Source organism: Antennarius striatus, chromosome 2, assembly GCF_040054535.1.
Source record: "Antennarius striatus isolate MH-2024 chromosome 2, ASM4005453v1, whole genome shotgun sequence".
NCBI lineage: Eukaryota > Metazoa > Chordata > Actinopteri > Lophiiformes > Antennariidae > Antennarius > Antennarius striatus.
Genome location: NC_090777.1, coordinates 27,431,952 through 27,680,066, shown reverse-complemented (window position 1 = coordinate 27,680,066; position 248,115 = coordinate 27,431,952). Strand labels below are relative to the sequence as shown.

General features: G+C 40.0%; 11 protein-coding genes across 22 annotated transcripts; 6 read left to right on the top strand and 5 right to left on the bottom strand.

Annotated features, from left to right (window-relative positions):
* Positions 1–4,954: 4,954 nt before the first annotated feature.
* LOC137602354 (NUAK family SNF1-like kinase 1) lies at positions 4,955–16,338 on the bottom strand. Of its 3 annotated transcripts, XM_068325008.1 has the most exons (8): positions 16,009–16,122; positions 15,790–15,850; positions 12,056–12,176; positions 11,117–11,268; positions 9,580–9,645; positions 7,542–7,661; positions 6,904–7,036; positions 4,955–6,744 (listed from the first exon to the last, which is right to left on the bottom strand). In XM_068325008.1, exons 2-8 carry the CDS (start codon positions 15,808–15,810, stop codon positions 5,582–5,584), a joined length of 1,776 nt encoding a protein of 591 aa, XP_068181109.1. In that variant the 5' UTR covers positions 15,811–15,850; positions 16,009–16,122; the 3' UTR covers positions 4,955–5,581. The 3 variants fall into 3 exon arrangements, with proteins under 3 accessions (XP_068181109.1, XP_068181090.1, XP_068181099.1); XM_068324989.1 differs by lacking the exon at positions 15,790–15,850 and having other exon boundaries at positions 16,009–16,338; XM_068324998.1 differs by lacking the exons at positions 9,580–9,645; positions 15,790–15,850 and having other exon boundaries at positions 16,009–16,338.
* A 285-nt stretch (positions 16,339–16,623) lies between these two features.
* Positions 16,624–34,983, top strand: LOC137602346 (solute carrier family 26 member 6-like). Its single transcript, XM_068324962.1, has 20 exons — positions 16,624–16,665; positions 21,724–21,947; positions 22,394–22,533; positions 23,265–23,375; positions 23,457–23,629; positions 23,733–23,897; positions 29,715–29,867; positions 30,037–30,119; positions 30,858–31,005; positions 31,841–31,954; positions 32,187–32,264; positions 32,384–32,479; positions 32,560–32,666; positions 32,770–32,839; positions 33,146–33,238; positions 33,350–33,460; positions 33,558–33,869; positions 34,387–34,441; positions 34,624–34,755; positions 34,843–34,983. Coding segments are annotated over exons 1-20 (2,373 nt in total). The 5' UTR covers positions 16,624–16,659; the 3' UTR covers positions 34,845–34,983.
* A 1,484-nt stretch (positions 34,984–36,467) lies between these two features.
* On the bottom strand, positions 36,468–42,439 carry LOC137602380 (kelch repeat and BTB domain-containing protein 12-like). 2 transcript variants are annotated; one of them, XM_068325063.1, is made up of 10 exons: positions 40,607–42,439; positions 40,305–40,486; positions 40,024–40,156; positions 39,501–39,734; positions 39,091–39,437; positions 38,740–39,013; positions 37,743–37,890; positions 37,462–37,659; positions 37,078–37,268; positions 36,468–36,605 (listed from the first exon to the last, which is right to left on the bottom strand). In XM_068325063.1, the coding sequence occupies exons 1-9, from the start codon at positions 40,775–40,777 to the stop codon at positions 37,120–37,122; spliced, it is 1,836 nt and encodes a 611-aa protein (XP_068181164.1). In that variant the 5' UTR covers positions 40,778–42,439; the 3' UTR covers positions 36,468–36,605; positions 37,078–37,119. The 2 variants fall into 2 exon arrangements, with proteins under 2 accessions (XP_068181164.1, XP_068181155.1); XM_068325054.1 differs by lacking the exon at positions 36,468–36,605 and having other exon boundaries at positions 36,613–37,268; positions 40,607–42,437.
* A 6,865-nt stretch (positions 42,440–49,304) lies between these two features.
* On the top strand, positions 49,305–62,997 carry LOC137602352 (solute carrier family 26 member 6-like). Its single transcript, XM_068324975.1, has 19 exons — positions 49,305–49,648; positions 50,096–50,235; positions 51,023–51,133; positions 51,215–51,387; positions 51,493–51,657; positions 54,529–54,681; positions 54,852–54,934; positions 55,761–55,908; positions 57,697–57,810; positions 59,155–59,232; positions 59,352–59,447; positions 59,528–59,634; positions 59,738–59,807; positions 60,115–60,207; positions 60,319–60,429; positions 60,527–60,838; positions 61,329–61,383; positions 61,569–61,699; positions 61,787–62,997. The coding sequence occupies exons 1-19, from the start codon at positions 49,497–49,499 to the stop codon at positions 61,811–61,813; spliced, it is 2,319 nt and encodes a 772-aa protein (XP_068181076.1). The 5' UTR covers positions 49,305–49,496; the 3' UTR covers positions 61,814–62,997.
* A 29-nt stretch (positions 62,998–63,026) lies between these two features.
* On the bottom strand, positions 63,027–79,300 carry si:ch211-117c9.5 (sodium- and chloride-dependent creatine transporter 1). 3 transcript variants are annotated; one of them, XM_068325031.1, is made up of 14 exons: positions 78,807–79,300; positions 77,393–77,675; positions 71,412–71,540; positions 70,856–71,183; positions 70,346–70,478; positions 68,664–68,798; positions 68,457–68,560; positions 66,162–66,286; positions 65,943–66,055; positions 64,991–65,131; positions 64,612–64,714; positions 64,425–64,525; positions 64,179–64,349; positions 63,027–64,012 (listed from the first exon to the last, which is right to left on the bottom strand). In XM_068325031.1, exons 2-14 carry the CDS (start codon positions 77,556–77,558, stop codon positions 63,884–63,886), a joined length of 1,878 nt encoding a protein of 625 aa, XP_068181132.1. In that variant the 5' UTR covers positions 77,559–77,675; positions 78,807–79,300; the 3' UTR covers positions 63,027–63,883. The 3 variants fall into 3 exon arrangements, with proteins under 3 accessions (XP_068181132.1, XP_068181124.1, XP_068181143.1); XM_068325023.1 differs by having other exon boundaries at positions 71,412–71,543; positions 77,397–77,675; XM_068325042.1 differs by lacking the exon at positions 78,807–79,300 and adding an exon at positions 72,463–72,494 and having other exon boundaries at positions 71,412–71,543; positions 77,397–77,507.
* Positions 79,301–80,224: 924 nt separating this feature from the next.
* LOC137606685 (transmembrane prolyl 4-hydroxylase-like) lies at positions 80,225–90,712 on the bottom strand. The gene is made up of 9 exons (XM_068332066.1): positions 89,886–90,712; positions 88,998–89,079; positions 84,519–84,715; positions 84,264–84,354; positions 82,958–83,120; positions 82,665–82,850; positions 82,278–82,368; positions 81,958–82,081; positions 80,225–81,301 (listed from the first exon to the last, which is right to left on the bottom strand). The coding sequence occupies exons 1-9, from the start codon at positions 90,252–90,254 to the stop codon at positions 81,087–81,089; spliced, it is 1,518 nt and encodes a 505-aa protein (XP_068188167.1). The 5' UTR covers positions 90,255–90,712; the 3' UTR covers positions 80,225–81,086.
* Positions 86,894–88,988, top strand: LOC137606693 (secreted frizzled-related protein 5). Its single transcript, XM_068332077.1, has 4 exons — positions 86,894–87,486; positions 87,956–88,131; positions 88,203–88,289; positions 88,408–88,988. The coding sequence occupies exons 1-4, from the start codon at positions 86,945–86,947 to the stop codon at positions 88,725–88,727; spliced, it is 1,125 nt and encodes a 374-aa protein (XP_068188178.1). The 5' UTR covers positions 86,894–86,944; the 3' UTR covers positions 88,728–88,988.
* A 1,742-nt stretch (positions 90,713–92,454) lies between the features above and the next one.
* Positions 92,455–128,058, top strand: LOC137604901 (cyclin-dependent kinase 17-like). 7 transcript variants are annotated; one of them, XM_068329177.1, is made up of 16 exons: positions 92,455–92,752; positions 97,539–97,700; positions 110,472–110,605; positions 113,726–113,851; positions 119,293–119,349; positions 119,446–119,560; positions 119,742–119,836; positions 119,937–119,999; positions 120,227–120,350; positions 120,915–121,035; positions 121,224–121,321; positions 121,680–121,785; positions 122,068–122,110; positions 122,210–122,300; positions 122,382–122,459; positions 125,289–128,058. In XM_068329177.1, exons 2-16 carry the CDS (start codon positions 97,571–97,573, stop codon positions 125,324–125,326), a joined length of 1,419 nt encoding a protein of 472 aa, XP_068185278.1. In that variant the 5' UTR covers positions 92,455–92,752; positions 97,539–97,570; the 3' UTR covers positions 125,327–128,058. The 7 variants fall into 7 exon arrangements, with proteins under 7 accessions (XP_068185278.1, XP_068185248.1, XP_068185287.1 ...); XM_068329147.1 differs by lacking the exon at positions 125,289–128,058 and adding an exon at positions 123,360–125,282 and having other exon boundaries at positions 122,210–122,459; XM_068329162.1 differs by lacking the exons at positions 92,455–92,752; positions 97,539–97,700; positions 125,289–128,058 and adding exons at positions 106,695–107,430; positions 123,360–125,282.
* Positions 128,059–131,134: 3,076 nt separating this feature from the next.
* ddx20 (DEAD (Asp-Glu-Ala-Asp) box polypeptide 20) lies at positions 131,135–136,983 on the top strand. The gene is made up of 11 exons (XM_068335336.1): positions 131,135–131,335; positions 131,878–131,972; positions 132,346–132,514; positions 132,592–132,706; positions 132,817–132,959; positions 133,436–133,574; positions 133,756–133,814; positions 134,083–134,165; positions 134,258–134,363; positions 134,803–134,904; positions 134,998–136,983. Exons 1-11 carry the CDS (start codon positions 131,140–131,142, stop codon positions 136,131–136,133), a joined length of 2,343 nt encoding a protein of 780 aa, XP_068191437.1. The 5' UTR covers positions 131,135–131,139; the 3' UTR covers positions 136,134–136,983.
* Positions 136,984–137,430: 447 nt separating this feature from the next.
* LOC137601939 (5-hydroxytryptamine receptor 1-like) lies at positions 137,431–139,456 on the top strand. Its single transcript, XM_068324438.1, has 3 exons — positions 137,431–137,459; positions 137,612–138,515; positions 139,301–139,456. Exons 1-3 carry the CDS (start codon positions 137,431–137,433, stop codon positions 139,454–139,456), a joined length of 1,089 nt encoding a protein of 362 aa, XP_068180539.1.
* A 3,082-nt stretch (positions 139,457–142,538) lies between these two features.
* Positions 142,539–235,651, bottom strand: kcnd3 (potassium voltage-gated channel, Shal-related subfamily, member 3). Its single transcript, XM_068337525.1, has 8 exons — positions 235,357–235,651; positions 233,311–234,490; positions 161,794–161,962; positions 148,306–148,407; positions 145,869–145,901; positions 145,639–145,731; positions 144,141–144,400; positions 142,539–142,935 (listed from the first exon to the last, which is right to left on the bottom strand). The coding sequence occupies exons 2-8, from the start codon at positions 234,411–234,413 to the stop codon at positions 142,761–142,763; spliced, it is 1,935 nt and encodes a 644-aa protein (XP_068193626.1). The 5' UTR covers positions 234,414–234,490; positions 235,357–235,651; the 3' UTR covers positions 142,539–142,760.
* Between the last annotated feature and the right edge of the window lie 12,464 nt (positions 235,652–248,115).

Genomic DNA, 248,115 nt, shown 5'->3' with positions numbered 1-248,115 from the left:
AAAGATTTTTATTTATAGTGATGCAAATATACAGAAAATAAAACTGAAACCACACCTGTGATGAGTCAAAAATTAACACTTCCCTAAATTTACAAGAAGCCAGGGGTGTGTTATTATTTTGGCTTTGAGTGATGACCTTGAAGGAATGGGAGTGAATCAAGACACGGCCACATCTTGGTCCATTCTCTGAATGCTTTTGAAGGCTTGATATGATCACAGAACACTGATATATAGTTTTTATACTTCATGGGTCTGAATTGGTGCTATAATCTTGCACAACGTCTTTTTGCTCTTGAAAGGGCTCTGTCAAAGACGTCGGTCACAAAATCAGGGAAGGATTCAACCAAACTTGTGGATAATGTATAATTCATGTCTGAGATTAGGTGGAATCATTTTTCCTTTACCTTTTTTTTTATACTGCTTTTCTTAAATGTGAGAGGGACTGAAATAAAATTTGACTCATTTATGACTTCATTGTGATAAATAAAGTTTTTTTTTATTTAAATTTGAATGTTTCTTACGATGCTTTGAGGTATGTGTACACAGCTGTATAGTATAGTCATTTGCAACAGAAGGCAGATGATGAGCACTCCTCTGATCGTGTTGTGATTCATGTAGGAGTATATTTAGGCTTCTGTTGTGTTACCTTCTCTGGTGTGTGATAGAACCTCCTTTGAACAGTACAAGGTTTTCCACACAATCTCTCAGTGTCCTTAAAAGAAACAGGTGGGGAATGGGCTGAAAAGACAACAATTAGGAATAAAACCTCATATTAATTCAGTCAGGTTGGTGCTCTTAAATTACTGCATTTACTTTCTTTATACACACATCATTCTAAACAGGACAATTACATTATAGAACCCAATATACAGGTTCAACAAAGACACACACTCTGCCATCGTCCTTCAGATTCTCATCTGTGAGATTTTGATGCTCATCACCTTCAGTGTTTTGTTCCTGGTGTGAAATGGCAGTCAATAATAGTCCTATAATTGTAATGTTTATCATAAGTAGTCTCTATTGTAGCTGTGTAACAACATGGAAGCAGGTCTCAGTTAATCGAGGCTACCAAGTGAATAAAGAATAATAATCTACAAAACAGATATTTTTTAATTATGATCTGTCCATTTCTGCTTAACCCTAGAAGTACCACGGCAGTAATTTTGACTGCTTTCAAAATTTGTAATGTCATAACTTGGTTTTAAAAAACCTATGTTCCAATAGGAGCCTGACTTTTCCTAAATTTGTGTATATTTTATTGTATCGTGGTTTGATGGATGTAGTGAAAGAGGACATGAAGGTAGTTGGTGTGAGAGAAGAGGAAGCAGAAGATAGGGTCAGATGGAGGCAACTGATTCGCTGTGGCGACCCCCGAAGGGAAAAACCGAAAAGAAAAGAAGAAGATTTGGATCATCATTAAAATATCCAAGAATAAATTGGTGGAACAGGTAAAAACACATCAGGGCACTAAATTAAACCTGTAAGTGTTTTATTTATTTAATTGACACAACATGCCACCCCGAAGATATGTTATAATGTTTCTTACAAGACATGTACACTTCAGATATTGTCCAGCTACACCAAATGGCCACAAGATGACACTGTTGTTCAGTTTTTGTCGTTCACACTCTGCTCAGGCTAACAGGTACACACTATATTTCTCCTTTCTCAAAACCTATGAGCCAAACTTGGATGAAGGTTTTAAACTCACAGATAAACTCCAATTAAAGAAACAGCATGAACAATGATCTGATGATCTCCTCCTGCTGCACACCAGTTCAGTGTTGGATCGAACACCTCCAGTAACCAACATCTGACGACACATTTTGTTCATAAAAGATAAGCCTATCTGTAGGGGTTAGAGGAGAAATTATCCTGCAGGACATGTGCCTCTATACCCTGCAATAAATGAGAACTTTGTCTTATGAGCATGACTCCTCTGAGTCACTGAACTGTGAGAGGTCACAGATGGAGCCTTTAATAAGTTTTCTGTGCAGACCAATATCACTTTGTTGTAGATGCTGTAAGGTGAGATAAGCTCAGAGGTCTTAGAAACTGTTAGAAACTGCAAAGTATGAAATTAACAGGTGAAAAAGCAGTAAAGATGGGGCTGTCAGAGGTGCAAAGTATAGATGAAAATATAAAAATCTTGGTGTATGTCATTTAACTTGGTAAAAAAAAGTGATTGAAAACACTGAAAATAAACATAAAATGCATAAATATATGCTAAAATGAGCAAACTGCACAAATGTTGCACAGATAACCAATTTTAACCCGACATATTAACCTGTTCATGTAAAATATGTAGATCTCATTTTAACTTCTTTTCTTTTCTCTTCTCATTTTAACTTCTTTTCTTCCTTTGTTTCTAGGTTGAAAGTGTAAATATCTGTTCCAGGCTGTCGTTTAACTTCTAATCAGTCTCATTCTCATTCTGTGAATTCCTCAATAGAGACATTCCATTCAAGTCATTTTAATGATGTGTTTACTTTTGCTGCATTCTAGAGGGTGAAGCTGATTTTACTCAGAACAATCAATTACACTGCTCCTCTTGTTTTTGGGCCACAATTAAAATCTGAACTTGAGAAGTTTATTGATTTACTCAAGCTTCAACCAACCGGTGGAACATAAAACATTTTTATCAGATGAGCTCTGACATTTAGAATGACTCTAATTTATAGCACATGATTGCCAGGTCACAATGAACCATTTTAGTTGAGTGCAGCTATTTTAGTACTGTTTAATTTGAGTGTTTCTCTACAACAAATTCCAGTCCTCATGGCTGCAGCATGTGAGCAATCAAGGCTTTCTCCGCTGTAATGCTAATGTTCTCTAGCCGCTTGAGCCTCAGTAATCAGCCTAAAAACCACTAAACTCCAGCGCGCTTCTATCCACACGTGAGAAAATAGAAAGGAAAGCTATGTGGCCTCCACCCCTCCCTTCGCTATAATAATCACTGGAGATATTTGGGAACTTATGCATCTTTCCAGTCCTTTGTGTTGTTGTGCAAGGAAAGGATAACAAACATGATTGTCAGGAGGTTTGCTCACAATTTAGCTGCTGTTGCCTTGCAATAATCCTCCTCTTATTATTTAAACCAGAGCTTCCACTCTAGATTGCTGAGCCTCAGTAAAGGACACTATTACTGAGATCAATTAGGCTAATGCTCATATTTCTACCTTTTTATTTTAAAAACAGGGGATTGAGGCTGTTTAGAACCACCACCAACCAAATGAACAAAGTGCTTTTATGCCATTTATCAACTATCTACAATAAATTAATAAGATTATATAAGGGAAGAAGTGTGTTAATACCATGCAAGTGGGAGGTATAAATTAAGCCCTATGTATATGTTAGCCATACCAGACGTCTCCACATCCTGACAAGACCTGCTGGGGAGGTTTGCTTTGTTTCAGCTGAATGCTGAGAAAACGTTATGTCCTAAAAGACTGATCTATTTCCTAAAGGAAATAGACCACACAGAGATTTTTGATCTTATATAAAAACTTTCAGAGATTTCATTAGTCAAGACAAGGTATATTGTTGTCAGGTTCATCGTTGTCAGCCCAAAAAACAAAATTTCTGTTTTAAAAAAATGACAACCTTGTTATACGTTGCTGCTACATCCCAGTGACGCTTGTCTCTCTCCGTTTGATATAGGGGAGGCCTGCAAAACATGTTTTCAGTGCTTAGAAAATAATTTAATTAAAGCAAATAAAGCAAACAATGGATATCATGCATGCGTCATATCCAGGGCTTTATTACTCTCATTTTTTCCATAGCTTTATATTTATTAATCCTCTTCAAACAAAACGATCAAATAGAAAGTAAACATAACTTGAAATGATGTGGCATTTCTACATTTTAACAACGCATTTATCCTCCAATTATCGCAGGCCGTACACAGTATCTAATGAAAACAGTGTGTAGGGTAAACACAGCGCTGTGCTTATGGAGACTCAGGAGTCTTTTTAATGGGTCGCTTTTGGTCTTTCATAAACAACGTTCATTGAGTTCTCAGGATTGCGTCATGTTTAAGGGGAAAAGGTTCTTAACCATAAAGAAGTAACACTTAAAGTAAAAGGGTGATTTGTCTTAAACTATCAGTTGAAATTCGCTCTGTCTGCACTTCAAGGTATTCATCTTTTCTTTTTTAAATCTGCTTTTTACATTCACTACTCCTCTCACCACGTGCTGTTTTTACTGTTCTCTCACCAAAAGAACAGTTAGAAACTATTCAGCTACAGTTAATTTATTAAAATTTTAACATGCTGAAGTAAATTAAAAATATCGTTTTCTCCCAGGGAAATTATGTTATCATACTGACTTTGAAATGTCCACAGCAGGTTGGTGATTGCAGTAAAATATGCTTTAAACTTTTACTTGTATTTTCTGTATATTCACAGTTCACAATTCACTATCTTTTGTAGATTATACTATTGTATTGAAGTCATTAGTTTCCATAGTTACTGTGCACTGGCAATACCTAAACATTCAATAGTTCACAACACACTATATTTAAGCAACAAGCTGATATATTCTTATCAATAACCACTTAAAATGGCCTCTATCCACTTATATTTTACTGAGTTATAAAGCATTTCTGAACTGTTTATTATGGAACTCATAAATATGGAGAAAAAACGTGTTGCTGTGAATAACAGTTGAGTTAAGCTGTAGAGCTGCCAAATCAGATTTACGTTCATACGGTGGCAAAGAAAATGCAAGTTCGTGTAGTGTTTCCGTTCACCAGCTTAATCTAAATGTCAAGAGCGAAGAGCATGAAAAAAAACCCCAAAACATGCAGAGATCATTTTCCTGTTTGGTGCCATAAACACTCGTGCACAGTGCCAAAAGGTTTGGCTTGGAAATATAGAATTTATGCTTGTTTCAAGACTGAAGTTTAGTTTTATAGAAACCACTCAGCCAGACCCGATGACTTTGTCTCACATGCTTCAAGTATGCTATGATTTAATCACCAAGTCTGTTTCAATTACATTTTACTGCTTCTTACTTTTATAGAAATACATATTTTTTTGGTACATCTTAAAGCTTCATTTTTTTCATTACAATTTTCAGAATATTCATCAGATTTTGTACAAAATGACAATAAAAGTGGCGTTTTAAACACATTCTTTGTTCTTTTTATTCCCACTACTGACACACTCGTACATGGAATCATGTAGTCATGGCACAAATCACTTCCGAAAATGTGCAGTGCAAACTTTACAAAATCAGAGTGAACTCTTCATTCAGACTGTCCGTTGCGCCACATTCAGGTCCAAAGCTCTGCAATTTGGCAAAAATGAGCAAATATAGTCTTTCTTCCTCTCCTTCCGTGTCATATTCAAATGCAGATCACTCAATCTTTCAGTACAGATAAATATGCCAAGAACTTGTGCTTCATATTGAAAATACAATTCTCAGTAGAGTCCACATATTCAAATGCAACTTTTCCAGAATTCACCAAAAATCTTAACAAGATTGTAAAAAAAAAAGTGAATGAGTGACAAATTGATCTTCACGGCAACTTTTCTCTACATTTAAGTATCCATCAAGTCTTATGCTTGTGTGAGTGTTTCTATCCTTCTTCATCTCCACCTGCTCCAGGTCTCATCTGTTCCAGGTCTTCCTCAGAGCTGCATCCGCTGTGCTGCAACCTCCGTGAGAAAATCCTGCGTCGTGATTGGACGCTGAGGTCAAGCAGGTCAAAGGAATCCGAGGAAAAGAGGCTGTCTTCGCTCACCACGCTAGAGGGACGACTGCGGCGATGCTCGGCGCCCCCTGTGGCCTGGAGGAGCTGCTGAAGAGCCTCAGGGAACGTGGAGGGGGCTGAACAAACAGAAGAGTGGTGGTCATCTGGAAGATCAAGACTGCGAGAGAATTTACCGTTACGCTTCAGAATGCCTTTCCGTCTTCTTACTGCCTCTGTGCGCATGGTGGGACTGTCTTCTGCCGCTGGGAGACGGATGCCCTGTTTGTCGGAGCACGAATCACCTGCATCGCTCTCTTTAAATCCTGCTGCAGTCATCCTTCTTTCTGAGGATGAACTATAACCTGACTCTCCTCCATACAAGTTCTTTAGTATCCCCTTCTTGGGCATTTTAGAGGAGGGCTGACTGAATGTTGAGAGAGGCGGAAGAGTTTTGGACAGGATATCAGAACGTGTGTGAGCAACTGTGTGTGATCGATACGACTGTGGAGCAGTGGTGCATGATTGAGAGGTTGAGTTTTCCATTGTACCGCTGAGGAATACTGAGTCGAAACTCCTCTGGGGTTTCAGAATACCCTTGGGTTTCCTTCTTTCAGTGGTGGAAGCGGTGGAAATTGTTGTCGTGCAAACACCACCACAAGCTCCCAATGCAGTCTGGGGAATTGCATTCTCCTTGCGTGATTTCCTGAGGCTTGACATTCCTGCGTGTATCCTCACTCCTCCTCCTTCACGGTCGCTTTTCCGAGGTAAACTGAAGTAAAACAGGTGGGGTGAGAGCTGATGTGAGCAGGAGGAGTGTGGGGAATGGCATCCTGGGTTGACCTTGTTGTTGCCGTTGGTTGCGACCTGATTCTGCCAGTCGATGTAGCGAGCCAGAAGTGGAGAGGAGCATTCTTGGTGCAGAGGTGAAGGGCAGTCACAAACACTCTCTTCAAAACCCCAGTTCACCCACCAGTGGTTGGCCACGTCTTCTATTGTAGCCCTCTCATCCACCGGCACCGTCAGCAACCAGTCGATAAGAGCGCAGGCGTCTGGAGGGAACGCGGTCAACAGTTATTTATAGCAGCCGCACCGACAATAACAATGCAATAAAATGAGCATGAGCAAGAACTGCACAGAAAAAAAACCACAATGGAGAATTCGGGGAAATGTAAATGAAAAGTTGATGTAATGTAATGTAAAAGGTTTACCGGAGGGGGGGTTGGGTCTGTGGTAACAGCCTCGGCAGATCTGTTCCGTGAGCGTGGCGTGGCTCGCCCCATCGAACGGCATGCTGCTGTACACCAGGGCGTACAACAACACCCCGAGAGCCCAGCAGTCCACCTGGCACATAAGAGCAAATAATAAACCTGACACAACTCAGAAAGGTATTTGATTTAATATGTTGAGGTTGTTTGAAAGACTAAAAATGTAGAAGTGTGCCTCATGTTTTGCTTGCCTATAAAAAAATCACTTTATAAGATCTGATATTGGAATATTTACGATGCAATCCACTGATAAGCGTGTTCCCTCTGCATGCACTTTACTCTCAATACTTAAAAAAACAACAAAAAACTAAATGACTACTTCTATTACTTGTACTTGTTTTGAAGTTGTATTAATAGATATTTCTTTATTCAAAAAGTGAATGTAGCGGTGAACCCAAATATCTTCATCTGGCCACCTCCAAGTGCACTTTAACACCTTTGGGCTCTTTTTGTTTTGGTTTAAGGTAATTTTAACTTCACTGTTTTGAATGAAAGATGATTTAGAATAAATAATGAATTGGGATTGAAATTAATGAAATGTTTGAAAAGTTTAATGCACCCACGGTGGGGTGTTGACTTACCTCAGGTCCCTGATAGGGGAGTCCTTTCACTATCTCAGGGGAGGCATAGAGAGGACTACCACAGTAGGTCTGAAGCACAGAGTCTCTCTGAAAATGATTGGAAAGACCAAAATCTGCCAGCTGCAAAGTCAAAGGAAGAAGAAATATAAGTTACATTTTGGTTGTCATCATCATTGGTACTTCTAAGAATTCTTTTTCAATGCCCACAATGTTAAATAAATGAATTACATCATGAACTCAGTGCACATGGATGTGATAAAGGCAATCATTGGTGCAATGCGACTGACTTTTAAACTTTACGTCACAAGGGACTAATAAATTAACACCAGAACATTTGGAAATTCATCCTCACAGTGTCCCCCTCAGAGAGAATGCTGCTGGCTCTTACTCGTGTGGCAAAAACACAACAACTACAAGCATTCGCTTTTAAAGGAGCCAAAAATAGTTACGCTCACATTCTGCCAATGTAAGTGTAAGTGAGGAAAGAGGAGAGTGCCAAAAACATCAGGCTGCTCGCACTCACGTAATGGAACAATCACTCACTCAGGGCTGCAAGAGCAACACACAGACGGACTGAGGCTCCTCTCTATCTACAGAGATTATTAACACGAGCACCAGCCACACTATCAACCCTTCTGGTGTTAAAGATACTCGACCTGACAGCTTTATTTCCACAGAACAGCGGTTCAGGGGAACCGAGGCCTCATAAGCAAAAGATGACACTGTGTATACAAGAGTTGATGTTATAAGTACTGTGCATGGTAAATAATGAGATGGAGACTGAACAGGTGAGTTGTTTCTCCTGCAGCGTCATCAACCTTCAGTTCCATTGGTCATAGATACATTTGCATGAAGCGCCTGAGGAGAAAGTCCTCAGTAACGAATGCATGAATGATCACTATTTCACTATAAGAGTTCATGCAAACGACTCCCGTGCACGTGTCTTCGAATTACACCGCCTGATGCATCGCTCATCCACATCCTGGAATGAAACTGATCTCTGCTAAAAGCTCGACAGCTGGAACAAGTTCCTGAGCTGCCTTTTGAGGATCTTGTGATCACATCATGTGAGAAGGAAGTGAAAGTCTGTGATCCTGAAAAAATAATCAGTTTTGTTTGAGCTAAAGTGGGGGGAAAAAAATCAATCAATAAAAATGTTTTAAAAATGACTCTCATTTGTTGCAGTTTGATTTATTGATTATTGTCAAATTATATTTAGGATTTCATTGATACCTTATTGTAACCTAGTACTGAGCGAAACTATTCTATTTCATCAAACTTCACGTTCAATTGGTCATTTATGTTAAAAATGTTAATTATTATAAAAACCATACACCGTTTTTTCAAAACTTTATTTTGGTTTAATTTTTACTCAAATTAAATTCTGTTTTTGCATTTTTAAGTACAAAATCAATCTTCTTAAGCATTAATATTAAAAAACAATCCCATCATTCCTTCAAACCTAAGCCCAACAGACTGCACTTGACGTTAAGCAGCAAATGTGCAGACATAATGCTGACGTGCATTACAGTGAGGCTGTGTCATTTCCTGCAGCGGAGGCTGTGCGCCGCTAATGTGGTGAACCTGAGGTTTGTAATGAATGAAGAGCTGCTGAGATGTCTGCACATAGTGTTTTCCTTCAAACACAGACAGAGCGTACTGAAATTAAAACCCTTCGATTGGCGTGATTGCCACTGGATTCCCTGCATTCTCTTTTGGTCATGCACAGCTCACAAACAAGGAGAGGAATACCCAAATAAGGCAAAAAATAAAACCTTTGTGGCTGGTTTAGCTTAACCACACTAACAATTACTGTGGGCAGAGAGTGCTCTGACGTATTTTTGAATTTGGACTTTGTATTAACACATTCTTCTTCTTCCCCTTCTTTATTCTGTGTTTCCTTCTAGAGCATGTTCAGTGTTCATGTTCAACCAGTTGTAAAATGATTGCTTGCTGAATTTTCACTCTCTCATTGAGTTTTAAACCTTCATGCTCCAAAATACAAAAGCTCAGTTTGTGTTTCTGTGATCGGTCTTACCTTTACTTTAAAATCTTCATCTAAAAGGATGTTCTCCAGCTTGAGGTCACGGTGCACTACACCATTCTGCAAGAGAGCAGACCCACGTGAGCTTCCTCTGCAGCCAAACTTTGGATTGGAGGTTGTTAAGTTTACAATAATAACCCAACTTGTGTGCACAACTTTTTCACATCTAATTCAGTCGGGCCTCATGTTGGATAAACCATGTGTTGAATGTGTCAAAGGGCCTCAGGAGAGCTCGTCAGACTGTTCCATCACTGACAGGCATAAGGAAGTACTTTGTTTGGGTTCATTCGTCTGATGAGATGGGATTCGATCTCTTGATGGGGATCTAGAGCAGACTGGAGATACGAAGAGAGGAAGAGCCTGTTGTAGGATTTCATGTGTTTCCCTCACATATGAGGCCATTATATGAGGAAACATCCATATTATAGATAACACCGTAGGAAACCAGCAGGAAAAGATTAAACTTTGCTGTCAGGCTGTCTTAAAGCTCTTGACTAATGAACTGGAATAGCCTCTTTTTTTTGTTAATTACATCCTCTTCAGGCCAGTCGAGGAACTGACCCATGACCTTAGACAATGTTTTGTGCACAATATGTACAGAATGTGAGCCTGCGGTTATGTATGTGTGTGTATGTCTGTGCATGTACTGTATGTGTGCATATGTGTGCATGTGCGTGTGCAAGACAAGAAGAAAGAAGAAATAGAAGTTGCTAACCAAGGTATTATTCTTGCTATTTTTAAATGACCAGAAACAGACTTGGAAAATAGCACCAAAAAAAAAAAAATCTTGAATTTATTTTCATACTCCTTTGAAGCCTCAATAATCCCTCCATGTGCCCTGCATACCTCTGAGGCACATTCAATAATTCATTCACGCCGGAACATTCATATCTATTTTGAGACAATATTTAGAGGCATGGAGGAGCATAAATCCAACTCCCTGTCTGCGTCTAATGTGAAGGTTTCACGAAGGAGCCAAACTGACAAAATGAAACTGATATGAAAACAAAAACATGTCTGTCACAAGGCACAGATCCTCACTTCTATAGTGCAGCACTTGTGAAATAATAGGATTTATGTATTTCCTTGATAGTTCACATTTTCCAGCCCCGCTGAATATTTATATCCACAACAATCAGGACAAGGAAACAGAAGAATTTGTACTTTTATCGGGGTTAAGAGCAACGGCGACGGCCGGGGGAAGTTCGTTCAGAGAACGTGCTTTTTAAATGTGTCAGTGTGTGAAAAAACAATCAAGGGATAATTTGCTCCTAATCCAGATATTTGAAAGCTCAAGTCAAGTTTTCCTGTAGTATTAGGATTAGGGTTTAGTGGATTAAGCGGTACTGTATTTGTTGGTGCACAGCTAAATACCATGGCATGCAATGGAACACGTGTTTACATGTGATGATGGATGCTTTCCCTAATGCTGAATTCGCACACAATTCAATTGTGTGTGTGTGTGTGTGTGTGTGTGTGTGTGTGTGTGTGTGTGTGTGTGTGTGTGTGTGTGCGCGCGCTGTGTGCCAACCTTGTGGCAGTAGTGGACAGCAGATGTGATTTGTCTGAAGATGCGTCTGGCTTCTATTTCTGGAAGTCTCCCTCGGTCCTGGATGTAATCGTAAAGCTCTCCTCTGCTGGCGTACTCCATCACCATGACGATCTTGTCCCGGCTCTCAAACACTGTGGGGAACATGGGGTGCATTTACGCTGTGGTTATCATGCCGATAAAATGACCCAGCCTCTGTTCTGCATGCATAATACTTGAGACATGAACAATGACATGACTATTTACATGTGTGGATCAGTGCAGGATCTGCATTTTTCTGATGATTTTGGCCACAAAAATGCAATCACAGAAGATCAGTATAAATTAAATGAGGTGATATTTCCTGATTAATATTTAGCATCTGAGGCATTTTAATTAAGTTAATAGATTAGTGACCAATAACTGAGAAAAACTGCTGGTTCCTAGTGAATTCCATTTAATGTTTCATTCACATCACACATCATGATGGTGAATATAAGAATGACTCTAATTAAACTGTGCCTTCTTTCATAGTAAATGAGACATAGTAAATGAGACATGTTGTTAAATAGTGTTTCCGATCAAGCAAAATCTATGGAATGAACAGAGCAAGAAGCCACTTTATGACAGAAAGGGAATAATTTTTCATGAGATAAATTCTATAAAATATGAGTTATTGATAAGAAAGCTACAGAAAATTGGTAGCTGCATTTTCATATTTGTGAGCATCAGTGCACAATACTCCCTTTATTTAATTTCACAGCATTGTTAATCTGAAATGTAAAACACTGGGAATCATTGTCTGCTCTGAAAGTCTGCATTAATGTAGTTGGATCCAAAATTGTGAGTCGAAAATCATCTGTCTGGCGACCAAACTAAAAATGATTCTCAATCATACACTTGTGTGCATATATAATGAGTATTATGTGTTTGCAGTCTTACCCTCATGGACACGTATGATGTTGGAGTGCCTGAGCGAGGCGGTGATCTCGATCTCTCTCTGGATGTGAATTCTGTCCAGGTCGTCTGTGATGCGTTCCTTACGGATTGACTTGATCGCCACCTGAGGGAAAGGACAATATTGAGCCTGCACATCTAATATAACCTTAAACGTGTCCAAATATTTTGATGGATGTTAACATTAGACGGAATAACACTTAAACAAGTGACAGTCTTCACCCTGACCTGTTGAACCCGTGTTGTTGATGCTCATTTTCATAGAAGAGCTGATGCCAGGAAACACCGATTCCTTTCTTAAGTCCAACAGATAACACATTTTTCCAACACCCTCTTATGCCAAAAGGCTGAACAAGCACTGATCAATGTGTATTACTTGAATAGATGCACATGGAAGCAAAGCCACACGTAAATGCTGTTCCTGTAATAAGACTCCTGCACAGACATACATAAATCAAATCCAGGGTATTAGGGGATATTATACCGGTTCCAAGGGCTGCATAGTGAGAGCAGATCTCCTGTGATCTGAGAACACTCAGAATCAGAAGGTTGGGAACTGATTGCTCACTCTCTACTTCATAAATCCCGAGCTGTTACTTTACCCCAGGGCAACTGTTAACCACACACACACTCACACACACAAACCTCTTAGAGGTGTCCCCTAAAGAGGATACCTCTACGTACTTTGTGAGGTTGGCATCTTAGCATAGCAACCTATACAACCTAGCATACAACCCTTGAACAAGCAGACCTGTCCTCTGGGTCACATCTCCAGCTTTCTCAGCTGATGGAAAAAAATGTCTCTCAGACATTAGAAAATACAATTCACACGCTCCATTAACCGCCATAGTTATGCAACACAACCCAAACACACTCCAGGGAACTCCCGGGACTGACCTGACCTTATAACTGATGCGACTCCCTCCAGTGAAAGTGAACTTTTGTGTGTTCAGTTTTGTATCTTTCCTACAATAACTCAACTCAAGTAGTCAAAGGAACATTTATACTGTATATTGAATCAATACAAAAAAATGGATGGATGAATCAATATGATATTAGCATTTCTAACTCATTTGAAATTCAAAAATATATTTGTGTTGAATAAATTTGAGCAAAGCACATTTAGTTTATTGCTATTCTGACAACGCTAGACTGACTCTCCAAGCTTCCCTGTCCATCCAGAGGTACGGGATCAGAGATTAGGCCACTCCACTGTGTGGATGTCAGCTGAATGGCACATGTCCAAGCTTGGGAAGCTTTTAACATGTGTGTACTTGATGCTCAGGAATTCTTTTCTGACCCAAATACTTGCTGGCTGGGAAAGAAATATCAGGAAGTAATGATGAGAATCGAGAAAAAAAAAATGCCGTGGGGATGAGGAAGGAAGTAGGAGGCCGCTACCAATTCAATGGACGAACTGTGTCGAAGTATGTGAACTCAGTGCTAAAAGCTTCTACTTTATTGCTTAAGTCCTGACTTACTCCATGGATATGGGATTTAGGCCTGATCAGCCCAACAGAGAGAGACACACTGGGCACTGTTCAGCCTTCAGGGCCACGTGTGTGTGTGTGGAGGAAGTGTGTGTTTGTGCGTGCATGATCTCATCCTTGTGCATGCGAATGTGCTGTGTATGCGTCATGTCTAATTATCCTTCACAACAATAACTCTTTGTTCATCCGAATAATGATGCATGTGAGAAACCATGCCAAACTGTAACAGAATGAATAAGGAGCCACGCAGACACATCATGGAGATGGAACAGGATTCTTCTTCTTTTTTGTATGGTGTAGACAACGCTACATGTGTGCAGATTGATGCACAATCTTCTGCACAACCTTTTTATGATAATGAAGTGAAATGTGTTTTCCTCTTTTCTTCTTCCTCCTCTTCATAACTAATGTCTTCGGTTCATGATTTGGTTCCTGGAAAAAAAGTTCTACTACAGCTGAAATACTTTTTCTTTTTTTCTTTTTGCAGGTGTTTTGTTAGTGTGTGTCTGTGAATTTCTCATGAGGGATGGGGATTAACACTCACTGACACACACACACACACACACACACACACACACACACACACACACACACACACACACACACACACACACACACACACACACACACAAACACAAGTTCACATCGCAAGAGCCTCGCAAAATAGAACATCCATTTATCATCCACATTAGGAGGATTGTGTGTTCAGCTGGGTGTGATGACTTTGTGTGGTCGAGACAGGAAGTCACTATACATCACATATAACAGCATACAACAAACTGTTGTTACTTGCAGTGAGAAGGCTATGCATGCATAAACAGGCATATAAGAAATGGTATCATAATCCTTAGTTATAAAAAAGATGCTTGCATTAGATATCCAGACATAAAAAGCCTGCAACTGCAGCCTTTTAGGCAATTTTTGTTTCCAAAAATTGCCCAAATATTTCCCTAATCTGACAAATTACATGGTCTGGTTGATTCTAATTTGGTTCTTGGCTTTACAGACAGATATCCCCTTCCATCTTTCCAGAAGTAGATTGATTAATTTAGCATACATAACCAAGAACATCTGGGACTTTGCTTAAGAAAAAAAGCAAACAGTCATGCTTCCCCCCCTTAAACAAAGATAGACAACTTGGAGGCAGCACACATGTGGTTTTTGTTATGTAACTTATATAAATGTCATACTTTACATGCAGAAAAAACATCTAAATGTTATGTTAGGTCATCTTTTTCTTCATGTATGTTGGTTTGTTCAGAATAGACCTCCATTAAATTTCAATGCAGGTCTTGATGGCAGCTTTGACAGAGGAGCTGCTCTCATTAATGCCATCGTGGATCAAACCTGGTTTAACTTTAAAGAGTCCGACGAGAGGATTATTCACCCTCCTTCTTCCATTCACCTCCTGCACCTTGAACATTCGGGTCATCTCGTCTAACATGGTCTCCACATCTGACTCCTTCCTGCGCTCGTACAAAAGAGCCCCCTGGTCTTGCTTCCATAAATAATGTCCATTTTGTTTCAAAGAATCCTTGGTATGCGCGGGCTTCTATCTCCAAGAATACAATGTTCTCCTCTTGTTTTACTAAACCTATTCAATCTTCCTGAACACACACACACACACACACACACACACACACACACACACACACACACACACACACACACACACACATGCACACACCTCTTTGAATAGTTGCCCCACGTCTCCTCTGCCTCTCAGTCCCCCCTCTCTTCCCTTTCTCTCTCTCACAGATGTAGGTCTGGGAGTTGCAGTGAGAGGAATTATGACAGTCTTACTTCCACAATCTGACTGCACAGCAGATTATCCCTTATTAGAGTGTTTGTTTACTAAAAAAACAGAAGGGGTATTCAAGGCTGACACAGCATCTGTGTGTCTGTGCTCAGATCAGGGCAGAGTGTGGGATTAAACCCCGACTGCAGACATAAACCCCTGATTATTCAAAGTCATCTGGCTCTGCGTTCTGCTTTTCTAACCTGGATATTCAGAATGTAAAGCAACAACAGAAGCATATTGTTGACACGGGTATGTTGTGTGTCAGTGTGGAAAAGGGGGTCAGACTCCTGTTGGAGGGGGACCTATTGTAATAATTTGATCCCCTTGTTGGAGGGCTGAGTGAGTCAGACCAAAGGCATCTCAGCCTGGCAGCAACACACAAGAACACACACTCACACACATGTATACACGAGGAGACTACTGAATACCTCCCAGGAAGACAGAAACATGACCAGGTTGTCACATATTCTGTCTAATGCTTCCGTATTCCTGAAAGATTAGGAACCCAAATCAGAGACATGGTCATCATAACTCTGCCTACACACATCCATCACTATGTTTCATTCATTATGCTCAATAAATTTATTTGAAAAGACAAAATTAAAGCTTTGGAAAGCTTCAGTTTCTGCGTAATATTCACCACCCACCGTCCTCAGGCTCGCTTTCTCCACCGCCTTCTTCACTTTTCCATAGGTTCCCTTCCCCAGAGTCGCCATCACCTCGTAGCGGTGCTTCAAGTTGTGTTTGTGCTGGTGCTTCTTCACCTCCATCGTCGCTGTGACAGTCGCCGTCCGGCCCATCGCCTCCATATCCGGGTTTCTGCGCCGCTCGTTCGCGATGCAGGGACTCGGTGCGTTCAGCCTGGGGGACTCCTCTCCGGGGCGGTGGCCGCTGGACACCTCATCCTGCAGGCAACCGAGCTCGGAGTGGTGGCTGATGTTCATCGCGTCTCCGCCGTCAGCCTCGCGTCTGCCCATCCTCAGTGCGCCGGAGCGCACGGCGCACACCTGTCACTGCGTAAGGACGCGATCTCCAAACTGCTTTACGCGCCACATAAATCGGTTTAGTCTTCAAAATACAGACCGTTATTACAGCTGGTCCAGTTCAACAGAAAGTGAGAACATTAAGAATCCGATCAGCTTTAACTGCAGCTCTCCTCAGACCCGTTCAGCCCATACTGATGGGTGGAGCTTCATCATTCCAACGCCAGCACTCACAGCAACATCCAGGCGCATCACACTCATTTGGGGTTTTCCGCGGCTTCGCAGTTGCTCCGGATCAGCAGCAGGAAAGAGGGAATGAAGGTATGTACGGAATGTCATGTGGGTCACCGCTTACCATTAATCCACCACTTCAGTCGGACATGTTTGGTGATGCTGAGCTTCTGTGGCGAGCTCAGGAAGAGTCAGTCCCAGAATAGATTTCGAAGAAACTGGGATGAATCAGACTTTGCAGTCAGAGAGAAGGAGGAAGGATTCCATTGGTTTTATTTCAAACTGCTTGTTAAAAATACATAACATTAGTTTAGAAATATGTGTTTTTCTTTCTACATGATAAAACAGAAATTTAAAAATGAAAATACAACAACGTAGTGTGCACTCGAAAACATACCTAACCCTAACCCTGACCCACATGTGTCAAATTCAGGGCCCGGGGGGAAATGTGGCCCGCCACATCATTTCATGTGGCCCGTGAGAGAATAAATTGTGTCTAAAAGAAGTGTCTAAAAATAAAAAGGTCAAAAGTGTGTCTGACCAAAAACTACATTTCCCACAATGCAGTAACTAAGCCCATTTTAACTTTGACAAAAAACTTCTAAAATGATTTATGTTAAAACAGCAATAAGCAAACTGTACAGTTTGTAACTTGAATAAGTAATAAATGTAGTAATTTAACATTAAGGAGTGTTTACATTTATTTTTCATTTATTTTACATTACATTGAGTTACATTTAGTTACGTTTATTAGTTACATCTGGCCCTTTGAGGACAGCCGTTATGCTGATGTGGCCCTCGGTGAAAATGAGTTTGACACCCCTGTCCTAACCCTTAAAACAACAACGAAATTATCCAGTTTGGACATCATTCTGTTTCTTGTTATCAGCGCTAGCATTTCCCACACATTTCCCCTCCAAACTCCAGAGAAACTTTGATTATAGTAACTGTTTGAGGTTCTTAGGTTAGAGATTGAATTTTATTAATAAGATCATATCAGCCACATTAGTTTTTTTCTGTCACTTACAAGTATTTGTCCAAACAGCAGTCACATTTTCAAAACTCTAAACACAATTAGCACAGCATCGGTCTTTTGTGGCCATAACATTCACACATCTCATGCTGCTTTCACACAATATGCAGTCAGTGAACATATTTCCACAATGGTTTCATTTTCTTAACAGATAATCTACACCTCCCAACAAAATTATGGATTGCTTTTTTATTATTTACGAATGTTAACACACAACATCCCACAATAGCAACAACAGTATTCCAAACCTTATCCTGAAAGGGAAATCAGTGGCACACTCTAGTGTTAGTAATTAATACGTGCATATATTAGTGTGGACAGGCACTGAACACACACTCACACACACAGGGGTCCCGTACGCATACTGGGGGGGGGGGGGGGGTAGAGTGGTGGGCAGCTCCTTTATGGTGCGCCAAAATGAGCAACTTGTAAGGGTGACGGCGCCTTGCTCAAGGGCGCGTCAGCAGTTCTCCAGAGGTGAGCTGACACCCACTGTGAGCTCACACTCCGGGTATTTTTGGGTGGGAGAGGGAATCAAACCGCCAATCTTGGAACATTGGACCTCCCGCTCTACCGCTGAGTCACTGCCCCCCCACTGACACACAGCTGATCATTGCCGGGGGGGATCCGGCACACCAAGAGGTTCTATCCCAGGTGCATCGCCTTGGATGATATCAGAGATCGTAGAGATTAGAGACAGTAACTTTATAACTTTTTTTTCTGAGCATTTTGCTGTTGTTGTTTTTGTTTGTTCAGAATGCTCTTGTGTGTTTCACGGCTATTTTGTTCACTGTAAGCTTTTTCTTTTCTATCATGTTGTAAACAGTGTTTTTACTGTACCTCCTGTAATAAACTGTAAAGGGAAAAAACTGATTTGCTCTTTACTGGAATGCTTTTGAATGTGAAAATTGCATGTGGACATAAAGTTCCCAACCAAGACATTTTGTGGACATTTTGTAGGCAAATACCATTAAAACTTAAAGATAAAAGTCTATGTAATTTTTCAAATGTCAACAATACCCAATATTTTGAAACCTGGTGTACTTGATTGACTGCATGTACCTTATGAAGTGAAAAGAAGCATTATTGTTTGACACAGTCATTTCATTTTGAGAGCAGAGCAGGGAGGGAGTTGAGCCTCCTGACCGCCTGGTGAAAGAAACTGTCCCTGAGCCTGCTGGTTCTGGCCCGCAGACTCTGCAGTCTCCTACCTGATGGCAGCATGCTGAAAAGAATGTGAGGGGGTGGGGGGTGGGATCACCTGCAATGCTGATGGCTTTGCGGGTGAGGCAGGCGTTGTAAATATCTGTGAGGGAAGGGAGAGAGACACCAGTGATCTTTTCAGCTGCTCTCACAATTCGCTGCAGGGTCTTACGGCAGGAAACAGTGCAGGCGCCGTACCACACGGTGATACAACTGGCTAAGATGAGATGCTCTCAATGGTGCCTCTATAGTAGGTAAGCATGGTGGTGGTGGTGGTGGGGGGGGGCTGTTGCTCTCCTCAGTTTGTGGAAGAAGTAGAAGTGCCGTTGGGCTTCTTTGGCCAGCGATGCGGTGTTGCGGTCCCGGGACAGGTCCTAAGGAGATGTGCACACCCAGGAACTCGGTGCTGCTGACCCTTTCCACTGCAGCCTTGTTGATGGTTAGTGGAGCATGCTGGGTGCGTGTTCTCCTGACGTCCACAACAATCTCCTTTGTCTTCTCCACATTCAGATGGAGATTGTTGTCCTTGCACCACATAGCCAGCGGCTCACCTCATTTCTGTGGGCTGTCTCATCGTTGTTGTTGATGGGACCCACCACAGTTGTGTCGTCTGCAAACTTGAGGTTGGAGCTGGAAGTCGGTGCGCATTCATGGGTTAGCAGAGTGAAGAGGAGGGGGCTCAGTACACATCCTTGGGGGGCTCCCGTGCTCAGCGTGATGGTGCTGGAGGTGTTGTTACCAACTCGAACTGCCTGTGGTCTCCCTGTCAGGAATTCCAGCAGCTAGTTGCGTATGGAGGTGTTGAGTCCGAGCTGGTCCAGTTTGTGGATGAGCTGCTGGGGGACGATTGTGTTGAACGCTGAGCTGAAGTCGATGAACAGCATTCTCTTGTGTTTGAGTTGCAGTCTCCTGATCGTGCTTTCTAGTTACTAGTGTGTGTGCGTGAGTGAACCTAAAAGCCGTGACTAATGCCTGCTTGCAGCAGTGCCAAGAACACACTCACACACACTCTCACACTGTTTCTTGTTCAGCAGACTCTGTCACAAGTCCAATTTGAGAGGACAGGAGGTGATCCTTCAGGTGAACTGTCTTCTAACCAAATTTTCACACACAATGAGTCATGTCATATTACACAACAGCTTGGGGAAAACATGCACTCCAGTGTGTGAGCCATGCAGATTAATAAGTAATGTCAGAATATTTGTGAATGTGATTACATGCACCAGTGAACCCGCAGCCAGGTCTGAGCCCAGGTCTTCAACCGGACATTTTACCAAATGTGGAATGAAGCAACAGTGGGGAAAAATTCATTCATTCTTTCAGGGGAAAAATTCAAGATATAATAATGATAATAATAGTAATAATAATAATAATAATAACGACAGTATATCTGTTCCTGTTTCTCAGTTCTCTCTCTCTCTCTCTCTCTCTCTCTCTCTCTCTCTCTCACACACACACACACACACAACAATTAGTCAAAGCAGAGGGCAGGTTTTTCCTTGACGTCAAAAAATAGTCTCTTTATTATCTTAAAAACTTTTTATCATCCCACAAAACAAACAAAACAACTTCCAAACAAAATTTGGAAGTTGAAGACGAAACAAACACCTTTTTCTCGCTGCCAAGCACGCGAAAAGTCGAGAGAAAACGTGACGGTAATGTTTTTTATTTTATTTTACTGTATTCAATAATTTTTCACTTAATTTGCATTCCATTGCCTATGGTACGAGTTACGGTACCGTAAACTTCTGTACCAAAGACGACTAAAACCCATATCTTGGGCTAACCACATTACGTTGATGTTTTTTTTTCTTTCTTTCTCGTGTTTGCTTCTTTCTTTCTTTCTTTCTACATTTCTTTGATATGTTATATTACTGTACAATTTGATATATAAATGACATTATGAAATAACATGTTGAAAAAAGGTAGATTTCTAGTGTCTTGGAACAGATTAAGACCATTTACGTTATTTGTAATGGGAAAAATGTATTTGGAATTCGAACAAACCGCTATTACGAACAGCCTTCCGGATTGTGTTTGGAAACCAAGCTTTGCCTGTATGTGTGTGTGTATATACAGTATATACTGTGTGTATATATATATATATATATATATATATATATATATATATATATATATATATATATATATATATATATATATATATATATATATATATATATATATATATATAAATAAATAGTGTTAATAATTTCAGTTAGATGATTCAGATGAGCACTGTCAGCAGTCTAACGTAACTGTAACGCTGTTTGGTTCCAAAGAGGCTGTATACTTTTAATACATTTTGATCTTAAGTGCTTTGTTAGACACATTCATTGTTCAGTGATTTTTCAAAATAAATATTTGAGATAAAAGCGGTGGTTGAATATAAATAAGTACATATTTTCAATTTGAAATATGGGTATGTACTATATATAATTTTGAAACTTTATTTGTCGCCTTTGCTAAGTATTCTGAATGAACTTTTCTTTTAATGCATTTATTGGATACCTTTGATCAATTGGTAATACTCAAATTACACATTTCATGACCCTCTTTTGAGCTGAAAACAGTATGACATTTACAATTTTTTTTATTGCTGGGTGGAAGGGTAAAGTTTTCTTTCCTGGATTGAAAAAGTTTAACCTGAAAAAGTTTGAAAAGTGTTACTTTTTTTTTTTTTTAGGTAGAAAGACTCCTTGAAAGCAGGCAAAATAATTTTTTTTTTTTTTTTTTCACAATTTGCCTTCAGTGTTTACCAAGATCACCTTTTACCAGTTTTCCCTTTAACAAATTAAGTTAATTACTGTAGGAGACACACTCACTCACACACACGTGCACATAACCCCCATACACACGCTCAGGCAATCACACAGTAAAGGCATGTGTGTTTGTGGCTCTTCTCTTAAAAGGACAAAGGGAACAGTCAATGCCTCAATCCTCAGATCAGCACTGTCAAGTTTGGATCTGCTGAATTTCCTCAAATGGTCATGGACATGGAGAAGAAAGAACGCTCAGCTGAGGAGTATGTTGTTGAAAGGGAAGTTCTGAATGAGTTACGTCTGAATGAGGTGGCACATAAACGGACATATTTCCCTAAACCAACTCTGGGTGAACAAGCAAAGGAGTTTGTGAGGTAAAAAAAGAAGAAGAAAGAAATAGACTGGATATGTAAGGTGGGAGGTGTGCCAGATATCAGTAAACAAAGAGCTAAACAATGGTGCAAATAAAAAAGAAGCATGTCAGAGTTCAGTTGTTAGTACTGTATATTATGTGCTTGTATAGTTGTTCCCTTAAGTTAATTTTTGATAAACCTGAAAGCAGAATAGTAATTATAACAAATACTGTGTTATTATTTAATGTGAAGTACAAACTGAGGTAAAGGCTTATAATTTAATTACTGGTTAACTTGTTTCTGTCATAGTGTCATGGTGTTATGCTGTGTGTCTCTGTTGCTTAAAGCCAGCTGCTTAAAACTGCAGCAGGTGTTACGATTCACAAAAGTAGACTAGAATGTTTTCATTTGTTTGACTGAAAAAGGTGTGTGTGGTTTAATAACATAGATACGTGTGATTGTTTCAGGTGCTCTGAGCCTAGGGTAATGAACATATTGCTTAAATGGATCCCTGTTCTTGGCTGGTTGCCTCACTACTCCTTCAGAGAATATGCTGTAGGTGATCTGGTATCTGGCTGCAGTGTGAGCATCATGCATCTGCCACAGGGTTTGTATACTGTAGATGTGTCTATACAGTGGAGGGACTTCATCCTCACTATATTCTCCAAACTTGCCTCTTTAAATAGTTTGTTTGTGAATTATCCTCTATTCTATCTTAGTGAGAGAGAAAACTGACTACTTGGTTGTAGTCTGACTACTTTGCAGTGTGAGTGTTTTGTCAGACAAATTTATGTCTTTTTAAATTTCATTTACATGTGAGAAATAGTGGTTGAATCTAAATAAGTACATTTCTTCAAGTTGAAATATGACTAAGTGTACTTGTGCAACTTCATTTGTCTCTTTTACTAAATATATGGAATTGACACACTTTTAGGGTGCTACTTGTGCTTGAAACATTTTTGTCAGTAGCTACATTTCAGATTGCAATTTCATGCCCTTCTTGTAAACTGAAAAAAAGAGACAATTATGAAATTTTTTTTACTGATGGATAGAAGGACTTACTCATAGGCTGAAGAAATTCTACTCCTCCTTTTTTTTTCTTCGGTAACTAGACTCAATTAAAGTCTTCACTCACAGAACAAAAGTTAGAATATAACTTAAAATTCTCTATTGTCAGGACTGATGATTTTATACATTTGACATTCAGTCAACCGTGACCCGCTGCGGCGGATATACCGGTGGTAATCTGAAGATGACTGACTGACTAATATTCAGTCAGAGAGAAATCAAAGCAAAGTGTCAAACTGTCCTAAAAAGCCAAACTTTTCCTTTTTTCAGGGATGGCAAATGCTCTTCTGGCAGCTTTACCTCCAGTGTACGGCTTTTACTCCTCTCTTTTCCCTGTCTTGGTTTATTTCATCTTTGGTACTTCTAGACACATCTCCATAGGTGAGTGGAAGCAGAAATAATTAGCAAGCAAACAGCTGAAATAACATAAATGAACTCATACATGATTGTGTCCTTGCTTAGGTACATTTGCTGTTATCAGCGTCATGATTGGTAGTGTGACAGAGGAGCTGGCACCGGACAGTAAATTTATTATAAATGGCACTAATGGAAGTGAAATTATTGACATCGGTGCAAGAGATGCGTACAGAGTTCAGATAGCGTGTTCTCTCACAGTCCTGTCAGGCATCTTTCAGGTGTGTTTTTACACGTATGTCCACTTTGAAAAGGATGAGGAGGAACAGATTTCAGTGTTATTTCAGTTCTTTTGACAAAATCTTTTTTTATTTTTTTTCAAAGATTCTGTTGGGTTTGGTGAGGTTTGGTTTTGTCGTCAACTACCTGTCTGAGCCACTGGTTCGTGGTTACACCACTGGGTCGGCGTGTCATGTATGCGTCTCCCAGCTCAAGTACCTGTTCGGAGTGAGGCCGGCTCGCTTCACGGGGCCTCTGGCTCTTATTTACGTAAGTACATCTTTGACTTAGCTGATGGACAGCTAACAAACAAAATAATTTGTTCCAGTGTTGACTCAAATGAAATTATAAATACCACTCCTTCACATGTGTTAATACTAAACCGCATTCAGCGGTGAGTGAGGTTTGCTTCTGCAAACAGTGAGAAAATGTCTTCTGTGCTCCGTCCAAATGTGTGAAAAATATAGTCAACCAATTCACTCACAAAAACAAATGAAACAGCAATTTTCTTTTTTAACGGCAGTCATATCAGCAACCAGAAACAAGGGTATCCTGCAACAAAATCTAGCTTTCATTACATATTGAACAAATTATATGTGTTTTCATTATGAAGAATAAAAATCTTAGGTGATGGTATAAATTTAGATGCAGTCATTTATATCTCTTCCATTTTGCTGATGAATCTTTGATGTCATGGCATCAAAAGTGAGGGGCTGTGTAGGGGCTGGTAGGTGGTAGCAAAATGATTGCTACCACCTACCAGCCATTGCTAAATTGGACAATTTAGCAATGGCAGTGGGATTTAAAAAGACAATGAATTATACGATTGTCCAACAGTGACCACCAAGTCCAACAACAGTAGGATTAAGAAAAAACTTCTCTTCAAACGTGCGTTCATCTTCACTTTTATTCGCTTAGCAATAGATGAAATGTTTTACTTGCCAGCAAGAGAATCAGTGTATTAGACATTTTCTCCCAGTTGTCTCCGTACCCAGTAACATCTTATCAAGAATACAATCTTTTAAATGATAGATTTAGTGAAAGATTTTGTGAAATGCTTCAGAGGGCAAATCAACACAAAAGAGTCGAATCTGAGAGAGAGAAGCCATCACGTAATCAGAGGTCTGCTTCAGATTATCTTCTGTTACAGGCCAGGAATGTCCTTTTTGGAAGTGGCCTCATGGGAATTGAGTGAATATGACAGGTGGGGGAACATGGGTGTTGTAGTTTCGGTTAAATTCCTGTACTAGAAGACCAGGAATCCAACTTCCGGTTGGATCATCGTTGAGATGGTCGCGTAGTGTCAGGGCTCCCGTTCCTAACCCGAGAAATATTACTATTACTCCCATGCAGGCTTAAAAAAACACTTGCGAAATATAACAATACGGGGGTACAAGCTCTACCAATACACAGAGGTGTGTGTTAGTTGGAGCCGGTTAAGGAGTTAAGTGCGAACATTGAGGCACCGTGCTAAAAGTCAACAACTTTAGCGTGATCATGGCCGAGTTGCAGCTGATACTGAGTGAGCTCTGATGGTTCCGCCAAGAGAATAAAGAACAACTGGAGGTGATTAAAGAAGAAATCCTAAAGATGAATACCAGGTTGGACGAAGCAGAGGGGCGAATTGAGAACATGGAGGAGAGGATTCAAAACACAGAGGACATTGTGATGGAGATGCTAAAGTTACACGCTAGGCTGGAGGAGAAGTTCACGGAGTTAGAGAGCCGCTCCAGACAAGACAACATAAGGATTTATGGAGTACCAGAGGGGTCTGAGAGGGACTCACAAATGATCACTTCGTTTGTGGAGAAGTTGCTCCGAGACGGTCTTGGTCTGCCTGAAGACGCGCTGTGTCTCAATATTGAACGAGCGCACCGCTCGGCTGGACCACAGCCACCAGAAGACGCTCTGCTGCGCTCCATTGTAGCCAAGTTCCTCAGTTTTAAAACCAAAGAAACAATACTCCCCAAGGCCTGGCAGGGTAAAGTCTTCACCTAGCAGGGGAACCAGATTAATCTGGACCATGACTATCCACCACTCATCCTTAAGAAAAGAAGGGAATATGTCGAGGTCCGTAAGATCCTGAAAGAGAACCAAATCCAGTTCCAGACCCTCTTCCCGGCCAGGCTTCGAGTCAGGTACAAAGATGACACAAAAATCTATAACACGATAGAGGAGGCGACGGAGGATTTATCAAGCAGAGGTTACACCATGAAGATCTTCAGACCTCCGGCCACAATGATGGAGCAGATCCGGAGGCTGACCTGGAGGAGACTGGACCGACGAGCAAAGAAGGGCCCGACTCAGGCTTATTCATCCTATAAGGAGAAACTTCGCACCTTCAGGAGAACCTCACCGGCTCCATCTACGACCTAACAAACCATGTACGAGACAGTATGCCCCCTCACCTTCTTTCATTGCTCCTAACAAACTGAGAACAGTACGGTGGAAACTATGGTAGAGAAGGTTTTGGATATTTAAAGGGTTCTTTCGGGTCCATTTTTGCACTATGTTGACTGCCACTATAGTCACTATTCATCCTCATACAATGTCTATTCTCGTATAGACTACTTTTTTACATTTAAAAAAGATCTCCACAGACTAGAGAAGTGTGAAATAGGCCCATGTACAATATCAGACCATAGCCCAATTCAACAATAAGATTAGATCGACACACTGGAGGCTAAATTCAAACATTTTGAATAATCCAATTATTAAAGAGAAACTTAAAATCAAAATTAATTTATATTTGGAACAGAACGACAATGGAGAGGTGACGCCATCTGTCCTCTGGGATGCCTTTAAGGCGTTTATTAGAGGTAAGATAATAGCAATAACCTCAACCGAAAAGAAAATCAGGCAACTTAAGCTTAAAGAAAATAATTTCTGTGTTATATAATGGAATCCAACAGTCCAAAATCAGAGTACCGAGTACATAAAAACGAAATGGGAAAAAGAATTAAATATAGATATCTCTGAGGGGAGTTGGGACAAAATATGCAGTTTGCAGTAGACCGCAACAGGATCAAATACTTGGCGTGAATTTTGTTGAAAGAATGTGGTGAGATTTTTCAGGGCAGTGGAGACGCCTTTTGGAGACTGCGGGACAAATGAAGCGAACCACTCTCAAATCTTCTGGAAGTGTACCATCATACAACCTTACTGGAAAGAGATCCAAAAACACATAAATGATATATTGGGTTCAAACATTTCTTTTAATTGTGAAAATTTATATTTGGGAAATATATCAACTGAAAATGTCCATGACAACGATAAGAAGTTGCTTGGTATATTGCTTGCAGCAAGTAAAAAAACTGTAACAAGAAAATGGCTAAAGGTTGAACCCCCCACTGTTGATGATTGGCTGGACATTATTTAAGATATTTACATCATGGAAAAACTGTCATTTACTCTTAAACTACAAAGAGATAAGTTTTATCAGATTTGGTCCAAATGGACAGAATATGTGAAACCTGTAAGATCTGACTTCACCTGAATGTTGCTATACACTTTAGCCTGGTTAACTACCTCTTTCAATTTGTCAGGTGTGTGTATGAGGGACTGCTGAAAACCCCCAAGGGAAACTCCCCCTGTTCGTGCCTTTTTTTCTTTTTTTTCTTCTTAATTTTCTCCCATTTGTATTGCTGTTCTTATACTTGATAAAATTGAAAATTGAATAAAAACACAAAAATGAAAAAAAAAAAAAAAAAGGAAGACCAGGAATCTGTATAATTCTTATTATCAGTACCACGAACCAGAGCTCAGCTAACTGAAACAGTATGAAACGGAATGTCTCACTCCAGCCGTAACGCTGAATGTGGCAACAGAAGCTGTATACATAATATCAGATGTGAAATTCTTTATTGTCATAAAGAATGTAAAACCAAATCATGCTGATAAAACAATTACTGTACTGTAAATTGTTCCGATACAAAAGGGTGACCCCAGTACTTTGACAGATGGTCAAATGACATCTCATGCAGGCAGGAGGTAAACTGTTGAAGAACCTGCTCACTTGGATCAGCTTGTCCTGTTGACTCAATCTTAAAAATTTACACTTTCATTTTTCATTCATTTGAACTGACTTTTAATAACAGGATTAATTACTTAATATACCGAATGTTATATTTCTGGGTATTTTGTAGATAACTTATATTTGTAATTTTGTTATTTAAGTAGTAGTAATAAATAAATCCAATAAATAGGTGTACTTAGCACAAATAAATAAGAATATGAAGGCAGCATCTTGTTGATGGTGCTGCTGCTTTACCTCCAAGTGTTTTGTCCAAGCATAAACACTGTAAATGTGATGTCTGTGATGGATCCACAGTGGCACAAACGCGCCATCTACTGTCAGATTTCAGCATTACGCAATGTCAAACATAAATGAACAATGTTGGAATAGTTCCCAAAAAATTAGGGGGTGTCGGTAAATAAAAAAATAAACATGAAGCATTTCCTAATTACAGCACTACAAATCTTTTTCAAACAAGTGACGCGCCCCATTGATCGCAGCAATCACTAAAGCTACATGAAATCATCTTGACATGTGGATAAGAATCAGGTTTACTAGCATTTATATCTAACAAAATAAATTTCTAAATTTGGAAGACGTTTTATTTTCACATATTTTAAGCTGAACTCTGATGCTCCATATCATTTGGAACCACGCTGACCTTAACCTACTATAACATCGCCTCCATTGTCTCACTAACCAAGAGGTGATAGAAAGATGAATGAATCAGATCATCTTTGCGTAGGACTACAACGAAGTCCTTTCCACCTTATTGTGCCCTTGATAAACCAAAAAGGGCAGCCTGTTCTCCCGGACATCCTCCCTTATGCTAGAACTGTGAATAAAGAGAATAAGGTCGACATTCCGGACCGAAAGAACTGATGGTGGGGGAGCCAGCGGAAGAAAGTCTGATGATTAATGCTGCTATGGTCTACCCCATCCATCACCCCCAAACGGTGCTAACATCACTCCCCAGGCTGTTTCATCACCATTCACGTCTTGATTCATGCAACATTATTGAATCACTTTTTGGTGAAGTAGGTAAACAAACCACTTGTGACCCCAATGACCTAATGACCAATAAATACAGTGGTACCTATACTTACGAAATTAATTGGTTCCGGAAGAAATTACATAAGTAAAATTCCGTAAGTAGAGACGTATTTTCCCTTTTTCATGCTTTTCTTTTATCTCTTGCTTTGTTTGTACGGACAAAAAAACTATTTTCTTCGTCTTTTCTTTTCCTCTTTTCTCCGTCACTTTGTTGGGGTCCATAGTGAATACTCTAAAAGTTAATATATTTGCGCAAAACTATCATAACACCTCATGGGTCCAGGGCCGAATGACGAGGACAATGCATGGACACTAATCTAGTTTCACACAGAGGTCGTTCTCAGCCAATGGGATGCCAGGAAGATACTAGTCAATAGCCAATGGCAGAGCAGCTATGGGAGTGTTGCGTTCAGGAACCTGTGGGAGCTGCGAGTATCAGCCCATACTGTATTTTTACCTTTCGTAAATCGAAATTTCTTTCGTAACTAGACGTAATGTTTTCCTGCTGAGAAGTTTCGTAAGTAGAAAATTTGGTAAGTAGAGACATTCATAAGTAGAGATACCACTGTAGTTCCAGCTAGGTCAACAGCACACATGCAGCATTAGCCGAGTTTGTGGAGGTTAAATACCTGTAACTCCTCATCAGTCACTTTGAACTGATAAGGCCTCTTGGATGCAATGAAACATCTTCAAACCTCTTGAAGTCCAAATATTAAAGCTTTCAGGATCACCATGGCCCAAACGAATGATAATCCACACAAACATGAGTCTTATCTTTATAATGTTGAAAGAAAAAGGGGGAAAAAATAGTTCAAGGTGACTCTTGTCTGAGTTCACTCCTAAGTGTAATGGGTTCTTCTTCTGTCACGCGCACCACTCCATGTTTAATTAACTCAAGAACAGCTAAGGGCTGGGAGATTAATCAGCACACCTCCATTGAGCTACACACACTCGCTTTCACTACGTGTTGTAACGTGATTCCTCTGCCATCCTCTCCCCCCACACTCTGATGCTCACAGACTCTGGTGGATCTGTGTCGACTCCTTCTCGGGACCCATGTGCCGGAGTTGCTGATCAGCCTGGTTGCTCTCTTTATTGTCAGTGTGCTCAAAGAAATCAACGCCTACTGCAGACAGAAGCTGCCCATGCCCATCCCCACTGAAGTCATTGTGGTGAGTCCTCCATGTGGTGGTTTCCTACCTTTTTTTCCCCACTTCAGCAGCAGGTCTGTGCCTTTACATGTCCAGCAGGGGGCATCCTGAACATGAGGATCAAAAGTTGTGCTCTACTGGTGAAGCTGACACTTTATCCCTTTCACTGACTGTGCCTGTTTTTCAACAGGTCATACTGGCAACCCTCATCAGCCATTTTGTTGACCTGCCGGGTAAATACAGCATTAGTGTGGTTGGAGAAATTCCCAGTGGGTAGGTTCATCTTTGTGTGTTTCAAAGGTGTGTTGTTGGAAAACAGTAGTCATAGCCAATGTTAGATAATTATTTGAGGGTAGGTTAAAATAAGTGAGTTATGTTTTTGATCAAAGTATAGTCTACAGGATGTGATTATTATTCTAGTTCCATCAAATCTATTAAATTTGTGCTTGTGTGTTTGTGTGGATGTGTGTGTGTGTGTGTGTGTGTGTGTGTGTGTGTGTGTGTGTGTGTGTGTGTGTGTGTGTGTGTGTGTGTGTGTGTGTGTGTGTGTGTGTGTGTGTGTGTGTGTGTGTGTGTGTGTGTGTGAATGACTCTGATTTGGAGAAGAGTTGAGACTCAGGGCAGTTAAGGAAGGAAGACTTTTCACAAGCTCTCTGACACATAAATGTTGTTGTCATCATACATATGTGAATCTTGTGATTAAGCAAGAAACAACAGTCACAGTGTGCGTCTGTGTGTCATTTTATGAAACACTTCTGTTCCTGGAAAAGTTTCTGTAATGGGAAAGTCCATATGGTGACAAAGTTTCCCAACAGAGAATGAAGTAGCACATGGAAAGATAAAGTAACATTTAAAAGCAGATTATTGTAATATACTCTAAAGTTACTCTGATTTGGCTGTATTTTTTCGTTTACCGGTTGTTTGCTGAGATACTAATGTGTCAAGACTCGGTGTACTGAATAATTTGCAGTGACCAATTCCTGAAACAATCATCTTTTGATCCTGCTACAGGCTCAAGGTCCCGCGCGCTCCAGATGCCTCAGTATTCTCTCAAGTGATTGGTAGCGCTTTTGCAGTGGCCATTGTGGGTTTTGCCATTTGTATTTCCCTTGGAAAAACATTTGGCCTAAAACATGGCTACAAAGTGGATAGCAACCAGGTGAGGAATACACCTAACACACTGGACACAGTTATATGTATGTTCCCCATATCCCTCTGATTCATTGCTGAATTAGATTTGAGTCTCTGCTCATTCATCGTTTCCATGACATCTCATGCTGCTGAGAAAAAAGAGTCATATTGTCCTGGATTCCAGACAGTGCAACATGAAAACTCAATAGACAGGTTTTTTTGCTATACTGTTTATTTGCTTTATGAACTGAGTCAATTTTAAATAAATTAATGTTCAGTCAATCTAATGCAATTATAAATTATAATTAGAAAAGCAAAATGAAAAAAATAGAATTACCTCAACATGCTCTTTATTTCTAATAGTACTATCGTGAAATTGTGTTTTAAATGAAGGGTTAAAGGTCAAGAATATCTGCGCACCTAAAACAACGAATCATAGCTTATTGCTACCTCAGAATTAGAGTTGTGTGTTGACATAGAGAACAGTATCTACCATGCCCCACCACCAGGTTTCTGTTATTCAATTAGATATCTGTTAGCCCATAATGGCCAAACCCTTGGGAGAGGGCCTTTCTCATTTTCATGGTGACCGCTGGGGATTTGATCATTGATGATTAGTTGTAATAACAGCAGCGAAAATCATTAAACTACAAGACAGATAAGAATACCTCTGCAAATATTCCATTCAGAAGCACAAGTGGAGCTGATGAAGGTCCACCGAGGACTGGCTGATTCAATCACCCATTTTCTATTCTAGATTGATATTATGCTTTTGACTTGAAGATTACACACCCCAGACCAAAATGTTAATAAAACCAAATGTCTGTATCAATGGAAGTGTCTTCATGTTTGTTCTTTTCCAGGAGCTGTTTGCCTTGGGTCTCAGTAACACTATTGGCAGCTTTTTCCAGTGCTACACTGTGACTTCCGCCATGTCTCGCTCCCTCGTCCAGGAGGCCACTGGAGGCAAAACACAAGTAAACACAATACAAACACCCGTGTTGTTGTCCCGTGTGTATGACAGATTACACCATGTGTAAAATATCACAAACAGTTTCCCCTTGAGGATGTCAAAGATGCATCTGTTTACATCAAATTAAGTTTTATATTTAACTTTCTAATAACTGCAAATTGTATATGTGTGTGTGTGTGTGTGTGTGTGTGTGTGTGTGTGTGTGTGTGTGTGTGTGTGTGTGTGTGTTTTGCCAGGTTGCAGGGATGATTTCTTGTGTCATTGTCCTGATTATAATTTTAAAATTAGGTGCTCTCTTTGAAGATCTTCCCAAGGTAACTCTCCTTTCAGCATCATTTCCATACAATGATTGTTATTTTTGCTGGGAGTGAATTAAATTCATGAGCGAGGTCACTGATGTGAAAAAAGGTGTAAATGTTTGTTTTTTCCTCAGGCTGTCTTATCTGCAATTGTGTTGGTAAATTTGAAAGGGATGTTCAAGCAGTTTACAGATGTGCCAATACTGTGGAGGACCAACAAGGTCGATCTGGTATGTCTTATTCTTCTCATTTTACTCACTGTGAGAACTTCCTGGAGCTTTCAACCTGCTGACGTAAGTGTTTCTGGTAGGTGGTGTGGCTGGTAACATTCACAAGCACCATCCTGCTCAATCTGGACCTGGGGCTGGCCGTATCCATTGCCTTTGCCATGCTCACCGTCATCTTCAGAACACAACTGTAACTGCACACTATTCTTTAAATAATTACTGATGCACAGATAAAATGTATAAATGTAAATGTAGGGAAATTCCAATTCTAATAATGTTTTAATACCTTTCAGACCTCGCTATGCTATCTTGGGCAACGTGCCAGGCACTGACATCTATCTGGATACAGACCTCTACCAGGAGGTGAGTGACATTTTACAAACACTGGATTCTTAAGAAATGTAAGTTAAAGCAACTTTTGAAATAAAAAGATCTGATGTGCCACTTGTAATATTTAGATCAACATATACCTCTGGTGGTTTGATTAATTATACTTAGTTTTGGACCAAACCTCTACAAGAACATTCTACAGAAAATTAGTTCAACTTTTAGTCAGTAAATGGTAGCCCATTTAGTCAAACAGTACCTTTTTTGAGGTGAAAAGTACAAATCATAGTGAAAGAGGATGTGAGAGTCTGAAGTCTTCCGTTTTATGATGTGTCCCTACAGGCTAAAGAGATTCCAGGAATTAAAATCTTCCGTTCATCAACAACTATTTACTACGCAAATGTTGAGTTGTACTTGGACGCCTTGCAAGAAAAGGTGTGTGAATATGACTTTTTCTGAATGCAGATGGAATCCCTGTCCCCCTGTCTCTCTCTCATCACACTTTCTTATTTCTTTACTTCATGTGATGCTTTGTTTTCTGTGCAGAGTGGAATCGACCTTGGGAAGCTGCTGACGCAGAAGAAGAAACAAGAAACAAAACTGAAACGTGAACAAGATAAAGAGAAAAAGAGAGTTAGAAAGGAGGAAAAGAAACAAGTATGATGTCCTAAATGACACATTTGTATATTTTATATTGCAAAAGTGGCATATTTTAACTGATAATTTAAACTTTTTAATTTTTTTCATTTTCCAGAAAAAAGAGTTGGCCAAAGCAAAGAAGAACAAAGTCTCTCCAGAACTGAAAGGACCAAGTGAGGGGGAAAATATAGATCTGACCGAAAACTGGACAAGTGACCTTAAAGGCCAAGAAAACTTGGCTTACACACACAGCATGTCAGACACAGATTCAGGCATGGTCTGCCAGTGTGACGAGAGCATCAATGAGGAACTGCAGCAAATTGATGAGGAGAAGGAAATAGCAATCATACCAGGAACACACAGCATCATCTTGGACATTTCCACAAGCAGCTTCGTGGACACAGTTACTGTGAAATCCTTTAAAAATGTATGTGTTAATGTATTTATCAGAGTTAAATAGTAGATGGCATCATAGTCAGCTAGAAATAAATGTCAAAATTATTCTTATTATCATCCCTCCAATACTAAGAAAATGGTCTCAGAGATGTAGGTAAAAAAACAACAACAATTCAAACTCAAACTCTTCATACAAGAGTGAGAAAAGTTGCTGCCATTGAAACATTAAAAATACATATTGCAGACAAATGCATACATATAAAATAAAATAAGATCATTTTAAGGCCTTACAAGTACTTCAAATAACCTAGATCAAATATTTTCTAAAATTTGAGAAATTTACAAAATTCAAATGGTGTAACTGGTAAAACTCCTCAATATGTATGACTTTTTATAACCAAACATGAATTAATTTTGAATAGCTTTTCGACTAACTCCCCAAACAACCAATATTTACTGACAGATCAACTGACTGGCTGAAAAATTGTTATTTGGGAGGATAACACAGCAGGACAATGCTAACCTCATACAATTTTTTTTTCTTTCAGATTTTCAAAGACTTTGCAGAAATTGATATAGTCATCTATCTCGCAGGCTGTCAAAGTGAGTGGCACAGCCGACAAAACAAGAGTCAAAGTTCATTTCTTTTAAGATTTGTAGAATGTATACACCAAGGTCTCAGCCTCAGTGACACCACATTATTTCTGACACATGACATTACACACAAATATTTATCTCTATACTGACAAAATTTCTTTCCCCTTTCATGTGTGGTTAAATATTAGCACACGTTGTGGAGCAGCTGGAAGCTGGCGGTTTCTTCTCAGACAACGTCCCAAAGAGTCGGCTGTTTGCCACGGTGCATGATGCAGTGCTTCACATCCTGCAGGGCCTGGAGCCCCAAGGATGTTGTACTTGTGAGTTCAACAACATGAATATCAATCACACCTCTTTGTTCATTCAGTCTCACCTCATCCTTAACTGATCACCTTTTTATTTTGCAGGATGTGTGCTACACAACTCAGCTGTGACCAGTAGGGGCCAGATTGTTCGCCATCTTCTCTTCCTCCTCCTCCTCCTCCTCTCAGACTCTCTGTTCAATTGCTCCCTATCGGACGTCATTGCCTCCTCCCCTCCTTCAGCAGGGGAGAATTCACCAGCTTGACATGGCGGCTGATAACCATGGAAACACAGGGAGCTTTTGCTTTGGCAACAGGCTTTTTATGATATTGTCTAATGAGATAGTCAGCAATACATCATTGCAGCTCTCACCCTCTATGGCAGGGGTATTCAATTAAAAGTCACGGAGGTCGGGTTATAAAAATTTCCTCTTAGTAACAGGTCCAAACCCAAGTCCAGTTTGTGTCTTGTAGCCATCCCCTATGTCCACATTATCATTTATTATCAATTTTCAATGCAGGAAATGTTTAACTGAGTGCACAGCTAGCTCTTTGACCTCACCATAAATAAAGGTAGATGCAGGCAAATAAATTTCAAGCCTTTATGTTAGATTGAAGAACACACAAACTTCAGAATTAAAAATAAAGTGAAAAAAGAGCTGAATAATCTGCAAGTCATTTATGAAACCATGCAAAACTGTAACAGAATCCATAAGAAGCCATGCAGACACATCATGGAGATGGAACGGGATACTTTTTTTTTGTACGGTGTAGACAACACTACATGCGTGCAGATTGATGCACAATCTTCTGCAAAACCTTTTTATAATAACAGAGTGAAACATGTTTTCCTCTCCTCTTTTCTCCTCTTCATATCTCATGTCTTTAGTTCATGATTTGGTTCCTGGAAAAAAAAGTTCTACTACAGCTGAAATGCTTTTTCTTTTTGGAGGTGTTTTGTTAGTGTGTGTCTGTGAAGTTGTAATGGAGGATGGAGATTAACGCTCGCTGACTGCTGATATCCGCATTGGCAAACACAAGTTCACATCGCAAGAGCCTCGCAAAATAGAACAATGATTTATCATCCACATTAGGAGGATTGTGTGTTCAGCTGGGTGTGATGACTTTGTGTGGTCGAGTCAGGAAGTCACTATACATCACATATAACAGCATACAACAAACTGTTGTTACTTGCAGTGAGAAGGCTATGCATGCATAAACAGGCATATAAGAAATGGTATCATAATCCCTAGTTACAAAAAAGATGCTTGCATTAGACATCCAGACATAAAAAGCCTGCAACTGCGCCTTCAAGTTGTGTTTGTGCTGGTGATTCTTCACCTCCATCGTCGGACACCTCATCCTGCAGGCAACCGAGCTCGGAGTGGTGGCTGATGTTCATCGCGTCTCCGCCGTCAGCCCCTTTCTGCCCATCCTCAGTGCGCCGGAGCGCACGGCGCACACCTGTCACTGCGTAAGGACGCGATCTCCAAACTGCTTTACGCGCCACATAAATCGGTTTAGTCTTCAAAATACAGACCGTTATTACAGCTGGTCCAGTTTAACAGAAAGTGAGAACATTAAGAATCCGATCAGCTTTAACTGCAGCTCTCCTCAGACCCGTTCAGCCCATACCGATGGGTGGAGCCTCATCATTCCAACGCCAGCGCTCACAGCAACATCCAGGCGCATCACACTCATTTGGGGTTTTCCGCGGCTTCGCAGTTGCTCCGGATCAGCAGCAGGAAAGAGGGAATGAAGGTATGTACGGAATGTCATGTGGGTCACCGCTTACCATTAATCCACCACTTCAGTCGGACATGTTTGGTGATGCTGAGCTTCTGTGGCGAGCTCAGGAAAAGTCAGTCCTAGAATAGATTTCGAAGAAACTGGGATGAATCAGACTTTGCGGTCAGAGAGAAGGAGGAAGGATTCCATTGGTTTTATTTCAAACTCAGATATGAAGTATGAAAAGTATGAAAAGCTCAACAGAAATTAACTTACTGCCCCACTTATAACCCACAGACGACACAAAAATAACACTAAAGATGTGATTATCAGAGAAAAGTACCAATAAGTAAATATAAATATATAATCCTATATTTATTATAGCTAAAATAGAGAAAATGTATTATTCTAATGAATCATTTATTTGTACTTCATCATTCAGTAATTATTTCAGTAATCTACAACAGGTTAACAACCTAATGATGACACACACCATTAATAATGACATTTGCAACTATTAATGAACTATTTATAATGATATTGTCTTAGAAATACAGGAGTTAAATTTTTGTTTCAACAGAGTTGTATGAGGTTTGAAGAACAGGTGCTCACTTTCCACACATCACATCTACTCAAGAGTCAGTAGGAGATGGATCAGGGTATGAAGAGGTCTCGAGGGTTGAGATTAGCCACCAGACAGACATCATAGCTGTCCTGCATGGCTGCTCGTCTTTCCACCACAGTCCACACATTGTCTGCAGTGTCCAATTCCAAAATCTCCTTGGTGATGATCTCATGACGGCCTGCAGTCATGAGAAAAAGTCTGCAACTTATGGGCAACCAAAATCTAATTTCCAGACTCTAATGTGACATAAATTGTGCAACAGGAGTCATTTTAGCCTGAGGTTCAACATGTGAGGTATAACTTAAGCAAAAAAAACCAAACCCTCACAACAAGATTTTTAGAAAAATAATTTACAATCCTCACTAACTGACCGGCCCCCTTGAAGTAACCACAGACGTAGAGCTTTTCTCCTATGGCTCCTGCATTGGATGCGTTGGATCGGAGGGAGAGTAAGGACATGGGCAGGGTTGGTCCTTCCCTCCAGGTGTCTGTGGGTGGGTTGTATATCTCCACAGAGCTCAGACAGCGACGTGACTGTCCGAGGTCCTCTCCACTACACCCTATACCACCTGAAAGACACATAAACACACAAACTGGAACCAGTTCTTGTTATATACACAATAAATCCTTAGGAATACACTTGTGGTCTGACCAAGTATGTAGATTTCTCCGTTTAGGACAGCCGAGCCACAGCGGTACCTGGAGTACTTCATCCTGGAGCACTCTGCCCACCTGTCTTTCCCAGGGTCAAACTGAAAGACTCGGTTACTCAGCTTGTCAGGCTCCTCATCTGGCAAGTTCTGTGCAAAGAGAAGAGTGATTTAGACATAGAATGGAAGGTGAAAAAATAGAAAGCGAGCCAAGATTGTGAAATGAGAACTAAAAAGAAGCAGAGGCATAAGTGATCTAACAAGAAGGGAAGTGTGGCGCTTACCCTCTCAAAATTTGACTTTAAATCAGTGAGCAGATTTAAAACTTATGTGTTTATGTGAGAAAAACTTGACTCTTATGTGGTGTTTAAAAGTTTTGTCGTGAATATGTGTTTTTCATTTTAACCACTAGAGGGTGCGACCGGGCTGCTGTTCCAGTTGCCTGACTGAGAATGAAGTCAGTTTTTTTTAAAAAGCCAAATGAAATCGGTTCAAGAAGAGATCAAGTGCAACCCAGCAGCGCACAATGAACGTGTGAGTGGTTAAATATTGAAAATGAAGACTCCACCCAGATATTTTACTTTAGTCTATCCCTGCTGGAGATCTATAAAGTCTGGAATTGTCTACATACATTATGAAAAATATATTTCATAAAAACATTAAATACAGTATTACACATGTAGGACTAAATAACACAGGAGCTTAAGGTAAGTAAAACTGTCTTTATTTACTTTAAGAACTTAAAACTCCTCGTTACTGAGTGAATGTTTAAGGATGTTGCATTTTCTTGTTAATCTTGGTTTAAAAAAAGTTTTAAAAAATACTTTTGTGAAACCTTTGAATAATTGACCATTTTCTTTTAGTGGAGACATTTTCTTTTCTTTTTTTATCTGAATCTCTTGAATTAGCTGTGTCATCTTGCTCGAAGGCACTTCAAAATAAAAATCCACTAGACAGTCAATATTGATACTGGAGTGGTTGTCAGACAGGTGCGTGTACCTGGGGTGTCCACCCTCCCAGCACATAGAGATGCTCTTTTAAGATAACGGCGCAGTGGCAGGCTAAGGGGAGGGGCAAAGGGGCGAATCCGAGCCAGCTGCTTCCTCTCTTCAGCGACCACCTCTCCACGCTGGCTGTGATGACGTAGCGATGACACGTTTTCATCTGACCGCCTATCATATAGATGGAATCACCCAGCAGTCCCAGAGCGTACATGTCCCTGTGGGGCGCCGTGCACACCTCCACCCAGCTACTCTCATCTGAATTATCGTATCTGGAAGATGAACAGGCATTTTAGATCTAGTGCTGCATGCATATGGATTATTTTTATACATAAGGGCACGGAAACACCTGTATATAGCCATCTTCTTCATCCTATGTTGATCCTCTGTCTCTATGGCTACCAAGATGTTATTTTCCCGTGTCACTCCCCCTCCTGTAATCTGTCCAGAAATGCCACCACCCCTCAGTGGAGATGGGATGAAGTATGACTTTCTACCATTGGGGGCAAAGCAAAAGCTGAGGTCAGCTGTTCCTCCACGGCGGGTGGGAACTCCCTCCGTATTCACCCCACCCAAGCAGAGCAACAGGTCTGTGGTCTCCATGCCATAGCGAAGGGTGCGATGAGGTGGAGCAGATGCCTCGGTGTGGAGAACGGTGTCAATCATCCCAACGCACTCTGCATCCCGTAGTAACACCTGGAAGATGTGAATAATGAATCTAGATTTTATTTCCTTCTATAACTCCCTTCCATCTCTCACCGGGTTTCTCCTTCTGGCTTTGCGGAGGAATCCAGGGTCCACGAGCTCCAGTCGGACGTGTCTGAGTAATTCCACTGCCTGGGCTTCACACTGCAAGCTCTCCTTGTGCTGCTGGAGCCAGCGGAGAACCAGCTCCAGCACAACCTCTTCCTTTGATATGTTGAGATCATCTGAACTCAGCAGATCGCCAAGACGCTGGGCATCCAGCTCCAGCACTTCTTCTTCCTCACAAACCTCGAGACGGCCAGATAAAGAAAAGGGAAATAAACGACAAATTTGGAGTTGATGAAATCAGTTGTTCAAGTCAAGTGAATTTTACCTGTACTGACCCAAAAACATCCATCAAACCAGATCCCAGTGTGCAAAGAACAGACCAACAAAATTACATCATATAAGAACTTTACTTCTAAATGAAAATTAAGATAATCACTGAAAGCAGTCTGGAAACATCTCAACATCACTGTGCTGCTATTCTGACACTAGTACGTGTTTATCTTGAAACCAGATAGTACTGAGTACTCACTTCTGCAAAGTGTTGGCAGAGATATATGAAAGCACAATCTGCAAGACTACTGGCCCCCAGGTCTCTGGCCCAGTGGTACAGGCCGACACAGTTGGAGGCATCCATGTGGGCCTCCATGTGGTTCTGACACAACCTGGAGCAGTGACAACAAAAGTGAGATGGGAGCAAGATGTCCTGAATACTGAAGCATTTTATAATGAGTCGTACACACATAATATTTCCATGATGCAATTGTTATTTATTATAGAAGATTCAAGAATTCCCAAATTATATTTTCGCACCTGAAGGCCCCGTCTACATGGAGCAGGAAGGCAGCTGCAGCCACTCCCTGGACGTTGTCATTGGAGATGTGAAGTTGAGCTCGGTACATGTAGTCGAGTAGGAGCTCCAGGCTCTGAGCAGGAGTGTCTCTGAGACACACCTCTGCTCCCCGGGTCTCCTTCAGACCACATGTGAACATGGCCTGAAAAAGTGTGAAAGACTTTATGTTACGTGCATCAGTGGAAAATGATCAGATTTGTCTTAAATGTTTCTGCAAATCAACTTCTGTTTTTCTACATGGGCACAAAGATGGACACTTCACCTGGAAGTAAGGGCTGAATGCGGACAGCACCACCTTGTGGCACGGAAAGGGAACTCCCTCCGCCAGCAGCACTACGTCAGTGAGCTCTCCAGCCGTTCTCATCCTCTCCAGCTGCCTGAGAAGAATGGAGCCATGCTCTCCCAGAGCAGATGCCAGTGCTGGGGCATCCATAGACAGTTTAACTGGAAATGTTAAGAAGAGTGCAACCAAACACAAAAGGGGACAGCTGCTTTATATACCAGGTCAAAATTCTGGTGGAATTATTGGCAGCAAAATGTACTTTAGGTCATCAAGACTCTTTCCAGCAGGGGGTATTAAGATATTAGGGTGGAGGAAGAAAGAAGGAGAAACAGTTTTATAACAAATGAATTTATTGGCACTTAATATTTGGTTTTAAAATATTTATTACTCTTGTTAATGCTGATATGATCTTATTAATAAAATTCAATCTCTAACCTAAGAACCTCAAACAGTTACTATAATCAAAGTTTCTCTGGAGTTTGGAGGGGAAATGTGTGGGAAATAGTAGCATTGATAACAAGAAACAGAATGATATCCAAACGGGACATTTTTGTTGTTGTTGTTTTAAGGGTTAGGACAGGGGTGTCAAACTTATTTTCACCGAGGGCCACATCAGCATAACAGCTGTCCTCAAAGGGCCAGATGTAACTAATAAATGTTACTAAATGTAACTCAATGAAATGTAAAATAAATGTAAAATAAATGTAAATACACCTTAATGTTAAATTACTACATTTATTACTTATTCAAGTGTCAAACTGTACAGTTTACTTATTGCTCTGTTAAAACATAAATCATTTTAGAACTTTTTTGTTAAAGTTACGATGTGCTTAGTTACTGCATTGTGGGAAATGTAGTTTTTGGTCAGACACACTTTTGACCTATTTATTTTTAGACACTTCTTTTAGACACAATTTATTCTCTCACGGGCCACATGAAAGGATGTGGCGGGCCACATTTGGCCCCCGGGCCTTGAGTTTGAAACATGTAGGTTAGGGTTAGGGTTAGGTATGTTTTCGAGTGCACACTACATTGTTGTATTTTCATTTTTTAAATTTCTGTTTTATCATATAGAAAGAAAAAGACATATTTATATACTAATGTTATGCATTATGTAACAAGTACTGATTCTTTAAAGTATGTCATAAAGAAATTAGATTCCAAATGAAGATGCAGAGCAGACAGGTCTCTCAGGTGGCCTTTGGGTGATTGGGACAGTAAATAAAGGCCTTTGTTTCTTAAACCGGTTCTACTCGTGAGCAACCGACCTACAAACACACATTTATAAGGACAATGAGTCTTTCACTGACTTTGACAAACATTTAGATCACTTTTACCAGGCAAACACATTCAAAGCATGCGGTGCAGCATTTTAGCATGACTTTAGCTTAGCACGTGCAGACACACACACACACAAAACAGTTATCAAACCGGTGGCGTCCTGAGGGGATCCCGTGCTATGATTCAGAAGCCCCCAAAAAAGGATGACATTAGCTTTGGTATGTCAAGTTCCTCACATAATGTTCATGTTTCTATATGTACTGAATCTGTCCTATGCTCTGTGCATTTGCTGCTGGTGAGTGGGAATAATATCAGGCTCACTGGGAAAAGGTTTTAAAATAGACCAGGGTGCGCTGCTGCTGTTGGTCTGTTCAGGTTTCAAAAGGCGGCAGGGAAAGCAGACTATCAGTCTTCTGGTAGTGTTTTATTTTTAAGTGTTGATCTCATCTACAATTGCAAGAATAAGAGGCAAAAATATTTACAGGCCCAGGTTTAATTATCCTACTGCATCTGTTTCTTGTTAACTAGTTTGGTGGTCCCGGTCCAATATGACTGCTCAGTTCAAGTGCTTATGAATCCATAATTATGCAGACAGATTTATTAAAATCTCATTTTTGATTTCATTTTTCCTCTCCCCTCCAGTTCTTTGTCAACATTACTGTACATGGCTTGAGGTCACAATTATTTTTTTATAAAAGACAAACAAACAAACAAACTAAAACATAGGTATTATTCTGATATAAGAAATACTCAGATGAAATAAATTATTTTATTTATGACAGACTACTTGGTTTCATTTTGTTTATACAGACATTTGCTTTGAACAGTTTTGCATTCCTTTAATTGTAGTACAAATTAACCTATTTTTTTTGTTCCTTCTTACTGATTTTTAAAATTCTGTCACAGATTCTAATTTGAGAGGACAGGGAAAAAGAAAGTCAACATTATTGATATATTTGACAAGATAATAACTGAGCATGATATGAATACTCAAATTAGTTAATAAAAGAAGTACATTATGTCTTCATTTATCTAAAGTCAAAACATGATGTTTTTTAAAATTTAGAGCAAGCCTTTATCACAATTGTACTGTCTATCAATCATGGTTATGGTCCCCTGGTGTTTTGATAAGGGCCCCATTTCATTAGTTATTCAACCAGAGTGTAATGTCTCTGTTCAGGGAGAAAGAAAAAAATGATTGATTTTACACAAATAATTTTATACTTTTATTTCCCTTTAATAACATTTATCTGATCTCTCCTTGGAATGGGTCTGAGGTCCTTCATTCATATTTCCCCTCCTACTTATCACCGCCCTGGAATCTATCCCAGCTGACAACCGGTGTAAGTTATTGGTTTATTGCAGGTCCTCGTTCATGCCTATTGGCAATGTAGACAATATGAGCAGAAAATGCAAACTCGGCACACAAAGATCCAGGTGGATTTCAACCCAGAGTGAGGCAACGGTGCCGCCCGCAGTGCCAAACCATGTCTGAGGGCTCCTGGTGGTGCTGCACCTTGAGTGAACCCATTCTCAGCCGCATCTTTTTATTGCTGCCCAGAGTTCAAACTTTCTGCTGGATCAACAAGTACTTTATTAATAAGTAATTGAAGTAATAATTAAAATTCAACTGACACTCTTGTGTTTGAGTTGCAGTCTCCTGATCGTGCTTTCTAGTTACTAGTGTGTGTGCGTGAGTGAACCTAAAAGCCGTGACTCATGCTTGCTTGCAGCAGTGCCAAGAACACACTCACACACACTCTCACACTGTTTCTTGTTCAGCAGACTCTGTCACAAGTCCAATTTGAGAGGACAGGAGGTGATCCTTTAGGTGAACTGTCTTCTAACCAAATTTCCACATACAATGAGTCATGTCATATTACACAACAGCTTGGGGAAAACATGCACTCCAGTGTGTGAGCCATGCAGATTAATAAGTAATGTCTTGTCAGAATGTTTGTGAATGTGATTACATGCACCAGTGGAACCGCTGCCAGGTCTGAGCCCAGGTCTTCAACCGGACATTTTACCAAATGTGGAATGAAGAAAAAAATTCATTCATTCATTCATTCATTCATTCATTCATTCATTCATTCATTCATTCATTCATTCATTCATTCATTCATTCATTCAGGGTAAAATTCAGGGTATAATAGTGATAATAATAATAACAACAATCATAGTATTATTATTAATAATAATATTAATAATAAAAATAATAATAATAATAATAACAATTTATTTGTTCTTGTTTCTCAGTCCTGTCTCTCACTTAAAATCACCTCTCTCCCTCCCTCTCCCCCCCCCCCCTCTCTCACACACACACACACACACACACACACACAGACACACACACAGACACACACACACACACACACACACACACACACACACACACACACACAAACACACACTCGCACACACACACACACACACACACACACACACACACACACACACACACACACACACACACACACACACACACACACACACACACACACACACACACACACACACACACACACAAACAATCAGTCAAAGCAGAGGGCAGGTTTTTCCTTGATGTCACCAAGCACAAATTCATGTGGAACTGATTACCTCAGAAAAAAGTCATGTAAAGTGCCATGACATAACGTGTAGTGTGATTTGGCGCTTTATAAATATTAAATTAAATTGCAATTGTAAGTTAGATCATTCCTAGTAGGTACAATTGTTTGATCCAAATGTGGCAGAACAGTCTTTCACTTTCAGTTTGCCACAGTGGATCATGTTTTTCTAGTACCCTTTGTCTCCTGTATCCTTCTTCCTCACACCAATCCTTTGCATGTCCTCCTTCCCAGCATCCACAGACCTCCTGACTGTTATCCCCCATCCAGTCCGCTCTGCCTCTGCACTCTATTCTTCACTTGTCTTTCACACCATCCATTGTTTTGGATGGTTCACTCAAAGTATTTCAGTCTGTCTCTTTGAAACCTTCACTCCCTTCATCTTCTGTTTCTCTGCCCTCCTTTCCATTCACATGCATCTACACTGTTTTAATTTTTTTTTTTTAAATGTAATTTTATAAACTGGTTTGATCCCTGAAGGGAAATGAAGAACTCACACTCTAGTTAATGGTTCAAATGCACGCATACATATATTAGTGAGTACAGGCCCCTGTAGCGCGCGCACACACACACACACACACACAAGTTGCATTTCATGTTCAGTGCCAACCTGGTAAAGTTAGCATAGTAACACACTAAACTAAGATAGAAAACATGTGTAACATTATAGGTAGATGCTAAGAGTTTGCGTGTTTCTAGTAACATTGTGAGAAATGTTAGTAAAATTGCAATCTCTTAAATGTCTTCATTTCTGTCTCATCTCTTTCTCCTTTTTCCTGTTTGGACTGTTTTCTACGAGTTCCAGCATTTTAATTTTTAGTTCTTCACTATTTTACATACCTTTATTAGAAAGTAGGTCAGGGAATATTGTAACTTTGCCTGTCATTAGGAAATTTACAACCTTTAACAAGTTATCAAATACCTCGCCTCTTTATCCAACCAGTTCAATGATTTAACCCACTAGTTACATAAAAAGGCAGCATGATCTTTTATTTGAAAGTCCCAAGTGACTCATCAATCACAAGATAACTACGAGTTTAAGTTTTTCTTTGGATCAGCAGGTGAATTCTCTTTTCCATCAGGTAAAACATGATTTTCAGGCTGAAAACCAAATTTCGCCTATGTTTAAAATATTACCCAGATGCCTTTTAGGAAACTCGAATTCACAAACAGTAACAATAATCCAGTATCATCTACTACTATAGGCTTTTTCTTTGGGTAGGTTTGATTATTTTTTTCATGAAATGATTCTCTACACACCTGTCAAACAGGAGAATGCCTAAAGGAACAGATTCCATATGTGATATAAAAGAGAAAACACATGAAGGAACTCAGGATGGTTTTGCATGACACAGGATGTAACACTGAGTATTTCTGTCTTCCTGTCTGGCCTCAGTCTCAACTGCCTCTGAAGAAAGAACGGGCGGTGGAGTACTGATACACTACTATCTTAAACTAACACACCCTGAGTGAGCATGCCTCCACTAAGCAAATTTACTAATCATACAATGATGCTGCCATGACCCACATTAGTCTTCCTCTGACCATCTTACAGATAAGCCTCAAAATCAAATTACTATAGAAGCTTTTGTTCTTAAAACTAACTAAATTAATCAATAACTAACTAACTACCTTAAATAATTTCACTCTATTAAGGTAAACATGTTTAGTTGCAGTAGATCCACGTGTGATCGTTATTGACTTAATATCAGGAATCTGGGATTATTTAGGTTTTTGGTTATTTGGGTCGAGATTCAAATTGAACGTGTTTTTCTTTTTTTTAAATGTAACCTGTAAATATACTGCTTTTGGGTGAACTAATGGGAGAATATGCTCCAGAATTCTACAAATAAATTTGTTGTGCCACTATGCAAGATAAGCTTCACCTGCTCCCTCCTCTGGACCCATCATTCCACAACATTTCATTGTAATCCATCGAATTTCCAATAAATTTTTGTAACTTCCCAGCAGACACACATACATGCACACACATGTAAATTGCAATGATTACAAAATCTTCCAAACTATTTTTTGAGAGAGCTAATGTTTAATGTTATTTAAAGTTTTAAAATTTACAATGATAAGCGGTCTAAGTCCATGTTACACTGCTGTCTGACCTTACAGGACACTATTGCTGTCCTGGAAGATTTGACTTCATGAGTGCTGTCTAGTTATAGTTATTGCACAATAAGAATGAACAAACAGATACATAAGAAAAAGGATGGGCCTCATACGACCTCACACACATTCAGCTATAATTTAACATGATGCTGTAAATGATTTTGAGACTGCAGCTCTGTAAATGACATAACTGTAAAATGATTTCACATTTCATCTTAGTAAGACTTTCAGCGGTGTCATGCAGGGTTTTTCACAGTTTCACATTACATATTTACATGTTTCTGTCAAGGTCCCGGGTTAATATGTACTAGAACATTTCCCGTTACTGGTGACGCTCATTTATTGTTGATCCTTTCAGTGACAAAATTGAATCTTCCTTTGTTCCAGTAAGTTATTCTTTTACATAAAATGTTTGCTTTCCAGTGGTAATTAGGATGTATAAAAACCAGGAAATTCTTTGCAATCATAAAAACATCATCCATATCAGGTTCTATGCATCTCATCATACTGTCTATGATGATTAACATGACCGTAAAAAATAGTCTCTTTATTAACTAAACATTTTTTCATCATTCCACCCAGAAATGTTGCTTTTTAAAAAGCAACATTTCTTAATTTTTCTTCAGCTAACAGTCTTTAAGTTACACCACCTGTGCTGTACACACACTGATAAGCAAGATCTTCAGAACTACACGTGCAAGGCTTGTCTGGTTAACCTTGAGGTACCTTGAGGTATAGTATCTTGTCAGATGAATTATGCAACTTTAGGCAGCACGAGTTGAATTCACCTTTACTCTTTTTTTTTTATCCCATGTGTACATGCTGTTGTTCTTGTATGTCCTTTCAATATGCTGGTGGAAGCATGGCTCCTTGCAACCGTGTGTACAGACACACACGCACAAGGGTGCCCGTAAGCATGCAGATAATGACAGGTAGAGCAGCAGGGAGCTCCTTTGTGATGTAACCAATCAGCAACTTGTAAGCGCATTTACAAATTTAAATAGAGCTATTTTTATTTAACTTCAGGAGAAGAAAAAGTCAACATAATAAACACAATGGAATCTAAATGAACCTTAACTTCCATACGGAAGAACATTTATGTAAATACAGGAGAAACAGGAGAAAAGTTGGGTAAAAGAAACTTATTTCCTCCTGGATCACACTCATCACAAAATCCCACAGTTTACAACAGTCTCAACAATTCACATTTCATACTGGTGGAAAGACTAAAAGGAAGTGAAGACTGTGTGGGGTTCAAGTAGTCAGGGGTTTCTCCCCCTGACCAGTCACGTGGCAGCCAGCAATTAGACAGCACCTGCTTCCAATTCCCTCATTACTGGTGGGGAGAAAAATAGAACACACCAAGGACAGGAAACAAACACTATGGACAAAAAAAATCCTGCCATAAATGACCCACAGGGTTATAACAGATGCAACTGAAATCCTAAGCATGACAACTATTGTTGTTGGTAAAATTGGGAGATGTTTGGAATTAACTTTCAGGGCTGCAAGAAGTGTCCCAACGACGTCCAACTGGGGACACCATCATGAAGTTGAGCTAAATGACAAACAGGAGTAGTTTTACAGAGAAAATAAGGAGATTCTTTCTCATCTAAGCAAAGTGTCTGAGATGTTTTGAGGCTCCGTTTAGAGACCAAGCTCGCACTGGAGCGCCACGATAAACCTGATCATCTTCTTCCTCAGGCTTGTTGGGACCACAGAGCCAGGAGCATCCTCCATTACCTGGATTACCGATTGAGGTCTACGCACTTGCAGAAATGTTCTGCATGTGAGAAGAGAACCTATGCAATGCGTTGAGCACCCAAGTGCCTTCACTAGTCTTGCAGTGGTCTTACTGGTTAAGTATCAGCTGATACCACGGATCCCTGTATGCATGCAGAAATCTGTATATATGTATGCATGCGGAAATGCATGCAGAAATCTTCATGCATGCAGATTTCTGCATGCATTTGGATTTTAATGACATGCACATGTCTCTTTGTGATTTGTCCTTTCCCAAAGCCACAGACTTCAAACAATAATTAAAAATAAATAGCACTAATAAAAATTGAGAACGAGCAAAAAGAAAAGTGCCCTGTTAGACACATTCATTGTTCAGTGATTTTTCAAAAAAAAAAAATTATGTGAAAGTAATGGTTGAATGTAAATGAGTGGATTTCTTCAAGTTAAAATAAGGATATGTACTATATGTACTTTTGGAAATTTATTTGTTGCTTTTGCTAAGTATTCTGAATGAACCTTTCTTTTGCTGCATTCATCGGATACCTTTCATCAAATGGTAATACTCAAATTACAAATTCCTGAATGGAAGGATAAAGTATTCCTTCCTGGATTGAAAAAGTTTGACTCCTACTTTTTTTTCTTTCTTTTTTTTAGGCAAAAAAACGAAAAGGCCGAACTGAATTTTATTTTAGTTTTTTAGTTTTTCACAATTTGCCTTCAGTGTTTGCCAAGTTCACCTTTTCCAGTTTTCCCTTTAACTAATTAAGTTAATTACTGTAGGAGACACACACACACACACACACACACACACACACACACACACGTGCACACACACCCACACACACGCCCAGACAATCGCACAATCACACAGTGAAGACATGTGTGTGTGTGGCTCTTCTCTTAAAAGGACGAAGGAAGCAGTCACTCCCACAGTCCTCAGATCAGCACTGTCAAGTTAGGAAAACTGAAGATCAAGGAGGCTTCCCACTCACTCTTCGCCTGAGTTGTGCAACTGCAGTTGCTCGGTCTGGGAAAGCAGGTCTTCAGATAAAAGGAGGAGTTCAAATAGACTCTGGCTCAACTTCTCTGGATCTGGATCTGCTGAATTTCCTCAAATGGTCATGGATATTGAGAAGAAAGAACGCTCAGCTGAGGAGTATATTGTTGAAAGGGAAGTTCTGAATGAGTTACGTCTGAATGAGGTGGCACGTAAACGGACATATTTCCCTAAACCAACTCTGGGTGAACAAGCAAAGGAGTTTGTGAGGTAAAAAAAGAAATAGAAAGAAATAGACTGGATATGTAAGGTGGGAGGTGTGACAGATATCAGTAAACAAAGAGCTAAACAATGGTGCAAATAAAAAAGAAGCATGTCAGAGTTCAGTTGTTAGTACTGTATATTATGTGCTTGTATAGTTGTTCCCTTAAGTTAATTTTTGATAAACCTGAAAGCAGAATAGTAATTATAACAAATACTGTGTTATTATTTAATGTGAAATACAAACTGAGGTAAAGGCTTATAATTTAATTACTGGTTAACGTTGTTTCTGTCATAGTTTCATGGTGTTATGCCGTGTGTCTCTGTTGCTTAAGGCCAGCTGCTTAAAACTGCAGCAGGTGTTACGATTCACAAAAGTAGACTAGAATGTTTTCATTTGTTTGACTGAAAAAGGTGTGTGTGGTTTAATAACATAGATACGTGTGATTGTTTCAGGTGCTCTGTGCCTAGGGTAATGAACATATTGCTTAAATGGATCCCTGTTCTTGGCTGGTTGCCTCACTACTCCTTCAGAGAATATGCTGTAGGTGATCTGGTATCTGGCTGCAGTGTGAGCATCATGCATCTGCCACAGGGTTTGTATAGATGTGTCTACACAGAGGAGGGACTTCATCCTCACTATATTCTCCAAACTTGTCTCTTTAAATCTTCTGTCTTAGTGAGAAAGAAAACTGACTACTCGGTTGTAATAATTCAATACCTTTTGGAGTGTCTTGTCAGACAAATTCATGTTTTTTAAAATTTCATATACATGAGAGAAAATCATGGTAAATAAGTACAATTCTTCAATTTGAAATATGACTAAGTGTACTTGTGCAACTTTATTTGTCTCTTTTACTAAATACATGGAGTAGACACATTTTTTAGGGTGCAACTTCTGCTTGAAACATTTTTTTCCAGTACAGTACTTTCCGCGCTATAAGATGCACTGGACTATAAGGCGCACTGGACTATAAGGCGCACCTTCAATGAATGGCCTATTTTAAACCTTTTTCATATATATGGCCCACTGGATTACAAGGCACACTGTTGGTTTATGAAAAAAATTAAAGGCTTTTATTTTTCCCTAATACTATAGTTACTTTTCAGATTGTAATTTCATACCCTTCTTGTAAACTGGAAAAAAAGGAGACAATTTTGAATTTATTAAATGGAAGCATTTGTTCATGGGCTGAATAAATTCTGCTACGTTTTTTTTAGGTAATAAGACTCAAAGTCTTCACTCACAGAACAAAAGTTAGAGTATAACTTAAAATTCTCCATTGTCAGGACTGATGATTTCATATGTTTGACATTCAGTCGGAGAGAAATCAAAGCAAAGTGTCAAACTGTCCTAAAAAGCCAAACTTTTCCTTTTTTCAGGGATGGCGTATGCTCTTTTGGCAGCTTTACCCCCAGTGTACGGCCTTTACTCCTCTCTTTTCCCTGTCTTGGTTTATTTCATCTTTGGTACTTCCAGACACATCTCCATAGGTGAGTGGAAGCAGAAATGATTAGCAAGCAAACAGATGAAATAACATAAATGAACTCATACATGATTGTGTCCTTGTTTAGGTACATTTGCTGTTATCAGCGTCATGATTGGTAGTGTGACAGAGGAGCTGGCACCGGACAGTAAATTTGTTATAAATGGCACTAATGGAAGTGAAATTATTGACATCGGTGCAAGAGATGCGTACAGAGTTCAGATAGCGTGTTCTCTCACAGTCCTGTCAGGCATCTTTCAGGTGTGTTTTTACACGTATGTCCACTTTGAAATCTGTTCCTCCTCATTCTTTTCAGTGTTATTTCAGTTCTTTTGACAAAATCTTTTTTTTTTTTTTGTGTCAAAGATTCTGTTGGGTGTAGTGAGGTTTGGTTTTGTCGTCACCTACCTGTCTGAGCCACTGGTTCGTGGTTACACCACCGGGTCGGCGTGTCATGTATGCGTCTCCCAGCTCAAGTACCTGTTCGGAGTGAGGCCGGCTCGCTTCACGGGCCCTCTGGCCCTTATTTACGTGAGTACATCTTTGACTTAGCTGATGGACAGCTAACAAACAAAATAATTTGTTCCATTGTTGACTCAAATGAAATTATAAATACCACTCCTTCACATGTGTTAATACTAAACCCCATTCAGCGGTGAGTGAGGTTTGCTTCTGCAAACAGTGAGAAAATGTCTTCTGTGCTCCGTCCAAATGTGTGAAAAAATATAGTCAACCAATTCACTCACAAAAACAAATGAAACAGCAATTTTCTTTTTTTAAGTTACAAGGGTATCCAACAAAATATAGCTTTCATTATATTTGTTTTCTTTCTGGGGAATAAAAACCTTAGGTGATGGTATAAATTTAAATGCAGTTACAGTATTTACATCTCTTCCACTTTGCTGATGAATCTCTGATGTCATGGCAGCAAAAGAGTGGGGCTGTGTAGGGGCTGCACTTGTATAGATTAGGTCGTAGCAAAATGACTGAAGGTATGTTGGACAATTTAGCAATGGAAGTGAGACTTAAACAGACAACAGTGAGCTATACGATTGTCCAACATTGAACACCAAGAGCAACAACTGTATGATTAAGAAAAAACTTCACGCCAAACTTGTGTTCATCTTCACTTTTATTCGCTTAGCAATAGATGTTTTACTTCCCAACAAGGAAATCAGTGCATTAGACATTAGCACCCAGTGGTTTCTGTACCCAGTAACATCTTATCAAGAATACAATCTCTTCAATGATAGATTTAGTTAGCTGCCCCATGTTGTTTAATTAGTGCAGATTTTTTTGATTTTAGAACTGTTCAGGTCCTATTTACAAGTTACCTTGCAACATAAGCAGATGTTGGATGATATTTTTAAAATTGATTTGTACTTCAGTCAACTTTGTGTGTGAAATGTGTCAGAGTTTGGGCAAGATAGAACACAAAAGGGTCAAATCCGAGAGAGAGAAGCCATCACGTAATCACAGAGGCCTGCTTCAGATTGGGTTCTGCTACAGGCCAGGCCTGTCCCTTTAGGAATTGTGGGGAATAACGTGAAGGTGACAGGTGGGGGAACATGGGTGTTGTAGTTTCAGTTAAAATCCTGTACTAGAAGACCAGGCTTCTGTGTAATTCTTGTTATCAGTACATGAACCAGAAGCGGCTTGAAACGGAATGTCTCGCTCCAGCCGTAACACTGAATGTGGCAACAGAAGCTGTATACATAATGTCAGTTGTGAAATACTTTATTGTCCTCATAAAGAATGCAAAACCAAAACACGTTTGTAAAACAATTAAATTGTTCCGATACAAAAGGGTGACCCCAGTACTTTGACAGATGGATGGCTGCAGGCAGGAGGTAAACTGTTGAAGAACCTGCCCACTTGGATCAGCTTGTCCTGTTGACTCAATTTTAAAAATTTACACTTTCATTTTTCATTCATTTGAACTGACTTTTAATAACAGGATTAATTACTTAATGTACTGAATGTTATATTTCTGATTATTTTGTAGATAACTTATATTTGTAATTTAAGTAGGAGTAATAAATATTAAATCCAATAAATAGGTGTACTTAGCACAAATAAATAAGAATATGAAGGCAGCATCTTGTTCAAGTTGCTGCTGCTTTACCTCCAAGTCTTTTGTCCAAGCATAAACACTGTAAATGTGATGTCTGTGATGGATCCACAGTGGCACAAACGCGCCATCTACTGTCAGATTTCAGCATTACGCAATGTCAAACATAAATGAACAATGTTGGAATAGTTCCCAAAAAATTAGGGGGTGTTGGTGAATAAAAAAATAAACATGAAGCATTTCCTAATTACAGCACTAAAAATCTTTTTCAAACAAGTGACGCGCCCCATTGATCGCAGCAATCACTAAAGCTACATGAAATCATTTTGACATGTGGATAAGAATCAGGTTTACTAGCATTTATATCTAACAAAATAAATTTCTAAATTTGGAAGAAGTTTTATTTTCGCATATTTTAAGCTGAACTCTGATGCTCCATATCATTTGGAACCACGCTGACCTTAACCTACTATAACATCGCCTCCATTGTCTCACTAACCAAGAGGTGATAGATGAATGAATCAGATCATCTTTGCGTAGGATTACAAGAAAGTCCTTTCCACCTTATTGTGCCCTTGATAAACCAAAAAGGGCAGCCTGTTCTCCCGGACATCCTCCCTTATGCTAGAACTGTGAATAAAGAGAATAAGGTCGACATTCCGGACCGAAAGAACTGATGGTGGGGGAGCCAACGGAAGAAAGTCTGATGATTAATGCTGCGATGGTCTACCCCATCCATCACCCCCAAACAGTGCTAACATCTCTCCCCAGGCTGTTTCATCACCATTCACATCTTGATTCATGCAACATTATTGACTCACGTTTTGGTGAAGTAGGTAAACAAACCACTTGTGACCCCAATGACCTAATGACCAACAAATAGTTCCAGCTAGGTCAACGGCACACATGCAACATTAGCTGTGTTTGTGGAGGTTAAATACCTGTAACTCCTCATCAGTCACTTTGAACTGATAAGGCCTCTTGGATGCAATGAAACATCTTTAAACCTCTTGAAGTCCAAATATTAAAGCTTTCAGGATCACCATGGCCCAAACGAACGATAATCCACACAAACATGAGTCTTATCTTTATAATGTTAAAAGAAAAAGGGGGAAAAAATAGTTCAAGGTGACTCTTGTCTGAGTTCACTCCTAAGTGTAATGGGTTCTTCTTCTGTCACGCGCACCACTCCATGTTTAATTAACTCAAGAACAGCTAAGGGCTGGGAGATTAATCAGCACACCTCCATTGAGCTACACACACTCGCTTTCACTATGTGTTGTAACGTGATTCCTCTGCCATCCTCTCCCCCCACACTCTGATGCTCACAGACTCTGGTGGATCTGTGTCGACTCCTTCTCGGGACCCATGTGCCGGAGTTGCTGATCAGCCTGGTTGCTCTCTTTATTCTCAGTGTGGTCAAAGAAATCAACGCCTACTGCAGACAGAAGCTGCCCATGCCCATCCCCATTGAACTCATTGTGGTGAGTCCTCCATGTGGTGGTTTCCTACCTTTTTTTTTTCCACTTCAGCAGCAGGTCTGTGCCTTTACAAGTCCAGCAGGGGGCATCCTGACCATGAGGATCAAAAGTTGTGCTCTACTGGTGAAGCTGACACTTTATCCCTTTCTCTGACTGTGCCTGTTTTTCAACAGGTCATACTGGCAACCCTCATCAGCCACTTTGTTGACCTGCCGGGTAAATACAGCATTAGTGTGGTTGGAGAAATTCCCAGTGGGTAGGTTCATCTTTGTGTGTTTCAATGGTGTGTAGTTGGAAAACAGTAGTCAAAGCAAATGTTAGATAATTATTTGAGGGTAGGTTAAAATAAGTGAGTTATGTTTTTGATCAAAGTGAAGTCTACAGGATGTGATTATTACTAGTTCCATCAAATCTATTAAATTTGTACTTGTGTGTTCGTGTGTTTGTGTGTGTGTGAATGACACTGATTTGGAGAAGAGTTGAGACTCAGGGCAGTTAAGGGAGGAAGACTTTTCACAAGCTCTCTGACACATAAAAGTTCATCTGCAAAATCATATATATGTGGAGCTTGTGATTAAACAAGAAAAAACAGTCACAGTGTGAGTCTGTGTGTCATTTTATGAAACACTTCTGTTCCTGGAAAAGTTTCTGTAATGGGGAAGGCCATATGGTGACAAAGTTTCCCAACAGAGAATGAAGTAGCATATGGAAAGATAAAGTAACATTTAAAAGCAGATTATTGTTATATACTCTGAAGTTACTCTGATTTGGCTTTTTTTTTCAATATTAATGGAAGATCAAAGGTTAAATTATGTGTTTCTGAATGTGCGGGTGTGTTTCTGAAGTGCTAAGTCAAAAAACAAAATTGAAATGAACAATTTAATTGTTTGTGTTAATTACAAGGCAGGAAGTCAGCCAAGTCACGCGAGCTGCAAGGGATTAAAATGTGCAACTCTTTGTTTGGACAAGATATTTAATAGTTTACCGGTTGTTTGCTGAGATACTTATGTGTCAAGACTCGGTGTACTGAATAATTTGCAGTGACCAATTCCTGAAACAATCATCTTTTGATCCTGCTACAGGCTCAAGGTCCCGCGCGCTCCAGATGCCTCAGTATTCTCTCAAGTGATTGGTAGCGCTTTTGCAGTGGCCATTGTGGGTTTTGCCATTTGTATTTCCCTTGGAAAAACATTTGGCCTAAAACATGGCTACAAAGTGGATAGCAACCAGGTGAGGAATACACACAACACACTGGACACAGTTATATGTATGTTCCCCATATCTCTCTGACTCATTGCTGAATTAGATTTGAGTCTCTGCTCATTCATCGTTTCCATGACATCTCATGCTGTTGAGAAAAAAGAGTCATATTGTCCTGGATTCCAGACAGTGCAACATGAAAACTCAACAGACGGGTTTTTTTGCTATACTGTTTATTTGCTTTATGAACTGAGTCAATTTTAAATAAATTAATGTTCAGTCAATCTAATGCAATTATAAATAATTAGAAAAGCAAAAAAAATTACCTCAACATGCTCTTTATTTCTAAAGTACTGTAATGAAATTGTGTTTTAAATGAAGGGTTAAAGGTCAAGAATAACTGCGTACCTAAAACAAGGAATCATTGCTTATTGTTACCTCAGAATTAGAGTTGTGTGTTGACATGGAGAACAGTATCTACCATGCCCCATCGCCAGGTTTCTGTTATTCAATTAGATATCTGTTAGCCCATAATGGCCAAACCCTTGGGAGAGGGCCTTTCTCATTTTCATGGTGACCGCTGGGGATTTGATCATTGATGATTAGTTGTAATAACAGCAGCGAAAATCATTAAACTACAAGACAGAGGATCTAATATTAAAAATAATAAAAGCCACTGTTCACAAATGGATTTTTTTCTTATATCCTATTGTATATTAATGTATTCTATGATCAGATATTTCTCTTGTTTCCTTTTAATAACCAAGTCATGTATGAAACATCTACGTCTCAGTTAAATCCTAAGAGCATTTACAGACTGAAAGTGGACCACCTAAACCTCATTAGGAGATGACTAGAGAGTTATTTAAGATTTAAGAAATAAAAAATAGTGTAATCCTTCAAAATTCTTCTTGTGCACAGCATCATGTTACAAATACATTAACCTGAATCACTGTTGAACACAAATGCTTCTCAAAAGCTTTGCTTATTTGGTGCCATATTACAGTGCAAAAGTCACAGTACCAAATAAACTTTCTTTAACCTCATTAACTTCTAAACTATACATTCTGTCATGCAAGCTGTTTGCGCTTGTTGTTTACGTTCATTTGCAAAATCATCAGTGGGACAATAGCTTTGTTGCAAAAGGTAACAACCAACAACACAAAAATAATGTTAAAAAAAAACCATGTTTCCCTGTTGGAAGAATATATATGTGTGTGCATGTGTACAGGCATTAGGTGTTCATCAGAGTGTTTGTGTGTATTTGAATTACAAGGGAATGATTTAAAATGTGTTTTTGTAATTTTTGTTAGGTTGTTGTCTTCTGTAGATAAAAAGACTGCACTATAAATTATAGGCTGGCTGTGGAGACAACGGTGATCTGGCCAATGTGAGGTTCTCAGATCCAATGAAAACTGACCTGCTAAATAATTAATACCGCTAGCTTGAGCAAGTCAAGTATGTTTTAAAATGGGCTTGGCAGTGCTTTTAGTATGGTCATAATTTGTTATTGATGTGAACAAGTTTACTGGACAGCACTGAGTTGAAATCCCACTTTTGACGTGAACCATCGCTAAAACCTAGCAAATTACTCCTCTGGCCACTTTTTTAAAATTATCCTACCTCTGTAAATATTCCATTCAGAAGCACAAGTGGAGCTGATGAAGGTCCACCGAGGACTGGCTGATTCAATCACGCATTTTCTATTCTAGATTCATATTATGCTTTTGACTTGAAGATTACACACCCCAGATCAAAATGTTAATAAAACCAAATGTCTGTATCAATGGGAGTGTCTTCATGTTTGTTCTTTTCCAGGAGCTGTTTGCCTTGGGTCTCAGTAACACTATTGGCAGCTTTTTCCAGTGCTACGCTGTGACTTCCTCCCTGTCTCGCACCCTTGTCCAGGAGACCACTGGAGGCAAAACACAAGTAAACACAATACAAACACCCGTGTTGTTGTCCCGTGTGAAAAACAGACTACACCAGGTGTAAAATATCACAGTTCCCCCTTGAGGATGTCAAAGATGCATCTGTTTACATCAAATTAAGTTTTATTTGTGCTGTCGGGATTAAAATTTTTTATATAATTAATTACAGGATTTGTAATTAATTAATCACATTTTAATCTCATACCTGCTAAAGGCCCCCAAATAAATAATTTGATTCTAGGACATTACAAAATTGTAGTACATGACTAATCAATAGTATACACCAAGCAGAGGAGATTTGAAATCCACATTTTTATTGGTTAAATGTGCTTTATAAATGAAATTCAAAAGAAAAAAGGCCAAGCACATCAGCAAACCAATGAGGCCAGGTGCATTTCTCAAAAATGCAATACAAATACAGTTAAATAAATAAAATTCAGAAATAAAATAAGGCTGAGTCTCAAACAGGCACCTAAGCAGACTCTCCATCAAAATGAATACTAAAGCTGACTCAATACAGCAATTCAAATGAATAGTATAACATGCCTCTAAATAAGGCAACTAAATAGCAAGATGCCAACAGGCTTTTCCTTTAAAAGGCTAAGCTAACGTTCAACTCTGTGTCCTCCACATGTTTTGCATTTAAATGATATGTTAAGCTGGAGCTGCTTCGCTGATATGAACATTCTTTTACAAAAGGTACAAATATTATTATTATATTATTATCATTAATAATAATAATGTATTAGATTTATGTCGCGCTTTTCTGTACACTGAAAGACGCTTTACATCCGATGCATTATTCATTCAGTCCTGATTCATACTTGGTGATGGTCAGCTACGTGTGTAGCCACAGCTGCCCTGGGGCAGACTGACGGGGGGTCTACAGAGCGGACTGGCAGCGCAGAATTACTACGTTTTTGTTGATAGTCCCGTCTTTGTTCTTTTTAGAAATAAACTTTCCGCCCAAAGGTCCGAGTGGTCTTACCACGATCTCCTGTGTCGCGTCCATCTCTGTTGTCAGTCACCCTACTGTTGACTAGTGACGCAGGTAGGAAGTGACGTCACTGCAGCCTACGGGTCCCTCAATGGGACAAATGTAAAATGCTTGCGCATTGACTTGCCACTCGCGATTAATTGTGTTGATTTTTATAACGCAGTAATTTGCAGCGTAATTAATTAATCTTATTAACGCGTTAAAGTGACAGCCCTAATTTTCATATTTATTTATTTATTTATTTATTTATTTATTTCTAACAACTGCATATTGTATTTCTCTCTCTCTCTCTCTCTCTCTCTCTGTGTGTGTGTGTGTGTGTGTGTGTGTGTGTGTGTGTTTTGCCAGGTTGCAGGGATGATTTCTTGTGTCATTGTCCTGATTACAATTTTAAAATTAGGTGCTCTCTTTGAAGATCTTCCCAAGGTAACTCTCCTTTCAGCATCATTTCCATACAATGATTGTTATTTTTGCTGTGAGTGAATTAAATTCATGAGCGAGGTCACTGATGTGAAAAAAGGTGTAAATGTTTGTTTTTTCCTCAGGCTGTCTTATCTGCAATTGTGTTGGTAAATTTGAAAGGGATGTTCAAGCAGTTTACAGATGTGCCAATACTGTGGAGGACCAACAAGGTCGATCTGGTATGTCTTATTCTTCTCATTTTACTCACTGTGAGAACTTCCTGGAGCTTTCAACCTGCTGACTTAAGTGTTTCTGGTAGGTGGTGTGGCTGGTAACATTCACAAGCACCATCCTGCTCAATCTGGACCTGGGGCTGGCCGTATCCATTGCCTTTGCCATGCTCACCGTCATCTTCAGAACACAACTGTAACTGCACACTATTCTTTAAATAATTACTGATGCACAGATAAAATGTATAAATGTAAATGTAGGGTAATTCCAATTCTAATAATGTTTTAATACCTTTCAGACCTCGCTATGCTATCTTGGGCAACGTGCCAGGCACTGACATCTATCTGGATACAGACCTCTACCAGGAGGTGAGTGACATTTTACAAACACTGGATTCTTAAGAAATGTAAGTTAAAGCAACTTTTGAAATAAAAAAAATCTGATGTGCCACTTGTAATATTTAGATCAACATATACCTCTGGTGGTTTGATTAATTATACTTAGTTTTGGACCAAACCTCTACAAGAACATTCTACAGAAAATTAGTTCAACTTTTAGTCAGTAAATGGTAGCCCATTTAGTCAAACAGTACCTTTTTTGAGGTGAAAAGTACAAATCATAGTGAAAGAGGATGTGAGAGTCTGAAGTCTTCCGTTTTATGATGTGTCCCTACAGGCTAAAGAGATTCCAGGAATTAAAATCTTCCGTTCATCAACAACTATTTACTACGCAAATGTTGAGTTGTATTTGGACGCCTTGCAAGAAAAGGTGTGTGAATATGATTTTTTCTGAATGCAGATGGAATCCCTGTCCCCCTGTCTCTCTCTCATCACACTTTCTTATTTCTTTACTTCATGTGATGCTTTGTTTTCTGTGCAGAGTGGAATCGACCTTGGGAAGCTGCTGACGCAGAAGAAGAAACAAGAAACAAAACTGAAACGTGAACAAGATAAAGAGAAAAAGAGACTTAGAAAGGAGGAAAAGAAACAAGTATGATGTCCTAAATTACACATTTGTATATTTTATATTGCAAAAATGGCATATTTTAACAGATAATTTAAACTTTTTGATTTTTTTCATTTTCCAGAAAAAAGAGTTGGCCAAAGCAAAGAAGACCGAAGTCTCCCCAGAACTTAAAGGACCAAGTGAGGGGGAAAATATAGATCTGACCGAAAACTGGACAAGTGACCTTAAAGGCCAAGTAAACTTGGCTTACACACACAGCATGTCAGACACAGATTCAGGCATGGTCTGCCAGTGTGACGAGAGCATCAATGAGGAACTGCAGCAAATCGATGAGGAGAAGGAAATAGCAATCATACCAGGAACACACAGCATCATCTTGGACATTTCCACAACCAGCTTCGTGGACACAGTCACTGTGAAATCCTTTAAAAATGTATGTGTTAATGTATTTATCAGAGTTAAATAGTAGATGGCATCATAGTCAGCTAGAAATAAATGTCAAAATTATTCTTATTATCATCCTTCCAATACTAAGAAAATAGTCTCAGAGATGTAGGTAAAAAAATAACCTCAAACTCTTCATATAAGAGTGAGGAAAAGTTGCTGCCATGGAAACATTAAAAATACATATTGCAGACAAATGCATACATATAAAATAAGATCATTTTAAGGCCTTACAAGTACTCCAAATAACTCTAAAATTAGAGAAATTTACAAAATTCAAATTGTGTAACTGGTAAAACTCCTCAATATGTATAATTTTTTATAACCAAACATCATGAATTAATTTTGAATAGCTTTTCGACTAATTCCCCAAACAACCAATATTTACTGACAGATCAACTGACTGGCTGAAAAATTGTTATTTGGGAGGATAACACAGGAGGACAATGCTAACCTCATACAATTTTTTTTTCTTTCAGATTTTCAGAGACTTTGCAGAAATTGATATAGTCATCTATCTCACAGGCTGTCAAAGTGAGTGGCACAGCCGACAAAACAAGAGTCAAAGTTAATTTCTTTTAAGAATTGTAGAATGTATACACCAAGGTCTCAGCCTCAGTGACACCACATTATTTCTGACACATGACATTACACACAAATATTTATCTCTATACTGACAAAATAATTTCTTTCCCCTTTCATGTGTGGTTAAATATTAGCACACGTTGTGGAGCAGCTGGAAGCTGGTGGTTTCTTCTCAGACAACGTCCCAAAGAGTCGGCTGTTTGCCACGGTGCATGATGCAGTGCTTCACATCCTGCAGGGCCTGGAGCCCAAGGACGTTGTACTTGTGAGTTCAACAACATGAATATCAATCACACCTCTTTGTTCATTCAGTCTCACCTCATCCTTAACTGATCACCTCTTTATTTTGCAGGATGTGTGCTACACAACTCAGCTGTGACCAGTAGGGGTCAGATTGTTCGCCATCTTCTCTTCCTCCTCCTCTCAGGCTCTCTGTTCAATTGCTCCCTATTGGACGTCATTGCCTCCTCCCCTCCTTCAGCAGGGGAGAATTCACCAGCTTGACATGGCGGCTGGTAACCATGGAAACACAGGGAGCCGTTGCTTTGGCAACAGGCTTTTTATGATATTGTCTAATGAGATAGTCGGCAATACATCATTGCAGCTCTCACCCTCTATGGTGAGCAAAGAGAGGAGGGGTTGAGTGGGAGAATGTAACACTGGACTAACAGGAGTCCATATTAATAGTGTGTGTGAGTGTGTAGCGTGAGTGAGAGGTTGGCTGGAAGGTAAACTTGTGGGAGAGGTTGCCATCAACAAGACCATGATGTTGGTTCATGGGTTTATCTCTCCGTCTACATTCCTGAACCTTCTCCTTTTTTTAAAGGAGGAAATGTTCTCTACAACAAATCAATAAAATGTAAATATTTGGCAGAGAAGAACGACTATTGCCTCTGGAAGGGGTCCTTAACCCTTCCTTTACCACTCCTTTTGATCCAAAGATGAGTTGCAAATAAAGTATTATAAAATTCTGTTTCTAGGTTTCAGGTTGTTGATTTTATATTTAAAAAAAGTGGCTTTTGAACACACAAAAACACAACCTAAGCGTGTTAACACATCTGAGTCTCAGACTGATGGAGTTCCCCTCTTTGGGTTTCCAGTTTCCAGTTTATTAGCTTCTATCCTAATCGTGGATAGTGGATACCGCTGCGTTATAACGGATGCTATGATTTGATTAGCCCATCTGAAGATATTTACTCTCAAACATAATATAATGCTTTAAACCGTTTTTTTTTTCATTTTGAAAAATATTTGAAAAATACAGTATTTGAAACGTTTGCAAAAAAAGGTCAGCCTGTATGCACATTTATATACGCAAATAACTTCTTTAATCATATTAGTTCTTGGTGGTTTTTCCTGCAGAAAAACTTCCTGTCTGAAAGTATTGGTCGCCTGCCAATTGTGTTTGTTGTAACTGTTATCTCTTCTAATTATACTTCCATTCCCATGCTAAGTGCATAAGTAATGTGTTTTTTTTTTTTATAGTCTTCACGTTGTAACATGCTTAACATGTCCGAACACTTTTTGCGTACATGAATAATGTATGAACGAGATCATATAAATAAAGAGTCAAGCACACAATTTTCATCCATCATTAACTTCATGTCTTCATTTATTTCCATAAACATGAGATTTCTCCCGCTCTCTATTAAAATGGAAATATTGATAGTCATTCCCTCAAAATATTCGAGATTTCTCCTGCTCTCTTTCTAGTAAGATGGAAATACTGATAATCATTCCTTCAAAACGTTAACAGAGATTTACAGACCCTACAGATACACTGGAAACTTGTGTTTGTAACACACAACTGGAACTGGTGAAGTAGCTTTGTGATTTTTCTTTTTTTCCCCAAATTAAAGCATTTAGTCTAAACAGAACTAAGAAACTACATAGAACAATAACCAAAGGCAATGTTATGGTCCAACAAACACGCACACACATGCACACACACACACACACACACACACACACACTATGGCATATCAGGAGACGACAAGCTTTTTCATGTTGAAAGCTTCCAAGGGATATTTTCTATTTTGCTCAGTCAGCACAAAACGTGTCATGTTGGGACAGATGAAGCTGCTGAAACGCTGACAGACAGAAGAGCCCAGAAAGGGGGGGGGGGTATCACATCTACAGCGGACACGTCACACTCACAAGACGAGATGGGACTGAACTACACAGAGGGCTGAGCAGAATAGGTGGTGGTGGTGGTGGTGGGGGGGTTGTCAATGAGGTAGAGTCAGAAAACAGAAGAAGCAGGTGTGTGAGCATGTGGCGACTGTAGTGTGTGTTTTCAGCTCCCCTCCCATCTAATCTTTGGTCCATTGGTCCATGGTTTTTTCTCCTAGGTGTATTCCCGATATGCCTTTTGCTGATCCCAGGCCTGTGTGGTGCGCATGTAGGTGTGAGCTTAGTGCTGTGCGATGTTCTGCGGGTGCTGAGCTGGTTAGATGACGCTTTCGAACAGCAGATTATTCTTGGCTCCTGCAGGGGGCAGCAGCTTGGCCTCACTCTCAGGGGCCAGGTACTCCATGTGATGCCTGCCCCAGACTGGGGTGGTTAGTCGCTGCCACCGCTACACAGAAGAAAAGAAGGACATAAGTTAGTGTATGAACGCCTGAATAATGAGTCGTGAAGAGTTTGGTTGTGCAAAAACAAACAGGAAGAAGTATGTAATGACCAGGGGGCACATTCCTACCATTGCATTTGAAACAGAGAGACGTTTCACAGACAATACTGACCTCCCGCAAAGATCCTTTGCTCCGCAGTAGTTTGTAAAAGACGGTGAGAGGGATGCAAAGCATGGAGGACAGGGCGAAAGCCCAGCCGAAGGCTTCTCCCCATAAGGGGTAAGTGTACACCGTGTTGTAGGTCAGGGGCTTATAGTTCACTGTGTGGAACAAGAACACCGCCTGCAAGCAGAACAAGTTTCAGCTGCTTAGAGTCGCTTTTAACTTACAGAAAGAAAAACACAGGGCGGCACTTACCACGCAGACAGAGGGTGTAATGTAGGCCCAGCACCACTTCATGTAGGGGAGGGGCTGATAGCCGATCATACGAGCCACGTCGTCCATGAAGCGGTCAGCGCCTGACAAACGACATAAAGATGTGTGATAATGCACTGCATTGTGAGGTTTGTGGCGGCTGGGCTGTAATTGTGTGGTGCTGCCTCACCATAGACCCATGCGATCACCACACACTCCCAGAAGGCCTGCCACAGCAGAGTGATGCCACTGGCAGAGTAGTAGTCAAACAGCTGGAAGACATACATCCCTCCCTGGAAGAAAACGAAAGAACAGTCAGTATCGAGGCCACCCTGTTAATACTTTATGTGTGACCCATTTCCAGTTTTGTCCCGACTGCTGGGGGCTTTCATCCCTGCTCATTCCCAGCATTAGAGCTAAGAAACATGTAAAATTCTGAGTATTCATTCTCATTAAAGAGACTCCAGCCCTTTATCTTGTTTTTTGAATGAAAAATGTACAATTTTATTGCGTTATAACCTGTCAGCCTCCCCTTAATTCATAGGAATAGTAGGAAATCCTCACTGTACCTGTGTGACCATGGACAGGTCAATAAGGAACCAGATGACACAGCAGACGGCGGCTACTACCTCTCGTCGCAGGGAGCCCAGGATGGATTTAGGGGGTAACATGTCCATGATTCCAGTTATTAAACCCTCAACGCCTACGAACTGAAAAAAGAGAGTGGAGAGAGTGAGACAAAAAGAGTGAGAGAGTGAGACAGCAGGGAAGAGCTTTGAATATTAACATGATAACATTTACTCAATCTGCAATGATGATGTGAAAATATTTTGATCATCAACTGTTTGACTTGTTTTGGTTAAAAAGCAGGTGATACCGGACTGACTTTCACTACTAAGCGATCATATCCTCTCAACCAATCATACGTCAGAGACACATGTCTAGGTAAGCATGGGAGCTCTGACCCAGACGGCTCTCAGCCTCCACATGGAAAAATATTTATGTGACCTTAAACGAACAGCAGCTGTGCAGCTATTTTTAAACCATTTACTAGAAACAGAAGCCATATGTATGACCAGCTTTTAAGAAGAACGAATAATATGGATGGAGAAGAACCAAGGGAGAGAATGGAAAGTGAGAGTAAATGAATGGACTGGAAAGAAGACAAATGGACTCTTTGTGAATCAGACAGAAGCTCATTGACAAATCCCTGGGCTGTAAGACAATAGATGTAGGCACTGGCTCAAACATACGCAGAACAAACAGGCTGCTAAAAAATGCATTGCTAAAATTGGATGTCTCGATCGGGTGCGTCACACTTGTGTGAGAGGAAATGAGTGAGCAAGAGGGAAAGATGTGCAGACTATACACTGCATCTGTAAGACATAACTGTAGCTGCATCAAGAAGACATTCAAGAGATGTGAAGATTATTTTCAGGATCATTAGATTTCTGTAAGCTACGTCATTTCTCCAATTCAAGGGTACAAACAAATCTCAAGTGTGTCAGAAATCAGTATTACCTGGCTGTCCAGGCCCAGGACAAGCAACATAAAGAAGAACAGTGCAGCCCAGAGTGGCGCCAAAGGCATCAGAGTCACTGCCTTTGGGTAGGCTATAAACGCCAGGCCTGGACCTGCACATTAAGAAAAAAAAGGGTCAGCGTATTGAGAGATTAAGCTTTTGCTATGAAGCTGATTGCAGTGTAAAGCAAGTGATGCACGGAACAGTCGTTTTCTTACCACTCTCAGCAACTTTACTGATATCCACACCTTGCTCTGCAGCCATGAAGCCCAGCACAGAGAACACAACAAAGCCTGCAAAGAAACTGGTTCCACTGTTGATGAGAGCCAACAGGAATGCATCCCTACAAGATAAAATACAGAGGAAGAAAGAGTGATATAGAGGGTAGAAGGTACAGAGAAAAAGATGGACTGTGAGTTTTCACCAAAAAACACTCCAGAATAACATTGGCTCAGAAGAGACAGACTGATGGTCAATGGAGGATCAATAGCAATTTCTCTGAAAGCTACTGTTGGTAGCCAGCAGGTTGAGAGCAAAGAGCAAATAAGCCAATGCCTCAGCCTGTCTGAGAGGGGAAAGAGTGAAAGGAAAACCCCTATCGACTACTCATTACATATTAATACATCTGATACTATAATTAAACATGTTGGAAATCTAATTCTCATTTAAGTATGAAGTCAGCAGCATTCCTGTTATCCGGAGTGGAATGACCTTCTGTTTATCCTGACAAGTAATGCGTAGCTGGCAACACTGGCCGAGAAGCCTTTCTGGTATTAAGAATGTATAAACAGCAAACACATGGCGATGATTATTTTAACACTCTTCCGGTCGTGTTGAGAAAAGACCTCCACTCAGTCTTCTGAAACGGTCCTGAAAGGAACGCTCATGAAAATGTTGAATTCAAAAACAACTGAGTGTGTGTGTGGGATCAGAAAGCATATCAACAAAAAAAACCCCAAACTCAATTGACATAAATAAACTTTGCACCTGTTAAACTTGAAATAATTTTCTTTCGGGGATTGATAAAGTTGATTTAATCTTGAATATTAAAACCTAAGCACATATTTTTGTTATCATAGAAGAAATGTTAACACAAGTGTTGAAGTGTTATCACTTCTCTATTAACCAGGCTTCTCCCACTCAGACACCCTAAACACAAAAAACAACAAACATAACAACGGCATTAAATGTTTTAAAAGATGTTTTTTCCCCCTCTATACTGCGTGAAACTTATATTCAAATTGCATTATGCATTTGCAAGTAATCACATTTTTAAAAAATTAAAATAACAGAAAAATTTTCTTCCTATTAGGCTAATTTAAACAAATTTTCTGAACTGACATTTTGTTTTTAACACACAAAATCTAACTAAGTTCTTGTGATTATAAAGCTACAGAATGCGTGTGTGGATATAAACACCTTAATAGAGCTGGTCTCCATCAGTCTTGTGTCAGTCTGAACTCTGGTTCAGCTAAGGTAATGCAGTCTTATTATGAGAATATTCTTGTTGACAACTAGTGTGTGCATTCTTCCAACAATTAACATGTAGGCAAGCAACATATTTGTTATGCACAGCATGATTTTAGCTTAACTAAATGTTCCACAGTCTGTTGTTCTTTTCTGCAGCATTGACCCAGTGAAACAAACACTCTGGGAACAAAATCTATGACCGTCTGGAATAATATTTCCCTGTGGAACACGACATTATTGTCCCTAAAACTAACCTGCTAACATGGCAATCAAAGATATATGAAGCCAAGTAGCAGTCAGTAACACACAAAAGCTATTTCCTGAGCTCTCTCTGCACCATACGTTGGCATTCATGAACAGTTTATACGCACATCTACGCAGCTATCCCAGCTATTTCTGGGCTCTGACTGTTTGTGAGAAACAGAGCGCAGCTGACATACCTCAGAATGTGAACTCATCAACTTCCAATTAAGGTCAAGGCAAAGAAAATATCAGATGGCGAGGATATTCATGAGGCTCCTCCTATTATGGGCATTTCAAAGAATGCAAACAAGTATAGAGATGGAATAAATACACCCCCATCATCACTATAGAGCTTATTTCTGTATGTAGTAACAGTTCTGATATGTTGACATATCTGTCTCAGTTAAACACAACTTGCTCCACAACCAGCCAACAAAAACAGCAAAGTCGGGCCAGAAGTTCCTTCAGAACATGCAACTCAGATTTTCGACTCAATCCTCAACAGAGGCAAGACGGATCTGCTGTTGCATCTATTGCATGTTACTTTTTCACAAAATAAATAAATATATAAAATAAAAAAAATTAAAAGTACCCAATGATTACCCAAGAATAAAATAAAACTTGTTGCACATTCAAGGATTGAGGAGACTAGGTTGATTTTTCCCAGCAACCCATTCATTCTATTTTGATGAGGCTTTACAACTGAAATCCAAGTGTTCACAAATCCTAAGCCCTTCAGTCATGATTCCAAGTACTCATATTATACTGTACAACGTGAGTCTGACATTATGTCGACTCACTGGTAGCAGTTGTTGTGGAAGCGGTTGTAGCTGCCCAGCGCAGTCAAGGCGCCGAGTCCAATGGCGTAGGTAAAGAAAACCTGCGTGCCAGCATCAATCCATACCTATCAGATGGAATAAAGTGAATATCTCATCGTCTGTTGGCGAGTGTTACATTGATACTGTAGTGAATTTTCATTTCACTACATAACTTATAAAAGGTAATACCTGCGCTTCTGCAAGCTTGGACCAGTCTGGTTTCAGATAGTATATAATGCCATCCAAAGCTCCCGGCAGACTGACTCCATGGACAAAAAGGACGACCAGGATCAGATAGGGGAAGAGAGCCGTGAAATACACAACCTACAGAATCAAGTAAAAAAAAAAAGAAAAAGAACTGTAAAGTACGCTTCTGCATATTACATCACCCATTTGTAGAATTCACTTGAGGGTAGGGAAGTTAAGTTTGAAACCTTTTGTGATAAATTTAACATTTAAGAACAATTTAACACACAGTAGTACCTTTAGATATGAGTTTCATCTGTTCCGCGACTGAGCTCATAAGTTGAACATGTTTTCTAATTTTCACCATTTAAAATAACTTAAATCATTTTAATCCGTTCCAGCCCTGTAAAAAAAAAAAAAGAAGAAGCTCCAAATCCTCTAAATTTGGAAAAAAATAGAACAAATTAAACAGGTTTTTATCAACCCATACATTTGTACTTTACCTATGCATAATTAATTACATATAAGTTACATAAACAATGATAATGGATGAAAAGAAACGCAAAAGTCATGACAACACATGAGCTACAGCTTTACTCTGCGACACAGAATGAGATCTGGTCTCAGCTGATGTTGTATCCATCGTGTCTCGAATTTTTGCTAGTATGTCAAACAAAAATATGGACGGAGCGACAGCTTGTGTCTCAAAAACTATGTGGAGCAGCTCGTGTCTCGAGGTACTACTGTACATGACAAATTTAACAAGCTGTCTGGAAAAGCCTGGTGTTTATCAAAGTCAGCTGTGGCCAGATATTTAATGTAACTGCATATAAACAATTACTTGGGTTGCAAAATTTTCCCTCTGCATTACAAGAGCATTTGGGGATCTTGCAACATGCAGTGTAATGGACTCTGATGTCAATTTGAGGACAATGAATCCTGTGATTTGAAAGCCAAATAATACATAATCCTCCTGCAATAACAGAGAGTCACAGCAAGTGAAGTCTTTAAAAAGTTCTTCCTGCTACCTGGTAGAAGCATCAAGTCCCTGCTAAAGCAGTGAGAAATCACATATTTGCCTTGATCAGGGGTGAACATGGGAAGAAAAGCTGCTTTAAAGCTCTCAAACATCTACATGGTGGAAAGTTACTAATCGGCTTACTGGCAGGCTGACTCAATCTCCTTCATAATTTTTTTTTGTCACAATCTACGGGCTTTGGCAACACCACTATACAAACACAGGCATCCCAATGTGCAGCAAAATGAATTCTCATAAATAATGCCAAAATCTGAGTGCAACCAACTACAAGAATAAAAACCGGGTATTTTTCATGACCCTCTAAATGGTAGTCACTGAAAAATGTACAGTATAAACAGGATCAGGATCACTGGAAGATTTTAGCTTCACTAAAACATTATGCTGCACGTATATGTAAACACACACAAGAACATTCAGGGAATAAATGTGTGCATATACATGTGTTCATGAGTATTTCAGTCTAGACACTGATCCTCTCATGTCCCTTGAGCTGATTTAGGGTCAAAGAGTAAAATGTTGCCGTTATTTACATGGAGCCATGCTCCATCTTGCACTCAATAACCCCTGATGGAGGAGAGTTATGACCCAAGCACATCAATAATACAGTATTCCTTCATTATTTATCTTCCAGAATCTAAAATGCCACCTTGCCAGTAGATTTAACTCCTTTCCAGATGCAGAAGTAAACAATGATCCAGGTGGCCAAGAGACACAGCACCATCTCATAGCTGATGTCACCGGGCTCGTGCAGCCCAGAGGACAGACGGAGCACTTTACGTCTAGGAGGGAAAAAAGATGAAGGTTAGACAAAACAACTTTAACAAGGTGACTTCAACTTGAATTATATCATTCAAGTAAAATTGTGATTTTATAAATATTGCAAATACTGGAAAATGAAGTAAAAGCTATCTTGTAATTGACGTAAAACATCATCTGAATGATAAAGATAAGAATAAAAGCCTGTATGACTGGAAATTGTGTCGATACAGCAGTACTGAAATCCAGTACAAGGCTCAGACCCCTAAACTCAATTTGTTTGTAGATGATTGAATTAAGATATTTATGGCTTTGAGTTCAGACGATAAAATGTATTTTTATGACTGCTGACATGCTGCTCAAATACTACATGATAATTCCCAGACAAGCTCAGACGTACTCCCAGAACTCGATGACTGGGGAGCGCATGCCCTCGGCCTCTACGCAGCTGCCGTTGAGAAAGAAGTGGGCTGAAGACAGGTTCAAGGGGGACACGGTGGAGACGAGGTCGGAGGGGGCGTCGGCAGACGATGACTGGACAGCACTGTGGTTGTGACAGGCGCGACGGAAGTCCTGTGTGCAGTTGGGAGTGTTCCACGGGTTTCCGCAGGTGGCCCAGGGCAGTGGGTTGTTGAAAGAGTTTAAGAGAAAGTAGAGGCCCCACACCAGAATCATGATGTAGTATGTGTCACAGAAGAACACAATCACCATGGAGGCCAAGCCCAGACCTGGAACGGGAGACAGGAAGCCAGAAGATCACAAATCAGAATTCAGACATGACGAGCAGCATTATATGAAAATAAGTAAAAAAAGATAATATAAAATATATTTAATCAATAAATAAAACAAATAAATATAAATAAATAAATTAATTAATAAAAATGTAATATAATATAATATAAAAAAATATAAAGGCATTCTTGGTGTCAGACCCACTAGTACACAGAGATTGGTACCTTTGAAGAGGGGAGCGATGTTCCAGGCACAAACCCCTCCCTGTTTCATGAACTGTCCCAGTGCTATCTCCAGGAAGAAGACTGGGATTCCTCCAACGAAAGCAATCAGCAAGTAGGGGATCAGGAAAACTCCTGAAACAAACATATCAATCTCATGGTCACATTATCAAATGGCATCTGGGGTTACACACAGGTAGAAACAATATTTTACACTTGGACACACTTTCTATTGATGGCACAAACAGACAAAACTCAAAGAGCCCAAACCTTAAATACAGCAGGTCTTTGCCATTAGCTATTACACTTAAAAGCAATACCCCATGATAGATTGATCCTCGTATTAAGATTTCTCATTTCGCTAATTATGATTTTCATTAGGATCCAGTTCAGAAATTCTTTATCAAATTAGACACTTAGCTGAATCAGCTTTTTCCACAAGAAGAATATCATTTGTTATCTCTCAGTAGCAAATCCTCTGTGAGCAATATAAAGTTAAACATTTCGGTTCATGTCTGGATTATTATATACTGTAGATCCTAATGACACTTTGATGTGTGGGTTTTTATGGTGACACCATGGTGTTATTGTTGTCCAAGAAATGTAGGCCCAACCCACAAAAATAAAATCTTGTAATTATCTCTATTATGCAAAATTTTACACAAAATTTGACCAAAATTCCTTTCACAACTGTCTGAAAAAATCCTGCTTAATGACAAACCAATCCTGGCTAAAACAGAAACTCCTTGGAAAAAGTAATGATTGCCTCTGATTCAAAGTAAAGCACTGGCAAGGTTTAGGGCTGTTACAGGAAATACAGTATATCATTGAATTATTCAAATGATTTATTCAACAGCATAATGGTTATGCATTTGTTCTCAAATGCTGTACATAAATCCCTTCATATCACACTTAACCACATCATATTTGTCATTTTTGTATGCCTCAAACAGCAGTTTCAGGAGGAAATGAAAATTAATTACATGCAGGGTTGATATTAACACCAAGGCCCTGAAAAACATTGTGAAGTGGTAAGTGAATATGCTCAACTTACCAGTCTCTGAGTCTCCTTGTTTCACTCAGACACTTTAACAAGGAGACACAGAAAATAATGTGGTGTTAAATCACACGGGTTACGAGGTTGGCATAGGAAATATCCCCGGATAGGACACAGGCCGAAGAGGCAAAAGTCATAAAACATTTTTTTTTACGAGAATTTTTTTTTTGTGTGTGGAAACTATGAGTGACTAGTTACAATCTGAGGAGGACAGATAGACTGGTTCTGTTTGGGATCGCCGAAACAACCACCTAACTTGAACCCCTCCTGTGTGTGAGTGAGTGTGAAAATTTTTAAATCACTGTGATTGACAGAAGACGAGTTGCAGGTGGGTCTTTAGTTCATTTGTTACCTGCATCACCATCACCACTTACTATTTAAATGTCCATTATCACACCAGGATCAGTCCTACACAACCAAAAGGTCACAGACACGGTGTTTGTTTGGTAATGACGCTGTTCTTTTCATTAATCCTGTTCACCATCAGGTCCTAAAATAAGATCCTACAAAAGCCAAACATTTAATTTTGTATTCTGTGGGAAGTTTCTACTGTTGTGTCAATTTTATTCTACTTTACATTTTATTTTCGTTGTTTAGTTGGTAAATTTTTGTACATTATTTGAATAGAAGTCATAATGTCATTCTATAGAAACTTCACAAAGTTACTTTATGGTTCTGTATATGAAACAACTTTGTTGATTCATTCATAATAAAGTATGCAAATTCACCTATTGCATATTTTAAGTGTGACACAGGAGGCAGACAGTTTCAAAGGGTGCAGAAAGAGGTTATCAAACTCAAAGAAAAACTAAAACAATCATTATCAAGAATTTCAAGACTTGAGGTGATTATTTAATCAATATTACCTATGCTGTTCATAATTAATGATATTTCTTTTCATTAACAATATTCTCTCTTTATGAGCTTGGAAGATCCAAGAGTAACACTTAAACAAATGGATATATAAGCTAAAAATCATGTTTGTCACAAACAGTGCCGTGATTAACTTAACCAATCAAGTATTCTACATAAGACAAAGAGGAAGAAATAAAGGGCATAAGAGTGAAACGGAAAAGAGATGCGCTGATACAATAAGCCAAGACATTTCTTTTAATTCCACATCTGTTTTTTGGACACTCTAGTCCGTGTCCTAGAATTGAATGTTAATTCTAAATAATAATCTATTCGATCATCATCCTGAAGGAGAGGCCTGCAATTAGCACAGTAGGAAACAGTACACAGTAGGAAACAGCTTTAAAAAATGAAAAGCGCCAAAAGACGTTCAACTCTCCAAAATCCAATTGTAGTGAGTCGGTTTGTGTAACAACATAACTGGATGAAGCCAACGCAGAGCACAGATGGAAGGGAGTCACATGACCTGCTGTGACGCAGAGCCGAGAGAGAAGAAAGGAGGGAAAGATGGATCTATCACAGGAGAGTGGAGCGAAAAATCTGGGACAACATTGTGGTAGAGGGGATTCAATAAATATGATGACACGTAAAGGCATCGACCCGGTTGACTTGGCAGCGGCGGCGCCGCCGATTGACAATTTGCGCTTCATTCAGTCCATCATTCTTTGTGTCACTCTCTGAGAGCAAAAGGGCTGTAGCCTTATAAGGAAACATTCGTGAGTGTGAGGCTAAGAGAGAAAGGGGTGGGAGAGCAAAAGGGAGACATGAGCGAGAGAAAGAAAGGGATGCAATAGGAGGCGTCAATGGAATGAATGGGGGAAAAATGCGCCAAAATGTTGGCCAAACCGTGGCAGAACTGCATCCTTAATAAGCTTAAGTATATCCTATCTAATTATAAATGCATCAGATGCATTAGGGTTTGCAGAGTGGACAAATAAATAAATTAGACCTGCAGAGTTTGGATTCAAAGAATTTATGTTGTATCCATTTAGGACTGTCTTCACTGTGCAGCTCTGATACAAATGAACTAATACGATAAGGCTTTAGTGTTACATGGTGTAACCTGGGCTGGTCAAAACAAAATGAAGCAATGTAGCAGCTGTGGCTGTGCTGATGCTGAGGGGAGGAAACGACAGCCGCAGTCAGATGGTGGCTACAGTGTCACTTATCTAAACGCCCGTTTATCAGGGAGCTGAGTGGGAGAGAGCACCTTTGTATTCTACAGGAGCACAGGGGGTGGACTGACTGAGGCAGGCCATTGTTATACGATACCAGAAGGTGGGTATCAGAGTGACGGGTCACAAGACACAGACACGAGGGAAAGGGAGGGCTGAACCAGGCAACACACACACACACACACACACACACACACACACACACACACACACACACACACACACACATTCACTTTTATTTCAATGAAACACCTTGTAAAAATATAGCTAAGTGGGTAGGGCAGAGATAAGGCAGCCCAAGGCTAACAGCTGCAGTCAGCACAGGTTACTGTGGGGAAGCTGGCATGAATAAAATAATGGATGATGTGTGGAAACTTACTGGAGAGTAATGTGTACTAAATTAAGCTATGGGCAGCAATTTTAAAAAAAAATGTCCACATGAATGGACACAGCTTTTGAGCTATGTATTTAAATCCACTTAGACTCTACTTACTATCTATTACAGCATTACGCTGTACCATGCAATATTAAAGATAAAAAAAATCTTCTTAAATAATATTGCATGGTAGAACGAAGATTTTATTAACTTCTTAAATAGAAAATTAAAAAAAGTGACAAAAGAAAGAATACAGTGCGCCCTTGTTCCTCGCGGTTAATGAGTTCCAGGAACCACACGCCAATAACGAATTCTGCAATATAGCAATGAACTATTTATCTTACTAACTTAGTTTAAACGTTTATGAACCCTCCCCATACTGATAATAAACCACCTTCTATCTGTAGTACCTTTTCCCACACTCTTATCGATTGTTTAAAGAACTTTTGTGTCTCACGGAAGTCCAAGACTCATGGAACATACAGTGGTACCTCTACTTACGAATGTCTCTACTTATGAAATTTTCTACTTACGAAATTTCTCAGCAGGAAAATATTACCTCTACTTACGAAAGAAATTTCGACTTCCATAATGTAAAAACACAGTATCGGCTGATCCTCAAATCTCCCACAGGTTCCTGAACGCAACATTCTCATAGCTGCTCTGCCATTGGCTATTACCTATTACGTATCTAGAACGGTGCTTATGGAGTGTCTCGGCATTCGGCACTCGACCCGTGAGGTAGTCTGATAGTTTTGCGCAAATATAAAAACTTTTTCAGTACGTATTCACTATGGACCCCAAGAAAGTGACGGAGAAACGAGGAAAAGAAAAGACGAAGAAAAGAGTTTTTTTGTCCGTACAAACAAAGCAAGAGATAAAAAAAAAGCATGAAAAAGGGGTGGGTTTGGTTGATCTCACCAAAGAATATGGCTGAAATGCATCTACAATCACCACGTTATTAAAACAAAAGGAAGTTTAAGGAGTTTAAGGCATCGCGTGGGTGGTTGGAGAAGTTCAAAAGGAGGACTGGAATTCACTCCGTTGTTCATGGTGGGTCAGGAGCGCATGAACCAAAGAGGGCAAAAAACAATGGGGACAGCAGTTAAAAGGTAAATGACCATCATTATCATTCTTTACTCTATTCTTTGTTTTTTACCTTATGCACAACTCTCATGTATTGTCTAATAATCTAATTGTGACATGTATTTGTTACATGTTTTGATGCCTTTTTTTCCTTTTTGTGGGCTTGGAACGGATTAGGGCATTTGCATTTACTTAGGTAATTTACTTAGGTAATTTTCGTAATTTCTTCCGGAACCAATTAATTTCATAAGTAGAGGTAACACTCTAGTGCACTTCCGGATTCCGTCAGCCAATGGAATGCGGATACGATATCAAGTGACCGCCCACCACAAATCCGCAATGATGTGAAGTTGCGAGTTCTGATGCGCAAATGCGTGAGGGCGCACTGTATTTAATTTGTGAAAAAAAGAAGAAGAAGCAGGACCGGATTTTGTACATTTGTATATTGTTTTCTAAAAGCTTTCTGACGGTGGATTTAAATCTATTTTGGTTTTGGTGATATTTCTCATTTCATTTCATTTCCAGGAGAGCTGAATCATTCCGAGCAACAACTGGAATGACACGAGTAAACAAGGTCAGCACTAAAAGCCTTAGTCTCATTCACTCTTAGTGGATACTGGACTTCCTCATCAACAAACCCCAGACTGCTGGGACTGGCAGACAGAGGATAGGCAGAAGTCGTCTGCATGCCGATACGTGATAGCTGACTGGACATTTAATCAAAATATTACCACAACAGTCATATGACAAAGTACAAAGTCCAAATCCCCGTACATCAATTTCCTTATCAAGGTGAAAAATTCCCATGACAGACCAATAAACATGAAGCATTCTGGTGTGACTGGACTTGCAAATTCTCTTCTCTTTATGCAAGAGATCATGCAAGTACCAGAAAATCAAATGCGAACATTCAGAGCATGACACTTATAATATCAGAATTCTGGAATTATTATTAATGTCACTGCACACAGCTGAAACTAGCAGATGGCTGACTTTCTCCAGGTGAAACTCAAGGTGGTGTGTTCATTTCACTTCATCCAGCTGTCTTTGACGGAATCCCTCAATAAGTAGGAAGGTTAGTTATCAAGATTCAAGGTCGCACCACTGTCTCCGCCCACACTGCAAACAGCAATGACGTAATACTGGAATTGCATTTTGGGATATAGCACTGCTCTCTGCAAAAAGGTTGAATGACGACTTTGCCAAATTATAATTTATGACTTGATGTATGCAAGCATGCGGTCGGGGTAAAAGTTTGAATTCAGGAGTGTAACGTGATGTTGCAGTCTGTGACTGCATTGGTTCTAGTTACTCCTTCATTCATTGGTGTGCATCAGTAACACACAGGACTACTTTAAACACACACCACACCAGAGACTCACCTCCTCCGTTCTTGTAGCAGAGGTAAGGGAACCGCCACACGTTGCCCAAGCCCACAGCGAAACCCACGCAGGACATGATAAAGTCCATCTGTCGGGTCCAGGTTTCTCTCTCCACCGCTGATACTGCCACAGTCCCGTTTCCAGTTCCATTTGCAGCTCCATCCTGGTCCTGCGGCGGGTCAGCCCCTCCACCCTCACCAGATCCTGGGCCTGTTCCGGGCACGGGCATGAGGGGGCGAGCCGACCCACCCTCCTCTAACTGAGGGAGACTGATTTCAACTAAACATGTTGCAATGTATGAGGGACAAATGAGGAGGAAGAACAGCGGGTCGGAAGAAGGAGAGAGAAAACGAGAGTGGGTTAAAACAGATGTGATAAAATAAGCACATTCCTATAAATAGTTAAACTTCACTCATATTTCAAGCGTATACATTCACATCATGACACGAGTTCCTTCTGTGAACGAATGAACTTGGAGTCTCCTGTGGTGCTGATGTTTTTGGAATGGAACATGCAATGCAGTTTTCATTCACTGCATCAGAGCAAGCTTGTATTTAAATAAATATACCCACAAAGCTGCATCAAGCCTGGAACATTTAAAATACTATATTTTTATTGTGTAAACTTCCCTTACACAGCTGGCATTAGGGCTAAAATCATATTGCAGTGCTAATGTCATCACTAAGCCCTCCCCCGATGTTCATTCTCTGCCTGTCTCACAGACATTGTGATTACTGCGCTGCAGCAAAAAAACAGCAGAGAGCCGCTTCAGGGTATATCTCCAGCTCCTCTAGTCACACGCAATTCCTTGACTTTTTTTTTTTTTTTCCATTCCATATATGCATCACTAAATGCACACGTCAAACAAAAATACAACCATTTCAAAAAATATCAGCCATTCTGTAATGGATGCAAAGAAAAGCAGCTGAATCCAGATCAGAGCAGTTTTGAGGCGTGTGTGAACAGAGGAGGGGAACAGACTGAAGAAGGTAAGGGACGTCAGCATTTGTAGTGCAAATCAGAGGATACCTGTAGTTCAAAATCTTGCATGAGATGCAAAGCTCTCTTCATCACAAAACCTCAGTTTCATTTATGAGGAAAAAATATATATAAATGTGCTGTTCTTAGATATAAATAGGGTCTAATAACTCCGCTTGGAGACAGACTGCAGCATCTGAATGAGTCACTTCATTTTCTGCTAAATTGTGATGCTCTCATGCCACTGATGTTGGAAAAAATGATGTGACCGAAAAACAACTGCCATGCATCCACTATGAGTGACACCTGTTCAACTGTAGATTCAAAGGCTGTGGCAGGAATCCTGTGATTGATCAGGATGTATTTCTGTCTAACAACAGGATAAAAACAGTGAGGCATCATGAGGCATTAGGGGTCATCCATCATACTTACCTTGGCTGTTCTCTTCCAACTTATGTGACATGTCGTTGGGTGGCGGCACAGATATAAACGTTGTTCTTCACAAACGGGGGAGGTGGCAGCTGGTTTAGCCACAGGCTTCTTAAGTTTACAAAAAGATGTCAAAGCCGAGAGGCGGACAAAGAGATGTGGCCTCAGTGGCTCAGCTGGCTTTATATTTTCTGAGTTTGTTAAGTCGCCTTCGTGCAATAAAAATCGCAGTTCTTTTTTATTTTATTTTATTTTTTAATGATTATCACACGGTGTAAACCGTCACCTATAAGAGATGGAAATTTTCACAAGGCGCAGTTCAGTCAATTCAACCGGTCACAAAGAAGATTCAAAAGCCGTCGACGAAACACTTGAAGGTAAGCTTGAAGAATCTCATGGAGAACAATTAAATAAAAAGTATTCTTCGCCTTAAAGTGCAGGTGTCTTCTTTCTTTTTAGGAATATTCCAAGCTCAACGTCCGTAAACGTGCGTGTGATGCCGCGACTGAACGAAGACTGGTCATCTGCACCCAAAGGCTCACGGTTACTGACGCTCCCCCCGCCCCCCTGCGACCGCCGCCTGTCCTGATTGGCTGTGGCCGGTCCAGCTCGGCGCGCACAGCATCCTCATCACCATCAGCCGCTCTCAGTCAAGAAGAGTCACAAGGATGGCGTTATTGTACTGCATACGTCCTTGACCTGATAACTGACAAATAACTGTAGATAAATGTCCCGGAGGAGAGTCGGATAGTGTTCTGCTGGGAACCACCTTGAAGGGGGAGTGGGGGGGTCTGTGGACTCCGAAACAGCCTGATTGTTTCTTTATCAGATTCAAAACTGTCTTAAAGCAATTTTGACCATTAAATAGGTGCGTTTTATTCCCTGTTGTGAGTCTTTTTCCATCGTATTCACGCACTGGCGCAGCGAGGAGCTTTGATGACCATTACCAATGGATCTAAATTGAATTTACTGCCCTCTAGCGGTTATTCCTAGAATCTTCTAGAATCTTCACATTCGCTTTCCCAAATAACCCGTCCTGTATGAGTGCAGGTGTATGGGAAATGAATATTCACATATTCATGTTTGCATGAAAGTGTGAATATTTATGCAAACATGAATGTGTTTGCATTCATATCTGAAGTTTAAGCAGTGTCTGCAGTGAATGCGCAGGAACCATTACTTTACTAGGATTTGGATCTAAATAGAGAGCAGTTGAACTGTATTTTCCACGTTTCCGGGTCCAGTGCACCCGCAGTGATTGTACCACATGGAGACATGGTCACGATTAACTCATATTCTGTACAGTAATCGTGTTGCGTTCAATGTGGGGACGACATCTAGTGGACAGAGTCTGTATGAACTAGTTTGCAAGAATGACAACACCAGCAGTAAAACATTTCTGTATATATTTAGAACACAGAACAAATACATTTAAATACAGCAGCAGATTCAGTGCAACATCAATCTGTAATAAATAAGCATTCTTTCATCTTAAATATTACTGGCAATAAATAAATAATCACACAAATAAATATTTTTGAGTTGTGAGGATAAATAACACAAAAGTTGGAATATCAGAGCCAAGTTTAAAATACACCTGAAACACCAGCCTCACACGGCCAGAGCGACGAGCAATCTTTACGAATAGTCAAGAACAGTCCTGGATTTACAGTAGGTGTCACATAATCCTTACTTAATGTAATTTCATGATAAAACAAAGAACATTTATTTCACAAAAAATTCCCTTACCAATACATTCTCACGTGAAAAAAGTGATATGGCTTGTAACATGTTTACATGTGACACTGTCTTGTAAAGCAGGTAGATGCTGAGTAAACTCACATGGAAGTAAGAGAAGCAGATTAATCTCTTAGATGGTTCATGTTCCCTCAATTTACACCATGGTATGAATATATATCAGTACTTCAGAGGAACACATGTGTCACTTGTTTATGGACTTAAAATAGAATCTGTATTCACTCAATTTATGTCTGTTTTCATTTATTACAAACAAGTGGAAAAAAGTGCATCAGCCCAAATAGTTCTATATTAAAATTCCTTAAACTTCAATAATGAAAAGAATGTTTTAATTGAATATAAATATTCAAGCAGTGGCTTGAGAAACATATGATCATGCAATTCAAATTTACTTCTAAAAAAAAAATCTAAGATTTGAGTGCAATATTTATTTTGAGGACAGGATCCGAACACATGTGTCAGACTTCATTCACGCAAGACTGACTTCATTTCATTAAATACGGTGATGTTGTTGAAAAGGAGCGGCTATAGATCCTGGTGGAGTTCACTGTGAGAGAGAGGTTGGTACTGCTCCTCCATGCCTGGATTAGCTTGGTGCCTTTGAGCGACGACTCTCTGGTAGCGGGCCTGCTGCTGGTGATTGGGGTCCACGTTCACCCAGCTATTGGCCACCCACTTCACCCCTCGCCGGACTGGACAATCACCATGCAGGGAATATTCATCCAACTCACCCATCCAACCTGAGAAATGCAGGAGATACATAATCAGTCAAAAGTGCGTCACAAGTCACAATTAGCTTTTAGCAATAATGCTAGATATTTTATTTTATGCCACAAAACTACTATTAACTCAAAAGCCAACATTCTAGTTTTAAGAATTATATAAATAAATAAATAAAAGAACAAAAATTGTAGTCAGTCACAATTCCTTTTTTAAAATCAGAATTCTTTGGAAAACATTATGGAATCATAAGGAAAACACTCCCCCATTAGTACTCTGTTGCACCACCTCTGGCTTTTATAACAGCTTGAATTCTCTGAGGCATGGACGAAATGGCTGTGAGTCAGCAACATTTAGATGTCTCAGTGTATCAATGTCACGTGTTGCTGCTTTTTTAGGTAGTGAAGGGCAAATGAGTCATCCAAGGCTGAATAAAATTTGGCCCGCTTTCATCCCATCATTTTTATATTTTCATTCCAAGAACTTATGAGTGCTTAGTCACAGAAGATACAGAAAAAGGATACCTAACAGAGTGAGTCAGAAGCAGTAATAAGTCAAATATTCTATTGTAATGTATGGATAATTTGGCATTTTAATGGGGGGTGGCATATTTTGGGATCATGGCTAGTTACTGGAGAACTGTGTGGGTGACGCAGCTAAAGCTCTCAGTTCTTACCTCTCCCATCAGAGAGATGGTTGTACCAGAGGAGAGCAGTCCCAGTAGAAGGTTTCACTCTCAGGTTTCCTCTGCCACATGTCTCTTTAGTGTCGGTCAGATCAAATCCATCCTGGACCAGTGCCTAGAATAAAAAATACCCAACGGTTTGTTGAGAATTTCTTTGGAAGACTGTTCAATTAGGTTTTATATTCCTTATCATGGTTCTGCACCCTCCATTCATTATTATTTGTGTCATGAATACCTGTTATCATGTCAATGTCACAAATACACAATAGAGGCTTTGCTGGTTTATTGCTCTGTTGTAAAAGCACAATCACCTGTTCTTCATAGGTGCGGTTATCAGCCACAGGAAATGTGGTCTCACCACCTTCTTCCACAGAGCTGAGGTAGAATAACAAGGTAAGATACCTGGAATAAAATAAAAACAGACAAAAGAGACAATCAGATAATTGTGAAAAAACAACTACCCTACAGGAATATGATATTCAATCAATGACAATGATAATGACAATAATTCAAAATATGTCCATAAAATTCTTACAGGATCGCTCTTGTTCACAGGATGTTAATTTCTCACTTCTAATGATGTCACTGGAATCAACGTTTAATGTTATGCAAGCAAATCAAAAACTAAGCTAGTATATAATTAAGATTTTTTTCTTTCTTTGAGCAGAAATCATCTAAAAAGAATCCTCATAGCTTACCTGCAAGAGACCTCTGCAAGAGACGACGTGTTTCCTGCCAGTCGGGTGTGTGCGCAGGTGGTCTTTGAATGAGGAGGGCTGCTGTCGTGATGGGCGTTACTGAAGTCGCCGTGTTCGTAGCGAATCACCTGCAGCGGCTCACTCAGCTCAACCAATGCTGAAGGCAGACGTGTCAGGGTGGTTACTCTGAAAAAAAAAAAAAAAAGAGTGCAAGAAACTTCAATCGTTGGCAATATCCTGAGCACATGACTACCACTTCAAGAGCATAACAAAGTGTGTACAAGTGTAGTGACCTGTTCCTGAGTGTGTGCAGGACATGGTGGGATCCTGGACCTTGGTAAAGCCATGTATGTTTGCTTCTTTGTTTGAACTGACTCCGGGGCTTCCCGCTTTGCTCCTGGGATGGATGTTGGGAATCATCATAGACATGCCTGAAGTCCTCCAAGGTTAGTATCCCTGCAGAAACACACATGGACTTAAGCCAATTTTTAAAAAAAAAGTTGTCTTAGAGCTGAGATGTTCTCTAATTAAAATTCAAACTCTTATCTACAGCTAAGCTACAGAAAGGTATGTTCACCATAGATGGAAATCTATGAAGGGCAGTCTGTGAAATCATTAACAAAGTCAGAATCAGCAAAGAATCAGGAAAGTCCCAGTCTCCTTTCTCCTCCATTCCTTTCCTCCTTTACCACCAACCCCCCTACAATCAGCTCTCCTAGACACCTTACCCAAGCTGCAACAATAATTCTCTGGTGCCAAAGAAGTGTTTGGTGAGGGGGGAGTTCAGAGGGTGGGTTTGTGGTAACTGAGTGGAGGGAGAAGAAGAAAGAAAAAGAAGAGGCTGAAGAACAATCAGCTTTAAATGCGAAAGTATAAGGAATATCCAGTCAGAATGTCTTTGGCTCAGAAATTGCTGATGCTGAAGAATAATAATAAGATGAATAATCCATAATTACAATCAATAGTTTCAGTTCATGAGTCATTGAGCTCTGAAAAACCAACTAAAACAGAAAATTAAAGAAATTATGAATTATGACTGATTGGGAATGTATCTGAGGTGGAAACACTGAGCTAGATAGAAAATCACAAGATCAGAGGTCAAGGAGGTTCCCTCACAGACTCACAGTACAATTATGGATACATACAACTACTAATACTCTACTAATGCTGTACCCTGGTTGCAGACTTGTCTTAAACTTTTTGTATTAATGTTTAAACACAGCAGTGAAGTGAAACAAGTTTCTAAAAACAGTTGTGTGGAGACATACTGTAGGCAAGGCTATAACCAAATGTTGATTCATATTCCATCAGCAATTCCTAGTTTTGACAGTTAGGGTTAACATATATATAATATTTATATCTGAGGAGGCGTGCATAATGATTGAACAGCAACCCTCGAGGCAGGAACAAGGAGCTGTGGGTGCAGGCAGAAGAGGGAAGTTTAACGTTATCCATTTACATATACTGCCCACACTGTAACGACAGAAAGTAGGCTGAGTAACTAACTCGGTTCACTTTTAGATTAACTGATCCTGTATCCTATATGGAATCAATCAGAACAATCCCAAATGTGAAAACACACACCACATGGGAACTAACCTGCTGGACAGACTTCCAAACTAGCGAGTATCTGCTGTATACTGCGTGGGCTCAACCAAGTTCCATCTCGAGAGCGCGAGTGGCTCACAATCTGGTGGAGAGACCAGAATGTTTTCCTTGTTAAAAAGGAAAAAAAACAGCATAAATTCTCAAAGTCAATCTGTTTGGTTTTTTTTCCCTCAAAATGTGAAACATTTTTCTGCATGAGTTTTTTTTCTCCCACTCTGCATGCGTTTGGATACAACATATCTTCACCTCTTGCTTCTGAAGCAGCCCATCCTGGTTCAGGTCCAACAGACTGAACACCTCCTCTGTGCTAAGAAAAAGTAATGACCGGTTTGACTCCTCTTGCCCCTGGCTGGATGCTGCCGACTGGCTCTCCATCAGGCCTTTGAGCTGAGCCAGCTGAACCACCACACGGCACTCCTCCTCTGATAGGAAACCTGGGATCTCTGACAGGAAAAGGGAAGACAACGTCTTAAACATCAGTAAATACATCCTAGATTCTATTAGTGACACCTCTTTTATATATTAACCCAAATGATCTGTTTGATTAGTCAATTTATACAGGAAAGGTACAGTTATCTCTACACTTAGTGAAAATACATGAGATGACACAGCTGGGCTTCTATCAAACAGTAGCACAAGGATGGAGGATATATAATCTATCAAAGAAAGCTTAGAGTAAATATTATATAGCTTAGAGATTATGGGCAAATTACAAACATTTAAGTATGGTCAACATTCTGGATTTGTTCAAGGATGACCTGCAGTGCATAATGATTCACACACATACATGAGAATTGACAACTGGATGAAAAAAAACAAACAAAAAATTTTAAAACTGCAGATTCACTTCAGAAACCATTACTGGTGCTGATGCTATTAAAATGACGACTAAAGCCCTCGCTCACCGCCTCTGCTGATAAACATGTCAGACTGATCTGGAGTACCCAACTGAGATGACGAGGGGATTAAAAGATCTCTATCTGTGGTGATTGCTTGATCTGTCGGACTAAACAGATCACTTGAGATTATCTGACGAAAACATTTCATTAGAGAGCAATTCGAGGACGGTTAGATCAGTGTATGTAAAACTGAATGATAAGGATGTCTGGGATATAAAGCACAAATCCCAGAAACTTTGGGGCGGCAGTAGCCCAGTCCACTAAGTCTTTGACTGGGGACTGGAAGTTGCTGAATCAAGAACCAGGTGGGCCAAAAATATTTGGATTGTTAACTGGTAGGAGGTGCTAGTTCACCTCCTGAGCACGGCTTAGGTGCCCTTGAGCAAGGCACCATCCCCCTACAAGCTGCCCCCCATGCGAGAGCCGCCCACCAACCTACCTCCCATTATTAGCAGGCCTACAGGCCCCATTTGTGTGTCCAGGCCTGTACCATACACACACACACACACACACACACACACACACACACACACACATAAATATACACGTGTGCAATAAAGGATTTATTTAAACTTCTCAGCAATGTCCCATTTGCTGAGAAGATGGGACAGCCAACACATGCTCTCACACACTCGTATAAACGGAAATGTCTTAACACAGCAACAGTACATACCTCGGTGCTTATTAATTATACCTGTATGGGTGTTTAACATTCCAGTAACAACACACAGACTGTGTACTGTATATAATGTCTAAGCGCTATTCCCCTCTGTCATTCCCCAACGGGCCACTTGAGGTTAGCATGTCCCACGGGCAGGTTTTAATGAGAGTCGAGACTATACATCTGTCAAGAGTGTGGAAACATTACATGCTTGTGAATGGAAGTTGTGCTAATAATAATTAGTACAAAGCAGTAAAGAAGTCATTGAAACAGTAGACGTGTTTTATCACTTCCATCTCTACCTTGACGGTCCACCTGGATTAACGAGAGCCTCGGTTCTACCCTCAAAAAGTCTTTATTTAATCCACTGGACAGATTAATTGTTCTCATCCAGAAAACAAACAGATGGACAAATTAAACCCGTTTCTCCTGTTCTTCTCTTGCTCTCAATCCATCCATGTCATTTCTCCTCTTCATTAAAGCCTTTCCAGCAGGTTGGTTGCCCATGCAGCAAAGACCTTGTTTGTCCCTGAGTCTTTTACACTCTACCCACTTGGTTAATTCCTATTGTTCCTTCAAGCCTCATTAATCTGAACACTGATATGAATGAAAGGGCACTGAGTTTTCCTCTTCTCTCTCCACCTCCACCCCCAGAGGAAGTGACCTGGTTGTCTGAACAGGAATCAGGCCACGGCTACGCAGCAGGATGACAAAAATAAATACAGTTAAGAATTCCTATAACAAAGCAACAGGTGATGCCATCAAATGTTTTATTTTCTTTGACTGGTCTGGTCTGTTCCTTTAGTCAAAGTGTAAGGATGGAAGTAGCAGGAGGCTAAATGAACCCAAATGTCCAATCATGCACTATATTAAATGTTGAGCTCTAGGCAGCACTCCTAAAAGCAAGTGAATTCACATCTATTAACACTTGTGTGTCGATACCCTTCTGACTACTGTTCTCGACACCTCCCCCTTACCCCTTCCTATGCAAACGAAACCCCCACCCACTATAAAACACCTATTCTGCCCTGCTCTCCCTCACTATTAAACAAGGATCTCCATTCACTCCAGAGACACAGGATTTCTGTTCTTTTCCAAATCTGTGTTCCAGGATGACTGGGCTCCAACCTCAAATGATCTCAACTAAACTGTCCTCGTCAGCCTCTCTACTGCTCCTCCTTCTGCTCGCAGGGCCCACCAGCACTTTAGCACTCGGTCCGGGTAAGGCGAGGGTAGGGCTGGAGGGACATGTGAGGACTGGGAGTAAGGTTAGATCTGGAGTGAACGACAAAGGTGGTGTAAAGGCAACTACTGATGGCAACACTGACACCGGATTTAGAGAGACTCGCATTTCTAGTCCAGAAGACGATGAACGAAGGGACCCGGATGCTGGATTCAAATCCATACTTTCTATAGGTGAAAGTGGAGTGTGGGAGCCCCACAGTTCCTCTCGATGTGTCCCTATTCCATCAAACATGGCCTTGTGCCAAAAGATTGGATACAACACCATGAGGATACCCAACCTGCTGGGGCACGAGTCTCCAGCTGAGGCGGTGCAACAGAGTGCCAGCTGGTTACCACTACTTGCAAGACAGTGCCACCCGGACGCCAGGATCTTCCTCTGCTCTCTCTTTGCACCTCTCTGCCTGGAAAGGTCAGTTGTTCTGAAAATTTCTATTATCATAAATGCAAATTGCCGACATTTCCAAAATGCAATGTCACTTTTTGAAAGAAGTCAGATCTTTTTAAAAGTAAAACATCTACTTCCATGTTTTTTGTTGAGAAATCCTTCAAGAGTATAGCAGCATTGTGGAAGCAAAATCTCAGTCTTACACAACCTGTGACTAGCTTCTGATATATGATTAAAACAATCAAGATTTTTACTAGTGCCAAACTGAAATAGGATGATATAATTGTTAAATGTTAACATCTTTGGAAAGCCATATAAACTACTAATTTCACACAGAAATCAAGGTAACAAAACCTCTCGTCACACCTAGCAAGTAGGGCCCTTCAGTTTCAGAAAAAACAAAGAAGCAACTTAAAGTTATCTAATCCATCCTTGCTCCCATCATTATACTATTGATTCACATTCTTTTCTACTCACTTCACTCATCCCTCAGGATTATATCACCCTGTAAGACTTTATGTGAATCTGTGCGAGAAAGCTGTGCACCTATCATGAGCTGTTACGGCTACCCCTGGCCAGAAATTCTGCACTGCGACCAGTATCCAGCGGACCATCTCATGTGCATCTCCTCCATCACCAACAGCACTTTCATCGCAGGGGGGCGTAGAGGTATGACATTGAATTCATACACAGGTATGTTTGAGTCCATTAGGATACACTGAATGGTTTGACTATTTCAGTGCCTCAGGCAAGCTGCAGAGACTGTGAGCTGGAGGCATCTTCCTCTTCAAAAGATATGCTGGAGACCTTTTGCAGGAGTGATTTTGGTGAGCATAAATATTTTTAGATATTTTCTCTTCTGTCTGGTCCTATTATTGCTTATACTGTATATCTCCTAGGTCTCTCATGTCAATCCTGCTTCGTGTTTATTTGCTTTATTCACAGTCGTGAAACTTCGTCTTACACGGCTCAAGTACAGCCAGCTAAGCCTCGCTCAGTTTTCGCTGGCTGCTAAACTAAAGGTTCTGAAACACGGACCCTTGTTAGGTGGGCAGATCCGCTCCCGCATTGAACTGTGGCTGGAGAGGGATGCCACTTGTGTAAGAAACATGACACGACAACACGCACAAGGTGGAACCTTTCTAGTGACAGGCAAGGTGCAAGGGGAGCACCTGGTGGTCAATAAGGCTTATATCTGGCAGAGACGAGACAAGAACTTGATAGCAGCAGCACGCAAATGGAAAAATCACAGATGCAGGAGCTAGGATTCCATACATACAAAAGGATGTATACATAACATGTATGATCTTCTTTATGACTGTAAATCCTATATGGGATAGACATGATAATGTGATTTCCACAAAGGTGTTCATTCAGAATAAACACTGTCTCTCAGACAGTGGGGGAGGAGATATATGCTGTAAATATCCCTTATCTATGGTTGTATGGCTCTGCGAAAACTAAATGATGTGTCCTAAACCTTAATCAACATTTATGCACGAGCAGTAAATCATACAGTGACTACAATGACTTACCAAATAGCAGAGGTTTCAGACTGATTGTTTTCATCTCATGAGTCCTGTCTGGGATGAGGGACACCTGCTGAACATAACCCACCTGTAAATGTAAATGAGACTCTATTAATCCACTCATAACAAGCAGGATGAATTCACAAAAGCTGCTATAGATGTGTTGTATGATAAGTTTATGTTCATGTTGTAATGTTTCCAGCTGGGCTTCTGCAAATAAACACACAAGTGAAGCAGAAAAGGGAAATTCAATTGTTTAATTCCAAGAGATGATGAACTATTGAATGGGAAAGGAGGCAAGAAATAACTAGTTAAAGCAGGAGTGTCAAATTTATCTTTACTTTTTACCAAGGGCCACATTAGTATAATAGCTGTCCTCAAAGGGCCAGATGTAACTAATAAATGCAACAAATGTAAGTCAATGCAATTTACAATGAATGTAACTACTCCTTAATGTTAAATGAGTATGAATTTATTACTTATTCAAGTTACAAACATTACAGTTGCACAGAAAATATATTGTTTTCTTGTTGCTCTGTTATAACATAAATTCTTCTGTCAGGTAATGAAACCCACATAAGTCCATCAATCAATGATCAACTATCTAAGTAAATAAAGAAAAATAACATCAAAGTAAGAACATTAACTTAGTTAAAAACCTTTTTGTCAATGTTAAAATGAGTTTATTTACTGCATTGTGGGAAATGTAGTTTTTGGTCAAAGCACACTTTCGACCTTCTATGCTCTCGCGGGCCACATAAAATGATGTCAGATGACAGACAAGCGTCACTTGTAAGTGAATTATTAAAACACTTTGCATATTTTATTTAATCCATCAAGGGATTAAAATAGCGTAAATGCTCCATCATCCTGTAAGTATGTCAGCTGTCTTACCCGTATCCCTTCAATGCGAGGAAGACTGACACTGGGACTGTAGTCCTCCACATGCAGCTCATTTGAACTTGGGGCAGGATGGTGCAAAGAGGTTCCACTGTCGCCGACCGGTGAGGAGGAGGCCCCGTCTCCACTGACAAGATCCCCAGACCCGTTGTTGTAGTGCACGTAAAGAAGTAAACCGATGACATTTAGGATGTACACATGGAAGAATACCATGACCACAACGAAATAAGCCCGAGAACAGATGCTACTTCTCTGGACGTGCAGTCGAGTGGGGCGATAACGGGGATTGTAGGACGACAATAACGGTTTGTCGCCTTCGTCACATTCTTCTTGCCCTGAGAAATCTTCCTGAATGTCTTCCATTTTGGCACTAACCGAATAAATCGCTGCGAAAAATTCGGATTTCTATTTATCAGTTACGTCACCCCTTAGGTCTGTCACCGTACGTCTGGCTGCTAGCTCCAGCTGGGTGATTGACGTTAGCAAACCTAGCTAGCAACTAGCTTAAGGGAACCGCAAAAAAGACAACCGTGTCGTCTCTGCTGTTTCCCCCCAGCGAACCGGGACAGTTCGGAGCGAAAAAGCCGGTACGCTGATGGTCTTTTTCTACAATAAGTAATTGTGTCATTATTATCTACAGTCCCTTAATCCAGTGTTAGCTAGCTGCTTCATTCGCTACCGTGACAACCTTCTTCTTCTTCGTGTGTTTTAAAGCAGGTTGCAACTAGTCTTGAAACTCATGACCGCCACCTGGTGTTTACTCCTAAAACAAATATGTATTGTATACATATTTTTCTTGGAAATCGAAATTATTTTGGTTACCTTGGTTTCATACAATTAATGTAATTAACTTACACTCCAAACCAATAAAGTTATATATTTCATTGGCTTCTTGATTCCTTTATCAATATGCGTTACGCGTGAGAAAACTTTTGTCCGTGAAAAATTCCTTGCATCACTGGTTTCTCTCTATAACCACATCCACAGAATTATTATGAATGTTTATTTAAGACTAACGACGTTATGTTTTCATCTGGGCTTGGCAAACATTTGGACCGCAACATGTTTGAGGGGGGGAGAGAGAGAGAGAGAGAGAGAGAGAGAGAGAGAGAGAGAGATATTTTGCACTCTTTTGCATAAGCAAATAGTAATTAATAAACCAAAAGTGGGGAGTTGATACGTGAGACACGACGCCTAATCGTCACAACAAGGGAAATTAGACAGAGATAGGTAAACGTGAAATGAAAAGAGACAGAGGTGAATACAAGAATTGAAGGGGAAGTAATCATGAAAAGTTTTTTTTTTAATTTCTCATTAAATAAAAATACATAAAGGTGTCCTCGTCCTTTAACAGAAGACAGACACAAGTGCAAAACCCATACTCCATATAGGTATTTGGCTCTGTTCGTGAAAACTGAGACAAATTTGGTATAAAGTTTGTCGTATATCTTCAATAAGACAAGATAAGATAACCTTTCTTTGTCCCACAGTGAGGAAATTTGTGCAATTGCGGCACTGTATCCAAAATATTAATTCTACTTTTATTGACCAACTGATTGTGCAAACAACAATAACAACAATAAACCTCCAGTTATTACACATTATTTCTTCAGCTTATTCAGACAACCAAAACAGTCCCAGAATTTGTTCCAGTATCCATGAAAATGTGCTGTTCTGTTCTTGATGCTTGAATCTGAAACAGCTGGACTTCACTTTGAGGGTTTAAAATGGTCCTACTGATATTAAAACTACCAGGTTGCAAACACGGTAATTGTCGTAAAGCTCACTATTGAGTCAAAGCACCATGGAGGGTGGTTCGCCTGCCGGAGTTACATGCACCACACGGTGGTGATGAAGACCAGCAGGCAGATTTTTCAACAGATGTCTTTGCTGTGTTATTTGTGAAATCTGAAATTTTTTGGTTTGTTTGAGGAGCATGCAATCCCCGAGAATTAAAATGAACATAGATGTAGATTTATTTAATATAATTTTAGTTTATAATTATTATTATAAGTATTTAATGAAGATAATGTTACAACAGCTGTAACAACAAAAAAAACAATTTTCGCTTGGGGATTAATAAAGGATTCTGATTCTGATTATTGCATGAATATAATGATTATTACTATTGTTATATCAATCGGTGACAACAACAACAACAACAACAACGTTCGTAATAAAAACTGAAGTACAGCTATGGAGTCGATCAATGAAGGTGAATTAGGTTAATTCATTTGATCTCCTCGTTTTCCAGAGGATTGGAGGTGGGGTGGAGGTTTGGAGAAACACGTTTCTCTCTCTCTCTCTTTCTCTCTCACACACACACACACACACACACACACACACACACACACACACACACACACACACACACACACACACACACACACACACACACACACACACACACACAGACACACACACACACACACACACACACACACACACACACACACACACACACACACACACACACACACACACACACACACACACACACACACACACACACACACACCCCTTGCGGTGTTTTCCGGCAGCACGCCATTGCTTCCACTGGGGATCCACACAGCAGCAGCAGCGATATGGCTTCTTATCATTCCGGGACGGGACGGCGTTTAAAGCGAATGTAAATACAAATAACGCATTGTTCCAGATCAACAATGTCTCCGGTCAGGGGATAACACATGGCAGCACTCCGTGCGGCTCACAGATAATATCTACCTGATGGTCAAAGGAAAAACTGCTGAGTTTTACAGGAAAGTAGTTGCAGGAACTTGTCGCAGTGGATTCATCCCAACGTGCTGCCTGGATTACCACACAAGTGGAACAATAGTCTGCCGCAGCTGAAACACTAGCAGGTCAGTGGCAGCGCTTTGCGTTCTGTTCGTGTTTACGTTCGGTCTCTCAACTCCACGTTCCCGATCCCGTAGTGAAAACATTCGGACAAACAATCAACCGTAAAACCACTGCTGTCCAATCACCTGACATTGCAGGTGGACATATTTTTCCCCCCGGCTCGTTAAAACAAAGGTATTTGGCAATTCTGATAAGATTGCGTCGTGCGTGCGTGTGCGTAAATACGCATACTTATTTTCTGAATAATACTGAAAATCGGAGTCATAATAGGGAGAAATGACACCACTGCAGTTAAAAGCGATAGCCTAGCTAAGTAGCGATAAAGGACACCATCGAATGACTGATTTAAGTCCCAACACAATGCACACGACGCGTTGGAATAGTCTCGGGGTCCTGATGTACAAGTCCGCAATCATATCGTCCGGATACCACCAGAGATGATCCCGATCCGCTTTCCGTGGGCTCATTAGCCGGTTGGATGGCTCAGTAACTTTTCCTTCCCCTGTATGACTCTCCCCCCTCCCGGACACTTCCGTCAGGAAAACACGAGGAGAGAGAAACTGACCGAAAAAAGCAAAAGGCCTGGAAGGTAGAGGTGTCCCTGCCATCCAGGCCCGACGTAACCCGTCGCATATTTTTCTGACTCCAACGTAAATGTATCGCTTGGAGTCCACTGATGGTGCGTCCTGCCCGGATTCAAGTCGAGCGACACGGGAAATTGTTCCGGACCGGCGCTTAAATGACAGTTCATCCCCGCGGTGTGTTGTCGATTACCGCACGGATGTGGTTTATAAATACATATACAGTATATATATATGTGTGTGTGTGTGTGTGTGTGTGTGTGTGTGTGTGTGTAAATTTACAGACACTAAACATGTTGAACTGTTATTATAGATAGCAAAAGCTTTTAAGGTTTATTTTCTTCGCAGCGTCTTGGGAGAATCAGCGCTGAATTATTTACGTCCATCTCAGTGCGGGACGTCCAGATTTAAACCCGGACGCATCGGTCAGTGCGTTTTCCGTAACATCCAATAATCCACAATAACACTGTCTCATCACGACCGAGTATCCCTTAATATCGTCTATTCCAAATCTGTAGCTACATAGTTTTATTACTACTTCACATCTATAATTCCAAACATGTAATTACACTGTTTTATTGGGGTTTTTTTGCTTTGTTTGGACTTCATGCATTGGATTATATTGTTACACTATATAATTTACTGTAACAAAATATTGTGTGTGTGTCTTTGTCCTGTGCTGCATAAATCACTCAATTCTGTTCTGTGTTTGTAATAAGTCTTTTAACACAGGATCTTGCCTCGGTGAGGTAAAAATTCTCATTTACATGAATTTCCAGCCAACATTGTATAATCATACTAGACACTGGTACCAGCTGACCGGTTATTCACTGTTGTCAAATACTATTATTCATTTATCATGGTGATCTTTGATTACACTGTTATTGCTAACCGTATTCCATAATTCCATTTCCTCATCTAGCACCAGAGGTTTAGAATATGTCAGAGAATAACCTCAGGGGAGTTTTTGGGCTTCTAAGAAGACTTTTTACAAAAAATATTAACTGCTCATTGCGTGTTTTTGTGTGGCTGTATTTAAGATTCTGTAGTTGAGCAGATTTTTTGCATGACTCGTGAGTCCTGAGGCCACTGCGACAGGCAGTGTTTGGAATGCCAGTGTGTGCCCATTCCACTCTGCCACTTTGTATGTGAGTTCATGCATGCATATGATTCATGTGCCACTGAAATACAGAATAACGCTTGTTTGTCCTCGATGGAAAGGAAAGAAAGAGGAAGCCAAATCAGGTTTTTTGTCCCAGAATATGTTGATACCTTGTAGTTGATCGGATAGAAGAATATTTTCTAAATGTGTTTGTCAAAATCGAAGCTATGCTTTGTTTTAAAAACTCAGGTCCTCAGATACATGGCCTCCTTTTGTGTCGGGAAGATTGACAAAGGGATCCCAGAGCGAGGCTGGCAAGGATCACATGCTGCAGCGCTGTGATGCCCCAAGCTCAGGAGGACTGGAAGTTTCTAAAGCTGACATGAGCGCATGTGCAAAAGCGTCTATTTCCATCCTAGAAGTGTGATAGGGAGATGCACATTATGAATTTTCAGCATTTGTCCTCGGCCTATCTAATTTCTTCCTTTTCCACAGAGATAGAAACTGCAGTTCCAGCCTGGGCCTGTAACCTAGCAACCCAAATTGTGTGTTTCTTGAAAAAATGTTCCTCCTTCTTCCTCAAGGGCGTGTCACTTTACCTCACCTTCTATCTGCCACATCCACACAACCACCCACACGTGGACCTACATCTGCACATGGAATGCTTGCAGGCTGTTAATAGACATGCTCAAATAAAATAATCCCAAGGTGGCGAAAGATTTATTCCCTACTCCTTTGTGTCATTTGGCATATTATCACATTCTTCTCCGTGTTTGGTTAATTGTGCACCTCGAGTTAGTTAACTATATGTATTAAACACATCTAAAACAGTAGAAATAGTAGGGTTTCAGAAGTTGCCTCCACCATCTGCAGCGTGTCCCTCTGTTTAGTGGGAATGATGTGTCAGAGCCGCTCATGGTTTGCAGAATGCCTGGTGGCTTGGCCATGCTTGAGCCTGGAGAACCATGCCTCATCTAGATTCACTGTTGTGCCACGTCTATCTGCAGCAGTCATGCAGCACATATTTATTACACTTAATTTTTCATAAGCTCTTTAAAGCCTGAATTGTCTTTGATGACATATATAGTATTTTCAGCACTATAAGGCGCACTTTCAATGAATAGCCTATTGTAAAACCTTTTTTCATATATAAGGCGCATCTGATTGTAAGATGTATCTGATTATAAGGTGCACCTTCAATGAATGACCTATTTTAAAACTGTTTTCATATATAAGACGCACTGGATTGTAAGGTTTTTGGAAAATACTGTAATAATCTTACCAATTATTACAGTGTTTTCTTCTATTTAAAATGAGAAGTGTCTATTTAGAAATAGAAACTTCTATTCCAGTTTCTATTTCAAAACTGGAATAGAAACTAGTGAAGTCACATTAATGATGTTGTAATGAAGAGATGTTTGTTGTCAGAATATAAACTACAGCTGTCAATGGAAACATAATAATACCTCGACATCTTTCTTTATGTTAGCTGCACGGTAATGACTTTACCTTTGCATTGCTGTTTATGCCAACTTGGAAGAGATATGAGGAAGACTAAAACTACACTCGATTATGGTTGTATATGAGTGAGCTGGCGTGCTTGGATAGAAACTGAACTGAAGTGTGAATGAAGGATAATGCTGACTTGTGTGTGATAAGTAACATATCATTACAATAATATAAGTAATTTCTTCCTGGAACTCTGAAGATGGCATTTCTGATGAGGCATGAGGGCAACTTGCTCTCCTTTTTGTAGTGAAGTCTGGGAAACATGCAAATGAATGTTGGAAGGAGATGAACTCCATGCTGCTAATCCATGGGTGATAGATGTTATAAAACGGATGGGAGTTGCTCCCTTCTCATTCTGTCTATCTCTTTTCATTTTGTTGTGGAGAAACGCCTTCTGGCTAGCTTGCAAACTGCTTCCAACTGGGCTCATGTAAATTGGCTTAGGGAATGTTGTTAGCAATAGATACTCGCCTAAGCGCATCCTCCAGTGAAAAAAAAGCCAGTCTTCCCGAGTGAGGATCACTGGGTTTGAATTCCCTCGGAGCACCGGCTCTCTCTAATAGGCCTGAAAGACTGAAGGCCTGAAAGGATGAATGGCTTTTGTTGAAGCCTCCAAGGTTTGACACAAAGAGAATAGAAGTGGGTGCTGTGTGTGTGTGTGTGTGTGTGTGTGTGTGTGTGTTTGCAATTTTGTATGTCAGCCATCAAGTCCTCATGGGTAAAATAGAAGTAGCAGTAAGTGGACGGGGAACAGACACACTCTGCCATGGCTGCTTCCACCTCCAGGCCTGTAAAGCAGAGTAAAGAGGAAAGTGACTTCAACGCACCAGCAAAGACGCACGTTTTCTACAGACACACAAAAAAAAGACTCTAAAGGTCTGCCGAGGAGATGTCTAAACTGTATATAACTTTGAAAGCTGAATGGCGTTTATAGTGATATACACTCAGATTAACAAAGCACATCGGCAACATAAGTTCAGAGTTAATATGAAGAGCTTATGTTTTTTGCTGAACCACTTTTGGTATTTGAAACCAGGTTCTACGGTGGTGCAGTTGGCAGCGCTGTTGCCTCACAGCAAGAAGGTCACGGGTTTGGGACTCTTCCACAAAAGTGGAAGAGTCTGTCCGGAAATTGAATGTATGCTTTTCATTTAGACACACTTACTTTAGTTTGCCTGCTTTGTCGATTTAGATGTGGATTTTAGTGTACGGAGTAAAAACTACTTGTTTTTGCATTGGAAATTTATCTGGTGTTTGAATATCATGACATCATAAACACCAAGCCAGTGAAATTTCAGCCGATCACAGCTCAGGTCAGCAACCTTAAGCCTCTGTGAACTTTAGATACATACGTAACAGCGACAGCACTTGTCATGTGACCATCGGGAGCCCACAGAACTATGGGAAACGTGCTTATAGGCCACACTCAGTCGTTTAAGTGTACAATAAAGAGTAATTGGGCATTGTGCGTCTCGCCGTTCATGATTGTAAAGACTGCTGTCGCCCGATGATGATGCTGGGGATGGTGATGGTGAGGGGATGCAGATGGTTCCTGATGATAATGATGATGTTGATTGTGATCCCCTTCTCCTTCAGGCCCGTGGGCCCCCGGTGGTGCGGTTGAGAAGATGGACAGGATGAAGATAATCAAGCGGAGGCTGTCCATGTCTCTACGCAGCGCTCGGCCCGTCGACGAGTCCCTGTCCGAACTGGCCGAACAGATGGCCTTGGATGAGCCGTCCACTGCCAGGGACAATGGTGAGAAACACACACACACACACACACACACACACACACACACACACACACACACACACACACACACACACACACACACACACACACACACACACACACACACACACACACACACACACACACACACACACACACACTCACATGCCACCACTTGTTTCAAACACTGCCGCACACAGGAGAAGTTCAAATCTTTCACGACAGCCACCAGCATATGTAGTTTACCACGCGTTCATCTAATCTTAGATCATAACAGAAGAAGCTATTATAATACTGGCAGGGCAGTTTGTTGTGAATAATTGCGTCACCTCCATAACCTCCTGGATATCAAAAACACATTAGTTTCATTCCAATATCCGTTTGGGCTGTTTGAGCAGACCACATTATTTAGGAGCCATTACTCTCGTGCTCCAGCAGCTCCGAACCATAAGACTTCATTTGGGGCTTTTTTCCACCACATGAAAAACTATTTAAAGATATATTTCAAATGATGGATGGAGAGAATCAAATTAGATGTTATCACGGCTCCTTGCAAGGAGATGCAGAAAGGTTAGAAAAAGATTTAGCAGCAGATGTTGCGCCTCTTGTATCTTCTCTATTTACACTCAGTTATACTTGGGATTAAGTAGAAGTATTTGTTCTCTTACACATACCTATTACAAGCTGTACTCATTTATATGTCTGCATGCTCTAATGAAAGCTTAAAGATACGTAGACATAAAATCAAAACAAGTTTCACCTGAGCTTTATCTTCAGCATCTTCACCCAATCATCATCACTTCATCTTTTGGTTTACTCCACTTGTCCATCATCAGGACTGACAGGACTAGTATGCTCGAAACAAAGCTTTGTTACTATGGTCTTTTTATATGACTCTCGTCATAGGCACAAAAAGCAATGTCATTCTTGGGAATTTCTGGGTGCCATCTGCTGGGCGTCTTTTAGGATTGCAGATCCCCCCATTGGAAAAAACCTGAGCCCTCACCTGACAAAAACATGTGTGATTGGTATTTGTGAGTGTTCACGTTCTGTCCTGGGTTGAGATGGAAATCAGATCGGAACATAGGGTGTTGAAGGTTGCCACCAGGTGCGTTTGTCTCAGAGGAAAGGAAAGAAAAGACGTAGGAAACAAAAACACAAGATTAAAATGTTCGATAAAGCTGTTCTGTGTTCCCATACTCACCTGATATTTTCCACTTCCTGCCATCTTTGTCTTATTCTTTGTATTTGTACACCCCAACCTTTAGTCTAGTAAAAGCTTCAGCTTTGTCAGTTCATTTCCAAAGAGCTCAAGCGGCGAGAAACACAGACTCAGGATTAATATGGAGGAAGTGAAGTCGAGGACAAGCAGAGGACATTAAACTTTAACTGCAGCTCTGCCTCTTGTACTCACCAAATGCTCCTTCCTTCTCTCTTGTTCTATCAGCCCCAGACTCCTTCATCTTTATAAATCTTAATCAGACTGTGCTCATGGGTAGTTAAAAAAAAGTAGTATTCACATTTTTCAAAGTGCTCATTGGAAGCAAAATGGAATGTAGTGATGACTTCAGACCCATTGTTTCACTGCACCCTTTTAGGGGAGACTGTGTGTTTGTGCTTGTGTGTGGGGGGGTATTAAGCAGGATTTAAAGTGCAACGTCTATGAAATTATGAATTATTTGAAATATAGATGAGAAGAGAAAGAGAGAGGATGATACATGTATACTCCATACATTGCAAGAGCTTAAGTCTTGTTATTATGCTATTATTGATGTTATTATTCCAGTCCTGTGTCACACATGCGGGTGTGCATGTTTCTCTTTTTTTTTTGTCCTTCATAATCCGTCTTCATCATTCCTCATACTCTCTTCATGGCTATTTCTGCTCCTGTGTTTCCTCTTCTAACATGAGCTCAGCAGTTAAGTCACCCTTTTATCTGTAACTACTGCATAATGTACTGCTCCTACATGTTCAGCTGTCTCTCTGTCTGGTTTCTGTGTGACCTTGTACCATCAATTTTTCTTTCTCTTTCTCCTGTTTCCTCCTGCAATTTCTGCCTTCTATGTTGCTGCTTCTGCTCCCTGTCCTCTCTTTTATTTATTTGAACTGCTTTCCTGGTTTTTAACTCCCTTCTTCAACTTTCACTGAGCTTTCTCCTCCTTCTCTCGCACTCTCTTCTTTCCTCCCTTTGTCCCCCCCACCCCTCCTCGTATCTCGCCGTCCATCTGACACGCTGTGTCTCAGAGCCCATGGTGGTGTGCGCCGTGCACCCTCCTGCCTCACACAGTGCCCCCTCCTTCCTTCGTCAATATGCCGGTCATCTGGGCCGCACTGCCCTGCGCAGGGAGCTGGGCGGGGGGCTGGAAAGAGACAGAGCCTATCTCAGCCTGCACAGGACTGGATCTCTGGGTACAAACACACACCTGCATATTCACACAGCGCTGCATGCATGCACATGTAAATACACACCAAAAAAAAACATTAAGCTTGATATGATAAGTCAGTTTGAGTCATTTAAAATCAAACAAGTGGTGGAAAATCATGCACAGAACTGTGTCTTCGTACAGCTTCTCCTCACTGTTCCACATTAAAGAGCTGAATATTTATTTGACAGCTATAATTACAAGTTACTTTTGGGTATCTTGTGTAGACTGTGCACACACATTGAGCATTGCTCATGAAGTCTTGTTACAAATGACTCTTTTTTACAGATGAAATCATTCAATGGTGTAAAGCCCTAAAGTACTTTATGTATAAATTAGTTTTATTTCAGCCATCTAAAATAAAGTTGACAAATTGTATCAATAAGAACAGTGAGATTTCGGGATACAGTATATTTGTTTCCTAAGGTCTATTTTCCCTCTGGTTTGTTTGTTCTGGTGCTGACGTCAAATTGTGAACCTTGGGTTTATTTGCAGTGGATCATTTTTCACATTTTTTAAGTTATTGCACTTGCATCACAGATCCGAGTACTTCCTCCACTGTTGAAGCAAACACACTCCCACACATTACACTTACATCAACAACTCACCACATTGCTTCCTGCGTCATTCATGGTCCAGTTTTTCCTGCTTTTCTATTCTTCCGGCTGTCATTAAACAGCACAATGTTATCAGTAGCTGTTTGTCTGTCTGTCTGTTTGCTTTGAATATAATATTCAGTTGTGTATAATTATATAAATATATATATGAGTGTTTCATTAGGAAAAAAATCCATACATAAGGTGGGAGTGGGGTAAACCCACTGAGTGAAAAATGTATTTACTATGAATCTGAAAGGCTAAAACTGGAATGACCTTAATCCAACCTATACAAACATGCAAATGTACATGCATATCACACGTACTCGCATGATCACTTTCTTCTGTCTGCCTCTGCATTATGTAATGTAATGTGTGCTTCTCTATCTGTTATAAGCTCATTTCCAACTGATGAAGAATGTATCCCATTAGGAGCAGGGGATGGAGTGACAAAGGGAGTTCCTGTGAAAGAAGGGGCTGAAGACTTGAATGTTGGAGCTAGGGAATGAAATGGAGCTTCTAAAATGAGGAGATATTGATTTGGGTGGGACTGAGTGTTTCAGAGGGAGAATTGAACATTGTAGATGGAAGGAAGAAGTGACATATTGAGGGGACCACAGGACTCATATATATATGTGGTCCATCCATGGAGTCCCTGGTTGAGTAAGCCGCACATAAACTACAACAACAGCCTAGTTGACGAGATAACCAGTTTTATATCAGGGTCTAAGGAATAAGAATATGACTGGAATGACATGGGGTTCCTGAAAAGAAAAGAGAATGGTAGCATTGGGCAGGTTAGCTCATGAATGAAACCATTCAGATCTTCATTGTACTGCAGAAATTAAAATTGTGATTTTTGGACTTGGATAACTTCGTAGGTCTGTTGAAACCGCTGTGACTCAGGAGGTAGAGTGGTCATCCATTGATTGGTAGGTCAGTGGGCTACATGTTCGTCTGGTGCGTGATTGAATAAATTGTTCTCACTCCTGATATGCAGGTGGTTGAACATGGTAGCCTCTGTGTGTGAACAGAGAAGTCCAGGCTGGTGTTTAAAGTGCTTTGAGTGGTCTGTTAGAGCAGAAGAGGTGCTATTAAGCACTGTCCATTTATCATTTTAGTAGCAGTATTACAGTAATGTTCTTTATAATCATTAGATGCAGGATACATGTGCTGCATCATCAAAAACAGTTCATGTATGCAATTTAACAAAAAAAAAACTTACAAGAATACAGAATCAGGTTAGTACTATAAACTGACAGCACAGTACTTGCATTTCCGACATGCTGTGTAATTGAGGATAGTGAAGAGAATATGCGGAACTAGCAGTGATGGAAATATGTGACCATACCAGTCTAAAACCAACAGGCTGATGTCCTGGCAGTGTGTCCTCAGTCTGGGTAAGGATTTCTTTTAGCCCAGAGAAAAGGACGGAATCTAGAAAAGATGCTGTTCTGTTATTCAAATCATGATAAGGTTTAGCTTTAAAAAGTGAACGTGTATGTAGCGTGTGCACGCGTGTCTCCGACTGGTTGGTGTTGCTGACTCATTGCCTGTTACTCAGCAGTCAGGGCACGTCGTGCCCTTTTAATGGAGCAACATGATGATGCAATCTCCCTTTCCTGCTGCTGCTGCTCTCTCTCTCTCTCTACCTCACATTATCCATCCATTGGAGCATTCAAATAATGCACTTTTCAGCTGTGTAAGTGGGCCTGACTACACTGTTATACGTCTATGTGTGTGTGTGTGGGGGGAGTTAGTCCGTAGCAGGAGCCAGGTAAATTTGACAAGTTTATGATTCATCTTGTGCTAACTCATCCGACACCCACTCCCACCGCAACGTACTTACAGTCAGGAGTTGAGCACTACATTTCTCTTTTTTTTTCTTCATTTTATTGGTACCTCATCCCTCTGTGAAGATCTGTCGTTACACTTCATAGGATTAGCCGGCCCTGCTGTCTCTGTCCCTGAGAGACAGGGCTCTGCTGAGAGTTTCCAGTTCTCCTCTAAAATCCATTGCAGGCTGCTATTTCTGACACCGTCACAGATGTCTCCCTCTTGTTCTTTCCCCCCCCCACTGCCTATACATGTGTCTTTTCCTCTCCACATATATTAGAACACCTATATTTAACCTCCAGATTAAACCAAAAGATAAACGACAGAAAGCTTGCCAGACCACCCTCTATATCTGAGCATCAAGAGAGAAAGGGAGCGCTTTAATGTAATGCATTAACACTGCATTTAACGCCGCAGCCCGTGCCCTCCTTCCTCTACACTCTCGCCTGTCCCATTTGCTCACAGCAAGCCCCCGTCCTTCACTCCTGGAGTGAATTTATTAAGAACAATGCAGTGGAGGCCTTTTATGTAGATAGTCTTGGAAGCTTTTTGTCTTTCTTTGCTGTTACTTTATCTCACGCTAAAGCGGTGATGTTGCTGAAGAATGCTGGTGATAAAGGCGGGTGGGGTGTCTGGGGACCAGGACGCACATTTGCCGGCAGCTTACAGGAGATACTCTGGTCCCAGTAAATGAATAATAAGATTCCTTAGATGCAGATAACAGGTTTAGAGGTAATTAGTGCAGTCTTAATTCTGTTTCCCTTGAGCCATGCGAGTGTGCCTCTCTATACGTGTGCCTTCCTCAGTCGTGTATTCACTTTGATATGTACTATTTCCCATGCTCTAGACTCCAGCAGATTAAAAAAAAGATAAAAGCATTATACTGTATTTCAATTTGTTGCTCACATTTAGTGGAAAAAACACCACAACAAATCCACAACAATAACGGTGTTTAAACGAAGGTGGCAAGAAAAATCAGCTGAGGAGATGACTGACTAGAGGTGACTGCAAAGCCACAGAGATAACTTTGATATGCATTACTGCACTTTCGAATACAAAGAAACACAGACACAATGATGGGCGGACGCCTGAGCTGTGTCCTTGAATTTATAGGGTCGAGGATGCAGCAGTCTACATTAATATGTATCTGTGAGTACACTGTAAATGCCACCAGTCATTTGTGTGTCTGGGGTAACAAAAATATTATCCAACTCCCCCTATCGTGTGTGAGTATTTTTTTCTTTATCAGTTAAAATGACCATATCAAGCTCAAGAGAAGAGATACTACAAGTACAAAATCAAAATTCTGTTTTACGTAATACTGCATTCTCTAAATTATTCCATCCATAATTGATTATTGATAAGCATCTCTAGTTCTTTGTGTAAACCCAACACCAGCTTCTGGAAGCTTCTCCTTAGGAATTTAAATTCATTCCCTCCACATATTCTTCAAATGCCACTGGAGATTTTCTATGAGTTTCAAGTCAGACCCGTCTAGAGACGTCTGAACTTAAGCCTTTTGCTTTATTGTCCATTTTGAGTGTCCAATGACATTCAAGCTTCTGCTTCTTCAAGAATGGCAAGCCATTTTCTTCTAGGATTTCCTGATACATGATGGAATGTCTTTTGTAAACACTGCAGGTTTCCAGTGCTCTAGTCTAGTCAGTTTTATTTATCTAGGGCCAAATCAGAACAAAAATTACTTCAGGGCACTCTCAGAAAAGAACAGACCTGGATCATATTCTTTACTCTGCAGAGACCCAGCGGTTCAGCCACAAGTAAGCAATTGGTGACAGCTTTGAGAAAAAACTGCCTTTTAACAGGCAGAAATCTGGATCAGGGTGGGCGTCTGCTTTGACTGACTCAAGGGCAACACTATTGTGCTTCATTGTAGGTACCGGTTGTTCTTTCAAGCATAAGCTGATCCAAAATCACAAAAGGATACAATCGTCCTTCTTGCTGTTTTGGGGGTTCAACGGTGTCCGTCTTCTTATAAGTTCAGATATTTATCTCTTATATAAATTGGATCTGACCAGAAAATACATTTTGAACTCTACCTGTAAAGTACATATGAAGAATAGTACAGTGTTTTAATCTGACAGTGAGGGTTTGTATTCAGACAAATGTACAGTAATTTTAGACTGCATTCATTAAAAGAGCTTCCAATCGGTCCTACTGAGATATTTTAACAGTTCCTGTTTTACTTAGTCATAGTGAAGAGCTGATGAATAGCACAGTTTACCAGTTAACCTATTTCACAATAAATGTTGGATGATTTTGCTTCCAACTGTAATATCAAGTACATTTGGAGAAGATGAAGAGGAAACATACATACTGGACATCCCATACAGTGACATGAACATATATTTGAAATCATCTCTCACACTGGCATATGTATATTAAAAAGTTCAAGTTCAAGTGAACTTTCTTTCTTCTTGTATGTAGATTAAAATTGTTTTCAAATTATTGTAATTATAGATTAGCATGACAATCTGACTTATTATTATGTATAAGATAAGAATACCATTACATTTATCTGTTGCAAAGTAGTGGCTTTGTGTGTAGACGTGTAAATGGTCTTATATTTGAACATTACTGTTGACATGCAGGGCGTGAAAGCTTTTGTCCATGAGCGTGTGATGGTTATTTAATGTCTAAGAGACAACGTGATTATTGACATGAAGGGAGAGGTGAGTCTTATCTCACGGCTGTTGAATAGATTTGAAGACGATCTTTTAAAATAATATTTATCCACACAAGCACTATGAATAAAGCAACTGCATTGTACTCCTAGGTGAAAGGTACATTAGATGCATGCCATCTCATGATGATATTACGAACACAATGGTTGTATTTACATTACAGTGGTTAAAACACGTCATGCCATCAGGGTTTTTTTCTTAAACACACTTTAGTTTATTTCCTAAATAAAACACATATTTAAAAAGCCAATTCAAATTTGACAACTTATTTATTCAACGTTATTAAGATTTTCAGTTTTTGTTGATCTGATGTGTTCTGACTTTAAAGGAAGTCACTGTTGTTGAGAGGCCAGAGATGCGACAAAAACATCTCTGCACTCCTCTGCCATGAGTTTCAGGATTAGTTCTGCGAAGTACCCCTTACTGAATTTCAAAAAAAGAAATGTTATCAGAGGTTTTCATAAAGCCGAAAGGTGCGGTCATGGTCAGTGTGGCAGATTTCAATCTTTCACCATGATACAGGAAGTTCTTTTGAGTTTTCTGTCCTTATCTTGCCCAGACTACACATGTTGGATAAGACCCCTGGAGACACAAATGCACGGATGGTTAACACACACATAACGTCACAAATTCATCTGTTCTGTAGCAATTTCATTGAGTTACATGAACTTCATTATTGTCATTTTACTGAAACGTAATTGTTGGCCTTGAACATTATATGCACTCAGTTTTTGGGTGTAATTTTCCACAGGTGTACCCTACAGTATCTGTGTGCAGTGGTGTGGTTGTGGGTCTACATCAGTTGCGCATGAATAATAGCCTGTGCTTCAGGTCTGAGGGGAAAGGTGAAGAAAGAAAAAGAAAAATGAGGATGGAGAAAATGTATGAGAGAGGAAAGATGGGAGAGAGATGATGCCAGAGGCATCACTCAAAAGCTTCATGGTTCCAATTTCTTTGCTAGCGATAAGGATGAAGAGTCAGTGTTGAAAGGGTGGAAGGACCAAAGGAGAGAGAAGACAAATGAGACGAAGGCAAAAAAGAGGTTGATCAGTCAAAAAATGCTGTCATTGGTTCCTGAATACGAGAGGGGATATTGCTCAGAATATTCAACACCATCTCTGGATCTATACACTGATTGGAAGAGTTGAAGTAGGGGTAGATATGGGAGGGGGAAAATGAGAGCACTTATTTTCACTTGAGAGGGAGGAGAGTAATAGCAAGGTGAGGGGAGGGAGCAATAGGATTAACAACATTGAATGCACTGATAGGGGCGCCAGAGGCAAGGAAAGAGCAGTCGGGAGAGGGAGAGGAAAGAAGGAGAGTGGTGTGCTGAAAAACAGTGGAAGAACTGTGAGAACAAAGAGAAGACACCGGACAGCGACTAAGAAAGAAGCAGGGGAGTGGAGAAGATGTTGCAAACAATGACGCCATTGTTTTATTGTGAGGAAGTGCTGTAAGTTTCAGAGTCTGAAAGTCTGTGTGTTCTTCAGCGGATTGGATGGAGATGGAAACAGACCGCCGTTTATTCTGAGAGGATGGGCGTAACAGTTAACAGTCTGTGTGAGTCGAACTGTCTCAGCAGCATTTTGCCAACCTGCACGGAGTTTGACCTTCCTTAGTCAGCAAGCAGACTGTGACTGCAGAGGGAAATAGAGTGAGAAAGACAGAGGTGGACAGAGGGTGTGTCGAGCAGAGGAGAGAGAATGTGTTGTTAAGCGGAGTAGTAGCTGTGGGAGTTGTTCCATTGTCATTAGTGTGCCTGTGCAATCAACACCATCCTCCTAAAGACCAGTCTTCTACTGTGTGGGACTCTCTTGGAGAAACATAGACAGCCTGAAGATTATAGTTTATCCAGAATTCTTTGGACCTTGATTGGCTACAACAGCTCAAGCTTGGATCCCACCCCAGACTTGTTGACTGGGACTCAGGACCGGACGGAACTCCTTCCTTGGCTGTCTGTCAAATGCGTTTTTGAATTTGTAATTACACTGTCAGTCAGAGTGCTTTGGGAAAGTGGATATGTCAGGCAACCCCCAAGCGTGCTCTGCTTGTGCTCCCAGTGTGGGACACCCAAGGATGGGCGAGGTTAGAATGGGAGATGGGATGAGAATCGGGGAGAGAGAGACCCCAATGAGACTGTCGCCGTTCCGCATGCTTCGAGTGTTGGACTCGTACCGTCCTCCAGGAAACCGTATTGGTGAGTTTTATCACCATCACTTCATCCTTAGTTTTCATCTAATTAGAGTTCCAAAACTTTTGTAATAATTATAGCTTAACTGATATTTTGGAGGTAAATTTTGTTCACCAGATGATACTATTGGTAGGCATCTGCATGTTTGCATTGCATGCATAAACATCTAGAATGAATGTAGAAAACACAACTGTGAACATTTCAAACTTACTAGTCTCAAAATATTACTTTTTCTCTTGTGGGTTTAAAGATCAGAGATGTAGTTGGATGGCAAAGGGCTTTGTGTGGCTTTCTTCAGGAGAGCCATGGATCCACAGTATAGAGAAGTAAAATAACCTTCAATTTCCTTTTCAAGTTTTTTGATGACTACACTATCTGTAGTCTTGCCACATACTCCATATTCAGTCTGGATTCTGCCATTTGTTTATGCAACCTTGAGAATGTCTTGGCAGTGTTCCATGATAAGTAAAATGTCTCTGTAAGAGGACTTAAAATAGTAGGTAATGGATTCAATGTGGACTGTCCTACCTGCACACCCTTAAGCAACCCAACTGCATACTCTATGTGAGGCCTTACAGAGTGATTGATTGTTTATGACGGCAGATTTCCAGGATTTCATTTACTCTAGAAGCAGACCTTACTCTCATTTTACTTCATTTATTCTGACATTTCAACCATTTACCGAGGCACCACTAACATGAACCAGAAATGGCTTTCCAGCTAAGTGTAGTAAATGTAGAGTTGGGTAAACTAATGATAGTTCTAAAAGCACCCACTCGCTTCCAGACATGCTAACAGGCAGTCAGGAGCCCTAAGTAGGCCATGGTGGCTCCATACAGGATAGCTCATGACTTTCACTGTCTGCTCTTCATCTGCTATAGAAATGGAGCAGAAACAATCTGCAGCAGGCTGGAAAGGGAGTCTTGAGTGTGTTTATTTTTACCGTCTGTAACATGACTCAGGTGATTTTTCCTTGTCTAATCAACCCGTACCTTTGAGTGTTTACCAAAACAGATGAGATGAGGACGTCTGGGTGAGTGAGAAAAACCTGTTAGATAATGGCAGGAATGAAACACAGGTACCGGCGGGAGTGTGTTGTAATGTTTGTGTGTGTGGCAGTATTTAGATATCCCGGATCGGTTTCCTCTCACTCCGGTGTCAGTTATCTTGAGCTCAGTGTTTCGCTCTCAGGGTTGCGAGGGTCGATACCTGTTGACTACTACGGTTCAGATTCCCTACCAAAATGTTCAACATGCTCAACCTTTACCCTCGTGTCTCTCTTTGAGTCCACAGGCGGTACGCAAGACATGGAGATTCAATTGACTATGAAGAGGTTTGCTTACCACTTACACCGATGGAGCGTGTTTGAGTACTTTGCTAATGAGCATATGCTGCTTTTATCAACAGATAAAGTAATGGACACATGTAGTGAGGATATAACAGCTGCTATCTCAGCTGTGATAGGAAGAAAATATCTTCATCCTCTTATTTTAAAATGTATATATATATATTTTAAAGTGATTTTTGAACGGTTTAAATTTGGTTGTGTGGCAACATTTAAAAAAAAAATGCTCTAAGGTACTTTTTGTGAAAATATACTGAACCTGATCCCTAACAGTAGTAATAATAAATCAATTTATTTTGTTAAAAAAACTACCTCATTATTATATTAAATATATAAGTACTGTACTACCATTTTTGAATTACGTAAGAAAACAACAATATACATTTAAACTTAATGTTGACAAATTAATAAATGTAGTAACCCTTATATCAGCCTAGTTAGCCGGCTGGTTAGCATGTACACCCTTGTTATGCTAAATATGTTACTATTATTTTTCCTTGTCTTTATACTAAATCAAAAATTTGATTCATAATTACTGTACTTTGGATTTGTTGCAGCTTTAAGGTAATGGGTGCTAACTGGCTCGATTTAGTACAGGCTTTAGAGAAGTGAAAGAACAGAACTCGGTGAAGTCTTATAACACCCTAAAAATAAAAATGTCGAACAATTTAGCGATTATTTATTTATATTTGAACACTACGGATATTGTGTTTTGCGTTTCTTAAATAAGAAATCAATCACTGACTTCAGCTGAAATAAAAGCTGTATTGAACAGATAACTTTTTATGCTGCTCATTCAGTTCACATGACATGTTTTCCCCATTTTTTGCCCTAAGGCAGCGACCAGCTTGTCTTCCTACAGTCTTAATCCAGATAGTATGAAACAATCACAAATGACCTGGAGTCGGTCTCAGGTGGTGTGCTCTGCTCTATCACTGACACCATACACTAATAAATAGCTTTCCTATCCATCAGTTTTTGTCATGGTTGACGTGTCACGGTCATTCAAGGAACTGATGATTTTTTCCTCCTCTCTTCTTGTTCTTCCAGTCTAAATCTTCCTCCTCTGATTTCTTATTATTATTGTCTCTTTCTGTTGGCTTTTAGAAATAAGTAGTAAGCAGTCACTGATCAAACCGTTGTGCTTTAACATGTCAGTTACACTCAAAAATAAGCTCACACACCACACACACAAATACACACACACCTACAGTATGTTCTGTTCCTGACCCAGACTTGAGAGCCATTAGGTACCCTCCCCCCCCTACATTGACTGAACCACCATCCTGTCTGCTGCACGGTGATACATTAATCAGTTGGACAGAGGGGGGACTGGAGGTGTGGGGGGTAACTGGAAAAGACTGGATAGCTGCCACAGCATGGAAGTAGATATTGATCTCTTCCCTCCTCACCTTACCGGTAGCATTTTATACGCTCTTGGCTAATTCCCCCAACAAGGCTGGTGGTACAGTCCATCATCTGGGGATTGGGATGCTACTTTGGGTTTCTCAGATAGATGAATGTAATCCGAGAAAGACAAAAGCCTGTGTCCTCTGATAGGTATACGAATAGTGTCACAGAGGAGGGCTTAAGTAACAGAGACAGGTTGCCGTAAAGAAAAAAGCAGTTCAAGAATTGAAAGAAAGTACAGTGCGGTCCCAGGTAAAACAGTTTGTATACTATGTTTCTCTCTTTGTTTCAGGTATCGTCCATGAGAATGTGAAGATGGGCTCAGACGGGGAGAGCGACCAGGCGTCTGGGACATCCTCTGATGAGGTTCAGAGTCCGGTCAGGGTCCGCATGAGGAACAACCACCATCGTCGCATCTCTAATGAGGTATGGGACGATAAAGACATGAGCAGATTTTATGTTATGTTAGATAATGTAGCCGCACAACAAATAGGCCAGCGGTGTGTTGGTGTGCACGTTCTACGTATACGTACTAATACTTTAATAATCCCGAGGGAAATTAAGAGAGCACTGACTCTACAAGATTTAGTTTGATTTAAACATCAATTTCAGTGTTGGTCCCAAAAATGGTTTTTAAATCTACAAGAGATCCATTGTACATTGAACTGCTCATTGTCTATGTAAGTTCATCTGTACTGTTTATGGACAGGTTAAGTAGCTGTTGTGTTGTTTTTTCGTGCCTCTCAGCATTCACCCGTGCCTCGACCGGAGCGTGCACGTGCCTTCATGTGTCTGTCTGACTGCAGCAGCATTATGGGAAAATACCTCTGGACATGCAGGCTGATGCCTCTGTGGATGCAGGCTCAGCTGCTTCGTGTGGAAGAGTGGAAGAGTCTAATTTAGACTGTTTTTAGCACAGATAAAGGGGTGGTTGGGGAGGGGGGATTGACGCGTGGGAGGAGAGGGAAATACTGGGGGTGAGAAACTAATTATGGAAATAAGAATAATTATCGGTGTGACATCCTGAGGAGCAGAGAGAACAGAGTAGAAGGAGAGATGGAGGGCAGGAATAGAAAAACAAATTTCCCCTTCCATCCCCCCTTCCCCCCATATGCCCCCCCCAAGGAATCTGTCCATTCCTCTCTTCTCTGCTCCTGCTTTTCCTCTCTTCCTCCTCCCCCTCTGAACATGTGGATGGCATTCTACCACAGTGCCAGCTGCTCTCTCTCTCTTTCTCTCTCTCTCTGTGTGTGTGTGTGTGTGTGTCAGTGTTTGTGCAGTCATGTGGCAGGTCAGATCAAGCCATTGTGCTAAATGCATGTGTGTGTGAGTGTATAGAAATACGTTTAAGGAAGACAATGAGGGAGCTACTAGAGCTGCTCTGCATTGTAAGTATTGGGAAATATTTGTATGCTTGTCTGTGTGTATGTATGTGTGTGTGTGTGTTTGTCTATGGGTCTTTTTTCTAGCTATATACTCTATGCTAAATGGACATGAGTGTTATTTTATTTGTTGTTCAGGTATTTCTAAGCTTTTGTTCTCATTGAAAATCACTGGTTTATGAATACTGTGAAATATAAAGTGTAAGAAATATAAGTGTAGTATCAATTTGCATATTGTTAACAGCATTGAGGTTCTTGCTTCCCATGCAATCTACTTTTTAATGATAAAGGTATTTAGTGCAGCTTCCAGATGTCTGTGTTGCTCAGGTCAGAGTCTGTAGGTTATCACGTGTGTCAAATGTTAATGCATTCTGCAAGCCACGCTTGATAATTTCATTGTGTACTGGTTGCATATTTCAAAACTGTATAGTCAACATCCCAAGGTGATGGGCTGTATGTAATCCTAAAGCATGTTATGGGATCTAATGAGCTCCAATAAAACCATTACAGGCATAAAATCCTTCAGCCTTTCATCTTCAGGCGTAAATAGACCTTCTAATCTACCGCTAAAGCTCATGTAAACTCAGTCACCGAGGACTTAAACAGTCGGGCTATTGGCGCTGGGTCACCCCGGCACTGCTGCCATGGAAACAGCATGTGATTTGCACCTCGCCAGCGAACCTATCCTTTACGGATAACATACAGAAGAAATGCAACACGGCCCAAATAGTATCACAGTATTTGTGTATGATCCACAAAGAGACTCCAGTTTGGAATCATAAGATGGCCATTCTACTCGTGCTGCTGTAGTAACATCTGTTAAAACAAAATGCAATACTGACCCAAATTTAAGCAAATAAAACAGATACAAAAGAAAATAGTGGAAAAGTGTCATTCGTGATAGAGTATAAAAAAAAGACTGTGAGGTTGGGAACTGCAATGTTGTAAGTGTCTCACTTAACCAACAATATTAAAATTAACCTGAAGTCAGGATGCTGTCTGGAACTGATCCTACAGTATCACGTAGTGCCTTTTAATTCAGCCTTACTAGAATTATATTTGATTTATGTTTTATTAATTCATTGCTAGCAGCAGACAGCACCTGTAGATCAAAAGTGTGCAACAAACACATTAGGAGCAATTTATGGTGAAATCATACAGTAGTAATGTAGACCAATGTAAGGACATTTAATCATGGCCTTAGTATGAATTTGGAGTTCTAATTTATTTACATTTACTTGAATACTAATACAATATGTGGCTCTTTTTTTACTTCAAATATTAATCTCTGCTACAAAGATAATGGATTTAGAAATGGATTTTATTTCCTCATGAAATTTTGTTTCCAGAGCATTTTTTCGTTAAACTTTATTTAGTGGTAGCTTTAACTATAAAGAAAGTTTATAAAACTTGCTTCCATGGCTACAAGTTGAACTTTCAGTCGATTTGGATGTTTTCCCTTCTAGAGCAAAGCATTCCACACATAATAACCATGAGCTGAAGCTGTGCCTTTACTAAAAAAGAACTTTCTTTGTTTTGTTCTCATTTTCATGGCAACAAGTTCAGTCGCTTATGGTGATTAGTTTGAGAATATTTCAAATCCCTTATCTTTCAACAAAGCTCGCCACACATATCAGCAACCTTTATTTTTGTGTTTTTTATTTCCATGGTTACAAGTCAAATCAATTCCATGGATATCGTGGAGGTTTCTTTCAATATTTCCGGAATTTTAATCAGATAATTATTTTTGTTTCTACTTATGCGTAACGCATACAAAGTTTAAAGGGATGCAAGTATAAGAATTCTCTCCAATGAAATGCACCCTCTGCAGGGGGTGCAGAGTATTTTACGCTTGCTAGTTTTATTTTTAGTCGGATATGCATGAACAGATCTAAAAACACATAAGAAATGGTAAACAAAGTATAAAACATAATGGTGTACTCATGCCTTCTCTGTTGGAATAATCATGCATCCATAGAAATTGACCATATGGAACCCATCCTCACATCTATAAACCACAAAACCTATTTCAGGTGCCAAACCATAAAATACTCTGACACCTGAAACTCTGGTTTCAGGTGCCAAACCAGGAAAATAAATAAAATGAAATTGTGTTAAATGTATTTAATTTCTTTTTAAATAAATGTCCCTCTCTTTGTTTCAGGACATAAACAAACGTTTGTCTCTCCCAGCTGATATCAGGCTACCAGAGGGTTACTTGGAGAAGTTTGCCATGAACAGCCCGCCCTTTGACAAACCCATGAGCCGCAGGCTGCGACGAGCTTCCCTGGTCAGTAATCATTGTGTCCCTGTATTTATTTGCATCCATGCAGACGTGTGCAAAGCAGCTGCAGCTAATTGCCGGTCAGCTGCTTTGGCGATGTGTTTGTGGTTACTTAGCATCTGCATGTGTACATTTCTCAGTGCAGCTGGCAGTGTGTCACGCTGTCTTGGTGTCATTTATTGTTCTGCACAAACACACTACAAACCTTTAAATGCTATTGTGCGTGACTAAAATGATTGACTAAGCCCATAATATCAAATGCTTCACTCCATACAGGGAACCCGCAAATATAAAATGATTTTAAACACACAATGAGCTCTGCCATTGAGCCTACAATGACTCAGTAGGGGGATGAATGATAAATTATTTCTATATTATGTATCCAGGCCAGGAGCATTATGGTATTAATCTGGGGGGTGTGTGTGTGTGGGTGGGGGGTGTGGTTGTATAGCGAGGGGATAATGGATAGAAATAGACAGATATTCATGAATATGCATCATATTCTATTATATCCTTCTCTGTTGCTGATGAATTACTGGCCTTTCACTCAAATTTTATTTTTGGTCACACTTTCTCTCTACCTTGTGTTTATCCATACAAAATTTAATAAAGCAAAGTGTTTTTTGTTTCACTCTTGTGCTTTCACGTAGTCTTTTTTGAATCATTTTTAGTCTGCATTACTCATGCATTTTAGACACAGTTACAAAAAGCCTTGATAAACTGTGGGAAAACATCGGTGACACACCCGGCATCGGTTTTTTCTGTAATTATCGAACAGGGTTGGCGCCGTGCCTTCGGATCACTGCTTGAAACCAATTAATGATGCAGCAGTCGTCCAGGAGTCAAATGGAGATGAAAGAAAACAATCTCTGAGGAGAGGTTTGTCGTTTAAGGCTGGATATGAAGACGTGGATTCACCTTCTTCTTTTTTGTCTTTACAATGTAAAAGAAGGTAGACACTATAGTTACGGTATATGCCCTGCTCTCTGCCCTTGTTGTTTTCCACTGTATATGTAGGGGTTGTTGCATGCATGTGATGTAATAGATCAATCAATAATTCAGCAGCGGTGTCAGTTATATCTGCAGCAGCTCCTTTCCTGAGGAGGATTACACACCGGGGCACCTTGAAATAAACCAGAAAGTGAGAAATTGACAGGGAAGGAGAGACCCAGAGGGGGATCGACAGGAGAATATGGAGGGAATGAAATTATGCAATCATTTAGTGTAACAAAAAACAAATTTTTGCAAAGACAAAATCCAAACGTCTTTGCTTGGATTTAGATTAAAAAGCAGGAAAGAAATTACTTTATTTTCTACCTAGCTTATTCTGCAGTGAAAATGCTGGAAGCTACAGATAGGTTAGTTCGTTTTTTTAGAGGGGCTCATACCCTTTATACTTATGACTTAAAATGGTTCACCTTTGCATAATGAAGTGTTTGACTGTGCAGTACATATTTACATTAGAAAAAGCTTAATTTAGCATGTTTCAGGGTTTTTTCTGAGATGCTGGAAGTAAATTGGGATAATATTTACTCCTTCTTGATTTTAACTAAGTCCCCTCTTCGGTTTCTGCTGATGAGAAGTTTAATGTTGTAATGCAGTTGGTCCCCTGTAAAGTCAATGTATAGTATTAACTGAATATGTCACAAAAGAGCAATTGCAACTCCTTGATCACACTTTAAACAAAGGAGCTCACCGTAAGATGCTACTGTGTTCTCAAGCGTCCTGCCGGCGTCCTCGCTACTTGTTACTGTAACACAGAACATGTGTCAGGTATCTCGTAACATGGCTGGCATTGGAAGTCTTGTAGTTTGATCTTTGAATTACTTCCAATGTAATAAGAAGTCGATCAGTATCACTTTTCTTTCATGGCCGTTGCCAATGTATAATCAATTATTGACAGAAGCCCAATGAGATGCAGTGTTCCATGGTGCTGAGGATAAAGACTTTATTTTATCTCGAGGCATCAGCATTAAACGGCGTTATGCAACGCTCACCTTTTTTCTTTTAACCTATTCAAACACGTAGTTAAACTTCAGTTTAACTTCTTTACTGAACAGCTACCATTTTTATTTGTTTCTTCTCGTGGTTTTATAATGCATATGAAGCATTAAAAACAATAACACTTGGAGTGTCAGGCCATGTGGTTTTTTTTTTTTTGCCTCTGGCAGGTTTGCATTACATTGTGACAAAGAACAGGATGTTTATTAGCTGACTTATTGAAATCTTCTTTCTTCCTGTCTAACTTTTATTGGCACCTCTCCTTTTCACAGGTGGCTGTCAGTTTTCCTTCCCGACTCAATGAAAATACTTTGACTGTACTCATTATTCACATGAACTCCTAAATCCTCCATGGATTTGCTTGTGTTATCTGCAAAAGACAGGATGCTTTTTTTTTGTTTTTTTTGTTGAACATCAGGATAGGCTGGCCTGTGGAGATATAATTTATGACACGATCCTAATGGCATATCATGCATTGCGCTGTCTCTCCATCTGTCTGTAAACATGTATTATCTAAGGCATAATTAAGAAACCGTCCAGTACTTTGTCATGAATGGCTAACACGTCAGCCATATGCTGGAGCGGTCCCTTTTCCTGCTCATAAATTTTAACAAGCACCATGGAGTGCCAAGAGCACCAACTAACTTTCCTGTCACTCTCGGAGCCACCGCAAAAGGTATCAGTTGCTGTCACCGTGGCAACGTTATCTGTGGTTTGAGACTATGATACAGCCAGGTTAAAACTCTATCGCCGTGCCCGTTGTACGAATGCCTGTTTGGAATGTTCCGGTTTTGCGCGGCTTGCTGTTCTGCTGGTTATGCTGTTTTGAGCGTCCAGTGACCGGTCAAGAGCCGTGACGAGTAAACACCGGCCAGTGATGAAGAATCTATTTTTGCTTATTTGACTTAACACTTTGAACCCGATTTAAGTCCGAACTGGACTGGAGTTGAAATGATTAACAGCCCATAATGACTGTTTAAACCATTTCTGCTCTTACAGTAAGCACAGAATCTATGTTGGTATTCTGACACACACAGCTTATATTGATCGTCTCAATTTTATTTACTGTGTATTCTGTGATCTGTGAAACTCTTGGCCACTAACACAACCTGACCTTTGGTTTTCTTATTAGTTATCAGTCAGTTTTATTATAACTGAGTGATAAATTTGTGATCCATCCATGCTTGTTGATGAAGCAGACCTAACAGCAGATAATCTTTAAATTGCAAGTAAGTAACGGTACGTCTTATTGCTTTTTTCATGAAGGAAATGTGATTGGTGGCAGATGGTTAACCACTCCACTTTTAAGATAAATCCTTCTTAACACAAACCACTTGTCTCACGATGCTCTACCACCAAAACCTCACAAATAAACCAGATACCACGGGTTAGATAATATGTGGGAATTCCTTGTGTAACTTCAGTTTGACTCATCATTTCCACCTACCTGGTTCAACAAATAGAAGTGTGAAGTATCCCTCTCTTCTCCTTGGAAAGTGATTTATGTTGCTTAGATTTTGATAAAAATCTACTGGGTGTGGGTAGAGAATAGTCACAGGAATGACCCTGTGACTATTCTCTAGTGATGCGTATGTAGCCGCACCAGTGCATGCTGGGCCTTTTTCCTGAAATTCATACACAACCAAATTTATTTCCTAGCATGGGGTCTATGTATGTTTTTATTATGTTTTCATGTATGCGTGTGTGTGTGTGTGTGTGTGTGTGTGTGTGTGTGTGTGTGTGTGTGCTTCTTGTCTCTGTCCTTTGTGTGCGTGTTTTGCTCATGAGACTGACTCTCCTGCCAAAAGAGCAGCGCAACTCCGCAACGACTGCTGACAGTCCCTGTCACAAAACACAGAGATGGGAGCTGTGTGCTTGTGTGTGTGTGTGTGTGTGCGTGTGTGCGTGTGTGCGTGTGTGTGTGTGTGTGTGTGTGTGTGTGTGTGTGTGTCAGTGTGCGCACTGGGAGTGTGTTTACATTTGAGCATAGGCTGTATGTCTTGTCACAAACATTCACTTGCCTCCAAGTACACACACCAAGTTAAACAACACTATTTATTTTTTCAGTCACTCGTAGGTGTTAAAAATGACCAAATGAGATACTTATTGATTTTAACATGAATATGATCAATTGTGTAAATCACTATTTGTGCATGTCCCTGCACACAAATGCACACACACTTGTCTACGTGTGTCATCATGTGTCCATGTTAGCTTTTAGGCATGGCTTTAAAGAGATCACATGCTTCATCAGCTAACTTGGTCACTGGAGACCATCCCCCTCATTCTCACACACACACACACACACACACACACACACACACACACACACACACACACACACACACACACACACACACACACACACATATAAGTCAGCGTTGGATTGAGGGAGACATACATGGATAAAACATGGCTGAAAGAGATAGACAAATAAGGACAGTAAATTGACAGGGAGCCGGGTAAACACTGACAGGCCTGTGGGTATCACAGCTTGACATAGCTACATCCATCTAAAATTCATGACCTCAAAGCCCAAGGGCCACACATATTATGCACATGAAGCTTATTAACTGAATTCTGGATTTAGTCGGGGATGTGCATAGATTTGACAGATGATGGTTGGATATCCATAAAAATCTTTAAAACACAAATCATTTAATAAAAACACTCATGATGTATATGTTTGTTCCTGTAAAGCTGATGACAGTGACATGGCAATATTTCATTTTAAAGGCAACGCCATGCAGGATATTTCTGAAACAGCGTGTTGAGTCATACATAAATAATCACACTCAGTCATCACTCGTGACCCACGTGCACGTCTGCAGAGACGCTCCCTCTGCCTGTATTTTCTTTTCTTTTTTTTTTACTGTTGAGTCTCCTTCCCAATTCATAACATACAGAAGATGCGGGCTGGTGGCCACATGAAAGCCTTTCTCTATAATCGCTTAATGGGTGTTTTTTGACCCGAGAATTTTAAGTTAAATGTCAATTTCAGGGCGTTCAAAGATACGGTAGTAACAGATGTAGCTGCTGTTCAGTGTCTTTATGCAATCTAATCAGATTCTAGTCATTTAGCTGCTCACTATATGCAACACTCACAATTCTGAGCTTTCAGGACAGGATTATTGAGCCAGGCTGGGATGCTCAGCAAAATGCTGCAAGTGAAAAATCAAGTTAAATTTTAATAGAGGAATGCAGAATAACAAGGCACGGTGACTCAACCCCCTGCAGTTATTTGTTTGCCTAATGCTCACGATAAATAGGAATAGGAATAGGAATGAAAACTGACCTGACAGCTGTTGCCTGGAGGATTTTCATCTAGAGATAGTAAGCTTAAACATGCTGGAGTGGCACAGCCTAGGCAATTATTGGGCTGTAGCCAAATTAAATTCAAAGTGTCTTTGTTGCATCTTCAACTGTGTTGTCTCTGTCTTCTCTAGTCTGAAATCGGCTTCGGAAAGCTTGAGACTTACATCAAACTGGACAAACTAGGAGAGGTGAGCGCCGCTATGAGCATCAGCATCACTTAACACATGCAAACGCCATAAATACCTACTTCGCTTTATGCGTTTCCATTCTTTCTGTCCTTGCAGGGGACGTATGCTACAGTGTTTAAGGGGCGAAGCAAGTTAACGGACAACTTGGTGGCTCTGAAAGAGATCCGATTGGAGCACGAAGAGGGTGCGCCCTGCACAGCCATCAGAGAAGGTACTGATTACGTGATTTTGGTGGCAAACAACTCACAGGTCAACAGATGTTTGAAAGGTTTCATTCAGCGGTAGTTGTTAATCCGTATTTCTTAGTAGCTCCTTTCGCTCTGAGGGAACGTCGAGCTGTTTAAGTTCCCCCAGGTTGAATGACGGTTTCTGTTATTCCTCCTCCTTTCTAGTGTCTCTACTGAAAGACTTGAAACATGCCAATATTGTCACTCTCCATGACATTATCCACACTGACAAGTGCCTGACTCTGGTGTTTGAGTACCTGGTGAGTGTCTGCTTCTATAGAGAGTTTGTTAAAGCATCTGAATCGGAGAAAGAATCTTTCTTTCTTAATTTCTTTTTTTATTTTTTCTATTTCCCACCAGGAAAAAGATCTTAAGCAGTACATGGATGACTGCGGAAGCATCATGAGTGTCCACAATGTTAAGGTAACATAATTATTCACTGAAGAGAATTCTACAGTACTAAAATAATTGTTATTAAAAGCACTCATAATTTTAAACACTAAAATTTACCTCTTCTCTTCTCTTCTCTTCTCTTCTCTTCTCTTCTCTTCTCTTCTCTTCTCTTCTCTTCTCTTCTCTTCTCTTCTCTTCTCTTCTCTTCTCTTCTCTTCTCCTCTCCTCTCCGTTCGTCTCTTCTCCTCCTCTCCCAGATATTCCTATTCCAGCTCTTACGGGGTTTGGCATACTGCCACAGAAGGAAGGTCCTTCACAGAGACCTCAAACCCCAGAACCTCCTCATCAATGATAAAGGAGAGCTCAAACTGGCAGACTTTGGTAGATCACCACTTATCTATTATCAACACATCAGTCTTGTTTATTATCTTGTGGATGTTTAGCTTTTAAGGCACTCAAAAGTAGCTCAGTTTTGATTTGTTGCTCCTTCTGCTTCATAAAATTATTATTTAACTACGAATGTCCTAATGTCACCTACATTTTATGACTAATAAGATTTTCTCTTCCATTGCTTACATTGATGTAGCTATTATCCCTTTCCTAGATATTTCTACATGGATGTAATTTGATTTCATGAAATATAAATTATAAAACAGAGGTGAGAGTCTAAAGGCCCCTTCAGTGACCCCTATAGACTTGCTGTCTTTGTAGATCCAGCTAGAAAACTGTGTTTGAAGTAACTCCCCCACCCAGCACTGCCCTCTTGTGGCTGTTATTGTGACAAGAAATATTCTTTCTTCAGTGTAATTGCTGTCATTAAAAATTATTAATTCTGTCTGAATTAGTAAATAATTTTTACATATCACACATCTTAAAAACATATGTATATAAATTCTGAATCACACATTTGCATTAATATATGTCCCTTTCTGTGTTTGATTTAAGGTTTAGCAAGAGCCAAGTCTGTTCCTACAAAGACTTACTCCAATGAAGTCGTGACACTATGGTACCGACCTCCAGATGTGCTTCTAGGCTCCACTGAGTACTCGACACCCATTGATATGTGGTGAGCAAACGCACATTTAAAGTAAAGCCGTACATCTCTAGAGTAATATGTAACATTACTCATCTGTCACTAAAATGGTGACTGTATCTGAAGCTCACAGTATTATATTATTCTTAATTCAGATGCAAAACAGTGATGATAAGTCAAATCGTGAAAACCCACTTAGATGGTTCTGTGTTTTTATCCAGGGGTGTGGGCTGTATCTTTTATGAAATGGTCACAGGCCGACCTCTCTTCCCTGGATCGACTGTGGAGGATGAGCTTCACCTCATTTTCCGCATCCTTGGTAAATCAAATCAAATCAAAACAAATCAAACTTTATTTATATAGCACTTTTCATACATACAAAATGCAACTCAAAGTGCTTCACAAGATAAAACGTGATAAGATAATGAAAAATACGACAATAAAAAGTGACACATATAGCCCCCCCCCACACACACACACACACATACACACACACACACACACACACACGCCCACAGTCACACATACAGTAAGCAGATGTTAACATGGCTTGGCACTGAGGATCCAGGAGGAGAAGCCAGAAAACAAGTCAAGAGGAGCTTCTATTTTTTTTTAACATCCATGATATTCGTGATGTGTGTTTATCCCATCTTCTCACCTGTCTACATCTTATACAGGTACTCCCACAGAGGAAACCTGGCCAGGTATCACAACCAGTGAAGAGTTCAAAACGTACAATTTCCCCCAGTACAAAGCAGAGCCTCTCGTCAACCACGCACCCAGGTTTGAGGTTTGATTTTTACTCCCCACTGCTTCTATTGAACTGATTTGGGAACGGTCTCTACACTATGGGAATGAGGCAACCTGTTTGGATGACCTCCTTCATCGTTTACATGAAATGCGATCACTATTGATTTCAAATAGGAACCTTTGACAAACATTTCCACCTCCATCCAAATGGCAATAACAGCTACACAATTCATTCTGCTTAGGGGTTAGTATTTCATCACATGAAACGTTTTCTCTTCCTCTTTCCTACCTTCTCTCTTGACTCTTGTGCCACAGGATAGACAGCGACGGTCATGACCTGCTGTCAATGCTTCTGCAGGTAGCAAACATTTCACATACTGATGAATAACGTCACAGTTTGAACATCTAATCATTATAAATAAACATAAATCCAATAATAATGTCTACATGTTTGCAGTTTGAGGCGAAGAAGAGGGTATCGGCTGAGGAAGCTCTCCGGCAGTCGTATTTCAGAAGCCTCGGGGAGCAAGTTCAAACACTGGCAGACAGTGAGTGCATGTGGTTTTTCATGTACAAAAGACAAAATGCATTGTGTATTTACTGTCTCATAAACCCTCTGTTGTTTTCAGCTGCGTCCATATTCTCTGTAAAAGGCATACAGCTCCAGAAAGACCCAGGAAAGAGATCCTCAGTTTACCCAGAATCAGGTTAGTCGTCCAACGTAAAAAAAAAAAAAAAAAAAAGTAGAGGGGAAAGAGCAGAAAAAAGGAATTCTGTGTGAGACTATAATAGAGCTTAGGTCTTGCTCCCTGTCCTTTTCCTCTTCTCTCTCTTTTTCTCTCTGTTTTCTTTGTCTCATATCTCATGGTAATTTGTGGACATGCATCACAAATGTTTTCCCAGTTCATCACCAAGTTCTAAGGTCAAACTAATGTAATTTCCATTTGCCTCAACTATAATTTGAATATAGTATCAATTAGGAACATACAGAATGTAGACACCTGTTATAATAATGAATGCTATTTTGATTTATGTGCTCAAACTATGTGAAAATCTTACTGTAGAGTGACAAACTAAATCTACTTTGATAAGTACTGTATTGTATTGATAAGTATTGTATGGATGATCAACCTGGCTTGGATTTAAAAGTAGATTGACTCATTGTAATGTTATATGTTTCATATGGACTGAGGTCTGTTTAAAACTGGATAAAGATAGAAGTCCCAATAGAGGTCACTGATAAGCTAAATAAGTACAGTAATACATCCATCTGTTGTGTGGTTGAGGTTTGTATTTGTTTTTGAACTACAGTGCATTAAATGTACATGTGTGATGTGACTGTTTATCAAAGATTAGATGTTCTTCAGTGTTTCTGTCTCTACCATAGTGTCACAACGTGTTTGTCTCTCTTTCTGCTTCCATGACGTCTTTTTCATGTTCTGATTAACTGTCCCTTTCTTTCTTGGTACCCATGCTCTGTCTCCTCTTTTGCGATCTTCATCTTTTCCTTATTCCTTTCTGTCTCCCTTGTGGGCCTGACTCCAACTCCCGTGTAACACCCCAATATTCCCAACTACCCCCCCTTCCACCCCTTCCACCCTAAATAGCGATGACCCATAAGCTAGGCTCTGCACCTTCGCAGTACTTCCAGAGAGAAGCAGCCAATCCCAGGGCTCAGAGTCACAATCTCTCCTATACTTCCACTGGCTGAGTGGCCCCTACCATTCTGGTAATTACAGTCTCTTTCACTCTGCCTGCACCCCAGTCTGCCTGGTCGCTTCCCATCTGTCCTTTTGTTTTTGCTGTAATCCAAATTTATGTGTAGCTTTCCTAGTTGCTAACCGAAACTTACATTTCACTTCCTTGTATTCCCCAAATCAGACCGAAACTTTAATTTATCAGCTGTTTGAACTCACATCTTTCTCAGTCTTTAGATTTTTCTTTATCTCTGTTTTGTGTCAGTCTTTCTTTTATATCTGTGTTCTTTTACCTGCCAGCCTCCCCCCAGATTACGAGCCCTATGCCCACGAAGTGAGGCTCTCACATGTGTGTATTCATAAAAAAAAGAATGTGATCGGAGCATAAGGAGTCACATGATTCTTCTCTTTCGCAGTCCTGTTTAGGATTCTGCAGAGAGAGATGTAGCGTTTCCGTTGCGTTTGTAAGTGAGGGTTTGGTTCAGTGTGTGTTTGGTTTGTTGGGTATTTTCTACAGCATAGATCTGTTTGTTTTTACTGAAGTGTGTTACAGTTGCTGGTAAGTATTATTACAGGTTATATAACTGTCTTCATCTTAAAGTATTTGGCCACATGCCTTTATTGACCTTTCTTATATGTCAAATAGATAAGAATTTTTAATTTTAACATAACAGTACATGACAAATTTATTTTCTAGCTCTTTTTTTTAATCTGATTGCCTGGGCTGCTTACACTCCTGAGGTGCTGACTTATCCAACAACTAATATTAAAACATAATAAAACACAATTATGTTGTCTTTAAAAGCTATTATGACTTTGACGTCTGGAAGTAACATTTAGCTTGAATGGGTGTGCATTAGTGTGACATTGTCATAACCATAACTAGTCTTAATGAATGTTTATGACTGTTGTCATTTGGTGACATTTACAGTTGAATAATTTATGATTAGATGTCATTGTGTAACCTGTCATAGTGGGTCTTATTGTTATATCTGACGGCTCTATTTATCATTATGTTTTAACAATACATTAAACTGTCATATATGATTGTTTTTGACATGCATGTTAATATTATAATGTCATGAAACTTTTGACCCCTAGCTACAGGGGTACTATCTGGACTCTTCACTAGTGTCTTTATCTGTCATTTAGAAGACAAATTTGATGACATGAACAAATTTACGTGAATAATGGAATTTGATGGATAAGTTCTTACAGTAACCGTTGAGGCTGCGTTCACACTGCCAGGCTGAGGCTGCTCAGTTTTGATTTTTTGATCTAATGTGGCACAAATATTTGATTTTAAGTTTTATTTTCAGACAGATTTGAATCACTTTCACCTGAAGTCAAATACATTTGCGGTTGTTTTCATTATCATAATACTAAATCAATCAGAAACAGGAAAGAAAGAAGAAATAAATAAATAAAAAAATTTATTTCCCCATAAGAGAAATGAAGAGTAAAAAATAATCTACACAAAATGTATTCTTATCCAGACTTTTTTCATTATTCAGCTAACAGATCTTATCATTATGTACTATTATTACGATTAGTGCTGTGTATTAGGTATACTAATACATCATTTGGTGGTGGAGGTAATGATGCCACTACAGGCTGAAGAATATTCTGATGATTGTTTCCTCACAAGCATGATGATAAATAAGTCACCTTTAGTTTTAGCCTGTGTGATCAGAGCTTTTGGTCTTATTTGCAAATGTTTTGTTCTTGGCATGATGTGAAATTGTGGTTGTGTGTTGGTGTGGTTGTGAGTCTAAATGAAGTCAAAACCTTCTTCTTATATAGCACATCTCCCTTTCTGTCTTTCTCTGTTTCTCTCAGCCCAGGGGAAAAGCAGGAGGCAGAGTGTGCTGTTTTAGTGCTACCAGAGGCGCTGAGGTGAAGAGGGCAGCGCAAAGGAAGCTGTCCTGTCAGACATGCATTCACTGACACGTCCACACACACTGAAGGAGCGACAAACGTTCTGCCACACGAAAACACACACACACACACACACACACACACACACACACACACACACACACACACACTGAAGAAGAAAAAAAACACACATACACAAACATGGAAACTAAACAGAACTAAGGCTGAATAATCCCCATTAAAAATGAGACCCTAAAGAATGAATAAAAAAACAAGAAACATTCAAATCAGAGAAGTGCATGGAGAAGGTGGGAGAGCACAAGAATTCTCCTTGCTGCTACGACTGCTGCTGTCCAAAGGAGGGCAGTGTTTAAACTTGTAAGGCTGTATCAGTGAGCTGCAAGAAAGAAGGAGTGAAAAGTGGGAATGATGTGAAGGAAAGGCGAGAGAGGGGAATCCTGCTGCCTCCTCTTGTACTTTCGTTTTTGTCGTCCAAACTTATTGTACATAAAGAGACTGACCTGAAATCTGCTTCTTTGCATCCAGACTCTGCGTATTCCATCTCGACCCACAAACCCCCGCCTAATCTCTCGGTTTTATAAGATCTGTAAAGCAACACACAATCTTCCTTTCAGTTTATTTCTTTCGCTGTTTTCATTCAAAACCATTCACACACACACACACACACACACACACATACACACACACACATACACACACACACACACACTGCTGAGATTTATGAGTAGGCAGGTCAGTAGAGTTTACGGAGATAAACATTTAGCACCTTATCACCCTGTAGAGGTCAGGGTGGCTGTCATTACCTCATCAGGCACTCCAACAGAGTAGGATGTAAAGTACTGTCTAGGGGGAATAAAGAAGAATCACAACTTGAAACCAAAAAAGGAGGAACAACAACCCATCAACCACGGCAGGGCAGGACTGTCGTAACTGGACTTATCACTACACTGCAATTAAAATACATATAAACCAGTAGAAGGCCATACTTACATTTGCTAACATGCTGTAAAGAACAATCGGGTGTTCAGACACTCTTGCTTCCCGAGCAGGCTGTAAGGACAGAGGTAAAGGAAGTTGTACAAATCCTCACCTGCTTCTTCTCAGACACTCCTCGCTCGTCGCCTTGACTCAGAGGTTTCCTCGATTTTGTTGCGTGATGTTCATGTGTCGATGTTGAAATATTCTATTTGCACCAAATATTTACCTCTTTAGATCAGGAGTACAACATTCAACACCCCCCCCCCCCAAAAAAAAACAAAACTCCAAAACAAAACAAAAAACCCTCTCCTTCCTGAATTCATGTGCATTTATTTTTACTCTTTTCTTTTTATTTTATTTTTTTAAATCTGTATATATGATCATACTTTTTAACTCGTTAGAAGCAATGATAATTCCAGGTTGCTGTTCTCAGTCTTTAATGTGTTCCCGCCGGAGCAGCCGTCGTGACTGGCTGGGGGGCATGTTGCACATTCCTTGAGCTCAGGACTTATTGCGAGCGTCATTTTTGTGGATGCTGCGAGGTACAGCTGGTTTTGTATGTACAGCAGGGTATGTCGAAAAGTTCATTGTGAAGCCGCTTCAAAGTGTACGTGAAGGAGGAATCATTTTTCACCAACCCGTCTTTGCCATTTATTCTTTGCTGACCATAATATTCCAATCACTGCTTGTCATTCCCTCAAGCATGTTTGTGTTTTTCCAGCTACTGATGGAAAATCCAGTTGTTTTAAATTCTTGCATGGGACATAGTTTTAACACCACATCAACCTGTCACGGCTCCTCGGTGGCTCTGGACACTTTAAATAAGATGAAGACAAGTCAATATTCAGCAGGAATGTGATGTGCTGCCGACACTGGGACCAGATCTTGATGAATCTGTTTCCACTTCAAGATGCATAATCCTGTTATATAAGCTGTGTGAGTGGACACTAGTACTTAGCAGGACTTGAAGCACTTGACACACTGACGTCTCCCTCTGTTGTTGTTCCTGCCAGAAACAGCAGGACAGACATCTGTCCTCCAAACACCTGGTGTTCAAGCACACGACTGTTTCACACACCAACCAGTTGACACCTTAAAATGCACTGTATCTTATCTATGAGATGGCTTGTGGGTAAACGTTTTTCACTCCTAAGTCGCTGACCTCGGGTCACTTCTGCAGCTTATTTCTGAAATGGTCTCGGAAAAGAGCGAAGCGATCCGACGTCTTGTCTCCAGTAGAAGGACTACTTATACACCCAGAGTGTGACAGTATGTAGCATGTACATAAATGATCTCTCACTCTGTATATACAAATGTGTACAGGTTTGATACGGCTATTGACACTCTGGCTTTTAATTTTTTTGGTTTTTCTTTGATGAAATTCACAGCAATATTTCTGTAATCAATAAAAAGGTAAAGCCAAGATAACAGGACTATTATGATTGCATTTGTCTTCAATTAGAGAGGGAGAAGTGACTGTGAATGATCAAACTGTGAGACTTGACTAAGCTGATGAAAGTTTTTTTTTTTTTTGCTGTTCCACATGCTGGACCCCAGAGGGGTGGAGTGAAGTATTGTGTTGCTAAGGAGCATAACACACTGATTATTTTGATTTCTATCAATGAAAGCCATAAAGTTCACATATAGGCGAGAGAGATGTGTGTGCGAGATGTGTGCACCATGTTTGAGCACAGACCTTAAATTGGATGTGTACACCCAATAAAAAGATTTAAAAACATGCTTTTAATGTTTTTCTTGTCATTAATATTTTTTGTGGAGGGAATAGATATATGGATGGTTGGATGGGAGGATGGCTGGATAAATAGTTTATGTTAAGATTATTAGGCTACAATTAAGTCATACGCTTTTCAATGTCATATTTATATTTTAATTAAATAAATTTAAATAAATAAATTTTTATTTTAATTCAATAAATTTTAATCAAATTATAAACTTGTATTATAAGCTTGTATTTCTCTATAATCATCATAACATAAGCAACCTAACCATAGCAAAAAGACAGAACAAAAAATTGACTGGAACTGTAAGGACTTTTTCCACATCTTCAAAAACAGTAAATTTATAGATACCCAATTTATTACAAGCCTTTAATGTGATTTCTGTGGGAATGTGAATTATAATATTTAAGCTTTAAAACATCACTTTGACAGAACACAAGTCATCCAGAATGATCAGCAATATCCACAGCAAAAAGTCAAAAAAATAGTGACAGCCTAATTTGGAAAGGCTGGACTGATGAGAAGTGTGTGATGAGATAATGTTTTCTGTCTTCCTTTTTTAAGCTGTTAAAATAATTTATCGACAACAGCATAGACCATTATTTAGATCCATGGCCAGTCTGCCCTCCTGGTTGTACCTACATAAACTGGATTTGATAATCTATACCTAAAGTCCAGATCGTTTTCCCTTTATGGTTGGAAGGAGTTCAGATAATCTGGTTTTGACTCCAAATACTGACACAAACTTTTATTCTTTTAAAGGTTTTTGAGTTGAGATTTTTTAGCCCTTGAGTGATACAACCGTGGCATCACAGTCGGATATTTATAACTTCACAAGACTAGCAATGCCTGTTGCCAAAGAAGGAATATCTTAAGATCTAAACATTTTCAGGCAAAAATATCTATCCAGTATTGGACTGTTGAATTATATCATAATTCAGTGGTTGAAAGAACATAAATTGGCCACATTAAAGACCTTTATATCATAATTATAAGCATTTTAATTTTCTAAATACTTCTACTAATAGTTCAAGATACTTTTTTCAGTTTAGATGTCATTTAGATTTAGATTACCCCTCTATAATTAAACAGATCTGGCATAAGCTTCTTTTTCAAGACCTCCCAAAAACATGTAAAAGCAAAAGTTGAAGAAAAGAATAAAACCAGATTACATTTAGCATCTCCTGAGCTTAAATAAGATTTATGTTAGAACCCTATTTAAACAAAAGGGCCCCGGACCCTTTGGTTGGGAAAATCAGGGCTGATTTGTGAATGCAATAAGTTGTTAAAACCAGCATCACTTTGACCAACTAGGAAATATGTTTTTTACTTTTGATATCCAAAATCATGTATTTTCACTTACACTGCTCTAATTTTACTAAAGTAGGATTACGGTTACTTCTGTATTATTTTTGCATTGCTACATAAACACAAGTAAAGTATTTGAATACTATGTATGAACTGACTCACCAAACAAGGATACAGCAAAGCCTTCCACCACGCAGCCCACACGCCCCAGGCTGAAGTATCCCATGGCACCAGTCACTGTGGTGGGTAAACCACCAAACACAGCGCAGCCCAGGTCACACACGGCCAGGTTCACCAGGGCGTAACTGAGAGGCTGTTAGAGCTGTCTGTGTCTGAGCGTCACCACGATCACCAGGGGATTGAGGATGATCCCCATCACAGAGAATGCACCCAATATAACGGCCAGGACTGTGAAGCCACTCCGTGACAGAATGTCAGTGTCGACTAGGTTGTGAGATGATGATGAGTTTCCATAATGGACTAGGGGATCCATTTTTCTCAGTTCTGATTAACTGATGACTTCCTGGTATTGATGTTGACAGTCCAACTCAAATCCAAAATATCTGCTGGTACAAAAATAAGTTCACAAAATATTAAAGAAAATAAAAAATGTAAAAATGTAATTTAGACAGTAGTAATCTAATGATGTCAAAAACCACTGACTTTTCAAAAGTGTTGCAGCTCTTATGTAGATGAATCAGAGATGGGACCCTCACATTAAGCCAGAAGGAAAGAAGCTCTAGTCTATCACACTTAAGTCTTGACAGTCCAATCCGTAGATCCGGATTGTGAAGACAGTAATACTGTAATACTGTACAGTAAGACTGCACTTCTCGTGATTGCTGGGTTTACACTGCACCTGAGTCATAAAGCAGGGATTCAATAATATGATTTTATGTTAATGAAAGGCATGTCATGATTATACTCCAGCCAACATAGACGCTGATTTTAAAAAAAATAATTTAGCTATCACAACTGTTAGACAAATAAACCAAATACAGTATCTTTAAATAGGGTGTGCTTCACAAATACAAGACTTTGAAATGTTAATATTTCAGAAAATTATGTAATTACAATTATTTCCTATTATTTCACCTCTTGCTTGATTGTGAGATATTAAGAATATTTAAATTAGATTTTAATTAAGTAATTGCAGCAAATATACATGCTAAATCGAAATATACTGTAATTCATTCATTCATTCATCTTCCAACCCGCTTAATCCGCTAACGCAGGTCGCGGGGTAGCCAGTGCCTATTCTGGCAGTCTCAGGGCGTGAGGCGGGGGACACTCCGGGCACGACGCCAGTGTACCGCGGAGCCACATAGAAACAAACAACCACTCACACACACACACTCACTCCTATGGTCAATTTGAGACCGGCCAATCAACCTGAAGTGCATGCTTTTGGAGGTGGGAGGAAGCCGGAGAACCCGGAGAGTAAGATTTTTTATTTTTAAATAGACATGTCTTTCAAGCGCTCTTACTGTTGAGAATACCCTGAAATTAATCTATTTTGGTAATATACATCCTCATGAAAAAAAAGTTTGAACAATTTAACTTCTTTATTACCTGTAGACTAGATTTCTAATCAGAAAATGAGCACAATCAGGTCTGCCTCTGCAAACCTCATCCTGAATTATTTTCCTATGCTCACTATTCGGGTCAGAGCTCCTCCACTCCGGGCCACCAGGGGGCAGCAGGCGCTGGAGCTGTGACTCCAACATATAGCGGCTGGTTTTAGTAACCGGTGGTAAACAATCAACATGGCCGCTTCCGTGAAGAAAGCTGCCCATGATATAACGACGCGGAGTCGAACTGATGACGTTCTTTTGTCGGATGGGATCGAATTCAGCTCTCTCCTCCTGTCGCAGGCCGTCCTGGACGGACTGTCCGCCGCGGGCTTCCACAAACCCTCCCCGATCCAGCTCAAGGCGATCCCGCTGGGCCGCTGCGGGCTGGGTGCGTTTACAACACATGCGGGTCGCTCCACGCGTGAATGTGTCAAAAAAAAACCGGAACGTCGGCGTTTGGATGCTGATGGCTGATTTTTAGTCAGACTTTTCACTTGTGCTTTTTGGCATCACAGTTTGTTGCTTTTTCTAACTAATGGGAAATTATTCTCAAACTGCAAAATCGATTTCCATTTTGTTGTGTTTTGGGGACATGGGACAGACGGGGGCCCGTTATAACCTCTTCACATTTTTTAATACAGAAACTAAATTCTCAGACGAATCTTTTACAGGCTAGGCATTCAGGCAGGGTGTGGGTCTGTACTCTACTGAGGTGAATTTTTCTTTGGTTCTGAGTCTTTTTTTAAATAAATAATTGCACTCAAATATTTTCCTCCAGAATTAGAACAGAAAGTTGTCTTTAGTAGCAAAAACTCACATTGCACTTGAAGTAAACACATGCCTTTAAACTGTGGACAAGGCACATAATTTGGTGCATCTTGATTAATTTGATGATTGGTGTAGCCTTAATTTTACCATCTGCTCTTTCAGATTTGATTGTGCAGGCAAAATCTGGCACAGGGAAGACATGCGTGTTCTGCACCGTCGCCCTGGACTCGCTGGTTCTGGAGAATCCTGCAACTCAGGTGAGAAGGTGACTCAAGATTGTCAGTGGAATTTGAAGTAATGTACCTTTGCTGTAGTTTCTAACCTCAGGGGTGTATGTGTGTTTATACAAATTAATTAAAATCTTTGGGGATCTCCTAACAACGAATAATAAAAGAAGAAAACACAATTTCTTTTCTATTCTCAAATTTAAACCACTGATCCCACAACAGATGGTCATCAGTTTTTAATCCGTTCGATTAATCTTCTCATTGTCATAGACACAAATGGAAGAGGCCATGTTTTAGTGTGCTGTAATCTAATTAGTCAGGGCTTTATTGATTGAGAACTACCCAGAATTTGCCTAATCTGCTCCCACTCGAATCAGAAAGAATCTCTTTCTGTCCTCTGCAGGTCCTCGTCCTGGCTCCTACGCGTGAGATAGCGGTGCAAATCCACTCAGTAGTCATGGCTATAGGCTGTGCCATGGAAGGTCTTGAGTGCCATGTTTTCATCGGGGGCAGGCCTGTCAGTCAGGATAAAGCTCATCTGAAGAAGTGTCACCTAGCTGTCGGTTCACCTGGTAAGAGTCCTTACAGCCCACCTCGAGTCATTTCCTGTCATGCTTTTCATGGGTTTTTGAACCGTTGATGTACGCAGGTCGTATCAAGCAGCTCATTGAGCTGGGCATGCTGTCCACAGCCAGCATCAGACTGTTTGTTCTGGATGAGGCAGACAAGCTGCTGGAGGAGGGCAGCTTCCAGGAACAGATCAAGTAAGACAGACGGGAATCGTCTCTAATCGTACAGCTGGCTGGTGAAGCCGAACTGGTGGCAAGATCAACTCTAGTCTGTTAAAGTGACGTGAAGTCTGCTTCTCCTCCAGCTGGATCTTTTCCTCTCTGCCTGTGAACAAACAAATGCTCGCACTCTCCGCCACATACCCAGAATCCCTTGCTCAGCACCTTACCCGCTACATGAGAGAGCCTACGTTTGTGAGGCTCAATCCTGGTGACATGGGCCTGAAAGGTAGGATCCTGGAAGGGGAAGTTTGCATTCTGAAACAATTCATCACTCTCCCAGTTAACACACCTCAGGAGATAAAATTATTATACATCCAAGTTATAAAGTGATATGTGTTTAGGATTATTTTCTGGTAACACTATTTTTCCCCTGAGGTTCAATGACAAGTTGAAAAACCTGAGTTAAGGCTGTCTGACAGAATTGAATTTAGTTAATGTTTAGTTATTTAAATTATGTTAGCTCGAGAAAAAAATGTTATCTATCTATCTATCTATCTATCTATCTATCTATCTATCTATCTATCTATCTATCTATCTATCTATCTATCTATCTATCTATCTATCTATCTATCTATCTATAAATATATAAATAAATAATAAACAAAAGATAGTTAAATTTGTTCTTTCTACCACTATGATACTATAATACAGATGCTTGAATTGATTTTCCTCCACACACGTTGTCCTTTCACCTCCTGCCAGGTCTGAAGCAGTATTACAAGCTGGTGCAGTCCCATCCTTTACCTCACAAAGTATTCGAGGAGAAAGTGCAGCACTTGCTGGAGCTTTTCAGTAAAATCCCATTCAACCAGGCCCTGGTGTTCTCCAACCTACACACAAGGTAATGCACAGGAATCTTTGTGTTTTTCTTTGTGGTAAAATAATTTTCTGCTAATGGAGCCTGCTGACTGTGACGGCAGTGATAGTGCCTGTTTATGGTTGGACAAAAACATCTTATTTTGAAAAAATGTTTGACTGAAAAATTGTGTTTTAAATGCACTCGCTTTGGATTGTTCCCACAGAGCTCAGCATCTGGCAGACATCCTGTCCTCTAAAGGCTTACCTGCTGTTTGCATCTCAGGTAAGGTTGAAATGTTCTTTTTTTCCTCTAAGAGTCATTTATGAGAAAATAAGAAAGGGAGTAATTTTTAAAATAATATTACACACACACACACACATATATATACAGTAATCCCTCACATATTCATGCTTCAAGATGCCCGGCTTCACCTCTTCAAGGGTTTTTAGTTGATTTTGTTGTTTTAACCTCCCACACTGTTGGCAGAGAGGCTGGCTGTCATTGCCAAGATGATTTCAGTGTAATATAATGTGTGTAATGACCTGAACAGGTGGTCTGAGTCAGGAACAAAGACTGGAGGCGATGTCAAAACTGAAGCAGTACCAGTGCAGGGTCCTCATCTCCACTGACCTGGTGAGGAAAACACGTTTTCTCCACTCGTCACTTGAGGACTTCATGCATCACTTATCATCTGGTCGTTTTTGCTGTGTTCTTCCTTCCACCAGACGTCCAGAGGTATTGACGCAGACAAAGTAAACCTGGTGATAAACTTGGATGTGCCGCAGGACTGGGAGACATATTTGCATCGGATTGGACGGGCCGGTCGCTTTGGTTAGTCTCCAGGACTGTCAATCACAATATGAGCCCATTAACCCCAGTTCAAAATAGACTAAAATATTATTTGCTTTCTGCAGTCTTGTATGCTTGTTGAATAGACTGAATAGACACGGCCCATTGTTTGTTTTGCCACCCATTTAGAATAACTTTCTCTCCCCCTGGCCTGTTAGTCATACAAATGCTGTTTTTTTTTTTTTTGGCCCTTATTGTTGATTTTAATTTACTTGAGCTGTGAGGTTCAAGAGTGAACACGGTTTTTAAAATTAGCTCAAGCCTCTGAAATCTTAGTAGCATCCACTTTGAAAGGTGAACAGGCTCCTGATTGTTTAAATATAATTACTTTGATTGTACTGTCTTAGAAACAGAAGGTGATTCATTCTTGGCTTGCACACACACCATTTGTGCTTACATACACGTTACAATTTATTTGCAGGCACTCAGGGACTGGCGGTGACTTACTGCTGCCATGGTGAGGAGGAGAACAAGATGATGGCCATCGCTCAAAAGTGCAACCTTAGTTTGTCCTTATTGCCCTGTAAGACTTACGTGAAGCATATTGACCTTTTAGTCTAGTTAACATTACATACAGGACAAGTAATTACAAGTCTCATTCGTGTTTTCCTTTCAGCCGTCATAGAACCGGGGTTGATGGATGAACCATGTGACTGGGATGTCTGCACAGATGCAGCCCATGTGGGCCACTTACCCCAGCTCTCCGTCAAGACGGAGAGGAAGAAGAGCCGTGCCAAGACAATCAGGGATCAAACTCCAGAGCACGGCCGTCCAAATAACCCAGTGAAGATCAGGGAACAACACGCTGAGAAAACTCCTAGGAATGTATCTCCCGTTAAGACATCTCGCTCGCAGAGTCCTCCCCAGCCGGCGCCGACTCGTAAAGAGCTGCAGGAGGCTCTACCAAAGATCCCTCCTCTCAGCTCGTTCAAGACGTGTAGTTCCAGGTTTGTGAGCTTTGAGGAGGCGGAGCGTGACTTCCAGAGCTTTATTACCACAGGGTTGGGGAGAACAGTGGAGGTCATCAGGGAGTTTGGAGGACCGGAGGACAACGCCCTCCATGAGGAGAGCAGTGGACATAAAGAGTCAGTGATGCTTTATGATGATGCAGCTCAAAGCTTAATCCGGCGGGGAAAACGGTGGCAATCTGATTTAACACGTGCAAGGTTCACATCTGGGGCTTCAAGCTCGCAGTCTGACAAGGACGATGGTGAAAGCAAAGGAGTCAGGAATCCTCAGAAAGAGGTTAAACAAGAATCCATTGAGTCCAATCCAGAGGAAGAGATCACCAAATCCAAATGTTGGGTTTCATCCACACCTGAAATATATCCCCAGACAACAAATGCATCAAACAGTAGAGCTTCATCTCAGCCTGTGAGCGATCAATCTGCGCCGGTTGTTAAATCGAGCAGGCAACACAATCAGATTGCTCCGGCGCAGAGCAGCAGACACAAATCAAGAAAGATTAAGGAAGAGACTGGAAAAGGGCATAAAAAGATTTCTGAAAAGAAGCAAAGAGACAAAAGAGCCAGGGAGAGGGATGAAGAAGAGCATGATGAAGAAGAACCTAATGATGAAGAGGACTGGGATGCTGAATCCTACTGGAGAGCCAGCTACAGAGCCTGGAGTGATTACTACGCCTTCTTGTCTCCTCAAGAGCGAGGTGTCCGGAGCTACTATAGCGTAGCCCAAAACTGGATGGCAGCTTATCGAATGAATGCCGTCTACATGGAGGAACTCCTGAAGTCCTGACTGGTCCATGCTGTCTGTCTGAACGTATGTTGTGATACTTTGCACTTAAATATGTTAAATGTATTTTTCAATGAATTCATACCATTTACTGTAAGTTAGTTGGGGTGCAAAGTGGATGAATCATCCTCTTTCAGAGCAGTGAAGACACCCACCCTAATATCACATCAACTTAATAAAAAGCAAGTGCAAAAAAAACAATTTGAAGTCAATTTTTTAACCACTTATTTTAATTCTCGCAAACAAATATAGGTAGATCTTCTAGAGATGCTCTCCTTAGATGCAGTACGATGTCAGGTGTCTGGATATAAGGGAAAAAAAATAGACACCAATAGGATTTTTGTGAGAGAAGTCATTTCAGGCCATCATCACATTAGGAAGTCAGGCTGCTGTTGTGACGTCTACTATGGTGTCGGTGAGAAATTACACCTAAGAATGTTAGAATTATAAAAAAAGGAGGCTAAAGGAAACCACAGAATTGAGAATATTTGGAACTTCAGAGACAACTTAAGCCAGAAACAAAAATACTTAGTAGTGTAATTATTGAATGTACATCTATACTGCATTTCTTTTCCACCTAACCGGCCAAGTCCTCCAGAATCTGGATCCTGCCCAGTTTTTTCCTCGTGAGGGAGTTTTTTTCCCCGTCGCTGTTGCTTATGCTTGCACTGGATGGTTCTGTTGGATTTCTCTTTCTGTAAAAGTACTTTGAAATGTCTGTTGATGTGATTAAGTGCTTTACAAATAAAAGTTGGTTTAATTAAAATGGAAAAGGATGACACGCTGTGTCGACCCCTTACGGGACAGGCTGAAAGAGTATTTTTTTTACTGTTAAGTTATTTTCCTAATAAATCACCAGCATGGATCATCTGTTCCTAAGTCCTTGTCTGTTCTGGAGCTACACATTCATATAAAACCAAATTCATATTTTTTAATATTTATACATTGGCTTTTTCCGACATAAAGGCCATTCACATCACTATTCTTTATTTATTACTGTATATAAGAGGATGGAAAAGTCCGTTGGCAGAAACTGCAGAATTTCCTTTGATCTCTTCAGCAAGGTCAGACATCTCCAAACGCTCCTGATTACAGGCTAATCAAGCACTACCTATGTTTCACCCAATCAGTACCAGGCAACACAAAGACAAACACCCCCTTGAATAAATAACTCAAACTGGAGAACCACTTCACCTCATTTTGACCATCAAAGCTTTAGGTGGCTGCAGAGTGGAATGGTTCCATAATGATCTGAGGTGCAGGAAACTGGTCCGGACAATAACCTGGAGAATAATACAAGATGCAAATGCTTCCTGAGAGGAAGGCGAGGTGATGGACACACACACCTCGAGGAACCAAACGACGGTGCACTATGATGCTCTCATGGATGCGGCGTTTCTATTTTTCAACTGTTCTGTCTTAACTTTAACGTTGGTCTTGGGTTTGCCTGGAAACTTTTGGGTTTGTTGGGTTGTTTTCAGGACCAAGAGCTTGCAGACCTGCAACAACGCCTTGCTGGTCAGCCTGGCCGCCAACGACCTCTTAAACTGCTCGCTTTACACGCCGCTGCTGCTGTTTTCCTTCGTGTATTACGGGAAGGACAGCCAGGTTTCGGTGCCTGTTTGCACCCTGCAGCAGTTCACCTACGCCCTGTGCAGCTGCGTCCAGCTGCTCACGCTGGTCAGCATAAGCGTGGAACGCTTCCAAGCCATCGCTTTCCCCTTTCAGAGCGAGAGGAGGAAAGCGAGGGTTCGTTACTGGATTCTGTTCATCTGGCTATGCGGCATCACGTTGGCTGTAATCTCTTTGACTCTTCCCAAAGCGACGCTTTTTTACATGCTCTGCCGTCTGCACACTGAGAAGTTTGGTGAGGAGCATCTCACTTATTGGGATCCATTTGGGCCCTATGTACTGGTGCCAGTGTGGGGTCTTTCTCTGGCTGTTATCATAGTCCACTACATGCGGATATTCAGAGTTGTAAGGCAGCACTGTAAGAAAGTTCTCCATCTGGGAATCCAGCTGCAGCCGACGGTGTCGACCTTGGACCTCGTGAGAGCCCCCGCGTCGGCCGCAGCGGACTGCCTCCACACCCTGCCCTCCGTCGGCTCCAGCAGCCCGCTGACCACCCGCCACACATTGCTGCTGGTAGATGGAGCCGGTGTTCCCCACACGGGCTCGTCCACAGGAGGCTCGTCAGGGAAGCCCCCTGAGATCGTGGGGGCGGTGTGTCTTCTGACACCTGAGGTCAGACAGCGGGGGAAGACGCAGATGGAGGGGAGGCTGGCTCAGCGTTTTGGGTACATCATGATTGCCTTCACGCTCTTGTGGATGCCCATGGTGGTGATTTTGCTCATGAGCATCATCTCATGGGAGGAGACAGATAAAGTGAGTACCTCTTTTTATTTTTTTGTTTGAAAAAAAGAAGAAGATATTTTATAGTTTTGTCTGCGCAACACTAAATTCAGTTTTTTTCAATTGTCTGCTTTGTGGACATAATGTATTTTTTTTATTGGATAACTTTATTTGCTGGTTATTACATTTTGTTTAGGGTTGTTAGACTATGTGTGACCAAATATTTTTATGGCTTGGGTGTTAAGTGAGACAAAATATATTTCTGTCAGTCACTCAAAAACACTCAACTCAACTATCCGTTCGTCCTTGGCACAAAGCATTAAAAGCATATTCTTTAATTATTAAGCCAAGCACTATAAAAATAAACAGCCTTTAAATAGAGAAAACTAAATTCAAACACATTTTTTAGTTTTTTAGCTACAGCTATTAAACTTAAATATTAAATAAAATAAATCAGAATAAAAAAATACTAATACTAATAATACTATAATATTACTACTACTAATAATAATAAATATAATGTGATCTTAGTTACAAGTCTGAATCATTATTTTATCTCTTTGTAGTCTGTACTCTATGAGGCCTGTGTGTTTAAACATTCTGGATTCATATCAAATTAACTCAGCACAGGATTAAACTTCAATTCATGGTTGATCTCAAGGGGATATTAATTTTTTCAAAGCCTTTGAAGGCCATTAGAAATAAAAATCCTGACTATATAAATAATCATTTGATGTTGATCAAACTGCAGATGACGTCAAGAAGTATTTTAAAGTAGTATCCTGTGTTGAATTCTCTCTTCATGTTTTCCCCTTCAGTTGCTGATGGAGCTGGAGACATCGGCGATGGTGCTGACGTGTGTGCAGGCTGCTGTGGACCCCCTCATCTACACTTTAGTCACCAGACAGTTTCGCTCTGAACTCAAGAAGATCATTTCATCCATCCCAGGATGTCCGATAAAATGGAAGAAGTGACGATACGAACATTTATATCGTATAAACTTCACCTTTGAGACACGTGAATACCGCTGATGGACTAAATGCACACAATAATTTAGAGGCAGGTGAAAAACAGAGCCCACAGATTTGGTATTTGTGGCAGATATAGATGTTTTATCAGGCGGTTCACAGTCGGGACACAAGACAAAGGTCATAAATAATATCCAACACCTGACAAGATACGCACAGCAGTAGTCTCAACAATGACAGGTGGCATAGGAGGGCAAAGCAAAGAGAAAGAGTAAAACTGACTGAGCTCAGAAGAAAGACAAGCAAAAGGAGAACAGAGAAAGAGAGACAAACACAATCACAGACCTCTGCTTTTGTTGTTTGTGAATTTAAAAAATTGCAGTCCTTTTGATACGTTGAGCAGAAATATCCATAGATAGTAGGAGAAAGTGTGCCATTTGAAAGTGCAGCTGAAACAAACAACCTATATTGAAACAGGGAAAGAAATCATGTATAATCACTAACGTATCAGCAAATAAAGAACAGAACTGTCGTTACCTACTGTACGTCGTAACCTTGTTGTCTTCAATGTCCGACGTGACACTGAATACAAAGTCTTCAACCCCACTTTTATTATTATAATGAAAAAGCTCTTCTTATCTGTGTTTGACTACTTTTTTAACTTCAAGTAAATCTGCAAACACTTTGACTAAACACTAATACTGGATCTAGGCTGCTGTCATTGGATGCAATAATAAATCATCACCAATAGTTCTAGATCACTTCTGTGAAATCCAGACCTACTAGTCACCTCGTTTTAACTCTGGATAGTTTTGCCTTTGGTTTGGTGCAAACCTCTGGATATGAGAGAACTTCAGGTCAAGAGATGAATCTAAGGGACTTTGTGTCATAATGCACTGAGATGGTATAAATTATATTACATCATTCCTGCCATACTGAATGATATGATCATGATGTGTAATTTTTTTTATTTTTATTTTTTAAGTTTTAGTACAAACGCATGTGTACTAAATTGTGTAAACTAGCTTTTTTAATGTCTTCATCTTAAGATAGTTAAACACTTTTCTAAAAGGACCATTTCTGAAAAACAGCTACATATGGGCAGACATACTATTGGACCAACTTCAGTGTTGTTTTTGAAGAATGCTTTTGGCTAATGTCTCTGTGTGTGTGCTCTAGATCAACATTTCATCCACACGGAACAGAAGCTGGTGAACTGTCTGTTGTGACTGAAGCTACTCTGCTATATCTTTTGCTTCTCAGCGGTCTCATCCATGTAACCCCACAATGAGCTGGTGTCTTTTCTGGGGTGTACCCTCCCTCTCACCTGTAGCCAGCTGGGATAGGTTCCCGCAGACCCTGTGACCCGCAAGATGGACAGGCGGCTGTAGACGAGACGATTGTGATCATCTCATCTACAAGAAAATGGATGGATGGTTGGATGGATGGATGGATGATCTCATCCATCTAAATTCAGATCTTACTGTCTGGGTAGCTGTGGGATGCAGAATCATACTCAAGATGTCAAACAATAACTGAGGTTAAAAGAGTTAGAAAAGGGTATTTAGTATCCATACTTATAAAGATCATCTTTGTCAGCTTTTAATGATGATCTTAAAATATTAAAAATGACATCTTGGGGCTGTGATTGAGAAAACAGAGTTGCACAGAGTAGCAACAGAGTTTTTTTGGTGACAGACATTAGTGGACAGTTTATCCAGTGTCCTCCGTGTCTCTTTATCCAGTGTCCTCCGTGTCTCTGTGTTCACTGTTACAACAGACTTCCTGCTTTATAACATAAATACAGTCCTTTGAAACACCAAGGAGGACAAAAATTACAAACACCAAGCTTCCTAACACATAGAGTTTACATACTTTGAAAAATGCCTGCGGAATTCAGGAAGGAATAAACATTGACAACTATAAAGGCTACTGAAAGTATACTGTTGTTGACACGGGAGGTAGGAATACAACAGGACAACAACAAGAGAGAGAAAGAGAAATATGCAAAGAGAGGAATTGAAAAAGACAGACTGAGGGAGAGAGAGAGAACAAGAAAGACGGCTTCACTGGTTCTGCCAGACGATGTTGAGATATTACAAAATATTCTATTAACAATATTCACAAAAAACCCAGGGTCAAGACAGATTTGTGTCAGAAATTCTCAGCAAACACCTTGTGCTTTTAATTTACGTCAAAATATACTTTTTTTTTTTTTTGGTTCCTTTATGAGATAATTTAGATTTTTGAAGGAAAGAATAAGAGGCAGAATTCAGAAAACTAAGAGAATAAATATTTAGTTAATCTAACAAAATAGGCACATACTATGTAAAAGGCTTGTAGCTGAGAATTTTAGACAGAAACGTGTGCAATGCACCTCTCGGAGTGGCAGCTAGTCAAATATACCATATACTGAGTCACAGAGACTTCCAGAAGAATTGAAACACAATTTTTCAATCAACTGAGACAAACTCATTCACACACACACACACACACACACACACACACACACACACACACACACACACACGCACGCACGCACACACGCACGCACACACGCACACACGCACCTCTCCTATCCAAAATGTCACGATTCCTCTATCTAGCAAAAAAATTCATATACACCCATTCACGAATACGAAACTCATTCGTAACGCCATCGAAGACACACTGACCAAGAATTTCAAGTGGAATAATATTGAACCTGAAAAGGAATGGTGACATATTCATCTATCAACAGGTGAGGAGACCAAAATGTCAAACACCAAGGCAGGTAGAATGAGTGGAAAAAACACTTTACATATCGTTCTTTATTTTCCTCTTTGAGTCTGCTTCCCCCTCCCTCATCTCTCCTGCTTAAAGAGACTATAAGAGTCAAACTGAAAGAAAAACATAAAAAGGTACTTTGTGCACAGTGACACATGACTTACTTTGGAGACAGATTCTCACCCGCCTCCTCCTCAAGCAATTACCTTCACATTTTCCCCTCTCTTGCCTACACACACGCACGCACGCACGCACGCACGCACGCACACACACACACACACACACACACACACACACACACACACACACACACACACACACACCTCCATGTCAACCGCTAATATGAATATACTGTATCTGAAAGCCAACCTCCATCCATAAAGGGAGTCCATGTCTTTACAGTACATGACCAGCAGATGGCAGGCTCCACCACATCTAGACCAGTACTCTACTCTCCATCCGTTCCAGTCATCTTCTGTCCCTCAGTCTGTCTCGATGAGTCTTTGTCCGTCTGTCTGTGTGTGTTGCTCCTGTGCTCTAATTTTCACAGTGCAGACACCTTCACAACGTTCTGGTGGGTGGGGCCCGCGGGCAGATGAGCATCACCCTCAGGAGTCGTCACGGGTGGCGTGGGAATACTGATGATTGCTGTGGTGATCTGGCTGCCCTGGCAGTTCAGGGGTGCTGGCTCATCTATGCGCATGTTCAGACTGGAGCGGCTGCAGGAAGGAAAGAAACAAAGAACACTGAGGCGCTGGATAGTTTGGGGAGAGGTTTTGTTGATTTAAAGTTCTGAAAATGGTTCTGGTTCAACAAAACTGAATGAGAAATCTTCTTTTGTCCTCCAGCACTGCATTCAAGGTCAATCCTAAAGGTGAAGAATGGTTTCAGAGATGACCATGAGAAAAAAAATTAAAAAAAGAAAAAGAAATTACCCTGAGTTTAAATCATCGCTAGTTCACAGGTTTTATAGAGTTTTAAAAATAACCCGGGGGTATTTGTCATTATGCTACATAGCATTTAGCTGCTAAGGAAATTGGGGTCGGTCAATTCTTATAAATAAGCTTAACAAAGTCAAACTTAACCACAGTTTCATGGACCCGTTAAACACCCTGTGACATTTGAATTAGTGAACCAACCCTGAGCTTAAACCTAGGTGAATACTTAACTTGCAATGGAGCTGCAATTAGACCTTTAAAGGACAAAATGACTTATTGATTTTTTTTTTTAAAGAAAGTAATCAGAAGATCCATTTATCCATTTCCTTTAGACACGTACCCTGTGCAGGGTTGCAGTAGAGCTGGAGGCTGTCCAAGCCGACATTGGGCTATAGGCGGAGATGCTCCCTGGAAAGTTCACCAATTCAGCACAGGGAGGAACCAAACATGAAAACAACCACACTCCCTCACATTCACAAATTTGGCCAAGTCACCTAAAGTGCTTGTTTTTTGGATTATGAGAGGAAGATGGAAGGAACCCACACTTGCAGAAAGCAAACAGAGAAAGACCCGGGGTATGGATCGAAATCTAGAGCTTGCTTGAGAAAATAGTGCCAACTACATAGTCTATGAATGTTTGCAGCAATTATGTATGGACAAATCAAAAGCAAATTACATCATATTAGTTAATTATCTTAGCTGACAAGGCTAATACTTGTTTATCGATATTGAAACTACCGACAGAGAATCTGACGAGACGCTATTTGCTCAGAAGTTGCAGTGCGGATGATGAAATCCACCATCACAAGAAAAACATCATTCGACTTGTTTATTAACCACAAGGAAGAGAAAGTAAATCAATTGACCGTAGTTATTCCCCCCCGCCCCCCACTGGCCTCTGAATACAAATGTTAATGAAAAAAAATAAAATAAAAAGTAACACACAGAGAATGTTTTGCCTTGTTTCTTGAAAATGTTGGGCTCACCTGGTGCTGAGGGGTTGGATGTGGATGGTGCTGAGCTCCTGCAAGCCTTGTTGGTGTGTGTGCATGTGTGTCAAAGACTGGATGTGTGCTGGAGCACTGGCGTTTGGTAGAGGGGTGTGATGCTTCTTGCTCCGGCGGGTGCAGCAGGTGCCCGTCATGCCATCTTGGCTTGAGAGGGAGGGGCTTCGGGATGGGTAGTTGTGCAGCCCCGCCTCCAGGTAGCTCTGCTGGTAATACTGTTCATCCACAAACTCGTGGTTCTGCAAACATAGATAAAGAGAGAGAGATTTTTTGATGTTTAAAAATCATGTTTATTCATAAAAGCCAAATTTTAATCACATTGACACAAAATCCAAAAGAGATTTAAGCCGCAAAAAACAAAAAACAAACAGTGGTAATATAGAAAGAGAGAGAAAGAGAGAGAGTCACAAAAAAAAAAGATGTGACAACATTTCTATTCATGACCCTGTAGTATACACGGCTTGATAGAGTTATTTTCTGTTTCATAGGTCAGTAATTCCACTGAGAATGTGTGTGTGTGTGTACAGGCACGCCAAAAATATCTTTAGGGTGATGGAGCTTGGTTCCAAATAATAGTTTTCCATACTCAGTGCCTTAATCAAGGCTTGGACTTTAACAATGGATCACATAACTGCTCGAGCATGAAAAGGTTCCAAAGTAGCCTTAAGTTGATTTACTTTACTGTTTGGGTTGACTGCTCTCATCGGCATTGTTTTCAGCCACAGCAGTCACAACTTTGTGTTAAAAAGGCTCCAAAAAAACCCACAGACACAAAACAAACAGAGGTGGGTTGATGTCTATCTGGTGATCATAGCGGCACATTTGTCTGATTAAGAGCCAGATATTTCCATAAGGAGTTGTTGGAGCTTGAAACGGAGCTGAAAAGATAATGAACGCTGAACTCAAATCTGGCAGAAAGACAAAGACCCCACCTGAATGAATATTAGTCTACTGCTGTCTGTGTTAGCAGACAGCTGGTTGCTAACATGTTTATTATGTATGGTTCATTTTCGCAATTTATTCACATCAATATGAAAAGTGAGAGTTTGTGTGTGTTCATACTGTATGCGTCATCACATATTATATTTACGTTTTCTGATCTGATCTCAGTCACTGCATCTGGATCACAGATAAACAGGTTATCATAAGGAAAATGCAACGTGTTGAATTGAATCAGGTTTTATTGGGATGCACTTTCCCATTCATATAAAGATGCCGCAGCTTTATATTAAGCTTGGTTCTGTTATCTTCATGCAATGAGCCGCAGATAGAGATAAATGTCCGGGAGTCTGCAAAGCAAATGAAAATTTTAACTTCTGCAAAATAAATGTTCTTTTTGTCTTGTTCTGGAAGATTATTCAAATGGTGTGTGTTTAATGCTTTGATTTACTACTGAAATTATGTGTTGTATGTGTGTGTGTGTGTGTGTGTGTGTGTGTGTGTGTGATTGTGTGTGTGTGTGTTTGCATGCACTTACAGTGGTCTTCTCCAAACAGTGCAGTAGGTGGTGGTGCTGACTCTCTAATAGAGAGGTAGACTTGCTTAACCGCTGCTCCTCCTCTGTGGAACTCTGTACCACATGCACACGCACGCACGCACGCACGCACGCACACACACACGCACTATGAATGAGTGTACTGCAACTTTGTCTTTCACAAATACACTAATCTGATGTTGGAGGTGAACGGCCGGCTGCTGTCTCTGTACCTGATCTGAAAGGTTCATCTTGTATGGAAGTTTCTTAAGTTGGAGGAGGAGACAAGAGGAGGACAGACAGGTACAGTTTTACTTGTGTTCATAAGACAGCACTAAGAACAGACACAGATCTGGCCAGGAGTCATGCCAGTCAGACACGGGGCCACATTAGTATTCTGGCCCCGAGGCATGTCTTTTAACGTCAGTGGAGCCAGAGCATTGATCTGTGCTGGAAAGGAGATTTCTAGTACAGCTCAGTCCTAATGGCTAATACAGCGTATACAATTCAAATAAAAATTTACATCGTGACATTTTGCTTCCATCTGTTATTGCAAAGGGCGGCTGCAGGACCATTCTTTAATGATTTGTTTTCCATATATCCTTTTGTTTTTCATGTGCCGTGTGTATCCATGCATGAAACAAGCTGGTGTTTTTGGATATAAAGCTCATTTCTGAGGTGATTCAGAGAAAAACTGGACTACTGGGTAGTCTTGTGGATCCTCTGAGTAAATAAACAAGTAAAAACAACATAAATAGCACTGGACTGTAAAAAAAATGAGCAGTTCATTTGCTTATATTTGTGCATATGGTTATTAGATCCATAAATCATTTGACTATCGTGTTTAATGACTGTGAGAATATATCATCTTTATTGTATACGCATACAAGAACTTTAGTATAGCTTTTATTACCACCAGCTCGCTCTATATGCATTCTATTTCTCAGGTAATATTTGAAATAGATGCACGATTAATTTTAGATTTTTAAGTTTTTAATTTTAATATTCATATGCATCCAAGCAGAGTTTTGGGAAGAGCCAGTACTCAGATTTCATTCTTTATAGCTGCATCACTGCCGTAAATGTTGGCCGTAAGAGCCGTATTGAGCCTGGGAAAATGTCTCGTTAGTATAGTGCGGAGTGTCATCATTGATCTTGTCAGAGGTAAAGCAATGTTTCACATATATAGACTTGCAGCGGGTTGCGTCAGTCTCGGACGGTAGAATCTGTATTTGAACTGTTTATAAAAACAAAGCAAGAATACCCCCCCCCCCCCACTGCATTGATTCTGCATGGTCCACAGCATCACCAACAGGGAAGTAAAATGCCATGTTTGGAAGATTTACAGTAGCAGCTTCTTTGGTGGTTTATAAAGCAGCTTGTTTTGCTGAGAGGGTAAATTCCTGCACTGATGACTGGGTTTGTCGTCGCCGGCTCTGCTCACCTGTGTTCCTGCTGCTGATCAGTACCTGACACGGTGTTAATAAAACACAGGTGTTTAGGGTGAGTTATTTCCGTTTCTCTCCATACAGGAGGCAGGAAGGCCGTATCAGCAGTCTGTCTGGAGGCAGCTAAAAGCTCATCACCCAGGTGGCCACCGTATTCTACAGAGGCTTAAGAAGGTTGATCTGCAGCGCCGCAAAACGTACCGTGCAAGCACGTGTTTGGATAAATGGCTGAATTGGAATTTTATTTAAAGTAGGTGTAATTAACCATTTATTGACCAGACATGTAAAAGTGACACACACCTTTGGACAGCAGGTCCGGTTGCCATTACCAGACACTTTGAATGCTGCAACACCAAATTTATATGATAAATTTTATCTTTGCGAATACCAGTGCTGCTGCTTTGGCACAAAATAGAAAACAATTTAAAAAAGTTCTCCTGTGGAGATTGTTTTGAGAAATAGCGTCCAACTTATTTTTATGAAAATGTTTTTACTAAAGTGGTGAAATGACTGAAACAAGAGCACACCGATGACAAATTAAAATATATCACCTAAATGTTTGGTCAATATCTTCCTGATGTTTCTATCTCGCACATCGATGCATCTTCAAATCAACATATTACACCAGTGATTGATTTTACATTAAAAAACGATACAAGGTAGCACAGACATAACTTATTCTGTACCCCTGAAAAGTATAAAGTTTGGTACCACACCTTCCAGAGAGCTACAGAGACACATAAAGAGAGAGAGAGAGGTGGGGGGGGGGGCAGGCACATGTTTTTATTTTTGTGCTGAGTCAGCCCCCAAGCCAGTATAGCGCTTGTGAGCTGCAACACTTTAGAGAAGAGAGGAACATCCTTGAGTTGTGTTTACATTTCCCGCTGCATCGCCTGAAGCCTGTTCTTCGGCCGGGCAGCTGGGCTCAGAGATGTGCGCATTAGAGGAGCATTAAAGCAATGAGATCACAGTTTGCTGCTTTGATGGGATACTGAGTGAATTCTAGGAACGGATCATTTAAGGAAGGACAAGGAAGGCCAACGGTTTGAATCCTCAGAACTGTTTTTTTCCAAGGGGGAAGCAGAGGTCAGGTTCTCTGCGTGGTGACTTCAACAAACACCAACATAAAAACCTGAACGTGTCACACGCTGTCGGATTGTCTGAAGGAGGATAACACAAAAGTGAAGAATTGGAGTGTCTGTGCTTGAGAGGTTGGTCTTACTGTAAACTCCAGAGCTTCATTGAACAGGCCGTTGCGCTTGCTGTGAAGAAAGGCACTGGAGCTTCCAGTCTTGGATATTCGGATTCTGGCCAGGCGGGCTTTCTACAAAGAGTAAGAGATCACAGAAGTCAAAGTTAGTCAGTGTCGAACCACATCCTCGGTCAGAATGATCGGGTATCATCCTGACACATCCCACTGATTTGAGATACAGCACTTTCATAGGGTTGATATTGTAGTTGAGATCTTAAAGATCAAATCAAACTTGTGCTACTAAAGCATTCACTCTGATCTTCCGTGATAAATTCACTCTGATCTCCTGTGGTAGTTATGCATGATTCAGGGAGACTACTCGATAACACATTCCTTGGGTTGGAAATTAGTTGAGAGGCAGCTAAGAATAAATCCTGTATGAGTCAAACAGCTCACTCTCATTCTGTCTTTGAACTACTGTGCAAAATAATAGCATAATAAATCAAAAGGTTTGTCCAGAGTCATGCTTTAAGTAATTAGTGTTGTGTTTAAAAGCATCTTCAGTCATCGAACCTGCACTGCAGAGTTACTGCACTGTCCAGTTCCTTTTTTTTCTTTCTGCCTCTCTTTCTCTCAAACTGTCAAATCTCCCTTGTGAGGAAGTCAGCAAAAGAGATGAACGACAAGAAGAAAAGGAATGCGAAGAAGAACACTCTGGTCCCTTGGAGGGCATCCTTTATACATCAGTGGCTTTGACAAAGTGAAAGGAATCTATGCCAACACCCTGGATTTTGCACAAGAAGTAAACACAGTTTCTCTAGCTTGTGTGAAAACATGAGTACAAATGAGTATCTTTACATAGATTGTGAATGCTTCTCTATCAATAATATCTAGGTAACCAAAGAGATTTTTCAGAATAGCACGGTGCGCATAGTCTGTCACTCAATCTGGTATTAAAAAAAAAAAATCAAAGTAAGGAGTGTGGTGTCAGGATGGTGGCGCAACAAATTGTGTGTTTCCGTTGCTCTGCTTTCTGCATTTTAAAACAGAATGATGGATTCATTGAAAAGGAACCCGTAGGAAAAATGTAACGTGAGCTGTGTAACTGATGAGCAAGACAGAAAGCTCGTTTAGTAGGGGGGGCCATGCACTGCTGGGGGGTTAATTGACTGTGCGGATATGTGTTTGCATATCTCCATGTGCGCTTATATGCATGTATGCCTCATCTTCATATCTGAATTTCCATACATATACGAGTCTTATTGAGAGGAGGAAACACCTTGCTCAGTGAGAGTATGGTAATATATGGTAATTCAAGCACATTCCCTCACTTAAGTTTCATTTAAAACATGGTAATGTTTGTTGACCTGCAGATAGCTCCCGCTGTGATTCGGTAACCTAGAGAGAAGCAGAGGAAGATAAACAGGTGCATGCCAACCAATCAATAGCATATGCAGCAAAAAACGCCCACTTTCTTGAAAGTCCACCATTTCTTTGCAGACTTATGTATGTTTTTTGCTGGCACAGCATTCCAACAGACCTTCGGGATAACTGCTCTTTATGTTCTGGCATGGGGGCTCAACCAATGGAATTGTATCTCAGGTGTCACCATGCAAACGGGAGCCTGCAATTGTGGAAGTGGTTGCCAGGCAGCACGGGATAATGGAAGGGATGTTAAGAACATGTCTTGCAAGATTGAATCTACCTCTCTAGTCCTATGATAGATTTCTGGGGGCCTTTGGGATCCTGTGCTTTCAAGCAGAGCCATGGTTGCGACAGAACAACACCGATTTGTTGCTGAGGCATCATGGAGAGAACACAGGAGTGTAAGGAAACCGTGAACACAAAGCTTCCATTAGCACCTTTGTGTATACACAGAATACCATGTGGGAGGTTACATGCCCAAAAAAAGGTGCAAGATCTGGTCCATGTTTCTCCTAAAAGGGACACACATAGTCACATATTCTCACATGGACTAGACATGGACACACAAACACACACAGAATATGTACTTACATTAGAAAGTAAAATAACATTAAATTTATTAGTCATGAAACTGTATTTACATTTGAAAAGATTACAAATTAGATCATAGGATCACAATAAACCCATTTGATATGCGATGCGTTGGTCAAATATTAACTATCATTTAATGCAAAATTTTGACACTTGTCACCATTTATCAACAAATTCCATATGCTTCACGTGATGAAGTGTTTGATAGTGAAAAATAATGTTAAAAAATATTTTTTTAAAAACATATTGTTAATAGTTTTTATTGACTAAAAGGGGAGTATCCTTCTCGCCTCAGTGACTGGAGGGGGGCGTCTATCTGATTGACAACAGCTGGCAAGCGAAGCGCTGGCACAGGCGGAGCCAAAACAAACAAATTCAGGCTATGGCGTACGAGCAACGGGCACACCGGTTGTTGTTGGCAGTGCTATTGAAGAGTGAAGACAAGTCTAGCATTTAAATAGTGTGTGTGTGTGTGTGCGTGTGTGTGTGTGTGTGTGTGTGTGTGTGTGTGTGTGTGTGTGTGTGTGTGTGAGGTGTTATTTGTAGGTATATTTGGTGTTTACATATTCAATGTGCTGGTCTGCAAACTAAAATTAGTGTTGCATGTTTCTTATTTGGTGAAATGGATGCAGAAGAAACTGCGTGTTTATTTTTCAGTTGAATAAAAAAGGGGATTTTTATCCGGAATATTCATTTGCATCTCTGTTAAGAAGCACAAACAAAACCCATTATTAATGGCACAGAAATAGCACAGATAATCCACAATAATATAGATGCTCATGAACAGAGATCATATGCTTTAGAGGGGATATGGAAACTGTACAATTTTTGGGGTAACAACAGGAATTTTCCAAAATAGACAAAGAAATAATGCTTATTAATGTAACCAGATGAAACTAAACTATGGACTGAACCTCAGGCGTTTCTTAAGGACATAATGCCCCTGTTGGCCTGAATGTTTCTGCTATAAACCAAGACAAAATTGCAGCATAGCGGTAGCTCAGGAAGGCCATGGAGTCAAGCAGTCTCCGCTGTCGCTCAAAGCTGCACAAGTCGATAGTAACTGAACCAAAAATTAACTCACAGTTGATAACTCTGATTGTTTTCTATGCATCCAACTGGCAAATTTAATCCAGGTTTGTTAGCTAAACTGCCCCTTTGCTTCCTCTGAACGCTGTTTGGTCGCCACCTCCGCCCTAGAACGACTTTTTCATGATGTGTCTGACTAATCGATTTCTTTTGTAGTCATTGATGCTTCTTCTTTCTGACTGGGGGTCTCTGCAGGCTGCTGCCCCTGGTTGAACCTTTCCATGAAGGCTTATCTAAGACCACTAACGTGTGCTTTTCAAGCTTTATAGGCACATGGAAAAAGCATGAAGGTCCCAAAACAGACTCATGCCATCAAATATAAGTTAATGCAAAGATAACAGGAAACATTAAACTTTACTTTTGTTTGACTAAAGTGTTCCCAGCTGAAATGAAGTTATTGTGCTGGGCTCTAAACATTGTGTACTTTATGTATTGTATGGCTACACCGGACACCGTTAAACACTTTAGCACCAGTGTAAGGGAACCTGGGAGTCATCCTTGATCAGAAAATGTCCTTTAATGCTCACATAAAACTAATTTCCGGTGCTGCTTTCTTTCATCTGAGGGACATTGCAGAAATCCAAAACGTCGTATCTCCAAAGGATGTGGAAAATGTAGCCGGTGTTTTCATTACTTCCAGTCTGAATATTGCAATTGTCTACAATCAGACGGACCCAATAGTCTCTTAAGACTCTATACCTCTACCATGGCGGAATGTGTACTAACAAGAACTAGTGATATAAGAGATAATAATTGTCTTGTATTAATATCTCAGCACACGCTCCCTGTAAAATCCAGAAAGCAATTTAACATCCTCACGTACAAAGCCTTCATTAATCAGCCACCATCATATCTTAAAGAGCTCACACTGCCCTATTACCACTTGAAAATTACACAATCTGGATGCAGGGTTATTTGGGGTTCCTAGGATCACCAACAGTAGAAAAGAACAAAAGCCTTCAATTATCAATCACTTCTTTCCTGGAACTATCTTTCAGTCTGGGTACGGGAGGCAGACACCCTCACTACGTGCAAAAGTAGGATTAAAACCTTCACCTTAAATAGCTGCTTTTATATATGTTGACATTTCTGCCACAAGGATATAAATCAGCCTGTAGCGCGTTGCTTTATAATACACATGCCCACACTGACAAAAATAAAACAGTGGCGCACACAGAAACCTCCTGCTGTCCTCTCATCCTTGAGAGAAATTTGTGAAACAACTGATTGGAAAATCCATCTGGGGTGCCGGAGAGGGCAGGACAATCACAAGACCTGATTGATTGGAAATCAAGTCCTCTGACACCTCTGGTGCACCGACACGTGCCTCTGAAGCAAAAGAAACTAAAACCACTGAGATAAATTTTTTTATTAAGCCTGTAAGGCCTTCTCTCTTTAGAGAAAGACTTCACTGCTCTGTAAACTGCTCATGTTTAAGATGTTTTTGAAAAAAGGTCATAATTCATAGCAGGACTTCTGACCCATCTCAGTGAAGTCCCCAATCAACATCCCTCCATCTCTCTCTTTTTTTTTTTTGGCCTGCCTTGTTGCAAAGTGCAGACGACTTTATTGATTGTCTAGAAGGACAAAACACTCTCAGCCAGAAGACGTCTCCACCTTTTGACTTCAACCTTCTGAGGGAGGTCTAAAAACAATAGAGAGATGATTTAGAGCATGGGTGGGAGACCAAGAGGGAGTGGGGGGGATGCACTTGACTTGAGGACTTGTTTTATTTTGTTTTTGTCATGTAAGCTCAGCGCCAGCGCTGTACTCATGACCACAACTGACAGTAATTCAAGTATGTGGATAACAAACTGGTCGAACCACAGAATGATTTATGGTTCAAGTGGGAAATGGACAATGCAATAAGGAGAGAGTTTTAACAGGGGGGTGGAACCAGAATGGGAAACGGAGACTGATATAGAATCTGCTGTTCTAGACCTGAGTGGTTAGCATTCAGTGCTATTTAATAAAACCAGTGGTCTGGAAATTAACCAGAAGGATTTGTGATTTTTTTCATATCAGACACTATTAAAAGTTGAGGATGCTCTTTTCCTTTTAAAAATCATTGGATTGATTAGATGAGGATGTCATTATTCAAGTTGAAAATTCTCATGTCAGAAAGATGCTCTGTTTCTAACATTAAACCAAAACTGATAAACAGAAAGAGGCAAAGTGCTGCAGGGCTGCGGGTAGCAGGTGGTCAAGCGGAGGTGATGTCACGCACATAGGGGATAGAACATTGTGCAGCAGGTTAGGTTACACTGTCAGAAAACATAATGGAGAATGTTTTATTGACATCCACTAAGGCCCCGAGGCAGCAGCTGTTGGAGAATATTATGATAAAATAAATCACAAACTACGAGAGCCTGTGTGAAATTAATATTAACATGGTGAACACTTATCATTTTGCGTAGAGTTGTATATTTTTCATGTAAGTCAATTTCAGGTCATATTTTAACTTTACATTCATTCAAATGAAACCATTATTATTCTCCTGATGTCAAAAGAAAAAAAAGAAAAACTCTATAAATATGTGATTCTTACAAAAGGTCTTAACCAACTTGGAATTTAATTTCTACCTGAAAGAAAAATCCAAGTATGAAGAAAACTAGATCTGTTTGCAAACTGAGGCAAATAGATTATCCTTGGGTCCTTTTCATGCAATTTACATGTAGATGTAAATTTCTAAGTATGTGAGTAACATGGATTATTTGCATTTACCTTTCACTCAAACACATTTATGTGTTGTTTAAAAAGATCTCTGGGCTTTTTGTTCACAACAACCAGAAAAACAGATCCAGGAGAATACGGCACGCACATTCTAAAATTAAGCTAAGGTAAATTCTCGCCTCCCCACGTCTTTTTTCCTGTATTACTTTCCGTTTGTGCTCATTCATCTCCATCATGTCGTCTTTAAAGCAAACCACTCAGAATATTTCATTAGACTTACCTGGGAATTTTAATCACTTTCATGTAAATAAGTTCTGATCGGTGCGGGGCTTATATGTTTTACCCGTGTTTGCGTGGGTTCTTTCTGGGTTCTCTGGCTTCCTCCCACCTCAGAAACATGTACTTCAGGTGAATTAGCCGGTCCCAAATTGTCCACAGGTCTGAGTGTGTTTCCCTGCCTTTTGCCCCAAGTCCGTTGGGATTTGCTCCATCAACCTCCCGACCCACAATAGTAGAAGTGGTTAATGAAAATGAATGAATGAATGAAGTTCTAACCTGTGAAATATGGAGTCTTCTCACTTGACAAAATCTACAGGTAAAAAAACGGAAAAGACAATGATCACTTCACCTCTGTTGGTTGCTGCTTGTCTCCTACTGGTTTGTGTTTCAAATGCCAGGGCATTGGGCCAGATACTATTCCTAATACTATTAACATGCAGTAATGCACCATGCTCCCCCATTCATCTTGTGATATCCTTTTTAATATTACAACACGTCCCTGCTCGCTATCCCTTCACTCAGGCATTCAGATATTCTGTCACACCTTATCTCACTGGTTGAGGTTTGTCTGAAATAAGCAGCTGTTTTTATTTGTCTTACATCCTCCTGGCCTCATGGCTTCGAGCCGGTCATGACAACAAAGGGAATGGCTTAACGCCCCTTTACAAAGAGACTGCGTGATAGAGTCTGAACAAAAATGCAGTTTTGTTCTCACCACTCCAATGAATGATGGCTTAACACTGCTCCACTAGCTGTAATAAATAGCTCAGCAGCGTCTGGTAAAAAAAAAAAAAAAAAAAAAGGCATGATGTATAACGATGTTTTGTAAAAAATGAAATAGCAACAATCATTTACTTTTACATGGCAGCAGATCTCGACCTCTGCTCAAAGTTTAAATAAAGCAGTCGCTCCAACTGGGTTTTTAGCTTGATCTTCTTTTTCCTTGAGTGGACTGCTTCCCACACCTACCTGCATTCTGTGGTTGTGAATCACACACATAATATATAGTCAAATCCTTACCAGCTCACCCATTTATATGTACTGTAAGTTGATATGATGCTCTTACAACCTCCACTGCCAGCTCAGAGGCAAAACTACAGTCCAACTTTAACCATATTGTGTAAAAAAAGACTCAAAACTCAGTATTGTACAGCAAATTCACCAGAGGGATGCTGAATAGAGAAATTATGTTTGTTTCTCTGCTTTGCATTCCTTCTATGCCACACATCAACTGGTGGCATCCTCATGTATCTTTCCTTTGTGCATTGAGATAGATCAGGGGGTGTCTGTCTACCACCACCCAGATGGATAACTAATTGTAATGGGAGCACAGAACAGCCAACAATTAGAGCCGAATGAAGATGGATGTGAACAGGGTTAAGGAGGGAGGGAAAAGGCATGTTGGGAAAGAAAAAGGGACAAGAGGAATGACTATAAATGCTGAACTTCCTCTCCTCAATGAGTCTTTCTTTCGTCTCTCTTGTCCGGTGTCCCATCATAGTTTAAGCACTGCGAGAGCTAATCCTAACCAGCTATCCCATTTTACTCTCAGTTAAACATACTTATTACAGGAAATAGCCTGAAGAAGAAATGGAATTTCCGTGAAATATACCCACGTGAAGGTAATAAATGCAGAACGAATGCCGATTGGTAGTGGTAAATAACCAGTTACGCTTGCTAAATGGTCGGCTTAATGATTGCAAGGTCATATGTCATTAAGGTTATGGAGCATTAAAGAACACTTGATGCTATGTAGACAGTGCTAATGGGGTACTGAAGGATGTGGTATGCTTGGCTAAGTCATGGCTTGAGCGAGGCATTAAGGATCACAGTTGTCATTTGAATGAGTGACCATGTGATGGTAATGGTCCTGTCACAGACTCTGATCTTTTATTGTGTGAGAAACTGCCAACCTAGAGTCAAACATTAAATTAATGTGATGTAACACAGAATGGGCGAACGTTCGTCAGCAACAGCTGTTATAAAAAGGTAATTAATTTATTACCGTTGCTACAAATTATACCCCATTAAGTGGCTTTGTGGCTTTATGGGGCTGTACTTTAAGCGATCATTCATAATTCATCTTCACAAGGGACAGATTACGAAGAATTTGATATTAATGCAAATTTATAGAGATCTGCTCATCAAAATTGCTTCATTGTTTTCAAAAACATTATTTTTAAACTCAAATGAGGTGACCTATTAGGTATAAGTTCTTTGCATGACGTGTTCAGCTGCAACTAATGTCATCTTTTTATTTATTAATGTCTAATTAATGAGATTGTCTTGCAAATAGTTGATTAATCCAAAAATTCATTATTAAAAATATACATTTTGTAAGTTAAGTAACAAAGCCAATTAATTTATCAAAGTAGAAATAAAAAACTTCACTGACTTATATAAACTATCTATTTAAGCATCTGATTTCCATATATGAGGTTAATTAAATAGACCTTTGTTAGATACTCAATCAAAACATATTGGACCATATATTTAATAGGGATTGCTGTGACACATACATTAAATTAATTCCAGTAGGTAGCCATAACTGGAAAATCCATATTTTTATTTAACGTGACTTGAAACTTAAAGTAGTTTTAATTAATTTAATCACTGGACTATACAGGCTCATTAAGACAATCTAAGGCAAATTTAAATATTTCTATCCTTACTTTGGTTGTGTGAAAACATATTTGTATGAATTATTATTTCATTAAGTCGATTATTCTAATCTGGTTTCTAAAGTCTAAATGGTCATTAAAGTAAACTGAAAATTGAAAAATGCTTCTTTGCTGCTGTTATCACTCAGCTACCATCACCGATTTATTTTCACTGCCACATTTTGTGTTCTTAGAGATTGTCATATGAAACTACATTTGTCAAACTGTTCTTTATCATCTCATCTGTGAGTTTGTATCTCTGGTCCTGAGCCTCACTCTGCTGTACAGAGTGAGGCGTATATCGGATGAGTGCTTCTCAAGCTATTTGGATGACATGCAGATGCGGAGACGAGACTGAGATCTCTCGTTTCACAGTTAGCGATTAACATAGTGGGTAACCTTTGCTGATTAGCACTAAATACAAATTACAGCTGAGGCTAATGGGAATGTCATTAAGTCTGAAGGGGTTCAGTAGCAAAAAGTATCTCTGACCTGGTGATGGATTTAATGACACATCAGGAAATCAAGATATTTTTGTGGCTCAATCTAAGAATAAGAATAAGAATAATAGATTGTGACAAAATCTGCATCAAACTGAACGACAATTCATCCAGTATTGTGTAGGATATTTCACTTAAATGTGGGGTCATAACATAATCCTGCAATGAATATCTGTAAAATATTCCAGGCCATTAGGTGGTAATTCAGTCTGGAAAAGGTGCTGGACCATTATGGTAATCCATAAAGACCCAACATGTCTAAAATAAGACAAGAAAAGACTTGTCAGCTAACGACTAGTTTGGATATAAAAACACATAATTTCCACAGCATCCACCAAGAAAGCCACCACAATATGTAATTCAAGACACTCTATTGGTTGTAAGCACACAAGCTTAAATTCTAAGCAACACTTAATCCTGTGGGCTAATTTAAGACGGCGATGGTAAACAGATTGCGTTGCCTAAATGCTCTAAAATATCACATTTGCAAACCTATCATCATACTTGGCGCTTAAATGCTTGATTTGTCGTAGTAATAATGCTTTCAAGGGATTAACTCACCCAGATGCAATATGGCTATGAAGGCAGTGATGAGACAGTTGAATGGTACTGCTGCGAAACAGAATAAAATCTGAGTTACAGATTTCTGTTGGACGTATGTGCTTTTGAGAAAAGTGTTGACCTGACTGGAGGTATGCAGGGGAGGGAATTAGTACTAGTTAACGATGACAGACTGTCACGCAGCACTGGTAAGTTGTTGTTGGTGTTTGGGACACTGCACAACACCGTGACTCAGTAGAAGTTACTCAGAAAGGTGGGACAGACCAAGGGCAGGGTCTAAATGACAGGCAGTATGGTGGATGCGCACACACACACACACACACACACACACACACACACACACACACACACACACACACACACACACACACACACACACACACACACACACACACACACACGCACGCGCGCACAGATGCTGACATTAATTCATGCACTTAAACAGATCCACACATGCACACCAGCAGACAGACAGACACACACACCTTCCTTCGAGCCAAGACCTCGTCTGGGTGATTGCTATTTTAGGAAAGAACACAGCATCAGGACACACATCGCCTCCAGTCCCCCCCCATCCTACAGTCGCCCCTGCCTTCCCTTCTCCCTCCTCTCCTCGCCTCCAGCCTTCCTCATCACCACTCCTCACCTCTCTTCCCTCTGCGTCAACACTATACACCTCATTGGTTCCACCCCCTGTTTTCAATCTCGATAATTTCTTGTGACCCTCATTCCACACCCCCACCCCCCTACCTGTGTGTCTATTCCACCATGTTCACTCTGCCATGCTGCACTGGAGCCTTGCTTTAAAAGAAAAGCTCCAAACTGGGCAGGACTTTGGAAAGATTTTTTAACAGCATGCACTGAGATGGATGGCAGTAATCACAGTGAGGGTGAGAAAAGGGAGGGTGAGGAGGCAGGGGGGGGTGTTGCAAGAGGCAGGGGAGCAGAAATGAGAGGAGCTGAAAAGACATAAGAAAAGGTAGTGGAAGTGGAAGAAGCCTTGTTAGGAGAAGCTCAAATGTGAGTGATAGGAATGGACTTGGTGTCAGTGTGTGCATGTCTGCCACCTCACCACAAACACACTGCTACAGTATCTATTTGAGGATAACAACAACGGTCAGGTTTGCCCTCAAACTATGATTACCAGTCCGGTTCTGTATGTGCACCAGCTGATGCTGCCAGTTTGGCTCATGGAGACACACACAACATGATTCTGTTGAAAGTCTAACAGCTGGGCTATTTACCCAAAGGAAGATAGGACAATAAAATCTTCTACAGGTTAACACAAATTTACATAATCCATCATACATTTATGGCTGGGTGCACTTTTATCGCTATTCTTGAGGATTAAATCTCCCCACAACGACAAACCACTTGCTGATATTCACTGGTTTGAAGTGATTATTTTATTCTGCAGGTTTGAAATTTGCATTTCTTATTTGTATTAAATCATTAAATCCATTGATGCTGCTGTTGTGTGTGCTATGGTGATGTTATAAGGGCATTCAGCACGCTGGGTGCTCTTGTAGGTTACAATATAAGCTAACTTCGCAAGAAAAAGCTTCACAGAACGAATATTTGAAATAAAATATTCCACCACAAAAGTGAACAGGTCTGATATATTTTTAGTTTTCTTTTAACGATGCTGTATGTGTGCATTGTAGATAATAGTATTTATGAAACAAGTTGTTGTTCGGTCTTTTCAAGTCCTTCAATCAATGGTTACATTTAAAGTTTTGTTGTTGACATTTGTGATTTTTCTTTTCAGTTTTGTTTTTACAAAATACATTCGAGCTGTGGGGAGAGTGAATGTGGAAACTGCTGAATCATGGGAAACATTGCAGTATGTTTGAAAGAACAAGATACTATGTTGAGCCTACTGTTCTGCAGAGCTTACTGTTCTGAAAATGAATTTCACACCATATTTTTTCTGTCACTCATATATAAATTTTGAAAAAGTGGGTAAGGCTGATCAGATTATATTGTGTGTGAGATCATCCATTTCTATCACACACTGATTAAGATTGTGAATGACATAATCTTTTCCATTCCAAGCATTATCCACTTCAAACCACTACGAAGAGACAAGATAATAAAGTCATCAAAACTCAATTCAAAAGAAAACATTGCATTAATGCAACACAAAATTGTTTAAAATCTTAAGTTTGTTGAGAAAATAACTTGTATTCGACCTATCAAACTATCTAACAATTACTTAAGCTTAGTTGATGGTAAAAGTTGTTCATTAAGGGATAAAATGTCTTGTTACAGTCATAACAAATTGTTTTAATATCGCTCAATAAATTAATTGTGGTTGTTGCTATCACAGGCGTGTCATTAATAAATAGTAATGATGCAATAATGGGAAAGAACATGCAGCCAAAAGCAGACTTCTAAAATGTCAGTGAGGCAACATTTATTATCTTCATTAAGATACTGAGGATTTACGTTAGAATTTTTCACATGAGACTGAAATATTGAGTCCTTGGATGCGATAATGACAACAATGTGCTTCACTTTCCTAGCTTTGGTAAAGTTAGTTTTAAAGTGGATATGGATGAAATGAACTTGACTGCGGTTCCTGAGCAGCAATCCCAACGACAACAACTAACTCAAATGCACAAACACACCCCCACAGCAGCACACCTTGACCCCTGCAGCTCAAAATGAATGACAGATCGTAGGTCAGTAGTGGAAACAGTTACTACCAAGATAAATCCCTTCACAGTGAATAGAAACTGTGGCCTTGAGTTGTATATTTCTGTATTTACTGGGCTAAAAAGACTAAGAGAGCTTAATGCAAGTGCTGAAATCCACTCACACGTGTACCCCAGCTGCCGGGCGGGGCTGTTTGATACTCTCTAAATCAAGCTTCTTGTCCTTGTTTGTCCAATTTATCAAACCTCGGCTTCAGTAAATAATTTAGTAATCAGTTGAAGATTGGGAACAAGCCATTAATATGAGTGAGATTTGTTTTTATTAGGTAATAACGTAATTAAAATGCAAATGCTCATAATCCCTTAAAATACTTGTGTGTTCAACATTTGCTGATAAGACTTTAAGTTTATTGAACTGTAAAAAATATATGATTCATAAATGAAATGCTTGAGAGATGATTTTTTTTCTTTGAAAAATCAAATAACTAAAAAGACAAAAAGAAGATGTTCACAAAACAATGTTCTCATTAATGGCTTATAGCTGATCTATAAAGCACGATGTGGTAATTTAACTATTGATAAAGCCATTACTTAGTGCTTGAAAACCCCCTTCATACAGAATGCATAATTTAGAAATTGCTAACAAGAATCCTCATATTGACAAAATGTAGCGCTCATGATGAATTTCCTTCCTTTGGGGAGGAGCGGTCTTTTGATCCCACCGGGAATTGAGCTATGCTAGAATAACCTCCCACGCTTCTCACGGTACCAACAACACAACAACAAGACCTTGTGAAGATGATACCAGCGGGTAAGAAGGACCTCTTTACAAAATTGTTCATATTTAATCAGAATGAAGGGAAATAGGAAATTCAGGCTTTACAGAATGAAATAAACAGAGAAGGTCGATTCATGTATGGTGATACTCAATTACACTTAATCACAGATTACACACACATCATCATAGGTCTCTGGGACGCCCTAATGGTTGAGGAGTCCTCTCATTTTGGAAGGAGAAATATGAGCGCTCCCCTCTGGAATGGAGGCTCGACTCTCTGGGAAGCGAAATAAAACCATATTCACCTGAACCTTCTGCGCCCGCCGCTTGTCTGCCCTCTGGTTCTGGTGATAGATGCGGCTAAAGTTGGACACGATGACAGGCACAGGCAGGGCTATTACCAGCACCCCACTCAGAGAGCAGATGGAGCCAAAGATCTTCCCTGCAATCGTTTTAGGAACCATGTCTCCATACCTGCGAGGTGACAGGGAGAAAGATAGAACACATTTAATAAAATATCTTATTATGCAGGAAATAAAATCTGTCGGCAGTTACTCAACCTTCCAGGTTTGCACAGTCAACGGGAAGATATTCACAACTGACACACACACACACACGCACACATAAAGTACAACTCGCTTTCACTTTATCGTTGCTTTCATCTTCATTTTTTTGGCTTCTCCATACTGTATGTGTCCATTCCTACTAGAATAAAGGTTGACCTGCTGACTCTAATCCAACCCTAACAATGAAAGACCCGACAAAATCTCCTCTCCTGCTGAATGGCACAGTAAAATCCACTGACTCATTCACTAGGAGCAAATATTATTAACCTTTACAGAAGAGGAAGAGGAGGACACGTGAATGCCAGACATTTCCCAAAAGTCATTTAGCCAAATTGAATCTGAAATATTTGCAAGTCAAAAGCAATCTCATCTTCAGTTCAAAGACCAACAACCCAATTACAATAACCGCATTAAATTCCCATTTTTTCCCCCCAAAGGAAGAATCAACACTGTAGAAATAAACAGTGGAAGGAAACGACGACACATGAAAAGAAATTTAGAAGCTAAAGGAGAAGAACGTAAGAAGTATAGGAAAAGCAAGTGTTATTTCTAATTGTGCTCTTTTCTTATTCATGAGTAAAAAGTGAAGGTAATTCTTTTACATTTTCCAACTGAATAAAGATTTCTACCGGTGCAACTAAAACTACCTCTGAGTCAACAAACAAACATGAAACCAAAAGCAGCAGGAAACCCTGCATTACATAATTACGTTTAAGGAGATTATGTGAGAAGGGAATATTATGAACACAAATCCTGCCTTTCAAGTGGGGTGTTTATCATGCAAAATAATCTGATCTTAAGTACTAACTCATCACACTCAAAAATGCATTTTCACTTGTCTTAAATGCAATAATTTCACACACAACGACCTCAATATGGGCAGCAGACTTGGCCCTCAGGGATTTTTATATGTTTTTTTTTTGTTGTAAATTGTTCTCACTGAGTTTTACATCACTTCTCTTGAGCTAGACAAATAAATTAGATAGTAGCTCATTCTATAAACCATATCAAACCAACCATACCAACAACACCACGTAGAAGGGAGGGTAAATAATTACTTTTGCCACGTTAACTCACACTTGACAAATACTACATTTTACTATATACGCATGAGCAAAATGTCACAGTAGATGCCAAACCTGCCATGTTATAGATCACACCTCTTTTGCTTGCTGAATAGAAGCTTAGTATTTAAAAAGATGCACTAGAGCAGCAACATTCAGTCATTAATTTGTTCGCTGTAAAAAAACAGAGATGCCATAAACAAGGAGCCTCTTGTGCTGTTGTGTAATCGCTGCATAAAAAGGGCAAATGATTGATGGACACAATCATCTACAAAGAAAATACACAATTTTTTTAAATTTGCGGTTTCACAGAAACACATAAATTGGATGTTGCAGTTGAGGCAAAGCCAGAAATTTTAAAAATAAAAATGCCAAAGATGAGGCAAATGCAGTGACGTCAAAAACTGTGGTGCAATAAACTATTAATGGGACATTGTATGAACAACAAAGGTTATGACACAGTTTTAACATTTGACATGCAGTCATATTTATTGGTTAGAGGAACATTATAAATCTATAAAGGAGTCTAAACATGAAGTGAATTAAAACCAATCTAATGGGAAAAACATAGAATTGAAAATGAGAGAGAACTGAATTTTTTTCCTACCTGTAACTTCATGTCGCTGATAAATGCTGTTAAATGAATCCCTCGTAAATTAGGATTAAATTTTCAATTTTTATGGAAACGGTTTCATAAATTTAAATTGACACTTTTTTTGGAGGATGTAGTTTGCATTGCTGTTGACTTGTATTACAATGGGTTGCGTGTATTTGGTGCGCTGTCGTTGCTCATGATGACAAGGGACAAAATATGAGATGCTCTTCAGTACAACAATATAATATAAAAACCCAACAGAACTTAAGATTGCATCCTACAACATACTGTAGGGCTACATTGCAGTTTAATCGGCCCATTATCTATTAAGTTGTTAATATTGTAGTTCAATAATAACATTTCTACAACTTCTACAGCTGTTTCTGCTTCTTATCATCTATTGTTTTATTGTGGCAAAGCCCCTGTTAATTAAATATATTTCTGTCTCATCTTATCTCTGCCTTATTTTTGTCTCTCTCTCTTTTTTTAAAAAAAAGTTTTCATATCATTCCCATTTTTAGTTTTTTTCAATTTCTGGGTCTCTTTTACGTTCCTTCAGTGCAACTGCAATGCCACAGTTACACTGCAGGGATCCGGTAGTCTGTCTCTGATTCTGACTGATGACATTCCATGTTGGCATGATTTTAGATAAGTGAGTACAAAACAAGAAAACTACTTTCCAACTTAACTTTCATCAGCGCCTGACAAATAGCCATGACCCTGATACCTGTAAAATGTCTATATCACAGTACCTTATATATTATTATGCTACTACTCTGTTATGCCTGAACATTTTCAGCTCTAATGAAATATTTAAAAACAGAAACATCCAAAAGTGTGTGCTGCTGCGTTACCCAGTGTCTTTTCCAGCAACGTGCTTCAGTGCAATCTAATGAAAAGCGTTATGATGACGTTTGTGCTGTAATGACTTCAGACAGATAGAAAGACTAAATTTTTTTAAAGTTCTCTCAACTCCTAGATATACACTGAAACATGCTTCCAACTAGCACTCATCAAATTCATTCACTTTGACGAATCACTAAGAATAAAGCTGGTTGTTATTTGAGGACTTGGGGAAACAGAACCCCAGAGGCTCTCGAGAAAATGAACGATAATCTGCTTGTTGTGCTCATCGTAGTCATTTTATAATTTAATGAAGCACTTCTGTCACAGTCAGTTAGAGATGGCAAAAATGCAAAATGGTAACGCAAACACACACACACACACACACACACACACACACACACACACACACACACACACACACACACACACACACACACACACACACACACACACACACACACACACACACACACACAAACCAAAAAATACACAAAACAACCCAATTCAGTTCAATTTTTGTGGAAGAGATGAAACAAGAGATCAAACCTCGCACTCATTAGTCACAAATTTCAAAAAACAAAAAAAACAAACTCAATATGAAGCCATTTAAGTGGAGGGTGGTTTTCCACATCAACAAAGCAAAGTACTGCCCACACAGAGAGCGACTGGTCTGCAGCCATACTGAGAGTATACTTACAGAGAACATTCATCGTCCCTTCCAAGAGCTTTAATGGACTTTCTACCCAAATTAGGCAATAACAATCCCATCAGCCGTACAGAGGCCCTATCACTGAACATTTCATCTCCTCCCTTCTTCTGAAGATGTTTCCATTAGGAGGAATGAAAAGCTAATCATATTCATCTGGAAACCTTCTTTAATGGCATCCTATCAGATTCCCTGATAGAGGCCCATTCTCTCCTAATACTACAGTCAATTTGCCACTCTCATTTAGTCAAGACGGCCTGTCTCTGATGATACCATCGCTGCAGCATGATACGTGGCACAGAGATAAGACTGGGCTGGTGCACATGAAAGAAACAGAAAGATGTGGTGTAGCGGTATAAGGGTGAGTGCATGTGTGTGTGTGTCTGTGTGTGTGCATGTGATAAGTGAGGTTGGATGTACATTCTTCCCCTCCTGCCTGGATGAGTGCTGGGGCCATTTCTAACTCTGCAAGAGATCAGCAACGATGGGGATGGAGGTATGTGCCTCAAAAAGGCAGATGAAGGATAAGCACTGAAAGATGGTAAATCAGGCGGTAGAAAGAATTTCTCAGCAGATGCAATAGGCCCAGGAGGTGTTTTTTTCTTTATTCCCATCAGCCCTCATAACCCTTCTCACATTCATAAGCACACACACACATACACACACAGCAAACAAGAAGTGTATACACGTGTATATTATATGCTCGTTTTCCAACACACAAACACACACAGGTCAGGTGTGCAGGTCAATCCTCGGTCAAGGTTTTTCACATTCCATCATAGCAGAGGCCGGGTCTCTGCGGGCCACATTAATAAAGTCTAGGAAGGATAGGAAGAGGTTTATTGAGTGGGACTGAGGATTCTTGTGAAGGTGTGTGATGGATGGAGCCATCAGATGTGGCCTGTGGGATGATAGACACACACATCTGTGATCATGGCAGGTCATGTCAAAAATACGGCTCATCCCCTCAAATATCGGCTGAGGAAACGTAAGCAGCACACGAGCATCTGGTATCAAGAGATGGCAAACACAAAGGATGATACAATTACATTACTATATGTTTGATGGAACGTAGAACTCCCATTGTTATGTTTCTGTAAAGGCACTTTACTGCACAATGAGTCACAGAGTGAGCAATTATTGTGGAATTTCGGAACCTATACTCAGGATAAGACATTTCTTTTTGAAAGAGAGAGGGAGAGAAAGAGCGAGAGGTTAGGTGTTGAGGGTTGGGTTTCTATTTACAGACCAAATCCCATGTGATTCTTCTGCAATTTTCCTCGGCTCCCTTAAGATATAGGCTAAGTGATTTTGTTTGGACCACAAGCCCTTGCAGTGGATTGACCCCTGGAGGAATGAAATCACCTACTGGAACAGGCGGTGCATTCAGTGTGGTGTGCAGGTCTGTGTGCTGACAGTAAGTTTATGACATATATGTTTGATTTGCATGTGTGTGTGTGTGTGTGTGTGTGTGTGTGTGTGTCAGTGGGATAAACACAGAGTTGCAGACTTAAGACAGGAGACTGTTTAAAACCAACCCACATGTTGAGACAATAAAACCCGACTCACAATTAACAACCTTAATCAAAAGCAGAGCCAACAGAATGGTGTGCCACGTTATAATAAAGGATATAAAGATACTCATTAAAATACATCCTTTGAAAATATTAGTCATCAATTAATATAATGAGAACATGACACAATTAAAAAAAAAAAAACAGAAGAAGAAAAAACTGTTTTGGATCACAACACATGAAGTGAATTAACTGCAAACCCTTCAGCACCACGGACAGCGACTGCATGTTCTGTCTATGGCACCAAATTTAACTAACATCAATGTGTGGACCAGTCTTAAGCTATTTATACATAATAAATGACGTTAGTAGGACCTGTCTTTTTAGGAACTCTATAGGTCATGATACAGAAATAGGGTTGGCCACAATTTATTTACACTTAACTCTGTAGTTCATTAAATCCCTAAAGGTCCTAAAGATGTAGAATTACCGTTTGTTTCCTACTGTGAGTGATGAGAAACCCATCAAACAAAGTATTTTCCACCAAGGTTAGATCAATAATAGTGACTCTAAAAGAGAGATTTATGTCTTCCTGAGTTTTAAAAATTTAATAAGGTGGCTTATTAAATGTTGTAGAGAAACGTCTAAAAAGCCAAGTTTAAACCCAAACAAGAGCATAAAACCAATGGTTTTCTAAATAAAGAAAGACACATAAAAGGATCATCTAGTCCTGCTAAAGCTATAATATAGAATATTTTTTGCAGAGATTACTAAAATATGGAACATAAAGTCATTTCACCATATTTATAAAGTCACGCTCTCAGTCAAGTTCTGCAATGAAAAATACAGGAGGTCATAAACGATGACACCTCATAAAACTATCCATAAGCGGCAGCAGAGTTCCATTTTCATTCAACCTGTCACAAGCCAACGAAGCTTCACTCTTTTGGGTTCAGTAGCGTGAAAGATTGTCTTTTCAGGCCTCTAACCCTTAACTACCCATCCATCTATTCTCTCTTCTTACATTTCATGGCCACTCACTCAGATGGAAGTAACTCAGATGACACATGGCTCTCCAGGGATGCGACAACCATCTATAATCAGGTCCACAAATGTCATTGCAGGAAAGCATCAAATAACGAGGTGGAGCCACAACAGGTGAGAGAGATAAAGAGGAAGAGAGATTAAAGGAAAAGAACAGATTAAGATTGTGATGTAGTCTGCTAATATGCAGAAGGTCACTTATAAGTGCTTTAATGTGGATTAAACCACATACAGTAGAGCTGTAATGAACTTTGGAGTCCCTCAACACAGACACCACCTATAATTGCTACTCTCATTTGTTGATCTCTACTCAGATGTGACTCAGAGAACTAATTGCTTAACCAGTTAATGTAGGTTCAATATATTCACAATTCAAATATGATCTTTTCAAACTACGTAGATGTTATCAGACAGCAAAAACCCAGAGGGCTTCCTACCATCACCAATTATGACTGACGAGTTTTCAAATGGATAACACATGAGTTTTATTTCTGGAGACCTCCGCTCACATAGTATGGAAAGAGAGTGCAGAAGACAAAATGCAATCAAGTATTTGCATAAATAAAAATATTATTACGACAATTTTTACAAATATCTACCATTTGATGTTTGTTTGATGGAAACAAACATTAAAAAAAATGTAAATAACTGTACATTAGTGTTAACTAATTACAATAAGGTCCTGGCTTTTACAAATAACTTGGGGCCAAATGCAAACCAATCTATTTACACCAAAGTTTTCTGGCTCAGTGTTGACTGTTATTGGAAATAAATGTGCAAATCAAAACATGTTCCACATTGGGATGCATAACTTAAATTGACATTATGAAGAGAGACACTTTCGTAAAACTTACAACTCCAATGTGTTTTTCATTAGTAAAATGAAAAAAACAACAACAAACAAACCACAAACCTGTAGGTTTTGTTTTCTCTATAAGGAAGACCAGACTGACCAAAATGGTAAAGACGACCTCATAACTAAGAATTACTGTAACTTTTATTTTACTGACTGAATCTAAGACGACTAAGACAACACTTCCACACAATACCCAGCCTTGCACCAATCAAACAACCCAATCATAAGCCAATGCTAATGAATACAAAAATACCCAACAAATATGAACGTTGTTTTGTCAGCAGGAATGTTATTCACTGCTGTACAGTACACGACTCGGATATGAATAAATGCTGTTTGATACCATATTAACAACCTTGTTTTCAAAGGCTGTAAAAATAAGAACCTTGGCATTGTGAGAGGTGGGAACAATGCCAACAGCTGATATTCAACGCTTTCTGTCTTACATTTACTGGCATTCACTTCCACATAATGCTTCCATTAAATGCCTCTTATCACATAGAGTAGGAAGCAGACAAAGTCATCCACCGTGTTCATTACACTGTAGGCGGGTTCATAACAGCCTAAAAGGCTTAAATTAACCATTGCATTACTGTAAGATTTACAGGTCTGCATTGATTCTGTGAAAATGCATACATTATTAAAATGCTATGGCAGCATACTTTCATATGCAGGACATAAAAACCTGCAACTACAATATTAGCATTATAATAGTTGAAATGGAACCACGGAACTGTTTCACCTTAGAAAGGTGCTTTTGTTGATCTGCTGTTGTTTGCTGCTGGAGCACTGCTGTGTGTTTTTTTCTAGAGAATGGAACAAATTACCATCGGCCCCTGACAGTAATAGAATTATTGCAACAAAATATCACTTTAGCTAGATTGCCCTGTTAAATCATATTCATAATCTTCTTTTTCATTCTCACACACACACAAAAAAAAGGACCCGAGAAAAATCCAGTTCTTTAGACTTCTAGGGTACGCTGAGAGGGAGGGATATAAGCTTTTCGTGTACATTTGTCAAATGATGAGAGGGGAGTGGGAGTAAGAAACACACAGATAAGTTGATAAAGGGAAGGGCATTACTCTCACACTGTACTGCACATGGAGAAAAGGTCATTACCATCAGTCACTTCACTACCAATTGTACACTGAATCATGCTGAGCGATAGCCACAATGTCTCCGTAACAGACACTCAATTTGCTATATTGTCACTTGAAATAGCACTAACTTGACTCTTGACTTTTCAGTTTCATATACTTTCTATTCCTCTTCACCATAATCAAAAGCGATGCTTGATTTGAAGTGTTTTCATTATGAGTAGAGCTCTGCTGTTAAGTCACCATCAATGTGTAAAAAATCAGATGGGACTTTGGCCATGATTCTATGATCTGTTATGAATTCTGCACAAATTTATTTTGATGTTTTTACTCCAGAGGTGGGTGGAAATTTCAGAATATTTTAATATTTGTCAAGCTGTCATGACAACAGCAGAATGAAGGACACAACATCCTTGCTGTTCCTACTTATATACTAATTATAAATTTGGTAAAAGGTTATTACCTTTATAGTCAGCATTGCATTCTCTTTGCCAACATATTTACAGAGCATGCAGAAATCATCCCAATACTTTACATGATGATTACATTTGCCACAGAAGTTCTTTTTTCACTTGTGTCCATTAACAAAGCAACTTAACCATATAACAGATGAAGAGAAACATTTTACCCCCAGAAATACGTGAAGGCAGCAAGAGCCCTAAAAGGTCACTGAATCTATGATCTAAAAATATCAGAAATATGAGTCCATGTTAGCTTAAACTTTGCATTCACAGCAATACAGGGCCTTAAACTTAAAGATGTGTATAATTTGCCGTTATGGACTTTGATTAATAGGCCATTAAGACACTCAATTTAGACATCATTACTTCTTCATTCCACTAGTGCTCTATCCAGGCATTAAATAGTTAATATTTAGCTTTTTTCATGCCCCAGTGACGAAAAGCAGCGAGTGAAAATTTTGAGCAGTGTGAGTATAACTGTGAAAGAAGTTTGTGACTATAATAACCAGACACCCTACTGCAAACTTTGCTCATTTGTGCCAGAGCATTTGAGTGTGGATGAGTGTGTTTACTTGTGTCTGTGTCTGTCTTTGTAATTAGTGATTACCAGGCTGCTATCAAGCGAATGCTTCAGTGAAACCACTTCCAAGAGTAACTGGGAAGTGCAAATACAATTACCAGAAGAGAGGGAGCATATCAGCATATGAATTATATCTGAGAAAGGAGCATTCCCCAAAGCTTGCACAACTGACTAATGGCGTATTACCTTATTCACACAAAATAGCAGCTCCACTTACACATTTATGCGTCTGTTGTCATGCATATCAATGTGCATATGGTAATTTTTTAATAGATGTCAATCTGTTTATATACACACACGCCAGATAATGGGAAAATCTTTACAAAAGCTGAAATATAATCAAGCCTCAGATGCCTGATGTGGAGTGAATGTATGGATAAAATCCAGCAATGGCTACTGGAAAGTGAAAGTTGGATGGACTAAACGGTGTGTCAGAGGTGAATGGGTGGGTGAGGAGCTGGGGCACAATAATCTTGATATGTGGTTCAATTAGGTTACCAACTGAGTTCAGTTTGAAACAAACATTTGGAGAAAAGTCAGGAGAGTTGGTGTGTGGAGAAGCAAAAAGGGATTTCATTTCCATTACGATATCAGCTACAGAAATAAAGAACCAGTTTGGATGTTAGATAATTACAGATGTCTACTTGCGTCAATGTTGGCAGGTAAGACATTTTATTTATATGCACCATAAAGTAAAATCACTTTGTTGATTGGTCCACCACCACATTGTTCCAGATATGAGTATCTAAGCAACTTTGATTGACAGGCGTTGAGTTTTATTCAGACAGATATGTTCAGCAGCAAATGAACCCTAAGAAGACAGGTTGTGAATTCTTTCCAGACCGCCTCCCACGTCTGAGCTGGCGTGCTGCGAGCTGCGACTGGAGATAGAGAACGCACGCACTGTCTCTAGCAAACGTTTTGCCTCCGTGGAATTGACCGAGAACACTGTTGCTTGTTCTAATCCCAGAGGAGGGACGCATCTCTCCTTTATGCAGACACCTTTGCCCGTCGGTGGCCCCACGACTTTCTGCATGCATTTCTCCATATTGTTGTCCTGTCATGCAGAAGGTTCAGATCTGTGAGCCCCCAGCAAAGTGTGCCTTATAGAAATCCCAGCACATGTGGAATATGTAGATGTTTAGAGAGGCAGTTGAGATACCAGTAGGGCATTTGATGCCCCTCTGTGGACCGTAATACAGTGGCTTTTCCGCTTTACCGGTCACGGGGGTTGCTGGAGCGTATCCCAGCTGGCTACTGGCAAGAGGCGGGGTAAGCTCTAGATGCGTTGCCAGTGCATCATGGGGTCACACAACAGACAAACAGCCCCTCACGTCCATACTCACACCTACAGTCAAAAGGGATTAAAATCAGTTCACATAAACTGCATGTTTTGGACGTGGGAGGGCTGGAGAACCTAAAGAGAACCCACACAGATCCCATTCTGCCGAGAAAGGAATCGAGCCCGGAACCTTCTCGTTGCGAGGCGACAGCGCTGCCCGCTGTGCCCGGCAGCTGATGTGTTGTACAAAATTATTCGCATCATCTCTCAGCTGGAAAGGAATCTCCAAACTCATCTCTCCTCACCACCAAAATACATATTTTTATTTTTATACTTAGAAAACAGTGGTTACAATGTAACCTGCAGTCAATTCAAGCTCTTTGACCGGATTTGTCATCAGCAGTTCTACTTAATGACGTGGCACGGTGACATACTGGTTTGCACTGTTGCTTCACAGCAAGACAGCTATGGATTCAATCCCCAGCATTCCCAACATGGCCTTTCTGTGTAGAGTTTGTATGTTGTTTGCATGTTTGCACTTTCTCCAGGTACTCATCTGGAAAAAACATGCACCTCAGGAACATTTCGTTTTGTTGGGCCGTAGAACCAACTCTCCACACTAAGCCTGTAATTTTGTTGTATTATTGTATAATGACCGATAATAGCTTCTTAATGTATACGTACTGCCACGGTCGGGCGTGGCAGTGCTGGTGTGTGGCAGGGGGAGGCCAAGCTTGTGGGTGGAGCCACGGCTCCACACCTGTTGGTCCTCTCCACACCTGAGACTCATCCACACAGCCTGTCTGATTACCACACCTGAACTTGCTTTGGTGCGAATGACCCCGAGGCTTTTTAAAGCCTGGCTCCAGGAGAGCTCGATGCTGGTTCATTTGCTCATGTTTGGTTCCTGGTAGTCTGTCCTGATTTTTAGTTTCTTGTCTGTCTGGAGAATTTTTACGTTTGTTAATAAATCATGGAGGGAAGATTTGCTTTTGGTGTCCTGCACTTGGGTCCATACCCTGCTGCACGTGACAACGTACTGCGTAAAAGGGAATACACCAGTAGTAAGTTCTAATTTGTAGTAATTCTAATTTGTGCTTCTATGATCCCTTTTATTTATTCATCTATATAATTTATTTATACAACACATGTACCCTCTTCAATCCACCCCCCCCCCCCCTTTCTCTGCTTGACCTCTGCTGGAGCTGTTGCTCTGAGATGAAAAGAAGCGAGGCTGTGTGGAAAGATAAGCCTGGAGTCGAGAGAGAAGAGAAAGAGAAAGGTCAGTGCCTAGAAGTTCAGGGGTCATCTTCACTCGACAGCAAGCCCGTGGTCAGAACAGCAAGGTGACTGTACGCCCCATCCCAGCACGGATTTCACACGGCGATCAAAGAAAATGGGACACACACAGAAGATTAAAAAAAAAAAAAAAAAACATTAAAGGAAGGGAGAGAGGGGGAAATGCAAATGTAAGGAAGGGACTGTAGGGAAGAGGAGAAAAAAGAAAGGGACACTTCTGTGGGGTTCAAGGGTAACCCCAGCAGGAACGGACGAGAGATGAATCGACAGGAAAGATGGGAGAGAATAGAAAAGCAGAATTTTTTTCCTTTCAAAAGCAAAATGATTGCATTTGTTTAACCATTTTATTTCGTATGGATTGCATGTTTTTGTGCATCAGTGAAGCTACAATCTCCATATTTGGCTGCTTTATCTTTGTGTTATTATTTCTCTACATGGTTGTCTTCGCTTCCTGGTCGATTCCTTCCACCAGTGATTTACTTCCCGATTGTCATAGCTCAAGTTTACGACTTACATTGCCAAATCTGGAAAGAAATTCAATATGAGACACCCGTTCAAAGGCCCAGGTGGTGCGGTTTTTCTTCAGTGATTGACTTGACTAAAATATTGAGCTTTCTAAACTTTTTCCCTGAAGGATATGGAAATTAATTAATCTCTCACTCACCATTTCTGTCTGAACTCCCATGTGACTCCACAGGTGATGCCATTTTCTATGCTACACATCCTGTAACTCATCAACTTTACTGATTAAATTGTTGCCTATCTAATTAATTAAAATAGCTCTGTGAAGAAAGAAAAAATATGAGCCTAAATGGTGTGAGAGGAAGGGAAATCAGTTAATTGTGCACATGTATTTCTTGCTGTGCACGTCTCAGAGAAAAATTTGATAGTGTCACATATTCATCAAACATTTTGGTGTGCCTTGCTGAAAAAAAAATTTTTTCATCAATGTTCAATTTCACCACCAAAGCAGACTCTTGCTGTCGATTCTTTGATGTTGCCTGTTGTCATGGGAAACTTGGAGAGCTGCAACGCCGATCAGCATACAGAGTACTGTGTCACTGCAGTTAAAAGGGTTACATTTACATCAGCGCCAGGTTACATTAGAGCAGGGCTACATTACCCATTAGTGGTTGCAAAACACATTTGTGGTAGCAGGGCCACAATGGTTAGCATTTAGAGCTAATCTATCATGAAAGGGGTGAACACTCAGCCCATTTAGTTTAAGTGTAATTCACGATGAACTCGTTTTTGGAGAGCCACAACATTTGAAAACGCATGATTCACGGTAAAAATTAGGATAAAAATGCGTTTTTTATTCAGAAAATAAAAAAATAATAATCCAGCAACAGATCAATGTCGCTCCATCGCTGAGAGTGAAATCAGGTGAGAGCAGCCGTTGATACACACAATTTGCTGCTCACTCCTCCTTGAATCAAAGATGTCTCTGTCAGACTGTTTATCTCTGGACACATGTATTGGCTCACTGCAAACTCTGCTTATCACACACTGCTTTACGCTGCCTGACTTATTGACTGTGAACATGACAAACATGGCTCTTCTCATTTGTGTCTGGCACGGCGGAGCATTGACTGTACTGATCTATGACCGACACTGCCGGAGAGGCAGTCGATGCAGCTAACTAGGAGCCGGCTTTAGCCGCCTCTAAATCTGCTTTGGACCAGTCAATGTGCTGTCTGGGTCAGCGTCTGAGATAACAACATGTCATTTCAACTTGACAGGTGCATCCGTGAAAAGTTAACATAACAACACCGATAACTGAATAAGTGAAAATAGCGGATCTAATTCTGCTGTACATATTAAATGTGAGAATCGTGGCAACAGTTTGTGTGGTTTTTTTTCCGTTTTTTTTCACGCCATCGTTCAATCTGTCAGCGCGGGTCAGTGTTTGTGGATGAAGGTAGCTGTCTGGATGAGTGTGGTAGTAGAGAAAAGTAGGCTGCAGGAGAAACTGGGGCACCACTTAGGCTCAGGAGAGGTGTCTTCAAGCCCAGCCTTCCTGTCCTATTTCACTGCCTGACGAGACTGGCATGTGTGTTTTCTGCATGTGGGCATATGTGTGTGTATGTATGTGCATATGTGTGTGTGATTCAACAGAGGGCGAATACATGGGCAGCCATGGGAATGTTTCAGACACAAAAGACAGTAAGATAAGAGGTGAGATCAGGAGCGGCTACCTATGAAGGAGAGTGTCCCTGAGACGGGTCTGCATTATGCATGTGAAGAAGCCCCCCGGGGGCATTGACTAAGTATCAGACAGTCTGCGCAATACTGGAAAACTGCACGGAGCTTTATTGGAATTTGTCACCTGTGTGTGTGTGAAAGTTTGTGTATGTGTGTGTGTGTGTGTGTGCCTTCCCCAACTGGGGACATAACTCAAACCTGGACAGAGAGCCAGAAAAAGACAGGCTGGTTTAGAATACATCTGAGGTCACCGGTAGAATCAATTTGCCGGATTAATCAACACCAATAGGACGTCTTCCAAACAATTTTTTCCAGCAACTTGGCACCTGTAGTGGAAAATGTCTCCTAAAAGCCTCACCGTTAAACACTGGGACCTTATGCTGTGCAGATGATGATATAATATACATATGGAGATGTTAACTGTATCAAGGATGGTGTCCAAAACTTTAGCATAAAACTAAATTCACAAGCAGCAGGTTGCATTTAAAAACACACAAACAAGAAAAATGTTATGCCCAGTGTGTTTGTTTCAGCTACACTTCATTTCCTTGCTAACATTCTGACAAATTCATGTCTATAAGAGTCATATCAAATCAGGATATATAACAGCTTAGCTCTGAATTAAATGAACAGACCGCAGTGGACAGACAGTTAATTATACCCAAGTAGAACTGGAATTCCGGTTGACAATGAAGCTCCTTCAGTCGAACCAGTTCAATTTATGTCACCTACAATCCTTGAGTTCATTGAATTAAAAGTATTTCTGGCTCTTGTGCGAGGCAAATGCTGTGGAATGTGAAATATTCAGCTTCTTCCCTTTTTCCTGCTTCAAACTGTCATATCATATTGACTTTTAAGAATTCACTATTGGCTGACCTCAAGTAGGTAGGTGTTTTTTGTTTGGCTGTGTGGGTGAAGAAATAAGCTGTCTAGTGTTCCTGTAAATATGAGGCTGTATACAGCACCCACATACTGTGCTCCCACAAGCTCACATAAACCCACACGCACGCACGCACACATACACACACGCACACATACACGCACGCACACATACACGCACGCACACATACACACACGCACACATACACGCACACACACAATGTTTACTGTACTATGACACATATTATTTATGTATCAGTCCTTGCTCTCTACTCCTCTGGAGCCTTCCAACACATCACTAAATCATGCCTGGCATTTCCCCCCGCTAAATAAGGGCAGCCTTTGGACTGACATGCTGGCCCTGTAGTGCTGGACCAAGTTACCTCTCAGCTCCTTCTGTAAACCTATATCCCCGGTAGTTCCCTTCCCGCCTCTGCAACTTTACCCTTCAATGACCCGCAATTACTATCTTATATAAGAATGAAGATGTGGGTTAATGGGTGAATCGTGCGCAGATATCTGATCTTTGACCCCGCCGGTTGCAGCGTTGTCATTGGCAACACACAGTCAGGTGGGTTAGAGTGTAGTGTCGGGTTGCCAGGTTAGGCTTTAATGGGAGAATTAGTTAGGTTTACATATCCTGACATGTAATGAGCAGCTGGTTTGTGTTACAGGAACTGTGTAGCAGCAATTATGGAGACTACGGCTGACTGAACTAAAGCAGAGCAGGAACTACCGGGTAGGAGTAAGAGACTACTTGATAAGATACTTGTATATGTTAAAAAGTGACCAGTGGCCAGACATAATAGTCTGCTTAAAGTGACAGTTTATTAGGTGAAGTCTTTAATTGTATTGCAATTGTACACTGACCTACTCTTATATTACGGTTTGAACCATCTGGTTGCGTCTTGCCTGATCTGGGAGTGAGAGAGACAGCAGCAGGCTGGTGCATGAGGGAGGACAGGCTACAGGGAGGCATTATTAAAATTTCATTTCAGAGGGGTCAGTTTTTCCTCAGGGTCAATCATAAAAATAACCTTTGAAAGAAGTGTGACCGTGAAAAACAGGGCATCTCTCTCAGAATGCTGGGGGATTAACCCTAAACACAGAAAAAGTCACAGAAGGATTCCACATGAAATGTTGATAAGCGTGTATTATAAACCAATTAGCATTCAGAGAGATAAATGAACAGACAGGTAAACATGTATGACAATTTGTGTGCATTACATAAGCACACATGATAAATATGACGGAAGCATGCTTGCACATAGTAAGAGCCCGAGGATGATTAAAGCCTCTGAGTTATAATGGGATCAGCTGAGAGGGATGGAAGATTGGGGAATCCAGGCATCATAAATCATCTCCATCACACATCAGTGCTAATGCCACTCATACTAATCCATCAGACATTCATCTCAGCCGATGCAGATGGTTAATCTATCAGGTTGCATGCAACTGCCCTCCCCCCTTTGTTTCCTTCTACATTCCTGTGGCAATATACAATCCACATTCACCAATGAGAGACAGCATCCAGAGAGTCGGCCAATGAGGGAACATTAAAACCATGAAGTCTTTCATGCCAACCAAATGTGGTGAAGATCTAGAATATCAGGAGGCTGAATCACAGCATTCAACAGAATTTTATCTCTAGTTAAAAAGCTGAAAAGAGAGGCATAAATATTCATTACATTATCTCAGACATCAAACCTGTCGGAGAACTTCACAATCTCTCTTCATACCTACAAGTGAGGACATCATTTCCACCGGGGGGTTTCATTGATGATGCATTTAGTCATCTGGTCTCTTGATCACCTCTTATCCGGATCAATGTCCACTTAAATGGACTGCATTAACCCCTGACACTGTCCTTCCTGCAGAGAGTGGCAGACCCTCCCTTTAAGACATGATCTGTATTAAACTCCTCTTTGGCTGGGATCCCTGTTTGGCTCTTGTCCATGACAAACACACACACATGCACACACACATACACATATACATACGCTCACACACTTAACACACTTAGAAAACCAGTCAGATCCCAATGTGTCGTTGAATGGCACATCACTATGTAATAACGTTAATTTTAAAAAATTTATTCTGACCTTTGCTTTTGCGGCGATGTTTTTTACATTTTCATATTTAGTCAATTCTAACCAATTTCTTTCTTTTTAGTCAATGAAAGTCAGACAGGTTTCAGTCTAATTCATTCATGTCATAAGATTCGTCAGATGATTTCCAGATGGAAAAATTTTTCAATGATTAAGAAGGAAAATCTGTGGAGCTGAGGACATAAAGGCTTTTTAAGTTTAACCCAGTACGTATATTTAAATCGGTAGATGTATCATCACCACTTACACCTCTGACTTCCAAACCTGCAATAATTCTGCAGGCGTGACAGACGCTGATGAAGACGTGTGTGAACACACCCAGCTTCTTTTCGTTTCTTCACACGTCTCTCTGGTATTCTCTCATTACTAGTTCAAAAAACGCTCCCAAAAGAATTTACATCACTTAGCCCACCTGCATCTGAAGCCTGTTCTGACTGCCTGACAGCTGGTGTCCCCGGCCCTCCTACCCACTTCCCACCTACTCTACCCCCACTCTTTGCCCCCTCTGGCTGGCTGCTCTGGCCTTCTGCTTCTCACAATGCCATCTCTGCACCCAAGCAGCTGTCATGCCAGCCCACTCTCCCCCCTTTACCCACTTTAAATCAATATATCTCCTTCCTCTAAGTCTGGTTCCACTGTTGCTTCCATCACCTTACCTTCCATTTATTTATCTACCTGTAGAATTGATTTATTTTGTGCAAGAGTATCTGAAATGGCCCGGGAGGAGCAACAGAATCAGTGCAAATGGATTGCCTGAATGTAAATGTGGGCAGAGAGGACGTAAGAGTAAATATGAAGACAACATGCGGGACAAGAACATTCATAACAAGAAAAAACTCAGATACAGGTCTCCAATTTGTTTCTTAATCTAACAGATTCCCACACCTCCCTGACTCCCCCCAACACACACACAGATGAGGAGAGATCCAGCATCCTGCACAAATGAAACCCTCATTAACACAAATATGGAAAGCAGAAGCTGGCCCGTCTGTGTTAGCAGATACACAGTAGCAAAGAGAAATATGCTAAAATAGAAAAATCCACACTCTTGAGAATATGTGGCAGTGACACACACATTTGATGCTTACATAAACATATTTACAGATTCAAGCACTCTCTCTCTCTCTCTCACACACACACACACACACACACACGCGGCGCTACCTACAGTAGAGTTGAGCCTCATGGTCTGACATTTCTTCCACTGAGCTGTGTATGTTGCGTCCAACCGTTCTGTCAAAACATTTCAACACGGCTCGGAATGGAATATACAACTCCAAAGATGTGACTGTGCATGGTCTACCCCGCGTACGCACAAACATAAAACACACCTCCAGCCACATGGAAAACCTCAGACAGACATCAACACTGTCGTCCTCTGGAAACGTGTCTGTCTGAAGACGAAAGTCTAAGAAGTACACAAAAACTGCTGCGGCTGTAAATTTGTGTGTTTGTCGAGGGAAAGAAGCCTCACAGTGAACCACTGAATCAATACTTATAAACTCCACTGCATTCTACTCTATACTCTGTTTGTTCATACTGGTCAATTTTTTTTTTTACTGAGCAGGGATTGCTAAGGGGCAACTTTATGAACCTTGAGAGAAAAATTATGACGAGATTTTCAGCTAACCTATTGGGGCCCTTATCAAATAAATTATTTCTCACTTTCCACTTGGTGAATGTTCTGCTAACTAATTGGTGTCAACGGAGCACAAAATATTCATTTAAAATCCCGTTTTTAGTGCACTCTACTGAGCGAGTAAAAATTGCTTAAGACACATTTACTTTAGTTGAGTAAGCAGTCCTGCCACGGACAGGAAAGAGCTTTCTGCTTCATATTTAGCTGAAGATATTATTCTCTTTTGGGGGAAATTGGGAACTGAAACAGTGACCTATGCCCGACAAATCCACTGGCGATTGTAATGATGTGCAGTGCAAACTCTTAATTTGGTCACCAGCTTGAAAACAAGCAACTAACAGCTTTGCAGAAAGAATACAGATGAACACTCCTATCTCCTCGGTAAACATTTGGAGTTCAGCTGAGAGCTTTTCCATTTCAGCGACTGTGACTCTGCGAGACGGCAGTGTGAACATGTGACTGAGTTACTCTGCGTGACTGTTATCCCATTTCCATTTCAGTCTGCCTTATTATTTGATGAAATTGAAGCGGAATGCTCCAACTTCTGCCATATCTGTGTATTTCAAGCATGTGTACACATGTGTGTGTTTGTGTGTACTGCCTTCATAACAGCATTATGCGCAAAGATGTTTGTGTGCAAATACACAGGGCACAGAAACAGCCGATAGCCAAATGCTCACACCAATTTAGCCCCTTGTTGTTGGTTGGAGGCTGATCTGGGAGGGTTGCCTGATGTTTACACGCAAACTGACTGAACTAAATTTTCACCACACAGAAAAGTGGCTTTCACTCAGATGGCGAAGCATTGGCGCCAAAAGAACAGCACACACAGCAAAGATGGTCAAAAGTTTGTGATGAGACGAAATCTGTGCAATGGCTCAATTATTTGTAACAAGCCATTTAATTCAAAACTTTAATCCAAAAAAAAAAAAAGGAGCTAATTCATTCAGGATTTAGTCTACAGATGAGCGCGGGTCTTCCTGACTCACTTGTAATCTGATTACCACATGAACAACTGAGTTGCTTTACTGAAAGGCAGACATGTACGTGCGAACAAAACCTGCCATACAAGCACACACACCCAAACACACACACATCAATGAGCCTGTCTGTGTGGCTAACGCTCCACTGCTTAGTTCCACACAATTACATTCACAATAACCCAAAGCCCCTCAGGTCTCCACCAGCCCGAAGCTGTGCTCCCTTACATAACACTCAAGCCCTGTTCCAAAACTCCCATAATTGGCTGAAATGTAATCAACTTACTGAGACCATTAAGGTTTATTTTAAATTAATCGTTAAATCAACAGGCGGTGCAAACTTAAGATTTCTTAAAACTTACCAACCCCAGAGACAGCTGCTGGGACACGACCGGAAGCAAAAAAAAACTCAGCAGATGTCTGGAAGGTGATGGTACTAGTGAGCCATAGCAAACCTTTCTGTCCTCTCTTTACCGCCAGTAAGGGGACCTTGGATTTTCACACTCTGACAAACACAATTAATTGGGGCAAAATGTGGTGCCCTTGGGGCTCCAATGACTCCTGGCTCATTTATTCCGCTCTGCCTTCAACCTGTGTCTGCCTCCAGCATGGTTGGAGGCGATGGCTAGCTTTGGGGCTGCGGTGACTACTGTATATCTTCTTCTGTAAAGTCTATTGTAGAGTGAGAAAATACAGAAAGAAGAGATTTATTAGTCAGTCAGTCATCTTCAGATTACCACTGCTATATCTGCCGCAGCCGGTCACGGGGAGCCGGAGCCTATCTCGGCGGCATAGGGCGTGAGGCAGGGGACACTCTGGGCACGACGCCAGTGCACCGGAGAGCCACACACAAAGACACACAGCCATGCACACACACACTCATTCCTACGGGCAATTTGGAACGGCCAATCAACCTGAAGCGCATGCTTTTGGAGGTGGGAGGAAGCCGGAGAACCTGGAGAGAACCCACGCAGACACGGGGAGAGCATGCGAACTTCGCACAGAGCGGGACTCGAACCTGATTTATTATTCACTTTTAAAGAGATATTGAAGAAGGCAATCTTTTTTTTTTTTTTAGACACAAGAGAAATAAATTTGACTTGCAAAAGAAAGACAAATGTTATCAAAGAACTTGAAAACCGGACACTTGATAACCACGCATTAGTCTAGATTAGATTAAGTAATCATCGCCAAATGAAAGCGACAAAGAGAGGGGCAAACAAGGATAAAGAAGTAATTCAAGAAAGAAATATGTTAAGTATAAGAGGAAAATATAAAGTGAAGTGACATGGGAAGCATGAATGTAAGCAAAACTGACAAATCCAACACAGCAAGAAAAGGAGCAGTTATGCAGTGAAAAGGCACTAAAAGACAGAGATGGGGAACTAAATTTAGCATGCAGGGCGAGCTCCAGTGAGCCAGAGAGAGTGAGTGTTTAAACAAGTGTTGTGACTCCTACGCGGCCCACGCTGCTATCGAACCGCATCAGTATACCTCGGAACAGGTCTAGCGGGTCATCAGCAGGAACAGCAGTGGCAGCTGAGAATAGCCTTGTAAGGCTTTGCCGACTGTCAGCCTGCTGCTCGGACTCCAAAGCAGCAGGTGCTCATTGGCCGCAAAGCAACAGTATGGTATTTCATGCAGAGCTGAAGAGGCTGATGGGAGGTGGGTGTGGGGGGAATGCATGCAGACGACGAAGGAGTTAAGGAGGAGGAAAGACAATATGTGTATATGTGTAATGATATTAAAAGAAGGCAATGCAAGGTGGTTTAAAAGTATCAGGGAAATGATTGCACACAGAACAATTAATTTACAGTATTACCAAGACAATGTTTGCTTTTCATGCACAGAGAATCTGCCACATAGAAACGTCTTCATCACCAGTAATTGTGAAGATACTGTTACAAATGAAAGGAAAAGAAAAGAAAAAAGTCTGACATTGTGTCTGGATGAGAAAAGCTTCTAAAAATAAAGCATTATTTTATTTGAGATCAGTGTTGAGTGGAGTGTGTGGGAGCGGAGCATGCGTCTTAATGAGGATGACATCACCTGTGAGTACTACATTTGGAGGAAGGAAGCCCAAGGGGACATTTGCACATATACTGCACAAACACATGCACACATAAATACGGTGCTATTTAATAATTATGTGGTTGAGATTTTGACTTCCCATTCTCAGATTTCTTAGTAAGAAAATAATAATTCAGATTTCATTTTCTACTGTTTAATATCTTTAGACTAAAAACGATGCAAAGCCAGAGCTATTAGAGGATCAGAATCTCACCCCACCCTTTCACATATGCACAAGGAATAGTGATATTATCTACCTGGTTTCCAGCCATAGGTCATGTTCCTATAGTGATAACGGGCCAGTGTAATTTATAAACCCATTTGTCATAAATGTCTGCGCAGGACAAAAAGTCATCCTCAATACAAGAAACTACACAACAATAAAAGAGAGAGTCTAAAGTGCATAATGCACTACTGCAGTGTTAGGTCACAAGGATTCAAAAATACATTGTTTAAGAATGTATTTCTGTTTTTACAGAGCTTGTCAAATTTATTTTCTAAGGATTAATTTACAAATCACAAGAACCACAAAGGTTTGTGTGAAGACACCCACATCTTAGATTATAGCCAAACTGGTCTGCCAGTTTAGTATAATAATATATTACATTCTAGTTATATGGATAGGCATATGAGAGATATATGTGCCAGATTTGAAAAAAAAATCAACATTAAATTTTGAGAATTCCTAAGTCTTATACAGTCTTATAAAATATGTTTATCCAATCCCGGACAAAGAATTTCAATAATGAAGCCTTCCACAAAAAAAAAAAACACACCCGAAATATTAATGTAAGCGTTAAATCCAGAAAACTCTCTGGCTGCTCTCTATAATATTGTAATAAATGAGAAAGTTATTCCTTGTCCTCCAAACACTCTTTTTTGGTGAATCTATCTTGTCCATATACCATTAAATAGAACTGATGTGACGCAGTTGCCTTCGCTTAAACATTTAGAGAACAATTTGTTGCACCTGAAGTGCCACAGAAAATGAAATGCAGTGAATAATTCATCCTAGTTTTTCTTCCCCCTTAGTGAGAGAGTGAAGCAGTTCCCCATCATGGCCCGAGGCCTTCTCTTCTCTCTGTTGGTACAGCTAAACTTCTGTGTGTTGCTGTAATGGCAAAACATGAAATGCACCGTATAAAGCACAAGCATCAACATAAAGACATGAGTGTCTTCAATTTATGGCATACGTATATGTGAAAATAGATACTTAGAAATGCAAATTTGTTTGATATACTGTAGTGCTGCAGTGGAACGCAGACTCCGATTCATTTTATCTCATTAGATCAGAGCTCATGCTTACAGTTAAATCAAAGGGATCTTCTCCTGATGTCTCACAGCTTCTAAAGGCAAAGGCTTGAATGTGACATCTACTTTTTGGTCAAAGCTATACTCCAAATAGTTTCCGAGGGCTTGTCCTTTGAGTCTGAACTAAAAGAAAAGAATTTGAAAAAGTTTTAAGATACTGTATTTCACTTCTAATGTGTGGACATCAACCAGACCTTTCGGACTGGCAGTTAATGTTAGGCTTATACAGGCAACCTTTCTGTGAGGTTACTCTACCACGATTCTACTTTTCTTTCATATGAGAATTTAAGATAAATGCAACATCAAGTTGAATATGAGGATCTGACTGTGAGAAAAGACAATTGCAAGCCACAAGAACAAAAACGATTCAAACGGTTGTAATTTAGTCTGATGGTACAATTAGAGATGTCTGTGTGTGGATAATTGAACAAAAAATGCAGTTTGTCGCCTGTAGGTATCTTTTGGCTAAAACTCTGCTGTCTCCTGGTCATGCAAAAGGCACAAAGCAAGCAAGCAACCAAAGAAACAAACAAACAAAAAAACCCCCAACCAAATAAACCAACTAAGAAAAAAGCACCATGTGGAAACAGTCAAATGACTATCAGTGCCCAGAGAAGTGAGGAGAAGGTTCTGCGCAATTGAGATAACGCATGAACCTCAGGGATTCTACCTGCAGGTACCTTCTTTTGTGTGAAGAATGGAGGAATTACAACCCCTAAGGGATGGCTCCGCTCCCAAAAGGTCTGTCGCTTGGAACTATTTCGTGTTTCATTACTACAATTTCATGCACACAAGCACAGACACACACACACACACACACACACACACACACACACACACACACACACACACACACACACACACACACACACACACACACACACACACACACACACACTCCCCCACTATGACACTTTCTACGTTTTGCAGAAGGCTTAAAAATAAGATGCCTGCTTTATTCCATCATTTGCATCTTCAGTTCTCACTGCCTTCACATCTTCTGTCACAAGCCAGCTTCTCCACAACACCCAAAATTCATAGAGCAAAGTCATGCTTTTCTTATTCATGCGTGATATTGCAAATGAGCCCTGACTGAAGGGTGCTGGGTGCCTTTGAAGTAGGAACAAAAAGAATTCCAGCTCTTCTCCTTATTGGCACCTTTCTTTCCATCTTTCCTTCTTTCTTGTTCTTTCGTCGTTTCTTTCCTTCCTTAAATAGAACACCTGTAATCACATATTCCTTTCAAGCCTGTGAGGGAAAAAAAAGCACTGTGGTGGTGATTCATATCTCATCACCTTGATCTTCCCCCCAACTGTTGGATAAAGTACAGGGAGTGTCAAAAACTGTGAAGTACAGGTAATCTTATGGCAAAGAAAAGGCCTCTGGTCTTACTTCAGGCACACTACCATTGAGCCAAAGGTGTATTTACAAGTGCCTCTATTGATTAGGGCATATCTACTTGGAAAATCTCACAAAGTATCAGTATAAGAGGAAAAGACTGGCTGGATTTTGGGTCTTCTTTGCAGCATGACCAGAAAAAGCAAGGACATTTTTTCCTGTGCTGCTTCTCTATATAGTCTCTGTTTTGAAAGACTGAGATTTGATTCAGGGAGACAGCAAGGTCATACATTCTCTCTATGTTACAAATTATACAATACAGATGCAAAGCTGAAAACACACACGAAGGACAACACACTGTGGAGGGACATTATTACAACCATGTGTGTATGGAAGAGGCCATAACATAGCCTCAGAGCTACATGATGCTCACACCAGGAGAGGTACAAACATGCTGACCTCTTTTCAAGCCTGTAGAATCACACCTGTGTGCTGTGTGCTATTTTTAGCCTTTTCTGTCCTCAGACAGTTAACCCACAATGCCCTTGCGTCTCGCAAAATATATGCCCCCTTAGTGCGACTGCTTCACTGTGAGAAAAGCAATAATCCAAGGGTCTGCACAGCTTATTTAGGCTCTGTGCTCAAAACATGAAATATAAATGCAGTCCTGAGGTTCACTCATAGACATGGGGGTTCTATTCTATATAATGTGTTTCCAGCATAGAATCAATGAATCTATGTGTGTGTGTGGAGGTGTGTGAGTCTCTTCAGAATTACATGACATGGCCATAATATGCACGGAGCATGTTAAAATGCTAAACATTCCACATGTGTATGATTTTTTAAACGCTTTCCAGAGCCATGTGCATTAATAAGCTGCAGTAACGGTATCCATCTCTCTGGTTTCTTTGGATCTACATGAGAACTCGGAACCTGGCTGGAGGGATTTGCTCCCATGTTGCCACACGTAGGAAGGTAAGGCACTGCTGCCAGATGATAAGGTCTGGTTCACCGTGTTCTAGTTCATCCTGTGGTTGTTTGATGTGTCTGAGGATATGGTTCTCTGCAGGGCAGTCAGGAATTCTATTAACTAGAGCCTTTATGTTTTCTACTTGGTGCACCAGGGTATTTTATTGTTGAAACAGAAAGGGTTTCCCCGCAAATTGTTGCATTAAGCATGATCCGAAACAGCATTCAGGAAATTCAGTTTATAAATAAGTAAATGTGATTGGATCTGTTGATTTGGGACAACCTCCTCGGAGAAATCAGCATCAACTCTGCTTTAATGGACAGAACGGTGAGGTTTGGAGGAAGAAGTGAAGTAAAAAACACACAAGGAAACCCTCCTGCTACACTTATATAGTCTTTGTTCATTATGATTGGATTTAGAACAAAGTAAGACATCTGTCCTCCCTCCTCTTTGTTTATTATCTCAACAGCGTGGATTTATCGTCATGGATGTATATTTTCTATGCCTGCAACTGTCACATGAACACTTTAAGCCTTGTTTTGTTTAATCCTTCTGTCTGTTGTTTCTTTCTGATTGCAAAGATGTGTTATTAACTCTCTGGGATTCATGCCACAACAGAAACTGTTAGCCATTTGTGGAAAACAGTAGACAGATAGAGATTTAAACATTGTCAAAACTGAAAAAAAACTAAAACAATGACTGTAAGCTTCAAAACAAGCTGTCCAATGAGCAGGATAAATCACATGGTTTGTCAAGCTCTTTGTCGGACAAGCGAGCACAGACCATCAAAAAAGGGCACAACCCTTAACAAAATCGTTCCATTGGTGGACTAATGTTGATCACAGTACATTGAAGTTTAATGTAAAAGCTGCTTTTGTATAATTTATGGCGAATGTCCATCAGGAAAAATATTCTTATGCAGTGCAGCCTTACCACATTCACTTCACATGTCCGCCATCCCCTGTCGGTGAAGCTGCAAAAAACCAATTAGCACTCTACTATTAGTGCTGTTGTCAGTGAGTGCTCTGACCGTTATAATTTCAAATGAATTAGATTGGCTTTTGCCACTACACTGGAATTCAGGGTTCTCCTACCTGCAAGGTCCTAATTTTAATTCCCGGCCATAAGTATAATTGTGCGCTGTAGCATCAATGTTTCACAAAGGTCAGAAGTAAAGGATGTCACCTTAACCCGGGAAGATATCGCATGAGAAAATGTAGACCCAACTTTATGAACAGGGTTGTCTACTTTGACCTTGAGGCAACTGGACAGCATCGAGTACCGTTTGGCACATTCTTGGTGTTTGAAATGGAATATAAAACTACTATTTACACACACTGTTAATATCAGAGTTTATAACGCTATGTTGACTGATACCGTTGTTGTGCTAACAAAACACATTGATGGTAATGAATTCATAAGCGGCTTGTCATGCAGCATGTAGCTCTATGTCAAAGCCCGTACTGCTGTCAAAATTTAGTTTAATAATGCATTCAGCTTTCCTCCCTCGACTGCTGCAAACCTGCCTTTATCCTCCATTCATCCCGCCCTGTGTGAGGGAAGAGCCTGCGGCCACACACTGCTCTCTCTGCTCAGTGTCCCACATTGCTACCCAACTGTCTTTGTCTGTGTTTCTCTGAGTGAGCGTCAGTCCCTCCATCTTTCCTTGCATCAGTCGCTATTTATGTTTTTCCAACTGCACCGACAAGATGGGAGAGAGCAGCGCTGACCTTGGTTTGTGCGAGGAATGTCGGAAGCCATACATGCATGCTTGCACTGCAAGTGGGTGCGTACTGCTTGAAAGCCTGGCATGTCATCATATAGGAAACAGCATAGGCTGTCAAATCACATTCTCTCAAAGCCTGAGCCTTTCCCCCACCCAAAGGTGTCCCTGATTTTATAATGATGGGGGAGAATGTGAAACAATAATATGACTAATATCAAACACAGCATAGAAGAAAAACCCCAGCAATGTTTGCTCAAAAAGGCCTGGATCTTTTCCATTATTTATATGTTTTTACTGTTTGCCTACACTCCTGGAGTCAGGGATGTTTTTCTATGCTCAAAGATATCATAGGTTTATTCGTCTTCATATATGTGGACTTAACAAATGTAGGCAGATATAGTACATAGTTCTTTTTACAAAACTTTGTGGTATTTAAAATAAGTCACAACTTGTATTTCATATAAAGTTGGAGTCAACCACATACTCACAACCCAGAGAGGCTATACCACAGGTGTTGAGGAAAATTATTACATTTAACAAGCTAACATTTGCAAATAAAATATTATTATTGATGGTAATAAAAACATCATTCCAAGGAGCAAAGCAGAAGGAAAGATATTTTTTGCTGTTCACACAAGAGGCCTCAGTTGGTCCCAGTTGGGTTTGCACTTAGATATTTCATGGGTCACATCCCAATAATGTGATTACACGTTCTACATTGAACTCACTTAATAGTGATGCCTTTGAACAGCAAGGCGACTATATATCACCATAAAAAACCGTAACTGTCATTAAAGTGCCACTTGCTGCATCACTATAGTGTATTCACAGTCATGTCGGGTTTATTAGTGTCGCACATGAATCACCAGCACATCTCCTCGAGTGACCTTTGCCTTTCTAAAAACTAATAGTGCTGTTGAATTTCCATAAATCTCATTGTCTTTATCAGGGATGCCAATTCAGCCGGTCTCCATTTGTCTCGCTCCACATCCCCACCAGTTTTTTTTTTTTCTTCCAATATGCCATTTAATGAATCCTAAGTATTGACATACACCATATCAGTCTTAAATCTTTCATCATGTACCCTCTGTGGCTCCACATATACGGCATCCATAAATCAATATTTGAAACATGCACATTATTTCATCACGCCCTCTTCTTTAATAGAGGTGGACTAAGAAGCAAAAAAAAAAAAAAAAAAGAATTCATAAATACTTCAACATTGTTCGTATTGTTGTTGAACTTGGAGCTCAGAGAGAGAGAGACATGATGAGACAGTAATGCATATTCAAAATTCCAACAAAAAGAACTTTCTTCCAACATGAATTATCGTTGCCAGTTGTTTGAAACTGAAGTGTTAATTAGGGCTGTGACAGTGTGGATTTTGTTACTGTGGCTTCTCAACAACAAGGAAAGTCTGCTCTGTTAATTCTCAACTTCTAGAAGCATAAATTATGAAAGCAAAAAGGGAAAGTCTAACAATTCTCTTGTGTCATTTATGCTTGTTCCTGTGCAAATATATCCTTTCATAAAGTTTTTAAAGATTAAACTATTAACTAACAATTTGGAGAATTTGTAAAATAAATGCATAACGCTAAATCTGATCCTGGATGTCCTGTCTAATTACTTATCCATTGTTCCATATTGCAAAGTTATCTTTTTAACCACCCACTGCAATTCCCATGATTGCTTATTCCGAGTCTGTGCTACTGAAATGTCGACCAATTAAAATCTGTTCTCCTGACAGGAAATGTGTGACAAGTCTGATCTCGAATGTATGCAGTGATAATGGTAATGAACTCAACCCCCCCCAGGGGGCATGATATGAATGCAATAACATGATTATGCTACCCATCACTGTAGGGACATTTCTTATACATTAAGCAGGTGTTAGAATGAGCCAGAACAGTGTATAAAGGCTGCCATATGCTAACATATGAATAAAACTACACTTTTAATAAAAGACCATTTAGGATTAGTGCAGAACATTTTGCCCCTCAGCGAAAAAAGTAATCACTTTTCACATCCTCATTTCCATTTCTTCCATATTTTCTCACAACCACCCTACTTTTCAAAAAAAGCCAAGGTGGCATTGGCAAATAGTGTCCGTTAATGGTACAGATCCTCTCTGCCTACTGATTGCTAATACCTGCTAGTGGGTGTGTAAAATTCCCAAGACTCTTTTAGAATTACTGATTCACCAATCCTTTTATCTGCTCTGACTCTGAATGTGAAACAACCTCCAAGCCAAAGCAACTGTCAACACCCGAAGAGGTGGCTTAGAGATGACGACGCTCAAGTCTGTGATGGTGTGATGCTACAATGCAATTCTCAAAGACAGAATCCTTCTCTGGCTTTGCTCTGAACGCCACTAATGAGCCCCCGCGCATGATGAGAAGCTAGTTTTGGACAGGAAGCAGGTTGTAGAAAGCATTAACAGCCTGCCATAAAAAGCTAAGTGATAACAGCAATGGAGTCAGGCTATTTCCTGCCTCCACTCGGGTGTTATTGTGGATGCAAGGAGCACCGCTGTTCCCTCTGGATTGGGCTAATTGCAGTATTTGTCAGTGGTTCCATTAGAGAACATTTCATTTCCACACAAGTTATTGTAATGTGCAGGCAAGGCACAAAGAACCCATGAGTGGAAAGATACTCCACAGATTTCATGGTAAACAAGGCCGAGTTGCTCAGAAAAGAAAATCACAAGCTCCCCTTGATGTGCAAGTATCACTGCAAAAAGGTTTTAATTGGTCTGAGGGGCCAGAGCACATGCGAGACACAGGAAATGGTCCTTCCCTGTCTCATCACAACACTCTCAAATGCATACATGTGCACACAGAAGGCCTGGTGCTCGTCTTCCACCAGTAGGAGACGTTCCCGTCAGCAGTTCTATTTTTACACCACGCTTCCTAATTACAACATTTCTTGTCCATTCACAGGGAGAACATGAATCATGCATGGGACGAGGAAGTATATAAATAGAAGCAGACATATATACACACACACACGTACGCACGCCTAAGCAATAAGAAAATTTAGCATTGTGGACAGGATGGAAAAAACTGTTTTGCTTATCTCAACCACCTACTTGTGTTGTCGTAGCCTCTTTTCAGGATGGGTGCATGATTTAGGTAGAGTAAGTAGCACTAAATCTTATGAATCTCTGCCAAGGACATTATGTTATTACCGATGTCTGTTGGTTTGTTTGTCAGACTGTAAACCCATTACAGTTTGAACCAGATCCAGAAAACAGGATGGATCCATACTCTTTTTAAGTACTGATGTCAGCGTGTTTTATTACTACCGCATATCAAGATATGAAATCGGTTGCAGTGATGGTTCTACTCTTCACTTTATCCATGCATCCCTTACTTATGATATTTATCTTGTATTTTACTTGGTCAGCTACTTATGATATGGCTGGACTTTAAGTTAGATATATATTTTCGGATAAGGGCGTAATTCATTTAAAAATGGACTTTTGACCTTCATGAAGGTACGTGCTCCACTTAGTGAACTTCTAGTTCAACAGTGCAATGCTAGTGTGAAATATGAGTGTCAAAACATGTCAAATCCAAAGATATTTTTAGAGCATGAAGTCAATCTCTGTGAAACCACTACTTCTGAACGACTTTCTTTTATCAGATTGCAGGAGCTTGTAGAGATTTAGCTGTGTAGCTGCAGGCATGTGCCATCTACAACATGATGCGTTGGAGTAAATACCAAATGTGGGTCTTTGTTACTATAAATCTGGTGTAACTGTAGTTAATACATTCTACCCGTGATAGTTCTGATCTGACGCAAAAGAAAAATGGACTTCATTACAGGATATCTAAACCAGGGCAAGGGGGTATTAGAAATCTAATATTGCCTTCTTTTATTTTGTTTGTTGTGGAAATTCATATAGCACTGTAACCATAAAATGTGACACATTTGCTGAAGATAAAGAGATAAACCAGTGAGAACAGGGAGACCAGTGTTATTTTATTTTATTTTTTTGCAATTTATATGGAGGGAAATGGGGTGAAACAGGATGGGTGAGGTCACCTGACCTCAGCAGCAGGCTGGTGCTCAGTATTAACATTCCAAGGTAGATGAAGGCAAATGCATAATCATAGCTGGGGAGCATCACACACTTCCACACACTGTACGCATCATGCAGACAAATGTAAATGAGAACAATATTTGGAAAATGATCTCCATGCTTTAAGTTTCCCACAAACCTTATTGATTACCCAGAGACATAATACATGTCTTGTATAAATGACTGACTTCCAGACAGGATGTGGATGAGTATAATTATACATCTACTAAATGTAATGGAAGCATAATATGGGTAAAGGCCCTCTCTGTGTGATAGCACTGTGTTGCATAGATGGACTAGAACGTCCTCCAGGAAAGAAACACAGAACTGGAACTAAACAGCAACAAGACCCTGACATGCTACATCTGGAGTTGCCATAGCAACCCTTTCCCTTGAGTAAGCCAGCTGACAATCAAGTCTTGTTAAAATGACATGTGTGTGATTACGTGTTTGTGTATGTTTTGTGTGTGTGTTCCTGTCACGAGGCTGATGGGGCGAGACAGAGTTTAATTTCAGCAGATTAAGTGTCTGTGTTTATCATAAGACTTTGATAAAAGACAGCGTAGGATCACAATCAAACAGGATTTATAGGATTTCCACACTAATGACTGGCCTGTGGAGGATGGCGCAGCAGAGGACTATAAAGCGAGAGTTGCAAAAGAAAGAGGAGAGGGTGGGAAAGGAAAAGAGTTAGTGTGAGGGAGAAGGAGGAAAAGAGAAACAAAGGGGAGAAAGAGGGTCATGGCAGAATTAGAGAGACAAACGGAAAGAAAGACACCAGGAGAGAGGTTTAATTAGAGGGGCTATAAATAACCCGGGGCCTGACATCTGAACATAGAGACCTACTGAATACTTCTTCTTGATACTTCCTGCTCAACATACCTGGTGTTTTAACACATGCCACCAACGGATCTCTCCCTCCGCCTGTTCTCCCCTTCCTCTCTCGCTCTACAAGTCGTCAATGGTCTTGTCTCTTTTCACACATACAGACCCACATGCTCATCAGTCATGTCTCGATATAATCTGCTGCTATATGTGTGTACCAGGAGAAACAAATGTGACATATCAAAAAAAGGTTTTTCATTAGCTGTCAGAAAGACGAATGAAATTGGCAGCCAGTATGATGTCAGTATTCGGCCCCCTTCTCGCTCGCTCTGACAATCAATCTCTTACCCTGAAAACGTATCTGTCTCTTTCTGTTGACACAGAAGTGCAAATTCTTCAAGATGTTTGAAAACAGGTCTATTACAAACAGCACCAGCAGGGCCTTTTGTGTAATGCCAGCAAAACAGAAATATCTCATTTAGCCTCTGCAGTCTCTTATATTCCTATTTAGAATGTGATGACTGTAATGCTTTTATGTAATTTTGCTTGTCCTCCTGTCCCCTTAAAAACCCTCATCTATCTTTAGGAAAGTTGCTATGGGGAACACTTACTGCTGCAACATGAGGGATGGGCAAGAGATCTGAGTTGGAGAGCTGTGAAAGAACATTATATGGATGACTAAGGAATAGTTTTAGAGAAAAAGGAGCAAAAAAAAGAAGAAAAAAAAGTGGCATCTCTCCATTGAAAACAAAACAGAGGGGAAAGAAAAGTGTAGATTGAACACAGGAGAATGCTGGCGTAAAAGACGGGACGCAGAGGTTGTTCATCTCCGTCCCAGAAGGGCCTACCTGTCTTTGCAAGCAACGAGAGCAGACATTACTCACTAAAGCCCTGTGGTAATACTTCCTCTCTCATCCCCTCTCTCCACCTCTACTTGCACCCATCTATCGCTCACTCCCTTGAATATGTGCAAAGGGTGCTAAAACATGCAGAGGTGAAGGAGGGAAGTCAGGCCCAAACACATACAGATAGATATATATGTGACAGGGTAGTGAACAGCTAATCAATAGAGGAGGAGCAGCGGTGACCGGGTGAGATCATAGCGAGAAGGAACACATTGAGAGAAAAGAGGAAGGAGTCGCCTCCGAAAGGGAAATAAGCCTTTTGCGAGCCGTGGATGGTATTAGATTTGGTTTCCACAGATATTATCATGCATTTAAATGTGTGAAAAGAAAAAACTATTTTGCTGCCATACATCAACAGCTGCATTTTCATAACAGCATTTTTTCCACTTTGCTGCGTTAGAAATAAATAAAGAAATAAACAATAACAAATAATTACGACGGTATTCAGAATTAATGAGGTGGAACCTGCTTCAAACTTTTGACTAGCTCCGCTCAGACCACGGTTAGTTGTTATCATAGTTACCTTGTAGCGTGTGTTTGAAAAAAAGTGAGCTTTTGTTCTACGTCGCACAAATGTTTGCGTCCCTTCGTGAATCTGGCTCGCGAGAGCGTGACTGTGAGCTTGTTGAAAACCTCTTTTTCTCATTCAATAGGCTGCTAATAAGGTTTTATTCTGCCAATATGGTGCAGGCGATAAGCACAAAGGCCAATAATCCATACAAATATTAGCCCAGGTTTTAAAAAATGGCTCGGCTCAATGAGGGAATTTTTTTTTTTTTTGTTCGTGTGTGAGGATTTGTGATTGAATGTCTATTGTGGATATTTGCTTACACCCTTATTCAACCATGTAGAAAGTAATTTATAATCAAATTGGATAAACAACAACAACAACAACAACAGAAAAAGCTTTATTGAGTCTCTGGCAAAATTCTCTCCTTTTAACCAATGCGTGGTCACAGAGAATAAATAAACTGTAGTGTGTAACACATGTACTTGTGTGTGGTTGTGTGAATCAACGTGACAGCTGTGACCCCTAGAGTTGGATAAAATGGAGCAAAGCAGATCCAACTTACAGGTTTTAACAAATTCTAAATAATTTCTTCCAAAATTTTTTGCATGTGAAAACTTGTGCACACATTGCACACTTGTGAGCACATTTGTGTCATGAAGGTTTGCATTTTGTGTGTCTACGTGTCTCTTTCATTGCTCGGCACTAGTCCTTGGTTATTTATTTTATGTTTATGTGTAATAGTTTGTGTATACCTTTTGCAGAGTTTGGTAAAAATGTTCCTTTTCCCTTTTCATTTCAGAAACAAACCTCATTTCATCATCCTGTACACTTAAGCCATGACAATACTTCATTGCTTGTGACAGGGCTATGTGTAAGTTGCACTCTATCGTGAGGACGCATTGCACTTTGTCTCTAAACACTCCCTAAAACAAACATGCAGGTTTACACAAGGATAGAAAATCCAGTATTTTACTCCATTCCATTAACTTCTATAGCGAGGGCTAAACGGAGGAGCTGTCACAACCAAATAACCTTTGACATTTTGATATTTACTCTCCTTTTTTTTCCTTCACAACCCATCTCAGAGAACAGGAATGTACTGCAGTTGGCAGCCTCTTGCCTCAACATGTTAAAAAAAAAGATGTTTTCTATCTTGTGGTATGGACAGTTCAAACCTACAAATTTCATTATGGAGCTCCTGAGGAAAATCAATCATTGACCCTTCTGAGGTTTGCACCTATAGGATCAATAAGTCACGAACACGTGCAAGAACACATGTTGATTTTCCAATACTTTTGTGGTCACATATCTGGTAGCAGGAGGTTTCATTTTGTGAGGAGCAGGTGAATGAGGCAAATCTAATGAAATTAATTAGCAGATTCATTTCCATTGAGAAACGTGAAAATTAATTGTATAAAACACTGTATATAACACTGACAGCTTAATCTGAAATACAACAATAATTCTGAGAAACTCACAATCAGTAACACCAAAGTGGACCAGTAAGGAAACAGGTGACCTTTCTACCAATTGATATCCAGGGATAGACAGACGATGGTTGACATGTATCTTGGGGCTCAAATCTATAAAAAGACTGGGGTTGGGGGGGTGAGGGTGCAGCTCATAACACTTAAGCCATCCTCAGGAAAAGACAAACCGCACTGTTCTTCTTGAGATGACTGATCCTTTTCTTGTCAGCAACAGGTTCGTACAGATATTACCATTAGAATGATTAGAAAAGCCAATGGTTTCCTTAAGTGCCATTAAAAGGCATAACCGTAGGGCATATAAGGTGCTGGGAGACAACAGGAAACATGTTCAGGATAAGCACACCATTGATCACACACATTGTCAACAGCGCTGCTGTATAACCACGTTTTTAAGGTAGACAAACAAGATGCACAAAAGAATGAAATATGGTTACAGTCTTCAAGTTCTGCTGGTGACTTAAGGAATTGAATAATGGCCAGAAAAGCATTTCTGCTGAATATTATAGGTGGAGACTGATATTGGCCTTTGACCTTTTAGATATAAAATGCCATAACTTCCCAAGACTTTCAGTTTGCAACAATTGCAATATCACTTATTAGCTCTGGTAAGAAAATGTGTTTCATGATCTCATAGTGACCTTCAACTTTGTCTTCCGAAATCAATTCTAATTAGTTCCTTGACTCTGAGATGATGTTTCTGCCTAATTAGAAGAAATTGCCTTTTGGCATTTGCAAGAAAAAAAAAGAAAAAAAAGCGGCGGTCAAACTGACGAACTTTCAGATGGAAAACGAACAAGGTGAAAACATAATTGCTGCGGTCACGGCTTCCGATGCATATTGTAAAGCAGAGGACCCCAACCACTGGGCTGCAGACCGGTACCGGGCCGTGGACCATTTGGTACCTGGTAGCAAGGAAAGACGCAGACTGTGTAGAATTTTATGTAGGACAGCATGGTGGCATTGTTACTTCACAGCAAGAAGGTCCTTGGTTCGATCCCACTCGGGAAGGTTCTGTGCAGTTAGTATGTTCTCCTTGTGTGTGTCTGGGTTCTTTCTGGGTTCTCTGGCTTCCTCCCACCATCAGAAATATGCAATTTAGGTGAATTGGTCACTATAAATTTTCCGTAGGTATGAGTGTGAGTTGGTGTGTGACTTTCTGTTTGGATGTGCGATGACCTTATTCAGGGTGCACCCCGCCTCTCACCTTTAGTCAGCTGGGATAGGCTCAAGAGTAACCTGGACCCGATAAACAGTTGAAGACCAAATGAGAATTATATGCATTTTCACTGGTCAGCTGGGCATGTTATTTTGAACACTCATGACTTCTGCCCCTGCCTCACTTCTGCACTTTTCTCAGTTGCTAAAACAATCTGGAACAGATTTTGCTGGAGAGCTTCTTTGAAAAGGAAAAAGAGCCAACAAGGAGACACCAGAAGGTTCTCAAGGGTTTGCCAGCAAAAAAAAAAACTGTTTAATTTTTTTTTTTTAAAAACAGTTGACTGCTTCGTTGTAACAGGTGATTCACATATGTCCTTCATTCTGTAATGACTGGTTAGCTAATGAAGCCAGGAAACCTTCAAAACTACTCTGCTGCATAGAAACCAAGCACCATGCACTAAAAGACGCACCCTTGGAATTTTTTGAAAGGAAAAAATATGAATATGAAGGACAGAAGTCATTATTGAGCACCACAAGTTAAACAAATGTGTCTGCCCTGAAAGCATCTTTTAATGACTGACCGCACTGCTAAAGCCCTTCTCTATTGGCAAAGTGTCAATTTGGCCAGTTGCTAAGGTAAAAAGGTAGCAAATGTTCCCTTTCGGGTTACAACCATAATAATAATAATTCCCCAGATGGGGAAGTACTGGATGTGAAAACCATTAATGAACAAGCCAGGTGAATCAACCTTAACCTTGCTAGAAGCAGATCAGCTGGTTGAGAATCCAAATAATTTTGGCCTTAAAAGTATTTCAGAAAGAACTTCAAACTTTTTTCATTCTGGATTAAAGTAAAGGCGGAATATCCCGACATCTCCACAAAAGCACTGAAATCTCTGCTTCCTTTTCCAACATTGTGACACAGGTTTTTCTGCAGTGACAGCAATGAAGACAAAATTACAGAGTAGGCTGCACATAAGGAACATACTGAATAGTTATGAGTGTGTTCCTGAGTGGTAGTTTATGTGATAACCTGCGATGAGCTTGGCATATAATCTTGGGTGTACCCTGCTTGTCGCCCATAGTCAGGCTTAGACAGGCCCCAACACCTGCAAACCATACTTCAGCGAAGCGGCTGGAGATAATTACGATTGTGTCATCCTCAAGACTAAATGAGTGAATGGATTCAAAAGCTATTTCTGAACATTGGTCAGTGAAGAATCATATTGTTGGGTGAACAGTGACTGGATAGTGTATCACGTATATAGGTAGCCCTCTTCTTGGGAACATTCAACTTACAAACATTTGCCGATAAGAACAAACTGGTGCCGCCATATCGGACTATTGTCCTGCAGTTCCGCTTTCTGCCACAACCCCCACCGAGCACCACCGCTGTGTTCGCTCCAACACTCCCCGTTTTGTTATTGTCTTGTTTGCATGCAAATATACACACATATATATATATATATATATATATATATATATATATATATATAATATATTATACTATATTATATGTTCCGATGAAGGGACTCCACCATTGTGCACTGCAAACAACCTTTTTGCTGCCATGCGGACATTTATACTGATACTGCTGCTGGTCGATCTAACGTCACTTGGCAGGCCAAACACGCTTAGATCGCTTCATCTCCAGCTCTTTCTCACCACATTCACACTTTCCTGGTGGAACAGAATATAATAAAGCAAACCCCTCTCTCTCTCAAGTCATGCCAGGGCAGAGGAACAGCATTGTTGTACTGAAATGTGGCCTCCAGGTAACCGCTGTGCTACTGTATTCGCCAAGCCAGATCACTCTCTGAGCCTGGCGATGCGGGGGCACTCAGGAAGACTGGATTCCAAAGTAAGTCAGTGGAGCATAGAGGACACACACACACACACACACACACACACACACACACACACACACACACACACACACACACACACACACACACACTTTGGGCTGAGAGAATTTCTGGGTCAGAGTAATGCAGTTAATTTACCAAGGCTGTAAGGGAGAACATTGGTACTAGTGAGCAATACTCCCCACTCCAACACACACACACACACACACACACACACACACACACACACACACACACACACACACACACACACACACACACACACACACACGCATAATGTCATACACATTAGTATTCTGGTTGAATGATGTCACTTGCTGCTACTCCTACTACAATGAGCTATTTGAGGTGATGATTCTTTCCTACACAGAGCTCCTCTAACAACTGTTATTGATCCATCTATAGCCACAGCAGAATGTGTACGGGTCTCTTTGGCTGCCTAAGTAAATGTGGACGAACAACACAACACATAACATCGTGGCTGCATGCTGAAACAACAACAACTAACGGAAACAAAGGCCTAAAAATGCTTTTTGAGGACACTGGTGCTGGTTATTTAAGCTCAAAATCCTCTTTGACCAGAAATCCTCAAGAGGAAAAAACATAAGAACAAAAAGGGTGAACCAAAACAACAATCTGAGTTGGATTTGAGTAATTCTTTAAACATGTTTTTGAAAAGCGGAGGTCACTCAGTGTTAATTTTAGAGATGGAATGTCTCAATCATAAGCTTTTCTGTTCCCAAAAAAACCACCGTGCAATACAGAGTATTGTCCAACTTACGAGTGTGTGTCTGAGTGTATGTTCGTGTGTATTAACTGATTTTATTGCATCAGCATGTTGTGGTGGTCTCAAATGGGCTCAGCTGCCCATATGCAATTAGTGTGTAAGCAAAAACAGCAGGAATGCAGATCCCTCTGAGACGTGCGACAGTGTTTTCCGGGCAAGGAGGATGTTTGCATTTGCAAAAACACAGACACAGTCATGCAGAGAAACACTTGCGTGCACACACTCCAGACCTACACATGTCAATACCACATATATACAGACACAGCGGTCTCTGGGGAGGCATTACACTGTCGTGTGATGTGGGTAAACATTTTGATGAATTAGACCAAATTATAAGACTCCAGAGACGGATAATGAAGGCACGCGGCGGCAGCTAAATGTCGCAAAGCACCGTCAGATGAAGGGTAAAGCTATATTCCACATAACTGATGCTTTATTTTACCTGTAAATGTTATTTTTATGCCATTTTTGTAGACATTGAGTTAAGGGTTCTTTGGTGTCTTGTTATCTATTCAAAACAGGACTAGGGACTGGAAAACATCTGGCACCGGTCGCATCACGCTAACAGCACTGATCTTTGGGAAATCCCATTGGTTAGGTTAACACAGGTTAAATTATTAACATAACCAGGAAGGAAGGGTTGACTAATGGCTCGGTTGATGTGAGGAGGGGAACCTCCTCTTATGAATGAATAGGGGTCAAGCTGCAGCAAGATGATCCAATCCCTCATTAAACACTGTGTGTGTGTGTGTGTGTGTGTGTGTGTGTGTGTGTGTGTGTGTGTGTGTGTGTGTGTGTGTGTGTGTGTGCGCGCGTGCAAATAATGACTGACACTTCTACTTCACGGAAAAACTATAAAACTGTTAGTCCTTTTTTACTGATCATAAGAAGAGACATGATTGAATATTTATGTAAAAAAAAATCGCTTCCATTCCCAAAAATCACACACAAGGGAAGAGCGGCACAGATTAGAGAAGATGTAGCACTAAGTCCACACACACACACACACACACACACACACACACACACACACACACACACACACACACACACACACACACACACACACACACGCATGGGCTAACACAAACAAAATAGGTTACAACTTAATGTCTTTAATTCCATAATTTGATTCATCATTTTTTATCAGTTTTGAGTGTTTAATTCTCCAGCATTATTGATGACTGTATCTGGTGACATTTACGACCACAGCAGATGATTGCTTTTATTGATTAGATAATATTGACTGATAAATATGCACATTATGTTCTTGATTTGTGGAAAAAATAGCCTATTATGAGAACCCAATGTGATGATTTCATATACATTGTTGGTAAACATCAATTCATTGTTCAATTATCTAAATGGCTGTTTGACTAATTCATTTTTATTCATCTAATCAATTAACTGATTCTTATTCTTGTGGATATTACATCTGGGAAAGGTTTTAAAACTTCTTTTAGCTTGCTGAGCAACAAATCCTAATTCAGGCCAAATTACATTTTATCTTACACACACACACACACACACACACACACACACACACACACACACACACACACACACACACCCCGAGTGAGATGTGTGTGTTAATATAGCATCATAAAGTTCTACCCTAAAGTCTCATGCTAATGAATCCCTCTGAAACCTCAGTACTTGTAGTTAAACCTCATTGCCTTACACTGACACTGTTGTGAGCGCTGAAGGGCTCCCTTGTGAGACCCTCCCATCCCTGCACCCCCTTCTCCCCTCTCTGTTACTTCATTCTGTCCATCTCCATCTCTCTGAGTTATTGTCAATGCAGACAGGGAGCCACACAATTAGTCACTAAAGTCTACGTCCCAGATGCAGAAAACCTGATTTTCGGGTGCCAGCTGACGGACAGTTTAATGTTCTATTAATGGAACAACACCGCCTCGTTGCTCATTAAAAATGAATGGAAACAAGCTCTCTGCACTGATAATTACGTATACATACCTGGATGCAGTGACCCAGCGTAACACTGACATAAGTGAGCTCTTAAGGGGAAGAATGAAAGGAGTTGCAGGCAAAGAGCAACAGAAACATTGAATAACAAGTCACCAGCATACAGGTGAAGAAGAATAACAACAAAATTGAGCTTCCTGGAGTCTCTCGCAGTAGTGTGATCTCTCAGACAATTTTAATGAGACTTAATGAAGAAACTATGTGTTTTGCTGCAATCAAAGCAGCAGGATTTGCTCAAGAAAAAGTAAATATATACTGTAATTGAGAGAACCAAACAGAGTTAATAAAAACACAAAAGAAAACAAACATGTTGGTGCAGGAGGGGGAAATAAAATCAGTGTTATGAGACCACCTTCATTTTAAGTGAGATGCTGCTCTTTGACACACAGCGTGATTGAAGATATGAAAGATTAAACATTTAAAAAGTGAAATAAAAGCCAGCAGGAGTGTGTTCAACGGCATACTGAATGTGGTCTGAAGCGACGCAGACGGTCTAGGAGAGGAGAGACGGGATGTAGCGAGGAGAGCGAGGCTGACAACAGCTATCTGCGCTTCAGTGACCCAACCATATGGAGGTGCTTCCATTTTGCTAAAGTAAGCGGGTAATTAATTAGAATAGTTCATTAACTCTAAAGGTGATGCAAATGAGTGAGGCAGACATACAAAAAGTTTGAAACAGAGAGGGAGTGACAGTTAGGAGTGAGAGAGGATACTGTGGTTGAATCAATGCGACGCATATGCATTCACGGAATCACAGATGGTTCAGTAACAGTTAATTTATGTTTACACAGGAAAGCTGCAAGAAACCTAACCAAGCTAGAAAGCCTGGAGCCCGGGGCCAAAGCTATTAAAATGGCTTTTTTTCCCCTTTTTTTGTTCATCGATCAACTCGAATATTAAAAGTGCTGCTACCATCAAGACCTCCTGTTGCACTATGCTCACAATACACACAGTGACACACCGACTGAGGATGAAGGTGGACGCCTGTTCACAGAGCCGTGCCTTCTCGTCTCGTGACACACTTCCATATGAGACTGCTTCCCAGCTAAAAGTGCTGAGTTGAGTCTGCTGCTAAATCAGAATTAAACAGGCAATCTGCTCAGAAAGTGTGAATAAATCAGCTCGAGAGCAATACCAGCAAGTTAACACACTGCGTGCATCCATGATATTCATGCATTTTTTAATACATCTACAATCATGTTTTTTGTTGTTTACCCTGTGCTACGATGATCAAATATTTCAGAACAGTATAAAATGCGCTCCAACGGTGCAGTTAAATCAGAGCATTGGAGGGTTGATGTTGTTTGAGAGAAATTAAAATTGCTTCTTTCTGTGAGATAAAATAAGTTGACAGAGGTTCACAAAACAGACAAAAAGACTGAAAAGATTCCAGCATAGCATCAGTTCGACCTAACATGCTTCACTGGTTGGAGTATGGGAAATGTATTGACTGTATTTGAATATCTTTTATATGGGACAAAAACCTGCTTATAACATGAGAATTGACGACTCTTGATTCTGGGTCAACTTTTTGCATCTCCTAATTTTAAGTTCAGTATGTTAAATGGTAAATTCTGTGTTGGACTTTTAAATTCTGGGAGTTGAAAAATATATTTATTATAGTTACTATATTATATGTGATGTAATCCCTGAAATTTTTTTTAGCCTCAAGTCCAGTATTTCACTGAATATTTTAAGAGATTTAGGTCTCAAACATTAATATAAGGTAATCTTCCCCTTCATTAACATCAATACCCTAGACCTCATGACTTCCTGGCATTCCTATGGCAACACCTAACCCACAAATCGGTTAGAATGGTTACAACATGAACAAGTTTTACATTTGTGTGACTTTTTACTGTGGTCATTTAAAATCTGTCAGACCTAAGAACAGAAATGGTGATATAATAACTGCTAACAAGGCTGGCGTTATATTCAGCATGGACATGTGTGATATGGAAACCTTCAGCAATAGCGGTCTGTTGCATGAGTGGAACAGTTAGCCTTCACTTCCTCTGACACCTTGACAAAAAAAACTTTGCTGCTCCATTAAGCTAAGCTGTAGCTCTCTTCCTGCTTCCGATTTTCAGTATGCAAGGCGAATCCCATGCGCCTTCACACTTGATTTGACTGACTTGCCCTTCTTTATGACCTCATCAGATGTTATTTTTAAAACGTTGGCAGGCACATCCATTGCCTTGGTTTTAGTGTAAAAATTATTCAAGACAGTGTTGTTCATTGTGTGTTTGAGGAGGGTTGTAACACTTTTTGAAAATATGTTAAAAAACCCACCGCAACCCTGTTAGCCATAGTTTTGCTGGCTGTACTGGCATAATGGCATAACTAACATTTAATCAAATATAGGTAAGAACAAATTACTTTATCTGGAGCTGAATAATTAATAAAAGAAAATCTAACATGGTTGAAAATTTCGTTCACTTTACAATCTGTTTCTTTCTCCATAACATCTGCATGGATCTGTTTCCAGCCTTGACAGCCATCATGTTATATCTGGAAGGGAGTGGGTGGGTTGTGTAATGATCCTGATGGTGGTGATAACAACTCTTACCGTGTTCCAACATACCTGCCGTCTTACATCTATAGACTGTTGGCAAGTGGCCAATGTATAACAAAATCCTTGTTCACCAAATCATACATTATCCCATATCTACTACATTTGTGTTAATGTGTCACAGACATGTAAGTCACTCTAGGGAGTTAAATGTTGCTGTTGTGCTGTCATGTATTTAAAATGTTCTTCATTAGGATTTAGCATATGTTCAAAAGGTGTTGTTGTTGTTGTTCCCAAAACTTGATGTTACTCTCTGTTTGTGATCTGTTGTTTCTTGTTTTCTGCATGAAGGAAGTCATTTCATCTTTACAATGTTTTTATGACTCTAGTCTTGTTATTGTGTGAAATGTTTGACATTACCGACACAAATTCTTTCACAGATTTTTCACAGTTTTACAAGTGTTTCCAGAAGAAAAAGACTAAATCCTGCCTTCAATCTTTATTGGAAGTGTGTTAGTGAGCTACACAGCTGTGCCTTAAATCTAAATGTAAAGGGAGAGCAGACAAGAGCCAACCACTCTCTGTGGTTACGCACCTCTAAACCAAAATGAGACACTGCTAACTGGTCTTGTCATTCGTAGTACCAACTGCTATTGGACCTTTTTCCACAAATGCTGTGGGTCAGGAGGAATTTCTTTCTAAACCTGGCAACTCAAAAAAGAAGAGCTCCCAATACACACAGCATAAAATACACAGGGTACATGGACAGAACCCAATCCTGTATTACTATCCACACTTTTGCAACAGGAGGGCAAGAAGAAAAACGTTTCTCTTCCACAAGTCAGCTTCACCTTCCATTACTGGTGTGTACACTCCTGAATTGAAGTAATGGTTTGTTTGGATAGATACACGCACAAAGTTTTATCATGCAAAAGTTGAGCAAGAGTCAAGTTAGGTTGGGCTATAGACGTTCAGATGTGCAGCACAATATTTCAGGGGATATTTCAGGATATAGAAATTATTTGAAGAATACTAATGGCTTCTCTCCATAAGACTAACAACAAAACAACAGAAAAGATGAGATTTTCCAGTACAAAATGATGAAGTGCAAATTGCAGTATTAAACAAAAGGTTGTCATCTTATTGAATTGTAAAATACTGTGTTCAACATGACAGTCAGACGTCGTACGTCTTGTTATTTTCTGCCACTTTTGGTAGCAGAGGGTGAGGACAGGCAGAGCAAAAAAACTGGCTTTAATGCACATTTCTTTTCTTCACTTTAGCAAAACATCCCACAATGATGAGGCTCCAAGCACACCGAAATGTTTTTGTTTTTTTTATTTTCTGATTAAATTTGTAAAACAATAAAAATTCAAACTGTCGCAAAGCCCCTCCCTGGAAGCCGTCTTAGCTGCAGGCTTATTTTTTTAAAATGTGTTTTATGTGTGAACATTTTTTTTCATATTTGTGAATCTTGGAAAGAGAGAGCAACTTGGAGCAAATTGCTCTGTCCAGCTGCTGCTCTCCGACTGAAAACCACAGGCCGCAGATTTTGGATAATTCATCATATTCATTATTCCACAGACCATGAATACCAAAGAGGGAGAACAGAGGAAAAGCTGCAGCCGGCCTGCCAGCCACAACAAGGGGTATTTACCCTATCGCGCAACCTGTTAGCACTGACAGATTGCCCCTCATCAGCGTCAGACTTTGACAGTGCATGCCTCGAGTTGCTCCGCTCTCACTCCCTTCCTCCCTCTCTCCATCCTTTATGCCTCCATGGGAATCCAAACAGTTTCATATTTCCATCTGACAGAGATCTGGATGATTTAACATCATGTTTGACAGGGAACATAAGTAAACAGTTACTCAAGATGAAAGGGGGCATTGTGAATCACTGCCAGATGGAGGCAGAGGTCTTGACTTACACAATCTTTCCATCTCTGCTTTAGGCTGAAGAGTAAATAGGTAAACAAAACAACAGGTCTTTAAAGAAATCTTGGAATATATCCTCTTTATCAGCCTTCATAATAAAAGAAAATATGGAAATGAAGCATCACCTACTGCAGAGCAGAGCTACTGCTTTTTGCTTTTAAATTTTTCCCACATAGGCATCTAAGTGACACAGATATAAAAAGGCTTATTGACCAATGTTTGTCAAAAATAACGCCAGTTATTTTAGTGGCATGATGCTTGAACCATCTAATTCTTTCCATTACTCCGGTCCAACCTCCTCCACTTTCCCTTCCTCTTTGCTTCCTCAGGCCTATTGCACCTTCTGACATGAGTTACACGCACCTCCACCTGGTTCATTCTCCATCTTACTGTGAGAATAGCCCCTCCTGTTTTGCTCTGACTCCCACCTGGGGTGATCCAATCCTTCCCTCTCCTGAACCCCGCAGCTAAAAGTCAGTGGTTCAGGCCTCCCAAGACAATATCAGGTCTGTTGTCCATCTGGCATGGCCAAGCCTGCCAGGAGCACAAAGTACAGATCCCTGAGCCTGGAGATGTAACTGAAGTGATCAAGTTGACTAAGCGTATAAGGATGATTCTATGACATCAACAGGTTCATTAAGACTCTAAAGCTGCATGTATAAGAGACAATTTTCTCAACAATCCTAGACGTAAGATAAATGGATCCATAAAAATAACAGACTGAAAAGATGTTGGGATTGAAATGAGCTTCTAAAACACACAGCAACACTAACATTGCTCTAAAGAATATATAATAATGCAAAATTGTAAATGTAACTGTACGATTTTTGCTTTAATAACAGTTATTGTATTTTGGCCATATTTAAATGGAAGTAAAGGGAATGTGTGAGTCCCATCAGGGGGGCTTACAAGCATGTGAGGAGTGCTGTGCTATGCCACTGTGAGAACTCAGCAGTTTAATCTAAGATCAAGCATCCTTGGATGCCTCCTCTCTGGTTTCCACTGGGAACAGGATGGAAGGCCGGACTTAAAATCCATCCATCCACATCACTTCTTATTCACTCCCTCCCCATTACACATACAGAATCTCCCAAATGTACTCCTAACATATCTTACTTTTTCTTTTCTGTTGACATTCCATTTGTACAAATGTGCCGTCATCACTATCTTAAATTCTTCATATATATATATATAGAATATCGATGTAACAATGTTATCATCAGGTCATATATCATCCTGAAAGCCAAAGGAAAAAAGAGTAAGTAGTTTTTGTGACGCTTCCCTTGACAGGCTGATCTGCAGATCTTCATAAGTAAGTAGAGAACAGAGGGTGTGAATGTGATATTCTTACCATAAGCCTGGCGGCGCATTTAAAATGGGTTTAGACCACGCTCTCACTCTTTGACTGCATGTGTATCAGATTAGTTGCCATTAATGATTCACAGTGGGTCTGGATTATCTGGAGGTTCAAGGCAGATGAATGAGGCTATTTCTTTAGTTGCTCCAAGGTTAGTGAGACCTCGGTGAAGACGCTCCTGGGGCTAACTCGGCTCTATCATTACAGGCCCCAGCTGCTAGCCAAGTTACTACTGTCAACCTGAGGCATGCCACTCATCCATCTGGAGATAGGAGGCCAAAGAGGGACACAGAGTGATTAATAGACACTAATTTGAAGAGCAGTATCAGTCTTCAGGCTTTCCTATGGTTTCAGCTGCATCCTTATGTGTTTGTTGATTCTCTACAACTAGAATCACCAGAATATTCAAAATGTCTCAGGAAGATTACTCAGTTTATCCATTCAACAACTGTTTTCATCAGCAATTAACTCAAGAGGAACCACAAAAGCCTAAAAACCAAAACATTCACTCAATCTCTGAATGCTTTCTTCAGTTTCATGCAATTGTAACTTGAACAGAAGAAGGAAAAATAGTTCAACATTCTTGGTAGTAAATCTTTTTTGTTTCTTTCTTAGACAGGGATTAGAACCCTGTCTGCTTGTTAACTCAAGCTAGAGCAGGGGGGTCATTCAGTATCAGGTAATGGGAGGCACTTAAAATTCACCAACTCTGTATAGGGAATCCTGAAGCAAACCAATCAAACATTTTAAAACAAAAAGCACAAAAACTTCTCCTCTTCCTTCCAGTATATGTTCTGTTCAACATCTCCTCTTTATTCCTCCTTTTCATTCATCCATCTTTCATCACACAGTCCTGCTTTAACTCTCCTCCCACAATATCCTACAGAGACATTCTGAGATTACAATCAATCAAAGAGTTATCCATCAATTTTACCAATCAGCCCCAACCACCTGATTCCTTTCTTACTTCTTTTTTCATAACCCTGGTCTTCTTTCATTGCTGCTCCACGTATTTTGAATTTTGAGTTTACTAAAGGGGGTTATGTCTGCGCGATTGTTCTTTTTTGTTAGTAAGCTGAATATCTTGATGTTAAATGATGTTTCATCAATTTAATGAAATATTGATGGACCTTGGAATGGGGTTGAGGTGATTTGGGTTTGAGATTAATCTAATCTGAGTGATGTGGATGCTGTTTTTTTTATTGCATCCAATAGGTCCCAAGCCTTTCATACATCTTCTGGATTCATTCTCTACATAATCAGATGTGTATTCACTGAGTTTAAGGGTATGGATGAGATAAATGAGGCAGAGGGAAGAGTAGGAACACTTTTCACAACCTCTGTCATATTAGCTGTTATTGAAACTTATTTCAACATTCAGAGGCATGAGTTTTGACCGTATACAGGTCTATCTGTTTATGTGCGCAGAGGCAGCATGAATGAGCCTTTAGCAACAGGAATGCAAAATGACTTCTTTATATTCACTCCCGATCATAAAAACACACAAACATACACACGCGGACACACAAACACATGCACGGACAGACACACACACACACACACACACACACACACACACACACACACACACACACACACACACACACACAACTTCCCACGTACGTACGTGACTCATGCCCACATTTCACACAAGCAACAAACACACACACACATGCACAGTCATCTTTTTTGAATATAGAGCTCATTTCAGTTTTTTAGGCTAATTGCCACTCATATTAGCTGTCTGCTGTTCACTGATTTGACAGACAAATAGGAGGATAGAATGGGAATGCTATTTCTTTTACAATCCATCTACGCTCTCAATGGACTTTAATGGCTCATGTGTTCAATAAATAAAGGGTTATGGAAGTCATTTATGCATTTGCAGCTTATGCCTCCTCACTTACACAACCCTCCCACCTACGACACTGCATCTTTTATGTCCAAGAATCATCATACAGAGAGAGAGAGAGAGAGAGAGAGAGAGAACTGGAATGTTCTACATTGGGATATATATGCATATATATCTAACTGGATCACATGTAGATGCTTGTTAAGAACATTGGTTTGAGTAACACTGTGAATATATTTCTATGGTATGGCTGAATGTATTTTTATACAGCGAGATGAAAGCAACATGTTTCTTCACATGAGTCTTGTCACAGCTTCACATCTTCTGGTACGTCACTGTCTCCACCTGTCTCTTTTCTACTTATCATCTCAGTTTTTGTTTTTTTTTGTTTGTTTTTGTACAGTCAACACTTACAACAACCCTAAAACCAAAAATAGCTCTTTTCAGTTCCCACCTGCTTCACCGGGCTGAGGGTTCATGGAAAGAGGTCAGGGAGGTGGAAGCCAGCTCTTGTCAATGAGGAAGATTCTAACACTGGGTTTCCTGAAGTCACTCCTCTGCCAGTCTGCCCTTCCAAATGACAAATGAAAAGCACTGTTGCTGTGACCCCCTCCTAAGATACCCAGAGCACCAGTTAAGGTAAAAGACAGACAGATTGATTATATTGCCTGTCTGCAGCCTTGTCTAACCCTGTCATTCCCTTCATCTTTCTCTGTTGTGTGCTTTCTCGCAGCCCCCCTTCCCATCCGAGGGGGCCTTCGACCCCTATTAAATTTTCGGTAAATAACAAAGACGCCCTTTGAAAAGAAGAGGGATGACGGAGTGGGAATAAAGTGATGAAGGGAAGAGAGAGGGTGTGAAGAAGAGGAAGGAGATAAGTTAACCGTGGCAGTCTGAATGGGCTCCAAAAACAGAATGAATGGACCGGCAGAAAACAGAAGCGAACAGAGGTGATTGGAAGAAGCATTTGTTCGAGTCAAAAAGGAGAGGGAAGAAGAAATGGGGGGTGAGGTGCAGTGTATTGTGAAGAGCATAAACGTAACGCTGTTGGTGGCAGGACGGGGTGTGTGTAGGTGGACCAAACGGTCACCTCCGACCCGAAACTCTCACACAAATAGCAAATAATATGCTATGATCACATTAAGTGAGAAAATGATTAGTTGTTTGAGCATTTGATGGTTATTTTCTAAACATTATGGCAAAGGGTAATTGCTTTTCCGCCGCAGCACACAGTGTTGTGATCAGTGCAGCTTCAAGTTACCATATCTGCTGTAAAAATTAGCATATATTATTCGTAATCGGCCTTTGGTTTCATGTTGTGAAGTCAGTGATCACACTGAGCAAGTCAGCTTTGGCACATTATCACTGTCTTCCTCAATAACACTGGTGTGAAATTCATTACGCCTGCCGTGAGAGTTGGGTGATGATGCAAAATGATGAAGGGGCTGATTTTTAATAGCAACAAAACCCACAAAGGAATAACAAATGCTAAAACACACACTGTTTTTCATTGGTAAGTCATGAAAAGGGTTGATTTCACTTCATCCATCCATCCATCATCATCATCATCATATATTTATATTATATATATAGTGTTTATGCATCCTTCCATATATATTGATATCATACGTTTACGTAAATCTCTCAGAAATAGATCGATATTGTATGTATGCATTATTGTACACAATTCTTTCTCTTCTTTTAACATCAGTAAACTAATTATGGCTGTCACTCCTGGTCCCTACTGCTGATGAATATTAGATGGTGCCAGTACAGTAACAATCAGAAACAGAGCAACTATAGATTAAACTTTCATGCTTGCCATTACTTCTTTATATACGAACGGTGGAAGCGTCTCTATTCTTGTCTTCTGCTCCAAGATGCAACAACAGTTCATAAGCATCAAGGTGCATCTTTCACATGCAGATGCCTTTCCCAACATCATCATATATTTGTGCCCATCTTCCATTCCTATGTACGTAGGGCATCAAAGCTAGACAAGAAGCAACACATTCAGCCATGCTACAGCTCATCATTTAGCATTACATTGTCATTGTGACTTTCCAGAATGGCTCGTGCTCAGCAGCAGCCACACAATCTGGCTTTATGTTATACATGATTTTCTCTCCATACATAACAGATTTTCCACAACCCCATGCACACACACACACTGAGAAGAAACTGTGGCAGGCAACACCATATGCAGGGAAAAACTGAGGTGAGACTATTGATTTTGTGGAAAAGAGGAGGTTGATAACGGATGTGTGAATTTGTCATCCGAGGAGAGCCTCAAAGGGAAATGGCCAGTGCAATCATCAGCAGAGAGGTCTGTGGGGAGACATTCACACACAAAACATGCGCATACACTTCTTTATAAAGACACAGAGCAGAGGAGGCAAAAGCGACAAAGAAAACAAAAAGGCAATGTGTAACTAATAGACCCAAGTGTCTGAAACGTATGAATGCCGAGAGAATTGGGAGCATCAGCTGCCTCTTGTCCATGTTTAACAAAGTCAGTTTCATATTTATGTTATACTTAGCAATATGGATGACATTTAGACCATAACAACTTAACAGTCACACTGTTCAATTACAGCTACAACGGGTAGATGTCGACGGATGCTGCACAAAAGGAGTCACCATGAATAAATCAGATGGGCTTTGCGACACAGATAGTATGATTGACTTCTCTTTGCTCTTAAGGAGAAAGGAGACGAACAAAGAGAAACTGTATTGCAAGACTGTTATGAGGTCACCTCAGTAATTAAACACATTGAGCTGTGGTTACAAGAGAGACAGTGAGGGAAAGAGAAGAGACAGAATAAGGGGAACAGATGGAGACACATTTCTGGAGCAACTTTGGGATTGGGATACATTTAAACGGGAGGAGAGAGATCTAAACATGCCAACTCTAATCCCCTTAGGTGGGAATCACTGTTAGTGTTTCTCTGTGTGTACTAACCACATTCGCAAAGCATAATTCTCATTTACAGCCTAGGGTTACCACGGAAACACAAATAGTCGAGCGCCACATGACAAAAATGTCACGAGTAAAATACCTGTAAAACCTTATCTGTGTGTGCTTTTTGACTCGTGTGCGCGTATGAGGACTCACTGGAAGAAAGAGAAAGTGTGTATTCTGCCTGGCAGTGTGTAGTGGTTGCGCTATATGAATGTGAAGTAGGCGGGGAAGAGACAGAAAGAGAGGGATGTGTCGAGAAAGGGGAGATAATAGGAAGGGAGGGAGGAGGGAGAGGAGGAGGGGCTGATGACGGGAGTGTGGATTGCTTCTATTTTTAGACTGCATGTGTGATATATGCCAATAGGTGTTAAAGCCAAAGAAGAAAGACAAAAAATTGGCAGGTTATTCTTTGCATTTTCACATTTTAAAGTCAACACTGACGAAGTAAAGCTGACTGTTCGGAGCTAAAACTGAATGAACGTGACTACAGACGGCATTTTTAGAGAAGCGGCTGAAGGTAACTGTTGCCCCCAAAATATTTCCTCCCCCATGCCAAGAGGTGAAGGTGTTGAAAGCCTCCATTAAATCAAATAAATTGAATGTGTTGAAATTAAATTGAGTGCACTATGGAAGATGTAGAAAAAAAAATCAGATCATAATGAAATCAAATCAGGATTATATCCATAAAGCCATTCAATCACTCGTTAATCCCAAAATGATAAGGGCTTTAGAAGACAAGACGCAGCGCTCAGCTCAAAGTAACACATGCACACACACACACACACGCACACGCACACGCACACACACACACACACACACACACACACACACACACACACACGCACACAGATTGTAGCATGAAGTAACACCAATCTATACATTCCAATATTAAAGCAACATCAAAATATCCCAACAGCTATAGATCCTGAGAAAAACCTTTTGGAGAAAAATACATCTGCTCAGACGTAGGACACCATCATGAAGGTCAGGACAAAGGAAGATCTAGTTTTTTGGCAAATTATGGCTTCCCTTTCTGTAATGCATATTCTGCTGGTAATACTACAGTGCAGGAGCCACAATCCCTTATTGGATTATGTGGCTATCACATCAATCACCCTGTGCTATGACTACCCTCCACTTACCAAGGCATTTATCTGATCATCCTCTCATAAGATGCCTGATGAATTGCACTGTCCTCTAACTTTGGTCTAATCATAATTGCATCTGTCTCCCATGCAGACTGTGTCTTGTCCTTTTCTTTTCTGATCACTCTCCGAATCATTGGCTGAAGGGGGTCATGGATAAACAACGGGAACTCAGTTTGACTGACAGGGACACACAAATTCATCAGCATCCATTGTCAGTAGTGTATCACTGCAGGGCCAGTGTTTAGTCTAACGATAGAGCATGCTAACATATTCTAATTCAACACTTTTATGACAGCATCAAGTGAAGGTTGTTTCACAGATATTTGGTCGTGAAGTATTGGACAAAATGAAACTGATTTGATGACCTGAGAGGAAAAGGTTGAAGGCACCATTGTGAGCACCATTCACCCCGGGAGAGATGATGTTGTACATATCAGACATCCAATATTGTTTAATTAATTCATTGGGAATCATTTTAAGTCATTTAATCCACAATTTACTGAGATATTCTAGTCAGGACCAAAAGACAGACACTGTCAAGTGTTGCAGCTACCGATGTAGCAAGGTACAGTAATTTCTGTTATTTATATGTATTATGTTTATTATATATTTTAGGTATTGATCCAGCTCACATTCAAAACTTATTATCAAAAACATTATCAACAAGACCAGGTTTTGTTGTTTTGGAATGAGATTCATGCCTTATTTCGGGAATGAACTAGTGGAGATATTATAAAGATTGGGAAGTAATCAAAGAACAAAATATAAGACCTGTCAACAGAAACAAGTGTCTGTGAAAGAAATATATGGCTTACAAGATATTTTACTTTATTTGGTCGTAAAAAAAAAAAGGAGTAAGACAATTCTCTCCATCTGCTAGAGTCTCTCTCATTCCTCTCCTGGTTGACGATCGATTGACTCCACTCGTCAAACGCATCGAAGCACCTCTTTGTGAACACACATCACATCCTCTCTTTCCTCTGTCTTACTGAAAGTACAGAACAAATGAGAAAAATAAACTGACGAATAATGTGACGCGAAGAACCGAGACATCTTACATTTGCTAGTCCTCGACAAAGTTCCAGTCTCTTTCCTTTTTGGAAATGCTGTGAGAAATACACAGGCACCAGAGTGAAAGTTGCAAAGTGCGATTTACAATTCATGCTCTGATAATTGTAGCATTCTAGGCCTCATCTGTATTCATTAAGAAGACATGACTCCACCACGGTACCACTAGGACGCAACTAACACAGAAACAGTCTTCACGCTTGAGGAGCTGTGTAATGTCTGCTCTCTATCATTCAGCCTCTAAAATGCTTTTCCATCTTGGAAACCCTTCTCATGCACACACGTGACTCATCAGACCATATGTGAACAGAGCAGAGCTCATGGGGAGAGGGTCCAGAGGTGTTCAAGGCCACAATATGCACAGGCCGAGGGGAACTAATGAAAAGCTTTGCTCCACGTCCTGCCACCTGTTGCTCGCCTGGTCCACCTGGCTTTAGACTGCATTAATTACAGTCCAAAGCCTTTGACCACAACATCCATCACCTCAGTCTGATCTATATTCACCTATTAGGGTGCTGCTGTCATCACTGTACTGCACTGATTAGCCACATTTGTAATGTGAGTGGATAGGAGCCTGGATTGCATAGATAAATCCCCAGGATGATAACGGAGTTTTAGTCATGCAGAAAATTCAGCATGCAAAGTGTTGGCTGTAGAAAGGAGAACAAATAAAGCACAATGACTTAATGGAGTGGAATATTAATTAAAGGGTCAATCACACAATATACATCAGCGGATTGCAGCTACTGGAACACAGAGGAGAACTGACAAATTCCTGGGTGTCACATAGAGGACGCTGTGGATTGTTTGTCTTTCAAAGAAAATTTGAGCTAATGAACAGGTTATGTCATGGACATTACATAAATGACCACATTGTCTGCTTGTGCACAGAGGGTAGAAAGAAATGCAACTGCTTTGACAGTCAGTTTTGTCCTTAAATGTACCTGGTAAGCAAAGACAATCATAAGAGTACACACAAAAATATGACAGTTTTAAAATTTCTATTCATTTTTTTATCCTATTGGTCAATGTTAGAGCAGATCAGACATGCTAGACTTTTCAGAATAGTGTCATACAGCATACCGGGCCGCACTGCATCACGCCAGACTTGGGTTATTTGGTAGTCCAGATGCAGCATAAGGGAGATATATCAGTTAATTACTAAAAACTAGATACTACCTTCACCACTCTGCTACTATCAGTTCCCTTTGAAAGAGTTAATTTGAAGAGCAACAGAGGAAATGTTGCACAGGTATGGTGTTTTTAAAATCATGACAAATAATAATATTTAAAATCTGAGTTGCAATTGTTTCTGAGTATTTCCTTGAAGGCAATATTGGACAAAGGGACTTTTAATGTTCTTCTCTGTCTCACTATTCCTCATCTCTGGCTTTTCCTTCTTCTTCTTTTCCTTTCGGCTTTTCCCTTCAGGGGTCGCCATCTCTGGCTTTTGTAGTATTAATAATAAACAGCAGGTAATTTTCTCTTCACCTCACAAGCATGCAAGTGAGATGAGATCCCCCTGCTGTGTGTCTACACATCCCCAAGGCTATCGAGCGTAGAGCACAAACTGTTAAATTAATTGTAATGTAGCCTGGTTTGAGTAGATGTTGTTCCTGTGCACTGCAGCAATGCAGGATAAAAGTTATTTTGTTTGCGTGTGTGTGTATGTGTGTGTGTGTGGGTGTGTGTGTGTGTGTGTGTGTGTGTGTGTGAGAGAGAGAGAGCGAGAGAGAGAGCGAGCAAGACAGAGTGAGAATAAGAAAGATAATGTAGAAAAAGAAAGGGGGGGCAGGAAGAAAGAAGTGCAAATAACAGAAGACTGAAGACTTCTTCAAGGACACTGCTACATACAAATTAATAAGGTAATGTTCCAGATGCAGGAAAAAAAAAGAAACAGGAGACAAAGGCAGCGGTTGGGTGAATAAAAGCGTTATAAAAAGCGACAGAAAGAGCTGTGATAACAGAGGTGATAAAGATGGATTCCATTTAAAATTACTCGTGCAAAATTATAAAATACTTCACCATCTATTAAATCTATAAAAATGACAACTAAGTAACAATTTATGATACTAAATGGGCAATGCTGTTTTATAAAATTACCAGAGTAAAGAAAAGTTAAATCAGGTTTTTGGAGTTTCTAAATAGACATTTTTGCACATTAGCTCCTTAATTAAATGGCGTCTGATTTATTTCATGCTATGAATTCACGCCTGGAGCCAGGAAATATAGATCATTTTTGAAAGGAGACTGAATGTTATAAATCCATTTCCTCACAGTCAAACCGCCCACAGAATGTACATCTGAAGACATATTCTCATGCTACTTGTGGATGTTGAAGTCCAACCTAATGAGCCACTGCAGTGTAACAAAATCAATCAATCAAGATGTGCGTGTGTTCGGTTGCCTTTAAAATACAAGATTGAACTATATTGCTTAAGTATATGCTACAAAAGTTATAAACCATCTCCCCGTAGCAGCTATAGCGGTTTCTTTATGATGCATTCAACATGATTTGTTACCAACATAACCTGACAGAGACAATGATTGACTTGCATTGAAAAATGCCTCTAAATCTTTTTTCTGTTTAACACCTGAAAACTGGACAAACCTTCTCACTCTGTGTTTTGTATCCAGGTTCAATTCAGTGTGAATAAGATTAAAATATAATTCTGATTCTTCTCCATGAGGGCAGCTGTTGTGTAGTAAAGGGAACTATGGCCTCGCTCCTCACAAAGCAGAGAGGAAGAAGATGGGTTACTCACAAGAGGCTTTGGAAATTGAATTAATATTGTCACCAATAAACCATTGAGGAGGAAAAAAACAGGCTTACTGAAATTTAATAATGGTGTGATTTGACTTTTATGCTCTTTGCAATGCTTGGCACTACTAAATGACACACGGCAGGGTTAATCCCTCAGCATGGGTAAACCCCCAAAGACATTTGGATTAAAAAAAAAAAAAAAGCTAGGACACTTTGTACGTTCACTTAATGACCTGAGAACAGCAATAAAAACAGAGCCAGAGAAAGTGTGTCAAAACAAAATGCAGGAAAACTAAAACACATACAGCAAAGTTGAGGAAAGCGCTCCAGAGACAGATTTTACTGCAGCAGAACAATCGCTTTTGCCAACCTGAGTAATCAGCATAGAATACAGTTTATGAATTACAGTATTCCCAGTATGCATGAAAAGTGTGCATGTGTGTGAAAATGCATGTCAGTGTGAGAAAAAAATGGAACAAAGATGTCAAGCAATTCCAAAGGCTTGTCTAGGAATATTAGTTGGAGTTATTCACACGGCGCTGATCAGTCCTCTGCAGGGTAATGAGAGTTTATTTCCATAACTTGGCCCACATATACGGGATACCATAAATCGCACTCACTTCAGTTCTCATCGTCTACTCCATATGTCTTCCCAGTATACACAAAACTGTCTAATCCATAGCTGTTTACATTCACAGCCGGTTAAATCACCTGATACAAGGACTACAAAACCACATTACTCAGTGGCAGCATAAGTATCCTCTTATACCTTCATCCATAAATAACAAGAAATAAAGCTGAGGAGGAATTTACATGCATGCTATTCAAACAGGAACATGCATTTTAGGGCTCTTATATAAGTGAATGGTAAAACAGAAAACCATGCAATTGTTTGCATACATAGAGTGACTTTGGAGACTTTAGAGACAGTCACTGCTTCTTGGTGACTTTGCTTTGATCAGCAAGGTTTTAGTCTGAGAGGAGGTTCTCTAGACTTGGACCTGACACATCTATTCATGAGTAAGACTGTACTTTTGAGTATACACCGCATAGTCTGAATGTCGTACCCTGAGAATGATAGGCTGACGTTAGTTTCCTCACTATGCAGTGTGCCCATGTTCTCTTCACAATTGGGCCCAAGGTGTATTGGTTAATGCTGCTCGGTGCTGAATCATTATTTTCCATCATTTTTCTTGCTCTGTAGTAATGCTGCTATAGACATCATCATCTTGGATGCAAACCCTCTTAAGTCTTAAGTCATTCCCTCGCCACTCTTCTGCATCCTTCACAAGTATCCTAAGACAATGGTAGCCCCACTGCAACTAAGTGGGCGAAGAATAATTTAGCATGAAGATGATGTTGGGAAATAAACCCAAACTAATATATTTCTGCCGCAAACAACACTGTGTCACACAGGGTGTATGTCTGCTGTGAGCTTCACTCTATTCAATCATGGGAAATAATATTTTTTTGACACATTATATGCCTGCAAAAAGTATGTTTGATGGAATTCTTTAAAAGCATCTACAAGTTATTACTGACACAGATTGCATGGAGGGTTTTATTATTTTCAGAATGAACAGTGATTCAAAGAAAGATGAGGAAAACCTTCGCATTCAGTGATATTTTGTTCAATTAGAGATAATTGAAAAAAATCTATCAAAAATCCAACAACCCCCCCCACAATATGTTAAAATGAATAGTGTATTTTTCTGTCAACATTTTCCCATTAGCGGTTTCTGTAGTGGATCATCATCTTCCAGTATGCTCTGTCTCCTGTAACCTCTTTCTTCACACCAATCACTTGTAAGTCCTCCCTCCCAGCATTCATGAAGCTCCTCAATGCTCTTCTTTTTCCTCTTCCTTGAAGTTTGCAGTTTCATCCTCAGCATCGTTTCCCCCACACAGCCATCACCTCTCCTAATCACATGACCAAACCATCTCAGCTTGATAGCTCTCGCTTTTCCAATCGAACTGTCCAACATGAGTTGTCCCCTTAGTCACTCTTATTTATTCCTTATTATTTCCTGTAAAACCTTCAACATTGTCAGCTCACTTCCAGGTCAGCCTCCTGTCGTTTGATCTTTGCCATCCAGCTCACCCTGTCTCTGCACTCTATTCTTCACTTCTACTTCACACCCTTCATTTCTTTGGATGGTTGACCCAAAGTAAACTCTTGTCTGTTTTTCCACAACTCTGTAAGGCGAATAAAAAAAAGTTCTGTAATCTGTCTGCCTTTCAATTTTGAGAAAATGTTTTTGGTCCAATATTATTTTCAATATTTTTATGGTACAGAGAAAGAATGAAAGAAAAGCCTGAGAATTAAGGCTTCAACCAATTCTTCTTTGTATTGTGAAAGGACTTTATTTTGCTTAGCCAAATTTTGTGTGTGCTTAAAAAAAATTATAAAATCTAATTTTGGAATTTGTGTTACAGACACTGACATAAATAATTCTAGTAACTCTCCCATTAAAGTGTCCAGGGGACTTACAGAGATTGTAACAGCATGTCCTAAAATGGCGATGTCCTTATCAACACTACAAGATATGTGATTGAAAAGAACAATTAAATGTAGATCAGACATCACTAAGATGTCAGTGACTTCCAAATAATCTTAAGAGATGGGGCACGTAGTACCAATTCCTCCTGGGTCACAGTGTATATTAATCTGAGCTGGGTGTTAATGAATAATGAACATACTGGATAATAACAGAGCTGACATCATGGGCCACATAGGAAAAGCAACTTCATATAACATCCAAGATATACACTGTATATTTAAATATAATTTACATATATACAAAGTCTTCATGAGCTAAAGGCATCAAAAACTGTGCACTTAGAGGGAAATACAAGTTTAACAGTACCCAGACCATTCCTCTTAGGCAACAGCGTGACTTTGACTGCGCCATCAATCAACTGAAAGTTACCGAACAAACTCCGAAGTCTTAAAATGCCACTAAAATTCTCTAGACACATTTGATAGTAATGTCATGCAATTCTTAAAAAAATAAAAAGCCAACCCTCTGTGCTATGACCATGACTGTGATTCTTCATTCTCTTCACTGTGTACTACAAGTTAGACACTGTTGCTATTTTTTCAGAATAAAAGTGATGCTTATGGGACATTTTATTACCAACAGATCATAACATTTGAGTAGCAGGCTGTAAAACTATCTAGATAGGCTGTTTTTCTGCTCTTGTGGATTTTCATTTCTGGTAAAGGTGGGATTACTCTGGATATAACAACCTCAAAACGAACTTGAACCAAATAAAGAAAAGACTTATTTTATATCAGTGTCATCTCGATGTTCAATGGACTATTGTGTCTCTGCTAGTTTAAGCAAGAGTCAACTGAAGATAACCTATGCCTTGAAGGCCAAAAAAAATTGCATCACAGATTCACCATCATGGAATCCAAAGGAGGATAGCATTAAGAGAAGGAGCACAATATATTGACATTCACATTAAATGAGATTATATCATAGGAATTTCAAGTTTGAGTCATCCAAAGTTTAAAAGAATATGAAGAAGGCCACTGCTAATTATAAATGCATGTGCAAAGGTTAGTAAAAGGTGTAATTTTCAGTTTGTGATATAAAATAGAGCCAATCCATGACTATTCTTCGGCTAAAACAGCACGTTTCCATGGAAACCACAAAAAATACACAAGTATTTTAAAACAAAATTATTTATCATGGCTTACCTACTGTTTGTATAAAGATCGAGGAAGCAGGAAAGCAGCTTTTGGAAGCTGTTGTAGTTAAACTTCATCAGGTACAAAAAGGTACAAAAAGGTTTACCTTGATTCTACCACCATGATGGAAGAAGCCATTGACCAGAGGAGACAGAAAAATGAGTGTTACAGCCTGTGCTCTTATTTCACAAACCACATCTAGTCCTGCAGGAAATGACCAGGGGTTCACCACGCATCTTTAAACCCACTTAATGGGCAGCAGCCATCAGTTGTCTAGGATTCTGCTAAACACCCAGGAAACTGATAATCGCTGCCTCATTTTCAGGCTCCTCACCGAGAGCTTGCTGGTAATTGAATTGGAGGAGTGGGCACTAGTGTAGTGGGCTTGGAGGAGTATCGCTACATATAATCAGCTGTGAAAGACAGAGGGGGGGAGAGAGAGAGAGGGAGAGAGAGAGAGAGAGAGAGAGAGAGAGAGAGAGAGAGAGAGAGAGAGAGAGAGCGAGAGAGAGAGAGAGAGAGAGAGAGAGAGATGGGAAAGGCTGAGAGGAAGAGAGGGCGACTTACATCTATAGTACTTATTTACTGCTGACACTCAGCACTTTTTGTTTTGTTGTGCTTCAACACTTTAAGCATTATTCTCATCACTTACTCCAAGTTAGCTGACATGAAGTCAGTGAGGACACATTGTCCAATGATAGGACAGCCTCTGCATGCATGGCACGTCAATGAAGGGAAAAGGAGGAGGCAAAACAAAGCACATGCTTGAAATACCACACTGCAAGGTCCTCCCTGCCGATTACCCTTCCCAGTCACATTGGCCACAACAAACTCCCCATTTGGCAGACAGGTGGCCAGGTAAATGCATTTTGCAAAAGCTGGAAGGGTTGGCACACGATACTGCTTTTCAAAAAAACAGGCAACCATCCAGATGTCTGTGTGAAAAGAGGTTTAAATTACTGTCGCACTGAAAATTGGAAAACAACAGCAAATGCCAAAACACAACGACAAATCAAAAACCGCAAAAGCATATTGGAATTTCAGCCATTTATTTTCTGTAAGCTCTCCCATTTTTCCTGAAGTGAGATGAAAAAAAGTAAGCATCTTATCTTATTTTATCTTATTCTGTGTAGAGTCCATAATGCATGTTTTGATGTCAGAAACAAGTTGAAACACAAAGAAGACACCTGAAGCACAAAGCGTAAATAGAAATTTTGCGAATCACAAAGAGATGCATCATCTCAACATATCACTGATATAATTTATTGATTCCTAGCATAAACAGCCATCAATAAGTGTTTTCATGATAAACTTAGCATTTGGTTCAAGTACTGTCAGGCATATGCACAGATGCACTGGCATCTGTAGAGCTTATCCTCATTTAACACATCTGTCTTGCTACATCATGTTCCATGTTGTCTCTCTGCTGTAACACTTTGAAGCTGCTTTCTGAAGCCATGGTTTCAAGGCACAACAGCACAGCTTTATCAGTGCATTAAATTCATGTGATTGTATTCCAGCTGCATCTATATTAACTTATCTATCAAAATGTTTGAAATTCAAAAATAAAGTAAAACCGTTTTTAAGAAACAAATAATTAATGTTCTGAAGAGCTAATGCCAGAAAATTACTCTGATTAAATTTTTGGTAGGAACTTGACAGCATAACCATAAAAAAATGTAACCCATGGAATTACATTCAAGTGAACCATTTAAGCCTACACTCTAGATTTATGAGCACCTGCTCCTGTGTTACCATCAGTAATCAAGAAGGTTGTAAGTTACAATGGTATGAGCAGAACATGAAAATACTATGACTTATTGCTGTGTACCATGAAACCACAGAGCTGTAAAATTACTTGAATGATTTTTCTGTCTTTATAATGACCTCAATTTCACACAATCAGCAGTCAGACATGATACTGAAAGGGTACTGAGTCACAGGACAGAATATATGAGACACGTATACAGAACGATGTAAACATGTACTGTGGATGTGGGAAAAATGAAACAAATATCCTGCTAACATTACGTCAATGTTGGCCTGCGCACACATAAATGTAGTCATACAGGCACTTTGTACCTCATTTGGAGGATAAAGTGAAAGAAAAGTAAGAAGGTTGGTGTAATAAAAGAGAGAGACAATAAGAAATGTCTGCAGAGATGTGCGATATACCCCAAAAAGGTCATTAAAATATGTGAAAGAAGAAAGCAATGGTTTTATCAGACTCAGAATCAGACTTGAGACCTTGAACAGTTTTGGCATTTGTTGGATAAATATCACAACTCAGACATTAAATGCTAAACAAGTATGTCAAAACTATTGAAATATGTTGCATGCTTACAGCTTTTCTCTTATTTTTGGCCTAATTGATACCATCTTAATGTATTTTGATCCATTTTATTTCAACTTTTCAGAATGTTTTATTACATTAGAAAATACAGTTGTTATGCAATGTTACAGAATTTTTACAAACAATTCCCCACCTTATAAATATTGATCTCAAGTTGTCAGACATTAATTCAGTAGATTTGTCCTGTATTGTAAAATAAAATAAGTTGAGCTACTGGATTTTTGGTCTACCTATCCAACAGGATTCTCTTTGTGTTCAGAAAATTTACAGGGAGGAAAAGATGGACCAGAGAGCTGGAAGAGAGGCAGGAGAGAACAGTCATTATTCAGAATGAGGTAGAGGAGAAGAGGGGTGCAGGAAGAGGAAGAATAGCTGCTGGGAGGTCCAAGTAAAGATTTACTTTTTGTGGTCATCGAGTTCAGTTGGAGGTCAGAGCTTTATAAAAAGTAGATGCCAAAAACATCATTTAAAGATGTGAATTTTTTTCATTTTCCTGATGTATAATCAAAATCAAGACATCAATCTGTGAAAGTTCAATATCCCTCCTTAAAAGACATATTGTGAAGATGTATCTCCAAATCTGTCTTCTCAACAACAGGTTTGGAAAACATAATTATGAGTGATTCACATCTGAGTAGATTCATTACCTCCCATTCACAGCTTGGGCACATTGTGAGGGAAGCCTCATTCCCACTTGGCGCAGTCCCATTTACAAAAAAGATTTTAGAACGTTTGTATTTAAAAAAAAAAAAAAAGAATTAGATGCAATTTACTGATTTTGTTTAAACTCTATTTTACAGCTCATATTGAGAGCTGGTTCAGAAAGCATGCATATGCTACATAGGTGGATTTTTTTTTTAACCAATTAACATCAAATTCTTCTTTATTTGTTCATGGATGGTCGTGGAGCTTTGGAGAAAAACTGCACCAAAAACGAATTAGGTTTAGTCTTATGGTGTTGCAAGTTCAAGCGTGCGTGTTGGGCATGTAAAACCTTTAGCTCAGTTATTGACGTCATCATATGTCAGTCTTTATGGTTGGTTAACCACTGCCATGATATGATTGCTTCAACAAGTGTGCCTTCACTTGAAGTTATGGTGCTGTCTGCATAATGAATACTGATAAGATTGTAAATGATGTTGAAATGGAATGTTTAACCTTATATCAACCCCGTGAGTAAGCCCGTTGAAAATCCACCATAATAACTATTTACATTTTATTTCTATGAATTTTCAATTTTTAGAAGCAGAGGTTATTTGCTTTTCAATATACGTTTGAGTACATTTAAACCGTCTAATCTCTCATATGTTGCATCATTAATTTGCATTAGCTGATGTAAAGCCATAAATCAATCACTGATCAAGAAAGAAAAGGTTACAAACTAATCTGGACTAAAATTACCGTGAACAAATTACTTCCTTAACCACTCATAAATCCAACATAAAAGTGCAGTTATAACAAGTTGAGGTGTTATTTTTCAATGATACTGTCAACACTGATTGTAATTAGTAGCACTTACAATTGCTGGCACATTTATCACTCCTGCCCAGATCAATATCACTCATCTGCATTGATCATCATTTTCACAAGCTGTTGCCCCCAAAATAAATGCTCTTTAAATCAGTTCTGTATGGTAATACATGTGTTAAATACATGTGTTAAAGACTTAGATGTACACACAAACACACACACACACACACACACACACACACACACACACACACACACACACACACACACACACACACACACACACACACACACACACACACGACACACACGTGATCAATAGTAAGTACAAACAGATGGCATGCATCAAAAGTGCAGAAACACGCAACATATATTTTTGATATGTATATGCAATGTGTGCCACAGCAAAGAACTCTGTGGGGGAAGATTTGTGTGGATAGGAGACAGAGCAGCGCATTGATTTCGCAGTGATCAAAAGAGGCTGGACATTGAAAAGGCTATTAATCATACAAAGACATGCCGATGCTAATGACCACGCCACAGCCTAACACTACATCTCTTGTCAATACGTATGCAGGCAATACAAGCTACCGACAAATGCAATGATGGCAACATGCATTTAGAACACAGTGGACGATTTGTTTCCTTTGTGAAATTTAGTGTATTTAAAGATAACACTGATCTAGTCTCTTTTATTGCCCAAATATGTAAACACCATTTACTGTTTCAGCATACAGTTACATACAATGCCTACAAGGCGGATCATACATAGTATAATAAAATAGTAATAGGCTAGGTTTGTATGAAATCATGCCAGAAAAGCTTATATTACAGATATACATGTTGAATGTTCCTGTATTGAAAAGAGTAATAGCTTTGGGAAAAAGAAATTCCATTCAAAAATGAAGTCAAGACTATCCCAAGGGGAAAAAAGGAATATTCAAATTGTTTTTATTATTTTTCCACCAGGCTGTGGAGTACAAGTAAAGTTAAACTCTTCCAACTAAGGAAAATATTACCAAAATTATTGTCTGATCTGTTAGACAAAAAGTAAACAAAAAACTGTTTGCTCAGAAAATTCTGGAAAAATTGTTTTCAACAACACACAGCGGATACTAGTGGAATATTATTTAAAAAAAAATAAAAATCACAAACCAAAGGTATAAAAGTGAACAAACAAATTAAAAAATCTATTTATGAGATGCACTCACTTACTGGCAGTATAAAACATGCATTCAAAATAACTGAATTCAGATGCAGATTGGCAAATCTGATGGAAATCATAGGTCTATACATGCTTATTAATAGTAAAATGTGACAACCACCATTAAGTTAATAAGCCTATTTTAACGCTCTCACTGACATCATTAAAAGCTTTGGCTTTCAGAACATAATGAAAGGTTTAAAATTGTCTCTTTTATGATGAAATCTTTTGTATGACCGCATGATTTTGTAACATGTATGCAATTTAGTGTGATGCTAAAGACATTCTAGGTTAGGTTAAAAGCAAGCTGTTACGTGTGATTGTCAAAATCTACATAGAAATTACACACAGAGTTCTGATTAGTTGTCACACTCAGGAACAGAAAGAGATTTAATTAGAACGGCAGTCAGTGAAGCTCATCCCTGCACCAAAGTACAACAATACTTATATAAAATAATACAAAAAGCTGTAAATATGAAGTGAAAGTATAGAATTGTAATTTTCAATAATTGAAATATGATGGATCCTGACTTTCACTTGGATCTGCATGAAAAAGAAAGAAAAGAGTAGATACCAGCCCCTAATTTATTATCTAGTTAAAGGAAAAATTTAAAAAAAAACCTCTAACAAACCAAAGCCCAAAACCCTGGAATGGCACCAGAATTTAAGGGAATGTGTTTTGGCCCATGGCAATTTCACAAAGGTTCATGGATGACAAATCACCCCACAAACAAACGGACATGTGACCACCTTGGCAAAGAGAATCATAAACATTTACCAAAACTACATAAAATGATGAAACAACCCAGGTTGTAGGTAAAACAGGTCTGGAACCAGATGTCCATGTAGGTTCTCAGTCATCCAGGTCAGGGTCATCCAAAAGCTGTTTAAGTCAATCCAATGGACGTTATGAAAGTTCTTGAAGATGTTTCGTCTCTCGTTCAAGAGACTTCTTCAGTTTTGAAGTCTCATAGTCTAGAACTGGACTATGACAGCTGACACAATTAGACTGTGATAGCTCCAATCATTCCGTGAACTGAAATGACTCACTATCGAGTTGCAGAATCAAACCATGCCTCCTAATGGATTCCTTAATTACAGGTCATAAACTTTCCCAGTCCAATCCACTGGACTAACAGAATTTAGGAAAAACATCAAATAATTGTTTACCCAAAAAATATTGAATGTTCATTAAGTTCTTATCAGTGTCTTTATCGTTTGTCTATGATGATATATTTGATTCCTATACTTTTCAAGTGAATCTTTGCACTTATCGTTTTCTTGAGGTTTAATTGTTGCTTGAATGTGATGGTGCTTCACTGCATTCAGTTAATATTTTGGACCTTTCTCCACAAAGGATTTCCAAGGATTAAATGTCTCTGTATATCTGGAATTCAGGCTTCAATATTTCACAGAAGCTCAATATTTTGTCTTGAAAGAATGGTAAACGGTCAATTTAATCTCAGTGTGCCCATGGTGTAGGATGCTCCCTCAGGCGTCATCACTAATGATAACCGTTTCTGAATTGTTATCAATTCTGTGTTTTTGGACAAATCTGCAATTTAAAGGAAGTAAAGGCAAATAGAGGTAAGCAGAAAATAACTCAAGACACACTCTATGCAAGTCATCAAAACTCCCACTTGCTGGCTGTGAATTCTCAGACAATAACCTCTGTACACACATGGGCTCAATCAGGTTCTGCTGCACAGACTGGGGGGGGATAAATCCTTGTTAATGTCCAGTTCAACATATTGAGACGTTTGAGTTCACATGTAAAGCTTTATATATTATATAAAGATAAGGGTAGCGGTACATTCATTGTGAATGACAGTATGTGAAAGCAGCTTATGATGGGATGCTGCTTAAGGTGGGAACGGTGTTGCCATATCGACCAATGAACAGATTTCTCCCACCATATGGGATATAACATAATTTCATTGCGGGGAAACCTCTCCTCTGTCAACAGAGACAGATATTTGGGGTAAGCTGGACCACAGATTCAATGGACATTTGTTTGGCACATCACCACAATGGCTTTGTAAGACGGGAAAGCATTTGTGACTCTCTAGGAGCTCAACTGTGATTTGAGATTTACTGTGATTAAAGATTAAAAAGAAAGGCACATCTTCTGTGCAATATGCTCAAAAATAAAATCTAAATAGGTCCTGGTGAATAAAGGTAATAAAAACAAACATTTCCGGATATATCACTCCTGTTGAACTTGAACACACAAGTTCAGTGTCCATTCATTAGCTCACTGCGTCTCTCACAAAGTGATTAAAGACATGAAACTCTCCAGTTCAATATGGTCCACTAATGAAAGGCAGGGCAGCAGCATATGGATTTCTTTCGGCCGATACCACTCTCTGAAAATGATCTCCTTCTAATAGCTGATATCAATAATTATTTCACCATTTGGTATTTTAAAAAGAAGTTCATTCATTAGCAAAAAATGTCAGCACCCATGAGGACTAGTCCAGGGAGGGCTAAGGACCCCTTACAGTGTGTCTAGTAAATCACACTGCATCGGTTTTCTATTACATATCTACATATTGGCTGACAGAAAACAAAAATATACGCTGCACACTGCTGCCTTACTGTATTGGAATGTGTATAGGCTGTATTCTGTGAAAGTAATTTTGTCTTGCATTATCAGCTTTATTCACCAGCTGCAATTATCGAAGCATTAGATTACATAATAATATACATTTATGTATCATCAAGCCCATGATTTATTGACCCAGTATATATATTGTGCATCCCTGATGAAAAGCTGAAATGGGCGATAAAAACACACAGAAATCCTTGTTTCCTCCTCCCCAGCCAGACAGTAGGTTAAGGTTCAAAAAAATATGATAAATGCTTAAATTTATTACACCACAAAGGTCAAAAACAATTTGTTTAACAACCCAGGGAACAAAATCCCCCCACAGGTCCTAATGCCTAAGTGGGTGTGATTTAGCTAAAGCCTCACCACTGTGTACCTGCCTGTCCCTCATTTAAAGAATTTGAGCTAAGCTGTTCAGCTCTGCGATACAGTGAGAAGAGGCTCAAAGGATTTCGGTATCGGTCGGTGGCTTTCTTAGTTGATCAGTGGTTAAAACTCTCTTTGTCCAGTTGCTCATGAGGAGCAACAGAACCTCCAGGGTCCAATTTCAGCCTCTTATCTTGTTTGTTCCAAAGCCATTTTAAATCCAAATGTATCTCCAGAAAATTTGTCTGGCTACAATCCCCGTCCAATATGACTAGAAAGAAGATAAATTAAATAGATGTCTAATTTTGATTTTGTTTTGTCTAGCCTGACTCTTTACCACTCAATGTCCCTTTTTCATCTGACAATTATAAAAATTCTACCTCCAAGAAGATGACAAAGAAACGTCAAAGAAATAATTAAGCATCAGATATTTCATTACTTGTCTTGGATTCTGACAGAAGCTGGATTATTGTCATTGTTGGATGCGTTAACAAAATCATATACAGTGGTATAAAAAAAACGTTTGGCCACCCTGATCATTTTCAAGATTTTTATTTATAAATCACTGGTTGTTCGGGTGAGCAATTTCAGTTAAATATATCATATGGCAGATGAACACAGCGATATTTAAGAAGTGAAATGAAGTTTATAGAATTTGCAGAAAGTGGGCAAATATTATTTTTTTAAAAAGTAGGCAAGTGCCATTATGGCCACCCTTTTTGTTTCATTAATTTTAATACCTTAACACTAATTAAAATAACAAAAAAATAGTTTGATCAGCTTGTTGAGCCTTGACTTACAGACACAGGTGAAACCAATCATGAGAACAGGTATTTAAGGTGGCCATTTACAAGCTGTTCTCCTTTTGCCTCTTCTCTGAAGAGCAGCAACACGGGAGCCTCAAAACAGCCTAAAAGCAAAGATTGTTCAACATCAGGGTTTAAGGGGAAGGACACAAAAGGCTATCAGAGATTTCAGCTATCAGTTTGCGAGGAACATAGTGAGGAAATGAAAGACCACAGGCACAGTACTAGTTAAAGCCTGGAGAAGAGCAGATGAAGAACACAACATTCTAAGACTAACATTTGCTACCCACTGTAAAATTTGGTGGTGGTTCCATCGTGCTGTGGGGCTGTGTGTCCAGTGCAGGTACTGGACATGTGATTAAAGTTAAAGGTCATATGGATTCCAGTCAGTATCGGCAGATTCTTGTGAACAATTTTCAACAATCGGTGACAAAGTTGAAGCTACTCTGGGGCTGGATAGTTCCAACAATGACCCAAACACTGCTCAAGTTCTACTAAGACATTCTTGTTGAGGAAAAAGTACAACGTTCTGGAATGATCACGTCCAAATTTATGCACCTGCCTAGGGCCTTCTTTTATTTAAATATTTCACACTTTCTGTAAATCCTATAAACTTCACTTCACTTCTCAAATATAACTGTTTGTCTTCTATATGACATGCAGTAATCCTTTGTGCATGCGCGCATCAACACACACGACTTCACCTCATCGCAGATTTTTAGTAGGTAGTCAAGAGATGCCGTGTGCATATTTTATTGGCTGATGGCATCCGGAAGTGCGCTACGTTCCGCACAAAAGTGCTTTAAACAGTCCATCAGAGGGTGGAAAAAGGTAATGCAGATAGAAGGTGGTTTAAGGTGCTGATCAAAACATCCAGTGCTTTATAAAGGAAAATCTTGAAAATTATCAGGGGTGCTCAAACTTTTTCAATACCACTGTGTGTAAATGCAAACAAACAAAGATACCATAATGTGACATACAATAAAAATCAAGACATAGACAGTAGCTGTATTTCTCAGAGAGCAGCGCAGCTATCAGGGCTTAAGCTCACAAGTTAGCAGAAAATTAAACATGACAGGCCAGATGATATGAGCATCTCCACAAGTAGAACAGAGCACAACACACTCTTGACAGCACAACAATAATCCCTGAAGCACCCAGACAGGATCACAAAAAGTTGAGGAAAACATCACCTACGTGGACTCGCTTTCATCTCATTCAGTCAGATGAGTTTTATTTTCTGAAGCACACAGAGTCAATTTATTTTTGCCAGAAAATTTAAATGCAAGCAAAGAAGGAGTGCTAGAACTTCAAATAAAGTTACAAAGTTGGTGCTTGAGAAACTCCGACATCACATTTACTGGATGAAAAACTTGCACATAAAGTGAACACAAATGTAAATGCACACATATAATTTCTTTTATGTGTTTGTACATGACAAAGACAAACGGTGTCTGTGTGCATACAGCACGTGGTTAGTTTGTGTGTGTTTATTACGTAAGCTGAGAGCAGAGATCAGAAAGTCAGGCAGCTTTACATTAGTCAGCAGATACAGCAGACCACATCATTAGTCACTCTGACACCCACTTCGGGCCCCTGGTTTATTTATGAGGCCAAGCTCAACAACTACTCCCCTTTTAACACACACATGCAAACACCCCCTCCTCTTCTAATAATCCAACTATAAAAGCAACAGGAGACCGATTTCTCATCGCAGGTCTCACTCCAGCAGCGTGACAGGTACCGTAACCGACAGAACCGACAGACATGAAGCCGCTGCTTCATCATAAAATTAAAGAGCAGAGCACCCTAACGTTGGTTTTCACGTTTTAGCTGCTCTTCATCTGCGTCCCGACCAAACAAATCATCCCCAAATCAAACATCTGCTAAACACCAGATCTTCTGGGCAGGTTGTGAATCGCGGCGCTTGATAATAAGCTGCCAAGTGTGTCAGAGCAATGAGCTCACAGCCATTTATGGCCACCATGACTCTGACATTTAGTAGGATGCGGCAATTTGTCAGCCTCTCAGTCTGACTCACACATGTTCAACAGGGAACGCTGCTGAAACTCATTTTCAAAAGGCCCACTAGTGCAGGAACACATAAGTGTGTGTGTGTGTGTGTGTGTGTGTGTGTGTGTGTGTGTGTGTGTGTGTGTGTGTGTGTGTGTGTGTGTATTTGTAAGTATAAAATGACTAATAGATGAGTGATTCACCTCTCTACCATAAAACAACTGGTTGAACTATACGGTAACATAAAAAATGAAATAAAATAGGTCATGGGAGAGAACAGATGAACGTATCGACATGCTTCTCATGTTTATCTTATAAAGGTCAAATCAGAGCCGATTCACAACCTTGTGACGGAAACCAACGACAACAGCCGTGGAAAAACTGCCGACGTGCCTCCAAAAAATGGAGAAGATTGTGATACCTTCGCACCGAGACTTACTTAATTGTCAATGCCATCGAGTGTAATCCACACAATGAGTAAGGGGGGGTGGGGGATGAGAAGTGGCTCTCAAAATATGAGGTCACCATTTCCTCATCACAGGGCAGGTAGAAGAGTATAAAGTAGGTAATGATATAATCTATGATTCTCCATTTCCCGTTCAATGTTTTTGTTTCATTAAGATGCTTTCAACTTTCCCCTTTCCTCTACGACATCCTGCTCCTCCTTTCTCTCTCCTATCAGTGAAATATAAAGGGCATGCAATAACAAAGCCATTACAGTAGGAGAACAACTTAATGGGCTTGTCCCCGTGAAGAATTCCACAAGTTAAAAGAAAACAAAAAAACACAATTGGCAGTACAACATCTTTTGTAATCTCCTTTCATGGTGCGACTTCTGGCATGTTCGTATATTTTTAAGCCATTCGCATCATAATTCAAACGTTACACACGTGTCACAGAGCACACACAGACAATATTTGCAACCAGATGAAAGAAGGGAGGTCTCCATTGCTCTTACCCAAGCGTTGTCATGGTAACGATGGTGTACCAGAAGGAAGCTGGGATGCTGGTAAATTTGCTGGAACTTGAACCCTTTTCCGCATAGAACATGACGGTGGCAAAGATAATTATGGCCATAGTGAGGGAGAAGAGGAGGAAGCCCAACTCGGAGGCGCAGCTCTTCAGTGTGTATCCCAGGATACGCAGGCCCTGCGAATGGCGGGAGAACTTAAAGATTCGGAATACTCGGAATACACGTAGGGTCACGAAAGCACCGCTCACGTCCTCATTGTCAGTCATCACCAGGCCTATGTAGTAGGGCAAGATGGCCACTACATCGATGATGCTCATGACGGACCTCATGAAACGGTAGCGACTGGGCGCTGCGAACAACCGCATCAGGTACTCCACTGTGAAGATCATGACGCAGGCTGTGTCCATGCAGAAGAAGGCCACGGTGTAGCGCTCGCCACATGGGACCTCTTTCTGGTTGGGCACTGAGCCGCAGGGCACCGTCTCCACCACGTTGGTGATGACGGAGACGGCGATGAAGAAGCCGGTGACGTAGTAGAAGACGAGAGCCATGGTGGAGGTGTGAGGGTTCTCGAAAGCCCGCCACATGGTCTCTCTGAAGGTCATGTTGGGCAGTTTAGCGTCCTTGTTGTCCTCCTGGTCGTCCATCAGTCGCTCCGCGTTCTCTCTCTTCCTGTCTTTGTACTCTTCGTAGCAGCAGTCGCCGATGATCTCTGGGACGATTCCGAAGAAAGCCAACTCCTCGTCGTAGGAAGTGATGCACTCGTAGCGCGGGTAGTGGAGTTTACCTGTGCGGTAGAAGTTGAGCACGCTGCGGAACACGTCAGGATCCCGGTCAAAGAAGTACTCTTTGGTCTCCTCGTTGTAGAAGAACTCCTTCTCGGAGCTCCCCAGCAGGGTGTCTGGATAACGGTCTAGAGTGTTCCTCCACGTCTGGAAGCGCCGTCCGCTGACATTTAGAATTATCAACTCATCTTGACGCTTGTTCTTCTCAGTGGGCGCCACTGGCATGGGCAAATTGGCTACGGGCATCCAGCCGATCGCTGCCGCTCGGGCAAAGGGAAGCCATGCCGCTACTCCCGCCGCCATGCTGTGTCCGGCTTGGGGTGTAGAGAAGAACAAGTCCAGTGCCTTCACAACCAGCTTGACTTCAGCTCATTCAACATCTGAAAGGGAAGACAGCAAGTTTCAAAGGATACCAAAAGTGACAACATTGTTTTGATTTTGGTGGACAGTGATGCCAGTCGATGAGAAATAAAAAAGAGTCTGTCAGAGTAAAATATTAGATAAGTCAGAGAGAGTAAAGTTGGATCAGAGAAATGCATCTTGTGAAAAATGTAAGCCACTATAAAAAAAAAGGGGCTGCAACAATGAAAAGGAACAACTCATATCTCGTCTAGCTGAGCCAGCAAAATATATCTTTAACAGAAATGTAATTTAGAATCACACTTAAGGCCAGAAATCTTTGCAGTGAACAATAATAAAATATATATCCGATATGGTAAGCTTTAATACGATTACAGGGTCATGCTGCAATTTCCACTCAGCATCATCTTCCCTATAATTACTTTAAGGCTTTATTTCTCACATCCTCTCTATTGAGTTAGAGTTAAGATCTGTCCTTTGGACCACACTTTACTGCGTCTTATATTTTAAAATTGAAGGTGAACAGGCAAAGCAGCTGGATCAAGCAGTAGAATGTATTTCATTTAAACTGTTTTTAAACTCTTTACAATGCTACAGTCTTAAATGAGAGGTGGGAGCAGGAGAAAACCTGTTGAGTTCCAACAAGAAAAAACAAATATAAATCGCATTTCGCGCAAAATCAGGGAAAGGGATCACGATTATTACAATTAAATTCATGAGTTAAATCATTTTCACGGGACCCGTTTATTATCATGCGGGTTGTTTCTTTTTTTTTACAATGTTGATGAGAAAATGTCTACAAGCCCTCAGTAGAATAAAGAAAGATGATAGCATTTGTCGGAACAGGTTGATCACCAAACACTTCACAACAGCAGCTTTATCTTACCGGTTCTAAATTCTCCATCCAAAAAAAAAACAAAACCAAAAACCCCACGACCTCCTTCCAGAGCAGTTTAATAACGAATGGTCGGTTTGGTTATTTCTAACAGCGTGTGGGATTTAAAAAAAAAAAAAAACACACCAGGAAATGAGAAGTTATTTAGCGGAGAGGAGAGCCGCGTCAGACAGACGCGACTGCTGAGGCGAAAACCAAAAAGTACCGGAGACGGACGCACCGCAGCTGTTTTAATTCAGTTTCCATTATGCGAAGGGAAATAGATGATGACAGGACTCCGTCGTGCCGACCGTCTTAGGTTGGCTGTCAGGATGAGTGGTGAGAAGAGGCTGAGGAGGAGGAGGAGGAGGAGGAGGAGGAGGAGGAGGAGGAGGAGGAGGAGGAGCGCTCTCTCTCTCTCCCCCTCTCTTTCTCTCTCCATGCGCAGGACGCATTGTGGACTCAAACTGCAGTTGTAGGAAACCTCGATCAGGAACCAGGAGGACGCGCAAAAGAACTGGGTTTAGTGGCTGATGAGACTAAAATTAAAGCGATGTGACACATGCCCGCGTCATCACTCAATATCCATCAAATGTTTCTTTTCCTCGGGGGCAAAAATGAATTAGAGATCCTCACACTTCACGGAATTTAACCAGTGATCACACTTAACGTTTGATGGAAATAACATATAAATACGTCAATACTTCATCAGGTATACTGTACTCAATGCGGGAGTTTCCTAAAAGATGAAATGTATGGACCTATCATACATCCTGTTGCTGCTTAAGGATGTTTTGTTTTTTCTTTGTATGTGATTTTGAAAAAGTTGATTTCTTTCATTGGTACATATTACAAAACCCAAACAAACCATTAATAGCAGGTTTAATGTGGGCGATTTATTAATCACACGCATTTACTCTTACACAGCCATCAGTTAACATGATTGATTTGACAAATGTCAAAGCTAATATTAACTTTCTAAGGGAAATGTACCATTATGCAAAACCTGCCCGGGTGATTTGGAGATGACCAAAATAAGAAATCTGTAATTTTACACTTTAATACTAGATATATTTTCATTTTATAGTTTCATTTTATATTTTAAGCTTATCCATCCATTTTCTTCCACTTTATCTTCTGCAGTGAGTCATGGGGAGCTGGAGCCTATCCCAGATGGCATAGGGTGTGAGGCGGGGGACACTCCGGGCACAACGCCAGTGCGCCGCGGTATTTTAAGTTCATTGTCATCAATATAAATTTGAGTTTTCATCCAATGATAAATGTAGATGACGCTGTCACCATACTCATTTTTTAACCAATCAGATTGTGGGTTTGCCATGTTGGGTGCATTCTGTGACATCTTGGATGGAACCTTCTAGTTTGTCCTACTTGATCATTTATTATTATTATTATTATTTTTAAATTTTAATTTAATTTAATATACTGTACTTTAGTAATCCTCGAAGGGAAATTAAGAGCGTTCTTCCCCATCGTGTCTGATTATTGCAGAGTAATTACGCTAGCTAAAATAAAACTTGCTGGTGTCTAACATCTTTACTGGAACTGAAGTCCTCTGGTGTACTTTAACCAAGTCTTTTCCCTCAATGTAAATCATGAGCATTTTGGATTGTTTGATGGAGTGTCACCACTCCTGTTTCAGAACCAAAGACAGCGCCATTTGTTGTGTGGGAGCTTAACACTTTGGTTAAAGCCATTTTTTTTACGTTGACCCCTCCTGAACTGCTGACATCTGTCAGCTCTCTAGAGTTGAATACTTGACAGGTCCAAATTGCAAATGGACCACTGGAAAACCCATTCAAACCCTGTGTGCATACATTAACTACAATCAGTTGCATAAAAGAGAGCCTTGAACAGGCTAGACCTAATGATAATTAGATGCGATCCAGAATGTGGTCAATGCGAAAATATAACAGGCAGAGAAACCTGTTGCAGTTGCAGTAAAGAAAAGAAAAAGGTTAAATTTGATAATCAGAACTAATGTGAACTCACAATAATTTATGTATAGGCTTCAGAAAGATTAATAGGAATAATTAAACATTCAGTTCAAATTTTTTATATCCAACAACAATGGAAATGACTTGGCTAGAATTTTTATTTTTTTAATTATCTGTGCAGCAACTTCTTTAATGTAGTTGTCATAGCAAAAATACTTTACGTGCTTCTGATTTTGAAATGATTTCCTCCTGCATTGGGTTCAGAGTGTGAGTGTTGGACATCGTGACACGCAGACCTGACAGCTGTGGCAAATCAAGATCCTACCAAAGTGTAATTTAATTGGCTGCGGTCATGGTCAGCTTGGACCTCTGTGGTCTCGGTGGGTAGAGATGCTGGAAACAATAGGTTAAGAAATAACTAAACATTAATTGGAGGACATGAAGTTCATCAGAGAGCAACAATAAATAATGAGCATAAAATATTTTACTGTATTTCTCTATCGAGGGAGTGAGCTGCTTCTCAGCTCTGGCGGAAAAGATCTGAGATCAGTAGAGAAGCAGGCGCAGCTCTTCCAGTCCCATACCCTTCACACCACATTGATTTAAAGTTCCTGTATAGTCTATGTAATTCCTTTTGCATATGTAATTATTCTTAGATATTTCATGTATTTCTGATGAATTCAAGTTGATTCAGTTTGAAATTTTCAGTGCTTAAAGAAACATGTCAGTCAAGCCTGAAATCTATGGAATGGCCAATGATGCTCGGAGCTCATAGTTGGGAGGAGAGTAATTCCTGCATGAGCATGGTCATTTATATTCATACTTGGACAGTGTCAATGTCTCTGTCCCCACATTATTCAATGCTTTGCAGAACAAGATGCAGCTCTAATTGAGTCAACAGGGATCATATCCTTCCAATACATATGGTCCACTAGAATATTAATAGGGTTAGAGCGCAGAGTGCACAGCACATATGGTTATCTTATTCTAGTTATGGATATGCATGTGCACAGCATATTGGTCTTCATGAGCTTTATAGACTCTTGTTTGAAAGTGACAAATTGCTAACGATTAATATTACGACACAGCGTGATGCACTTGAACACAGGCACACAAAAATACACAGACAATTCTTGTTTATGCCTCTGTGCCCTAGCTACTGACTCAATTAAGTCCCTTACTGTAAACTGGTCCCTTGATAAAATATAAATGCACAAAATGACCTCACCTTGTGAGCAATGCCCCTCACTTTTTAAATCCAGACTATCACAATAATAGAAGTTTAACACACACACACACACACACACACACACACACACACACACACACACACACACACACACACACACACACACACACACACACACACACACACACACACACAATTACTCAAAACACGCAGACCTAAACACAAACACACGTCGCACAAAGGCCGGCCTTTATGAGTGATGAATCTGCGAGCGATTCCAATAATTCAAATGTGACTGAATAAAAAGGTGGGGTGAATTTTATGGTCAACTGCCTTCTGTTGTTGTCTTAAAACATTACACTGACATGGAAACTCAGGACTCTTTTGTTTGAAACAAAGCATTCATTCTGTTCTAAAAGCGTGTAAGAATAATTGAGTAAAGAGTGTTATTTTTCACTAGTCCTTTGGGAAAGTAGTAAAAAATTAGAATAAAATAAACATCCCTAGTTTGGAGAACATACCACAATAAGTCCATCTCTATTTTATCACCCCACTACTCATCTCTATGACCTTAGAAATTAACACACATTATTTAGTCATACGGCATATTCAGCCTTCACGACTCCCTGAGTAGCTTTAAGAAATAGTATGACATTTTAAGAAGAACGCTTACTGGAATTAGATGAGAAAGCTGATGCGTGTGTCATGCCTAAATATGAAGCTGCAGGCATCAACTTCTTAGCTTAGCTAAGAAGTCACCATCTCAAACCGGAGTCACCATCTCATGCTCTCCATCAGCCAGTCAAGTGTGGTTTATATTCATGTCTGTCCAGACTGGTATAACACACAAACTGTGTATTTGGAATGGCAGTTATCATTACATTGATGCTGGCAGGACCACAGTCACCTGACGCTCAATACCAGAAGAACCCACGAGGTCGTGTTTGACAACTACTTTACATACATTAGTGTGTAAGATCAATAAAAGAGAATGTTTTCACATGCTTGACCAACAATGATGATTCTGATTTTACACCAAATTACAGTTGTGGCGCTAAATTCCTGGTCAGACACAGGACTCTGAACAGGATACAGGAAAATTGATGTGATCTTGACCGATCAGCGATCATTTCAAACTGGCTGATGCTGTTGTCTGCAACTCAGCTTGTCAAGTCACAAGTGGCTGGTTTTAGATTGCAAAGCGCACCATCTGTTCAGCGATCAACGCTTTTGTTGTTGAAATGGCAGAGTTTTGGAGATGGAGAGAAAGGGAGGATCTCTTCTTCATTGTTGTTCAGGAACAGTCTTGTTAAAAAAGGACACGTTCTTTATTGCCAGACATTTGCCCCGACTTGGTTGTTTTCACGTTTGCTCTTGGCTGCTTGTTGTCACTCATGAGTTATTTCTTTTTGCTATTTTATCAGCATGAGAAATACATCTCTAGTTACACAAATTAGGCATGCATGGATTGGTTGTGTGGTTACTCAAATTCAGCTGTGAAAGAAGATGTGACATTGGTGTGAACTGGGAGATTTTGAGAATATTAGAGGAGCACAATGCAAATAATTGTAAGCCTCAACTTTTCTTGCTTCTGTACAGGGACTAAAATGATGCTTTGTCAACATTACAACAACAAAAAAAAGATAAGGAGAATCCGTGGGATGTTTCACCCAGAGAACAGTGTCAGGAAACAAGGTTTATTTATTCAGCTGTGCAACAAAGAGGTGGAGAGGTTTCACACTGAAGATTCCCCAATAGAAACAATTTAAACTCAAGTATTGGGCCAGCTTGTCAGTCATTGGTCTAATATAATCAATGAGACAAAAACATGGGGGCTGTTGGCAAAAAGCAGCATAATTCTTTACCACTTTTGAAAAGGATGGAACCCAAAAGGTGTCTGCTCACCTCTAGTTACTTATAAAATATCATGGTCAAGTTAACAATTAGTATCCTTACTCATTCACTCGCAGAGCTGATACCTTCACAGGTCTGTTGACGGCTGATTGCTAACATAAGGCTGCCATACACACATGCACACACATTCACACACAGGGCTCGTTCACCACAATAAATACAAATGTGGATTTGAATGAATGGGCTGCTTTTCTGTTGTTCTCCCTTGTTTCTTCATGAGTAAATTCAGAAGCTTTTATTTTGACATTTCCCTCATTGTGCCTCAGCCTGTTTGTTGGCTTCCATCAGTTCAATTATTCAGAAATTCCCCCACAATCTGCCTTCTTAGTTTGTCTAATCCCCATTAGGTGTCTGAAATCTTACTTTGGGGATTTATTCTCTTGGTGTGCCAAATGTTGGTTTGGCAGCCCTTCTGTCTACTGCTCAGGGAGGCAATCAGTGTCACAGGAGGGCTTATAGATGCGGTGTTGGCCCCCTTCCAGCAAACAAAGACACATAGACAGCTGATCCTGCACCCGTTTCAACCCTGTAGTGTACAGTATAGTGCTTTATCTACTGCTGCTTGCACTGAGCTGCTCTTGCAAAGAAACCAGTAAAGCAACGTTGCCATAGCAGATTTCATAAACTGCCTCAAATCTACCTTATAATTTGATTAATTGACTCATATACAGGTATATCACTGTACTTATAAAAAAGCCATTAGTACTCTTGAATTCCACTCAGTAAGGAGGTCTAGGATTGAGAGTTGAAAGTTGTAGCTCAAAGACCGTGTATGAGATTTTGCTGATACAAGAAATGTGTGACACTAATCGAGTTAATTCCGTTGGGGGTCATGTTTGCGTTATGTAAAAGCCAACAGTGAGTGGGCAAACATGCCGGAGGATAATTTGCACCATAAGATGGGAATGCTTTAAAATATCCCTGCAGCTCACCTTTGACTCTGTGCTCCCATCTCTCTCTTTCATCAGTATGCACCACAGGGCAGAGAAAACACAGGTGCAAGGAGGTCAGTGATAGACAGATAGTAATGCTCACAGTAAATCCAGTGCTAACACAAGCCTTGGAGAAACACACGCACATGCAATACTTTAAGGACTGTGGGATTGGTTGTTAGTCCACCACAGAGGTTTTATCGTACAGTCTCCCAAAAGCACACAGATAAAGTGCAAAAATAATACTTCAAATTTGTACCATGCATATCTGTTTTAGCATCACACGCTTTTATTTTTAATCTGCCTTTATTTGCTAAATTTATTGATGAAGTTGTATTTTGTATGTTGGGATCGCCATAGAAAGCATCGCTTTTATAACCTACAAAAGAAACAGGTTTGTGTACGGACATGAATCACCACACAATCTCATGCTGATGAGTGGCAAGACTGGGTGGTTACATTTTTTTTTCTTTTCTGCTACTCTTTCAAAAAAGAAATGTCAATTTTTTTAGTAATTTTTTTCAGTTTGCCCTAATGTTCGGAGATGACAACTGCTAATATTGAAGTGTTGACGTATTATGAAATTGTCATGAATGCTTGATAATGATTATTTTTATTACAGAGATTCTTAATGAAGAAATATAATCTCACATCACATACTCAGGAAAACAGGAAGGAAAAAAAAAAGAAAATTGTAATTATGTTTTAATTCAATTTTATTTGCATAATCACATCACTGCACTTGAAACAAACAAAGCAAGAGTGTAAACATGTGTGTTCAGAAGCCTCCTCAGGCTCTTTTTGGGCACAGCTACAGCTTGGAGACCATCGTGTTTCCTTTAGTTTAAAATGGATTTCCCCACTTAGATGTGATTGACAAACCTTGAAAGAGATGGATTTTTGGTTTTGCATCACTGAAAATTACACACTTACATCCTCCATTCAAACTAAATTGGACAATTCACCTTTATGTGAAAGAATCATGGACCGGGGGAAAAGAGTTGGTTCACATTCTGACTGGACTCAATTTCAATGGTTGCATTTCTCTGTTTGCCTGGTTTTCAGCCACTGGCTACGATACAGTTGCACCATTTTCAGGTACTGTGGGATTCATTCTTGGCCAGAGACACTGAGAGTTTGACAGAATGAACCAGCAGCCATGTGCAGTCTTGGAAACTGATGCAGAAATTTGACACTAATGCTACTTAAGGCAGAACCAAATTCAGGGCAAGAGGGTGCTCAAAGCAATTCTCTCATATGCGACTTTAAATGTGGCACCTCAACCCTGAATTACTTGTAAGGAGGGGAAAAAAAGTCATGGTTGAGACTGACAGGAGTAGGAGAGCATTACTGTGAGGAAAAACATCGATAGTACTGAAATAACACATTCATTCCTTCATTTATTCATATGTATTTTAAATAGCTCACTGCTACGGTTCCTTATAATCAAATGACTACTATCTCTCTCAGACAGCGTTACTTATGGTGGCTGCAATCTACCTGTCATAAACCTACCAGCACATTTACACTGAACAGACACACTTTTCCCCTAATCAGTCACAGTCAGAGTTGAATATAGGGCTGGAGGGACACACACTGAGCACAACCTTTTTACAACACACACACACACACACACAGATCCACACAGCTGCATACTTTACTTTACAAGGACAGGACTGGAACACCAAACTATGTTGTTGTTTTTTTTTAAATCTTTAATCCAAACACATCTCACAAATCATTCACGCTAATGCTCTGATTGGACCCATAGAAAAGATATATAATATGAAGCAGATTGTATAAGGTTAACAACCTGAACTAGTGGCAGTGCAGTAAAACAGCACTGAGTATGACTGCTTTTGTGTTTGCTTTGTCAGTGTAAATATTTGTTAACACAATAACATCAGAATCAACAGGTGCTGTGACTGAGCTGTGCTTTATTTGTTTTGCAGTAAGCTGGGCTCAGTGTGGTGTGTGGTTCCAGCAACGGTGAAATTGTCCAAACACTACATAGATCGCCATGAAATTCAGTGCACCGAATCATAACAACCCCAGTAGTATCCATCTCACCGATGAGCACTGTTCTTAGTGTTAAAGTAATATAATTTTAAATAGTGCTGCTTTCAAAAAAGCACTGCTTGAAAGTGAAATGTAATCAAAATCGACAAGCTGAATGCGAGCAATCATACAGCTGTCATAGTACGCAGAATAAACAGCTACAACTTGGACTGTGTTCTCCCACTTCATGCCAGAAGTTACATTAAAGCCCCACTGGTGGGAATGATCGAAGATGAGTGAAGATTCTCATCTATCATCTGTTATCTAATGAGGAGAATTATGTGAACTCGAGCCTCCGCTGTTCTCTTCGACTTCATTAGAATGATCATGAAGACTCAATTAATTCCATTTCTTTCTTTCTGCAATTAGAGGTTTTGTAGTCCACTTGATATTTGATATTTGAGAATAAATCCAAAACATATTTCGATCTGGTTTTCAACAGCCGCATAAGTTATTAAAAAAATACATCATGAATAAATATTCTTACAATGTATTTTGTTTTGCTAAATTTCAATATTTCAAGATTTATATTAGAATGAGCTAAATTACATTCATATTTTATATATATATATAATCTTGTTTATTTATGTGCCCTATAACTGTCTTCAACATAAAAACACAGATTTCTCTCTCACTCAGATTTTATTCTGTTATTGTTTGTATTTCTAGACGTTCCAAGGTAAAATGAACATTGAGTTTCTCTGGTTGTCCCATTTCATTGTCACTGTGACTCAACTCTCTTGCCTCTTAGATTTATAGAGCATTCAGTTTTCATTCCAGTTGCTCCTGTGTATCCAATTACATAGCATACACTATCAAACTAGATCTAAAATCACATGAAATCACTTTGCAGACTCATGGCCAATAAAAAGCAACAGACAGAAAGACAAAATAAAATCCTTTGATTCTGTTTCGGACAGTTTCACTAATCCAGAGAGTCATTAAATCCTGTGCACAAGAAAAAAGCAATTCCTTCTTTTTTTCCTAATTAAACCTTTTTTTCTGGGTTGTTGTGTTCTTTCTAATTTGTATTAGGAGTCAGGAATCTTCTTGGATGACTACTTAAATGCCGAGAACTCCACTGCATTCTAAAGGAGATGATCAGACATAATCATTGAAGGTTAATAAGGGTGCACAGCACTAATCAGGGCAGGAACGTCAGGTAGAACGGTTGCCTCCTTTATTAAAAGAGTCAGCACTGAAAGGATGTAAAACCAGCAAACATCTCAAGCAAAATACAAACCGTATAACAAATATTTAAACCAGAGATGACATTGATTAAGTTGTTTCTATGGTGATAATATGGCTTAACTTCCCAGTCTGGGATGACATTACAATATTCAGTAAGTCAATCTGACTCAAGGTATCTCTTTAAACACCCATCCATTGAAGAATGGATGATGATAGACTGATATAACGCTGCTTTTCCTCAGATTATCTCCATGTATGAATCATCTGCTGACACAAACTGTGAAAGTGTGGAAGTTCTTCCTTTCTCTTCTTAACTGTGTTTCCACTTCTCCTCATTTGGATCTCCAGTGTACCGAGGGACTGATCAGAAGGGCTGAAAGACACAACAAAATGATGAAAGAAACAAAAATAGAGCTGCTGCTTCAACCTCTGACACACATAGGAGCGCAAGACAACACATTCAAGTCGGCTACTGTCTGCCTGCTGTCACTGCAGTTGTAGCCACTCACCAGGTTTGGCAACGCGAGCAGTACTTGTGATAAGATCAAATGTGATCTTGTCAGAGGCGCTGAGAAACCTGGTTGTCCTTTGTAGGAAAGGAGAGATGCTGATGACGTACAGTAGAGGAGCAGACGGAATGATGGTCGATATGACGGCTGAAAAGCTCAGTGTTAATGACACCATCACTTTTAGGTTCAGAAACTGGGAACACATGGGAGGACAATGCTACTGAAGTAACCACGGCAACAACACCCTGAAGGACAGAGTGATGGGTGCTTCATGCTATATTTCCTGTGGGCCTGCAATAATGTGGTTATTAGTGGTCAGACAAAGATTATATGCGAGTACGTGAATGTTGGTGACAATCTGTCATGTGGAGTGGGCATTAATAGATTGTGTGTGTGTGTGTGTGTGTGTGTATCTTTGTTATGTCTTTTTCATTTTGCTTTGAGACCCTCTATCTCACTATGCATATGCATTGCTCATTATTTTCTATACATAGCTAATATAGCGGAACATAACCCTGCCATGAGTGATGTGCGGCCTAATGAATGCGTTCTAGTCCATATGGGGAATTCAAGTGGGAATACTGACTGGGAGAGATTATTCTATTTCAGTATTGGAATTCTGCGTAATTTTTACACTTTGATGGAGAGGACAATGCCAATGTTAAAATCTGTCAATCAAATTCCTGTGTGCCCTATCTGGAAAAAAGTGAAGTCATTGTTCTCAGAGATAGATAGATAGATAGATAGATAGATAGATAGATAGATAGATAGATAGATAGATAGATAGATAGATAGAAGGAAGTGGAGTACTGACATAATGTACTGTATAATAAATAAAATAAAAAGCATATGGGAGGTCATATACTGCTGGACTTGAAGTTGCAGACTTGGTGCAATAAACGATTTAAATACTTCGACCTCGAGGCTGTAATTAATGAGAGGTTGGAGCCATCATTCAAGGGCATGAGGGAGATGGGATATTGGCAAGCTACAATCTAATTTAAATGAGCCTCCACTAATCTGGTATTCAGGAGTTCTGTTTATGAATTCAGGGTTCAAGGCACTTCACCAATCTCATCACAAACACCTGTTTCAATATCCTGTTGATGCTGCATCACTTAACTCACCATGTAGTAACTTCTTCACACATTTCCTGTCGTTCCTCCTGCATATCCCAAGGTCCAGGTCTATGCATGGGGTGCATCCTAATCCCTCTTATCCTACAGCCATGCTTTATCATATCTGTACATGTTAGCAATTAGAACAGGGTGTCTCAAACTTTGCCAGCAGTGGTGATGGGGATTTAGCGCGGTTTAATTAAAAGAACAGAGTAAAGTATCTACGGCCCAGCCAATGTAGGATCTGAGCCCTCCTGCTCTCATCCGGCATATTCTTATCAGCAACAACAAAGAGGTGCAACGTGAACAGCAGGCATGAGTCTCAGTATAATAATTGGCAGTAAAACAGAAAACTTGCTGCAAAAGATAGTCAAAAGTAAGATATGTTAAATCCCAATTCAGGGGCAAAGATGCAATGGAGAATAAAACTGATCATTTATTCATTAGCAGGGCCGAAAATTAGAAGTTGGTCATAAAAAGCAAGGGTTTCCCCCAAGGCCCAAGCTGATGTGGAGGTACATTAGTTTTCAAAGATGAAACATCTTCTTTTATATCCCTGAACTGACAAGCCCTCTATTCTTACTATTAGAAATAAAATTCCCATCAGTCATAAAATAATAATTTGATGCCCATCATCCACATTTGGTGATATGACCTCATTTAATTTATTTCTCTCCATTGAACTGTCCAAAAATCCTTGCTCTGTGTAAGAATGCATTCAAAAGCTGCAAAAGGTCAAGGAGGTGAGGGAGGTAGGCATCTCTCAGTTAGTTCTTCTATTACAAATTTCCTCTTTGTGTTATTATCTATGGGTCAGTAAACTTTGAAGCATAAAAAAGGCATTTTTCACTGAAAAAGGAAATATTCGTGCAGTGGAGTTTTGTTTGTTAGTTTAGCTAGCATTCACGTCTCTACACGATCTCTACATGACCAAGAACAAAAAAAAAGGTCAGCGTATATAGTCGTCAGTATCATACTCTAGCATAAAAAATGTGATTCTTTCCCCGCCATCTCGTTTTTGTCCATCCATTTTTTGTAGAGGACACAATTGTAACCAACGAGCAATTGGATGAGACCAATTCACCTAAACTGCATATTTTTTGAGATGGGAGGAAGTCAGAAGGATACAGGGAGAACATATAAACATAGAAAGGAATCGAACCTGGAACCTTCTTGCTTCTGAGGCAGCAGCATTACCAACTGCTCCACCATGCCGCCCATCTTTTTTACTACTGTCTTATTCCTTTTTTCTGTCCCCCCTATGATTTTGAACAATGCTTTCTTCTTCCTCTGTCCGACTAAGAAGAAACTTCGGGGAGATAAGTTAGAAAGGTGAAGTCAAAAGGGTTAAGGATGTCGATAACCTGATTCACTTGGTTAGAAAGAACTAAACTTAATTTTTTTTCCTGCTCTGTAGAATTGCTTTAATATACGTTTTAAGTTAAAAGATCGTAAATTCAGATTAAGACGATCATATTATCTTCTTCTCAACTCTGCTACAGGTTTACAGTCATCTCACCATTGTCATGACCAGTCTAAAGATAACAGATGGTCTCAGTTCATATACAAGCTGTTTTATAATTGATCACATCCTTCATATAGTTAAAAAAAAACCCTAAAAACTTATTCAACATCCAATTTGAACAGTGAAATAATATCACAACTATAAATGCGTTTTTCTTCTCCAGTCTAAAACACAAAATTAAGCAGATAAATTAAATAGTTTGTGGCTAATTGGAAACACACTTTCATTAAATGCTATTATCTACATACCACTAAAAAAAATAACAAATTGCAGACATGCATATTAAAATGTAACTTCTCCCTTAAAAGTTTTAGCTGCACTGTCGAACCAGCAGCTACAAGCAATCTGGTAATGGAGAGTCCCAGGGCAGGGTGTGCTGG

Coding starts and splice junctions, on each gene's coding strand:
- LOC137606685 (XM_068332066.1), bottom strand. CDS start 90,254: ATGGAAGACATTCAGGAAGATTTCTCAGGGCAAGAAGAATGTGACGAA. Junction 82,369..82,664: donor CTTGCAGAGGTCTCTTGCAG/GTAAGCTATGAG, acceptor ATTTTATTCCAG/GTATCTTACCTTGTTATTCT. Junction 81,302..81,957: donor CCATCTCTCTGATGGGAGAG/GTAAGAACTGAG, acceptor TGCATTTCTCAG/GTTGGATGGGTGAGTTGGAT.
- LOC137602380 (XM_068325063.1), bottom strand. CDS start 40,777: ATGGATGCCCCAGCACTGGCATCTGCTCTGGGAGAGCATGGCTCCATT. Junction 39,438..39,500: donor AAGCCAGAAGGAGAAACCCG/GTGAGAGATGGA, acceptor CACATCTTCCAG/GTGTTACTACGGGATGCAGA. Junction 37,660..37,742: donor CGGAGAAATCTACATACTTG/GTCAGACCACAA, acceptor TGTGTCTTTCAG/GTGGTATAGGGTGTAGTGGA.
- LOC137606693 (XM_068332077.1), top strand. CDS start 86,945: ATGACTGGGCTCCAACCTCAAATGATCTCAACTAAACTGTCCTCGTCA. Junction 87,487..87,955: donor GCACCTCTCTGCCTGGAAAG/GTCAGTTGTTCT, acceptor CTCATCCCTCAG/GATTATATCACCCTGTAAGA. Junction 88,132..88,202: donor CATCGCAGGGGGGCGTAGAG/GTATGACATTGA, acceptor TGACTATTTCAG/TGCCTCAGGCAAGCTGCAGA.
- LOC137604901 (XM_068329138.1), top strand. CDS start 107,253: ATGTCAGGCAACCCCCAAGCGTGCTCTGCTTGTGCTCCCAGTGTGGGA. Junction 121,322..121,679: donor CCTCATTTTCCGCATCCTTG/GTAAATCAAATC, acceptor CATCTTATACAG/GTACTCCCACAGAGGAAACC. Junction 122,460..123,359: donor CTCAGTTTACCCAGAATCAG/GTTAGTCGTCCA, acceptor CACCCTAAATAG/CGATGACCCATAAGCTAGGC.
- LOC137601939 (XM_068324438.1), top strand. CDS start 137,431: ATGCAAATGCTTCCTGAGAGGAAGGCGAG. Junction 137,460..137,611: donor CTTCCTGAGAGGAAGGCGAG/GTGATGGACACA, acceptor GGTTGTTTTCAG/GACCAAGAGCTTGCAGACCT. Junction 138,516..139,300: donor CATGGGAGGAGACAGATAAA/GTGAGTACCTCT, acceptor TTTCCCCTTCAG/TTGCTGATGGAGCTGGAGAC.
- LOC137602354 (XM_068324989.1), bottom strand. CDS start 16,338: ATGGGCAGACGCGAGGCTGACGGCGGAGACGCGATGAACATCAGCCAC. Junction 11,269..12,055: donor CATCATACGTGTCCATGAGG/GTAAGACTGCAA, acceptor TGTTCCCCACAG/TGTTTGAGAGCCGGGACAAG. Junction 7,662..9,579: donor ATGAAGATTTTAAAGTAAAG/GTAAGACCGATC, acceptor TTGACTTTGCAG/CTGGCAGATTTTGGTCTTTC.
- si:ch211-117c9.5 (XM_068325023.1), bottom strand. CDS start 78,837: ATGTCACATAAGTTGGAAGAGAACAGCCAAG. Junction 71,544..77,396: donor CTGCTACAAGAACGGAGGAG/GTGAGTCTCTGG, acceptor TGTTTGTTTCAG/GAGTTTTCCTGATCCCCTAC. Junction 64,350..64,424: donor TTACACCCTCTGTCTGCGTG/GTAAGTGCCGCC, acceptor TTCTGCTTGCAG/GCGGTGTTCTTGTTCCACAC.
- kcnd3 (XM_068337525.1), bottom strand. CDS start 234,413: ATGGCGGCGGGAGTAGCGGCATGGCTTCCCTTTGCCCGAGCGGCAGCG. Junction 145,902..148,305: donor ATGAAGCTCTGGAGTTTACA/GTAAGACCAACC, acceptor CTCCAACTTAAG/AAACTTCCATACAAGATGAA. Junction 145,732..145,868: donor AGATGAACCTTTCAGATCAG/GTACAGAGACAG, acceptor CATGTGGTACAG/AGTTCCACAGAGGAGGAGCA.
- LOC137602346 (XM_068324962.1), top strand. Junction 31,006..31,840: donor ACAAAGTGGATAGCAACCAG/GTGAGGAATACA, acceptor GTTCTTTTCCAG/GAGCTGTTTGCCTTGGGTCT. Junction 33,239..33,349: donor TGGACGCCTTGCAAGAAAAG/GTGTGTGAATAT, acceptor TTTTCTGTGCAG/AGTGGAATCGACCTTGGGAA.
- LOC137602352 (XM_068324975.1), top strand. CDS start 49,497: ATGGTCATGGATATTGAGAAGAAAGAACGCTCAGCTGAGGAGTATATT. Junction 55,909..57,696: donor ACAAAGTGGATAGCAACCAG/GTGAGGAATACA, acceptor GTTCTTTTCCAG/GAGCTGTTTGCCTTGGGTCT. Junction 59,808..60,114: donor ATACAGACCTCTACCAGGAG/GTGAGTGACATT, acceptor GTGTCCCTACAG/GCTAAAGAGATTCCAGGAAT.
- ddx20 (XM_068335336.1), top strand. CDS start 131,140: ATGGCCGCTTCCGTGAAGAAAGCTGCCCATGATATAACGACGCGGAGT. Junction 131,973..132,345: donor TGGAGAATCCTGCAACTCAG/GTGAGAAGGTGA, acceptor TGTCCTCTGCAG/GTCCTCGTCCTGGCTCCTAC. Junction 134,364..134,802: donor TGGACGGGCCGGTCGCTTTG/GTTAGTCTCCAG, acceptor ATTTATTTGCAG/GCACTCAGGGACTGGCGGTG.